The 250,838-nt window shown below is 45.6% G+C and overlaps 2 protein-coding genes across 8 annotated transcripts; one reads left to right on the top strand and one right to left on the bottom strand.

Moving 5' to 3' along the window:
- Nucleotides 1-19,989: 19,989 nt before the first annotated feature.
- On the top strand, nucleotides 19,990-91,426 carry LOC144692596 (uncharacterized). 5 transcript variants are annotated; one of them, XM_078561614.1, is made up of 19 exons: nucleotides 19,991-20,186; nucleotides 20,495-20,559; nucleotides 25,136-25,248; nucleotides 33,032-33,100; nucleotides 35,259-35,399; nucleotides 38,198-38,324; nucleotides 43,140-43,257; nucleotides 44,779-44,942; nucleotides 46,739-46,916; nucleotides 54,726-54,876; nucleotides 59,421-59,513; nucleotides 62,272-62,436; nucleotides 64,155-64,311; nucleotides 70,503-70,597; nucleotides 73,782-73,952; nucleotides 77,497-77,622; nucleotides 78,781-78,859; nucleotides 86,902-87,013; nucleotides 90,449-91,426. In XM_078561614.1, exons 1-19 carry the CDS (start codon nucleotides 20,113-20,115, stop codon nucleotides 90,576-90,578), a joined length of 2,328 nt encoding a protein of 775 aa, XP_078417740.1. In that variant the 5' UTR covers nucleotides 19,991-20,112; the 3' UTR covers nucleotides 90,579-91,426. The 5 variants fall into 5 exon arrangements, with proteins under 5 accessions (XP_078417742.1, XP_078417740.1, XP_078417741.1 ...); XM_078561615.1 differs by having other exon boundaries at nucleotides 59,424-59,513; XM_078561616.1 differs by lacking the exon at nucleotides 86,902-87,013 and having other exon boundaries at nucleotides 19,990-20,186.
- Nucleotides 91,427-95,304: 3,878 nt separating this feature from the next.
- Nucleotides 95,305-210,699, bottom strand: lrp8 (low density lipoprotein receptor-related protein 8, apolipoprotein e receptor). 3 transcript variants are annotated; one of them, XM_078561611.1, is made up of 19 exons: nucleotides 210,569-210,699; nucleotides 209,970-210,089; nucleotides 131,592-131,714; nucleotides 121,543-121,665; nucleotides 120,050-120,421; nucleotides 116,115-116,237; nucleotides 115,892-116,014; nucleotides 114,297-114,416; nucleotides 114,021-114,146; nucleotides 112,029-112,200; nucleotides 105,781-106,008; nucleotides 105,571-105,689; nucleotides 104,516-104,655; nucleotides 103,242-103,383; nucleotides 102,981-103,133; nucleotides 102,206-102,418; nucleotides 101,304-101,372; nucleotides 98,706-98,878; nucleotides 95,305-95,933 (listed from the first exon to the last, which is right to left on the bottom strand). In XM_078561611.1, exons 1-19 carry the CDS (start codon nucleotides 210,618-210,620, stop codon nucleotides 95,895-95,897), a joined length of 2,730 nt encoding a protein of 909 aa, XP_078417737.1. In that variant the 5' UTR covers nucleotides 210,621-210,699; the 3' UTR covers nucleotides 95,305-95,894. The 3 variants fall into 3 exon arrangements, with proteins under 3 accessions (XP_078417737.1, XP_078417738.1, XP_078417739.1); XM_078561612.1 differs by lacking the exon at nucleotides 121,543-121,665; XM_078561613.1 differs by lacking the exons at nucleotides 209,970-210,089; nucleotides 210,569-210,699 and adding an exon at nucleotides 209,182-209,324.
- Nucleotides 210,700-250,838: the final 40,139 nt, after the last annotated feature.

The raw sequence follows: 250,838 nt of genomic DNA on the forward strand, positions 1-250,838 counted from the left end.
AACATGATCTCCCTACTTTTGTAATCTATGCCTCGATTGATAAAGGTAAATGTCCCATATGCCTTTTTCACCACCCCACGGACATGCCCCTCCGCCTTCAGAGATTTATGGGCACACGCGCCAAGGTCTCTTTGCTCCTCAGAACTTCCTAGTGTCATGCCGTTCATTGAATACTTCCTTGTCAAATTACTCCTTCCAAAGTGTATCACCTCACACTTTTCAGGGTTAAATTCCATCTGCCACTTATCTGCCCATTTGACCATCCCGTCTATATCTTCCTGTAGCCCAAGGCACTCGACCTCACTGTTAACCAACCGGCCAATCTTTGTGTCATGCGCTGAACAGCTTTGTGCAAAAGCATTGCACCCGACTTCCCTTGTCACTCAAAACTTAATTTTTATTTTTAAATACTGTCACTGGTGCTTGATCCCTTCATCACAGTGAACAATTTGATAGTCCCCTTTTACAAGCTTGAAGACTTCAATGGGGTTACCTTGGAATCTCCTTTTCTGAACATAAGAATGAAGTTAGTATGAGGGAAAGCTAACCTGCTGAAGTAAAAGCTGAAGTGCCTCCTGTTTCAGCTCAAAAATCAGCGAACCTTAGTGTCAAGTCAGAGAAATTATTAGAGTTTTGAGGTTCTGGCCAACTAACCCTTTCATTTCTAAGTTCCAAATGACTTGTCTTCACCCTTATTGCTGACAATGGTTATACGTTTCATTCGGCATTAGTGAAACTTGATCCGTTAGTGTCTGAGCAGTAGTTAATAAGAGACAATCAGGAGTTACATTACCCATGATGATGCACTTGGTAGAAGGTTGCGATCTCTACATGCCTACTCCCACTGTGCCTCAGATGCCTTCATCAGGTTGATGTGATATGTGTGGGGTACCCCTGACAGCCATCCCTTCCTTGGCCAATTCTGCTGGATGGTTCCCCAGCCAACTGCCTCCAAAATATCTGTGCTCAGAGAACCCCTTCTTGTACTTTATTTATAGAGCAAGCCATATGGAGACCAGTTTAACCCAATTGTGGACTTACACCTGACTTAACCCATCCAATTACAAAGTTGTCATGAACATTATTACCTGACCAGGCCAGGTTAGTCTCTCGTGACCCCTTGTTCTTTTACACTCATGGACCATTATCAGCTGATGAATAAATTTATGCCAGCCAGCACTTGGCTTGAAAGAGACACAGCGTCCTTGAGTTACTTGCTGTAGCTAGTTATCTTGTCTGAAACTCAAAACATTAAGTTTTCCTTTGCCTCTTATCTTAGCCTGTGGAATGTTACTAATTCCATTTAATGCGGATCCCACAAAACAAGCAGACTGCCTTGCACAAAGCTAGAAGTCTGCTGGTCAATGAAGGCCCGATGCCCAGGAATTCCACCACTTTACCTCCCAACTGGCTTTATTCAGGGCATTTCGCAATGGTGTATAGGGATCATCATACATGGTGTAACAATTACATTGTAAAATTCTTAATCCACAATTCATAATTGTATCATTGGATTTTAGTCCTGGTTAGTTATCAAGAGACTGCGAGGTGGGTATCCCAGGATTATCACAAAATTTCTTGAAATGTAATGCTAACAGTTATCACAAAGGCAACTTCAATAGATGTTTGACAAACTTCTGTTTATTTATTGGCAAACAGGAGGAAAGCTCTCCACAGGTTGGTCTCACCTAGCACAAAGGAAGATAGTTGTAGTTGTTGGAGGTCAATCACCTCAGTCCCTGGACATCACTGCGGGAGCCCTTCAGGGTAGTGTCCTAGGCCCAACCATCTTCAGCTGCTTCATAAATAACCTTCCCTCCATCATAAAGTCAGAAGTGGAGATATTCACAAGGTTCAGCACCATTCACAACTCCTCAGACACTGATGCAGTCCGTGCCTTTATGCAGCAAGACCTGGATAATATTCAGGCCTGGGGCAATAAATGGCAAGTAACATTCATGTCACACAAGTGCAAGGCAATGACCATCTCCAAAAAGACACATTCTAACCATCTCCCCTTGACGTTCAATGGTATTACCATCACTGAATCCCCCACTATCAACATCCTCGAAACTCAAGAAGCTCAACGTAATTCAGACAAAACTGCCTACCTGATCGGCACCCCATCCATCACCTTAAACATTCATTCCTTCCATCACTGGGACACAGGAGCAGCAGTGTGTGTACCAGCTACAAGGTGCACTGCAGCAGCTCATCAAAGCTTCTCTGACAGCACCTTCCTACCACCTAGAAAGGCAAGAGCAACAGACACATGGGAACACCACCTCCTGCAAGTTTCCCTCCAAGCCACTCACCATCCTGACTAGGAACTCTATCACCATTCCTTCAATCTTGCTGGGTCAAAAACATAGAGCTCCCTCCCTTAATAACATTGTGGATGTACCTACAACACATGGGCTGCAGCAGTTCAAGAAGGCAGCTCATCAGAACCTTTTCGAAGGCAATTAGGGATCAGCAACAAATGCTGACTTAGCCAGCGATGATCGCATTCCACAAATAAATATTTAAAGAAACAGAGACTTTTGCAAGAAAGTCTTCAAATGGATGCCATATAGGCAAAGGAGAAATTGAGGGGGGGAGTGGATAAGATATTGAAAAATTTACTTTAAAAATTGCTTCCTATGGTAACACATCATCACATGCCACCTGACATATGGACAGAGGTGAGTTTCATTTCTCAGTGTCTATATTACTGAAGCAAATGTATTGGAACAAGGTAACGGCTTAAGGATACAGGTTTGCCAAGATAGCTATTGTCAACATATATCTGATGAATATTTCGATCAATCCATTCCACAAACTTACACAGTACCGCCAGGAAGCCCAGGTACATTTAAGATTCTATGTGAGTGTTGTGGCACAGCCGATGGTAAATGCTGAGTTGCTCAAATCCCAGAGGGAAACTTGAAGCGACTGCCACAACTTGTTTAGCAATTTGTATAAATTTTGAGGTGCATGCGTTGAATTCAGCAGTAATAAGGCCATCAACTCTTATCGATTTCTTACCAAACTAAATTAAACCTATGTCAATAGAAGGAGTTATTTTAAATACATACATAGAGCTACAAATTACTACTATAATGACTTCTAATTAATCTGACTCCCAGTTACACCTCCGTTAAAGCAACAGTAAGATACATAGGGCTGAATCTTACCTAGGCTGAACGGGAGCGGGCGGGGGTGGGCGCAGAGCTGATCGCCACCCTCCATCGGCTGTGCGCCGCCAGTTTACATGGATGGGCCAATTAAGACCCGCCCAATGTAACGCGCGGCCGGTAGCTCTCAGCGCTACCTGCGGGGGCAGGGGGGAAGGAGGGAGAGTCAGGTCCTGCGCTCTTTCATGCATGCACGCGAAAGAGCACAGCAATCTCCCTGAGGCACAGTGCTGCCTCAGGGAGATTAAGTTGATATGTAATAACGTAATAATGATGCACCTTTATATGCTGTGTGAGTACAGTTTTATGTGTTTTCTATTAGTGAGGAAACCTCATGAGAATATGTTATATGAATGACATTCAGAGTACATCATATAGGTTTCTAAAGGAGAAGGTGGTCGTGTTATGAATGTGACTTCATTATTCAGACTAATTAGAATTAATTATCTAAGATGACTTTAGCAGAGTTACTAAAAATTTTTTTAAAAGGAGGAAAATAATTATTTAAACATGTCCCATGACAGTGTCACATGAGCTGGGACATGTTTGTGAATTTTGCAAAATTTAGTTAATTATTTTATAAAACCTTCAGGAAACCTCATCCTGCCCATGACTGTAGCTCTGAAGAAGAATGATATGGTCTCGAAACGTTAACTCCCTTTTTCTCTCCACAGATGCTGTTAGACCTGCTGAGTTTTTCCAGCATTTTCTGTTTTTGTTTCAGATTTCCAGCATCCGCAGTATTTTGCTTTTATCTTAGCATTTGTATGAGGTTGATAGAACTCCGACCTTCTGGATACTTTCTGTAGTGTTTCAAATGTATGGAGCTGGCTTCTGGAGTATCAAAGGTTCATTTGAAGATAGTAGATTATAAACAATTGCCCTCATCAAGAAGAGGGGACAGCACCGCTGTACAATTGAAAATAACATTCATGCAGCTTCACAGGTTAAAGTAAACCTTCCTCTGCTCTGACTTAGCAAAGTATGGCAAAATTTTACATCGGTGAGATTTTACAGTCTCGCTGAAGTCAATGGATTTTAGAACCCATACTCTTACTGCAAACCTCAGAAAAGAACACGCTAATACACGAGTTTCCATCTTTCCATTTCCACACAACAGAATTCAGAGAATCATTCTCTGAACGAGATTGCCGATGAATTAAAGGTAATTTTGTACTTTGGGCCCATGCTCACTAGGAACTGGGTTAAAACTTATTTCATATTGCAGCCATACACACAGCAAGTGGAGATCTTCAGCCTTTAACCTGGGTTAGAATCAAGGCCAGCTTCCAATTCTACCAACCAGTGCCTGTTACTCAGTACCTCTGTGCCACTAATGATAGCCTTTCTGATATTTCCTACATTGCAATAAAAATACTTCATTGGCTGTAAAATTCTTTGTAACATCCTGGGATCGTGAAAAACACAGTATAAATGCAAGTCTTTTTTCTTTCTGGTGTTTATTTCCCATAAAAATACAGATGTCTTATTTTGAATTATTGTTAGTTGAATGTAATAATGATGCACCTTTATATGCTCTATGAGTACAGGGAGGGTTTTATGTGATTTCTATTAGTGAGGAAACCTCATGAGAATATGAATGACATTCAGAGTACATCATATAGGTTTCTAAAGGAGAAGGTGGTCGCGTTATGAATGTGACTTCTTTATTCAGACTAATTAGAATTAATTATCTAAGATGATTTCAGCAGAGTTACCAGTCCTCCAATCTTGTACAGCAACAGTCTGGGAGGAAGACAGCAGTAAAGGTGAACCCAGAGACTATGAAAATCTTTCTACTTCACACCTGGCAAGCAAATTGTAACTTGTTTGGTTTCACCAATCAAAAACTTTATCTGTTTCAGTCAAAAGATGCAGCGGCCTGACAGCAGAATAATGCTGACTTTATTTGTTACAGGGATGTTTGTGACATTACCTTTTTTATCCGGTTTCACGTCGATGTCAAACTCCTCTTATCTTTGATAATCTGGCTGGAAAATGCAATGCCAGGGATCATGTTGTACAGGAAGGTGCCCAGCTTTTGTTAATGAATTGTGCTGAGAGCTGATCGTAGCCTCTCTGTGTTAGGAGGGTAAAGTATAGCCAGTTTCCTGCTGCAGCCTCACTATTCAGTGGCTCCAGCTGAAAAGTACACTTCAGTGAGCACCAAATTGGGCTTGATTGTGAACACGTTGCCAACACACAACCCCGAAACTGTCATATAATGAGTGGCCTCTAGTCTCTGAAGCCATGCTCCAGGAAAGTCAGTGACTCCAGAAAATTAGGACACGAAGAAAAAGAAATCAAGGCATATTCATCCTGACACAGAAACAGTTTAACAAAATTGAATGTGAAAAAGTGATTAGAAAATACTTCACATACAACAAAACCTTCACCCCTTCGAATACCGTACACTTCTGCAGCCCACCACTAACTCTCAGTATGCCAAAGTTACAGAGTCATAGGGCAGGGTTTTCCCCATAGGCGTCTGAACTTTGCCGTCTGGTTCAAATGGGGGTCAGAAGCCTACACTGTGTGGGGAGCCATCAACTGGCTGTGATTTTGCCCAAATTGACTGATTCGTGACCAGAGACCGGGCTTGCCACCCAATGAGGGAGAGGGTGGCAGGGCCTCAATGCTGGACAGACAATAGGAGGCCTTTCAGCCCGGAAGGGGCACCAAGGGTTCCTCACGGTAGTTCCTCATGGAATTTCGCCATCCTGACTTGGAAATATATCGCCGTTCCTTCACTGTCGCTGGATCAAAATCTTGGAACTCCCTCCCTAACAGCACTGTGGGTGTACCTACACCACACGGACTGCAGCGGTTCAAGAAGGCAGCTCACCACCGCCTTCTCAAGGGCAACAAGGGATGGGCAATAAATGCTGGCCTAGCCAGCAATCCCCACATCCCGCAAATGAATTAAAAAAAGATGCCATTTCTGGTAGGTGAGAGAGATGGAACCTCCAAGATGGAGTTGCAATTGACTAACTGGTGCTCGCAGGCAGGTAACCACTCCCTCCCTGCCCTCACCACCACTCCCTCCCCCACCCTCCACCACCCCACCCCAACCCCTCCATCCCAGCATCCCAGCTCTGGGAAAATGGCCTGGAGATGGGATGCTGCTGGGAAACAAGGACGCTGGCCAGCAGTGCAATTTTACACACCCACCTGCCTCCAGGACTGTCCCCACCCTGGCCTAAAATTTCAGCTAAAAAAAATTCAGGGGTCATGGAGGCACAGAAGAAGACCATCCAGTTCATCAAGTCCACATCAGCTCTTTGTAGAGCAATCCAGTCAGTCCTATTCACCTGCTCTACTAATCACATGATCGAACCAGACTACAATATTCTTCCACTGTTCTGTACATAAATATAAGCTAGGCCCTTATCGTACTGTTTAGAATCATGCTTTTCTCATTTTAACAAAGACAACTGGTTGGTCATTGTATAAGCAAATTAGCACACAAGCCCTGTGGTGCACAGCACATGCCCGATTTTATCACAGTTATGCAATGTTGGGCCCAAGAGTTGTTCAAGTCTGTTATCAGACCAGCACTCATGCAACATCATTTACATGCATAAGGCAGATTAAATGAGCCGTCTGCAATAAATTAAGAAATTGATGGAAGTAAGAGATCCAAAACACTGTTTCCATGTCTAAGGACAAGTGCTGACTTGGAATGACAATATTATATAGAGGAGTGAGAAGAAGCTATTGGAGTTTCATTGTTCTCAGTGCAATCACCTGTCCTACATTCGGTTTGTGTTTGATTCATGTGAAATGTTGCTCAATAAACTAACATTTCCCTCCTAGATGACCAGAAAATTGTCCTCATATCCCTAACAATCCTCTATTATACTGCTGGGCCTTTACTTCCATCTCTAGATTAGGGGTGGATACAGAGTGAGGTGATAATGAAAAGTAGGAGGTCAGAGCTGAACACTGAAACATGGGATGTTTTACCTGATGATGTTTGGAGTTTCGGGACATAGGGACAGGAGTAAGCCATTCAGTCCTCCAATCTGTTCTGACATTTTCAGTTGATCTCAGCATGTCAACTTCTAGGAGGACAGAGTTCCAAATTTCCAATACCTTTGCGTAAAGAAGTGCTTTCTGACTCATGAATGACTTAGCTTTAATTGAAGGTTATGACCCTTGATCAGCACTCTCCTACCAGAGGACCTTATCACCTCCTTAAACACGTCAATTAGATCACCCATTAATCTTCTCTACTCAAAGCAATACAAACCTAATCCTACTTGTCCTAATAATTTAACTTTTCAGTCCAGGTAACATTCTGGAAGAAGTGCTCTTGTTAGCGCTGATCCCGTGATTGAGCAGCACTTGCTGAATAACCCCGAGTGTGCTAATAGCTACACTAGCAACCGGTTTAAGATAATCAGTGGGGCTGGTAATGTGACTTATTTATGCTTGCTTGAAGTGACTTAAATTCATGTGCAATGACCCATTCTTAGCAAAGAAAGGGGATATGTTCGAGCCTAATACATTCATTGAATTACCCTAGAGCTTGGGGAGCCTACAGTTCCCTGTTGCTTACTCCATGGCAACACCTTGCCAGTCAGAGTATATCTGCCAACCAATCAGGACCCTTTTCTCCTGTCATATAAATTGTTGCGATCATTTAAAATTTGGCATTCTTGTGCTTGTCCTGATGAGTGCAAGATGAAAAGCTTTGGCAACATGCCTGCCTTTTCAGTATATTCCAGCTCTGTACTACTAAGCGTCTGTTCAGTGAAACAGTGTTCACTTTGCCTAATTATATTACTATACACAAAAACAAAAAATGCTGGAAAAACTCAGCAGGTCTGACAGCATCTGTAGAGAGAAAGAGTTAACGTTTCGAGTCCATATGACTTCTTCAGAGCTAAAGAGAAATAAAAATGTGGTAAAATATATACTATTTAAGGGGAATGGAATAGGTAAAACTGGATAGAAAGCCAGTGATAGGTGGAGGCAAAGGAGAGATTACAAAAGATGTCATAAACAAAAGGTCAAAGGGGTGTTGATGGTGGTGATACTGGCTAAAGGAGGTGCTAATGGTGACATTAGGAATAGAAAGCAGACTGTGATAATAGCCAGACCAGGGTAAACACTCTGGGAAGAACAACATGAGCAAGTGACAGATGGCCCTATTGGGGGTGGGGTAGTTGGAAAAATGATCGAAAATAGGCTAAAAGGGGGGGGATAAAACAATGAATAAAAATGGGAATAAATTTTTTAAATAATGGAGGAAAGAGTTCATGATCTGAAGTTGTTGAACTCAATGTTAAGTCCGGAAGGCTATAAGGTGCCTAATCGGAAGATGAGATGCTGTTCCTCCAGTTTGCGTTGAGCTTCACTGGAACATTGCAGCCAAGGACGGACAAGTGGGCATGAGAGCAGGGTGGTGTGTTGAAATGGCAAGCGACAGGAAGGTGTGGGTCATGCTTGCGAACAGACCGAAGGTGTTCCGCAAAGTGGTCACCCAGTCTGCGTTTGTTGTCTCCAATGTAGAGGAGACCACAGTGGGAGCAGTGAATGTGTAGACCAAACTGAGAGAAATGCAAGTGAAGTGCTGCTTCACTTGAAAGGAGCGTTTGGGCCCTTGGATGGTGAAGAGGGGGGAAGTAAAGGGGCAGGCATTGTACCTTTTGCGGTTGCATGGGAAGGTGCCATGGGAGGGGGTTGAGGTGTTGGGGGTGATGGAGGAGTGGACCAGGGTGTCCCAGAGTGAACAGTCCCTACGGAATGCTGATGGGGGCGGAGGTGAAGGGAACATGTGTTTGGTGGTGGCATCATGCTGGAGTTGGCAGAAATGGCGGAGGATGATCCTTTGAATGTGGAGGCTGGTGGGGTGAAAAGTGAGGACAAGGGGGACCCTATCATGGCTCTGAGAGGGAGAGGAAGGTGTGAGGGCAGAGGCGCGGGAGATGGGTTGGGCATGGTTGAGGGCCCTGTCAACCACCGTGGGTGGGACAACTCTGTTAAGAAAGAAGGAAGAAATGTCAGAAGCACTGTTTTGGAAAGTGGCATCACCAGAACAGATGCGACGGAGGCAAAGGAACTAAGAGGATGGAATGGAGTCCTTACAGGAAACAGGGTGTGAGGATCTGTAGTCGAGGTAGCTGTGGGAGTCAGTGACCTTGCAATGAATATTGATGGACAATCTATCACCAGAAATTGAGACAGAGAGGTCAAGGGAGGGAAGGGAAGTGTCGGAGATGGACCATGTGAAAGTGATGGAGGGGTGGAAATTGGAAGCAAAATTTATAATCTTTTCCGGGTCCAGATGAGAGCATGAAGCAGCACTGAAACAATCATCGATGTACCAAGAAAAGAGCTGTGGGAGGGGGCCTGAGTAGGACTGGAACAAGGAATGTTCCACATACCCCATAAAGAGACAGGCATAGCTGGGGCCCATGCGTGTACCCATAGCCACACCTTTTATTTGGAGGAAGTGAGACAGGTTTAAGGAGAAATTGTTCAGTGAGAGAACAAGTTCAGCCAGACGGAAGAGAGTAGTGGTGATTGGGGATTGTTCAGGCCTTTATTCAAGGAAGAAGCTAAGGGCCCCAAGACCATCTTGGTGGGGAATGGAGGTATAGAGGGATTGGACGTCCATGGTGAAGAGGAGGCCGTTAGGGCCAGGGAACTGGAAATTGTTGATATGATGTAGGGCAGCAGAGGAATCGCGGATGTAGGTGGGAAGAGACTGGACAAAGGGGGAGAGAACGGAGTCAAGATAGGAAGAAATGAGTTCCGTGGGGCAGGAACAGGCTGACATGATCGGTCTGCCAGGACAGTCCTGTTTGTGGATTTTGGGTAGGAGGTAGAAGCGGCCTGTCCAAGTTTGGGAGACTGAGGTTGGAAGCTGTGGAGGGAAGATCTCCAGAGGAGATGAGGTCAGTGACAGTCCTGGAAATAATGGCTTGATGTTCAGTGGTGGCGTCATGGTCCAGAGGGAGGTAGGAGGAAGTGTCTGAGAGTTGACGCTCAGCCTCTGCGAGGTAGAGATCAGTGCGCCAGACAACAACAGCACCACCCTTGTCGGCAGGTTTGATAATTAAGTTAGGGTTGGACCTGAGAGAACAGAATGCAGCAAACTCAGAAGGAGACAGGTTAGAGTGGGTGAGAGGAGCAGAGAAAAGATCAAGGGCAGGTAAGAGGCCAGAGGGAGGGGTCCAGGCGGAGGGAGAATACTGGAGGCAGGTGAAAGGATCCATTGAACGGGGGGAGGACTCCTGCCCAAAGAAGTGAGTACGGAGCTGAAAGCGGCGGAAGAAGAGTTCAGCATCGTGCCAAGCCCGCAATTCATTGAGGTGAGGGCTAAGGGTATGAAACTGAGTCCTTTGCTGAAGAGTTCAGCATCAGAGAGGGGAAGGTCAGGGGGTTTGGTGAATACATGGCAAGGGCTGGGATTAGAAGACGGGATGGGGTCAGAGGGATGGGGAAGGGGTGGAGGGGCCTGGATGGGCTTTGGTATCAATGAGTTGTTGGAACTTGCGCACCTTAGCACCTGAAAGAAAGAGACAAAGTTTCTTGTTAAGGCATCAGATAAGACAAAGAATAAAATGAAACTGGGGGCAAGGACAGCTTTGAGATAGGGTGAACTGGTGCTACTGGAGGGAGAGGTTGAGTGTGTTTATATGGTGGTACATGGCACTGAGTGTGGATCTCAGGATGCAATGAGAACAGCAGTCCGAGGAGCATTGTATGTTCCAGAGATGCCTGTAATCCTGGGTGGGTTCGAAACATGAGGGATGGAACTTCAGTTAGAATCCACGTTGGTTAAGTTGGAAACAGAGACAATCACTGAGGAGGGGAATATGGCTGTGAAAGTGAGTTTTAATAAACACCTTGTCAAACACCAGAAGGAGAAAGGAAAGCAATAAATGTGAACAGGGCAAAAGAGACAAGCGGAAATCCTGTCAGAGAGAAGAGCAGTACTTCTTCAAGATAGGTATCCCTGGAAGAGAAGTGGCAGTGAATTAAACACTAAGATAAAGGCAATCTGTGGAGAGAAAGACAGAGTTAGTGTTTCGAGTCCATATGACTCTTCTTCAGGACTCTTCTCTGGCAATCTTCCCTCCACAGCTTCCAACCTCACAGTTTCCCAACCTTGGACAGCCCACTTCCACCTCCTCCCCAAAATCCACAAACAGGACTTTCCCGGTAGACCGATCATGTCAGCCTGTTCCTGCCCCACGGAATTCATTTCTTCCTATTTTGACTCCATCTCTCTCCCCTTGTCCAGTCTCTTTTCATCTACATCGTGATTTTGTTCACCTTTTTTGAACAGCGGGATTACATTTGCTACTTTTCAATCCGCAGGAACTGTACTAGAATCGATGAAATTCTAGAAGATCATAAACAATCCAACCACTACGTCCACAACCAGCGCTTTTAAAATCCTGGAGTTTAAGCATCAGGTTGAGGGAATTTGTCAGCTTTTAGCCTCATTAATTCTTTCATTACATTTTTTTAAAACTATCTTTAACTACTCCCTCATGCCATTAGACCCTTAAGTTCCCCACAATTTCCTCTATGTTTTTTCATGTGTTCTACTGTAAAGACAGACACATAGCAGTTGGTCTTTAAGTGAGACAAGAAGGTGGAGAGGACACAGTGTGGGGCTTTGGTCTGGTGCCTGAACAGAAATGGAAAAACTGGTGTTTTGTCAGCAGAGTAACTGAATAGTGGAACAAATACACAAATGCAATCCTACCACAAAAAGAAGAAACTTATTTTCTCCTTCTAAGAAGGAGATATTAGTAAGACTCACTGCAAGATCTCAGCATAACCATGTTTTATAGGTGGATGGCCACAGGATGGAGCTTTGCATGAACACTCACAATTGGACAGAGGTCCTTCAGGACCTATTTCATATATGCATACTTCAAACATGGGCTCCAAACTCATTCCTGAAACTGTCTTCGTAGGCTCGGCGGTGGAGAATCCATCAGGCGCTTCAGATCCAACTTTTTTTAATATTCATTCATGGGATGTGGGCTTTGCTGGCTAGGCCAGCATTTATTGCCCATCCCTAGCTGCCCTTGAGAAGGTGGTGCTGAGCTGCCTTCTTGAACCGCTGCAGTCCATGTGGTGTAGGTACACCCACAGTGCTGTTAGGAAGGGAGTTCCAGGATTTTGACCCAGCGACAGTGAAGGAACGGCAATATATTTCCAAATCTGAATGGTGAGTGACTTGGAAGGGAACTTCCATGTGGTGGTGTTCCCATGTATCTGCTGCCCTTGTCCTTCTAGGTGATAGTGGTCCTAAAGCATGGATTGTGAGGGCCTGCCAAAAAAAATCAGGCCATGACATAAAGTGAAGACCAACCACTACAGTTCTATATTCTCCATATAACCCATGGAGACATTTATTTAGGTTTGGGTTAATATGAGAAAATTTGTATTGATTTCAGTGTAACGATGCATAACCAAAGCACAAAACCAGGGAAAAAGTTAATTCCCTAGTGCTACTGGCAGTGCAGAGGGTTAGTATTAACATGAGGAAGTATCAGTTGTACTGAGTTTGCTACACTACCTGGATTATCTAAATTAATTAAGTCCAGGCCATAAGCCACCCCTTCCACCCTGCTGCTTACACAGGCCTATATTCTCAAACTGAATTTACTGCAGCCATTGTGATGGCAGTTATTAATAATTCATAGCCTTTTATAAATTATTAACTATTGGAATGTCAGAAGCAGGATTTTGTGTCTATTTGTTTATTCTCTGACTGGGGTTACACCTGTTATACAACAGTGAAACTTAGAAGGCAATAGAAAATCTGGCTGACTAATGTCCTTGGCCTTTTCTTTCCCAACAGCAATAACTCCGACTTGATTCAAGTTTAACACATTCCACTCGTATTTCATCCAAGCTGTCATTCTTTTCCAACATGAGTGAGTACTGGTAGGCCATTTGACCGCATGGCGAAACACACCTTAGCATAACCCTGATCTCACCCAACATCGGCACATTTAGAAACATAGGAACAGGAGTCGGCCATTCAGTCCATCATGCCTGCTTCACCATTCAAGTAGACCATGGCTGAACATTTTTTAAAAATTCATTCACAGGATGTGGGCTTCACTGGTTGGGCCAGCATTTATTGCCCATCCCTAGTTGCCCTTGAGAAGGTGGTAGTGAACTGCCTTCTTGAACCGCTGCAGTCCATATGGTGTAGGTACACCCACAGAGCTGGGAGTTCCAGGGTTTTGACCCAGTGACAGTGAAGGAACGGCAATATATTTCCAAGTCAGGGTGGTGAGTTACTTGGTGGGGAACCTCTAGGTGGTGGTGTTCCCATCTATCTGCTGCCCTTGTCCTTCTAGGTGGTAGTAGCCGTGAGTTTGGAAGGTGTAAAATTAACACCTCAATACCATTTTCCCACGCTATCTCCATATTTCTTGATGTCATTAGTCTCCAGAAATCTGTTTTAAACATGCTCAATGATTGAGTTTCCACAGCCATCTGGGATAGAGAATTCCAAAGATTCACCACCCTCTGAGTGAAGAAATTACTCCTCATCTCAGTCTTAAATGGCCTACCCTTTATCCTAAGATTATGTCCCCTGGTTTTAGACTCACCAACCAGGGGAAACATCTTATCTACATTTACCCTGTCACTGCCTTGTAAGAATTTTGTAAGTTTCAATAAGATCACCCCTCATTCTTTGAAACTAGGGAATACAGACCCAATCTCCCCAATCTTTCCTCATAAACCAATCCCACCATCCCAGGGATTAATCTGGTGAACCTCTGTTGCACTCCCCCTATGGCAAGTATAACCTTCCTTAGATAAGGTGACAATACTCCAGGTGAGGTCTCACCAAGGCTCCATACAACTGCAGCAAGACATCTTTACTGCTGTACTCAAATCCCCATGCGATGAAGTCCAACATGCCATTTCCCTTCCTAATTGCTTGCTGCACCTGCATGTTATCTTTCCGTGACTCATGAATAAGAACGCCCAGGTCCCATTAGACACCCACACTTCCCATCCTCTCACCATTTAAGAAATATTCTGCTTTTCTGTTTTTTCTACCAAAGTTTATAGCTTCACACCCATTCACTTTATATTCCATCTGCCATGTTCTTGCCCACTCACTTAGCCTGTCTAAATCCTCTTGAAGCCTCCTTGTATCCTCCTCACAATTTATATTCCCACCCAGTTTGGTGTCTTCAGCAAATTTGGAAATATTATATTTGGTCCCCAGATCCAAATCATATCCTTGCGGTACCCCACTAGTAATAGCCTGCCATCTGAGAATGACTCATTTATTCCTACTCTCTCCTTTCTGTCTGTTAACCAGTTCTCAATCCATACTAGTATATTTCCCCCATGTGCTCTAATTTCATTTACTAACCTCCTATGTGGGACCTTGTCAAAGCCTTCTGAAAATCCAAATATACCACATCCACTGGTTCTCCTTTATCAATGCTCAGAATACTCCAATGAGTTTGTCAAACATGATTTCCCTTTCATAAATCCATGTTGACGCTGCCCAATTTTACCATTCTTTTCTAAATGTCCAGTTATCACATCCTTTATAATAGATTCTAACATTTTCTCTGCTACTTACACCAGCCTTTCTGCAGTTTTCCATTCTCCCTCTTCCTCCCTTCTTAAATAGTGGGGTTCCATTTGCCACTTTCCAGTCCACAGGAACCTTTCCAGAGTATATAGAATTTTGAAAGATAACCACTAATGCATCCATATCTCTCTAGCCACCTCCTTCAACACTCTAGGATGAAACTCATTTGGTCCAGAGGATTTATCAACCTTCAACCCAGTTAACTTTACAAGTACTACCTCTTTACTATTACTAATTTCTTTTCATTCCTCAGTTTCACAAGTCCCTTGGTCACCTCGTATTTCTGGGAGATTTTCTGTATCTTCTTCCTTAAAGACTGACGCAAAGCAGCTGTTTAGTTTCTCCATCATTTCCCTGTTCTCCACTATAAATTCTCCTGACCCCGCCTGTAATGGGCCCACGTTTGTCCTAGCCAATCTTTTCCTTTTCATATACCTAAAGAAGCTTTTACACTCAGCCTTTATGTTCTTTGTTAGTTTGCAATCATATTCTCTTTTCCCTTTCTGAATCAGTTTCCTGGTCCTCCTTCGCTGGGTTCTAAATTGCTCCCAATCCTCAGACTTATCACCTTTTCTGGCATTCTTACAAGTCATTTCCTTTGATTGAATGCAATTTTTAACTTCTTTTGTTAACACGGTTTGCTTACTTTTCCCTTTGGCTGTTTGTGCCTTAGAGGAATGTATATCTGTTGTAGACCGTATTGTATTTCTTTAAATACTAGCCATTGCCTGTCTACTGTCAAATCTTTTACTGCATTTTCCTAATCCACCATTGCCAACTTGCCCCTCATACCTTCATAATCTTCTTTCTTCAAATTTAAGACCCTAGTTTCAGAATGAACTATATAGCATTCAAACTTAATGCAAAATTCTACCATATTATGGTCACTATTTCCCAAATGCTCCTTTATAGCAAAGGTATTAATTAGCCCTTTCTCATTACACAACACTAAATCCAAAATAGCCCGATCCCTACTTGGCTCCTCAATGTACTGCTCCATAAACCCACCTCATACACACTCCAGGAATTCCTCCTCCAGAGCATTAGTGCTGATTTGGTTAACCTAGTCTATGTGTTAATTGAAGTTGCCCATTATTACTGTATTTCCCACATTATATGCATATCTAATTTCCTGATTTATACCGTGCCCAACATTATCACTACAGTTTGGTGACCTATAAACAACTCCCACCAATGTTTGCTGCCCCTGCTGTTTCTTAGCTCCACCCAAACTGATTCTACATCTTGATCCTTCGATCTAAGATCCTCTCTAACTAATGTACTGATCTCATCCTTATTAAGAGTGCTACCCCACCTCCTTTTCCTTTTGCCTATCCCTCCTAAATGCCAAATATCCTTGGATATTCAGTTCCCAATCTTGGTCACCCTGTAGCTAGGTCTCCGCAATGGGCAATTAAATCAGGCCCATTTACCTCAATTTGTGCATTCAAATCATCAATCAACCTTTTTGTGAATGCCATTTGCATTCAGGTAGAGTGCCTTTAATTCTGCTTTTTTAACATTATTCTCTATTCTGATCCTATCTGATGCTCCCCTATGTTTCGTCTGTCTTCTAGTTTTGCTTTCTATTTTTCAACTTCCTTTTTTCTTCCCTCGAATCTGAGCTCCCTCTCAGGCCCCCATCCCCCTCCCAATCTAGTTTAAACCCTCCCCAACACCACTTTACTCTCCCTAAATGATTCACACAATCGCAATTAGAAGAGGGAACACTGTTAATTTTCCCCCTCACTGCTCCAAGGGGCCTATGACCTTTTATAGTGATCCTACCACCACTCTCTGGCTCAGATCAGACTGGCGATTAAACTAAGATCCCCTGAGTCAATGTTGCTCAGTAATGACATATGCAACAACTGATTCAGCAGGATATCATTTGCTGCATTTTGCTATTTGCCACGTTTACCACATCGGGGGAGGCAGATGCCTACAAAACCAGTATTTGAATCAGTTTGAGAATCTAGTCTGCCACTTGTCTCATTCCTTACAGTTGCTCCTTTTCCTACAGATTGTATTGAACCACTGACAAATTGGCAGCTGTAGATCTCCCAGAAATTAATTTTTTGGAGATTGTCTCTAAGGGCAGGATTCTCCCGTCGGCGAGCAGGGGGCGGGGCCAGCTCGCCGACAAGTAAAATGATACGTGATGACGTTGGGCGGAACTCCCGACATCGCCCCGCCCCATTTAAATTTTCAGGTAGGCTGGGGCTCAGCAAAATCAGCCGTGTGCCCGCTGACCTGTCAATGGCCAACTGAGGTCATTGACAGAGTCATTGAAGTGATTAATGGATTACTTCATTAATTAATCCAACCTTAACATTGGCAGGCAGGCCAGGTGCCCTGGTGGGCATTAGAAAAAGCATGAAACCTCATCCACGGGCGGGATGAGGTTTCATGTAGGTTTTTCAAAATTTAATTAAAGTTTTTTAACAAGTTATGGACATGTCCCAACTCACGTGACAGTGTCACATGAGGGGCCATGTCAGAGATTTTTTTTTCTCTACTTTTAATAATTTGTACATTACAGCCGATCTCCCTGAGGCAGCACTTAGCCTTAATTGGCCTGCCCACATAAAATGGCAGCGCATCCCCCGATTGGGGGTGCCGATCAGAGGTGCGTCTTCACCTGCCCACACCTCAACTTCCCCCCCGACGGGGGAAGATCCTGTCCTATGATTCCCAAATTATTTTCGATATTTTTCCATGCAACTGAAAACTCATCAAGTAAATGGGGAAGTTGCCTTGCTAATTACTGAAGGAATACAACAGTGTCACCTGAGATAGAAGAGAAACACTGCAGATGTTGGCAAGTCTATCAGCAGCTCAAAAGATAAAAGGTGGAAAGTAATGGGCGGAGTATTCCTGGCCGGGGGATGGGTGGGCTAGGAGGCAGAGGTGGGAAAATAGTGGGAAGTGCATTGACATGGCTCCCCAACTAATTCTTGCCAATGGAAAAGTTTCCTGGAGGTGGGCTGTCAGGTGGATTGTTTTCACGCTCAACAGAGCTCGATAGCCAACTGAAGTAGTTCAGGTCTCAATCGCAGGTGAGATTTTGTGCTTGCCAAGGGTGGGGTGGTCCTGCTGGTAACCTTGAACAATCAGAGGAGAAATCCTTCTGGCAGCAGTGTTTGGGCCACAGGTTTGGCCTTTGCTGTCGGGTGCCCCCTCCTTGTGGATCTAATGGCACCCCCCACCTCCCACCACTCCCACCGCCGATATCCCAAAGGGAGGCTGTCTCCATATCGCTGGCCCAGGGGGCCCAAGAACATTCCAACATAAATTTCATTTTGGTAGTAGGCCTGTCATCAAAACAGGGATTACGCTTGAAGCATCTCCCTCTTTTCTGGTGCAAATTAGCCTGTTCTGCATTTCTGGCATTTTTGTTTTTGAGCCAAATTTAGGTTTGCATTTCATTAACTCAGAAATTACCTTAAACATCACTCCCTCCACCACTGGTGCACCTCGGCAGCAGTATGTGCTAACTATAAAATGCACTGCCGAAATTCACCAAAGCTTTTCCAATGGCACCTTTCAAACCCTCAACAGCCATCACCTAGAAGGACAAGGGCAGCAGATACATTGGAACTCCACCACCTGCAAGTTCCCCTCCAAGCCACACACCATCCTTTCTTGGGACTATATTGCCGTTCATATGCTGTCACTGGGTCCCGCACCTGGAACTTCCTTTCTAATAGCGCTGTGGGTGTGCTTAGACCACATGGACTGCAACACTTCAAGAATGCAGCTCACCATGACCTTCTCAAGGGCAATTAGGGGTGGACAATAAATGCTGGCCTTGCGAGCAATGCCCACATCCCATGAATAAATACAAAAGTTGTAAATTATGACAACATGTGCCAGGTTTTCAAAGCAGGGCCAGGGGCCCAACACCCAGGTGAATTCTGGCTTCAGGTCCCACACCTCAACTGCGTTGCTCATGCAATGCTATTTTTAAATGTAAATGCCCTAATTGGGTAAGAGGTCAGCTTGGTGCCCAATTAGTAGCATCAAGAATCTCCAGTAGGCAAGAGCTACCTGCCTGGCACCAATAGTAAAGGTAGGTAGCAGCCATACTGGGGCCTGCTGTTGCCTTGCCAAAGAAAGCAGGCAGCTCCTCAAAGGACCAGCAATATAAAGTGATGAAATTGATGGCAACCAGGCAAAACGGAGGCACCGTGCACAATCTGGCACAGGATGCCAAAGGGCCTGATGATTTTAAACGTTTTTTTTAAAGCATTTTCCATCGCCGCACAGCAAACCCAAAAGCTGTGCACTAACATGTACCATACTGTTTGCGTTCGCTGAATGCTCTTTTGACCAATACAGTCCCAAACTGATCGGCCTGTAACAGGCAACTTCAATGAGCCATTAAATGGAGATGAGCAGGTTCCCCATTCCCTACCCCCACCTGCACATTGAAAGTGGAAGACTTTCCTGGGGGCATCGGCAACCAGAGACACCCCCTGGGACCACAAATTTTAAATTGTGCCCGCACTTGGACCTGCCCTCGCTAGCATTTGAAAATCCACCCCATATGCCACAGAGCTGTGCCATTTGGCCCGTGATGTTTGTGCCATCTCTTTGAACGAGCTATCTCTCCATTTAGCCTCACTCTCCTGCTCTTTTCACATATCCCTGCAATTTTCTTTTCAAATATATTTCCAATTCTCGTTTGAAAGTTATCATTCAATTTTTGTCACCACCCTCTGATGTAGTGCAGTTCAGATCTTAAAAGCACCGACAGTGGCTATTTGTTTGTGCGTTGTCTTATCTCAATGTGTCCTCCCTGTCCTACTACCTTTTTGGATGTAAATCAGTAAAATCTTGTTAGGGTCAACTCTTTGTAACTTTGTTCCTGTGGCCGTAACCCTTTCCCTAGATTTCTCAGTGAAGTCTATTGGATCAAAAAATTCTACCATTAGTTGAAATTCAATCTCAACGCCCACCCCCTGTCACCTCCCCTTCTCTGTGCCAGCCCTGCAACTGTGTGTTTTGAATACAGAGAAGAAAGATTAGGAGCTGCGAGGTGGAGCTTGAATCAATTCCCTCCTCCCCTCCCCCGGATGCAGCCTCACTGCTTTGATGGACATTGGGAGTTAATAGCAGTCTGCTGCAGAAGATGTAACAGAGGCACACATGAGATTGTCCAATCCTGTGCTGGATGTCCTCCAATGATTTACACATTGCTCTAGATGCAGCCCATTAGTCAGTGATAGCTGGACACCAAGTCTGCAGATCCTCCCCCACCACAGTCAATATAAAAACTCACCCAGCTCCATGTTGCACGGCAATGCTGCTGAAAGGTGATCTAAAAGAATGAAATCTGTTCTTACTGGGAAGTTGTGTTTGACCTCTCTTAAACCCTGTAATCTCACCAAGTGCACAAAGGAGTAAGTGTGTGTATATCTGTCGTGTTTTATGTATCCATTTTAGTATCTTGAGAGCTGTGTACTGTGGTAAGAGTGTAAGACTAGTACCTCGTGGTGTGGAGTTATGTGAACGGGGGCTTGGGATTCTACTGTCCTGTTTTCCTGAGTTTGTCCTTCCACAAGTTCTTTCTACAAATTAGAAGATTAAGTTAAATTTTTTTCAATTTTCAATTAGAAGCCACTAATTTTGTTTTATTGCATTGAAAGGATTCTGGTGGAAGGCACCTTTAGATTGTTGATGTTATATATTTTATTCCTACTTCTTTCAGGGAGATTTTGGAATACTTTGAGAACACTTATGATTTGGACGAAACAATTTTCAGTGCACTCAAAGGTAAGGCTGAGTCTCTCAGCAGTGAGCTTTCCTGCAGCTCAACCCTCGACTAAACACTTACTGGATTATCGCAGATTGCAAAGAAATTTAGACCCGAGACAATGTTTGCGATCATTTCTTCTCATTTTTCCTCCCATTTCTCTTGTTTGTGCCAGGGGGCTCTTACATGGGCTGCCCACTGGTACTTCACCCTAGTGACCACTTTTTATGTGTTAGCCTAGACGGTGAGTGTTAGCAAGATATTCATCTGTGGATGGGAGCTGAATATTCCGGTGATCCTGGTCTTTCTAGATATCCCCATGGGGGCACAAAGTCTCACAGATCCACGTGCACAGTGATCATTTTAACTCCGAGGCGCAGAAGTGTCCTAGAGAGTATAAGATAATTAGATGGGGCAGAATTTTTCACTTGGCATGCGGGTGCGCACCCGACATGCTCGAGTGTAAAATAGCAATGTGTCTCAACGTCACCGTGTACTCGCACGATATTTCGATCGGCGGGCACACTCTAAACTTGGAAGCACGCCCACCGACGATTAAGAAGGCTATTAAGCCCATTAACGGTGCAATTAACTGGGATTTTTCATCACCCGTCTAACATTACGGTTGGCGGGCGGGCGAATCGGCCAGGCGGCCTTGGTATTTTTCAGGAAACCTCATCCAAGGGCGGGACGAGGTTTCCGTCATGAAATTAAAAAAAATAAAAATGTTTGCACAGAATTTTCATGTTGTATATGTTCAGGTGACTGTTTCTGATGCGTGGGCATTTTTTCCATATTTTAAAATCTGTTTCTATTTGATTTGAGTTCTTCAGCTCCTTGAGACAGCTCTCTGCCTTCAGGGAGCTCACAGTGAGCGCTTTCCCCGTGCGCTGCGCTGACTTCAGCGCTCGCCTTCCTCCCGCCCCCACCTCGGCAGCGCTGAGCCTTTCAGCAGGCCGTTAATTGGCCAGCCAGTGTGAAATCGCGGTCGGGGGGCCGATTACGGGCAGCGGGCTGCTTCCCCACTGCTCTCTGGCCTGCTGACCGTGCCCGCCCGCTGACCTCAAAATTCTGGCCATTGTCACTAAAAAATCCATAACTATAAAACAATCACTCTTACATTGATAATTGTAAATCCGTAACTCTAAGATGGTCAATAATAAATCTATGAATGTAAGATAATGACTAACAAATTCAATAGGAAATTCAGGAGAATCGTCTTTACCCAGAGTGCTTAGGAGTGGCACTCACTATCAAAAGGAATGGTTGAGGAAAATAGCAGAGATACATTCAAGGGGCAGCTGAAGGACAAAGATGTAGAAGGTTATGCGGATACATCTGGATAAAGAAGTGTGGCAGGAAGCTCTGGCGGAGCATAAACAACAGCATAGATCAGTCGGGCCGAATGGCCTGTTTCTCAGCTGTAGCCTATGTAACTCAATATGAAATTCCTGGCGAATAAAGATGGGTCTGCAGAAAGTGATGAAAAGCCCAGCAGCCTCGATGCCGCCCACTGGACCCAAGAATACTTGGAAGTGCATGGTAAAATCGGGCAAAGTCAGCATGGTTTCATCAAGGGGAGGTCATGCCTGACAAATCTGTTAGAATTCTTTGAGGAGGTAACAAGCAGGTTAGACAAAGGAGAACCAATGGATGTTATCTACTTGGACTTCCAGAAGGCCTTTGACAAGGTGCCGCACAGGAGGCTGCTCAGTAAGATAAGAGCCCATGGTGTTAGAGGCAAGGTACTAGCATGGATAGAAGATTGGCTGTCTGGCAGGAAGCAGAGAGTGGGGATAAGGGGGTCCTTCTCAGGATGGCGGCCGGTGACTAGTGGAGTTCCTCAGAGGTCAGTGTTGGGACCACAACTTTTCACTTTATACATTAATGATCTAGATGAAGGAACTGAGGGCATCCTGGCTAAGTTTGCAGATGATACAAAGATAGGTGGAGGGACAGGTAGTATTGAGGAGGCGGGGAGGCTGCAGAAGGATTTGGACAGGTTAGGAGAATGGGCAAAGAAGTGGCAGATGCAATACAACGTGGGGAAGTGTGAGGTCATGCACTTTGGTAGGAAGAATAGAGGCATAGACTATTTTCTGAAGGGGAGAGAATTCAGAAATCTGGAGTGCAAAGGGACTTGGGAGTCCTAGTCCAGGATTCTCTTAAGGTTAACTTGCAGGTTGAGTCAGTAGTTAGGAAGACAAATGCAATGTTGGCATTTATTTTGAGAGGACTAGAATATAAAAGCAGGGATGTGCTGCTGAGGCTTTATAAGGCTCTGGTCAGACCACATTTAGAATATTGTGAGCAATTTTGGGCCCCGTTTCTCAGGAAGGATGTGCTGGCCCTGGAGAGGGTCCAAAGGAGGTTCACAAGAGTGATTCCAGGAATGAAAGGCTTAACATATGAGGAACGTTTGAGGACTCTGGGTCTATACTCGATGGAGTTTAGAAGGATATGGGGGGATCTGATTGAAACTTACAGAATACTGAAAGGCCTGGATAGAGTGGATGTGGGGAAGATGTTTCCATTAGTAGGAGAGACTAGGACCCAAGGCCTCAGCCTCAGAGTAAGGGGAAGACCTTTTAGAACAGAGATGAGGAGAACCTTCTTTAGCCAGAGAGTGGTGAATCTATGGAATTCATTGCCACAGAAGGCTGTGGAGGCCAGGTCATTGAGTGTATTTAAGACGGAGATAGATAGGTTCTTGATTGGTAAGGGGATCAAAGGTTACGGGGAGAAGGCAGGAGAATGGGGTTGAGAAACTTATCAGCCATGATTGAATGGCGGAGTAGACTCGATGGGCCGAATGGCCTAATTTCTGCTCCTATGTCTTATGGTCTTATGGTCTTAAGATAATTGCAGGGATAAGGGAGGATAGATTTTTTCAACAGTTTGGGAATGGGGACGGTGGTGGGAAAAATCCAAGCCCAAAGGAACACTCCTGATCTTGCTGGCCCCACATGGCCTCTTTGGTGCTCTGATTAGTATCTCCTATCGAGGCAGCTACTGTCAACAACTCACCGACTTCCAGGTTAAGTTGGTGTTGGGTCCTATTGATTTATTCTATTGATTATATCAATCCTATTGATTGCCTGTTTGCCTATGCATGATTGATTTGGGCAGTCATTTCTGGTCTTTTTAAATCAAATGGATCAGGACAGAGTGGGAAACTCACCCACTCCATTTTTACTGTCCTCTCTACCTGGTTTCGGCTGGGTACATATTGTGAGGGGGTGGGAGATGTTAAAGTTCCTCCCACAACATTTTACTGTGCCCACAATAAGGAAGCTATTACATTTTTCTATTTACCGCAATAGTACCAATCATACAACAAGGATTGGTAAAACAAAAATATGGGTTCTTTATTTAAAGATAAAACTAGATACCTACAATTTTAATTGGGGGGCTATGTAGGCACCTTTGCCTTGAAAGGCTGCTGCTGCTTTCTGAGTGCAAATTCATGAGGTAACATCACATCTTGTCTAGGGCTGGGTAATGATTGACAGCAAATTAAGATAGGCTCCCTTAAACGCACATATATGTTATATCACAATATCCCCCCTTTCTCTAAACTATAGGTTTACCTTTAAAGAGCAAAACTATTTACATGACAGCAAAAGAAAACTGTGTCTGAACAAATCATTAGACAAAGCAATAAATTTACAAGTCTCTGAAATGTATTGGTGGTTTGCTTATCCATCCATACTTTGTCATGGTGATCTTGGCTGGGGGCTGTTGTATATTTTCCAAAGGCTGGGTATGGATGCTTTGTTTGTGCTGCGCCTTAGACCGTGTTCTTTTCACAATAGGATTACTCGGTGTTTCTGATTGTGGTGTTCTGATTTGGCATCTGCTTCATCACACCGTCATGCCATTTGGCATTCATATTTGATACGATCTTGGCTCTGGGCATATGCTGATGATTTCTGCTGGATTTCATGTGCCATCGGTTGGGTGTTGTTCTCAAACATTTTGTCCGCTGTTCAAGTCGGGTCATTTGTTAGCTGCAGGCCACTCATGGGCACCTTTCACATTCCCCTGTTTTTTAATAATGCATTTGGCACTACTGGGAGTATCAATGAGTGAAGACCAGGGAAGGTTGTTTGCTCTGCTAAATAGTAATTTTGCATTGGTTCTGCAGTACGATGAATTGTGCATGTTCGGAATGGACATAAATATTGGGTTCCAATTGTGCTGCGTAGCCTGTCAGTTGATGATCGGCATTGCAAAATTCAGTGATCTTCTTCCAGTGTAAGCACAAGGTTACCAATAGTGCTCCTTGTGGTCTGTGGGCCTCGTTATTGTTGTAATATGCCTTTAAGGGGTGGCAGCATGACATCACTAGAAGGGAAGTGTGTCATGAGGTCCAGTCTTGGTTTCACTTCTGCTTCTGAGCAGAGCACACACACACACACAACTCCGCTGCTGATGTCTTCAAGCTTTCTAGCTATGGAAAAATGTTCCCATGTGACTAGTCTAAATAAGTGAGCCCACAACATGTTTACACAATCCCTTATGAGCATTTGCTTTCCAATGTAAATATATCAGTGAATCGATATTCATCTCTTTGTTTTTTTTTTCACCCATTAGATGAGTCCAGCTTCTATTTGTGCCCAGACCAACTACGGTTACCTCTTATATTCTACTACTGCCACCCTCCAGTGGTCTACATCAACAAACTGCTGCTTGCTGGCCTCATAAAGGTAAAATCGCAAGATGGTGCTTATGTTAAAGGAACAAATATATTAACTCTAAGTAAACACTTGGTTATACAATATTTACTTTGAACAAAGAAATATTGAAGCAGAAGGTCAAGGAAATAAATAGTGTCAAAATCTTTAATATTTTTATATAACCTTGCATTTTTAATGTAAATGATTAATAGATTGATGTGAATATTAGAAAGCCTGAAATATTTAATTATGATATATTGCGATGCCAGTGTAAGCGCATGGTATTATTCTTTTCTCTTTTCCTCCCCTGTTTTCCTGAAGGTGGTGACTCTTGCTGAGATATGACTGCACAGGCACTGTCTCTTCCCCCAACAATCTAGTCCAAGTGACCATGCTTCCTGTATGATCCTGGACATTGAGAGTTCATATGGTGTTCAGTCATGGAGGAGGGACATCAGAGTCAAGTCAGGTCCTGTCCTTAGCTTTGTCCATTTTCCAGTTGAAGTCATTGAACTTACAATACAGAATCTAGTTGATCTAAGTTTGCTGTATCTAACTTGGGAGTGTTTGATTGGGCAGTTTTGAGGGAGCTTTAATTTGCATTTAACATGGGCTACACCTGAATTGAGTTTATCGAAACCAGCAACAAGTCAAAATAAAAACAATTTGAAAGACTCGCATTTGTGGAGCACCTCTCACAATCTCAGGATGTTCCAAAATGCCAGTGAAGTACTTTTTGGAGTGTAGTCAAGTTGCACACAGCAAACTCCCACAAACAGAAATGTGATAATGACCGGATAACCTGTTTTAATCGATATAATGGTTGAGGACACTGGGGAGATCTCACAAGTTCTGCTTCAAAATAGTACATGAGATTTTTCATGTCCAGCTGAGAAGGCAGATAGGTTTAAGGCCTCACCTCGGACAGTAATAACCGCACTAGGTTTTAATCTAGATTATGTGTTCAAATCTCTAGAGTGGGCTTGAACCCACAATCTTCTGAGTCAGAAGCCAAGGACTACCACTGAGTTTTGCTGACAGCAAAATGTTCTATTGCTGCATCTGGTGTATCAATAATAACAAGGGATTAGATTGTAAATTAGCAGCATGAAGTTGAAATCCACTTCTACCTGATCGTCCCTCCTCTAGTATTTAAGCAAAGAAATGTAGTGATGGTTTGATAGTTCCATTGGTTATGCTCCTGATTACAATCCTGCCCTTGCAGAAGTCATCGTCTGTGCAGGAATACTGCTGAGAGCAAATGTTAATCATTGTGTTTGATCGTCATGCAAAGCGGGGGTCGGAGGTTGGGTAAGAGAGGCCATGGGGGAAGGAACCAAGGGGGGATACCATCTTGGGTAGGGCTGCCCCCAATGAGTTACTCAGGTTGTTTAAGTAGGCTATAATATTCCTTTAAATTGATCAAATCAACCAGTTCTACTGAATTGTTAATGTTTAAAATGTGCAGAAGCCAAGCAGCACCAATGATGTGGGGGTAATGGAGCCTGGGCTGCAAACTGCAGTGAAAACTGTTGATTGATGTGATCCATGAAAGTAATTCCTGATCTTATCATCTTCATTGTGTGGTGGTCAGTAGATCTTAATCTAATTTATAAACATAATACAAGATCTGTGTGCTGCTAAGTGGGAACAAATGCGGTTTCAATCTGAAATGAGAGTTCTCTGGATGGCCATGTGGGGGAAACTGTTTATATTACTCTTTCACAGGATGTGGGCGTCACTGGCTGGGCCAGCATTTATTGCCCGCCCCTCATTGCCCTTGAGAAGGCGGTGGTGAGCTGATTTCTTGAACCGCTGCAGTCCATGTGGGGTGGAATTTTCTCAGATTTGCACTAAGTACGGTAGCAGATGGGTAAGACAATGTTTTACCCATTGGCCACAATGGCGGGTATTCAAGCTGTACTGCCCCAAGCCTGCCTCATTATTTATGCATTCCCATGAAACACAACCTTTCCACAGTGAGCGGGCTCTCATTCGCTCGCTCGCCATCACCCCGCTGTTACATCACACCGGCCGCCATGTTTAAAAGGCAGCGGCCAGCACAGTGCTCATCACCACCAGCTCACCACCATTGCCCAGGAGACATGGCCAGCAAAGGAAAAAAGACTGCAGCCCCCCAGTTTAAAGACGGGTCCCTCGAGTGGCTGCCGGATGCTGTGGAGGCCACCGGGATGTCCTGTACCCTTGTTCTGGCCAATCCAGCTTGGGAGGCGGTGGCAGCGGTGGTCAGCGCCAATGCCATTCAGAAGAGGACAGCCACCGAGTGCTGCAAGGGGATGAATGATCTCCTCCATTCCACCAGGGTAAGTCACTCTTCTCATCACTCTCAACTCACACACTCACAAACCCATCACACATCCACAGGGCCCTCACTCACTGCTGGTTCAAGGGACATCACCATTCAATCTCTCACACATACTGTCATTGTCCTCACCCTGTCCATGGGACCACTCACCACCCATACATGCCAGACACATCTATTATCTGACCCGGCAGGTGTCCTGCTTACACTTTCTCCATCTCTATCCATGCAGGACAAGCTGGCACACAAGAGGGAGAGGTCGCAGACTGGTGGAGGAATGTCTGAAATCAAGGTCCTCATGGACTTTGAAAACAGAGCCATCCAGCTGGCCGGCGAGGATCTGGACCGGTCCTGTGCTGACAGTGAGGTCGGTGCTGCTCTACCAAGTGAGGATCCAGTGGCGCAACATCCATCAGGCAACCATGCCGTGAGTGATGTGTCCTGTTTTACAGGCCACTGCCGTGCACTAACTATTTCCCCTTGCTTCCGCAGGCACATCTGGGAAACAGCCGACAGAGTCCATGACCCAGGGCCTCCAATCAAACCCTGAAGCAACCTCTGAACAGGAATCTGAAGGCACCCTACTTGAAGTCCCGTCACAGCGCTCACCTACACCCTCCACCAGTGCAGAGACACACACCTCAGTGGGACCTAGTTCTAGAATAGGCACGGGATCACAATCTGGTGAGCACATCGCACTGTCTGATCCACAGCAGGAGGAAGCAGGGACTTCCCAGGTCCCCAGCATTCGAAAGGCTGCTGAAGGCCAGAAACATGTTGAGCCAGAATCAGATGATGAGCCTCTTTGACTCGCTCATGTCATAGTTGCTGGAACTGCAAAAGCAAACTCGGGAACATCAGGAAGGGATGTCCGCTGCACTCCTCAGCTTGCAAGGCATGATGGAGGAGTCTGTCCACCTTCAGGCTGAGGTGATAACACCGGCATTGCAACACACCGAGGTCAACACTGGTAGGAAGTGGGCTTAACTCCCATTGCTGATGCCATAGTTGGCCTCCAACAGTGTGTACGCGAGAGGGGTGCTAGGCAGCTCAATCTCACTCCAGCTACCCCTTCCACTCACAGAGTCAGCTAGGGGCCCTTGGGCACCCAGAGGGAGGAGGATCAGCAGGTGCACACTCCGGGCCCATCCACTCAGGTGACTCCGGCTGTGTCTGACCCATTTAACTCCCCTGTTCCTGTGACCTCCGCAGCTCCAGCTTATCAGGCCAAGGAGGGTGTCACTGCCACACAGCAGGATCTGAAAGCAGGCCGGGGCCCTCCAAGTCTCAGCCCTCCAGAGGACACCCACCAAAGTCATCCCAGGCAGGGCGTCACAGTCAGCAGGCTGCCTCCATCTCCACTATGGATGTCCGAGGAGCACCAAGATGTAGCGGCAGGGTTAGGGAAGTTAGGTAAAAGTAGTTGCACAGCCTGGGCACGGGTGTTAATCACTTGTACATACTGTTATCTATTGTCAATAAACTCCTAAGAATAAAAGCAAAAAACTGCAGATGCTGGAAATCCAAAACAAAACTAAAAATACCTGGAAAAACTCAGCAGGTCTGGCAGCATCTGCGGAGAGGAACACAGTTAACGTTTCGAGTCTGCGTGACTCTTCAACAGAACTAAGTAAAAATAGAAAAGAGGTGAAATATAAGCTGGTTTAAGGGGTGGGTGGGACAGGTAGAGCTGGATAGAGGGCCAGTGATAGTTGGAGATAACCAAAAGATGTCACAGACAAAAGGACAAAGAGGTGTTGAAGGTGGTGATATTATCTAAGGAATGTGCTAATTAAGGGTAGAAAGCAGGACAAGCAAGGTACAGATAGTCCTAGTGGGGGTGGGGTGAAGGGAAGGGATCGAAATAGGCTAAAAGGTGGAGATAAAACAATGGATGGAAATATATTTAAAAATAATGGAAATAGGTGGGAAAAAGAAAAATCTATATAAATTATTGGAAAAAAAAAGGGGGGGATCGGAAAGGGGGTGGGGATGGAGGAGAGAGTTCATGATCTAAAATTGTTGAACTCAATGTTCAGTCTGGAAGGCTGTAAAGTGCATGTAAAGTGTAAACTTCTAAGAATGTCTCCCTGCCTATGGCTCCTTGTTCTGATGAGCAGTTTTCATGTCACTCAGATGTGAAGCCTTTCTGCACAAAATAAAAGGCAGGTGTCTCAGAGGCAGGGCCTCTTCCCTGTGCTCTGTGCAGCCTTCAGACCAAAGTGATGGTCCAGCCCCACACTCCCTGAAAACATTACTGATGCCTGCACCTCGGCGGTGCTGGTCATTGCTGCCAGAATGTAGTGGGCAGGCGTCACAGGGTTCTCTCATTCTCTCTGTGTGCTCTCAGCACCTTTAAGGTGGGGCTGGCCCCCATCACACCAGCATCTGTGACCAGTGATGCTGTGCACCAGCTCCTGAAGGGCTGAGATGCTGAAGGCCGGACACACCATGAGATGCATCTAAAGTTTCATGGCTGTGTCTCTGAGATGGCCCTGATCATGGAGCACAAGCGAGCTGCCCTCAGCCAGACAGGAGTCAGACATTCTCAGACGCTATGTGAAGATCTATGGAGTGTCGTCACTGCATATCATCATCCTCCTGTGATCGAGTGACTATTAGAGCCTCCACTGCATCTCCATGACAGGAGCATTCTCACAGAGGGTATTGGTGCTGCCATAAGCCAGACTGAAGTCAAATGTTCACAACTGCGAAGAAAGGAGCTATGGGAGCACCTCACTGCATGTCGTCATCATCCTCCACAAATCTGACAACAATGGGTGCCTCCCGAGCATGCCTTCCTCATCTAGCTAGTGCGCGAGCCTCATCCCCATCATCGGCATCACCGAGGACCCCTCACCCTCATCCCCGCTGCCGTCCCCCTCATCCATGGAGACCTCCAGCTCCTCCAACTCCTCCTCAGCCAGTTCCTCTCCCTGTTGCAGCACCAGGTTGTAAAGTGCGCAGCAGACGATGATGTTGTGTGACACCCCCTGTGGACAGTATTGCAGGGCTCCAGTAGACTGGTCCAGGCACCGGAATCGCATCTTCAGCATCCCGATGGTCTGCTCCACCAAGCTGTGAGCTGCTGCATGAGCCTCATTATAGCGTCGCTCTGCTGCAGTCTGAAGCTGTCACACGGGTGTCATCAGCCACGGCCTCTGTGGGTAGCTCTTGTCCCTAAGAAGCCAACCCTGCAGCCTCTCTGGACCCTGGAAGACTGCAGGGATCTGCGAGTGACTCAGGAGGTAGGCATCATGCACAGTCCCTGGAAACCATGTGCACACCTGCAGGATATGTTTCTGGTGGTCGCACACCAACTGCACATTCAGTGAGTGGAAGTCCTTGTGGTTGATGAAACCCACCGAGTGTAGCAATGGAGACCTGAGCACCACATGAGCGCAGTCAATCGCACCCTGCACCTGTGGAAATCCCGAGATCAGGGCAAATCCAATGGCCCTTGCATCCTGCCTGTCCCGGTCCCTGGCGAAGTTGTGTTGCCATGGAGAAGATGGCATCTGTAACCTCATGGATGTATTTGTGGGTGGTGGATTGTGAAATCCCACAGAAGTCACCTGTGGAGCCCTGAAAGGAGCCCCTGGCATAGAAATTGAGTGCCGCAGTTACTTTCACAGCCACTGGCAGTGGATGCCCTCCATGTCCCCTTGGCGCCGAGTCCTGCAGTAAGTGGCAGATGTGAGCGACCAGGTCCCTAGACATGTGCAGTCGTCGGCGACACTGGTTCTCAGTCATCTGCAGGAATGGCAGGTGGTGTTTATAGACCCTGGGTGTCGCTAGGTGCAGATCAGTCACAGCTCGCTGTCGCTCCTGGGCAGCGTGTGCGGGAGCCCCTACTGCCCCTTCTTCCTGAGGTTGCTGCTTCTGCCTTTGCTTGGCCAGGCACCTCGGTTGCTCTCTCCTCAGCCTTCTACAGTCTCTGTAGGACATCAGGCAAACAGCTAGGTCACCAGGATCCATGATCCTGACGTGGTCCTCCAGCAGCATGAAAGAGAGAGAGAGACATGGTTATCATAGGTGCACCTTTCCTGGCCCTGTGTGACTGCCCCTTAATGCTTCCCGGAGAGTGTTGGTCAGTCCTCAGATGGCCAGAGATGAGTGCGCTCCGTGGCTGCCCTGTCAGCCTGTGACATGGGGGACACTGGTCCAAACCAGGATGCTGAGATTGCAATGGGCTGTGAGCACCTCCAGCAGTGACTGCTACATGGCCAGTGATGGTGAGGAAATTGTACAACGTGTGCAGTCCAACTGCTCCGCGATCCAAGAAAGTGGTCTCACACTCGCAGTCAGTGACGGGGTGGTGGGGAGTGGGGGGTAAGGTATGAAGCACTTGGTGGCCCTTTGGTGCCTCTGTGTTGCTTGCCTGGGCGGGCAGACTAGGAGTCTGACCCCAATCATATCACTGTGGCTGCGCCTGATCTGTCTCAGTTGCAGGGGCATGGTCAGTTTATACAGGTGTCCCTAATGCGTGGTCACTCCCCTCGCCTACCCTGACCCCCACCTCGATTGCCTGAGCACAAGATGCAGCGCCAGGACAGCACTTCACCCCGGCGCCCCTGAAGCCTGCAAAGCAACAGGCGACCCTGGTGAGCTGTGGAGAATGATCCTGTTCACTGACCTCAGTTCACCCAAAGTGAAGGCTGCCAAGTGCACGTTGCCTGTGCTGTTGTGAAACATGTCGATGTGCTTTCCCACCAACGCGGATGGACAGTCCGGCAGGGCTCCAGACTCTGGCGAGATGGCCTTTTAATGAGAAACTGATGTGTTACAATGAGCTCCCCGCCAACAGATGGCAGGAAACGTGTCCCGCCATCGGCAGGCTGAGCGGACGATGACATCCTGCCTTCCCACTATCATTAACCAGATCGCACCATATTGTCCATGCCTGCCACCTATCATGCCCCCTGCCAGTGGGCACGGGAAATTCCGCCCATGGTGTAGGTACACCCACGGTGCTCTTAGGGAGGGAGTGCCAGGATTTTGAAACAGAGGATTTTGATTTTGAAATGCAGCACCAAATGTAATAGGTAGACTTACAAACAAGGAATATGCCAGTTCAATCCGTTTGGTGCTGGTTTAACTGCTCATTACTGTGCAGCAGTTCGGACATCGTGACTGTCCTCAGTATCCTGGAGGGGGTGGAAAAACCCAGTCAGAGCGTCTGCACCTGACCACTAACTGAATGACTCTTACAGCAATGACTGCATGTGTGGATACAAAGTGGGGATCGGACCAAATCCAATCTGATGCCTCCCTTAGTTGACTGAACTTGATGGGCTGATGCTCTCCTTTGTGCCGTAATAACTCTATGATATTCCAGGCTTGATAAAAAGAATTTTTTTTTTAAGAGAACTACATCCCAGGAAGAGTTAGCACCTTCAGGATGGGAAGTGAAAAAACAGGGGTTGGAACTAAATCTGGCAAATTTAAAGTGATTTGTTTTACAAACTGCTGTTGCTTTGCTTCCCACAGGAACAAGTCAACCCTTGTTTTGAAGCTCTCTTTGAGACGGGTGTGGATGAGATGTCCTGGGATGACACGGTGTGTACATTTTCATGTACAGGGAGATGCAGAAGGTTAAGTTTTCCTACTGATTTGATTTAAAGTACACAGAGTGGGTAACCAATGTTGGATTTGATCCTTCAGTGAGTTACCAACTTTAAGCATCGAGCTTTGGGGCATCTTTGTTTTCTTGTGCTGCATAATTTTTTCTTCAGTGTCCTTTGTTTTAGCTTCTTGCTTTGTTCTGAAAGCACTATCTTTTCTTAAGAGTGTGGTTCCATGGTCATTGCAGCCGGACAATAACTGGTCCAAGTGCCCATTCTTCACGTCTTAGTCTGAATAGTTAGCATAGCAGGTTACCCAATGATACAGTGCATTGTGAAAAATCCACTTCCTGGTCTTCTCCTGTCTCTACACTTATGTAGAATTGGGTTTTGAATAAAATACAGAAACCAACAGTTTCTTTTGCTAAATCATTGTCTCCTACGCTTATCAGCAAGGAGCTTATCCAGTAAATAACCTGATTCAGCCTCTCTGTTGGAGACATTAGCAGTTATAAAATGTATAATTATTAATACAGACTCATATTCCTTCCTTTCAAAGCTAGATTTTCAAATATGACAAAATTTAATTGCCAAACATTCTAACTTGTCTAATAAAAATTGACATTGAGGCTATTAACAAAATTGCTGGCAGGTTCACTGAGTTTTTTTTTCACATACGTTGAAAGGCTCATACACTGTGCCAACATTGCAAGGAATGTCATAGTCAGCAAGGAACTCTGAAGGCAGAGTTGTTGCTACATCGAACATTGTAGTTTACCAGCACTGGAAAGAAAGCTGAGGAATTTGTGAAAACCTGCATCGATTGGCAGACAACACAAGCCAAAACCGAGCAAGATGCCTGAGTTTCCAGAATGAGAGTATTAGTTAGTGGGCTAAATTTAAGCTCAAATTAGTATCAGTGTTAAGAATCCAGTTCGAGTTTTGGTTAGCATCAAATAGCAATAATGCCTGATTTGCCTTGCTCCCCCTCACTCAGTGCAGAAGTGCCTGGGCTACGTTTCCTGAAGAGAGATCTCTCAGGCAGCCAGTGAGGGAAAGCAGGTTGTAGATGTGATCTCTTGTCCCAGCCTCCTGTCAAGTCTCCAATGCACTGTTGCACAGTAACACATCTTTGCCATTTATTTCAAAAATCTAATCTTTTATTTTTGCAATAATTATACAATTTTTAGGAGGTCTAGTGGTGCAGTGGGTAGCATCCCTGCCTCTGAGCCAGAAGCTGCAGGTTCAAGTCCCACCCCAGGACTTGATGGCCAAGGAAGGTCAAACACATTGAGTAGTAAATCCTTCCAACATACACCAATGGTGGGTGGTAAGAGTGTGATGGAAAGAAATTGGAGCTTCTACCATCACTATCCATAGCTCCAGGCTACAACCTGCATGTAAAAGTGTCTGTTGCCACAGCAACTCAGACTCCTTGGGGGGGCCAGTTGGCTGGACAGGAGGTGTGGATCAGATCGGTACCACTAGCGGGGGCTTGACCACTGTTCTGGCTGGGTGGATTCGGGAGCTGCCTCCTTGCCCTGCCCGTGGGTGGATTGTGGGTCGGACCTGCCTTTGGGCAGAGAAAAGAAGAAGAAATTATTTTCCCTATCACCTGGTCCCCTGAATGAAAGTACAGACTCGCAGCACATATGGTTCAAGAGATGTAGTTCATTAGTTGTGTCTCACCGAGGTGGGCCTTCACCAGCTTTGTTTCCAGGTAATCATGGCTACCGATTTCATGATACATGGGTCATCACAGCCAAGCCTGATCTTGTTCTTCCTTGGCATCCACTTTTTCAGCAAGAATTAATAGTTAACAATCAGAAGTAGCAACCATGGCAGATGTTTTGCCCTCATTTGCTTAAGGTCAGCGAAAACAGTTTAAGCAGCTCCCCCACTGCCTCTGTTGCTCCCAACTAACTCAACACAGAGTTGGGTTTGATTATGCAATCTTGATAGGCTCAGTTACAGAGCAGGGAGTGCATTTATCAAATGAGCCACGAGTGCTTGTAAGACTCTGCTCCAGAAGCATCTGGACAGTTATGTTTGCAGCTGCGGTAACCTGTAAACAGAAGCTACAAATGTAAGAATTTTCTTTCTTAACCCTCCATGAGCTCACAGCTTGTCACAGGCTGTGTCCATTTCACTAGGAGAATTATCGAATGGGAGGAAGTTTTAACTGGCCCAGGTTGGTGGACTGTGTTGGGTACCGAAGGAAGGTACGGGCCAAAGTTCGCAAAGTCATCCAGGACACTCCATTGGAACTTCCGGTAACAGCGGACAGTCCCTGGGTAAGTAACCGAATGTTCTTCTGTATCACAGGTTAAAGCTAAGATTCGAAGGGCACTTCCTTAACAAACAATAGATGCATGCTGGCCCATATGGGAAATGGAAATATCAGGAGGATCCTCAGAGATTGGAGTCACGGGAAACATATGGAAAGAAAATCCTTAAACCAATTTGGGATAAAATCTGGGAAATTCCTCTCTGGCTTCTTAAGACAGAAAAGCAAGTTCCAGCTGACCCAGTTATTGTGACACAGTAACTCCATTCTGCATGTGGTTGTGTTACACTAGAGATGAGGGTGCTTCATGGGAGAGTGTAGGGGCAGCTTTACTATTGCTTCTAACCTGTACAGTTCTTAGCCTGGGAGTGCCTGATGGGTGAGTGTAAAAGATGCCTTATACTCCATCTTATTTATGCAGCATATGCCTTGGGTTCTTGATGGCTTGGTGAAGAGGCAGCTTTGCTCTGCATTTGGCTGCACTGTTCCTGGCCTGGCAATGTTTGGTAGTGGTACCTGGTGAATGAAATAGAAACCCAGTCCATCCCCCAGCACTAGTACCCTCACATTAATGCTAACAGCAATGCCAATAGAGACTGTTAGATGCAAATTTTAGGAATAAATGATCTGTTTTTTCTGAAAAACACATTAGGCAGAATTTTGCCCTTGGTGGGCGGGCGGACAGCCGATCCCCGCCGCCATTTTGAGTGGGTGGGCCAATTAAGGCCCGCAGCAGCCTGCCCAACAGGAAGCTCTATGCACTTCCTGTTCCGGGGGGGGAGGAAATCCCCAACTGTCAAAGTGCGCATTTTCACGCATGTGCGTGAAAGAGCGCACTGTTCCCTGAGGCAAAGTCCCGTCTCAGGGAGATTAGTGACAGGTGAAAAAACTCCAAAAATAGAAAAATATTAAAATTATTAACATGTCTTCCTCATGTGACAATGTCACACGAGATGGGACATGTTAATAAGAAATATATAAACTTTATTAGACTTTTTAAAAATGGACATGAAACCTCATCCCGCCGGTGGATGAGGTTTCATGCTTTATCAGAAGCCCGCTGGGGCTCCTGGCCTGCCCGCCAGCCTTAAGGTTGGATGGGCAGGTCTTTAACAATCTTAATGAGCCTGTCAATGGCCTTAGTTGGCCATTGACAGGTCGGTGGGCCGACAGCTGATTTCGCTGTCTGCCCGCCTTCCTGAAAATTTAAAGGGACCGGGATGACGTTGGGGGTTCCTCCCGACGTCATCCCGCGTCATTTTCCCATCGGCAAGCGGGCCCCGCCCCCAAATCGCCGACGGGAAAATCCTGGTCAATGTTTAAAGTCTGGGAAATTAATTGGGGCCATAGCAGGCATTTGCTATTACCCACACACCTAGTAACAGGATCTTACTGTGCTATCTTTCATCCTGTGCCACTGGTTTTCCCTGTAGTACAGTATTCCCCCATTCAGGGCGCTTTCTAATAGCATGTTTTCATTTTAGAGCTGCTTCCATACAAGGGAACTTATTTTTTGAACAGCACAGCCAGCCACAGCCTGAGTTTTCAGTTTAGTGTGGTTGGAAAGCCTTAAGGAACTGAAAAGATTGCTGCAGTGATTAGGTATCTATGTCCCAGTCTGTCTTAGTGGGACAATGAAATATCCCAAGTTGTCCTGTTTGGAACTAGCTTCTACTGATGGGGCTGAGACGGACTCCCAGTCTCTGCTGGTGGACAGGAATAATTCCCAACCCCTTCCGATTGGACAGGAACCGATTGCCGCCCTCTCCTGGTGGGACAGGATCCTATTCCCTGCCTCTCCCAGTGGGGTGGGATCTTTCTGTTCCTGTCCCATTGCTCAGGCCGCTTCAGGTTCTCCCAACAATAACTCCAGCCAGAGCCGGCTTGTGACTTTCCCAGAACTCCGTCCACCCTCGCCGTACCACCTCCCCCACCCCCCTCCTCCATCTCCCACCCCAGCTGACATGCCGAGACTCCAGGCCCAGTGGGGGTCTCGGACCCCAACCCGGCACTCACTGCTCACCTTCCTGCATCCATGCTGCCACCAGAAAGCAGCATGTTACTGGGGCTGAGGTAGATGCTGAGACCCAGGGACTTCTCCACCATTCCCTACTCTCTGACACCAAGTGAACAGACAACAGATCCCTGTGTCCAACAGGAAGAGCAGTCGGAGTCAGCTCACAATCGGAGTCAGTCATCTCATGGCTTGGTTTATAAATTACCGGTCAGGAACCTAATGCACCCTCATTACATGGTTTCTTATGGGAGAATTATTCCCATTTGCACTTTTTCATTTGGCACGCTGTTGTTCTGGAACATATTTAGCATGCTAAACGAGGGATAGCTGTAATTTATAGCAGCGCGCTTTTTTTTAATCCTTCCTTCTTCGACCGTCCAGGCACTGAATCCTGCAGGGGGGAGAAATTCAATGTGAGGACGTTGTAACCAAATATTACCCAAACCCTTCACAGGAGTTCTTGCCAACAAAAAGGTGGAAGAACTGTCTGCCGAGATTTTCCCCCTTTCTAATTTGGCCGCTCCAAGGCTGACAACAATGCCTTAACAACCACCCCAGCTGCGATCGGCAAACTCATTCAAGATCAAAACTGGGGCTTTCCCGGTTTCTATGACTCAGTCAGACCCGAGTTATTAGGAGAATGTGGAGCTTCTTTCCTGAGGAGTCTATTAAATCTTATTGACTTGTTTCTTTCCCGAAGGCTATGGTTCATTGCAGCAGGGCCATTTACTTGTAAACGTGGCAACATTGAAATAAAAATCTATCCTAATTAATATCTTATCTTCCAGTGGGCTATTTTCATGGGATTGGAACATGAACGAATCCATTTGGAAACCTCGTCTGTGTTAATTCGTCAGATGCCAATTCACCTGGTTGAAAGGCCACCGAGTTGGAAATATGCCTCATCAAATAGTGGTCAGTGCATCTGTTGTGCTCACACTTCAACATTTCTAAGTGGTACATATATATTTCTGTGTTGGTATCATATTCTCGGAGTGATTGAAAGTGGGTCTTGGTGCCCCATAGGGTTCTATTCCGACACCATGTACATCAATGAGTTGGATCTAAGACTAGAAGGAGCGGGATGTTCAAATGTCCAGAGAATAGCAAAATAGGAGGGAGACTGAATAATTATGAGGGTTAAAGGAAGCTGGAAAGATTTACTGATAAGCTGGTGGAATTTGCGGTGGGTTTAATGGCGGACTGTGGGGGGACATTGAAGTGGGAGCTGAAAACTCGGTTTCTCACCGGTGTAAAATGACAGCGAGATCTTGTGCTCCTGCCTGTCATGGCGGGTCACCATTCCCACCAGAGGCTGGTGTGAAACTGTTCTGCATCCCGTTAGTGGGGTGCAGATGAAGACCCGACCAGAATCCCTTCCCCCGCGTCCGATCATCCACACCGCCAGTGAGAATCACGCCGGTCTAGAACACATGTACATGTCGGCACTGAACACGTGTACATTTACCTGAAGAAGGCCTGGGGCAGCTTGTGGAGATTGGAAGAGAAGATGGAGGCCTCCAGCAACCAGGCCCTGGAACACCACGTGCAGCAGTGGATCTTATCGCAGCAGCTTCTCCCAGGAGGTGGACCTTCAAGCTGCAGGTGGACGGCTGCAGGAGGTACTGTCGGGCAGCAATGGTCTGTACTGCTGGGGGCGGAGGGTGGGGCGGGGTGGGATTAGATGAGAAGGAGAGGAATGAAGAGGGGAGCAGGGGAAGTTGGGAATGGCAGGGGAGAGAGAGAGACACTGCGGAGGTCATGGAATGAGTGGGGTGGTATGGAATGGGAGGGTGGGAAGGACGGTGCTGGAGTGTGGGTAGGGGGTTGTTTGTGCAGGTGTGAACAGGCTTGGGAGGGTTGCAGGTTTGAATGGGCTTGGAGGAGTGTGTAGATGTCAATGGATATGGGGCGGGGTGGTGTGTAGGTGTGAATGGGTGTGGGGAGCTGTGTAGGTGTGAACGGGCATGGGGAGGAAGAGGGGAAAAACATTCAGAGGGAGGGGTCTGTGGTGTCAATGGATGTGTCCTGGGGGGCAGACTCAGGGAATTAGTGATCGGAAGGGATGGTGAGGGTTAAAGGGGTCAGTGGGAGCCGGTAGGGTGGGAGGGTGAGGGTCCTGTGATGTTAGGTGAAGGGGCGCTGGGGGCTCTTGGAAGGGACATGGAATGAGAAGCGGATTCTGGGTGTCAGAAGGATGAAGGGTGCATAACAACAGTGATGGGGGTGGGCTCTTCAGGAAGGTAGGGGACTTCAACATTATCCTGCGAGGAACAGAGGATGATGAGGGAGGGCTGAAGGGTAAGCGTGGGGAGTGATTCCAAAAGTGATTCCTGCTTGGTCAATGGTTATTGGGGTGGGGTGGAGGGTGTGAGTGATGGAGGGTAATGGGGAGGTAAAGGTATCAATTCAACTTGGAATGTTACACACACTGTAGCTGCTCGCAACTAAGCAGAGCCTCCTGGTGGAGATCTCGAGCTGCTGCATGGGAGTTGGGTCACCGGGGGTGGGTGGAAATGCAGGTCATCTCAACTGGGCATCTGAAGGGGAACCCCAGCATGTAGTACTTACAATGCTAGGGCATGGCCTTGAGAGTGTGAAGGGCAAAGGCTCAGTGTGCGCGGGAGACTTCTTGCTCACATGGGCACTGCCAAACAACTTTGCCACCCTGCACATGCTTGATCCCGGGGGACATGGGGTGTCCCTTGAAAGATGGTAGGCGGTTGGGGAGTAGGGAGGGGGGCGCACAGGTGTAAGGACTATTGCAAATAAAGCACTTCAGATATGATTTATGTGCAAGTGAACTATATTTACACAAGTGTGATAAGTTTAACAATCATAATGCACCCATGCAACCACATGTGAAATCAAAATGAATGTTGGCAGCATGGTCAGTAAGTTCGCAGATGACATGAAAATTGGTAAATAGTGAGGAGGAAAGCCTTATTGTACAGGGCAATACAGACGGGCTGGTCAGATAGACAGGACAATGGCAAATGGAATAATCTGTGATGTGGCACCTTATCAAATGCTTTCTGGAAATCCAAGTACAGTACATTCACCGGTTCCACTTATCCACAGCACATCTTACTTCTTCAAAAAATTCCAACAAATTGGTTAAACATGCTTTTCCTTTCACAAAACCATGCTGACTCTTCCCTGATGCCTTGGGGCATGATTTTCCCCCTGTCGGGGGTGAAGTTGAATTGCGGGCGCGCACAGGCACGCAATTTACATGGGTGGGCAAGTTAAGGCTCTTAATAAGCGGTATGCGCTCCCTGTGCAGCCGGGGGGGGGGGAATCCCTAAACCCGAGAGTGCGCTCTTTCACGCATGCACACGAAAGAGCACACTCATCTCCCTGAGGCTAAGTGCTGCCTCGGGGAGATTGGCTGTTCTGTCACAAATATTAAAAATATTAGAAAAAAAAATTTCCCTGACATGTCCCCTCATGTGACATGAATTGGGACATGTCCATAATTTTAAAAAAACTTTAATAAAATTTTTTAAAACCTACGTGAAACCTCACCCCGCTCGTGGATGAGATTTCATGCTTTTTCTAATGCCCGCCAGGGCTCCTGGCCTGCCCGCCAACCTTAAGGTTGGACGGACGGGTCCATTAATTACTTAAATGACTCTGTTAATGGCCTCAATTGGCCGTTGACAGGTTGGCGGGCGCACAGCTGATTTTGCCGCACCCCCGCCTACCGGAAAATTTAAATGGGGCGCGGTGACATTGGGAGTTCCGCCTGACGTCACTGCGCGTCATTTTACGTGTCGGCGAGCGGGCCCTGCTCCCCGCTCACCAACGGGAAAATCCTGCCCTTGAGCTTTTCTAAGTGCCCAGCTATAACCTCCTCAATGATCGATTCTAATAACTTCTCCACGACAGACGTCAAGCTAACTGGCCTATAGTTGCCTGTTCTCTGTCTCCCTCCCTTTTTTAATAGAGGGGTTATATTTGCTAATTTCCAATCTGATGGAACTTTTCCAGAATCTAGCAAATTTTGGAAAATTAACACCAGCGCATCGACTACCTCGTTAGCCACCACTTTTAAGACCCTAGGATGTAGTCCATCGGGACCCGGAGACTTGCCAGCCTGCAACTCCATAAATTTGCTCAGTACTATTTCCCTAGTGATTTCAATTTCACCAAGTTCCTTTCTCCCGTTTACCTCCTGATTTGCAGCTATTACTGGAATGTTTTTTGTATTCTCTATAGTGAACACAGAAGCAAAATATGTGTTCATTTCTTCCACCATTTCCTTATTATCTACTATTAACTCCCCACTGTCACTCTCTAGAGGACCAACACTCACTTTACTTACTCTTGTCCTTTTTAAATACCTGTAGAAACTCTTGCTATCCGTTTTTACATTTCTAGCTAGCATCCTCTCATACTCTATTTTCTTTCTCCTGATTAACCTTTCAGTCATTCTCCGTCGTTCTTTATATTCTGTCCAAACATCTGTCCTGCCACTCATCTTTGTGGAATTGTATGTTTTTTCCTTAAGTTTGATGCTTTCCTTAATGTCTTTATTTAGCCACGGATAGTGGGTCCTCCCCTTAGAATTTTTCTTTATAGTAGGAATGTACTTTTTCTGAATACTCTGAAATATCCCTTAAATGCCAGCCACTGCTTCTCTATCGATCTATCCTCTAGCCTAGTTTCCCAGCTCACTTCAGCTAGCTCAACTTTCATCCCCACATAGTTGCCCTTATTTAAGTTTAAGATACCAGTCTTAGACTAGTATCTTAAACTGTTGGTATTATTATATAGGAGGAGCACAGTGTGTGCTCCTCAAAGTAAAACTGACATAATTATCAAAATCTAGAACAAAAACAAAAATACCTGGAAAAACTCAGCAGGTCTGACAGCATCTGCGGAGAGGGATACAGTTTGACGTTTCGAGTCCGTATGACTCTTCATCAGAACTAAGACATATAGAAATGTGATGGAAATATAAGCTGGTAGAAGGGGGTGGGACAGGAGAGCTCGATAGGTAGCCAGTGATAGGTGGAGGCCAAGAAGAGACTGCCAAAGATGTCATAGACAAAAGGACAAAGAGGTGTTGACGGCGGTGATATTATCTAAAGGATGTGCTAATGGGTACATTAAGGATAGAAAGAAGGACAAGCTAGTGGCAGATGGCCCTAGTGCGGGTGGGGTGGGGGGAAGGGATCGAAATGGGCTAAAAGGTGGAGATGAAACAATAGATTGAAATAAATTTAAAAATAGGAGGGAAAAGAAAAAAATATAGTTGTAAAAAAAATTATAAATTATTGGAAAGAGGGGGATTGGAAAGGGGGTGGGGATGGAGGAGAGAGTTCATCATCTGAAGATGTTGAACTCAATATTCAGTCCTGAAGGCTGTAAAGTGCCTAGTCGGAAGATGAGGTGCTGTTCCTCCAGTTTGCGTTGAGCTTCACTGGAACAATGCAGCAGACCAAGGACGGACATGTGGGCATGAGAGCAGGATGGTGTGTTGAAATGGCAAGCGACAGGAAGGTCTGGGTCATGCTTGCGGACAGACCGAAGGTGTACCGCAAAGCAGTCACCCAGTCTGCGTTTGGTCTCTCCAATGTAGAGGAAACCGCATTGGGAGCAGTGATGCTGTCAGACCTGCTGAGTTTTTCCAGGTATTTTTGTTTTTGTTCTAGATTTCCAGCATCCGCAGTATTTTGCTTTTATAATTATCAAAATGTTTGATTTGCTCATTTTTACCTTTAGGGCTAAAAGCATTTGACAACCCTCTGATCAAAGTCCCAGCTTCTCAAGTTACTTATGGAAAACCAAGGAATTTCCCATCTTATGGCTGGGACAATGAATATGGACACATGACAACAGTGTATGTACAGAAATTCCTCTTAAAGAGGATAGAATGTCTTTATACATTTAAATTTCAGCAAATGCTCATGCTTAGCTAAGAATTGGACGTTGCAGAAGGAAGGAAATTAGGAAATAGTTTGTGAGATGTGGTAGAAAGTCAACTATTTACCTTGGAGCGTAGGACTAAAGAACACAGGTTCAAAATTAATCAGACACTGGAGATTAAAAAATCTTTTCACATGGAGAAGTAGGTACATGGAACAAACTCCAGCAACAAAAGGTGAAGAATAAAGACTTGAAAGAATAACTGCGCAATTTTATTGCTCTATTTATTCTTCAATGTGGGCATCACTGGCTGCATTTATTGCTCATCCCTAGTTGCCCTGAGAAGGCAGTGGTGATTGGCCTTCTTTCTGATTCACTCGGCAGTTTCATACGACTGAATGATTTGCTAAGCCAATTCAAAGGACAGTTAAGAGCCAAGCACAGTGAGGTGGGACTGGAATTGCATACAGGTCAGATAAAGGAATGGACAGATTTCATTCCCTAAAGGACATGAGTGAACCAATTGGGATTTTGCAACAATCCAACAGATTCACAGTCATGTTTACTGGTACCAGCTTTCTGGTTTCAGTCAAGGGCTCTGGATTACCAGTACAGTAACATAACTACTACAATGCCAGACCCGGTTATCCCCTTAAGAATAGGATTCAGGGTTGTAGGGAGAATTATGGATAAAGATGATCAAAAACTCCATGGAACATGATGATTCCTGCGTTCCTAGGAACAGCCAGGTTTGAATGTGGAGATGTAGGGATAGATTGTGTTCTGGGGGTTTGCTTAATTATTTTGGAATCAGGGAATATTTATACAAGCTTAAATGAGTGAAGCTGAGTCTATTGTAGTGTACATTTTACATGAATTATGGATGCTATGCATATAATCCAAATAATCATTTGCTTCTCTCATGGATTTTACCCTTTTCTGATTCTATGTTTTCTTAAGATATACCCTTATTTTAACTGGTGTCACCATTGCTCAGTAGTAACATTCTTGCTCCCAAGTCCCATTCCAGAGATTTAAGAACATAATCTAGTCTGACACTTCATTGCAGCGCTGAGGGAGTGCTGCATTGTCAGAGGTGCCATCTTTCAGATGAGGCATTAAACTAAGGTCCCATCTTCTCTCTCTGATTGGTGTAAGTGATTCCATGTTAGTATTAGGAAAAGAACAGAAGGTTTCTCCCGATGCTGTAGCCAATAGTTATCCCTCAATCAACTTGGCCAAAATAGGTTATTTGGTCCACTGTGTCACTGCTATTTATGAGATTTTGTTGTGCACAGTTTGATGCTGCATTTTACAATTATTGCACTTCAAAACTATTCCATTGGCTTTGAAGCTCTTTGGGAAAAAAACTAAGGTTGTTAAAGGTACTAACTAAATGCGAGCTCTTTTTTAAACCTTGGGACATTAAATTATATTAAAGGTGCTATATAAATGTAAGTTGTTGTTGGAACTGATCTATAATGCAATCCCATAGTGTGCCAGAGTTTGAAGCCAGCAAATACCTAATAACGAATGGGGAATACCTGAAGTTTGTGCAGGCTGGAGGATACAGAAGGAGAACCTACTGGACCAAGGACGGCTGGGAGTGGAGGACATTTCGCCAGGCTCAGCATCCTACATTCTGGGTCTGCACCAAAGGTATAAGCTACTTGCTTTTCTCAGCAGCCACTTCACATAAACAAGAAAATACATTCTCTCGTATTCCAAGAGATCATTTGAAGACCATCAAGAGGTAGATCACAAGACCAGAAATTGTACTGTTGCTACCATTACCCAAGACCCAAACTTTGTGGTGTAAAAGGCAGAAGCAAGCCCCTAACAAAAATAAAAATGCTAGAAATGGCAGAATGGTCAACCAACATCTGAAGAGAAAAAATTAATATTTTGGGGGAAGCCTACATCATACCAGAAATCAATGCATAACCTTGTTCAAATAAATGCATCCAAACATTGTATATATTATTTTAAAATGTTGTGTAAGGTGCAAATTTCCTCTCCATAAACCTCACTTTCTTTTGTCATAATTTTCAGCCACATTTTTATGTCAGTATTTATCATATTAAATTGTCACAATGTCCCACTGAATTTTGCTATGTCAACTGTCACGATGTCCGTGCAGGGCCTGGCCACTGAATCAGTGGTTGATTGGAACAGGTTTCTGAAATCTCTCCCAAATCTACTTTCATTTTCTTTATTTAGAAACAAATTTTATTCAGTATTAAATTAACTCATTTAAAAAACTGAAATGATCAAATCTGGCTAGTTCTATGCTTTACAGTGCATCTACCAGTGACGCCATATTTGAATAATTAGATAGAACTTACTTGTAACTAGGTCACTAGTATGTCATGAGAACAGGCTGATTTATCAGGGTTAATTCCGTGATTCCACGCTCACTATGGGGAATGCACACTTAAAGGGAGCATGGGTTGGAGATGGAAATTGCAGCCTCAAGTGATGCACAACCCCTGAACATGTCCCTTCTTATTGGGATTGTGAAGTTTCAGAATTAGGCCAATTGTTTAAATCAGGTATCGGATCAGCACTCTCATGCTTTTACCTCCTAAGAGGTAGGAGGCTTATTCAAAATGCACTTGGGGTGCTAAAAATGAGACTACTTTAAATCTGCATCATGCTATTCCCCTTCATATGTAAAGCAAATTAAACCAGGTATGTAAAAAGCTTTGGCGGGGGAATAATATCAGTGTGTAGCCTGCACCCATGTTCCAAGGGTACAGGACAGCTGAACTTCACTTCAGAAACATTTAAAAGTACTTGTCAACCAGAAGCACTGACAGTGTCACAGTTAAATATTTCTTTAAGGTCTAGAATTTCTATGGAATCAGTAAGTCATCGTCCTCATCAAGTGTATTCAACTCTGGTGTCTATTTCAAACACTCAAGGGTAAGCAATTCAAGGTTGCTCACCTTGGTTCATTAAGCTGCAATACAATCAGCTTCCCAGTGGCTGAGGCAGAGAATGCATCATGCCACTTGTTACCTGGTCACACAGATCATAGGGTTCCAACTTTAATCCTTGGGTTCTGCTGAATGAGCTGAGCTCAGAAAGGATCGCACGTGGAGAATGATGATTGGTTTCTGTCTCCTGGCACTTGAAAGAGGAGTATCAGCCAGGATTCACATTGATTACTGTCCTTCATTCACTGTTGGAATGTACCATGTGTGAATATTGGAGGAAGCCAGAATTGGCCTCAGCTCTGATGACCCTCATATCGGAATAGCCTGGCAACTCTCACTGTCTAAACCCACACAAAACCTGTCTAAGGTAACAGAGAATTGCCTGTGTCAGTCACCCAATAAATTAGCAACCTCAAGAGAGGAAGGCAGAGAAAAGAGAGGCTTGAAAAATTGTTTTGATGCCATAAATCTAAGGATCATGGAGCTAAGAGTTTTTAAATGTTCAACTTTCAATAGGATGCAAGTCTGGCTGTGGAGCTACCCTTGTGAGTTATTCCCATTGTCAACCAGATAAAGTCCCTAAAACCAGCGGAGAAGCAGTCTGTACAGAAGAACTTCCCAATGGCAATCAGAACGGATATTTGAACGGTGCTGAAGAGGTCATCCCTGTTGAGGAAGAATTTCCAGTGTACAGGTAACTGCAAGTGTACAGGTTTCTCTAAATTCTGGCTGAATCTATGTCGTGTGACCAGAGGTGAATAAAGATCAGTATCTGGGCTTTTTAGTGGAATATGTTTCATTCATTACAGTGATCTGATTATTGTTGTAGTAATGAATCCTGCCCAGTGTGATCACTGAAAAACTGATTTGCAAGTGGTTTCCAGACCACCTGTGGACATGCTCCCAGTCGGAGGCAATACCGATGCCGACAGTAATTACAACATTTGCATGAGGTCATTACTTTGGACGTTGTGCCACACTTTAGGAAGGATGTGAACGCATTGGAGACAGTGGCAGAAAAGGTTCACAAAAATGGTTCCAGGGATGAGAAAAATCAGTTATGAAAGCAGATTGGAGAAGTTGGGACTGTTCTCCTTGGAGAGGGGAAGGCTAAAAGGAGATTTGATAGAGGTGTTCAAAATCATGAGGGGGCTGGAGAGACTGGATAGGGAGAAACTGTTCCCGGTCATAAAAGGATCGAGAATGAGAGGGCACAGATTTAAAGTGATTTGTAAAATAAGCAAATACAATGTGAGGAAAAACTCATTCACACAACGAGTGGTTCGGGTCTGGAATGCACTGCCTGGACATGTGGTGGGGGGAGGCAGGTTCAATCGAGGAATTCAAGAGGACATCAGATGATTATTTGAATAGAACCAATGTGCAGGGTTATGGGGAAAAGGCAGGCAAATGGCATTAAGTCATAATGCTCATTTGGAGAGCTGGTGCAGACACAATGGGCTGAATGGCCTCCTTCTGCACTGTATGATTCTGTGAGTTTACGTCTGATTAGACAAGTTACACTAGTGAGTTAGGAGAGTAGAGGGGTAGAAAGAGCAAAAAATTGACTAAATGGTTAAGTAAGTTGCCCTGACTCTCATCTATGCCCAGTTACAGTGGTGGGAATTGATCTTATTGCAGTGCTCCCCAAACTTTCTCCCACTGTGACCCCACTTTAAAGCTTGAAAATTGCTATGACCCAAGAGTGAGAGCTGGTGGTGGGGCTGGTGGGGGCAGGTAAAGTTGTGACAGTGGGCTAGTTGGAGAACAGGCAGTGATTTTTTTTTCACCTGTCAAGGAGATAGAATAATGACCATAATGTTATTGGAAATTATTTTAAAATAGAGTTCTGATGGTGTCTGTGTGTATGTGTGTGTGTTTTAACTGGATTAAAGCCAGCTGGTCTAGAGGCTCTGATGTATAGAAGAGAGTAGGCTTGAAATGGTAATTAGGTAAACAGGGAAGTTGTAAAAGGGGCAATTTGCATTTTTAAATAAAACATTCAAAAGAATGGGTGAAATATTACACCTAGCCAGAAGAAGTTAAACAATGCGTTTATTTTTTCCAAAGCTTACTAATGAAATTGGTGCCATGAAAGGGTTTTATTATTAGAAGAGGTAAAGTTCAAAAGACCTAGTGATACAATGAGAATTTGCATTCAAAGAGGAAAATATATATAAAGCAAAAGAAGGCTGTTGGTAAAAGGAGAGGGATTCTAAGATCTAACGCCTCCAGCCTGTAAGCCTCAAGCCACTGTCTGCAAGAACCCAGAGCTGAACAAAACTCAGTTTAAATTCAACTGTCCAGACTATGTTTTGTCAGGGGTCTGTTTAAATCTATGGACAGAATTTTCCGGCTGATGTGCGGGTGGTGTAGCCCACACATCAGCGTGTAAAATGTCGTGCGCTGATGTCGAGCGAACGCGCCAACGTCAGCGCGCAGCATCGCGATATTTCGGTGGGCGGGCGCACTCAGTGGGCCCGCCATTAATTAAAGGGCTCGTTAAGGTCCTTAACTTGCCAATTGTCCGGGATTTTGAGGGGCCCGTGCGAACTTCGGGTCGGCGCACAGGCCCAACGGGCAGGCGGGTAGGAGATTATTTAGGAAAACTTTTGCAATGTCGGGATATGTGGACTCAGAGGGGTTGTTCATGTTTTACATGAAGTTATAATTGATGAAAGTGTTTAAAACTTGCCTGTGTGATTGTTAGCAGTTCTCATCGATGTCCAAGAGGTTTTTGTGTAATTTGAAACCAGTCTGCAGACAGTAATCCTTATCGGGCCTGCAGCTTTCCGGAGGCCTCCATTTAGCCTGGGGATATGGGTTCTGACATCTCCAGTGGAGGCAGCTCCTCTGAGGAGGAAGGGAGGGATAGAATAAGGAGGAGGCCAGGACTGAACAATCAGCCTCCAGGGGAGCCACCTTTGGGAGGCCAGGCGCAGGCACAAGGGGCGCAGGGCCAAGAGGTTGTCCAAGGTGCAAAGGGCCGCAGAAGATGCCACTATCCTGCTGCCAGGGTTTACAGGCGGCGAAGCAGCTACCTCAATATGACTGAGGTGCAGTGCCAAAGGAGGCTCTGACTCTCAAGGGAGACAGTCAAATATATATGTCAGATGATAGGCCCTGAGATCTCCCCTAACTGTGTGGGCGGACACCCCATGCCAGTGGCTCTGAAGCTCACAGTTGCCCTCCACTTCTATGCCTCTGGCTCCTTCCAGGGCTCGGTGGGTGATCTTTGCGGTGTCTCCCAATCAGCTGTCCACACTTGAGTCAAGCAGGTTACAGACGCTCTGTTCAGACGGGTATCCACCTTCATCCACTTCCGCTGAGACCAGGCAAGTCAGACACAGTGAGCCAGAGGCTTCGCGGCCATTGCTGGATTCCCCCGTGTCTAGACTGTACACGTGTGGCCATCAAGGCGCCAGCAGGTGAGCCCGGTGCCTTCGTCAACAGGAAGGGTTTCCACTCCATGAACGTGCAGATAGTGTGTGATCACAGGATGCTGATTCTACAAGTCTGTGTAAGGTACCCAGGCAGCTCCCATGATGCCTACATCCTCAGACACTCCCAGGTGCCGGGGCTCTTCAGTGCTCCAGCCCGGCTGGATGGATGGCTGCTGGGTGACAAGGGCTATCCCCTCAGAAGGTGGCTTATGGCGACCGTCCACTATCCAAGAACAGAAGCTGAGCATCAGTACAATAGGAGCCATGGCACCACAAGGGCTGTGGTGGAGAGCGCCATCGGTCTTCTCAAGATGCACTTCCATTGCCTTGACCGCTCAGGGGGCGCACTCCAGTACCCCCCCAGATCGCGTCTCTGTGATAGTGGTAGCATGCTGCACTCTGCACAATCTTGCGCTGGAAAGGGGGGATGCAGTTGATGATGAAGAGCTTGACGCTCTGGATGAGGCTGCACATGATGAATCCAGTGGTGCCTCAGAGGATGAGGGAGCACAGGGCGATGATGAGGGGCAGCACGCCGACCCGCTACCACACCAAGGAGGCAGGGACACCCGGGACAATTTAATCCAAAGAACCTTCAGCTAGCTCCACACAAAAAGATCAGCAGGACCAGCATTGCCTGGTGCTTCCACACGTGGCACTTAGGTGCTACATCTTCCACCTTATTAGCTGCAAATAAGGCCTTAGTACAGAAACATCAATGTCCACTCAAACACTCATGATAATTATGTGAAAAAGAAAAAAGCACCACAATGAAAAGACCCTCAGCCATGGGAACAAAGGTGGACTTTATTGTGTCCAAAATTAAAGCACACATGGTTATTTCACAATGACAGAAAAATGGGTCCCTATTCTAAGGCCAACACAAAATCACCAGTGACATACCCGTGGAGTTCCTAAGGTGCCTTATGTTTACGGGTGCTACGTCTAGGTGCCACCCCATCGCTTGGAGTGGCTTGTGAGACAGCCTGCTGACTCTGCTGTCCTGTTGGTCTCGATGACCTTGGCGGGCGTCCTCTGGCCCATGGAGCCTGTGATGGCCCCGCCTGGGAGGGAGTGGCCAGTTCCTGAACTGGTACCTCCCCAGTTGTCGCAGCCTCAACGGAAGAAACGTTGACTGGCAGAGGGGCGGAGGAGCTGCTGCCCTCATCCAGAGCGTCCTGAGAGGAGCTCACAGCGACTACAGGCAGCTGCTGCACCGATGTGAGGTCCAAATCTACCTCCCTGCTCACCGCAGATGCACGGGCACCGAGTGCCGGCGCTTGGTGTCCACAGCATTTCCCACAATGGGAAAGACCACCCGTGGCCATTACCGCTGTGAGGGCTTGCAGGTCAGAGCGTGACCCAATCGTAATTTGATCCATTTGGTGGAAGCCCCTCTCTATGAGAGTCGCCAGTCTCTCATTGAAGGAATCCTGAAGCTCTGCCCTGAGGGCAGATTGTTCACATGCACTCTGCCTGGACTCCTCCGTCGCGGAGAGCAACTGAAGCACACCCTCATGCAACCCTGCCAGATGCAAACGCACTTCCTGCCGCCTGTCCTGCAACTGCTGCATTGGGGACAACTGCAGAGGCTCATCATCAGTGCCGGACTCAGCTTGTGCCTCGTCCCCTGCAGCCCTCCGGCTGCTGGCACCATCGGCACTCTCTGTCCTTACCATCTCCTCCAGCGATCGTGATGTGCCCTCTCCACTGTGACCCGGGACACTAGCCGACGATAAACACTGAGTGTGTGTGTCTGCGTTGGTGCCTGGCTGGCTGAAATGATGTGCCACAAGTTGCAGATGCTGGCCCTCAGGTGTGGAGGGGGGGCTGCGGGGTCGATGTGCAGGTCTCTCTGGTGGTGATGCTGAAATTAACAAGGACACTGTATCAGTTAGTGTACAGTCAGTTACACCTTTCAGCCCTTTCCCCCCCAGCCTCATAAGTTGCTCACCCTTAAAGGCCCTAAGGAGAAGAGCATTGGTGAGGTGGAAATGAGTCAAGATGAGCCCCTCCCATTTAATGCACATGCAGACAGGCTGATCAGATGGCCTCATGAATGCCACATGGCTTGTTATGAACCATAGGAGTGGGAAGAGTACAGGGGTATCTGATGTGGATGCATTGTTGCCTGGATAGTTGCGGGGCTGAGGAAACATCTCAAACAGTTGTGACATTTTCCGCCGAACTCAGGAGATTGAAAGGTCACATTATTGCCCTTCATTCCGTAAGGAGGGGCATAGACCGAGTGGGCAGAAGGCAATTTTTCCCCTTGGCGCAGGAATGAGTAACGTGGTGGCATTCATCTAAGTTGAGTGCCATGATGTTCACAGCTGAGGTGCTGAGTACCTTTTGGACAAAGTAATGTGGGGCGCACTGGCTGAAAGGGTGCAGGAGGTCCCAAGCCCCCTAGAATGGAATAAGTCTTTGGCTGTGCAGCAGCGATCCAATGGCATGTTAGACCATGGTGATAGTGGTCACAAATGGGATAAGGTGACTTTGGAAGGTGGTGGAGACACTATTCCTCAAGGGGACGAGGGTCCCTTCTGTATGACCCACACGTCTGGCTGTATCAGTCTGTGAATGAGCATTGTTTCAGCATTAACGATTGCAGCAACCATCAGTGGTTTGGATGGTGGGGAGACAGAGTGGATGGGACTGTGGACCTCAAATACCTGGCCGCTGCACCCCAGCCTCGCCACCCCGGCCGCCCTGTCCTCCTGCCTCCTCCCTAGCTCCATGGCCTGCTCCTCGAAGGGTGTGAGGCGCTGGATGAGGGTGCGCCCACCTCCAGTCCTCTGGCGCTCCCGGGCATCGTGGTTACTTTTTGCCTGCAAAACAGAGAAGAGGATTTATTGGGGCTGATCGCTCATGTACTCTGCACACGCACGCCGCACCCCGACCACAGTGGCCCATCTGAGGCCTCCAGAGGCTCCTGTCCACACTACTGGTGATCAGTCCCCAGAAGATAGTACGGCTGGTCCCAACCCCCTCCCCCAACAGCCACCTTGGACACACTTGGTGTCCATCACTTTGAATATCACACGGGTCCTAGCACCCATAGCAGGGAGGAGCAAATAGGTGCGGCGCTGATGCCAGCAGATGGGACTTGGCCAAAAGACCTTGAGGCTTCCCTTGGACCATCTCATTACCATCACTATGACATGTGTTGGAGTTCTGAGTATGTGTCTACCGGCCTCCCCTGCAGGTTGCCCCCAAACTACTCAAATGCCACAGAAACCAATATATGCTGCGGAGAGAACCCTTCTTCCCCTCAACCACTAAGGCTGATGTAAGCATTGTCAGTACCCATTTGCCCACCCAGCATGCGACAGATGCCCTATGCAGTAACGACAGCAAGACATGGTGGGGAGTGGGGGGGAGCGGGGTCAAAGGCTAAGGCTGCCTTCTGGGTCAAATGGCCAAGACAAAGATGATCGATGATGGAAGGGCAGTGGGTGTTATCTACATGGATTTCAGTAAGGCCTTTGACAAGGTCCCTCATGGCAGACTGGTACAGAAGGTAAAGTCACACGGGATCAGAGGTGAGCTGGCAAGATGGATACAGAATTGGCTTGGTCATAGAAGACAGAGGGCAACAGTGGAAGGGTGCTTTTCTGAATGAAGAGCTGTGACTAGTGGAGTTCCGCAGGGATCAGTGCTGGGACCTTTGCTGTTTGTAGTATACGTAAATGATTTGGAGGAAAATGTAACTGGGCTAATTAGTAAGTTTGCAGATGTCACTAAGGTTGGAGGAGTTTCAGATAGTGGAGAGGATTGTCAAAGGATACAATGGGATATAGATCGATTGGAGATTTGGGCGGAGAAATGGCAAATGGAGTTTAATCCGGACAAATGTAAGGTAATGCATGTTGGAAGGTCTAATACAGGTAGGAATTATACAGTAAATGGCAGAACACTTAAGTGCATCGATGGGCAGAGGGATCTGGGTGTACAGGTCCACAGGTCACTGAAAGTGGCAACACAGATGGATAAGGTAGTCAGGAAGGCATATGGCATTATTGCCTTCATCAGCAGGGGTATTGAGTATAAAAGCTGGGAAGTCATGCTGCAGCTGTATAGAACCTTGGTTAGGCCACACTTGGAATATTGCGTGCAATTCTGGTCGCCACATTACCAGAAGGATATGGAGGCGTTGAGAGGGTGCAGATGAGATTTACCAGGATGCTGCCTGGTCTGGAGGTTATTAGCTATGAGGAGAGGTTGGAGAAACTCGGAGATAAAAACAAAAAACTACTGCGGATGCTGGAAATCCAAAACAAAAACAGAATTACCTGGAAAAACTCAGCAGGTCTGGCAGCATAGGCAGAGAAGAAAAGAGTTGACGTTTCGAGTCCTCATGACCCTTCAGCAGAACTGAGTAAAGTTAGGAGAGGAGTGAAATATAAGCTGGTTTAAGGTGGGGGGGGTGGGGGGGAGAGAAGTTGAGGGGGGTTGTAATGGGGACAAGCAAGCAGTGATAGGAGCAGATAATCAAAATATGTCACAGACAAAAGGAACAAAGAGGTGTTGAAGGTGGTGATATTATCTAAGAAAATGTGCTAATTCAGAATGGATGGCAAGACACTCAAGGTACAGCTCTAGTGGGGGTGGGGTGGAAAGACTGACAGGGCATTACAAGTATAGATTTAAAAATAATAGAAATAGGTGGGAAAAGAAAAATCTATATAAATTATTGGAAAAAACAAAAGGGAGGGGGAAGAAACGGAAAGGGGGTGGGGATGGGGAAGGGAGTTTAAGATCAACAAGGGCTGTCGCATTTGAGGCTCTGCTCCCTGGTAGCCATTGCTGCAAGGAGGAGAGGGAACTCGCAACCCACCTGTTTGTCCGACTCACAACTTGGGAACCCCTGCGTTAAGAGAATCAGCCAGTGCTCCCAATACTCATTGTTATCACAAAAGTAGTCACTCAAATGAGGTACCAGAGGGTGAGCAAGCCCAGAGAACTCCCTAATGAGCAAATGCTTTCGGGAGGGAAAGGGTGACACTGTGGAATGAAAGTGTTAAGCCAGGAAATTCCATCTGCATTCATTTCTGCAGGTATAGAGCGATGTTTGATATTCTCCCAATGCCCTGGGATTGGCCAGTGGAAGTCAACAATCATGAAGCAAAAGCATTTTGTGCATGGAAAGACAATGGATGCCGCCTCCTAACAGAAGCTGAACATCACCTAATACGTTCTGGCAGTCAGGTATTCAATTGAGTCCATTTCAGATATTGAGTAGAGTCTGTTTTAGAGATGCGTTTACATTCATGAACTCATATCACTGGAACTTCAAGGGGTAATGCTGTATAAAATTGGACCTAAAGAGACCTTCATTTCAAACCATCTGCATTCTGCAGCATTCAGCCCATTTGACCTTTCAAGTCTCCACAATCTTCTTTTTGTAATTAAGGAAAATGACTAAAGGGGATGAAGTTCATGCTAGTTTTTGATGTCATGTTTGAACTGGCAGAAGAGGCAAAAGAACTACACTAGTTTCATTGTAACTATGTTATATGTAGGCTATACAATGATGTGTTTCTTTCTGATTTATATCTTTGTATCATACTTTTGCAAGCAAAAAGATGTTTCTAGTCTTTAAGGTGTCCTTGCACAGTTGCCCTAATGACACAGTAGGTGCTGTTTTGGGGGCTGAGATAGATCAGGAAGATCCCAACTTCAAACTCCATTTGTGTTGAGTTAGTTGATCTAAGCCAGAGTGGCAAGGGGGCACCACAACTGGCCAGTGCCCCCTATGATGAGGGCAGGGGGTGGCGGGGAAATAATCTTCCAGGGCTCCTGCTTCTGATGGCTGCTTCCAAAGATTTAATGACTGGATCATGGCACAAGACAAGTTTCTTTTTGAGAATCCTCCATCAGAGTCTTGGGACAGACCAGGGATTGGCACCTTTACATAATGTATGATTGGCGAATCAGGGATTGACCAGGGATTGGTGCTTTGTCCAGTACATGATTCTGGTATCAGGAAAACCAGGAATTGCTTCCTTTACCCATCAACCCTGTAGAACTACTCATTAAAAATGACAACTTGTGCTGAATTTGTGAGCCTTACTTTGTGGAATGTTTTAGTGCTCAGTGAGGTTTTGCAGCTGTAAACTGACAGCTGGTTAATCGGATATGGTAACGTTACATTGTGGTATTCGGGTACCGAGTGTACTAAGCGTAACAGTTTGTGATCTATATGTTACAAAATCTTCTGTTTACAACCAGCACATGACTCTTCTAATCTCAGACATGAATGTGTAACCAGAATTCCTTCTGTATCCATTTGTGTGCACATTTTGTTTGCTGCTCCTGATCTGAGCTCATTATCTCTGTCTTGCTTTCTTCAGAGCCCCTCAGGTCTTTCCCTCTTGCCTCCCCCATTATTGCCATCCAGTCATGCCACCTTTTACCTCTCTATTGGGTACTTTATAAACCCTATTCCCCACCCCAACCATCACTACTCTTCTGCCTTCCTACTCTGCTGCCTCTATCCCAGACATGAATGCCGCTTAGTTAAACCAGCAACTACACCCTGGCCCTCTCTTGAAATTCTCTATAAGGTCCATTGAGTCACCAATCACTGCTCCCTACGGACACCAAGAGCTCCATAATTATTTCTTGCCAATCTAACCACCCAATGCACCTGTTGCGGATAACCTGACCAACTTCCATCCCAGCCAACTCACCCACCTACCACTATCTCTCCAACTCTGCCAGTGGATCAATCACTATTGTTCCCTGCATTTCTCTCCAGTGTGTCTGTTCATTCATGAACATGGCTTTTAAAATCCATGACCTATTGTGGATGATTACATTGACTTGGCTTTGATTGAAATATAGCTCCCGATGATGGTCATTCTCCTGCAATAGCCCTAGACTTTCCACCCTCAAGTTCAAAGGGGTCACAGTAGAGTATACCTGGCACACAAGTTGGGTAGCCATCCATTACCAGACCTGCATGGACCACATCAAGCTCTATAATGCTTCACTCTCCTCCCCTCTGCCAAAACTGTCCACTACTCCAGTATCAATGTGCAGAACAAAGATAACTCCTTACTCCTTTCCTCCACAACTAACTATTTCCATAAATCTTCCTATCCTGCCCCTGCCCCCTCACCTTCCCCGGGTATCAGGAGCTGATCGGTTTCTTTGTCACAATTCTTGAGATCATCAATTCAGCTACCTCTGCTGAGTCTCCCCCTTCCCCTTTCTCAATAATCCAAACCTCACCCACACTTCCCCCTATCCTCGCCTTGAAGCCCCCTCTCTCTCATTCCTCCCGATCTTGCATCATTTCTCACCAAACAGTTTTAATTTGTTCATGGGATGTGGGCATTGCTTGCTAAGCCAGCATTTATTACCCATCCCTAGTCACCCCTTGATCTCATCCATCAGACCCACCTCCTACTCTCTTGACCCTATTCCCACTAAACTACAGGCCACCTAAATTCTTCCTGGTTCCTGTTCTAGCTGACATTATGAATGGTTTCTTCTCTTCAGGTACTGACCCCATCCCTTTCAGAACTGTTATGATCATCCCCTCCCCAGAATACCTACTCTTGATTCGTCTGTCCTTGCAACCTACCATCTCATCTCTAATCTCACTTTCCTTTCAAGACCTTGAATGGGTTTTTACCTCACATACCCATTCCCATCTATCTTGCAACTTCTTGTTTGAATTTCTACAGGTTTTGTCCCCTGCCAGCACATCATATTGATCATAGTCAAAGCCACAAATGAGACATGGGGGGGAAAAAAGAACCAGCACAGGCCCAATGAGACAAATGGCCTCCTTCTGTGCTATAAGATTCTGTAATGCCCTATCTGACTGGGGCCATAGTGCATTATCCCCCTTGTTTGCCTTAGCCTCTCTGCAGCTTTTGACATGGTCAACCACCATCCTCTCCTCTGTTGTCTAGCTTAGTGGGACTGCCTTGTTTGTTTCCATTTGTACTATCTGGTCATGGCCAGAGAATCTTCACCAATGCCTTCTCTTCCCATCACGACTCCATTAACTCCAAAGATCTACCCTTGGCCTCCTCCTCTACCTCATCTACATGGAGGCACTATCGAAGACATGGGATCACCTTCCACGTGTATGCTGAGAAGCTTTATCTTTCCACCACCTCTCTCAACCCTTCTCCTTTCTCTATTGCCAGGTTGCTTGTCCGACCTCGGCTTTGAATGAGTTGCAATTTCTTTCACTAAATATCAGTAGGACCGAAGCCCCTATCACCCCACCACATATCTCCCTTACCACCAATCCCATTCCCCTCTCAAAGCATTGTCTCAGCCTATGCTCTGAAATTATTTCCCTAAGCCCCTATGCCTTTCCATATCCCTCCCCTTGGAACCCACCTTGTCCACTAAATGTTTGGTCACTCCTTCTATTATCTCCTTTTTTGCCTCAGTGTCTATTTTTCCCTTCACACATATGAAGCAGCTTTGGATGTTTTTTGCTGTGATATAGGTGTTATGGCTTTCGTTGTTGTTATTATAGGTGCTATATAAATGCACATTATTATTATTCAGTGATTTGTTTTTGCAAATACACACATGAAGACACTACATCATGACAGGACAAAGCTCAGCTATGATGCTCTCCGTAATCAAACAGGCTGCCAAAATTCATTATTTAGCTTTACACAGGAGGCAAACGCTTAGCTGAGGTTTGCAAGAGCAGCTTGTGCCTTTAGAATCACAATGCATCTTCAGGAGAAAACTCAAGGTGGGAGGAAGAAGAAGTAAGTGTTGTAAACTCTAATAGTTGATTCTACTGAGCTGTGCCATTTTCCATTTCTCGTTACAGCAATAGCTAGTCTATTACAGATATCAGTTTAAGGCAGGGTTATAGGAGCAGTCAGCCAGAATGGGAAACCTCAGCTGTATCTCCTCAATATGGATGAATACTAAGGTAGCCTGGAATTAAAAAGTCTTATCAAATTGTTTGCAGCGAACTGTGGGTTGAATGTGGCTGAACATTTTGTTTCCATTTGGCATATGAAAAGAAAACCTAGGGCAGAAAATTCTCCCCCTAGTAAAATATGTGAAGCTGATGACCAACCAACCCTGATGATTGATTTAAATCTCCTTAGGCCTAGAAATGTTATAGCAACAAGAATAACATTTAAATTTCATCTATAACTTTAGTTATGGTTCAGTCATGAACAGTAGCCATAGAACAGCCTCATAGACAAGGCCAACCATGCTGTCTCTCAATGGCCAAATAAACCTTTTCCAACAGGAGTCACTCAAATCTTCAGGAGTGGGAACTGATCTGATTTCTTTCCCCACCCTTGTGCATTTGTGCCCCTATTTGTGACCTAGCTAAGATCAGCTAACAATCCAGGGATTGAACATGGATCTTTCCCATTGTATATGCTCAGTCTCATGTTGGACAGCGTCTTAGTAATTAATTCTTTATAGTTAGTCTAATGTGGTCCATGTATTTCCTTGACTATCAGGCTTTGCCTTTGCCTATTAACTAACATCACTTTTTGGGCAGTACCTGTGATTGTCTGAATCATATTGAATTGTGCTCACTGGGGTGATTGTGATTTTGCATCATGACGATAAGTGATCTGTAACAGGAGGCTGATCTGCTGTCAGTCATTTCACATTATCACCCAAGGTTAAGATAATTCCAGTGACCCTTTCTTCTATGCATTTTATTTGCACAATAGCCTGAATAGTGACTCAATACAGGTTGTTGTCATCCTGACCCTATTCCTATATATTCTTCATAGAAGCCTTTGGGAGATAACATTACTTCTGATCCAATATTTTGTGACAGTTTAAAGAAGAAGTCTAATATCAACCTGGCTTTCGGATCTCCAACGGTAAGTGACATTTTATTCCATCCAGACTTGTGCTATATTTCTTAGGGATGCTGGGTTGTAGGTCATTTCTGTTCATAATTTTCTAGCTAAATGTTAACTGGCCACAGGATAATGTTTAAAACACTTGTCCAAAATGGCATAATGCTAGAGGTCTTAAGTTATACTGGTGGATGCACTTCACTCTCTGCCTCAGGAAAATGGAGCTCACTGACATGCTGATTGGATATTTGGTTTTCTGCAAATCCCCAGAAGATTCAAATTGTAACACCCAAAGTTGAAGTAGGAGATTAACAAATTGGTTTAAAAAATTGCCTGGCCTTGTATAGAATTGAGACAGTGCAGCTGAGGATCTGGGTAACTTTCCTTCCTCCTGCCACACACTGTGCTGCTGGTTTCAGGTATTGGTCTCCATCAATACCTCAGGCTCCTCTCCTGTGTTGTGACCTGAACCCTGGATCAGTTTAGCTTGTCATCTGTTTATTTTCCTTTCCTAGTTTCCTAGTTTCATTATGTGGCATTTTTCCATGTTAGCTGTTACTTGCCACTCATCAACTAATACTTTACTCACAACAGATACTTGACAGTAATTCCCTGGTTTATTCCTTTGTTCCTTTTTAAAGAATAATGTAATGTTAGCTCCTTTTTCTATTTATTCCAAAAGTTAGTGACATGGGTGTGACTAATTTCATTAGCCTTTTTTTGAAGTATGCATTTTATCCAGTCCTAGTGCTCTGCTTTCCTTTATCTTCTCAGTCTATCCAGGCTCCATCATGTATGCAATTTCTATTTTGTTTTAGTATGTCCTCTGTTTGCCGCTCTCCTTCCCTGTTATACTGAGGAGACAGTGGAACTGTGAACACAAATCAAAATTAATTTAATTTAATTTTTGATATCATGTCACCTTTGTGACCTTTCAATGGTCCCAACCATTTCATTTTCATAATGTTTACTGTGTACGTATTTATAAAGATTGGCATTTCTTTCAGTATGTATGCCCTTTTTGATAAGCGGGTCATTTTCTATTTCACCTCTCCTGAACAGTTTCTTACCTTCCTTTGCTTTGTTCTTTTATTCATCTCAATTTGCTATGATACCCAAATCTTTGTACTATAGGAATTTATTTTTTGCAGTTTTCCCTGAATTATATCTGTTGTCCGCATTGTCCTTTTCCCTCCATTGCCTCGTTTCCATAGTTCTGCATGTATTCTGTAGTTCTAAACACAAGCTACTTTACTGCTGTGTATTTTCCCTCTAACAGTGTTGTCCAGTCCAGTTTCCTCAGCTTACTCCTCAATATCAGCCCTTCAAAACATGATTGTTTCTATTGTGTTAATTCTCTGTTCCATTATTAGACTAACATTTTACTCTGCTACATTGTGGTCACTATTGCCGTAGTCTGGCTACTACAGTCATAACATTAGTAAGAATGTATGAATTTCTTTTGAATGCCAATAGGTACAACAGGCCTCTTTGATTGAAAAGAACCCCATCTATCTGCTCCTCAATATAGTTTCGCTATCTGTATATATTTCAACCCCTTCCCTCTTCAGAAATTCACCTTCAGTCCATTTAAACTGTTTTTTGATTTCTGTCCTTCACCATTGGGACCTTTCACCACAGTCAACAGTGTGCCTGGATCAACATTTAAAATTTCCTTCACACTCTTGGAAACTTCAACTTTGTCACCACTGCATTCACCTTTCCCAGAGAGGACAAATCTAATTTATTGATGTTTTCTACATTATTTATATTCCTGCCAGCACATTGGCTGCTCACCCCTGTACTTTCTCAAGAGTAATAGTCGTGCTTAATGATTAGGTGACTGCACTGCATACAGTACTCTGGGGTGAATAGGTGGAATTAAGATAATCAAAAAGGGAAGGGTTTGTTGGGTCAAGTAACCTTTTCTAGTTCCTTATTTTGTTTAGGTTTTTATTTCATAAAAAAGTAACAAAATAATATCTTGGAATATCTTGGAGATGAATTGATTGCAAAGTCCTTATGCCCATGTTACTTATGGTTGCTGTTTACCTTCCCTTTGAAGTGGTGTAACAAGCCCCCAATTGTATCAAACCATGATGGCTCACCACAACCTTCTCATGGCAACCAGGGGTTGGTAATAAATGGCGACATTTCCAGAAACTCCCATATCCTGAGGATGAATTCTAAAATACACTCAGGTGCCCATAAAATGGCAAAATGCTAGCAGGATTATTCAAATATTATATTTGAAGCATATGATCGTTGGAAGCATAGAAAGTACAGGACTGGAAGGACTCTGCAGTCCCGCCAAACAACCCAAACATTAATGCCCCTTAATCTGGCCAATGCTCCATTAAATTGTTCCACACCACTTGCCTCCCTTGGGCAGGTCTGTAGCACATGTTCAATACCCTCTGTGCAAAGTCATAAAATTTAATCTCTCTATGCACCTTCCCTCTTGAGCCAAAGCCACAACCCCCGGTTGTACAGTTTGTGGCAATTATGCGTACATTATCTGAGGTCAATTATCTAACCCTTTAAAAATCTTGGCTATTTGAATAATATTTTCCACTGAACCTTCTCTTCTCCAGAGTAGACAATTCTAAGCATTTCATCTCCACTCAAATGTTCAGATGCTTGAAGTAAGTGTCAGTGTGGTGGTCCTTTTCTGCACCATTTCCAAAGCCATGATACCCCTACTGTAGTAGTGATCAGGATTGTATACAGTAGTTCAGCATATGATGTACATTGTTCTCCTTCTTTATGTCCTCTGCAGCCTGTGACTATGTATCCACCCACTGAAGCAGGCTTTCATGATGTGTTTGGCAATGTCTGGGTATGGACGGAAGATCAGTTTAATGGGCTTCCAGGGTTTGAAACCACATACCTGTATGATGACTTCTCCAGCCCATGTTTTGATGGCAGGCATACAATGATCCTGGTACGTCATATGCAATACTTTTCCTGGAACTGTGGGGTTCATTTTAATTCAACTCGTTCTGCAGAAACCGTGCGGGTGGGCAGTTAAAAACAGTCAGGTTACTGAGCCGCTCAGATCCGATATTAACTTGCAGGATTATGCAGGTAGTTGGGACTCAGCCCTAAAGCAGACAAATTCACATAAATTTATACAAATTGGGTTCTCATTGTGGTCAATAGAAAGCCAATGCAGTTTAACCAGAGCCTGAGTGAGAGAAACCACTCCGGCTTTCCTGAGAAGACAGAGTTAGGTCTGCGCCTGCTTTGCCAATAGAAGAGGCTCTTCTCCTAAGTGTGGAAATCTTTTTTGTGGGGTGAGGAACAGTAGTGTGCTCCTCCACAAGGAAAGGTGCAGCCACCCTGCCCTAGCTTCTTCCCCAACAAACCCCGCCCCATTCTTCCTTCCTTCTTTCTCTCAGGATTGCCTTGAAATCCCTTCCTCTCCTTGAAGCTTCTGCCAGTGCTGTTATCGAGGAGGTGTTTAAAGGGGTGATGGGAGTTTCCAGTTCAGCTGCCATAATTTCAGGTGAAGAGCTGTGGAAACTCTGGAAAACAAATGTGTAAATGCCATTTTTCCTGGGATTTCTTTGGCTTTTCCAGGAAAGTTATGGCAAATCAGTGAACAAAGCCATCTGTGGAAATCCGCCCCCAGGGCATTATTTTGAGCAGCCCAGTTGACTTGCCTTCTCCCTTGTTGGAAGAGCACCTCGTGGGTGACAACTGATTTCAAACATTATCTCAGTTTAAGAAATGTGAAATGTTTCAGTAAGAGGAAACATTGAAATGGTTGCGGTCTTCTTTGTAAGAAAGCATCTGAAGCTGAGTTAATCCAACTCCTTCATCAGATTTAGAGATTTTAGGGATATTTGTAGACTGAAGTGATCAAATACTCCTCTCATTATGTTGGTCATATGGGGTGGGAGGAAGATTTTCTCTCCATCAGGAACCTCTCTCTCTTAACCCTCTTGACGATAACCCCACATCACTGGTTCTACAATCGGAGGTGCTCAACAAGTGGGAGGGTTAAATAGTGGCAATGTGAAGGTGGATAAATACCCTGTTGCTTGATGATTTTGGGAGACTGCGAAGGATTTACATATACTTTCTCTGAGGTGGCAGAGTGCAACTGTTGGTGACATTCAACTGCTACTTGAAAGTAAAGACTCTTCCAACCTTGGTGTGAAAGCCTAGTGAGTAAATAACAATAGTGTTACCGTTGACTCAGAAGAAGCACTCTTGCTTCTTAGTTGGAATGTTCAAGCCCCACTTCAGAGACTTGAGCACGTAATTCAGGCTGATCCTTCAGTGCAGTACTGAGGGACAGCTGCACTGCTGATGTGCCATCTTTTGGTTGAGCTGTTATGCCTTCTAGTTATGTGGATGTAAAAAAATCCCCTGGCATTAATCAAAGAACAGCAAGAGAGTTCCCCTGATGACCTGGCCAGTGTGTGTCCTTCAACCGACATCTCTAAAATAGATTATCCAGTTATTATCTCATTGCTGTTTTTGGAATCTTGCTGTGCACAATTTGGCTGGAGTATTTGCTTACATTACAATAGTGGCTACACTTCAAAAATATTTCATTGACTGTGAGGTGCTTTGGGACAGATTGAGGTAGCTTTGAGTAAAATAGCATTCATGGTGGGTTTGTTGACTGTGGTTTTATTTCTATGTTCACAGGGTGGTTCCTGGATCTCAACAGGAGATGAGGCATCTAGGTTTGCAAGATTTGCCTTCAGGAGACATTTTTTCCAACATTTGGGCTTCCGCTTGGCCAGAACATGCAACCGGTTGAAAACTCCAGTCAGAGCGCTGAATATTGAAACATTTATTGCAGGTATGGGAGTAAGCAGTACAAAATCATCACACTGTTCAATCTTGGAACAATTGGAATACTCAGGATAAAAATGTCATACAAACCAAAAAGGTCCCAAGTCCAATTATTGTCTTCTACTGGGAACTAAGAAAAGCAAGAAAATGGGCCCAGAAATCCATTTGGAGTTAAGGTTAAGGGCATTGACCTGATTTTCTTTGGAAAAGAGGAAAGATTAAGTTTAATTGAAGGTTTAAGGATTATGAAGATGATTTGTTTATTTGAAACAAAAGCAAAAATGTTCAAAACACTCAGCATGTCAATCAGCATCAATAGAGAGAGCAAATGAGTTAATGGCCGGAATTTTCTGGCCCTGTTGGCATTGGGCATCATGGCGGGCTTGGTGGGGGGGGGATCAACATAGCGAGAGGGACAAAAATCGGTTTCACGCCGTTGTGAAACGAGTGTTTGATCTTACGCTCCACCCATCAATGGCCGGCTGCGTTTCCCACCACTGCACGTTAGGAATCTAATTTCAATACTTTAGCATTTCATTATAAGCCCTGCTTAATGGAATCATCCCCCCACGTCAAATTTACTGCCCACACTGGCCTGACTTCAGAAGGGTGTACTTCACAACTGCTTTTAAAAGGCGTGCACCTGGCAACCTGAACTTCAGGGGGAACTCAGAGGTGAGCGCATATAACCTTGTGCAGCATTCACAATCTTCGCCCATAGGATCCGCAGGTTGGCATAGGCAAGTCACTTTTTCCCGGCTGGCTTTCAGTGAAGTGCCGGGCAAGGGCTCCTGTGCAGGTCAGGCCGGGGCGAGGGGGAGGGGGTGGGGTGGGGGATGGTGCGGTGGGGGCAAGGCAGCACAGACTGAACGAAGTAATCAAGCACGTGCCGGGTGGTGGGGGTGGAGGGGATGAGGGAAGCGGCCACACATTTGGAAAAGCTTGTCAAAAGTGAGCATTCTTCCTCAGCTGAGACTGTTCAGCTGCAACTCCATTGATCTGCTCGGAGTCGGGCCTCGGAAGTTTTTCTGCCCACTCAAGTAACGCATAAACATGGAAGTGCCACCAAATACTCCAGAACCTTTCAACCCTCGGGCACAGACTGCAAATTAATGTGCATTTTAGTGGGAAGCAGAGCAATTGGCCGACTGGGCAAGTTGTAGAATCCCTTTGCGAAAGGTGGCCATGGCACAGTCGCTGTTGGAGATGCTCACACCCCCTTGCAATGTCTTTATTAAGGTTTGGACCAGTATCCATTGTGGTTCAAGTTAACAATGCAGCCTTGCAGTGTGGGTTAGGTGAATGTCTGCGTCTGAGCTGAGAGCACAGCATCCAGTCCAGTGGCCAAAAAGGTCAAGTGGAGTGAGGTGGAGGTGGGTGGGGTTTCAGACAGCCAATGAGTGCACTACACAATGGACATCCAAGAGTGGCCAACACTCTCCTTCATGTGTGAAGGTGCCTTCAGACTTAACCAAGGGAGATTCTTAGGACACCTATGCTAAGCCCCATGTCTCGCTCCTTGATCCTGCAGGAGTAGAACATCAGGATCATAGAGCCTGGTGATTTAGCGGTGTGTCTCATGGCTTACAGGGAGCGGAGAGGAAGAAGAACAGAGCGGTGGAGATGCCTGGCTCGGTAAAGGGAGGAGCACCTCCCTTCAGATGAAGGGGGTGGCAGGGCCTGCTGTGTACGCAGCTTAAGATGCACAGAGAGCATCGCTCGTAGACACCTCGATGGACCCGGGGTCTATGGACGGCTCCTGCCATTCCTGCAGATGACTGAAAACCAGTGTTCGCCGATGACTGCGCATGTCTAGGGAACTGGTTAGTCACATATGCTGCGGAATTTGGCGCCACGTGAACATGGAGGGCGTCCACTGCCAGTGGCTGTGAAAGTGACCATGGGGCTCAATTTTTACGCTAGTGGCTCCTTCCAGGGCTCCACAGGTGACCTGTGCAGGATCTCGCAAGCCTCTACACACAAGTGTATCCAGGAGGTCACGGACGCCATCTTCACGAAGGCAGAGAACTTTGTGCATTCCGCCCGGGATCAAGAAAGCCAGGAAGCAAAGTGTTGGGATTTGTGTAGATCTCAGGTTTTCCATAGGTACAAGCGTGCCATTGACTGCTCTCACATGGTGCTTAGATCTCCATGGCAACAGGCAGTCAACTATGACAACCGCAATGGCTTCCACTCGCTGAATGTTCAGCTGGTGTGCGACCACCACAAACACACCCTGCAGGTCTGCGCACGATTCCCAGGGACTTCTACACCCTTAGCAGGTCTCAGATCCCTGACATTTTCCAGGGTCCAGAGAGGCTGCAGGGTTGGCTCCTCGGAGACAAGGGCTACCCACAGAGGACGTAGCTGATGATACCCGTGTGGCAGCCTCAGGCTGCAGCAGAGCGACTGCAACCTGGGCTTTGGTGGAGCAAACTATAGGCATTTTGAAAATGAGTTTCCGGAACCTCGACAGGTCCAGTGGAGCAATACAGCCCACTGAGGGTATCCTGCTTGCTGCATGCTCCACAACCTGGAGCTGCAATGGCGGGGGGGAGGATGACCTTCATGAGCAGGAGATGGAAGAGCTGCTCATCCCCGACGAGGAGGACGTTGAAGAGGATGACGGTGATGAGGCCATCGCACTAGCCAGATGAGGCAGGCACGCTCAGGAGGCCCTTCCAGCCTCAAGATTCATAGAGAATGATGAGATGCAGTGAGGACAGTCCTGACATCCTCATCTTGCACCTGTGAACGTTTGACTCCTGTTTGGCTGATGGCAGCGCACATACTCTCAGTGCTCAGGCTCATGTCATGGAGACGCAGTGGAGGCCCTAATAGTCACTAGATTCCAGGAGGATGTTGACGACATACAGTGAGGACACTCCATAGATCTTCATTCACACAGCCTCTGTGAATGTCAGACTCCTGTCTGGCTGAGGGCAGCTCGCTTGCACTCTGTGATCAGGGTCATATTGAGGAGATGCAGCTGTGAAACTTTAAATTGCCCTGATCCTTGGTCTGTCTTCAGTACCTGCCCCCTTCAGGAGCACAGCATCACCGGTCACAGGTGCTGAGGAGATGGGGGCCAGCCCCACCTCAAAGGTGCTGAGAGCACACAGAGAGAATGATGGAACTCTGTGGTGCCTGCCCACGACATTCTGGCAGCAATGACCAACACCATCGAGGTGCAGGCATCAGAAATGTTTAGTGAGTGTGAAGCTGGACCATCACTTTGATCTGGTGGTTACAAACTGCACAGGGAAGAGGCCCTGAACTCAGACACCTGTCTTTATCTTGTGCAGAAACCAAGGTTTCACATCTGAGTGACACGAACACTGCTTATCAGAACAAGGAGCGGTAGACAAGGAGGCATTCTTCGGAATTTATTTACAATAGTGAACATTATGTACAAGTGATTAACACCCGTGCCCAGGCTGTGCAACTACATCTTCTTAACCTTCCTAACCCTGCCGCTATGTCTTGGCCATCCACAGCAGAGGTGGAGGAAGCCTGCTAACCGCTACACCCGGTCTCTGATGACCTTGACGGACATCCTCTGGAGGGCCGAGACCTGGAGGATCCTGACCTACTTTCGGGGTCCTGCTGTGTGGCAATGTCACCTTCCTCAGCCTGTAGAGCTGGAGCTGCGGGGTCACACAAAGAGGGAATTTGGATTGGCCGGACATTCCTGGAGTCACCTGGGTGGATGGCCCTGGGTGTCGAGCTGCTGGTCCTCCTCCCTATGGCTGCCTGAGGACCCCTGCCTGACTCCTTGAGGAGAAGGAGAAGCTGGAGTGAGGTTGAGCTGCCCCCCCACCCCTCTCACGCTGACAACTATGGCATCAGTGATGGAGTTCAGCCCATGCAGCAGTACTGAACCGATGTCATGGACCAAGGTCTCCATGGCAACCGACATCCTACCGGTGTTGACCTCGGTGCGTTGGCATGCCGGTGCTTTCACCTCAGCCTGAAGGTGGACGGACTCCTCCCTCATGCCTTGCAATCTGAGGAGTGCAGCGGACATCCCTTCCTGATGTTCCCGAGCTTGTCTTTGCAGCTCCAGCAACTGGGGTACGACCAAGTCCAGAGGCTCCTCATCTGACTCAGACTCAGCAGATTTCTGGCCTCAAGAAGTCCTTCAAGTGCCAGAAACCTGGGAAGTCCTTGCCTCCGCTTGCTGTGGATCAGACAGTGCAATGTGATCTCCAGATTGTGACCCCAAGGCTACTCTGGAACTAAGCCACTGAGATGTGTGTCCCTGCGCTGGTGGAGGGTGTGGGTGAGCATTGTGATGGGTCTTCAATTAGGGTGTCATCAGATTCTTCTTCAGAGGTGTCTTCAGGGCTTGAGTTGAGGTGTGCCTGCGAAAGCAGGGAGAGATAATTGGTGCATGGCAGGGGACTGCAGAGCAGGGGAAGTGACTCACAGCATGGTTGTCTGAAGGATGTTGCACTGCTGGATCCTCACTTGGTTGAGCACCGCCGACCTCACTGTCAGCACAGGAATGGTCCAGCTCGTCACTGGCCAGCTGAATGACTCCATTTTCAAAATCTGTGAGGACCTTGATGTCGGACATTCCTCCACCAGTCTGTGACCTCTCTCTCTCGTGTGCCAGCTTGAAATGCATGAATACAGGTGGGCAAAGTGTAAGCAGGACGCCTGCCAGGCCAGATGGGAATGCCTGGCATGTGTGGTTCCACCAATAGAGGAAATCTCTCCCAATTCACTATCAAAACTCATCACCATTTTACAAATCTATGTTACTCTCCATATTTAGTCAGGTGTTAATTGTTGCATTATCTCAAGTCTCTCATCATAACCAAAGCTTCACATTCCTGATATTAGCCTAATGAATCATATTTGTATAGAACAATTTCAGGAAGCCCATTGTAGTGAGAACATTAAATTGTATGTCCCACTTATAAACCCAAAGGTTGTTTGCCTTTTCCTCTCACTAGCTATCTACACTTGCACATTCACGGAATTATGTATTTGAACCCCTAGGCTGCAGTACGAATAACCTTCAGTGTCATTCCATTGTGCACATACTCTGATCACTTCTTAAAAACACATTACCTGTTAACCTATGTCTTTCCGGAAATCTTTTGAGGTTCACCTCACTATATTCTGTCATCAGCAGAGTTATTTATTTTGCTCCCTACAGCTCAAAGTCAAGTCATCTTCATATATTGAGAACAGTAGTGGCTCCAGTGTTAACCCCTGGGATGCATCACTGGCAGCTTGTGATCAACTCAGCTACACCCATATATCCTGACCCTTTGTTTCTGATATTATTGATGCTTTAGATTAATCAGAATTCTGAATAATATCGACTATTATTTAGATATTAGTATAAATACTAGAAAATATTGCAGTCAGCTTCAACACTTATTTCCTAAATTTTAAAAGGGGTCCAATCTCACCTCATGCTTTTGTATAATCTCACCCTGTCTGTTACTAGGGAAAGGACACGTTCCTCTTCTTCAGGCTCTTATGTGACACAATCTCTCTGATGTAATGTTCCAATTTTGCCACTATAAACAGGTTGAAATCCTGTCATTGCATCACATCACATTCACGTCCTCATTGTAAAACTGGTGACATGCCAGTGGAAATGAATGAATACTTCTTTAACAGTATAAACAACCCTGAAGAGGGCATAGAGCCATTAGGTTTCCGATTACTTTTGTTTTAAAATTGAACTTCTTTTGTTGAAATGCACATACCACAGCAATGTAACTCACAATGTGGCACAGCTTGCCTCCAACAGTGAAGTAAATTTCATAGTTTGAGGTTTTAAAGCAGTGTCACTGTTGTCTTAAAAGTATTTTACAGGAGGTTTAAAAACTTGCATTTGACAATTGGGAATGTAAACACACCATTGCAATATGGTCATAGTCATCTGAGGTCCCGTAGCACCTAAGGTAATCGGCAATACAATGAGGTTGTTGCATCATGCCTTGCACTCTCTTGTCTGTAGAATCCAATTAAATGTGGTTAGCATGGTTGAAATGTCCCTTTAATTGCAACAGAACTGGGTGGCTTGAGTAGCATTCAATATTGGATGACGTTCACTGGTTTGTGAGACAAGTAGAGGACAAAAAAGAAAAGCATCTTTAAGCTGTGCATTTGCAATTCTTTTGGCATTTTCCACAGTACAGAGATTTCCACTAAAGAGACATGTGTTTTCACCAGATAATCCAATCACTGTCCCCAAGGAGACTGTGCAACTGATCTCAGTTTCCAGCGCCAACACTCAGCTGCACTATGAGACGGATGTTGCTGTGCAGGTAGGTAGGTGCTACATGCCTCTCAGGCCAGTACAGTGTCAGCAAGGTTCCTTAACAGTTTGCTTCCAGTGGCTGAATTCTCTGAAAGATAAATTTTTCACAAGCTTTCTGTGTGAGATGAATTAAATGCCTCAATTCAAATATATTCTGAACAGTATTGGTTGAATGGAGTAATATCAAAAATTAAAGTCTTAGAGTAGCAGGCAGTACCCCTCATGAATAATTGTAACGTTAAATCCCAAGTGTAAAACATGAGGATTTTCATATTTGATCCACATGCCTGGAATTGCTGCTTTCTTTTGCCTCCTTTAATGAGCACTCCAGGCAAAGCTCACATTAATCATGTTACAGAACCAGTAAATAATGTCATGCTAATGTTCTACTTTACCCTGTTTCAGTATTTTTCTCTGTTGTTTCTTTTTCACTCTTCACAGTTGTGAGTCAGACCAGCGTAAAATCCCATATAACCAGACTCCCCCACTCTAGTGACTGTTCTCCACAGCTGAATTCAGTGACCGTTTGCAGGCTATATAACCAGGGGGAAAGGGAGTGGAGGGACATACCAGAGACAAGCTGGACCCTCACTTACAGTAAACATGCTTTCGAGCAGGTTTAACAGGAGTAGGAATCATTGCTGATTTTTGTGCCATAGTTACAGAATAAGGGGCCACTCATTTAAAACTGAGATGCGAAGGAATTTCTTCTCTCAGAGGGTAGTGAGTGTCTGGAATTCTTTACCCCAGAGAGTTGTGGAGGCTAGATCACTGAAATTATTTAAAGAGGAGGTAAATAGATTTTTGAAATATCAGGGAGTTGAGGGTTATGAAGAGCTGGCAGGAAAGAGGAGTTGAGGCCTGGGGCAGATCAGCCATTATTGAATGGCGGGGCAGGCTCGAGGGCCTGAATAGCCTACTCCTGCTCCGATTTCTTATGTTCTTATGTTTTGTTCTCTCTAGCCCAAGAACCTGAGAGTAATATCTCTATTACTGATCCAACCAAGATCAGCTAATTAGTGCACACGAGAGAACAAAGTGCAGAAGTGCAACCTTCCTGGTCATCATGCCTCAGGACCTGTTCATTTTTCCACTGAGCCCATATGTAGAGCAAGATTTTTCTTTTTAAAGGGGCTGCTATAAGCGAAAGACACCATTTGTCGCTACAAGCTCTGGGCATCAGATAGTTAGTATTTCAATGCTTTTGGTTATGCTTCAGAGCTGCATTACATAATTAATGCCGAGCCCAAGCTACATGTCCATTTCTTTTGTCCATTTTGAACGGGTGGTGAAATAGCGTAAGAGCCAGAGTTCTACCTGTGTCACTTTGTGTAGAAAGACAGATTGATTGCTCCTTCCTGGTAGGGGAGCGTTTTCCTCCACTTGACGCTTCACCGCTGCCAACTTGGCTGAGACCAGATTTCCTTCACACAAAATCCAAGCACACATTTCAGCTACTGTCTTTTATTGATTACAAGTCAGTCGGTTGTGTGGTACCATACCAGACCCGTCAGTGGATTAACAACAGAGGTGGATAATCTGGGGCGTCCCTATGTGGCTCAAATCAATGAACATACTTTGTTTTAATGAACAAGAAGCAAAAATGTTTTGTGTGATTTTTCTGACTCCCAACTTGCTCATTTTTAACTTAGATCCCAAGTATTTGAACTCTTCCCCAAAGTCAACCATTTCCTTGGATCAATATTGTCAATTCCTATCATAATCTTGAACATGCCATGTAGATCAACTAAAAGTTCCTTAGTTTTAAAGATAAACAAACCCAACTTTTTAAACTTTTTTTTTTACAACTTCAACTTCTCATATTGGAATCATCCAGTCAATGTTTGATCTGACGGAAACTAACCTGACAATAACAAAGAATGACATGTATTCCCATCATCCCATCAGGTGAACAAATCAGTATCTCAACTACTGGGAAAAAGCAGAACATATCCACACACTCTGTAATAGTTAATCAGTGAATAATAGCAAAGACCAGCTTACTATCTGTTTCCACTATCAACAGTCAACTCTTTGTTTCTATCGAATCATGGTTTCACAGCACAAAACCACTCACTTAATTTGGCGCAATTTGCAGTTAATTTGCAGTTTCAGTAATGACAAATTAGGATTAAGAATTTAGATCAAGTAGAAAGTTTCCATTCAAAAGCAGATATAAGCAAACGTGAAATTCTCATGGAAGGCCTTTGAAGTGGAGAAAGATCATTCGGTGTGTTTCTGAGGGATAATTCAGATGTAGGAAGGAGATGGCAGCTGTGCATTATCTAAACAAAGTCATAAATGCAAACTTTATAAATCTCCTTCACTCCAGCTGACAAGCGGTAAGTAACATTCACGCCACACAAGCGCCAGGCAATGACCATCTCCAACAAGAGAGAATCCAACCCTCGCCCTTTGACATTCAATGCAATTACCATCACTGAATCCCCAACTATCAACATCTTGGAGGTCACCATTGACCAGGAACTGAACTGGACTAGCCATATAAATACTGTGGCTACAAGAGCAGGTCAGAGGCTAGGAATCCTGTGATGAGTAACTCACCTCCTGAGTCCCCAAAGCCTATCCACCATCTACAAGGCACAAGTCAGGAGTGTGATGGAATACTTTCCACTTGCCTGGATGAGTGCAGCTCCCACAACACTCAAGAAGCTTGACACTGTCCAGGACAAAGCAGCCGCTTGATTGGCACCACATCCACAAACATTCACTCCCTCCACCACCAACACACAGTAGCAGCAGTGTGTACCATCTACAAGATGCACTGCAAGAATTCACCAAGGCCCCTTAGACAGCAGCTTCCAAACCCACAAGCACTACCATATAGAAGAGCAAGGGCAGCAGATGCATGGGAACACCACCACCTGGAAGTTCCCCTCCAAGTCACTCACCACCCTGACTTGGAAATATATCGCCGTTCCTTCACTGTCACTGGGTCAAAATCCTGGAACTCCCTTCCTAACAGCACTGTAGGAGTACCTGCAACACAGGAACTGCAGTGGAGGGCAGCTCACCACCTCCTTCTCAAGGGCAATAAATGCTATAATGAATAAAACAGATTTATAAAGGAGAGCAGGCTTGTTACAATCTTCATCTGTCTCTAAAAATCCTTGTGTTTTTTTTATTATGTGTGATTGAAATATTCTTGCTATACTGCATGATTTACTCAGGAACAGCTGGAGTTGGAGTACGGAGACCTGAGCGAAACTGGTTACTGCAGCCAATTGTTTGGAGTATGTAAGCAGGCGATGGAGGAGGAGCAGCTAGCCAGGAGCACAGGCCTTGTTCTGGGCAGTGGAACTGGTCTGATATCCTTCATGTTAACCCAGTTGTTTCGCAAGGTGACATTTTAACTGATCTTACATATTAATGTTCCAAATTAATGTTTCCTTTTTTCCTTTCCTGCCCCTTCTGAAGTGACAGAATCCTGTTATATTTCTATGGGTGCCAGCTGTGAACCTGAACCTTACCCATGTGACCATTCTATGGAGATTTACAGCATCACAGCTGAGTCAGGCCCTAACCTCACCTGATGCCCAAACAGTTTACAGCTGTTTACAGCAGGAGGGGGAGCCTTTACTGGCTTTTCTCACTCTTTCTCAGCGCTGTCTCTTTACGAGCAGCCATTGTTTGTGTCCCATACCACTCTCTCACTGACCTTCTGGCCCACTGTCTACGCCAGCAGCTAATCTTGCCTATCTCCTTCCCATCCAACTCAACCCTCTCAGTCCTGACCTTGTGATGTCAGCCAATGGATCAGCTCTCACCTTCCCACTCATCATCTCCCTCCATAATGTCCATTTGCTTGTGAACATGGCCCTAGCTATCCATGATCTTATTGAGGGTGATTGTATCAACATCATAGTCTTTACGGAAACCTGGCTGAGGGGTGATGGCCCTCCCAGCTGCCTATACCTATCTCCACTTGCATGGTCAGGACTGCGCCATACTGGTAAGGCTGTTGTCATTAGGTCACATCTTGGCCTGACACCCTACTCTTCTGAAACTTTCTCCTACTTTGGGCATGTTACCCTGTCCCATCCTTCCACCTCCCATTTAAAACCCTCATTCTCTACCGCCCACAAGAAAAATTTTGGCACAAATATATCTTCACTGTTTTCCTCCATCAGCCCAAGCATCAAATTACTTCTCAGTGATTTCAACCTCCATTTCACCTCATCATGTTTTCTCTCCTCTGAGTTCACTGACCTCTTCTCCTCACTTAATCTCTCCCTCCATGTAAACTTCCCAATTCATATTCATGACCACCCCTTGACTTTGCCATCCCACTACTCCCTCACTACTCCCACGGTGTCAATCACAGGTAAGGCCATCTCTAATCACTTCCTTGTATCATTCTCCACCTATATCCCCTTTCCACTTTCCAACATCCTTTTGCATTCATCCCTGGAAAAAACTATTCCCGATTCACTTTCAACTGCACTTTCAAAATTCCAGCTGTCTACCCTTTGATCCTCAGTTTGCCATGGCATTTATGCGGCTACTGATTTTCTCAACCACACCCTTACCTCTAGGTTTGAAGCCCTAAGCCCCAGTCAAACTATTCCTCTCTCTCAGCCTGGCCAATCCCACTCGTACAGCTCTCTCTCTGCTTCCTTATGTCAAAGGGACCCAGATTTGAAAGGAAATGGCTGCCAACTAGTTTAACCATTCATCACCAGATCTGCCTGGGCCACATAAAAGTATTGTCAGGTCCTGCTCTAATCTGCTAAAATTGTTCACTATTCCGGATCATCCTGGAATGCAAAGATAACCCCCGGCACCTTTTTTCTACTGTAAACCATCTTCTTAAACCTGTTTCCTCCAACCTCACCAACAATAAGTGCCAGGAGGTCATGGACTTCTTTGTCACTAAGATTGAGACTATCCAATCAGCTGTTTCTACTAATTCCCTTCCTCCTCTAGCCCATCCGGGTCAAACTTGCTCAAAAGTTCCTCCATGTGCCAGTCCAGAGTTCGTTTCTTTCTCTAGTTTCTCTACTATAACCCCTCATGTCCTCCTCGAGCTCATCCTGTATTGAGACCCACCTCCTGCTTCCTCAACCCTAGTCCCGCTGAACTGCTAACCTAACTTCCTTTCCTAGTCCCCAACACTAACTGACATTGTTAACGTTCTTCCCTCGTCAGGTCCTGACTCTCTCCTTTAAATTTGATGTCATCACGCCACTCCTCAAAAAGCCAACCCTTGACCCCCACTATCCTTGCAAACTATCCATCTCCTGCCTCTCTTTCCTCTCAAACATCCATAGATATGTTGTCACCTCCCAAATCCATGCCCAACCTTCAAGGAATCCCATGCTTGAACCCCTCTGATCAGATTTCTGCCCCTGCCACAGTATTGAAGCAGCTCTTATCAAAGTCACAAATGATATGCTATGTGACTCCCTCATTATTCTTCTTGATCTGTCTGCAGCCTTTGGTATGGTTGACCACACCTTCCTCCTCCATTGCCTCTCCATTGTTATCTAGTTGGTTGGGAATGCACTCACCTGATTCCATTCTTATCTGTTTAATCGTAGCCAGAGTATCGCTTGTAATGGGTCCTCTTCCCACTCACACACTGTTACCTCTGATGTCCCCAAGGATCTATCCTTGGCCCCCTCCTATTTCTTATCTACATGCTGCTCCTTGGTGACATCATCTGAAAACACAGAGTTAGTTGTAACATGTTCGCTAATGACACTCCGCTCTCACCACCACCTCTCTTGATTCCTCCACTACTGCTAAACTGTCAGATTACTGGATGAGCAGAAACTTCCTCCAACGACTTCCAACCACATATCTGTGCCATCACCAAGGCCGCCTATTTTTATCTCCATTACATCACATCAGCTCATGTGCTTTCATGTGAAAGGTTCATCCAGACCTTTGTTATCTGTAAATTTGGCTAATTCAGTGATTCCTGGCCAGCCTCCCACATTCTAATTTTGAGGTCATCCAAAACTCCACTGACTGTGACCTTATTCGCACCAAATCTCATTCCCCTGTCACCTTATGCTCACTGGCCAACATTCAATCTTGATCACACAGCACCTCGACTTCAAGATTCTCCTCCTTGCTTTCAAATCCCTCCATGGTCTTGCTCCTCTCTACCTCAGTAATTGCCTTCACCCCACAACCCTCTGAGATATCTGAAATCATCTAATGCTGGCTTCTTGAGTAGCCCAGATTTTAATCATTGGTGGCCATGCCTTCAGCCACCCAGGCCCTAAGGTCTGGAATTCTCTCTCTAAACCTCTCCATCTTTCTGCCTCTCTTTCCCCCATTAAGAGGCTCCATAAAATCTACCTCTGACCAAGCTTTTGACCATCTGCCCTAATGTCACTTTATGTGCTCGGTGTCAAATTCTGCTTTATATCAATCCTGTGAAGTACATTTGGACATTTTATTCTGGAGAATGCACTATATATATATATATACAACCAAGGTCAATTATACTGACCATACACATAACCCCACTGGGAGCAGCTAACTGATCACAGGCCAGGGACTGAACCTCGTGCTCCCTGCTCAGTATGTAAGGCTGAATGCTGCATGAGGATGGGCAATTCCCTTTGAGGCTTCTCACAAGCTCTACTGTAGTGATTATTAAATCATAACAGGAAAAAATTATTCTTTTTAGTGGAATTGGAAATTGGAATTCTTTATAAAGAACATGTTTACAATTCTGTTGAACACAAAGAAAGTCTTTCACCAGCAACGCAACCCGCCCCCCACCCCCAGATATGAGTGAGACCCCTATATCTAACTATGACACTACAATGATGCAGAGCTTCCTCAACATGATATATTGTTCATAACTGAGTATCGGATAACCAGCCACGTTGTGCATTAACTGGGTTTCTTTTTATTTCCTTGCACTAGGTGATCGGGATAGACTACAGTGGAAGGTTCATTAAGACCGCACAGCAGCTAAAATGTTCAGGGCAACAAACCTCTGAGGCCAAGGTTCCAGATTATTTGGACAGAGACAGGGTTGTGTTCAAACAGGTAAATGTTTTGAATACTGCAAATACATTCCTTGTGTTTTTCTTCTTGATATAAATGTGTTCACTGAGCTTTTAAGATAAAGACTTTTCAGAATATGTAAAGACCCAGTCCTTTCTCACTGATCAACTCCCACCTACTTACTCCCCCCATCTCTCTGAATCTGCTCCCTCCTCAGAAATGCATCTAATTGTTTTGTGAAGACACTTCACACCGACCATTTCTTTGATCTTCCCTTATAGCTTATTCCACAATTCTATTATAGATTATATATTGTGTATTATACAGAATTGCATAGAGTATTATATAGAGTTATGTTGTATAGTATTATATATATTATAGAGTATTATATATAGATTATATATTTTGTAGAGTATTTCTTACTCCAAGACACTTGTATTCTTTGTCATGGACCACACTCTACCTTCCTACTGCCACCCTGACAGAGGGCAGCTAAGTCAGCACATAGCATGGAATTCAGGGATCGAGTGTTCAATCTATGGGACAGGCCCCCTAGGGAGATGTTGGAAGCAGTTTGTACTGATTCAATCAAATATAAAGTAAATAGATTTCTTTCAGAAAATAACATTTTGTGATACTGCACATGAGTAATTAGAGACATGAGGTATGGTAAATGTACCATGCTGGGGTCGCAACAGGTGACTTTCAACCTATAGTTCCCAAAGTTTTCCAACATTGGAGGTTTTCCTCACATCATGTCTACATCTGTTGTAGACTAAATGATAGAGATTGGTTGCCATGATTAGTCAACAATTCCATTATAGGTGTATCATGAAACTACTAGGAGGTGAACCAAATGGATTTTGGTCTTTTTCGTCTAGCAGTATCGGATAACCAGCTACGTTGTGCATTAACTATGTTCAAAACATTAGGCCTTCTTAGTTTGTGGGGTGCATTTACTCACTAAACCAAATGGATGCTATTGAAAGCATGTCTCATGTTAGTACTTCATGGGTAGACACACACAAAAAAAAAATGAAGACATCCTGCTCTCTTATTAAAATATCTCCAGAAAACCATGGAAAAGACAGTAGGAATGTAAATGAGCAGGGTTCTCATTTAAGCTTCTTCATGATTTTTGAGAAAGTATTTTCCAAATCATTTGAACTAATTGTTTGTGCACATGTTCAATTTCCGCAGCTAACATGGATTCCTAATGAAGTTGGACATCATAGTTTTATACTCCTCGATTTCTTGGATCGTACCCTTAATCCCTCAGGTAAAATGCTGTGTTTTAATAAATGCCTGAAAGAAAGTAAAGACTTAAGTAGAGAATTGAACCGTGCTGTGCTGTTCTACTGAAGTTTGCCTTTTAATTATTTTAAATAATATTTAAATATTCTTGTAGAAAATGGCTGCCAAACTAAAGGTCACCCAGCTGTGACCTCTGAAAAAAATGTTTTAATATACTACTCACTTCTATAAGTACTGAAAGACGTTTTGAAGATCGGAAGCCTGCCATTCCTGTAGTAAATGGGAAATGTATTATGACTTTGTCGAGATGCTGTGTGTTGAGTTCAGCTGCAGCTGAGGTATGATGGAACACGTTCCACTTACCTATGATTTGTATCTCAGAAATCATTTCTGTAAAAATGCATGTGACTTATAATCTCAGGCTTCCTAATCTTTAAAGAAAATAATTTCCAGCTTTCCCCCTCCTGCCCTTGAGAGTGCTGACTGGGATCCTGCTAAGATTTAGCTCCCACAAGAAGAGGAAAAACATACCGGACTATTAGTTCTCTTCAATAGTTCTATATTAGTAAGCCTATGAAAATCAAAAAAAAAACTATAATTTTCCATACATATGATGCTCAATAATTTGGAGCGAAATCAATGGTATGCACAGCATTGTGTTTCAGCTTGTAACACTGCATAATTTTGCACATATAATAAGGTGCACTGAATAACAAATCTATTTTGGAAGGTTATCTGATAAACACATTGTTTTCACAACCACAGAGAGGTTGCTTCATACCTCTCCCCAACTATGATAAAAACAATGTTCTGATATACAAGAATCAAACCCAGATGTTTTAAGTACCAAGATAAAAGCAAAAAACTGCGGATGCTGGAAATCCAAAACAAAAATAAAAATACCTGGAAAAACTCAGCAGGTCTGACAGCATCTGCGGAGAGGAACACAGTTAACGTTTTGAGTCCGTATGACTCAACAGAACAGTTCCAGAGACCTAGGGGAACCTGAATAGAACTGAAAATCAGTCTCCTAGTTCACAGATCTTTCATTGTTAAGAGGATACACTAACTGTGGCTTTAAACTGGCACTGTTAATGAACATATCTCTTGAAAAATCTTATCATGTGTTTCAATTAGAATCCAATTAGGGTCTTGTGAAGTGATGAAACATTAAGCACTTGCCATGTGGCCAATACTTGGCCCATCATGCTTTTTCATACTGTTGTATTTTTCAATTCCCTGATAGACTGATGATACAGGAATAAAAATGCCTCTTAATGTAACAGCCCATTGACATCTAAACTCCACACATGCAAAGTGTCCAGTAAGTTGAGCTACTAGGAAGGCTGGGTGAGGTTGTGTCTAATGGCACTGTCTTCAGGATAGGAGGGTTAAGGAAGAAAGCAGCACATTTGGAGAAAGAAACTCATATATTACACATGTCTATAGCTGTAAGACTATATTACAATAATTTAAATTTGGGCATTGAAGAAATAAACCCTGCCACAGGTACTTTGGGTCCATAATTTTATTATTCTTTTCCATTGTGAAGGAGAATAGGATTCCACAGCCAGTGTCAATCCTAATGTGACTTTAACAGTTTCCACAATGTGTCCTCGTGCAGGATTTTCCTGGTGTCAGGTTCAGTGTAACCCTATTAAGGAAGTGCGCATATGTGAATATTAGGGTGACTGTAGGACAATGCTCGACTGTATTGGTAAAACATCGTGCCGGTGTTCATAGTCTGGGATTACATGGGAAGATGGCTAAATGTGGAATGTACCAAGAATTCCACATCTTCAGGAAATTATGAAAGAAAATTGGTCAGAAATGTACATGAAAATTTATGAATAATAGGGAGAGCACCATCTTTGGACTTTACCCAACAAATATATGTGAATTATATTTATAAACATATTAATTTTGTGACGGTTTCTTGTTAGAAAGTATGAATGAGAACAGCATTGGCGTTATTTCCTGTGGCATTCCGGCATTGTTTTCATATTTTTACTTCATGTTTTCTTTACTTTTTACAGAACTAGTCAATCATCCCCTCAGCTCTCTCATAAAACAGTAATGCCATCTTGAGTTAGGCGTTTCTTCCCTGCAAATCCCAACAGAGATTTTATCTTCCTGCAAGTCCTAGCAGAGATTTATCTTCCCTGCAAATCCCAACAGAGATTTATCTTCCCTGCAAATCCCAACAGAGATTTTATCTTCCTGCAAGTCCTAGCAGAGATTTATCTTCCCTGCAAATCCCAACAGAGATTTTATCTTCCTGCAAGTCCCAACAGAGATTTTATCTTCCTGCAAATCCCAACAGAGATTTATCTTCCCTGCAAATCCCAACAGAGATTTTATCTTCCTGCAAGTCCTAGCAGAGATTTATCTTCCCTGCAAATCCCAACAGAGATTTATCTTCCCTGCAAATCCCAACAGAGATTTATCTTCCCTGCAAGTCCCAGCAGAGAATTATCTTCCCTGCAAATCCCAACAGAGATTTATCCTCCTTGCAAATCCTAGTCGAGGTTTTATCTTCCCTGCAAATCCCAACAGAGATTTATCTTCCCTGCAAGTCAATATTTTTTGAAGTTTTGCCGTACTGTTTAAATGAGTTCAGAATGTAACCTACTTTACTGGGAAAGTAAGGGTGGAATTTTACGGCAGTAGGATTTGATGGTCCCGCCAAAGTCAATGGGCTTTTGAATGGCTTGCCGCATTTTAAGTCCCCTCCCCCACAACAACAGGGCCGTAAAATTCCACCCTAAGTCTTTTAACCTGTGGTTTATTTATTTATTTATTTATTGACCCATTTATTTGTTCATTTATTCAATAGTATATTATATTTAATATCGTTATAAGTAATGTATTTATTTAAAGGGCTGATTAGAATGGGAAATATGAATTTACCACCTAAATGTCTCTGAGGTTTTTGTCCTGTTGAGTAAATATTTACACTATAAAAATTAATTACTTTTTGGTCTCTGACTCTGCGTTTAATTTGGTAGATGTCCTGGTAATTGCAGGGTAAGCAAGTGTGAAACTTCTGCCAAAAATAATGAGATTGCTCTACAGCTAACAGTTAAAATGGTTTTTTTTAAAAAAAGCAACCAACGCAGTTGGCTGCTGATGCAATTTCAGCCTGTTCGAGAGGAAAACGTCACACTTGCTTCCTCATAATGGACACCGTCACCATGATACCATGAATTGGCAATATCCAAGAATCCAAGCCAGGCTTAGAAAAATCTTAGAGGCACAACAAGTAATAATAAGGGCACATTTGCTCGGACAAGTGTTCATTTCCTACACTTACCTTCCCCTTTAAACGATTACAGTCAATGAGTATTTGCGTTCTATTGCAGTGTCTTTGTATGCAAAGTGCTTTCAATTAAAATTTTGTAAGTCTCATGGGTCACCACCTTCACGAAGACATGCTTGGCAAAGAAGGGAAAGGAAAGAACATAGGAGAAGGTCATTTGGCCCTGCGAGCCTGCTCCGACATTCAATGAGGTCATGGCTGATGGGGTTGTGATCTCAGCTCTGCTCTCCTGTCTGTTCCCAATCACCCTTACTCCCTTACCTAACAAAATTCTGCCTAATTCAGCCTTGAATTTATTCAATGACCCAGCCTCCGCTAGTTTCTGGGGAAGACAATTCGACACACCAACGAACCTTTGGGAGAAAAAGTTTCTCCTCATCTCTGTCTTAAAAGGGAGACCTCTTATTTTTTATATAAGTCCAGGACAATACAAGTGGAAGCATCCTCTGGGTATCCACCCCATCAAGTCCTCTCAGGATCTTATATGTTTCAATATGATCACCTCGCATTCTTCTAAACTCCAGTGGCTATAGTCTCAACCTATTCAACTGTTCTTGATAAGACAATTCCTTCATCCCAGGGATGAGTCCAGTGAACCTTCTCTGAACTGCTTCTAAAGCGATTATATCTTTTATAAATAAGGAGACCAAAACTGCACACTGTATTCCAGATGTGATCTCACCAAAGTCCTGTACATCTGTAGTAAAATGACCCTACTTTTATACCCCATTCCTCTTGCAATAATCGCTAACATTCCATTTGCCTTCCTAAACACTTGCTATAGCTGCACACTATATGTGATTCATGTACTGGATATCCAGACCCCTCCATACCACCAAGTTCTACAATCTTTCTCCATTTAAATAGTATACTGCTTTTCTATTCTTCCTGCTAAAGTGGACCAGTTCACATTTACCCAGGTTATCCATCTGCCAAATGTTTGCCCTCTCACTTAACCTGTCTATATCCCTTTGCAGACTCTTTACCTCCCCTTGACAACTTATTTTCCTACATATCTTGGTGCCATCGGAAAATTTGGCTACCATACTTTCACTCCCTTCATCCAAGTCATTGATATAGATTGTAAATATTTGAAGATCCAGTACTGATCCTAGTGGCACTCCGTTAGTTACAGCTTGCCAAATGTAAAAGACCCATTTATCCCTCCTCTCTGCTTCCTGTTAGCCAATCAATCCTTGATCCATGCTAATATGTTACCCCTACACCATGTGCTCTTATCTTGTGTAGTAAACCTTTGATGTGGCACCTTGTCAAATGCCTTTCGGAAATCCAAGTACACCACATCTACCGATTCTCCTTTATCCACCTTGAATGTTACTTCATCAAAAAACTCAGTTAACAGGTTAGTTAAACATGATTTCCCTTTCACATAGCCATGTTGGCTCTGCCTGATCCAATCGTAATTATCTAAGCATCCTGCTATAAACTCCTTAATAATGGAATCTAGCATTTTCCCTGTGACAGGTGTGAGGCTAACTGGCCTATAGTTTCCTGCTGTCTGCCTCCCTCCTTTCTTGAATAAAGGTGTTAAATTAGCTATTTTTGAATCTGCTGGAACCTTTCCAGAATCCAAGAAATTTTGGAAGATAATAATCAATGCATCTGCCATATCTGCAGCCACTTTTTTTAAGACTCTAGGATGCAGGCCATCTGGTCCTGGGGACTTGTCAGACTTTAGGTCTAATAGTTTTCCTAGCATCCTTTCCCCAGTGATGGTGATTGTATTAAGTTCATCCTTCCCTGTCACCTCGTGATTTCCAAGAAACTTTGGGAAGTTTTCTAAGTCTTCTACCATGAAGACAGACACAAAATACCTGCTCAACACTGCCACCATTCCTTTGTTTTCCATTATCAATTCCCCAGGTTCACTCTCTAGAGGACCAACGCTAGCTTTAGTTACTCTTTTCCTATTCAGATACTTGTAGAAACATTTATTATTTGTTTACCTTTTGCTCGTACTCTGCTTTCTTTATTATCTATTTAATAATTCTTTGCTGGTTTTTAAAATCTGTCCAACCCCCTGACCTACCACTAATCTTGCAGATTTGTACAGTTTTTCTTTCAATTGTATTATATCCTTAACAATCGAATAAACATAGGCATTATTTATACCATGACTGATTTTCAAATAATGCAATGTTACATTCTATTACATTTTATATCATCACATGCAGCTTTTAAACAAATGAAAATATTTGTCAAATGTTGTTCATGAAGGTGGTGTCCCTTTAAATCAGAAAAAAACAATGTTCTTTGTGTTGAACTTATCCACCCTTAAACCTGAATGGGGAATTGGACTCACAATCTACTATCTCCAATCATGATAATACAGAACTTCATGATGTCAAAGGGGAAATTCCATGATGTCATTGGGGAACTCCGTGATGTCAAAGGGGAATTCCATTATGTCATAGGAGAATTCCAAGATGTCACAGGAGAGCCAGTTTTGCACAAAATGGGCAGAATCTAATCTAGCTGGAGAGCCGGTGAAAGCCCCACGCCCCCTCCTTTGGGAAAGGCTGTATTAAGTGCAGGTCAAGCACTCAAGTAGCCAGCCTTCAAGTCTTCCCCAGGATCAAGAACCCCGGGAGTCGTCCTCCCTTCCCAAGTACTGCCAGCCAATCAGAGGCCGACAGCTCTTCATTGCAAGCAGCGCCACCAAGGTAGCTGCAGGTAATGCATCCACCAGAGGTCCAGGATCAACGAAGGACCCAGGCCACAGGTGAGTGAGGGCAGAATGGGGGTTGCAGGGTGGGGCTCAAGGGAGGGTCAGAGGCAAGGGCACTAGGGTGGTTCTCAGCAGGCACCTTCTTCCCAATGCTGGCCCCCTCGATCAGAGGCTGAGTGCCTGATAACAAGGGACCCCTGCTGGGAGCCTGCAAGGGGTTTGCTTTTCAGGTTTCCCGCATGGCCACTGACTGATCCACCACTGGTTGAATACCAGCAGTGGTGGGATGAGGCCCTTAAGTGGGCATCAATTACTCACTTAAGGCCTCAGTTGGCAGCAGGGCAGGAGGGCCATCCACAAGCCTTCCTGCCCTAAACTTAATTGGGGCAGAGGCGGGAAAGCAGTGGGGTCTCCCCACCCAAAACCTTACAACTGATTAAATGACCCCTAACTCCAAACAAGTCTCAGGGGAGAGCATTAAATTTCGTCCAATGCCTACTCTCAGACTGCTCCTGGCCAGCAGCTCTACAAAATTAAATAGGGCAGCCAGAGGACTGGTGTCGACTGCAGTAAGTATGTAGATCCCATCATTTTGTAGAGGGTTCTGGGACGATTCAACAACATTTTTCCCCCGTTAAGAGTCTGCACGGATTCCAGATGAATTCACTTGGATTACATTTTCAGTTTATTTCTCAAGTTTGTGTGTTTTCAAAGTTTCTTACTGAAGTTTTTCTAATGAGATTCCCAGGTGTTATGTACCTATCTATATGCATGATTGAATCCATTCCTGTTTTTATTTTCTAGGCTCTTCTAGAAAAGAACAAAATAAGGTCAGATGATAGAGTATTTGAAAGCTGAGGGTTGACTTAAGAGTGATATTTAGAATTATGAAAATAAGATAACAGAGAAGATATTTCCACTTGAAAGAATCCAAAACAAGAGGCAAAAATATAAAATAATCATTAATGAATCAAGGAGAATCTTCTTTACCAGGAGTGGTAAAAATGTGGAACTACCACATGGCGTAGTTGACACGAATGATGTATTTAAGGGTAACCTAGGTAAGTATGTGAGGGAGATAGGAATAAAAGGATATGGCTGATAGCTGAGCTTGGGTAGGATGGAGAGAGACTCGTGTGGAGCATAAATACAAGCACAGAACGGTTGGACCGAATAGCCTGTTTCTGTGCTGAAATTTCAATGTAATTCCTGAGATAAAATTCTTACCTTTATTATCCTTCGTGAAAAAGTGGCTGCCCAACTTCTTGTTTGGGAGGCATCAGAGGAAGAGTGGGTCACCTCTTATGTATGATGCTGACATAAATGTGACACATTGATGCATTCTGAAATGATGTTACCTCATTAAAAACAAATGAATAATTGTTTGCCAAACACTTTTTCACATTTCTTTTAAATTTTGAAGGTGCTGAGTTTTCTTTGTGTTTGATTTTGACAAGTCCAGATGGAGAAGTAATACCAGGTAGATTATAAAGAGCAGAAAATAAAGAGAAGTCAAGTGGCTGTCAGATAGGTCTGACTTATGTTTTATAAATCTGTCAGTTGCAAGGAGAGAACTGAGAGAAGGAAGGAGTTCAACAGTTTGAAGAATTGATAAAGAGTGAGATACAGTAGGAGATCTTGTTTTCAATATCAATTTTATCAGAGTGAGGTTTGAGGGAGGGGGGCAGGGGGCAGTGTATTTGAACTTCAGGTGAACAAAGGTGTCACAGTACTGACCGTAGCAGTGTTCATAAAATAGGCAAGGGAGGCTTTAATTGGGGATTTGGAAGATAGAAATGGGAAAAGTATTACCCATGAATTTTGAGATAATTTCATTGAGCTTCAACATTTCCTGTAACTGTAGCCTTTAAAAATATCTTTTATTCAATATTTTAAAATCAGAACTGATTTTTTGTTTTTCTTATAATCCTATTTTCTTCCCCATTGAATAATTACCTAACTGCTGTCACACAGATCAAACAGGAGCCTTTGCTGCAGTGCACAGGACTGTTGAGTGCTGCTTATATTTTATTTAAAAGTCACTTTCTTTATCTGCCAGCTTGGCTAGTGCGTCTGTCACAAGTTGTACGAGCAAAAGGTTTGGTTGTCATCGCCTCAGAAAAGTGGAGCAGGAACAATCTAGATCAAAGATTTCAAGAGCTCAGAAAGCAGTAAGTGAACAGGCCATTTCATAAAGGAGTGTGATGGCCTTGACCAAACTATGCACAAGTGAATGTTAACATTGAAAAGTGAGCAGCCTGCAAGGGGTAGGTGGGATTTTCTTTGTGGCCTTCTTCCCCCCGCCGGTGCTGACTCATGGTTATGCACTGTAACAAGATTAACTGGATAGTGAAAAGGAATGAAAGTGTTGCCATGACCTCCTCAATCTAGAGCCAGTGCAGCCAATTGTTGCAACCCAGCTATAATTAGCTGACTCTGCAAAGCAGGGATAAAATCTGGGTGTATCCTGGTCTGTCAGTACTTGTGTTTTCTGGTACACTGGAGAGTTGGTTAATTCTTCCCTCTGCAGCCAATTATATTATTCCTATCACCACCCTGGCTGAAATAAACTGAGATCACGTCTAGGAGCCTGCTGGTTTGGTTCGGTTCAGTACTACATCATTCATATATTTCAGCATTGGCCTTTATTTAAAAATCTCTTAAACCAGTTTTGTTTATGGAGCAAAAGTTCCTTTGGCTATTTCACTTAAGCTCATGACTGCAACTAGTCCATTAATGGGGAGTTCTAACGAATGATCCTGAAGAATGGAAGAAAGTTCAAAGGGGCAATTTGCTGTGAGAACAACAGGTGTAAGCCATTGAAAGGATACAGCTGAAAAAAGGTCAGGTAAACTTTTGCTTCAACCCACAGCAGGATTTGAGATTATGGTTTATTACAAAGCTGAAGTTTAGCTTATTTGAAATGTCCAGTGCAAATTTGTTACTGAATACCAGTAGAATGCTGCACATTGAGTTAACTGGCAATCTCTCTTTTGTCAGAGTCAAAAAATATTGCGTATTTAGATGAACTAACCATTTTATTAACAGCGCTACCATAACACAATTAGTACCACCATAAAATGAAACATTTGAGTACATAAAAAAATTGATCAAATATTAATTCAATTATAATTTTAAATATGACATCATAACTACTCATCATTGCATCATTTGGGTGTTATTTAGTACATTTCATTGTCTAGTATCATTTAAGTTGGCAGACCATTTTATGCCTACATTTCCTTGTATATCTGACAAGCTGACAGCTTTGAACAAATCCATTCAGGTATGTTTGAAGTCTATTTAAGTGTATGGCTGATGAGCTACTGACTGATAATATTACTCTTGGAGTAACCATGTTGGCCATAGTAGAACTGAGTAGATCTGCCTTCCCCTGTTCTTGTGATATTTCTTCCTCCTGCTGTCATCGTCTCTTCCTGGCAAATCTAACTTGCACTTTATGATACACGTGTACTCACACTGTTCAACAGTTCTTGGGAGTGTTAAATGCAAATAATGCATTTTAATTGCTTCCAGTTCTGAGTAAAACTTTTTGGATTCATTATTAACTTTGCAGAATGTTCAGCATTATTCCTGTTTCTCAGCCTGCTTCTTAAACTACTGTCAACTCTCTCCAGGTTTTCCTCCTCCTCAACTTTCTCATTTTAGTGACATAATTTCACAAAGTCAAATCCCATTTTCCAGTCTATCTAACTAACTAAAATTATTCATTTTATTGCAAAGTATCACTGCAGATATTAGTCACTCTGAACAGCCAAATGTCAAGGACTTAGAAAGAGCATTGTCTTTTATTGTTCAACAAAACCTAACACTCCTTGCTAGCTGGAAACTTCTTCTAGTTTCCCACCTCAAATAAGAAAATTGAACGAGTCCCGCCTGGTCTCACATCTGTCCAAACTCATCATTCTTGGTTCAGTGGTGGCACTCCCCTCTCTGAGTCAGAAGGTTGTTGATTCAAGGCCAACTCCAAAAATTTGACACAAACTAGGATGATTCTTTAGTGCTGTGCAGGACAGCCAGAAGTGCCATAATTTATTACCTGTTCCCTCAGGTGCAACTAATGGATCTCAGGACACTGTTTGAAGATCATCAGGGGAGTTCTCCCAGTGTTCTGGAAAATATTCATCCCTCAACCAACATCACAAACAGATTGTGTGGTCACTTATCTCACTAGTAGCTGTCGGAGCTTGCGTACATTACAGAATGTGAATAGTGCAATTTAATGTTCTTCTTGTATTTATATAAGTAATGGCAGAAGGAGGATCTGTGGATAACCATATCCTCAATAATGGCATGAGGGTGCAAAAAGACAAACCCGTAGCATTCAACCAGAAGTACCAAGTAGATGATGCATCTCAGCCTCCTCCTGAGGTCCCCACCATCACAGGAGCCAGTCTTCAGCCACTTCGATTCATTCCATGTAATATCAAGAAATGGCTGAACACACTAGATGCAGCAAAGGCTATGGTCCCTGACAACATCCCAGCAGTAGTGCTGAAGACTCGTGTTCCACAACTAGTCACCCCTCAAACCAAGCTGTTCCAGTACAGCTACAATCCTGGCAATTATCCAACAAAGTGGAAAATTGCCCTCTTATGTCCTGGACACAAAAAGCAGATCAAATCCAATCTGGCCAATTACCACCCATCAGTCTCCTTTCATTATTGACAAAGTGATGGAAGGTGTCATTGACAGTGCTTACTAACTTACTCCCTATTTATCTGCTCACCGATGCTCAGTTTAGTTTCTGCTCGTTTCACAGCTCCAACAACACTCAAGAAGCTCAACACTATCCAGGACAAAATAGCCCGCTTGTTTGACACTCCATGCACAAACATTCACTCCTTCCACCACCAACGCACAGTAGCAGCAGTGTGTACCATCTACAAGATGCACTGCAGGAACTCACCAAGGCTCCTTAGACAGCACCTTCCAATCCCACAACCACTACCATCTAGAAGGACGAGGGTTGCAGATGTATGGGAACACCACCGCCTGGAAGTTCCCCCCAAAGCCAATCCCATCCTGACTTGGAAATGTATCACCGTTCCTTCACTGTCACTGGGTCAAAATCCTGGAACTCCTAACAGCACTGTGGGTGTTCCTATACCACATGGACTGCAGTGACAGGTCACCACCACCTTTTCAAGGGAAATTAGGGATGGACAATAAATGCTAGCTTTACCAGAGACACCCATATCCCATGAACAAACATAAAAACGTTTGTTCTTTCAGGCAGAATAACCCCTACATTATCTCTAGCCTGGAAACTTTGACAACCTAGATTTGCAGATCAGTCATTAACCGGGACCAGTTAGTTTTAAGAATATTTTGTTTAAGAGTGCTGCCTGAACTTTCCAGAACGCAGTGCATAAACTCTTTCTGTTTTAATACTGTTCAGCGGGATATTTAAAACACCATTTTTAAGGGTATTTTTCCTACACCAGGGCCAACTGTCCGACTGTTGTGTCTTGGCAATATCTTTACTGCACAAATAATCAAGGATCATGTAAAAGCAAAACAAAATTAGAAAAAGGATTGAAATTGGAAGTAGATCTTGTCTAAAATGTGCATTTCTCATCTAGATTGTCTTTTGTGGAACAAAAGGAAATCGAAAGCAGAGGAAAACAAGGCAAAAGAGTTACTTTTGTGACCATTTGGAAACCATGGCATCCCATTGGCTCAGAATTCAGTGGTGACGACAACAAAGATTAATGGGGGTGTCATCCTAGCAACCAGAGGAAAAAGTTATGTTCAGTTCTAAACATTTAATATTACAAGATAAGTCAATGAGAAGTGATGATTGTAATTCCTCAATTTCTGCTAGTGTACTAGCAACTTTATTGGCTGAGGTTTGTTTACTAATCTTGCACAAAGATCTTGTGATTAAATAGACTCTCTGACCTTGCATAATGTGTTGTTATTTTACTGACATTCATCAGATCTCTCTTGGTGCGGCTATAAAATCTTCCTATTGTCTCCAATTTCCCTGAGCTACCCAACAACTTAAGCCAAGAGGGCGACTTGGCAAACTTACTCCAGCCCTTCACCAATGTTTTTTAAGGTGGCTACCAGAAGATGTCTAAATGGAGATGATTCTGTCCCCTATTTTCAGAGTGACCAACTGAAAGTAACAAATTCCAGGCAGTCAATAGTCATTGGGTGAGTTTTCTTTGAAATAAAATAAATCATTTGAGCTCCATCAATATATTTGCATCACTGACAATCTGTGCGAATTTTCCGCACCAATTATTTTCAACATTTCATTGACGAGTAGTTTAATAGACATGCACAATGATGATACGTGTTTTGATCTGTGAAATTAAACCTACTAAACCTAAGCAATACCAAAGTCATTTCTAGTCATCTATGCTCATCAGCTGCAGCATTTTAGTAATACAAGTGACATTGGTCTTTCATCATACAATAGATTTAATTGAATGCTTCATGCAATAATTAGTTATTTACAAATCCTGGTTTAAGCTGTCCTTGTGTGTTGTAAATCTGAAAGAGAATCACAGCAAATGATCAAGTAAAAAGTGTATAGAAGGACTTATTTTAACGAAGTTAAAAAGAAAAAAACTTGCATTTATGGAGTGCTTTTTATGACCACCGGACATCTCAAAGTGCTTTACAGCCAATGCAGTACTTTTGAAGTGTGTTCATTGTTGTGATGGAGGAAGTTGACCAAATGGCCAATCGCATTGGCTGAAGATAAATCAGAAAAAAATGCTGGAGACAAGCAACTGTCAAAAAGAGAAATGTTAGCACCCAGGTGGTGATCCTTCAGTGCCTCCAGAAAAGGATTTACATAGCACCTTTAGCAACCTCAGGATGTCCCAATGTGTGTTACAGCCAATCGAGTACTGAAGAGTCTTCGGCAGGGACTGTAAGTCTTCAACTGGACATTAAGGTGATTACATATATCAGGCAATAACCTTAACCAACAGGCACTTGTCTTCCTGACTCGAGGATAATTTTTGGAGGTCTGAAAGTATGAAATGGACCATAGCTCAATCTAACATTGCCAGTTCTTGTTGCTGGATTTAAAGCCAGCTTAAAAACAAGTGGATATGTGTTAGACTGGTATAAACAGCCTTGAACATGTTTCCCATTACAGATCTGAAACAATGGCAGTAAATGTGTTGAGCCACGAGACTGGTCAGGTTAAAACAATGCTACTGCTACTAATGCACATCCAAATTCAGCAAAGGGTGACTAAAATCTGTTATGAGCAGGTGAGAAGGGGGTGAACTGGCTCTCCAGTATTGGTTGGTCACAGCAAAGGTTTAAGTTTCCTTTTTCACAAGGATATGCCTTTTCCAAATCAGAATGTATTTAACTATTTGAGGTGTGAGCAATAAGAAGCCAATCAAACAAGATTTTCTTGAGTCGAGAGCAATTCATTAACCAGTAAACCCGAGAAAAACTAATAAAAACACAATGTCGGTCATTCGAACACACACAACACACGATACACACATACGTATCAGAAATGAGGAGAGTTAGAGTCTAATAAAAAAAAGTAAAAGAATATACAAGTAAGTGTTCTTTGATCTTGAGGCATAGATATTAAAACGCTGCGGCCCATTTGGGTTAGCTGGTTTCTTGCAAGCGGTCAGATGTAGAAGATGTTGCAATTATTACGAGATCTCAGTTCCTGGTGGGTTTCTGATAGAGTTGGTTTCCTGAGCCAGGTGACACATTTATTCCAAAAGAGAGACAGAGCAGCCCTCAGCATGTTTCCTCTGCTGAAGACTTTCCGGAAACTGCCTGTGTCACTTGCAATCTCTCTCAAGTAGCTGGGCAGTCTTGCCTTGAAATACTCCACCCATTGTGTATTTCCAATAGGTTTTGGGTGTATCTGTCTGTGGCAGCCATTGTTTCAATATCCAGTACTTTGTAGTCTTAATGTCTCTTCCTTAGATAGTTATGAGTTTCGATGAGTGTCTGGATTATAGGAAATGTCTCCCTCTTCACACTCCTGAGGGTAATTTGTTTCTCATCTTCACGTTGAAATGTGGTCATGCATTTTTAAGCAGTTTGCTCTGTCTCAGTTCAAATTGCAAAATTTCCAGCCAGTTGAAAGTTGAAAATCATATTTTCAAAAATAAAGGGGCATAGCCTTGTGACAAATCGCATTCAGTCTGGTTCATAGTAAAGACAAGTTGCATTGTGTAATAAGACATAATCATACTTCGTAACAAATATCATGAGTTGTATAATTGTGGAGTCAAAACATTTTGAGTTTCTATAACCATCATACTATATTAACGTGGTCCCTTCAGTCACCATTGATCTTGCCAACTACCACAGAGACAAGCTTTCCCATGGTCTTCAACTATGTTGAATATTGATATGAATATGGACACAGACATGAATGTGGGCACAGACTAGAAGTGATATGTTGGGAATAATGCAAACATTGGGCAGGATTTTATGGCTCCCAGGCGGTGAATATTATTAGAGGCTGGGGAGCAGACAGGGGGCTCACCTGCAGATCAATTGAGGCCCTTAAGTAGCAAATTAATGGCCACCTTTGGGCCTCATCCTGTCATGGCTGGTCGCAACGGGAGAGTTCCACGCCAAGAGTCCAGCCCTGCAACTTTCACTGCTCAGGCTGCGATAGGGGGAGGTGCCTCCTGGGCCCATTGGAGGACCCCACCCAAGGTCTCCCTTTCCACCCAGCCTGTCTACCCTGGCACCCAGCCCACCCCCCACTTACCTTTAATTCCAGCTCATGGTTGGGTTCTGGGTGTAGTCCCAGCAGTGGCCACCACTCCTGGGTGGGGGAAAGAAGTGCCCCCACTTAAACCAGTTAACAGCCTGATGGTTCTTAGATGCCTGCAGGCAACCCACTAGAATGAGGCGACTTTTTCACCAGGGTGGGGGTGGGGTGGGGGAAAGGCAGGAATCCCGTGCACAAGAAATCCAGCCCATTGTTGAAAACAAAATCATTACATTGTGAAGCACAAACTGCACTGAGTAGTTAAAGCAGTAGCCAATCTAAACATAGTCACCTAATCACAATTTGTTCATCTTACTGTCTCCCTAGTTTCCAATTGTAATTGTGTTGTTTACGATGGATTTTTGACCCTCGTTTCTCAGGAAAAAAGTTGCTTTGCCTGAAGTACCCATGGAAATGAACTTCCCAACCCACATCATCAATACCCTACAAAGTAGCGCCTTCAGTAGACTGATAAGGGGATAAGTAACAGACAAATTCTTGCAAGAGTCGTGTGCAGCAGATGCTGGAAATCTGAAATAAAAACAGAAAACGCTGGGAATACACAGTAGATTTGGCAGCATCTATAGAGAAAAAGAGACACATACAAAGGGTTATTGACTTGAAACGTTAACTCTGTGTCTGTCTCCAAAGATGCTGCCAGGTCTAATGAAACAAATGCTTGCACTATTTTCCAAATTAAGTATTGCTACAAAAAGTTAAGCACCCTCTTTCCAGGTTACTGCTTTAATTTTTTGAAACATTATTTACTAATCGCAAATTTTATACAAATACAAGCCATAGAAATATGGTTTACAGTGTACCCCGAGAAAAAGCAAATAAACACAACCAACTACCCCAATCATTTACAAGCAGCAAATAAATTACAAATAGGCAAATATACAGGGCAACTAGGCAACAAGTTGGAGAAATTTCAAGCTTATTTCACAGAAAAATATTTAATCAGGTTTAAAAATGAAAAAAAGAATTAAACATTTTTAAACATATCTTATTCCATTATAAAACCTTTGGCTAATTTTAAGGAAATCAGTCTTTCAGTTGCTCAAAAGGCAGTATTTTTTTTTTGATTTTATTTGTACTGCAGATCCAACGTGTACATTTTACACCACATTGAATCTCAGTAGTTTCTTTTTTAAATTTCCCCCTTCCCTGCAAGGTGTCCCCATCTCCTGTAAGTACTGAGGAATGGTACCACTGGCACCAAGAGCCTTTGCACCCACCATTCTTTGCATGTCTAAATGTGGAGGTTATTACAGCTGGGGCAGATTCAGCTCTCCCATGACGTCCTCAATTGCAGTTTCCATTAGTTGTGACTTCAATAGCAATCAGGTGGACAAATTGTGGCTGATTTGCTGCCCCTCCCACAAAGAGGTGCATGTGACCAATTTTATTGTTCCCGAATTGCTCGTGGGACCTTCCAATCTCAGTGGGTTTATTACATCCTGTCATTCTGTTCCTCAATCAGCCTTCAGTACAGCCAGCTACTTTCTTTTAAAAAAATTACATTTGTAAAATGAAAAATTTAGACCATAGCCATATCTACAAGAAGGAAAAAAGCAACGTAGAACTTTGAAAAAGAACAACTTAAGTAGAGGTCAGACACTGTACAGCGAACACAGGGAGGGAGTCAGAACCCACTTCAAAAGGAGCAGACTCTGCTTAAGTCGGACACGGTACAGAAAATGCAAGAGGGTGTGAGCATCCACTTAAATATATTCCCAAATTTTATAAATACATTCTCCTCTCATATAAACAAATATGCAATTAGGATTTCACTGTACAGAAAATGCAAAATGCATGAAAATATTTCCTACTTCCATTTCATATATACATAACCCACGTTTATCAAGGAAATAAATCCATAAATAAATACCTATCTTTTTATCCCCCTGTAGTTTGTCATTTGGAGAGTTTCAACAAATTGAGCTTTCTGTAAAATCTTAAACCATGGCACACTCAGGTAAATTTATTTACAAACTGTATAAATATAGCTAGAAGAGGCTATGCTTACAAGTGCGACATTGCAATTATATACAAATGTAAAGAATTGCAGTTTAGCTCTTTCAGTCAATGTAATTTTTTTTTCTAAGAATAAGTACCATCAGTGCAAAAAAATCCAATTATTTTTTGTATTATATAAAGTGTAAGACGTTTGGCTAATATAAAAATACACATCTTTTGGATGTTCGAAATTCTCCATCGAGTGTCTCTATATCCAGTCCTAACTGCATCATTCGCAGTGGGGAGCCTGCAGGTCAGGTGGATGTGAGCAGCACAGCACAGCCTCAGGGTAATCCATCGTCCTCCATACTGAGTGCAACACGCTGTCGATGAAAGAAAAGTGTAATTTCTTCTTAAAAGCAATTAAGGAGGAAATTTAAAATCATGCTTATAAGGGAGGGGGTGATATTTTGCCCAACCGGCTCAGAGAATGGACCAGCAACATCGGTGGACATACTTAATTTAGTTTCAGTGCAAACAAGCTCCAGAGCAAAGTTTTATTTTTATGTTTTATATAACGTAAATATTGTAAAAAAAAAGTGCTTGAAGATAATTTAAGAGCTCCTTCACGTGTGGAGCTTCTCTTGGTCCACTCTAAATGGTGCACAGGGATAAAAGAGCAAACCAGACCAAAACACAATTGTGTTAGGTGATTATTTAAATACCTTGGATCCTGAGGCTAGCATAAAGTCAGTACAGATGAGTACTTTTCTCACCATAAGAATAATGCTAACCCGCAGAGCCCGCTCACCTCATTTAGTGTTCCCTCCGTTCCAGCTGTGTACTACTCTCTACTGAGTCAGTCTTCTGGTTATGAACAATGTGGATAAACATAGTGCAACCTTACCTTATGGGCAAGTATTACAATGCAACCTTACCTTATGGGCAAGTATTACAATGAGACCAATTTAGCAAGTTGCTTTTTAGGACAAGTTTTACATGCACTTAAAAGTGTCAGCTGCATCATAATTTTAGCTTTTGACGGATTTTTTGGCAGGTATACTGATCCAATCTTGGAAGCCGGCTCTTAAAACAGCCTTAAAAATGAAGAAATAGGAGCAGGAGTGGCCATTCAGCCACTTTACATCCTTCCGAAAGGGTGGTGCCCAGAATTGGACACAATACTCCAAGCTGAGGCTGATCTAGTGTTTTGTAAGGGTTTAGCACACTTCCTGGCTATGTATTCTATACCTCTATTTATAAAGCCCAGGATCCCATACTCTTTAGTAACTGCATTGTTAACCTGTGTTGCCATCTTCAAAGATTTTTGCTCAAATATTCCCAGGTCTCTCTGCTCCTGCACGCCCTTTAAAGTTGTACCATTTGGCTTGTACGGTCTCTCAACGTTCTTGCTGTGTTGAATTTCATCTGCCATGTGTTCACCCATTCCACCATTTCGAAATCGTGCCCAGCAAACCACCCCCCACCCCACCCCCACCTCCCAATCCAAGTCATTAGAGCAAATCAAAAACAGCAGTGGTTCTAAAACTGAATGTCTCCTTTCCACAGGGAAGGCTGATGGCTTGATACATGTGTAGGCTTGGAGGATCTTTTGGAATAACGATTTAAAGCGACAGGAACTTCCATGTCTACAGAAAGACTTGTCCCTGTGGCATAAACTGTTTGCAGCTTCTCTGATAGGCCGAGGAAAGAAAATCTGGGCCAGCAAAAACAGGTTCAGTGCAAAGAAGGACATATCTCCTTGTACAATCACACCTAAACTGCAGCAAAAAATTATTGCAATGATAAAATATGCAGAACAACAAACCTAATCTCACTAAAGTGTTCTGATCTTTAGAAGCCTATTCCCATCATATACTGCTGCACCTATTTCAAGTAGGAAAGAATGAATCAAAAAAGCTGCACCAGCCATTATGGGGTGTATTTAAATAAAGTCTATACATAAAACAAAGGTTACATGGTTCCCCAGCAGAACCTTAAGGAACCCATCATTTTCATCGATTGCAAAATGTTGGTGTAAAGCATGCAGGTTTCAGATTTCATACTCGCCCTCAGCTAGGCCCTGCACCATCGACACCTCCCTCGCCCTCAGCCAGGCCCTGCACCATCAAAACCTCCCTCGCCCTCAGCCAGGCCCTGCACCATCGAAACCTCCCTCGCCCTCAGCCAGGCCCTGCACCATCGAAACCTCCCTCGCCCTCAGCCAGGCCCTGCACCATCGAAACCTCCCTCGCCCTCAGCCAGGCCCTGCACCATCGAAACCTCCCTCGCCCTCAGCCAGGCCCTGCACCATCGACACCTCCCTCGCCCTCAGCCAGGCCCTGCACCATCGAAACCTCCCTCATTCTCAGCCAGGCCCTGCACCATCGACACCTCCCTCGCCCTCAGCCAGGCCCTGCACCATTGAAACCTCCCTCATTCTCAGCCAGGCCCTGCACCATCTAAACCTCCCTCACCCTCAGCCAGGCCCTGCACCATCGAAACCTCCCTCGTTCTCAGCCAGGCCCTGCACCATCGAAACCTCCCTCATTCTCAGCCAGGCCCTGCACCATCGAAACCTCCCTCGTTCTCAGCTAGGCCCTGCACCATCGAAACCTCAACTTCGGGGCCTCTTCATACACTTAGAATGTTGTCTTTCACTCCACTCAACAAGCTACACAATACATAGTTCTATTGGAAAAGATATATTTTATATATAAGATATATATAAATATAAATATCTTTATGTAAAGGGGATATGTTTGGAAGGAAGAACAGAGAAGGCACAGCTCTACAATCTGGAAAGAAGGCAATTAAGGGGAGCCTGAGTAAAGAACATAAAATAGTGAATGACTCCAAGAAAATCCAGATCATTACTTCAAAATTAAGAAAAGCCACACACAAGCCGGTCACTGATACTTCAAGCGCACTTTGACATCAAATCAGATTCTAAAAGTTTAAAATGCCATTGAACAATTTAATGTGTTAACATATTTGTATCTTGCATTGGTAGCTCTCTCATTAGATCAAAAACATCAACAGCAAAATATTGCTGGTTTGCCCAAGGACCACTGTCTAAAGGTAGGGCTCAGTGATGTGACAAATCTGTTTAGAGCAATTCCTAACAGATGTTCAACAGGAGAGAAAACACTTACTGCAGGGTACACATGGCCAATCTGCCCATTTCTCCCAATGTGAGTCTCCTCTACTTCCTCTTCCTCTGTAGTTTTCCTATAGACGGGATTATCAAAGTTCATACTCTTTGTGTTCTTCTTTCTCCAGTTCCTCCAGATCAGGAAGCCTCCCAGGCAGACTAAACCAACGATCACTTGAAAGAGTTACAAAAAATACTAGTTCAGTAAACTAAGATAAACTAACATAACAATCATTTAGCAGCTAAACGACAGCAATGAGAGACTGGCCTTCCTTCTATACACTGCACACAGTTGCCTAGATCGTTTCAGAAGTGAGCATTTAATATGGGAGCAATCAACCAATGGTAAGAGAAAAAATGAACTTCAAATTTCGGCTGGTTCAATCTAACAACTTTGACTAACTGAAGGTTAAATCAATGGTTTTAATGTCTGCATTAGACACTATCCTTTCCCCTCCATGGCCTTGCTTTGTTTGAGGGTTGGATTCCAGCTGTAAACAGGGATTGGGGGAGGGAATCCTGCCACAATTGGATTGCAGGATGGGGGAGGGAAAGAGAGCTGGGCACAAAGGAGGCCCACCAGGAATTCTCACAGAAATAACTTGAGAAAACTTCCTGTAGTCTCTTCTGGCCAGTCCCAATAGGTGCTTCCCACCTTCCTTTAACTGTCGAATTCCAGAGGGTGTCGATTGCCCCAACCCCATGTTAAAATCACAGTGCATCACCTATAACATCAATGGTTGCAACTTTTGAATTTGAAGTAGGCCCCAACTGTTTGTGGCAGGAGCTTCAGTTGAGATCAAAGGCAGTGAAGATGAAATGATATCAGGCAGTGATGGAGCGGCGTCAGGCCAGTAAATCAATTCAGCCTAATCCGAACCTCTTTGCATCATTCTCACTGAGTGTCACAGTTGTACCATAGGTTGCACAGTTCAGTGTTTGAGGTACAGTTTTAGCTTCACTAGCTACGTATGGGCATCTGATATCACTATCCATTTGCAATTTTGGCACATGTAATTTACTAAACAACTGTACATGGTTGAAAGTACAACTGAAAACTGTACATGTTCCATGTTGCCATGACAACCCCAGAACTCTGTAGGGCCACGAATAAGCATATCCAGAAATGTATCATTATCATTGCACATCCTCCACCACAAAAGTGACAGCTCACTAGAGAAGGGCTCCCAACTTTGTCAAGTGCCATTTTGGATATCCTGCCACCAGGCATTATGGAGTTATGGGACAAGGGCCTGTGCCCATAATTCCCCACATAACCTTACTTTCCAATAACATTCCCTCACATGCTTCTTGTTCATCAGCAAAAAGTTGAAGAAAGACGTTGCATGGACTTGCAAAGAATTTATAGTACTGGAATAGGCCATTCAGCCCAACTGGTCTATGGCAGAGTTTAGCTGCTCATAAGCCTCCTCCCATCTTGCTTCATCTGACCCTATTGACAAAACTTTATATTCCTTTCTCCCCCTTGCGCTTATCCAACTTCCCCTTAAATGCAACAATGCTATTTGCCTGAACCACTCCACGTGGCTGCAAATTCCACAATCTAAGCTGTCTCTGGGCAAAGGAATTTACCCTTAATTCCTTATTGGACTTATTAGTGATTATCTTATATTTATGGCCCCCCAGTTTTGGGCTCTTCCACATGTGGCAAATCTTCGTCACATCTACCCTATTCAATCACTTCATAACTGTAAAGGCCTTGATTTGGTCACACCTCAGCCTCTCTTCTCTAGGCTTTCTTGACCAATGCCCTACATCAGTCATGTCATAAAGGTGGGCCAAAGGGATACGAGGCAGAAAATCTGCCATGGACCACAGGCAAGGGAAGACAGGCTGCTGATGATCCTTGGGCAGTATTAGGAATATTACTGAACTGGCAGATAGGACAGGTAGAATAATCTCCGTTCCACCCAACTCCCTCAAAGTACTGGGGATCAAACATGTTATATATATACTAACAGCCTTTATGTGGGCACCACGAATGAAAGGTTAAGATGCAAAAATTGCTCATTAGTTCTAGCAATCACATGCTCTTCAGAATCCATTCAAATCCCTGCACTCAGATGACATCAAATGGAGGGTATAGCCGAATCTCGGATGACGTTTAGTTGAAATTCCATGTATTATCATTCCACTGGATGTGAGCCAGAAAAAAAAAGTATTGGCAGTCTCATCCTTGCCCCACAAAGATGCTGCCCGTCAGCTGTCATGGCTTTGCACTTAGTGCTGTAGAGGGCTTACGTTCAGGAAAAAATGAGTATTCCCTCTACTGTAGCCCCAAGAAGGGTGCTGGATGATGCAGTGGGTTTGTCACTAGTGTTTACCGCTGGGGCCTTGTTTCAGAGGTAGCCCAGGCTGATGCAAGGAAAAAGTCTCTCCACTTAATTGCCCGTATGAAATCTATGTGAAATGCAATGTACAGGGCGTCACTCGAGTCCAGTTCTATTACATCTGGCCAGCAGTAGTTGATGTGAACATCAGACATTCAAAATTGAAGGTGTTTCATTTCCCTGCACTAACACAAAAATACATGCACAGGTATATGTAACATGGGAGCTAAGTATCAGTGGTCACCTACCTATTGGAATGCCAATTCCCACAATGGCATGAGTGGAACTCAACTTCTTGCTGTCCCCCTGGTTGTCTGCTGTGAAAAGGTAGAAAACCACAATTATGTTACTAACTGGTGCTTGAATGCCAGAGCGTTCCCCGCTGGAAAAACAGTGCAGCAGGAGGAGCAACAGAGACCAGGTCCGAGGTGAGGGGTGAGGGGTAGATCAGGCTTCATTTCCCCAATATCACAGGGCATTTCATCTGAGCTTTATTTTTGAAAGGCCTAGGTGAAGGCCCATTCTGCACGGATCTTTGAGCTTTCATAAGGAGTTCTAATGAAAGGTCACAGACCTGAAACGTTAACTCTGTTTCTCGCTCCTCTAATGGTGTCAGAGCTGCTGAGTATTTCCAGCATTTTCCTGATTTTATTTCAGATTTCCAGCATCCAAAGTATTTTGCTTTTGGATTCTAAAAGCTCAGGCATGTACACCTTGGGAAGATTGAGGGAGGCAAACTGCTCAAGTTTTGAGTTATTGTTAAGGAAATAGAAGAAGAACTGAGGAATCACATGGCATGCAGGGAGTGGGGCAGAGATGGGAAGGGGAGATAAATTTGAAGATACTTATTTGTGGAATGTGACAATGGAATAGAGAGGGGGAGGCTAAGGAGAATGCTACCGTCCCATGACACTGCAGCACCCTTGAGAGGTGGTGACGTGCCAACTCCTAGTGATGTTGGAATGTGATTAGTTTAAGCCAACAGAAAGGGAATGGAAGGGCACTGACACCCAGCGCCTCCTTGGCCACCTCCTATCTGCCCACTCAGAGTTGAATGACGAAGGCTGGGAACAAGTCACCTATCTCTCCTGGTCAGTGGAGCAAATACTACAAGAAATCATTAGGATAAGTGCTGTATTGCAAGACTTACATAACGGTGAGGAACTGTTACTTTGGATTGAATTGTCTGTATCGGTGCTGCCAGGGAAGAGCTGTTGTGGATCTGCTGTGGTGATGCCAATCAGATCTGTTGCACCGGCAGTGTTGGTGATATTAGCAGAAATCCCTGTACTGGAGAAAGCTGTGTCAGACGTCGACGTTGGGTTCTCGCTGGTCACCGAGGGTACAGTCGGAAGCTTTCCAGCTGTTTTAAAAAGGCACAGAGAACAGAGACTATGAAATTTCAGCCAGAACATTAAAGAGTTTGAAGTGACCTAACTCTAGAAGGCAGCAATTCCCCCGGATCCAGATACAAGGATTGGATTTGCGAAAGATGAGAATTATATAGAACGTATAGGACAGAAAAAGGCCATTGAGCACAACTGGTCCATGTCAACATTGAGCATCCTTCTACCTCTCTAACCTTATCAACATATCCTTCCCTTCCTTTTCCCCCCTCATGTAATGATTCTAGTTTCATTTTAAATATATCTATGCAATTCACCTAAAAAAGGTTTTCCTAATTTCATTTTTGGATTTATTTTGGACCCTAGTTTTGTCCACTCCCAGAAGTAGAAAAGTCTCCTCTACATCTATCCTATTCAACACTTTCAAAATCTTAAAGATCTCTATCAGGTCACCCTATAGTCTTCTCTTTTCTAGTGAAAAGTGGCCCAAGCCTGTGAAGAAATTTTGCCCTTGAGGACCTGAAAAAAAAAATCCCTGAATCCATTAAAAATTCATAACTAGAAAAAAAACACACTTACTTCGGTAACACTTTCTCATGTCCTGACCAAGTTTCATGTCATCAGGGCAGGCGCATGTATATTTTGGAGAATGGATGTTGATTTGGGGAGCCGACAGGCACAAGTACTGGCATCCTCCATTTGGTGTAACACCATGCGCACAGAAGTTTACAACTATTTAAAGAAAGAAAACTTCAGGTTCTGGACAAACATAAATAAAATGTTCAGTGATTGAATATAAACTTCAGGTTGAGACTGCAAGATGACCCTGACAGGAATTACCTTTGGGCTGTTTTAGTTCATGGAGAATGACAATATCATGTAAATTGTACAGATTATTTGCGAGCATCACCACCTCTCTTCCACTCAGTCTGTTTGCACAGTAAATAGTGTCATGCTCAATGTCAGTCCAGTAAATCTTGTCCTGTAATCACAAAATAAAATATACACTGTAACAGTTAAAGCAAATGGCTTTATGTGAGGGGTGACCAAAGGTGTTTGAATAGTGAGGTTTTTTTCAAAGTCTGCTTATATATGTTGCTATACTTACAATCTGTGATTCCGTGTTGGCTCATCCTCATTGCTCATTTATTAAACTGAAAACTCCAGGGTTATGGTGTTAAATTGCTTTGATTTTGTTACTTTCCCTTTAATATTGGAAGGTCATGGATTTGACAGGCACAGTCAAAGTTCTAATTTGAATCCTTGCAGTGTATTTGTGATGCTGTGGCTGGCAATCGCTTTCACTCGCTATGTTTCAAGTACAGCTCAAATACTGTAATAGGTCACAGTTAGCAGAGGCTTAAATTATAATCTGGTCTGTGTCTGCCATTTTTATGAAGTGCTGGTATTTCATAGTCAGGAAAAAACAATGGGGATAAAAACATTGTTATGTCAAAAACCAGCAACATGACACCAAATTTGATTTAAATTTTGTCAGTAAGTGGTGCATAGGAGGTGATCACAGAATCACGCCACTATGAGCTTGTGATTTGGATTTAATACATTCAGTTCTACTCTCTGACAGAGGTCTGTAATGCTATAGCGTACAAAGGAAAAAATAATTCACTGGGGCACTAGAAAATGCCCTTAGGTTGAGGATAAGAGGGGATGGAGAGTAAGGAAGGAAACCAGGGTTCCTGTTTATCATTGATGTTCAAGTGCATCCATGTAGATGTTACAGGGCTAGACTGTAATGTTCCCCTCAGTCTAATATCCCGCTGTCTCAGCTCACACATTAATAATGACCACTTGGACAAGGTACGGGAGAGTGGTCAAGAACTACCACAGGGAAGGAACAATGGGAAGAGAAAACAAAGTGTGGAACCAGGTGAGCTCTATGCCTTATTCCCACTGGGATAAAATCTTGTTTGCCCAGTTGCACAAGAATGCTTAAACTGTGAATGTACTTTAACTCACTGTGGCTTTGCAGACATGACAACATAGATAGAAATGTTCACCAAAACACGCAAGCTTTGGTACTGAACGAAACTATAAATTATGACTTTTGCAATTACTTTGGCACCAACGACAATACTCTCAGATTCTAGCCTTACCTCAAAAACTGTGAGTGCAGAAGGGTGACCCAGGTATTCTTCCGAGAATAGTAATGTTTTCCTGTTCCCACCATTCAGGTCGATGCTGGACAGCTCATGCAGTTTGGAGTCAACCCAGTACAGGCGCTGGTTCAGCAGATCTGTAATCAGGTACAACCTCTGGGTCACTGCAGGCTCCTCAACACCTTCCACCAGGGACAATATGCACTTAGTCCTTTCAAAACTGATCTAAATCCAAAACCAAGACACATTGGGAGGGAATTTAACTTCTGGTGTTAGTGTAAAATGGGCAAAATCCGATCGATCGCCCATTTTACACCTGCCTGACTATCAGTTCCACTGAGTATACCAATATGTCCCAAGGATAGTCAGACCAACTCCAATTTAGCCCAACTTAGTTTACTTTCTACAAGTCTAGGAACCATTGCAAAACATTCAAATATTAGGGAACCAAGTAAAAAATTAGGAAATTAGGAGTCAGAAGGGAGGCCAGATGGATTTTTTCCTAAATGATCATTTAGATGAGGAATAGTGGTCGTTGTTAGCAAGGCCGGTATTTGTTGCCCATCCCTAATTGCCCTTGAACCGAGTGGCTTACTAGGCATTTCAAGAGGGCAGGGTATGGGCATGAAGTCACATGTAGACCAGATCAGGTAAGGACGGCACATTTCCTTCGCTAAAGGACGTTAATGAACCAGCTGGGCTTTTACGACAATTGATGATGGTTTCACGGACTAGCTTTATATTCCAGACTTTATTAATTTAATTTAAATTCCCCTAGCTGCCGTGGTTGGATTGAACCAGTGTCCCCTGGGCATTAGCCTGGGCCTCTAGGTTACTAGTCCAGTGACATTACCACTACGTACCATAACAACTAATGTATTACTTGGTTGAATTACTTTTAACCTGTTGTGTTGGATGTCTTCCCTACAGCTTGTGTGTCCACATTAAGGAAAAAAAACAGGCAAGAAAATATGCCCTGTTCTGTTTTGCTTCTCCAACCCAATCTGCATCAATTTCACTAAACTTTAATACTTTGCTGTAACATCATCTACCTAAAGCGATTCCATTTGGCCATTCAATGTTGTCCGTGATGAGTGACTGGCGATCGACTCCATTCAGCCCAGCTTTCTCAATCTTTGCATGGTTACCCCAGTCAGACCAATACATGAACCTAATTAAACAGGACCAAAGGTTAGTGAAAGACTGGTAAATAAGACACTGTCTAAATCAATAATACTGTAAGGTGCTTGATGAGTACCTACCCTCGAATTGGATCAACTGAGATGGCTCTGGGCTTTTCAAGCTCAGTATTGATGAGGGTCTTTCTTTTGGATCCATCTGCAGTTGCCATGGAGATAGACCTGGTGCCAGAGTCCGTCCAGTATATGTTTTTGTGAACCCAATCTATTGCTAAGCCCTCAGGAGTGTGGAGATCATACTTGATCAGGTTCATATGCTGGCTTGGGTCACTGGCTTTATCCAAAGGGGCACTGCAACAAAGATTACGGAATAAGTGTTTAGTCCAATATAGCAATATTGTCCAAGTTAACCCAAGAGTTGTAATTGTGCCATATTTGCAAACCATTTCCAAATATATAATCAACCAAGCTGAACAATTAAAATATTCTGGATGTTTAGAATCTAAGTTATGAGAAAAAGTTAAGGAAGATGGCATCAGTTTCCTTGGGAAAGGACAGACTGAAGTTCCTGCTCCTGACTGGTATCTACTGACTGATAGGAAACCCAACTGTATGGGCATTGGGTGAGGAAAGAATTGCAATAATCCCATAGGATCCACAAGTCTGCCACTGGGTTAAGGGAGTCAGATTTAGCAATGTATAGACCAGAAGTTGGTGCATAGCTACTGAAATCACCGTACAACTTGGTTACAAATACACAATCGAAAGTCATATTGAGGTTGTTGGCATAGTTAAGAATAACTTGGGAACCATATGCTTTGGGATCAGCGCAATTTGATGATCTCCCTCATTTTTCATATTCAGGAGGAGAAGAGATGAAATGAGTCTTCTGGGTGGTCTAGTGGATTGGTCACATGTGGTAGCTTTTGAAAATCCCAACCATGTGTGTGTGGTTAAATGGAATCATTGGCCTGAATTTTACCCTTGGCGGGCGCACGCAATCAGCGGGACCGTGACCGGTCGGGAAACGGGCCGCCGCCCATGATTGGCCCCCGACCGTGATTTCACGCAGGCTGGCCAGTTAAGGCCCGCCCAGTGTGAAACGCGTATTCCCAATGGTCAGGAAGGGCCGGGCAGGGGAGGGGGGCCTGTCGGTTGCCAGGTCCAATGGTTACCCAGCGGGCAGTTTATAAACGGCACAGGCAGCTCCTTGAAGGTTGCCATAGAAGAACATATCTTCTGCGTTCTGAAGGTCGAAGCCATGGCCGCAAATGCAGTTGAAGATGACAGGCGGGAGGGCAGGTAGGGTGAGCACTTGGCCCCCCAATTTTCAGACGACTGCCTCACCGTCCTCATTGAGGAGGTGGCTGCCAGGAGGGACACCCTCATCCCCAGAGATGGAAGGAGGAGGCCATTGCACCTGACAAAAAGAGCTTGGGAGGAGGTGGCAGCCCAGGTCAGCAGCGACGACACTGTGCAGCGCTCATGGGTGCAGTGCCACAAAAGGTTTAATGACCTGCTGCGCTCAGGAAGGATGAATTCTATGTTGGCATAGATCAGTGTGGCGAAGTGTTGAGGTCTGGCCGTACCCCTGTGGAGCTCAGGGCTGTTAGAGTCTGAGTGCCAACTGTCAATGACGGCGGAGCTGGCCCAGGGGGTGAGCCCTGGCTGCTTGGACTGAGAGCCTTGTGGCTCAAGGACCACAACTTGGATGTGCTCTGCCAGGTGTTCCTCAGGTGGGGCTGGCCAGGCTGCAATGGCGCTGCAGGTAGAGAGTGGGCTAATCAATGCTCCTCTGTCCTTGCAGGAGAAGATGACCCATAACAACATTGAGAGGTCACGGACCAGCGGAGGCCCCACAAACCACCTAATCCTAACCAGATTTGAGCAGGACGCCTTGGAGCTGGAGAGGCACCATGCATCTTGGTCAGCCGGTCGTGGAGATGCTGTGGTGTCAGATGAAGGCAAGAGTGAGGTGCAAACATTCTAGTGTAGTCTCATCATCAATGGGAGCCTCAAAACTGGATTCCCCATTGATCATTGAAAGACGGTGGCACCATGATGCAGATCTCCATGGTGTTGCCAGGGTGCCTGGCATGCACAGTGATAGTGTGATGACCTAAACTAATGACACGTCGTCTTCTCCCTTAGATTCGCCACCATGCACCCAATTGCAGGACCCTGAAGAGCCACCCCTGATGCCAGAGGAGCGCCAGACTCCAGATGCACCTGGGTCACACCCGCTCTCTGAACCAGCGCAGATACCAGCACCTTGGTGGGTGTTAGGTCTTCAGCTAGAATGTCAGAGCACAGCGGTGAGGGCCCTTCACAGTTGCTTGAGGAGCAGGCGGAGGCAGAGAGTCCCCAGGGGCGGCAGTTGGAGGACTGCTGGAGACCAGGACGATGCTGAGTCGAAGGCAGATGATGAGCCTCTAGAGTCATCCATCAGCCGGCAGATGTTGGATGTCCAGCATGAGGTGAGGGAGGATCTAGCTGAGATCTATGAGGGCATGCATGTTATGGTCTCTGTTGTGGAGGAGTCCATGTGCAGCACGAGCACTGCGTTGACCCTCAAGGCCGAGTGCACTGCCTCCTCCATTGAGAGAGTGGCGACTCTCATGGAGAGGCAGCTCCAGGGACAGAATCAGGGGTTCCTGGGGTTGGGCTCGGACCTGAAAGCCCTCACACAGGGAATGACCTCAGGCGGTCAGTGCCAGTGTGGGAGGTGGATGAGGAACCCAGTATCCCAGCTAGGTACCCGTTCATCAATGGTGAGGGGGGAGGTCCAGAGTGACCTCACATTGGCGCATGAGCTGCTTGTTGTCTCTGCGGGCTCCTCTAAGGGCACGCTGAATGATGGCAGTGGCTCCTCCGTCCCTCTGCCAATGACCGTGGCATCTGATGAGGCTGCGATGACTGGGGAGATGCCAGCCGTGGCACTGGCCGCTCGCTCCCGGGTGGGGGGGTACCAAGATCCAGCGCTCGTAAACGTTAAGTTTAAGGCACCATGAGCACAAGAGGGACTGGTCACGGGTGATCTTCTGTTCTGTAATGTTTTGTTTATGTTTACTGGTCTGGGAATGAAGACCAGAGAAGGTTATGTTAATTTGTTTGGATTGTCAAAATTAGATAAATCTTGCTTTTGTTTTAATGGCCTGAGTATGCTTTACCTTTTTATCTTTTTGATGCAGGGTACGCCAATATGTAACGCTGGACGGGAGTGATTCTCAACTTTATTGCACAGGCACTGAGTGGACTTTGGGTTCAAATGAAAGGGATGGAGGCAGCAGCCCTGGCGTGAGGAGGAAGCAGATCTTTGGCAGCCTAGCTGAAGGACCGTTGGATCAAGGCGTCCCTGGTGTCCCTGCCTCCCTGGAGGATACAGAGGTCTGCCTCCACACCCTCAGCGTTCTCCTCACCGTGCTCCTCTTCTGACTCACTACTGGGTTCATCCTCTGTGGCCTGTGCAGGTGCGTCAAGATCCTCTTCCTCCTGTGGGTCCCCCTCTGCCAGTGCCTGGTTGTGGAGAGCGCAGCATGCAACCCCTATCAGCGACACACACTCTGGGGGGTATTGTAGTGCTCCCCCTGAACAGGCCAGGCATTGGGAGCACATCTTCAGAAGACCTATGGTCCTCTCTACCACTGCCCTTGCAGAAGCACGACTCCTATTATAACGCTGCTCTGCCTCTGTTCTTGGATGACGGAAAGGTGTCATAAGCCACCTTTTCAACAGTTAGCCCTCGTCACCCAGCAGCCATCCATCCAGCCGGGCTGGAGCACTGAATAGCCTCAGCACCTGGGAGTGTCTGAGGATATAAGCGACATGGGAGCTGCCAGGGTGCCATACACAGACTTCCAGAAGCTATGTTCTGTGGTCATACACTATCTGGGTGTTCATCAAGTGGAATCTCTTCCCGTTGACAAAGGCACCTGGCTGACCCTACATGGCCACATGTCGATTGCATCCTGGATGCGGGGGAACCCAGAAATCGCTGCAAAGCCTCTGGCTCGCTCAACTTGGCTGGCCTCATCCTTACGGAAATGAATGACACAACTGTGGACAGCTGATTGGGAGACTCCACAAAGATCCCCCACTGACCCCTGGAAAGAGCCGGAGGCGTAGAAGTTGAGGGTCACTGTGACCTGCAGAGCCAATGGCATGGGGTGTCCACCCATACAGTTGGAGGTGATCTCAGCTCCAATCATCTGACAAATGGAGGTCATGGTCTCCCTGGAGAAGTGAAGCCTTCTTCAGCACTGCACCTCGGACATATTGAGGTAGCTGCTTCGCCGCCTGTAAACCCTGGCAGCAGGATAGTGGCATCTTCTGCGGCCCCTTCTGCCTTGGGCTACCTGCTGACCCTGTGCCCCTTGTGCCTGCGCCTCTCCTCCCACAGGTCCCTCCCCTGGAAGCTGCATTGGGACACCTGACCTCCTCTCCCTTCTGCCCCTCTCTTCCTCCTCAGAGGAGGTGTCACCAGCGGAGACCACAATCCCTGTTACCAGGGTTACACAAGGCTGTCTGATACCTGGAAGGATCCACACGGTCAAAATCCTCCGGGAGCCTTGGAGACACCAGTGAGTCCTGAAATGAAGCCTGGAAATGCTCAGAATGAAGCTCAGAACTGAGAAGAAACTATCAAGTTCAAATAAGCAACCAGCAGCAAACTATCTCCTAAATTCCTCACTACTCACACTGGCAATGCTGCTGAACCCTTTTATTCCCGGAGGATTTTGGTAACGGGGATTGTGGTCTCCGATCCTGTGCTACTTTACACCGTGCCCTTGAGGCATAAAATTCTGCCCATTCTGAGTGGTACCTATAATCTTCACAAGAAGCGGTAACTTGTCAATAAAGTTTACCGTAGTGTTGAACTAGACACACCACCAGAACTGTTATTATTCTCTACGGGAATCCAGGTAGTTGCAAGATATTTGTAAATTCCTTAGTTCAATTTGAAATTATTGAGTTGCACATAAATTTCAGGCTCCAAGATGTGCTGTTGGGGCTTTCTTTAAAAAAAAACATACACTTTACATTTGCAACAAGGTATGAATGCCACACACATATGCAAACACACACAGTACATATTATATGGGGTAAATTTCAAGAGGTCATGTTTTGCTGTTGCAAGGTGGCACCCGCACACAATGAGCCCTATTCTAATGCCTATCACCTAGGCTTGGCTGTAGGTTTTTATACCTTCACTCACCAGGAATGTGCCTAACACCTGTGGAAATTCACCATCGCACTAAAGTCTCCCAAGCAAACTACTAAGGCGTCCAAACAGGGTTGTTTGGGTTGTACAAGATGGAGTACATTCCGAGGGACAAAATGTCCTCCTCTAGCAAATACCACCTGATTATTGCAACATGGGCTGCTGTGCCTTTCCCAGGTATACAGCAGATCAGAAAGGACAAAAGTACAGAGCTGCGATCGCAACTAATGTACCAACAGAATGAGTAGCTGGAAGTTTGAGGCTGGCTGAGCGGGGTCATCTATCCAATGACAGGTCTTCCATCTGTCGTATCCAGAAGTGAAAGATGTTAGATTTGCCTGTTAGATATGGGAATGGTATTCAAAAATTTAACAAGGAGGCCTTAGGCTATATGTTAAAATTTGGCTTTTGACTATATTACGCGTCTAAAATATTGCTGGAAAGAAAGACATGTTGCCGAAGATTTTCATCTTGCACTCATCAGGACAAACGCAAGAATTCCAAATTTCAAATGATCACAATTTATACTACAAGACAAAAGAGTACAGAGGAGGCTAGTTGACTTGATTGGCTGAGGTACCACCCCCCCCCCCCCCCACCCCCCCACTCACCCCCACCACGCTCCCACCGTGCCACCCCCCCCCACCCCCTCCACATTGGCTCTCCAAGCTCCTGGGCAACTCGAAAAAGGTCCCAAGGCATCAACACACTCTCCTTATCTGTAGAGAATGGTCCCTGCGCTTGTGGCATGGCTCATTTGTGCTAGCTGGAGGCAATGTGCACGCACAGGGATCCTTTCTTTGTAGACATGGGGCATGTTCATGCCTTGTACCTTTTTTGAATTTCCTGGGAGACTGGGGAGCCTATAGCTCCCTGTTGCTTTCTCTGTGGTGGTGTCTTGGCCAAACGGATTCAGCTTGCCAACCAATCAGCACCCTTTTCTCCTCTAGCATAAATTGTTGCGATCATTTGAAATTTGGCATTCTTGCATTTGTCCTGATGAGTGCAAAATGAAAAGCTTCAGCAACATGTCTCTCTTTTCAGCAATATTCTGTGCTACCAAGTGGCTATCCAAAAATATTTCAGAACATTGTTTTGCTATATTATATATCTCACTGCTCGAATGAACATTGTGTAGAGGGTTACTTACCTATAGATCCCTTTGTAGTACAGATCAATCCAATATATCCTATTAGCTTCAACATCTACATCTAGGGCAACCACATTCTTTAACGCAGATACAAGACGTGTGTACTCTTTCTTCATCAAATTAATCATTCTGATATCATGGCTATTGGTGAAAAGCACTGAGGGACTTTTACCTGTCAAGAAAACAAGAAAGTTGCTATAGTAAATGAAACATAGAACTGATTAAAAGAATAAATGGAACCCACCCAATGTCAATGGAGTGAGAGGATCTATTTCCTGCTGCTGTGTAGGAATACTGGTGTGGTGAATAGGGGCTTGGGGTTTGTATTTATTTTAGGCCCTTTCTTTCGATACACTGCTCTTTGCCATGTGCCACTCTAGGCAAAATCTCCAGGAGTTGTAAACATATTACTAAACAAAAAAAATCCATTGGGCCCAAAGTTCTTAGGCGTAGGAGAGAGCTGCAAAAGTTCAATCGGCCTGGAGAGCCTGGTTTTTGGATGGAACAGGATTCAGAGCCGTTTCTATCATTTGTCTTGTGCCAGTCAGAAGAGGAGACTGAACTGGCTGAAATTTCTGGCCAGCCAATGAGTGGAGACTCAGGAAAAGTTGGAAAGGGCATGGAGGCTTGTCGTTTTATCCAAATGACCCCATAGCCATGATTTTGAATGGTCAGGATGAGGACAAATTGGCAGGTACAAAACAGCCTATTAATTGCATGAAGATTTCTTCTGCTAGCTTAAATGGCTACATGAAGTGGGTGTAATAAAGTCCAACCCAGTTCCTAGTCAGTGTAGACATATGGCATTAGGCTGCTCTTTGTTGGCATAAATTAGCAATTGGGGAGGCCATAAAGATGCCTGTAGTCTCCAATTTAAACTCCAACTTAATCTAAATTCCACTACCTACATTTTATCCTGCACTAAGTCCATCATGCTTGGCCTTGCCACACTCTATTTGCTCACCATTCCCAGTGCATGAACTCACAACCCATGTCCCCATATACAAGTCCTTCCGCAATCTAGTCCCTATTGGCAACATTCTCCTGTTCTAAATTCCAGGGTTCACCCTCCAATCTTCCCTTTCTGGCCTCCTTTGCAATATTCCCTCTTCATGTTAGAGCTGTTGTCTAACTTTATTCAACACACTGGAATTCCCTGTCTACTTATCTTCTTTCTTCAAAAGCCTCAGCAAAGCTACCTCTCTGACCACACCTTTAGTCAATTTCCCCGACATAGCTTAGTGTCTTTTTGTTAATTCACGAGTGAACATTTTATCAAGTTAAAGGAGCCATTAAAAATGCAAATTGCTGTGGAAAATTGAAAAAGTCATATTGGGGCGATAGGGGAGACTCAAGGCTGCAAATGGGTTAAAAATATTTTTAATATAAGATTGCAAGGTCTCTGCTCCTGGTGCAAAACAATACATTACCTTTGATGACCATCTAATACTCTGAACCTTCATTTGCAGTGGACATATTAAATATAAAATCAGTGAAGAGGAAAAGGAAGGCTGTGATTTCACAGTGTACAATTCTGGAAATGTGAGTGGAAACAGGGATATGATACAGGACACGGCTTGATCATCAAAGCACTTCAAACTTATTGCCTATTCTCATTGCAGTATCTGATTCTTGGAAAGTAAATGCCACCATTTAGTGTTGGATTGAGCTGCATTTCCTGGTTCCATTTCTGGTCGCTGCTGATTTAGCTGATTTCATCCAGGACAATGGGTGGGACCCAACATTTGGCCTTAATAGCTTCTGGGTCAGGGGAGGTAAAAAAGATAAATCAGCAAAAAGGTTCACACTCTTGCTATTCAGGGATCCCTGTTGGAAAATGCATTTGTGTTAACATCACAGGATCAGGAACTGGACTAATGCTCAAACTGCCTATCAACAGTTGCCATATCTAGGATCATACACTTTGATAGTATAATTGTACCCAGTATCAGTCACCTTTTAAACGGCAAATAAAAAAGCATACCGTCTTACCCACTGCTTTGCAAGTTTCAGTCATTGGATCCATCTCATAACCTTGGAAGCAATTGCACTTGTAGCCTCCTTTAATGTTGGTGCAGATCTGGCTGCATCGGTCTAGGTCCTCACATTCATTTATATCTGAAAGAAGCATTTGGGCTAGTCTATAAATTCACTGAAATTTCAGTCACTTGTGCAGCAGTATTGATTACTGAAACCTGTGTTACAAGACAGTCAGTTCTTTGTTCAAAAGAATGACTGAAACAAGGAGCTGCCTTGCATTTTAATTACCTCTGCACGTCTTTGTGTCCAGCAGTTTGTAGCCAGCTGGGCATTCGCATTCGTATCCAACCTTCAAGTCTCTACATGTATGGGAGCAGCCACCATTGTTTTTCAGGCATTCATTTAAACCTGGAACGGACACCGCAACGAGAAATAAAGGAAGTACATTTCTATCAGATCGACAACACTATTGCTCTAGTCAAATAACAAAACATCAGTTAGAAAAGCTCTATTGTTCTCAAAACAATGCTGCAGTCTGAGTAAATCCACGTACACCCCAGTCACATTAGAATGAGACCAACAGGAAATGAACTTTTGAATTTTAAAAGGATGTACAGCACAAGTTTTCAAACCACAACTTCCAAACCCTAAACCAAACCCTTAGTTACAGCCAAGTTCCCTTAAATATTTTTATGCATCAGAAAAATGTCCAAAATATTTTCAGGTAGTGATTTGATTAAATGCTACATTTTCAGGTGAATGTATCGAACAAACACCCTAGTTTCTGTCCTGAAGGTTCCAACTAGAATACAGTTCCACCAACACCAGAAATCCAGTGCCTCGTCCAGGTAGCCATTCACAATATGAGAGTGCAGGCAGAAACTGTCAACCAGTTGCTTGACTGATGGAAGGAAAGATTCTTCTGGTGCTGTAAGACCCTAAGTAAAATGTGGTCAGGCAGTTTTGGTACAGTTCATTGTGGCAATGGCCCACAAGACAATTGCATCCAATTGGTTGGATGACTAAGAAGCTATTGAAGGCTGGTGTGAATTACTGCAGAGGATGTTCTTGGAAATCAAGGCTTGGCACATGTTGTTAGAATATTGTAGAAGCAGCTTTATTCTACCTAGCCTGACTTCTACTGGACCTGGTATTGTGCAATACTATTCCAGCCTTGGCCACTCTCATCTCTGACTCAGAAGGTTGTAGCTTCAAGTTTCTTTCCAAGACTTGAGTACAAAATCTAGACTGACACTCCAACGCAGTACTGAGAGAATGCTGCACTAGTAGAGGTGCTGTCTATTAGACGATATGTTAAATCAAGGTTCCATCTGCCCTCTCAGGTGGACATAAAAACCTCACTGGTACTACTTTGAAGGAGAGCAGCTGAGTTCTCCCCAGTGTCCTGGCTAATATTTATCCCTCATGCAATAGCTCTCTGATCATCATCATGTTGCTGTTTGTGGGATATTGCTGTGCGCGAATTCGCTGCCACCATTGCTACATTATAACAGTGACTAGACTTGGTTGTAAAGTGCTTTGGGATTTCATTATGTTGTGAAAGGCCCTATATAAGCGTAAGTCATCTTTTTGTAATACTGACACCGGGTTCTCAATGTATACAGCTCCGTTTCCCAGCGCTGACATCCCTTACTGTGATGGGGTAAAAATTCACAATAAAGGACAAAATGGGGGAAAAAAACTGCATTACTTATAAATATTAAAGGAAGCCTCATTTCTGTTGGCATTACAAGGACCTAATCCATCCCTCTGGAATCTTCCACAATCTCATTGCTGTTCCTTTTTTATAAAATTACATCAAGGAGAATATTTAGCGTACACAATGACTGTAAAAAGCACTCGCCATACTTGATCCACCTTACCACATTCTTTGAGTGGTTCATCCGACCAATCCTTGCAGTCCCTGTGAGAGTCACACACTTTATCCATATCGATACATTCTCCACTCCTGCACAGGAACTTGTGCATTCCTTTGCAAGGGGTCACTATTAAGCATCAAGAACAGTAATATTAGATCAACCCTTTCTCTCAATGGGCACTGACAACTTAATGTCTGACTCATGTCTCAAAATGATTAGCACAAACCATTCACGCAGTCTAGCTCATCAACGTGGTCTGGACAGTCAAAGACTTGGTTACATTGTTTAGATCCATGGATGCAGCTCCCATCGCTACACTGGAACTGATCGGGTTGGCAAGTTACCATTGCTTTAAGAGAAGAAAATAGAAATGTACATATATTTTAAAATTTTGTAAATTATTATACAGGAGAAATTTTAAAAAAATCAGATTTTTAACATTTACTTGCAGGAAAAATTAATGCATAATAACAGGGAACAGAGCCAAACTAGGAGCCCAGAAATGATAAGTATGTGGCTTCCTGAGAGAATGCTAGTCTGGACACTTGTCTATCAGACTATTAAAGGAGTGGAGGCTGGTGGCTTATGGAAATCACTGAAATTTACAACAAGCAAGGAGGCTATTCGGCCCATTGCTTCCGGACCGGTCAACAAACAGCCATCCAGCTCAATTCCACTTTCTGGCTCTTGATCCGTAGCCTTGTGTATTAAAGTGCTTCAAGTGTACATCTAAGTCCTTTTTAAATGTTATGAGGATTTCTGCCTCTACCAGACCTTCAGACAGAGAGTTCCAGATCCTCATCACCCTCTAAATGAAAAGATTTCCCTTCAAATCCCCTCTAAACCTCCTATCCTAAACCTAGTTATGAACCCCTCACTAAGGGCAATAGGTCTCCTCCAATTTCAGGGATGTACTATCCCGCCCGTCTGTCTCGTTTGCCTTCTGAAACACTAATGGAACAAGAAAACATCTTGTGCATCACAAAATGCCAGCCTGTTTGAAGATATCACATAAATTTGAGTTCTGATTTTATGTTTCTCTTCACACTGCAGGCTGAAAGATCAGCCAGCCATTACAGATGACTAGATCAAGAGAGTATCCCACAGTACTGTGCATACCTCTCACCAGAGCTTGCAAGCATCAGTTACAATTTCAGAACAGCCATGATCTCACTGAATGACACAACAGGTTTAAGGAGCTGAATGGTCTACTTCTAGTCATATGATTCTCCCCTCTCCCAAAGGACACCGTCAATGAGTTTGTGGACGTAGCACCAGCTGAGGTGGTGAGGAGTAAATGGTAGTGGCAGAGGAAGAGAAAGAAAGTGATGCATGGATGACCATGTCGTTGCTGCCAATATTGCCCTGTATTTTCAAAGGTTCAGCAATGAGATGTCTGTGTCATGCTCTTTTTCATGGACAAGGGGATTAAATGCTGACCTTGTACAATAATGTTTTGGTGGGCAGCAACTTGGCTAACAACACAGATGAACCCTACACTGGGCTGAAAAGAGATCGAGGCAGAAAATTCAAGAGAAGAAGTGATCTTGACTGCCCCTGACAGTGCTATCCTATGTTGAGGTTGGGTATAGTTCTTCTTGCAGCAGATAGAACAGCTGTGCAGCTGTCTCCATACTGACTCAGACTGAGGTGACTGACCTCCAGTAATCACAACCATCTTCCTTTGTGCTAGGTATGACTCCAACCAGTGGAGAGCTATCCCCCTGACTCCTACTGATTTGTTTTGCTAGGGCTCCTAGATGCCACACTCAGTCAAATGCTGCTTTGATGTTAAAGGCAGTCACGCACACCTCACCTTGGGAGTTCTGCTCATTTGTCCATGTTTGAAGCAAGGCTGTAATGAGGTCAGGAGCTGAGTGGCCCTGGCAGAACCCAAACTGAGCATCAGTGATCAGGTTATTGTTGAGTAAGTAATGCTTGGTAGCACTGTCGATGACACCTTCCATCACTTTGCTGATGATCAATAGTAGACTGATGAGGTGATAATTGGCCAGGTTGAATTTGTCCTGCTTTTTGTGGACAGGACATACCTGGACAGTTTTCCACATTGCTGGGTAGATGCCAGTGTTGTGGCTGTACTGGAACAACTTGGCTAGGGGTGCGGCTAGTTCTGGAGCATAAGTCTTCAGTATTACTGCCAGAATATTTTTAGGCCCATGGACTGCAGTAACCAGTGCCTTCAGCCGTTTCTTGATATCACGTGGAGTGAATTGAATCGGCTGAAGACTGGCATCTGTGATGCTGGGGACCTCCGGAGGATGCCAATATGGATCATCCACTCAGCACTTCTGGCTGAAGATAGTTGCAATTGCTTCAGCTTGTCTTTTGAACTGATGTGTTGGGCTCCCCCATCATTGAGGATGGGGGTATTTGTGGAGCCTCCTGCTCTTCCAGAGAGTTGTTTAATTGTCCAACACCATTCATGGCTGGATGCGGCAGGACTGCAGAGCTTAGATCTGATCCATTGGTTGTGGAATCACTTAGCTCTGTCTATCACTTGCTGCTTCTGTTGTTTGGCACGCAAATAGTCCTGTGTTGTAGCTTCACTAGGTTGACACCTCATTTTTAGGTATGCCTGTTGCTGCATCTGGCATGCCCTCCTGCACTCATCATTGAAATAAGGTTGATCCCCTGGCTTGGTGGTAATGTTAGAATGGGGGATATGTCGGGCCATGAGATTACAGATGGTGCTTGAATTCAATTCTGCTGCTACTGATGGCCCACTGCACCTCATGGATGCCCAGTTTTGAGTTGTTAGGTCTGTTTGAAATCTATCCCATTTAGCACATTGGTAGTGCCACACAACATGATGGAATATATCCTCAATGTGAAGACAGGACTTTGTCTCCACAGAACTGTGCAGTAGTCACCCCTACCAATACTGTCATGGGCAGATGCATCTGCGACAGGTAGATTGGCGAAGACAAGGTCAAGTAGGTTTTTCCCCTCCTGTTGGTTCCCTCAGCACCTGCTGCAGACACAGCCCTTTAGGACTTGACCAGCTTGGTCAGTAGTGTGCTATCCAGTCAATCTTGGTGATGGACTTTGGGGTTCCAATCCCAGAGTACATTCTGTGCCCTTACCACCCTCAGTGGTTCCTCCAAGTGGTGTTCAACATGGAGGAGTACAGATTCATCAACTGAGGACGGGCAGTAGGTGGTAATCTGCAGGTTTCCTTGCCCATGTTTGACCTGATGCCATGGGACTTCATGGGGTCCTGGGTCAATGTTGAGGACTCCCAGGGCAACTCCCTCCCGACTGTCTGCCACTGTACTGCCATCTCTGATGAGTCTGTCCTGTTGGTGGGACAGGACATACCCAGGGATGGTGATGGTGGTGTCTGGGACATTATCTGTAAGGTACGATTCCATGAGGATGATTATGTTAGGCTGTTGCTTGACTAGTCTGTGAGACAGCTCCCCCAATTTAGCACAAGCCCGCAAATGTTAGCAAGGAGGACTTTGCAGGGTTGACAGGGCTGAATGTGTCGCTGTTGTTTCCGGTGCTTAGGTCAATGCTGGGTGGTCGGTCATGTTTCATTCCTTATTGACTTTTCTGTAGCAGTTTAATGCAACTGAGTGGCTTACTAGGCTAATTCAGAGGGCATTTAAGAGTCAACCACATTGTTGTAGGTCTGGAGTCAGAACTAAGCCAGACCCCTTACGGACGGTAGATTTTCTTCCCTAAAGGGCATTAGTGAACCAGATGAGTTTTTAGGACAATCGACCAAGGTTTTATGGTCACCGTTAGACTAGATTTTAATTCCAGATTTATCAATTGAATTCAAATTCCATCAGCTGTATTGGTGGGATTTGAACTCATGCCCCCAAAGCGTTAGCCTGGGCCTCTGGATTACTAGTCCAGTGACATTATCACCACGTCACCACTTCCCCTCAACTTGCCATACAAGCGCAAGTTATTGGTTTTTATTTTATTTTTCTTATCAATTGTTTCCTTCCTGAAAGCCAAGAGTCCTTTCTGGGTTTGGTCCTACAGGTCACTGCTATTGGGAAACTCCCTTTCAACAGAAAATTGAAGTAACACCCACCCACCTCACTAAATGCAAGTTACATAAAAAGCTGTAGGATGCTTTGAGCTGATGCAAGCTTGTTTTCAGCTAAACTTAAAGAGAAATCTTACGGCAGCCAGTTTCATCCGATTTGTCTTTGCAGTCTACACCTCCATCACATTTCCAGTTCAGGTGGATGCACTCGCCGTTGTTGCACTGAAACTCATTTGCTGAGCAGGCACTTGCCGGCGCAGCCTTGTGGCCGCACCTCTCCTCACTCTCATCCGATCCATCGGTGCAGTCAGGGTCATTGTCACAGGCCCACAGCTCAGGGATGCAGATTGAGTTGTTGCACTGAAACTCATGGGGTCCACAGGTGGGCGTAATGCAGTGCTGTTCCTCAGTGCCATCGCCACAGTCGTCATCACCATCACACACAAACATCATGGCAATGCATTTATCGTTACCACATTGGAATTCATTGGTTGGGCAGGTCTTCTGATCTGGGGGGAGTGGGAGGGAAAGAGAGCAAGAGGAATGGAAAAGAGTAAACACATTGGTTAAGTCTAGCATGCAAGCAAAAGGAAATCTTTCCAGAATTATGTCCCTTCACACCCCTCCACCTGCCTAACTTTCAAATTTCTCCTCTCCTCCCCTGTATGCACTGACTGATGGGCCCAGCAGTCCCATGTTCTCTTGGGTATTCCTCAGGTCTGCATTTATGTAGAAGCCTGGACAGGGAGCACTGGCAGGCTATTGAACTATTGTGTCTTCGCAGCTGAGCCTAATCCCTTTCTCACTTAGGGTCCACATGTGCAGCTTTAAGCAGGGACCCCTGGATAGTGATCAGTAGGGATCACCTTCCAAGATGATTCAATCCAGTTGTCGCAGCCAATTGCTGTTCCACTGACATCAGTTGCAAATGAGCAATTACACCTCAATTCTTACAGTTCAAATGATTTCTGACTGACTCTGGACATGCCTGTGAGAGGGACAATAATGTCAGAGAGAGAAATTATGTGGGACTTGGAAAATAGCACAATACATTCGTGGGAAATACAATTAGCCAAAACTGATCAATTCTACAAATCACTTTCTTACAGTGAATCGTTCAAAATCATCTTCTCCGAAGTAAAGCAGCTCTGTAACAAACTAATCAACCACCTGTCAGACTTGAGCAAAGTCAAGTCAATAAATATTTAGCTGTTAAAAATGCAGAGACTCAAGATACTATATTTTTCCCTTAGTGTTCTTCAGAAAAGCACTGGCTCTTGCTAGGCCAATATTTACACATGTGCCAGCTGACCTCCTGTATCCTATTCGCCAAGGGCATCCCAGCCAAAACTCCTGTCAGCACCAGACATCGACACATGCTCACTCTGCTGGCATCACTGGGAGCAAGAACATCCTCCTTAGCACAAGAGCCAGCTGACCTGCAGTGCTCCTCTCCTTGGGTGGGCCAACTCAGAGCTAAAGATGGAACGTGGATTCTTCTGGTCTGTATGGCCCAGTGCTCCACATATGGTAGTTAATTCCTCTACTGAACATTGGAGGAAACCAGATGGTAAGGGTTTAGGGCTAGAGCCTCAACCAAAATTCACAAGACGGTATTTCACACACTCACCAGCTGCACAATTCAGCTCGTCGGTTCCATTTTCACAGTCCTTCTCACCATCGCACTGCCACGACATTGGGACACATCTGTTACTGGCACAGCCAAAAGTATCAGGTGGGCACGTAAATTTATCTACACCACATGGGAAAGAAAAGATCCTGAGTGCATTTGCTCCACAAGTGAGCAATTCTGCTTCTTAACATTTTCCAGTCTGGCTTCTTTTAGGCCTACAGGACTTAGGGAGCACTCTAAGGAAAGGTTTTATATTGGCCTAAATCAGTGTGTCCAGTCACTATACCGCATGTTATTCTGCAACGTATATTTCATTAAATGTACGATCTTGAATGAAGGTTTCAGGTCTATGGTACAAGAGTAGCACAGAAGACAAGGTAAATCAGGAAGCCAGGTGATTAAGGCGTGAGGTGGGGGTGGGGGAGGGGGTGCCAAGCTACAGGTTTAAGATTGCAGGGGCAAAGGAAAGAGTGAGGTGTATAAGGAAGTCCTCAGTTTTCAGATCTCAAGAAAGAGTGAGTTTGAGCAAGAGCGTTGATCCTTGATAGCAGCACTTTGAAGAGAGGACCATCTTTGGGGGAGTAGAAGGGAGAAAGGTTTCTACCCTGTTTTCCCTGCAGATGGTTAAGAAGTATAACCTCTGGTAGCTGTTGTATAGTCTTCCATAAATTCTGAGGTTGAACTGTTTATTAAAAATGTTTCTGCTTGGTCACCGACACTTAGCTGGACCACAGATAATACCACTAAAGTAACAATTTACCAGGAAAGTGCAACACAATGCTTTTCATCCAACTAAGCTTTCATTTGCTGCTGTTACACCAAAAGGCAGTTTAAACAGGTAAATGGTAATGAGCACTTCATGCTCAAGGACAAGTTCTTCCATAGATTTCCATTGTGTACTTTGGCATTTTTTTTGTCCGGCTTCAGGTAAACCCTCTTAGGCTGCCTCAAGCCAACAACAACGAAAGAGGCACAAGGGACACCAGTAGTAGCAAAATAGCTCCCTGGGGAGGGATGGGATAATTATACAGATATATTAGAGCTGATTTTAACTCAATGCAAGTAGGTTTTTGAGTGAGTTAAAATCTTGCCCATTGTGCGAGAAGGACCAAGAGAAACCAGACAATGTTCTGACAACTCCCTGTGAGAGGGATTGACAGCCATCAGTCAATGAGGGAGGAAAGTGAGACACATTGATAGCTCCTTGCAGGAGAGAGAGAGAGAGAGAGAGAGAGAAAGAGAAAGGTAGCTCCCAGTGGCAGGAAAGCAAGAGACAACAGTGTACGGTACAGTACACTTGGGAACAATTTACAGTGCACACCTTTATAGCATAATTTTATATCATTTAATTTTTACTGTTGTATAATTTCTTTAGATATGCTGCTGTCCTACATTTCTCTAAGGGTTATCCTAGTCAGTGATTTTATTTCTCAGACAGCAGATAAGAAAGGGAAAAAAATAAATCAGAAGCTGAGCAATGGATTAGTTTTACACTCATCACTGAGCCCTATCAGATTATTTTATTCATGAACCTATTCTATAGAAAAAAGCAAACAAACTGCCTGATTTCTGGCAAGCTGGCATTCTGATAACTGTGTCTAACTCATTTATTACTGCATTGCATTATAAAAGAAAATTAAATTGCTATCAAGTGTACAAACCCACTTAATAATTCTTTGCAAGCTCTTAAAACACACAGATTGAAGGAAGGTCAGCAGCAAAGCGCTGCTGGGCCTGGGGGCAGGATCACAAGTTTGAGTGGAGATCTTGATTGTTATTGAAGTTGACTGCACTCACTGGGTGGATTTGCTGGCGCACAACAGGAGCTGTAGATGAACAAGTTGGGTATAGAGAAACCCAGAAAAAGGCAACTTCCCCATGGCGCTCAAAAGGACCATCTGTTTCCAGCGCTATTTCCAAGCTGCTGGTTGGCGCACATGAAACAGTAACTTCCTTCGGAGCCAGCATCGTGCTAATGCAGTGCATTGCCAATGGGCAGGTCAGCTTGGATTGGAAGCTCAGCAACATAAAAGGAAGACAGGCCATTTGTTTAATCTGTTTGCAAACAGAAGAGGAAAAAATAATCAAATGCAGCTTAAGCTCAGAGGTAACCTCACCTTAAATGGTTCTTCTTGCTGTGTGCACCTAGGCAGTAAGAAAGCTGTTCAACTTCACAACCGAGTCCAATCTGGCAGGTTAGATTGAGTTCATAAGAACATAAGAAATAGGAGCAGGATATACAGCCCTTCAACCCTGCTCCACCATTCAATATGATCATGGTTGATCCTCATTCTCAACTCCACTTTCCAGCCTGATCACAAGAATCAAGGAATTTGGGTGGGTCCAAAATCCAACATCCGCAGCCTTGAATATACTCAATGACCGAGCATCCACAGCCAACTCTAAATGTTCAAAGCCCTCTTGCGTGAAGAAGTTATTCCTCACCCAAGTCCATAATAGCTCTTTGCCCTGAGACTAAAACCCCCAGTTTTAGACTCTCCAGCCTTGCAAAAGAGCATCCCAGCATCTCCCCTCTCAGGGTCTTGTAGGTTCCAATGAGTTCATTTCTCACTCATTTAAATTTCAGAGAGTTTAGGCCCATTTTACTCAAATTCTCCTGATATGACAACCCTCTCATCTCAGGAATTAATCTAGTGAACCTTCATTGCACTTCATCCAAGAAAAATATTTCCTTCCTTAGATAAGGAAACCAAAACTGTACACAGTACTCCAGGTGTGGGTCTCACCAAAGTCCTGTATATCTGCAGCAAGATTTTCTTATTCTGGTACTCCAGACCCTTCACCTTCCTAGTTGCTTGCTGTACCTGTATGTTTTGTGAACAAGCAGACCCATATCCCTCTAAATGGTGAGAAACTATTGAATGTTAATGTTCAAAAATTTTGAAAACATTGTCTTTCTATTCAGCTCACCAAAGTGAATAATCTCACATTTCTAGGAGCCATTTTTAAGGGATGGGAGAAAACTGAAAATGGCATTTATCTTTCCCAGACATATTGGACTGTTGGTTGGTGGACTCTACTTACGTTGCTATGATTTGGGGCTTATTTTTCTTGTCAGTGTGGCCTCAAGACCAGACCTTCATTGTTGTGACTGAGTTTACTTTAGTATCCAGCACAAATTGGACACTTCATTTAGTTGCAATTAGGTTTGTTTCAGTATCCGAGAGATAGTGAACCTTCTTATGGCCGTGGCAAGCCTATGTTGGGTATTTGTGGCTTAACAGTTTAACCAAACACTCCCTTTTAACATCGGCATTCATGATCCCCACTTAGTTACTCTGTAAGGTGAAGGTGCTCCCACAGTGCTGTTAGGGAGGGAGTTCCTGGATTTGGACCCAACAATGATCAAGTAAAGATGATATATCTCCAAGTCAGGACAGTATGTGCGACTTGGAACCTGGAGACGAGGGCATTCCCATGCTCCTGCTGTTCTTGTCTCTCTAGTTGCGGTTGGGAGGGGTGATGGGAGTTTGTGGGTTTGGGAGGTTTTGCTGAAGAACACAGGACTGGGCACAGAAGTGAAAGAAGACTTGATAACTTTCTTGTCTTGTCACACTCCTCATGTAAGCCCCAATCCCAGCAATACGTTCATTCTGTAAATCAGAAAAGCACCTTTTGAATAAATCCATCTGCTTACCCCAGTTCATTAAACATTTCCCCACAATAATCCCTTCCCTGAATTTCCTCAATGGGATTTTCCCAATTGACTGAGCTTCCTGAAGTTGACTATTGGGATGTGAAGGGTCAAAGCCAATCACTTTTTAAGTCCTGGACCGGAACTGGCTGGCCAATCTGATGCCTGGCTGCCCTGTCCTGAATGATCAGCTTGTCCTTTGGCTCCATTCCTCAGTATGAGGCTGAGTGGCAAAAAACTGTCAATCCAGTGTCAACTGAGTATTTGTAGCTGTTACATTGACCATGCAGGGTGGATCTAATTACATATCCTCAGGAAACTCAAATAGATTTGTCAAACCTGATTCCCCTTTAGTAAAACCATGTTAACTCTTTCTAATCACATTATGATTTTCCAAATGCCCTGTTACCACTTCCTTAGTAATGGATTCCAGAATTTTTCTCATGACTGATATTAGGCTAACTGGACTGTTGTTTCCTGTTTTTCCTTTTCCACCTTGCTACAACAGCAGTATCACATTTGCTATCTTCCGATGCACTAGGACTGTTCCAGAATCGAGGGAATTCTGGAAGATCACAACTAATGCATCCAATACCTCTGTAGCCATTTTATTTAGAACCCTAGGATGTAGACTGTCAGGTCTTGGGGATTTGCCCACTTTTAGTCCCATTAATTTCTCCAGTACTTTTTCATTACTAATATTATTTACTGGTTGTTAATATTAGTTCCTGACTCTATTTAGGCCCTGGATTCCTCAGTATTTATGATTTTTTATATATCTTCTACTCTGAAGGCAGGCAAAATATTTGTTTAATGCCTCTGCTATTTCTTTATTCTTCATTATAATTTCTCTCAGCCTATAAGTGTTTACGTTTGCTACTCTCTTTTTATATACTTGGAGAGGTTTCTACAATTTGATTTTATATTTCTTAATAGTTTACTTCAATATTTTATTTTCTCCCTATTTTTGGTCATCCTTTGCTGGTATCTAAAGTTTCCCCAAACCTCAGGTTTACTACTCTTCATGGTAATATTATAAACCTCTTCTTTCAACCTATGCTTAACCTCTTTAACTTGGCTGTGAATGGATCACTTTTCTTGTGGAGTTTTTATTTCTCAATGGAATGTGGATTTGTTGTGAATTGTAAAATATTTTTGTAAATGTTCATCAGTGCTCATCTGCTGTTGTACATTTTAATCTAACCTCCCAATCTACCTCAATTAACTCATACCTCAGGCCTATGCAATTGGTTTTATTTAAGTTCAATACTCTAGTTTCGGACTTCCAAATGTCACTCTCAAACTCTATGTGAAATTCTATCATATTGGGCAGAATTTTCCCCCCATCATGGGGTTGGTGGGGGGGGGAGTTGAAGAGCGGGCGCACGACTCCGATCGGCGCCCCCCAATTGGGGGCGCACCGCCATTTTATGTGGGTGGGCCATTTAAGGCCCACCCAGTGTGACATCTGCACGGGCGGGGGGGATTCCCTGAGCTGAGAGTGCACTCTTTTGCACATGCGCACGAAAGAGTGCACTCATCTCCCTGAGGCTAAGTGCTGGTTCAGGGAGATCGGCTCTACAGTAAAATATGTGGAAAAATAGAAAGAAAAATTTCCCTGACATGTCCCCTCATGTGACAATGTCACATGAGTTGGGACATGTCCATCATTTTAAAATACAGTTTAATTACATTTTTTAAAACCCTGCATGAAACCTCATCCCACCTGTGGATGAGGTTTCACGCTTTTTCTAATGCCCGCTAGGGCTCCTGGCCTGCCCACCAACCTTAAGGTTGGACGGGCAGGTCCATTAATTACTTTAATGACTCTGTCAATGGCCTCAATTGGCCATTGACAGGTTGGCGGGCACACAGCTGATTCTGCTGAGCCCCCGCCTACCTGAAAATTTAAATGGAGCGGAGTAACGGCGGGAGTTCTGCCCAACGTCATCCTGCGTCATTTTACATGTTGGCGAGCAGGCCCCGCCCCCGGCTCACCAACTGGAAAATCCTGGTCATTATGATCACTTTTTCCCAGAGAATCCCTCACTCTAAGATTACTAATTAGCCCTGTCTCATTACACAAAACAAGATCTAAAATAGCTTCCTCTCAGGTTGGTTTCACAACATATTGTTCTAGGAAATTTGTCTCAAATGCATTCCAAGAACACGTCCTCCAAACCACTTTTGCTAATCTGATTTGTCCAGTCTATATGAAGATTGTATATCCTTTGGTTATTAAATTGCCTTTGTTATTAGGTCCTCTTATTTTTTGATTAATAATCTGTCCTGCAATATAGCCACAGTTAGGGAGCTTTTAAATTACTCCCATCAGCGTTTTCTGACCTCTGTTATTTCTTATTTCCACCCATACTTGTTCTACTCCCTGCTCTCCCGAACCAAGATCCTTTCTCATTACTGTTCTTATGTCACCCTATGTTAACAGGGCCCTCCTTTTCCATTTCGTCTGTCTTTTTGAAATGTTATGTACTCTGGAATATTTAGTTCTCATGTTTTTTTCTTAACATCTTACATGAATGTTAAATATTCGAGCAATAGAGTTGGATACACTTGAGCAACATTATGTGAGGAGCCAAACTAGGTTGTTGGCTGCGGTGTATATTTGGGGGAGTGGTGGTGAGGTGGAGAGGAGGGTTTAACCCACCACCCCAAACTGTAATATAGTTTATGTGGTGAAGCACTGCTTTTTTGAAATGTTCTGAGTCCATTGCTCAGATCTTCTCTAATGGGCAGAGGGAAATGAGGGAGCCCAATGGAATTAGAATGACAAGTAATTTACATCCAAGACCACAAAGATTTTGATAAAAATAAAAAATCACTTTCTGAAACAGTTTATGGAATCATCTGGGCTGAGAGCCAGTTACTTGCAACATAACGGTGAATTTCCGTTGGGATAACCAAAATGGGCTAGCATTAGGAATGGGTAATCTGGTAACACACAAGGTTTTCCACCTCTGAATTCGACAGGTTACAGATGTCAGAACAGCCCATTTCCAGTTAATGCAGATTCAAAATGTTAAAAGTACATGCACATTGGAACAGCTTCAGCACTTTATGTCTCAGATTTGTTTAGTTAAAGTTCTGAACGCTATATTCCCCTAATAGCATGGTTGTTACATGCATTATTCAGTACAGCACGTGGCAATAGAAATCAGGAATGTGTCAGGTTTGATCTCCAGTTTGTGCCAAGTTAGCTAAACTCAAGCAGGACAGCAGTGAGCAATGCAATTAATCTCAGCACCCCTGTCCTTGGCAGAGGTGGTAGGGTGAGGTCACCCACTTCCTCTCCAATCAATATCTAATTACCACTCCTAGAAAGTGCAGACATGCGTCAGACCTGGATTAAACTTGGCTGTGACACTGAATAGTTGACTCAGTGTCTATGCACACACAAGAAGAATGGGAACTTTTGGTGAGGGTGTGGGAGATCAGCTGGTGTTCATGTGAATTTGAGTCAGCGCCTTCAGGAGAGGAGAAAACTGGAAGTTCCAATAACCCAACTGAAGTTTTAGAACAAAGGTAAAATACTGCAGATGCTGGAAATCTCAAACAAACAGAAAATGCTGGGAATACTCAGCAGGCCGGGCAGCATTTCTTTCTCTCCCCACTATGATGCCTGACCTGCTGAGTTTTTCTACCATTTTCTGTTTACATTTCAGTTAAATGTTCTGTAGCTTTTAATGTACCCAAGACAATATTAGGAAATAAATAGTTATTAATGAATTCCTTTATAAGTCTTTTACAAGGAAGTAATGTCCACACAAATCAAAACTACATTTGGTTTATTATTTAAATCACAGAGGCTCCTCATGTCATATCACAGCTAAGAGAGGCTTTACATCCACCCGAATGATCAATGTAAAAGATTAGTCATGTTTGTCCTCCTGCAAACCATAAAGAGACAGCTGGGATCAATAGCCTCTAATATGGGTCACTGGCTCTTTAAACTTCTTTAGGTTGGAAAATTGCAAACCTTACTCCACTATTTAAGAGAGAAAAATGAAAGCTGGGAAATTAAATAACAGTAGCCTAACAACTGTTGGTGGGAAATTACTAGAGTCTATAATTAAAGGATGGAGTGACTGAACACATTGAAAATTTCAGCTGATTAGAAAGAACCAGCATGGATTTATAAAGGGTAGGTCATGCTTGACAAATCAATTGAATTTTTTTTTTGAAGAGGAACTTTTTTTTTGAAGTAGTAGACAGGGGAATGTCTATGGATGTTATTTATATGGATATCCAGAAGGCCTTTGATAAAGTCCCACGTAAAAGACTATTAGATACAGTTGAAGCTCATGGAATTGGGGGTAAATTATTGACCTGGTTAGAAAAGTGCTGAGTGGCAGGAGATATAAAGTAGGGATAATGGGCAGGTTCTCCAACTGGCAGGATGTGAGTAGGGGTGTCCTACAAGGATCAGTGTTGGGGCCATAACTTTCACCATGTTTACTAATGACTTAGATGATGGCATAGGAAGCCACTTATCCAAATTTTCCAATGACGGGAGATGGAAGGTTTTGTAAGCAATGTACTTGGAAGCATAGAATTACAATATTAATATTGTATATATTAATTTATATATATATGAATGTTGGCCTTTATATCTAGAGGACCCGAATACAAGGGAGTAGAAGGTATGCTACAGCTATACAAAATGCTGGTTGGGCAACACCTGGAGTACTGTGAGCAGTTCTGGGCACCCCACCTTAAGAAGGATATATTGGCCCTGGAGGGAGTGAAGTGTAGATTTACCTGCATGATACCTGGACTCCAACAGTTAAATTACAAGGAGAGATTAAGGTGCACAAATTAGAATTGTATTTTCTCGAATTTCAAAGGTGAATGCATAATTTGAAAGAGATTTTCAATGTATTAAGAGGAAATGACAGAGAGAAATTATTTCCACTGGCTGGGGATTCTAGGGCCAGGGCATTGCCAAACAATTAGAGTCAGATTTTCAGGAGTGAAATTAGGAAACACTTCTACACACAATGAGTGGTAAAAGTTTGGAACTCTCTTCCATGAATGGCAATTGATGCTAGATCAATTGTTAATTTAAAAATCTGAGATTAATAGATTTTGTTAACCAGACATATTAAGGGATATGGAGTAAATGAGGGGGTGTTAGGCTGCAGATCAGCTGTGATCTCAATGAATGTTGGAACAGGCTCAAAAGGCTAAATTGCCTACTCCTGTACCTAAGATCAACATGGTTGGTTCCCCTCAATAGTGTTGTCAAAATCACACAGCTAGATGTAGAACTGAGTCATAATGACCAGGAAAGTCCCAGCTTTGATCCCTGGTCTGTACAGAGGTAGCGGATTCCAGAGCAGCATTGGGGCTTCACATTTAGTATATAGAGAAAGAATAAACACAGCTAGGCTTCATACTCCTGATCACTGTCCAGTAACCACTGCAGGACACTGCATGCATATGAACACTGGACAAGGGCGGGAATGATTCCAATTCTGATACATCCACAGTTGACATTCATAGTTCTATATAGCAAGTGAGGAATGCCCTTTGGGTAGGGCACATTGAACAGTGATGGTGACATCCCAGCACTATACCACCAACTTACATTTATACAGCACATCGTGTAGTGAAACATCACAAGGCACTTCATAGGGGAAATATCTGACAAAATTTGACTCCGGGCCACATTGTGACATGGATAAAAATAAAAATATAAAAACAAAAAACCGCGGATGCTGGAAATCCAAAACAAAAACAGAAATACCTGGAAAAACTCAGCAGGTCTGGCAGCATCGGCGTGACATGGATACTAACTTGTGCTTCAGCAGGTCAAAGGACGGTGTGGGTAAGTGAGAATGGGGGAAGGGGAAGAGTTTTCAAGTTGGCCAGTTGATGCTTAGCTTATTTGCTTAATCCATATAAACTCCAAAATTAATTGTCAATGTATATGGCTATCCAGCTATAGACACCATTGCTGTTAACTATCGTTATTCACTTGAATTTTATTCATTTATATGCATGACGGATTAGAACTCTGAAATAAAAACAAAAATTCAGAATAATTCATACCTCCCTTCATGCACCAAGCGGCTCACAAGCTCATGCCCCATTCATAACATCAGTGTCTGGAATTTAAGGATGTTACGAGAGGGAATCCTACACAAAATAACTCCCCACAGGCTGCCTCTAGTCAACAGTTCTAAAGTATTAAAGGAGGAGGTATACATTTAACTCAATAACATTTAGGACTATGGGGCAAATCAGAAAAGTAAATGTCCCTCTAATATAGGTTCTCTGCCTCCACTGAATAGTTCAGTGCTTTGATACAGGACCTTCCCAGTTTACCTCAAAGACCTTTCAGGATATCCTCTTTCCAACTATGGTTACTCACTGCACAGTGCAGCTGCTTCATCTGATCCATCCGTACACTCCTCTTCACCATCACAACGCCAGGTCTCCATGATGCAGTCACCACTGTCACAGGTAAATTCCGTCACTGCACAGGTTTTCTTGGCTGTTTGATAAACAGAATTCACAACACTTAGCGCAATGGAAAAAATAATAATTTGATTGCAGCTCAATTCTAAAGTTCAGACAGATTCTCCATGGTTTTGTATCCACCTCAAGTAGGCGGGTTCTATGTTTAAATATTCATTTGGGGGGAAAAGGACGTGTTTTATCCTAATACTTGGGTATTAAAAGGCATAGTTTTTAAAAGGGCTCCCACATGAAATAGATGTAACTATGGCACTAACTGATTAAAGGGCACAAGCATTTGGAATATTTTAGTCAACTGTTGACTATTTCTGCTATCTTCTCATATTAACATCAAGGTTCTGGCCTTTATAGCAGTTGTCTTGTGTTTTTTGCCCCCAGTAATACACAGAAATTACAGCACAGAAACAGGCCATTTGATTCAGCTGGTATCCATCTCCAACAAGAGAGAATCTAACCATCACTCCTTGACATTCAATGGCATTACCATCGCTGAATCCCTCACTATCAACATACTGGGGATTACCATCGGCCAGAAACTGAGCTGGGCCATATAAATACTGTGGCTAAAGAGCAGGTCAGAGGCTGGGAATCCTGCAGTGAGTAACTTACCTCCTCACTTCCCAAAGCCTGTCCACCATCTACAAAGCACAAGTCAGTAGTGTGATGGAATACCCTCTTGCCTGGATGAGTGCAGCTCCAACAACACTCAAGAAGCTTGACACCATCTAGGACAAAGCAGCCCGCACTTCCACAAACATTCACTCCCTCAACCACTGATACACAGTGGCAGCAGTGTGTACCGTCTACAAGATGCGCTGCAGAAACTCACCAAGGCTCCTTAGACAGCACCTTCCAAACCCATAACTGCTACCATCTAGAAGGACAAGGGCAGCAGATATGTGGGAACACCACAACCTGGAAGTTCCCCTCAAAGCCACTCACCTGACTTGGAAATATATCGCCGTTCCTTCACTGTTGCTGGGTCAAAATCCTGGAACTCCCTTCCTAACAGTACTGTGGGTGTACCTACACCACATGGACTGCAGCGGTTCAAGAAGGCAGCTCACCACCACCTTCACAAGGGCAGCTAGGGATGGACAATAAATGCTGGCCCAGCCAGTGATGCCCACATCGCGTAAATTAATTTTTAAAAATCATTTAAGCTCCACATGAAACTCTTCCCACTATATTGGAACTCATCACCCTATCAGCATACCCTTCTAATCCTTTCTCCCTTATGTTCTTGTGAATTCACTCACTATACCGACAGTGAGCCATCTCCTCCCACCATACACTGTAACTGCATCTCTCACTTCAGGTGGAGCGAGCATCCTTTAGACAAATTGCAACTTCCTATTTATAGCTGTAGCTTAGGAACGGAAAATGTAAAATCTGCTGCACGGAGGGACACAAGAAATAACACTCAAACAAACCCCAGAGTAACCAGGTCAACCGCCAGCCACCAGCTCCTCGTAACCAGGCCAACCGCCAGCCACCAGCTCCTCGTAACCAGGCCAACCGGCAGCCACCAGCTCCTCGTAACCAGGCCAACTGGCAGCCACCAGCTCCTCGTAACCAGGCCAACCGGCAGCCACCAGCTCCTCGTAACCAGGCCAACCGCCAGCCACCAGCTCCTCGTAACCAGGCCAACCGCCAACCACCAGCTCCTCGTAACCAGGCCAACCGCCAGCCACCAGCTCCTCGTAACCAGGCCAACCGCCAACCACCAGCTCCTCGTAACCAGGCCAACCGCCAACCACCAGCTCCTCTTAACCAGGCCAACCACCAGTAATCAGCTCCACCACAATAACTGGAGACTTCCTGCAGATATTAACACACTTTCAGGCAGTCAGGGGGGTGGAATCATCCCAGATTTGCACTAAGTGCTCTAGCAGGCGGAAAAAACGTTTCACCCGCCGGCCGCAATGGCGGCTATTCACGCCGTATCATCCCAATCCTGCCTCATTAATCATGCATTCCCAGGAAACATGCCGTTTCACTGTCAGGCAGCCTCCGATTCGCCTGCCATGCCTTCACCTTGCCACTTCCTCATGCTGGGCGCCATATTTAAAGTGCAACCACCTCTCAGCTTCCAGCCCAGGACTGCTGGACAGAAGACAGGCAAGAAGACTGCAGCACCCCCAAGTCAGTGACTCGTCCCTGAAATACCATTTGGGCGCCGTAGAGGCCCACCGTGATGTCCTCTACCCTTGCTCTGGCTGCAATAGTGGCAGCAACATCATCAATCCAGATTGTGAAGTGGTGGCAGCGGTGGTCAGTGCCAACACCCTGCAAAAGAGGACAGCCACCTAGTGCCGAAAGAGATGAATGATCTCCTCCATTCCGCCAGGGTAAGTCACTCTTCTCATCATTCACAATTCACATTCACAAACCCATCACACATCCACAGGGACCTCACTCACTGCCAGTTCAAAGGGCATCACCATTCGTTCTTCATACACACCCTCATTGTCCTCATCCCGCCTATGGCACCATTCACCGCCCACACAGGCCTGGCATACTTTTCTGGCCTGGCAGGCATCCTGCTTGCACTTTCTCCATCTCTATTCGTGCAGGGCAGAGATGTCGCAGACCGGTGGAGGAATGCCTGAAATCAGTGTCTTAATAGAATTTGAAAAGAGTCATCCAGCGAAGATCTGGGCCGTTCCTGCGCTGACGGTGAGGTCGATGGCGCTGAACCAAGTGAGGATCCGGCAGTGTAACATCCATCAGCCAACCCTGCTGGTTAGTCACTTCCCCTGTTCCGCAGTCCCCTGCCAGGCACTAATTATCTCTCCTTGCTTTCGCAGGCACATCTGCCAAACAGCCGACACAGTCCATGGCCCAGGTCCTCGATTCAAGCCCCAGAGACATCTCAGAAGAGGAATCCACTGAAACCCTCATTGAAGACCCATCACAGCGCTCACCCACACCCTCCACCAGCGCAGAGACACACACCTCAGTGGGACCTAGCTTTAGAATAGCCCAAGATCACAATCTGGTGAGCACATCGCACTTTCTGATCCACAGCAGGCAGCGGCAGGGACTTTTCCCAGTTTTCCAGCAATCAGTGGACTGCTGGAGACCAGAAATCTGCTGAGCCCGAGTCAGATGACGAGCCTCGCTCATGTCACAGTTGCTGGAGCTGGAAAGGCAAGTGCAGGAACAGCAGGAAGTGATGTCCGCCACACTCCTCAGATTGCAAGGCATGATGGAGGAGTCCGTCCACCTTCAGTCTGAGGTGGTAGTGCTGGTATGCTAATGCACAGAGGTCAACTGGCAGGATGGCGGTTGCCATGGAAACCGTGGCCCAGGACATCAGTCCTGCACTGCTGCCCGGGCTGAACTCCATTGCTGATGCCAGAGTTGGCCTCCAGTGTCAACACGAGAGGGGTGCGGGGCAGCTTGATATCACTCTAGCTTCCCCTTCTCCTCAAAGAGTCAGCCAGGGGTCCTCAGGCAGCCAAAGGGAGGAGATCAGCAGGTGTACCCTCCGGGGCCATCCATCCAGGTGATTCCAGGAGTGTCTGGCCCATCCGACTCCCCTCTTCCTGTGACCTCAGCAGCTCCAGCTCCACAGGCCGAGGGGGGTGCCATTGCCACACAGCAGGACCTCGAGAGCAGGCCGGGGCCCTCCAGGTCTTGGCCCTCCAGGGGATGCCTGTCAAGGTCATCACAGATGCAGTCAGCAGGCTACCTCCATCTCCACTGTGGATGGCCGGGGAGCACCAAGACATAGCGGCAGGATTAGGGAGGTTAAGAAGATGCAGTTGCACAGCCTGGGTACAGGTGTTAATCACATGTACATAATGTTCACTTTGTTAATAAACTCCCAAGAATGTCTCCTTGCCCATGGCTCTTTGTTCTGATGAGCAGTGTTCGTGTCACTCAGATGTGAAACCTTGGTCCCTGCATAAGATAAAGGCAGGTGTCTCAGCCCAGGGTCTCTTTCCTGTGTGCTGTGCAACCTTCCCAGTACATTTATGGTGTGCCTTCATTGTCACTGGTCCCGTCAGTCATGCCTGCACCTCGCTGGGGCTTATCAATGCTGCCAGAATGTCCTGGGCTGGCGGCACAGAGTTCCCTCATTCTCTCAGTGTGCTCCCAGCACCTTTGAAGTGCACTGCATGGCTGCCCGAAACCTCACCCACCTCCACCCCACTCCACCTAACTGATTGGTGGCAGCTTTGCCCCCTGGACTGCATGCCGTGCTCTCAGTTCAGGCACAGGCATTCTCCTAACCTGCACTGCAAGGCTGCACTATTAGCTTGAACCAAGGGGGAGACTGATCCATACCTTAATAAAGACATTGCAAGGGGCTGTGAGTGCCTCTACCAGTGGCTGCTCCATGGCAAGCTTTGGCAAGGAGATTGTACAACATACATAGTCATACAACGGTTCTGCAGTCCACTAAAACGCTTATTAGTTTGCAGCCTGTACCTGAGGGATGAAAAGCTCTGGGGCATTTGGTGGCACTTGCACGCCTCTGTGTTGCTTGAGAGTGGGCAGATAAGCTAGAGACCCGACTCAACGTGGTCTGAACTGTCTCAGCTGCGGAGAAATGGTCACTTTATACAAGGGTTCCTTAATGTGTGGCCACTTTCCTCCCTCCCACCCCTCCGCACATGCTCGTACACTACCATCAACTGCAGTGCAGCCCCTGCACCACCACCCAACCCCCCTCAACCGCAGTGCAGCCCTTGCCCCAGCACTACACTGTCAGCTAGCCAGGAAAATGGGACTTGGCTGTGCCCTTGCCTCAATGCACGGCCCCTGAACTTCGAGATCCAACAGGTGACCCTTGCGAGCGCTGCACAATGTTGCTGTGCACTCACCTCCTAGGTCCCCTCGAAATGCAGCTCACCAGGCGCACACCTTATAAATGCTATTGTCAAACATGTTGGTCGGATCCAACGTGGGAGGATGATTCCGGCGAGCTGGGCTTATAACAACATGAATTTCTCAACGTGCGGCAGCAGGAAGTGCGGTCCACCATTGATGGGCAGAGCAGACGATTGCAAACAGGTTTTCTAATGCCATGAAACCAATGTTTGGCCTTACTGCCATATTGTCCGCTCACGCCCATCTGACACCAGTGGGCACGGAAAATTCCACCCAGGGTCTTGGGTTAACATCTCATCCAAAAGACAGTACCTCAATCTCAAGACTTCCCAAAATGTTCCACAGCCAATGAAGTGCAGTTGCCATTGCAATGGAGGAGATGTAACAGCCAACGTGCAAAAGGGAAGCCCTCACAAACAGCAATGTCACAATGACCAGGCAACTTATCACGGTGATGTTAGTTGAGAGAAAAATATCAGCCTGCTCTCCTTCAAAATAGTGCCTTGGGATCTACCATAACCACCCAAGGAGACAGACAGGGCCTTTGTCTCAATGTCCTATCCTAAAGGTTGTACCAATGGCATTGTAGATGTCCCCCAACACCACACTAAAGAGTCAGTCCAGGTGCAATAAGAATGGAGCACATGGCCTTCCAAATCACAGACACGAGTGCCAAAACTGGTCCATGGCTGACACCTTTACCCTTTCTTGTCCCTTCAGAACTAAAGAGTGATATTTTAACTCATTCAAAACCCATCTACCTACAGAGTTAAAATCAAGCCAAAAGTATCTAAAATTGAAGAACATGTTTGGAGAGCGATCTGCATTCTACACGCATGGAAATACTGGCTGGAGAGACACTACTCTATCTGGGTCACCTGCTCCATAGACCCCAACTAACATTGTGTCATTGCGCATTTATCTGCAACCAACTATTTGCCATACCATGATACGCGACCAGCTGGGAGCAAGCAGTTCTGAACTTCTATACAGTTACAATGGGGACAGAATCAGGTCTGTCTGCATTGCCCATTACCCTCAAACAGCCTGCCTGGGAGCAATGTTAATTGTGCAAGGTAGTGGAGGGGGATACCTTCCTCCGCCATACTGTGTCTAAGCAAGAGTTGGAGGAGAGGAGGTGAAAATCAGGGAGGGAGAAAACAGAAGAAGAACAGGAGCCACACTGGTGAGATTAAGAGTCATTGGCCGCCTGCTATCATTGCCCAGTATCTGTGTTGCAGGGTCTGCCAGGTTCACCTTGAACTGAGGGACCACAGCTGAAAATGCAAGGATGGTTTCACTGCACCTGTCAGGCAGCAAGAATACCTTATCATTTCTTTCAGAAAAATTTCTCAACGCTTCACGTATAGCAAATGACTGAGTGCAGAAACGGTTCTCCAGTGGATAAACACAGCAGTCATTTTGGACACAGCAAGCTCCTATCAAATTACAAGATTAGTTACAAGCTGGTTAATCAGGATTTTTGTGCATTTGTTTGAGATGAATGTTTGACCTGTTCTTCAAAATTTAGAGTCATAGAGTCACAGGGTCAAAATTTGGCGATGTGACTTCCCATTGAAGAAATTGTTTCTTCCAGTGTCACTCTCCATTTCCCTCTCACTTTCTTTTGTGACTCTATCATTGCTCTCCATTGTAGATAAAAGCAAAATACTGCGGACGCTGGAAATCTGAAACAAAAACAAAAATTGCTGGAAAAACTCAGCAGGTCTGACAGCATCTGTGGAAAGGAAGACAGAGTTAACGTTTCGAGTCCGTATGACTCTTCATCAGAACTAAAGAGGGATAAGAAATGTAGTGAAATATAAGCTGTTTAAGGGGGGTGGGACAGGTGGAGCTGGATAGAGGGCGTGATAGGTGGAGACAAAGGAGAGATTGCCAACGATGTCATAAACAAAGGACAAAAGGGTGTTGGCAGTAGTGATATAGCTAAAGGATGTGCTAATGGTGGCATTAAGGGTAGAAAACAGGATGAGCAAGTGACAGATGGCCCTAGTCGGGGTGGGGTGGGGGGGAAGGGATCGAAATAGGCTAAAAGGTGGAGATAAAACAAAGGATGGAAATAAATTTTTAAAATAATAATGGAAATGGGTGGGAAAAGAAAAATATATGTATAAAAAATGTATAAAAATTATTAGAAAAAAGGGGATCAAAAAGGGGGTGAGGATGGAGGAGAGAGTTCATGATTTGAAGTTGTTGAACTCAATGTTGTGTCCGGAAGTCTGTAAAGTGCCTAATCGGAAGATGAGGTGCTGTTCCTCCAGTTTGTGTTGAGCTTCACTGGAACACTGCAGCAGGCCAAGGACAGACATGTGGGCATGAGAGCTGGGCAGTGTGTTGAAATAGCAAGCGACAGGAAGGTCTGGGTCATGCTTCTGGACAGACCCAAGGTGTTCCGCAAAGCGGTCACCCAGTCTGCGTTTGGTCTCTCCAATGTAGAGGAAACCGCATTGGGAGCAGCGAATACAGTAAGCTAAATTGAGGGAAGTGCAAGTGAAGTGCTGCTTCACTTGAAAGGAGTGTTTGGGTCCTTGGACGGTGAGGAGGGGGGAAGTATAGGGGCAGGTGTTGCACCTTCTGCAGTTGCATGAGAAGGTGCCGTGGGAGGGGGTTGAGGTGTAGGGGGTGATGGAGGAGTGGACCAGGGTGTCCCGGAGGGAACAGTCCCTACGGAATGCCGCCGGGGGGTGAAGGGAAGATGTGTTTGGTGGTGTTTTTATCCCCTTTTTTCTAATAATTATTATATATTTTTTACATATATATTTTTCTTTTCCAACCTATTTCCATTATTATTTTAAAAATTTATTTCCATCCTTTGTTTTATCTCCACCTTATAGCCTATTTCGATCCCTTTCACTCACCCCACCCCCACTAGGGCTATCTGTCACTTGCTCATCCTGCTTCCCAACCTTAATGCCACCATTAGCACATCTTTTAGCTAATATCACCACCGCCAACACCCCTTTGACCTTTTGTTTATGACATCTTGAGCAATCTCTCCTTTGCCTCCACCTATCACGCCCTCTATCCAGCTCCACCTGTCCCACCCCCCTTAAACAGCTTATATTTCACTACATTTCTTATTCCTCTTTAATTCTGATGAAGAGTCAGACGGACTCGAAACGTTAACTCTGTCTTCCTTTCCACAGGTGCTGTCAGACCTGCTGAGTTTTTCCAGCAATTTTTGTTTTTGTTTCAGATTTCCAGCGTCCGCAGTATTTTGCTTTTATCTACAATGGAGAGCAATAAGCATAAAAATGAGTCAGTGAAGGGATATCAGCTTCCAATTGGTATGGGTAAACAAGTTTATAGTTACAGTTTTACAAACCAAATAGAGAGATGGCAAAGTAAAAATCATGCAACTTCTCAGAATCACAAGAGTGCAGAAGAGGCCCTTCGGCCCATCGAGTCTGCACTGACATATGAGAAACACCTGACATACCTACTTAATCCCATTTATCAGCACTTGGCCCATAGACTTGAATGTTATGACGTGCCAAGTGCTCATCCAGGTACTTTTTAAAGGAATTGAGGCAACCCGCCTCCACCACTCTCCCATGCAGCGCATTCCAGACCGTCAACCCCTCTGGGTAAAAATGTTTTTCCTCACATCCCCACTAAACCTCCTGCCCCTCACCTTGAACTTATGTCCCCTGGTGACTGACCCTTCAACTAAGGGAAACAGTTGCTCCCTATCAACCCTGTCCATGCCCCTCATAATCTTGTACACCTCGATCAGGTCACCCCTCAGTCTTCTCTGCTCCAATGAAAACAACCCAAGTCTATTCAACCTCTCTTTATAACTTAAATGTTTCATCCCAGGCAACATCCTGGTGAATCTCCTCTGCACCCCCTCCAGTGCAATCACATCCTTCCTATAATGTAGTGACCAGAACTGCACACAGTACTCCAGCTGTGGCCTCACCAAGGTTCTATGCAACTCCAACATGATCTCCCTACTTTTGTAATCTATGTCTCGATTGATAAAGGTAAATGTACAATATGCCTTTTTCACCACCCCACGGACATGCCCCTCCGCCTTCAGAGATCTATGGGCACACGCACCAAGGTCTCTTTGCTCCTCAAAACTTCCTAGTGTCATGCCATTCATTGAATACGTCCTTGTCAAATTACTCCTTCAAAAGTGTATCACCTCACACTTTTCAGGGTTAAATTCCATCTGCCACTTATCTGCCCATTTGACCATCCCGTCTATATCTTCCTGTAGCTTAAGACACTCAACCTTACTGTTAACCACCCGGCCAATCTTTGTGTCATCCGCAAACTTACTAATCCTACACCCCACATAATCATCTATGTCGTTTATATAAATGACAAATAATGGGGGACCGAGCACAGATCCCTGTGGTACGCCACTGGACACTGGCTTCTAGTCACTAAAGCATCCTAAACAAAAACAGAATTACCTGGAAAAACTCAGCAGGTCTGGCAGCATCGGTGGAGAAGAAATCAGTTAACGTTTCGAGTCTTCATGACCCTTCGACAGAACTGAGTATAGTTAGGAGAAAGGTGAAATATAAGCTGGTCTAAGGTGGGGGGCGGGGGGAGAGAGAAGTTGAGGGTGGGGTGATTGTGGGGATAAGCAAGCAGTGATAGGAGCAGATAATCAAAAGATGTCACAGACAAAAGGATCAAAGAGGTGTTGAAGGTGGTGATATTATCTAAGAAAAGTGCTAATTAAGAATGGAAGACAGGATACTCAAGGTACAGCTCTAATGGGGGTGGGGTGGAAAGACTAACAAAGTTTTAGTTTTAGATTTAAAAATAATGGAAATAGGTGGGAAAAGAAGAATCTATATAAATTATTGAAAAAAAAGGGAGGGGGGAGAAACAGGGTGGGGATGGGGGAAGGGGGAGTTTAAGATCTAAAGTTGTTGAATTCAATATTCAGCCCGGAAGGCTGTAAAGTGCCTAGTCGGAAGATGAGGTGCTGTTCCTCCGGTTTGCGTTGGGCTTCACTGGAACAATGCAGCAAGCCAAGGACAAACATGTGGGCAAGAGAACAGGGTGGAGTGTTAAAATGGCAAGCGACAGGGAGGTTTGGGTCTTTCTTGCGGACAGACCGCAGGTGTTCTGCAAAGCGGTCGCCCAGTTTGCGTTTGGTCTCTCCAATGTAGAGGAGACCGCATTGGGAGCAACAAATGCAGTAGACTAAGTTAGGGGAAATGCAAGTGAAATGCTGCTTCACTTGAAAGGAGTGTTTGGGCCCTTGGACGATGAGGAAAGAGGAAGTGAAGGGGCAGGTGTTGCATCTTCTGCGTGGGCATGGGGAGGTGCCATAGGTGGGGGTTGAGGAGTAGGGGGTGATGGAGGAGTGGACCAGGGTGTCCCGGAGGGAACGATCCCTACGGAATGCCGCCAGGTGGGGTGAAGGGAAGATGTGTTTGGTGGTGGCATCATGCTGGAGTTGGCGGAAATGGCGGAGGATGATCCTTTGAATGCGGAGGCTGGTGGGGTGATAAGTGAGGACAAGGGGGACCCTATCATGTTTCTGGGAAGGAGGAGAAGGCGTGAGGGCGGATGCGTGGGATATGGGCCGGACACGGTTGAGGGCCCTGTCAACGACCGTGGGTGGAAAACCTCGGTTAAGGAAGAAGGAGGACATGTCAGAGGAGCTGTTTTTGAAGGTAGCGTCATCAGAACAGATGCGACGGAGGCGAAGGAACTGAGAGAATGGGATGGAGTCCTTACAGGAAGCGGGGTGTGAGGAGCTGTAGTCGAGGTAGCTGTGGGAGTCGGTAGGCTTGTAATGGATATTGGTGGACAGTCTATCATCAGAAATTGAGACAGAGAGGTCAAGGAAGGGAAGAGAAGTGTCAGAGATGGACCATGTGAAAATGATGGAGGGGTGGAGATTGGAAGCAAAATTAATAAATTTTTCCAGGTCCCGACGAGAGCATGAAGCAGCACCGAAGTAATCATCGATGTACCGGAGAAAGAGTTGTGGGAGGGGCCTGGAGTAGGACTGGAACAAGGAATGTTCCACATACCCCATAAAGAGACAGGCATAGCTGGGGCCCATGCAGGTACCCATAGCCACACCTTTTATTTGGAGGAAGTGAGAGAAGTTAAAGGAGAAATTGTTCAGTGTGAGAACAAGCTCAGCCAGACAGAGGAGAGTAGTGGTGGATGGGGATTGTTCGGGCCTCTGTTCAAGGAAGAAGTTAAGGGCCCTCAGACCATCCTGGTGGGGGATGGAGGTGTAGAGGGATTGGACATCCATAGTGAAGAGGAAGCGGTTGGGGCCAGGGAACTGGAAATTGTTGATGTGACGTAAGGTGTCAGAGGAATCACGGATGTAGGTGGGAAGGGACTGGACAAGGGGAGAGAGAAGGGAGTCAAGATAACGATAAATGAGTTCCGTGGGGCAGGAACAGGCTGACACGATCGGTCTGCCAGGACAGTTCTGTTTGTGGATTTTGGGTAGGAGGTAGAAGCGGGCCGTCCGAGGTTGGGCGACTATCAAGTTGGAAGCTGTGGGAGGAAGATCTCCAGAGGAGATGAGGTCAGTGACAGTCCTGGAAACAATGGCTTGATGTTCTGTGGTGGGGTCATGGTCCAGGGAGAGGTAGGAGGAAGTGTCTGCGAGTTGAAGCTCAGCCTCCGCGAGGTAGAGGTCAATGCGCCAGACAACAACAGTACCACTCTTGTCAGCGGGTTTGATGACAATGTTGGGGTTGGACCTGAGAGAACAGAGTGCAGTAAGTTCAGAGAGAGACAGATTAGAATGGGTGAGAGGAGCAGAGAAATTGAGACGGCTGATGTCACGCCGATAGTTCTCAATGAAAAGATCAAGAGAAGGTAAGAATCCAGAGGGAGGGGTCCAGGTGGAGGGAGAATATTGGAGGTGGGTAAAAGGATCTGTTGAACGGGGAGAGGACTCCTGCCCAAAGAAGTGAGCATGGAGACGAAGACGGCGGAAGAAGAGTTCAGCATCATGCCGAGCCCGAAATTCATTGAGATGAGGGCGTAATGGTATGAAACTAAGTCCTTTGCTGAGCACTGAACGTTCAGCATCGGAGAGGGGAAGGTCAGAGGGTATAGTGAATACGCGGCTGGGGCTGGGATTGGAAGATGGGGTGGGGACGGAGGGACAAGCAGGGGTGGAGGGTCCCAGATGGGTGTTGGTGTCGATGAGTTGTTGAAGCTTGCGTTCCTTAGCACTTGAGAGAAAGAGAAAAAGTTTCTTGTTGAGGACGGATGAGGCGAAGAATAAAATGAAACTGGGGGCACGCGCAGCTTTGAAAAAGGGTGCGGCGGTGCTGCTGGAGGGAGAGGTCGAGTGTGTTCATATGGCGGCGCATGGCACTGAGTGTGGATCTCAGAATGCGACGGGAACAGCAGTCCGAGAAACGTTTTATGTCCCGGAGAAAGCATCCTTCTGTCATCACCCTCTGTCTCCTACAACTAAGCCAATTTTGAATCCACCTTATCAAATTACCCTGTGTCCCATGTGCATTTGCCTTCTTTATAAGTCTCCCATGTGGGACCTTGTCAAAGGCTTTGCTGAAATCCATATAAACTACATCAACTGCACTACCCTCATCCACACACCTGATCACCTCGTCAAAAAATTCAATCTAATTTGTTAGGCATGACCTCCTTCTGACAAAGCCATGCTGACTATCCCTGTTCAAACCTTGCCTCTCCAAGTGGAGATAGATTCTCTCCTTCAGAATTTTCTCCAATAGTTTCCCTACCACTGACATGAGACTCACTGGCCTGTAGTTCTCTGGCTTATCTCTACAAATCCTCTTAAATAGCAGAACCACATTAGCTGTTCTCCAGTCCTCTGGCACCTCCCCAGTGGCCAGAGAGGAATTAAAAATTTGGGTAAGAGCCCCTGCGATCTCCTCCCTTGCCTTCCTCAGCAGTCTGGGACACAAATCATCCGGACCTGGGGATTTGTCCACTTTTAAGCCTACCGACACCTTCAAAACCTTGTCACTCCCGATACCAATTTGGTCAAGAACCTCACCATCTCTCTCCCCAAGTTCCATACCTTCATCCTCATTCTCTTGGGTGAAGACGGATGTGAAGTATTCGTTCAACACTCTAGCGATGTCCTCTGGCTCCACCCATAGATTGCCCCCTTGGTCCCTTATGGGCCCTACTCTTTCCCTGGTTATCCTCTTCCCATTGATATACTTATAGAATATCTTGGGATTTTCCCTACTTTTACCAGCCAGAGCTTTCTCATAACCCCTCTTTGCTCTCCTAATTGCTTTCTTAAGCTCCACCCTGCACTTTCTGTACTCCACTAATACCTCCGCTGATTTGCTTCCCTTGTACCTGCTAAAAGCCTCTCTTTTCCTACTCATCGTATCCTGAATATCTCTGGTCATCCATGGTTCTCTGGGCTTGTTACTCCTTCCTATCACCCTAGAGGGAACATGTTGAGCCTGTACCCTCCCCATTTCCTTTTTGAACACCCCCCACTCTTCCTCTGTAGATTTCCCCACAAGTAGCTGTTCCCAGTCTACCTTGGCCAGGTCCTGCCTTATTTTACTAAATTCCACTCTCCCCCAATCCAAAACATTTCTTTGCAACTTGTTTATTTTTTTGTCCATAACAAGCTATAGGCATTTTAGTGTCATAAAATAATATGGACTATTGTGATGTTCTTAGAGAGTTTTATGATATTTACTTTGTGAGGGAGCATATTCCATTAAATGCTTTATAAAGTATTCATTGTATAAAAGTAATGCACTGTTAATGTTCTCCCAAGCCTTGACTAGTTTATTTTGTGTTCCTATTCAGTAACTGATATTAATCCGTCTCTGCGGATTTGTTGATCTTAGCCAGTAAGGACAATTCACCTCAGCATGGGGGATGATAGTGGCCTAGTGGCAATGCCACTGGACTAGTAATCCAGAGGCCCAGGCTAATGCTCTGGGGACATGGGTTCAAACCCCACTGTGGCAGTTCATTTAATAATCCTGGAATTTAAAGCTGCATCTTAATGATGGTGACCATGAAAACTATCATTCTCTCCTCACCCACCCCTGACATGTGCTTGTGTACTACCATCAGACCGTGCTGCCCTGCCCCAACCGCAGTGCAGCCCTTGTCCTGGCACCACACTGTTAGCCAGCTGGGAAAAAGCGACTTGCCTGTGTCCTTGCCTGAATGCGCAACACCTTGACCTTGAAGTCAACCCTCACGAGTGCTGTGCCATGTTACTGAGCGCTCCTCTCCGAGTTCCCCTCCAAGTGCAGCTTGCCTGGTGCACGCCTTTTAAATGCTGTTGTGAAACACGTCAGCATGCAACCATGCCAACGTGCTCGGACGATCCAGCGTGGGGGATGATTCTGGCACGCAGGGCTTATAATAATATGCAGATGTATCACAATGAAGTTCCCAACATCCGGCAGCGGGGAAGGTGGCCCGCCATTGATGGGCGGAGTGGATGATCGCAAATTTGTTTCATGATGGCGTGAAACTGATTTTTGGCCTTTCCACCAGATTGTCCACTCACACCTGCCACGATGCCCACCGCCAACGGGCACAGAAAATTCTGCCCATGGTTTCTATTCCTCACTGGCATCCATCATTAGAAAATGGACTTGTGAACCTCAGGCAAGAGTAGGATTCTTCTTCTATAATCTACTCACAGTCAAGTTTGTTACTGACAAGCAATGCATTAAGAATGGCCACTTGGATTAGATACCAGAGTTTAGCCAACACTACAGGATGGTTGTCAAGTGTGAGTCAGCACTTGCCATACAATAGGTTAAAAAGCCAACAACAGTGGGAATATTACGGGCAAAGAGATCAGGAGTATTCTGTCAAAAAGGTACTTACCCAGGCAACTCAACATCAGCATCATCACAAGTGCATCATATTGTAATGGTGTATTAATAGCCTGAGTAACCTAGTGAGAAGCTGAATTGACAACTATATGGTTAAGTATAGAAAGATCATTAATTAGTATAATGGCTCACAAACTGCCTACCCATGGAATTCTCATGCAAAGGATGATGACAGGCCTAGGATATATAATGCAATGGCAACAATATGCATCCTTATAGTGCTTTTAATGTATTAAAACAGCCAAAAATGAGTCATGGAGATGGCAGCTGGACATCAAGCAATTACAACCCGTGTCTACTGAGCACCTTTAACGTAGGGAGGAAAAGTCCCTAGCCACTTCAGAGATGTAAGGACAAAAGGAAATATTAGGAAGTGATGGCCAACCACCTGATCAAAGTGCTGGGTTTTAAGAAGAGTCTTAAAATGAAAAGAGAAAGGTGAAGAGGTTTAGGGAGAGAAGCAGTGATGGAAGAAGGTCTGGAGGGGTGGTGGTGGGTGATACAAAAGCAAAATACTGCAGGTGCTGGAAATATGAAATAAAAACAAAAAATGAGGAAATACTCAGCAGGTCAGACAGCAACTTTGGAGAGCAACAAAGCTAATACTTCAGGTCAAGATGACCTTTCATCTGGTGAAAGGTCATCTCAACCTGAAACATTAACTTGTTTTCTTTCCACAGATGCTGCCTGCTCTGCTGAGTATTTCCAGCACTTTAGTTTTTATTACTGGGGAGGTAATCAAAGGCATGGTCAAGGAAGTAGATTTTGAGGAGGCTTCTGAAAGAAGGGTGAGGATAAGAAGGCAGAGGAGTTTATAGAAAAAGTTGCAGAAGATGGAGCTGAAACTGCTTATGGTTGTGCAACCAAAATTGCATTCGACCAAGTGGAGCATTAAGAAAAGGCTGGATCCCAAGGGTGGAGCAAACATAATGTACGGAGGAGCAAGGCCTAGGGGAGATTTGAACATAAAGACAAGCATTTGTGATTTTTTACATTGGGGGATTTGGATCATTGGTAAAGGAGGATGGGAAAGTAAAGCTTAACATGGGAAATGGTGTAAGTATAGAATTAGATAGTGATGCTAATGTTACTTTCAATTTACTTTAAGAAATGGAACTCTGCAGTCCTTTGACCAGGCGACTAAATGGACTGACCATAGTATCCATGGTAGAGCATCCAGTCCTATCCCTGTTGTTTTTGTCAACATTGATAATACAATAGGCAAGCTTCTATTCCAACTAATATTTGCGTAGGACTGATGTAAGTGGAATCTCCTGCTGCTAAAATCAGAGTGAGAGCGCTCTTTCACCAATTAGGACAGTAATTTATTTTTACCATGTCTTCCTGGGAATTATTCTGTTTCATTGGATTAATACATTGGGCTTAAGTAATTTCATATATTGTGATATTACTTTGAATCCCCTTCCCCACTATCAATCCAGCTGTCAAGAACTATGATTTTGTGTTGCCAATAAGGACAGAGTCAGAATCAACACATTGACCTGTCCCTTGTAAGTAGTGGTCTGCCTAAGAGATGCCCCTCTGCTCATCTCTCCACACCTCGCAGTCTTGTGCTTTCCTCTTCAGTTGCTCATAGGAACCTCCTATTTTCAATTTCAAGTTGTCTAATATCATCATTCTCTCTCGATCTACATCCCTGTAATCCTCCTTCAATCACCTCCGTCAGCGCATTCTCATGCCTTAGGATGAGGCTAATTTAACCTTGTTGCATTTTCTGGGTGATAATGGTCTTTCTTCAGTTCTCCACTATCCTGAGAACTTCTTTATTATTCTTGAGTTCTCTCCAACTGACCCACTCCATCCTTCTCCATTTTCGCAACTTTCTAGTCTTTGAAGCAGATTGCTCCCCTGCAAGATCCATGTTCAAATCCAACCCAGGCTGGGTTGGGAGGAAAATCCTCTCCGCCATTAAGGAATCTACATCAAATGAGTTTTGGTCAGTCTCAATTCAATCCCTAATGTGAACAGGGCTAAGCATTAAAGTACAGACAGTTTATTTGGCAATCTCTGTCACTGAAGTCAAAAGGCTGTTTTTTATGGAGGATATGATACTGGTGCAGTAAGAAGTCCTTCCCTAAGGTTGAGATTCAGATACAAAGTAGAAGGAGCTTTACTTTCGCCGGTTAGGTAAAGTTCATGTTAGCAACAGAGTAGAAACAGCTTTTCTCTGTAATTAATTCATGTGGCACCTATCCAAGGAGAAGATTCTTCTCAAACTAGGTATAGAAATTGAGAAATCTCCGTGCTGGTTTTCATGAGTGAAGCTGTTGTATGTTTTGTTTACTTTGCAGGAGTGTTCATTGAGTCAGATTGCAAACTCTATGAAACATAAACAATCTCTTGGCAGCTATGGGGCAGGTTTTTCCTATGGGCTCCTCGGTTCAAGTTTCATTTAATCCAGTGAGATCATGCCCAGCAGTTTGTGCCAGGACAGTTTTCAGAAGCACTCAGTCACAAAACAATTACTCATTTTTTTCCTCTCCTCTCCAGAGGTGCAGCTCAACCTGAACTGCAGTTCCATGGAGACCTCACCTATGTGACTGGCTATTTAACTGTGGAGGTGTTGCAGCTGTACTAGATTTTTACAAGTCAGCTGACTTTCACATGCAGGAAGTCTCCAGCAGGCGTCAACGGACGGGGATTGAGAGCAGAGAGCACAGCTAATTTTCAACTCCCTCCTCCTCAATTCATGGGCACTGAAGATAACTGTAGAACTGTTCCCACCTCATGTCAGCTGGGATCAACTCTCTCAGCACAGACTATGGGCAGAATTTTCTGCCTGTTGGGCGGACGGGCCCAACCCAATCTCCGGCAGGGAAGCGGGCCCCGCCGCCATTTTAAGCAGGCAGGCCAATTAAGGCCCGCCCAGCGTGACGTCCGGCGGGAAGCGCTATGCGCTTCCTGTGTGGGGGTGGGGGAGATTCCCCAAATGCGAGAGTGCGCTCTTTCGCGCATGCACACGAAAGAGCACACATCTCCCTGAGGCTAAGTGCTGCCTCAGGGAGATCACTGACAGCTGTATGAACATTAAAAATAGAAAAATAGAAAAACCCTTAACGTCCCCCTCATATGACAATGTCACACGAGAGGGGACATGTTAATAAATTGCACTGAAACTTTAATAAACTTTTTTAAACCCTACATGAAACCTCATCACGCCGGTGGATGAGGTTTCATGTTTTTTCAGAAGCCCGCCGGGGCTCCTGGCCTGCCCGCCAGCCTTAAGGTTGGACGGGCAGGTCCTTTAATTGTTTTAATTATCCTGTCAATGGCCTCAATTGGCCATTGACAGGTTGGCGGGCGGACAGTTGATCTCACTGTGCCCCCGCTTTCCTGAAAATGTAAATGGGACAGGATGACATCAGGGATTCCCCCCGACCTCATCCCATGTCGGCGAGCGGGCCCCGCCCCCTGCTCGCTGACGGGGAAATTCAGCCCTATGGATCAAGATTGTGCATTGTGCTACTCAGCAAAATATGGAACCACACCTGCCTGTACATTTATTATACAGAGCCATTAGGGAGAATGCTACCTCCTCCATTTCATTCGCAAACCCATAGTCCCAATGATACATTCATCTCTGTCTCTTAAGTGTCAGTCAGATGCTTTTGTTTTATACCTCAACGTTGGGAGTTAAAATTTACTTTGGGGGAAAAATCTATTTTCAAAATAAAAGGCCATAATGACAACAATTCTAGGCCCTAACCTGCATCAATTTGTCCTGTACTTGAGTGGCTAACTGAGCGTTGAAGTCTTCTTGATGTGTCACTCCTGGAGAGACACAATTCAATCATTTTTATCTACCCTAGAAAACAGTATCAGAATTAGTGTCTAAACACATCCTTCCAAGGCAGGAAAAATGAAATACAAATCTGGGACAGGTAGACTTTTTCTAGAATTTGCAGTAATTGTCAGCATTAAAAATCAGCAACAAAAAAAAAGCAGTTGCTCCTCTGATCAAAGCCCACTGTTTTTGTACTTCCCACAGCACACCATCCACTCGGGGTAAATTCTCCTGAGCTCATCCCAGCTCTGCCATAATCTTATCCCAATTTCCTGAATGTTCATAGTGGGCTCCCAGAGGGATTTCTGCCTGCTGACAGGGGCTTGCCAAGAGCCTCAAGACAGATTCAGATAGTGCTCAGCATGATTTCTGTTATCCACTGAAGGCCCCATCCAAGTCTGAGGCCATCTGTAGGCAAAGCATCATGGAGAACAGAGGGAAAGCAAGCTGCCACAAGGCTGTCTCCTGTAATTGTAAGCTTTTGATACTAATCCCACGACTACTTCTCATCTACTACCACGGTATTCCTGTCAGTCTTGGAGAGCAGCAAGAACAAGAGCAAATGGGAAGGAAAAAAGGTCCAGGACCTGAGCTCCATCTCCAGCATTTGAATGGAGCAAACAGGGAAGGGCAGACAATGATGGTTCTGGCAGGGGTGGGAAAGGATAGTTGACATTGGGGCTGGGAGATTGAGGCAACAGTAGACTTCACTGTCAAATTTTATCCCCATCCTCTGGGCAGGATAATGGAAGAAATTCGCACTTTAGTCTCCACTACACGAACAGATTATTCCATAGATTTATCACAGAAATAAAATTCTTCCTGAAACCAGTTTTAAGTTTACCTTTCACTAATTTCCATTCAAGGTGTTCTGTCTGTCACATGCCAGGGACATTAAGCCCTACAGATATGTCAGAATCCATTTTCAGCTAAAAGATGGATAAGATAATGACAGTTCATGATTTCCTCATTGAAGCACAATAAGTTTGCACTTCAGTTATTTTTAAGTGAAACGCTCTCAGATTGGCCAACGCATTTGAATAAATTCAACACATTTGACTATTTTTGTTAAATTTATTCGTTTGCGGGATGAGAGTGTCACTGGCTAGGCAAGCATTTATTGCCCATCCGTAATTGCCCTGGAGAAGGCGGTAGTGAGCTGCCTTCTTGAACTGCTGCAGTCCTTATGTTGTAGGTATACCCATAGTACTGTTACAGGGTTTTGATCCAGCAACAGTGAAGAAACAGCAATATATTTCCAAGACAGGATGGTGAAAGTTTGCTTGGAGGCAAACTTCCACGTATCTGCTGCACTTGTCCTTCTAGATGGTAGTGGTCATGGATTTGAAGGTGCTGCCTAAGGAACCTTGGTGAGTTTCTGCAGTGCATCTTGTAGATGGTACACACTGCTGCCACTGTGCGTCGGTGGTGGAGGGAGTAAATCATTGTGGAAGGGGTGGCAATCAATCAGGTTGCTCTGACCTGGATGGTGTCAAGCTTCTTGAGCGCTGTTGGAATTGGACTCATCCAGGCAAGTGGGGAGTATTCCACCACAATCCTGACTTGTGCCTTGTAGATGGTTGACAGGATTTGGGGAGTCAGGAGGTGAGTTACTCATCGCAGGATTCCTAGCCTCTGACTTACTCTTGTAGCCACGGTATTTATATGGCTAGCCCAGTTCAGTTTCTGGCCAATGGTAACCCCCAGGATGTTGATAGCGGGGGATTCAGTGATGTTAATGCCATTGAATGTCAAGGGGTAATGGTTAGATTCTCTCTTGTTGATGGTGGTTATTTCCTGGTACTTGTGTGGCACGAATGTTACTTGCCACTTGTCAGCAACTTGGTTATTGTCCAGGTCTTGCTGCATTTGGAGTTGGACTGCGTTAATATTGAAACCCTGATGTGTCATAAGTGTTCATAGAATTAAGAAGTGCTGCCGAATATAAGCAATATTATTTGCTACTATTTTGGGGGCTTTACACAATGATTTTGTTTACCCTTTCCAATTCTCTTTTCTTTACTGAATGTCCTGACTCATGCTTGGGTATAATATACCTGCTGTACCTCAGCAAATTGGTCACTCTTCATGTTTGAGCCAAGGGAGCGAGAGGGTTGATATGCACCATTTGGCGGAATGCTCTAACAGCTATCATCCAGACATTTGCATTTTCTAGTAGAGCAGTCACTGATCAGGAGTGATAAACTGATTATTTTTCACCCTTCCTCAGCATAGGGGCCCCATCTACTGACCCACACAGCTCAAGGTTTAAACTGTGACCTCCTTGATCCGTTTAGCTCAGAATCACTCCATTTGCCCACTGAACCATCTACCCGAGGAATTCTGTACCAGCAAAAACTGAGAGTGATGTTAATACATGGTAATAGTGGTGGGCAGCAACTAATTTTAAATGTTTAAAGCCATGCCAGTTTCCCAATCACTACAACAATTCGGAGAAATAAAAGGATCTTGAAGTTAATCCCCAAGACGTGTCGATTACCGATGCAAAATAATTTTCTCAAGAAGATGAATGGTCTTTGCAAGTTATTATGATACAAAAAGTTATAATCTCATCCAGGAAGGTCATGGATTAGATCCCTGTTTTGTGCTCAGTTTGTTGATAGTAAGCTGTTGCAGTGCAAGGACTGTTTCACTTGGCCTTGGGCTGGAGATGGGGAGGGAGGGGGAAAGAGAGAACGAATCCACTCAGATTCCTGCTATCCAACAGAACTAAATGTTTGAAAAAAAGCAATTTGGGCAAGGTATCTGAAGACCACATCATCTAGGAATTAGTGCCTTCATTAAAAAAAAACATTTTTTAGGTTCATCATGAAATCACTACATGCCAAAACAAAACAGCAACTGTGAAGCAAAACACAAATAAGTCTTTTACATGGTTTACCTCATTTTAAATTTTCAATGGCTGTTGATTAATCGTGTCAGATAGCAGTTACGTCGAAGGCTTGGATTACAGCTGCACAAATCACACTCTGAAAGCTGTGGAATGTAGCGTCAGACCGAGTTGACACTACTTGTTGCAAGGTCAGATTCAAAAGATGTTCCTTAGATACATGTTATTGTATAACTCTGTATGGAGAGCTGCTACAGAACCCAGCTACATAGAGGCTTTCCAATCACCTCTATGTTACTCGGGCAACTGGAACATCAACAGAATTCATCCCAACTAATGTCAAACCTAATAGTTAGTATGGGACAGATTAAAAGTCATCTAGATCCCAGGCTGGAAAGTAGTTAGAAGTTAACACTTATTTTTGGAAAAGTAAAGAGGCCATTTGATCCAAAAAATTTATTCCTATTTGAGTGATCACAATTCCACTTCCCACCATATCCTTCATTCCATTCTCAGAACTACATCCAATTGTCTATTGAGCCCATTTATGTTGTCTGCCTCAACAACCTTTCCTGGTAACTGATTCCACAATTCTATTATCTTTTGTGTAAACATGTTCCACTCAACATTTCCTCTTACAGCTAACCGCTTAATTTTTAAAACTTTCATCCCCTGCTATTTGTTCCTCCATAATGTGTTTGGATGAGTTTTTATTAATTCCCTACACAATCCTGAAAACTTCGTAACCTTGAAGTCTCCTCTTTCCACAAAAAAAACCCCCAAAACTTTATGTTTTCTCTATAATACAAAATTACTAATACTTGGGATCACTTTAATTGTGCTATATCCTCCCAGAAGTAAAAATATCCTTCAAATCAGTTGCTTCTTTTGGAATTTAGCAAAACATCCATTTGCAAAGTGCAAAGAAAAAAAATTCAGCCATTTATCATTCCCAAGCTGTTTTTAAGGCTCCCTCCAATAAGATTATATCCCAACAAATCAACTATACTAAAAGGGTTCTCATCTCTTATTTTATTGCAATGTTATTAAATGAATTAATTGATATATCAAGCAATTAACCCTTGGATTAATATTCTATTGATTTAAAAGATTAAATCTTTGATACCTTATAACCCGCACAGCATAGTTTCATCCATAGGGAAGGAGGATAAGGGCTGGAGGAGCTTGAGGAGATAGGATGGGTCTTCGAATGGTAGATTTAATGCACTGGGGAACAGGACCTAGCTGTGAGAGCATAGACGAGGATGGGGTTAGGGTACAGGATACATGAAGTTGCATTTTGGGCAAGCTTAAATTGATGAAGGGTGGGTGAAAGAAAGCCGGAACAGACAGCAGTGGAATAATCAAGCATGAGAATGACAAAAGCATGGCTAAGGGTTTCAGTAGCATGGGGGCTGAGGAAACAATGTAGGCAGGAAATGTCAGAACTGTAAATAGGTACCCTTGGTGACGGAGAGAAATCTAGCTCATATTCAACAGGACAAAAGTTGCAGTGACTTCTACTGAATCTGAATGAAAGCCTGTGCTGGCAGGGTGGGGAGGGGGGTGCGGGTGGCAGGAGCAGAGAGTCAACGTCATGGGAGCAGCATTTGTGACGGGTACTAAAAGACATGATTTTGTTCTTTCCAATGATAAACTAAAGGAAGTTGCAACCCTTGCAAGATTTGATGATGAACATGCAGCTTGGCACACTGGCACTATATAAATATAAATTGTTGTTGTCAATAGCACCAAAGTGAAGTGGCAGAGAGGTAGAGCTGCCCAAATGTCTGCTGATGTCATTTAGAGGTAGCATATAGATGAGGGAGAGAAAGGTGTTGAGGATAGATTCTTGGGATGTAGGACTAGTGACAGTGCAGAGAAGAGAAGAAAAGCTCGAGATGAACTGGCTGCTTTTGAATAGTTAGGAATGGAAAGCTCTGGAATTCCCTCCCTATACCTCTCCACCTCCCCACCTCCCTCCCTCGCTTTCCTCCAAAACACTTCAAACATACCTCTTTGACCAAGCTTTTGATCATCTGACCTAATATCTCCTTTTGCGGCTCGGTGTCATACTTTGTCTTATAATGTTCCTGGGAACATGATGAGAGAAATTTGTACATAGAATTTCACGAAAGATGGGTATGAAGCTGAAAGGTGCCACATGGTCTAGGACAGTGCACCCCAAACATTTTTCCAGTGTGACCCCATTTTTATACCTCAGATTCTATGTGACCCAGGAGTGGGGAGTGGGGAGTGGTTGGGGGGGGGGGGGGGGGGGGGGGGGGGGGGGGTTGTAACTTCAATTGCTGAGCGGGATGAGTGGGGGTCAGTTTAGCTCCTGAGTGGGGTGAGTAGGGGGTGGGGCGGTGGGGAGGCGGTAAGTAGTTAACCGCGATGGGAATTGTTTGAACGGCAAGGTTTTTTTTTAAAACCTATTCACAGGGATTTTTTGCAGCAGTCAGTCATCAGACTTTAAAGGTCTGTCCGTTAGGCCACACCGGATTATCCATTGCCATTCAGCCTGAGCTCCGCAGCAGCCATTGCTGCCTCAGAGTTGGCGACTCAAAAATCCCATCTCGTGACTGCACTGAGGTTCTCGACCCACAGTCTGGGAAGCCCTGGTCTCGGACCTCAGAAAGAAAAGGGAGATTAGAGATGAGCGGGACAATTAGAGAGGATGGATGATTTATGGATGGAGTGACAGCACCAATTTTGAATGGGACATGGCTGGTTCCCATAGAAAGGCACTGCTAACAATGACATAATCATGGGAACCAGGAGTGGTAGTTGAATGATCAGAAGCACGGTGGAGAAGGGATCTAGGGGGCAAGAGATGGAACTCATGGAAAAACAGACTTTGGAGAGAGCAAAGAGAATTGAAGCAAAAATGTTTGCGAGACTGTGGAGTTCTAGGATGAAGGAGAAGAGAAAGAGGTAGCATTGGTTTCAATCTTAAAATATTTGAGACAAGGCTGAAGAGAGCAAAAGCATGGGATTAGTGGAGGCAGTTAATTGTCCAATCTTGTCCTCAACTAATATTCACACTCACTCAAATTTTAAACAGGAATAGGTGCAGTAATCCTGTAAAGAGACCTTATCTCATTTACAGGCTCCCTATCCACCCACTCACATTCCTGATCTATACCAGTCACCTAATCACTGCTCCTCTCCTGACTCATTGCAATTTCAATTCCCATTCCTTCCTTTTCCTCTACTCCATTTTGTGGCCACAGCAATCTCAGCACCATGGCTGTCACCATGTCAAAAATGGCACTCATATTACCAAACTTCTGGTGTCAATTGAGGAGTGAGTAAATCCCCTTAACAAAATGACCATAACATTTACCCTCAGGTTGAGTTACACCTCACGATGTCAAAAACATTCACCCAATTTTGTTTTTCATTTTGGGATCTGTTTCACAACTGGAGACACAGCAGTCAGCCCATAGGGACAGGGTGCCAAAAGCTCTCTCACAATTTCATCTGAAAAGTTTATTCGGAGCTGAGTTTCAATTTAGCTTTTCGATTGCCACTTTTATTATGTAACACATTGCGGGTTACATTATTATGATTAATCAGCCGATCATCTAACAGCTCATATTGAGTATCTAATTTCCGCAGGAAAACTACCAAAATAAATTGACTTTGAACATAATGTTTTAAGGGGAAGTGAAGTGCCTGCTGTAAAAAAAAAATTGCCTCAGACATGAGTTTCGTAATCAATTTGTGACCTTAACAAAAAAAAAACATAAATGCTTTATCTACAGGAGATAACAATAAATTCAATGTTGCATGACGGGGACAGAGCAAATACACTAATGATGGATTGTACTCCAGTACATCCTGTCCAGTTGTTAACATGCTTTTGATTGATTCCAGGGTCAGCAAGTACCAGCAACACTCAAGCCCTACCCCAGGCCTTACATTTGAATCTACCTAAAAATGTTTAAAAGGCCTAATTTAGAAATCACATTGCTGAGAGTTTGCTAATCAGAGCTTTGAGCAAAGAACAAAGAACAAAGAACAAAGAAAAGTACAGCACAGGAACAGGCCCTCCAAGCCTGCGCCAATCATATTGCCTGTCAAAACTAAGACATCTTGCACTTCCGGGGTTGGTATCCCTCTATTCCCATCCTATTCATTGGGGAGGGTGTGGAGGAGCTACTCCCACCCAATTTAGAGGTAGAAGAAAATACAAAGGATCTTCACTTAATAAAAGCTTTAATTTTCTGATCACCCGCATGTAGCACTAAGAAAGAAACCTACAAAATTCAAACATATTTTGCAACAGGACCACACTCTGCCATGTGGGATTCCTGGTTACCATAGATGGGCGGGGCAGAATTGTCCCCAATTTGCACTAAATGCGGTAGCAGATTTGTACTAAGTGCGGCCTGGCATTTATCCACCGACCACCTCATTAATTATGCAATCACGGGAAACACGCTGGATCGCTGGCAGCCGGCTTCCCATCTGCCTGCCACACCATTACCTCGCCGCTTCCTCACTCCAGACGCTATATTTAAACTGCAGCCGCACACACGCTTCTCAATGCATGCAGCCCAGGACTGCTCTGGTGAAGACATGGCCCCAAAAGCCAAGAAGAGTGTAGCCCCCCGATTCAGTGACACGTCACTGGGACACCTTTTGGACGCCATGGAGGCTCACTGAGATGTCCTCTACCCCAGCACTGGGCACAGGAGGCCCATCAGTCTCATCACTCCGGCTTGGGAGGTGGTGGCAGAGCTGGTCAGTGCCAATGCTGCACACAAGAGTCCATCCAGTGCAGAAAAAAGATGAATGATCTCATCTGTGCCACCAGGGTAAGACAACCATCTCATCACTCTAAACTCACACACTCAAGTCCATCACGCATTCACTGGCATCTCACTCACTGGCAGCTCAGGGGACATCACCACTCACTCTCTCTCACACACCCTCACATCTTCGTCTGGCCTCATCTCCTCTGGAGATCACCTCCACATCCTGTCCATGGCTCCACTCAGCACACACTCGCCTGGCATCCTTCTCATTTGGCCTGGTATGCATCTTGCTCACACTATCTCCATCTGTCTTTCTGCTAGTCAAGATCGCACATAATCAGTGGGAAAGGTCCCAGACTGGGGGTGACGTGCCGGACATCAATGTTCCCACTCCGTCAGACAGTTGCGCATTGGAGCTGGTCAGAGAGGGTGTGGACCATTCCTGTGGTGACAGTGAGGTCAGAGGCAAGCATCCACATGTGGATCCTGCACCAGATCATCCCTCTCTCAATGTGACTCGGAGTCCACTGTTCTGTGTGTAACGCGGCTGCCAAACACTAATAATCTCCACCTTCTCTTCTAGACACAACTGCCATGTCACCCTCAGGCAACCTTGGCCCTGACCCCAGCGCCAAGAGCACCTTGGACGAGGACCCCAAGCGCAGCACCATTGAGGACCCATCACGGACTCACCCACACCCTCCACCAGTACAGCAACACATACCTCGGTGGGACCTAGATGTAGAGCAGCCTCAGGATCACAATCTGTTGAGCACAGCACATAATCTGTTCCACAGCAGGTGGGGGCAGGGACATCAGAGGTCATCGGCACTTGGAAGACTGCTGGAGCCAAGGGATCTGCTGAACCTGAGGAGTCAAATGATGAGCCTCTGGACTCGGTCTTCAGTTGTTGGAGCTGCAAAGACAATCATGGGAACATCAGGAAGGGATGTCTGATGTACTCCTCAGATTGTAAGGGACGGTGGAGGAGTGCCTTCAATCTGAGATGAAAGCGCCGGCATGCCAATGCACCGAGGTCAACACTGGCAGGATGACGGCTGCCATGGAGACCTTAGTCCAGGACATCAGTCCTGCACTGCTGCATGGGCTCAACTCCATCGCTGACGCCATAATTGGCCTTCAACAGTGTCACTGTAAGAGGGGTGAGGGGCAGCTCAATCTCACTCCACATTCCCTTTCTCCTCAAGGAGTCAGCCAGGGGCCATCAGGCACCAACAGGGAGAAGGACCAGCAGCTTGACACCTTGAGGCTATCTACCCAGGTGGACTCCAGGAATGTCCAGCCGATCCATATCCCCTCTTCCTGTGACCCCATCATCTCCAGCTCCACAGGCAGAAGTGAGTGCACCTGGCCCACAGCAGGATACCCAAAGCAGGCTGGGGCCCTCCAGGTCTCGGCCCTCCAGAGGACACTGCCAGAGTCATCACAAGCAACAGGGCATAGCAGTCAGCAGGTTGCCTCCATCGCCGCTGTGGCTGTCAGGTAAGCATGAAGATGTAGTGGCAGGGTTAGGAAGGTTAAGAAAATGTAGTTGCAGAGCCTGGGCATGGGTGTTAATCACTTCTACATACTGTTCACTGTTGTAAATAAACTCTGAAAAATGTCTCCTTATCTATGGCTCCTTGTTCTGATGAGCAGTGTTCATGTGACTCAGATGTGAAACCTTGGTTCCTGCACAAGATAGAGATAAAGGCAAGTGTCTCAATCCAGGGCCTCTTTCCTGTGCAGTGTGTAACCTTCAGACCAAAGTGATGGTCCAGCTTCACACTCACTAGACATATTAGTGATGCCTGCACCTCGATGGTCCTTGTCATTGCTGCCAGAATCTCGTGGGCAGACAACACAGAGTTCCATCATTCTCTCTCAGCACCTTAAAAAGGTGGGGCTGGCCCCCCCATCTCTTCAACATCGATGTCCAGTGATGGTGTGGTCCTGAATGCATTAGGTGCAGAAGGCTGACAAAGAATCAGGTGCATTTAAAGTTTCATGGCTGCGAATCCATGATATGACCCAGATCACAGAGCGCAAGCGAGCTGCCCTCAGCCAGACAGGAGTCTGACATTCACAGAGGCTATGTGATGATCTATGGAGTGTCCTCACTGCATGTCGTCATCATCCTCCACAAATCTTGCCGCTATTAGGGCCTCTGCTGTGTCTCCATGACATGAGTCTGAGCACTGAGAGTATGTGCACTGCCATCAGCCACACAGGAGTCAAACGTTTACAGATGCAAGGTGAGGATGTAAAGACTGTCCTCACTGCATCTTGTCATCTTCCTCCATGAATCTTGCAGCTATGAGGGCCTCCCGAGCGTGCCTGCCCTGTCTGGCCAGTGCGAAGGCCTCATCGCCGGTATCCTCACCTTCGAGGACCTCATCACCCTCATCACCTTCAAGATCCCCCTCATCGGAGGAGATGTGCAGCTCTTTCATCTCCTCCTCAGCCAGGTCCTCCCCCCTGTTGCAGCGCCAAGTTGTGTAGCACACAGAAAGCTACGATGATGCACAACACCCTAAAGGGGACTGTGGAGCACTGCAATCCCAAACCTGTCGAGAAACCGGAACCTCAAAGTCTCAAGGCCTTTTCACACATGCCAGACAGTGCTGGCATGGCCAGTGTGCAGTGCGCCTCATGGCTGTCTGACACCCCATTCGTCTCTGCCCCACTCCTCTTGACTGATTAGCAGCAGCTTTGGCCACTGGACTGGACGCTGTGCTCTCAACACAGGCACAGACATTCACCTAACCCACACAGCAAGGCTGCACTGTTAGCTTGAACCACAATGGATACTGCTCCAAACCTTAATAAAGACATTGCAAGGGAGTGTGAGCGTCTCCACCAGCGACAGTGCCATGGCCACCTTTCGCAAAGGGATTCTACAACTTGCCCAGTTGGCCAATTGCTCTGCTTCCCACTAAAAAGCCCATTAATTTGCAGTCTGTGCCCAAGGGGTGAAAAGTTCAGGAGCATGTGTTGGCACATTCATGCTTTTGCATTGCTCAAGTGGGCCAAAATGCTTCAGAGGCCCGACTCCAAACGTGTCAATGGAGCTGCTGCTGAACGGTCTCAGTTGCGGAAGAATGCTCACTTTTGACAGACTCTTCACCCCTCTCCCCACCTCCCCGAACCTCTATCCCACACCACCCCCCCCACCACCACCGCACACCCCAGCATCTGTTTGCGTATTTCCTTCAATCTATGCTGCCTTACCTCCCCCACCTGCGCCCCACCCACACTGGAGCCCGTGCCCCAGCACCGCATTGAATGCCAGCCGGGAAAAAGTGAATTGCCTGTGCACTGTGCACCCCCCCCAGCACCCACCCCCACCCCCCACCACCACCCCCCCGAGTGTACAGCACCTCTTCCTCGATGCCCTATGGGCAATCCTCGTGAGTGCACAGAATCTTGCACAGAACTCGCCTCCGAGCTCCCCTCAAAGTTCAGCTTGCCAGGTGTACGCCTTTTAAAGACAGTCATGAATGACACCATTTTGAAGTCGTGCCAACGTGGGGGTAAATTTGACAGGGGGTAAGATTCTGGTTTGTGGGTAAAATGATGAGATGCAAATGCATTAAAATGAAGTTCCCGACGTTGGACGGTGGGAAACGTGGCCCGGCATTGACCGGCAGAACGGATGATTGCAAACTGGTTTCACGATGGCATAAAACCATGTCCATGATGTCCGCCGCTAACAGGAGTGGAAAATTCCAGCCACAATCTGATGTGCATCTGACTGTCTTGCAATCTGCTGAAAACTGCATTTACAAGTACATCCATATTGCCAGCAGTGCATCATGCCAACAGTTAAACAAATTAACTGCAAAAACAATCCCTCAAGGCTAATCAAATAAAACAGAATACTACAGATGCTGGAAATCTGAAATAAAAATGAACAAGGCTGATCTAGAGTTACTTCTTTCATTGAACATGCTGCTCACTTGTTCTTCATAGTAAACCTTCACAATTCAACAGTCAGCATCATTATTTGTTCATAGGATGTGGGGGTCGCTGCCTAGGCCAGCATTTATTGCCCATACCTAATAGCCCTTGAGGAGGCGGTGGTGAGCCATCTTCTTGAACTGCTGCAGTCCATGTGATATAAGTATATCCACAGTGCTATTAGGAAGGTGTTCCAGGATTTTGATCCAGCGACAGTAAAGGAACGATGATATAGTTCCAAACCAGGATGGTGTGTCACTTGGAGGGGACCTTTTAGGTGATGCTGCTGCCCTTATCCTTCTAGGTGGTAGAGATCACTGAATTGGAAGGTGCTGTCAAAGGATCCTTGGTGAGTTGCTGCAGTGCATTTGTAGATGGTAGATTGGTGGTGGAGTGAGTGAATATTTAAGGTGGGTGGATAGTGTGCCAATCAATCAGATTGTTTTGTCCTGGATAGTGCAGAGCTTCCTGAGTATTATTTGAGCTGCACTCATCCAGGCGAGTGGAGAGTATTCTACCACACTCCTGACTTGTGACTAGTAGATGGTCGACAAACTGTGCAGAGTCAGGAGGTGAGTTACTTGCCACAGAATTCCCAGCCTCTGACCTGCTCTTGTAGCCACAATATTTATATGGCTGGTCCAGTTCAGTTTCTGTTCAACGGTAACCTCCAGGATGTTGGTAGTGGGGGATTCAGCAATGATAATGCCATTGAATGTCAAGGGGCAATGGTTAGATTCTCTCTTGTTGGAGATGGTCATTGCCTGGCACTTGTGTGGTGTGAAAATTATTTTCCACTGATCAGCCCAAGCCTGAATGTTGTCTTTGTTTTGCTGCACATGGACAATGACTGCTTCAGTGTATGAGAAGTCACAAATGATGCTGAATATTGTGCAATCATCAGCGAACATCCCCACTTCTGACCTTATGATGGAGGGATGGTAATTGATGAAACAACTAAAAATAGGTGGGCCTAGGATACTACCCTGAGGAACTCCTACAGTGATGTCCTGGAACTGAGATGATTGACCTCCGACAACTACAACCATCTTCCTTTGTGCTAGGTATGGTTCCAACCAGTGACGAGGTTTCCCCCAATTCCCACTGACTTCAGTTTTGCTAGGGCTCCTTGGAGCCACACTCGGTCAAATGCTGCCTTGATGTCAGGTGCAGTCACACACACCTCACCTCTTGAGTTCAGCTCTTTTGACCACATTTGGACCAAAGTTGTAATGAAGTCAGAGCTGAGTGGCCCAAGCAGAACCCAAACTGGGTGTCAGTGAGCAGGTTATTGCTGAGCAAGTCCTGTTTGATGGCATTGCTGATCACACCTTCCGTCACTTTGCTGATTATGGTAATTGGCTGGGTTGGATTTGTCCTGACTCACAATGTCACAGATTGAGATAAATCATACCTATCAGTTGGTTGGGACACTGGGTGGGTTTTGAGAGAGGAAAAGTGGAATATAATCTGGGATATATGACGTGCCTTCCCCTTTCCCAACAAATGTTTCCCCTTGTTTTTTGAAGAGATTGACTCCCTAGTTTCACAGGAGTTTCAATACTTCGCTGTAGTGAATATTATTCCTCAGAGCCTCGATTGGAAGTATAAGTGGACTTTTCACTGTTGGGTACATAGCCAACCTGAACCTGTCCTCACTGAACAAGCAACACACCCACACTGCAAATTTTGTTACGTAGCATCCACAAATTGCGTTTCCAATTATTTTGTTTCCATAGCCCTGGGCAATGATGCCAGTGGTAGCACGCAGTTCACTCCCCCGCCCCAACACTGCCAGCTTTAAAAAGCTGAGCTACCACATTAAAAGACATTAAAAGTCCTCATTAAAAGACGCCACTTTAGTCACTCATGTTTCACCAAGGAAGCTTTCATATTTTAGTCCTGCCTGGGTGTAGTAAACTGACTGAAGGGTACTTTACATGATATTCAAACTATTTAAAACAGACAGCTATTTAACCAACTTTCATTAATTATCCATAATTCATCCTCTCAGTCTACTGTTTTAATTTTTAGGATGCCAGTTGTCCAGGGAAATTTCCAGTTCAAACACTGAGACATGGGACGAGAAAGGTAGTAGTACAGAAATACTACAATGACTACATATCAGAAACAGTGGTTTATTCAAAATAAACTGCCAAAGGGCATCACATAACTCACAAGTGTCCAAGTGTCCATTACTAATGGTGGCATATGACGTAAAATCAAGGACTTCAATGAAAATGAGATGGAAATCCAAAAAAGGCTGCAAGGGGTTCAAAACAAACATATCCTCACAAATAGATGGTATTTAACCCAGACTACTGAGAGAGAGAATATGGGAGAAGATTATGGGAGAAGATTTACGTAGCACTGATTCATAAAGGGTTAACATGGAACTGAGTACAATATCACCCAGACAGTGATGTAAAAGAACACATGACCCACACCTGGGGAGGGGTCAGTGTAGTATTGCACAGAGCTGTGTGTAGAGGCAAGCATGGATACAGCTCCTAGCTTGGACCTTAACTTACTTATATCGTTTCTAGTAGTTAATAAATACTTACTGCTGAACTACCTAAGAATACAAATACTTCAAGACCTATCAAACTACACTCAACACCTTACAACACAGTGGCAGCAAATGGAACAACTCAAAATATCACAGAGACAGCAAAAGAAAATTAAAATCCTGGGAAACTGAAGAAGAAAAAAAAATCAAAGAAGCATTCGGACCTGAAGGAAAGCTCAAGAAGTAAGGCACAGAAGGAAATTGCCGAAGAAAGGCTTGGAAGCTGAAGGCAGAAATTAAATTCCTCACTGCAGCAAGAGATTCTAGCCAGCTTCAAAACCCAGAGTGCGCAGAGTCAGCAGATCTAGCAAGCTTGGGTGAAAAAATTTTTAAATTCCTGGACAATACAGCTCTAGAAAAAAATTAAATACAGCAGTGGTCAGAAATTGCCATTTACATCACCATCCAAGAAACCCGGATCCCGAGCCGGCACCTGAAGGTGTGGCAGCCGAGCTCACTCTGAACAAAGAGAAAATAATTAATTAAAAATTACTCACGATGGAGTAGGCAGCTTAAAAAACCCAGCAAAAGCCGGGATTCAACGCTTCTAAGACCTAAGAACATTGCACTAAAGTGGGAAAGACTCTAACCAGTCAGTCCAGGCAGCCATTTTGGAAAAAATTTAAACTCTGAGATCGTGAACACCATTACTGTGGAAGCCTGCCCAAAACCAACAAGCACAGGAAAACCTTTCAAGAAATATGCAGTGGCGCCAACTTGGATTTTCAGAAACCTCTTACAGCCAACCCTGCAATTTAAAAATTGTAACCATGGATCAGAAATCCACTCTTCCAGATCAATTTAGACTTATCCAAGGCCCAGGTCAATCACAAAATTGGGGACCCTGGAGAAAGAGATTCCTTAAATACGTGATTGCTTCAGGCCTGGATGAAAAAACAGAAGCTGAACAAGTTAATACAAGGCTCTGGTCAGTAGGCCCGAGAGCTGATGATATAACAGTTAACCAAGGAATCAATCAATCATCTGCAAAATTTGATGATGTTTTAAAATCATCGGATGTTTATTTTAACCTCGGAAGTAACAAAATCGTTCAAAGGGCTAAATTTGATAAATGTGCCCAGCAGCTAGGAGAGCCTGCCGACTCCTTCATTAACGAGCTGTACAGAATGGCTGGAGGCTGTGATTACAGTGACTTGAAATCTGAGCGAATCAGGAATAGAATAGTTGTGGGAGTGGCAGATGATGCACTCTCAGACGAGCTTCAAACGTAGGAAGATTTAATCCTTGAGAAGGCTATACAGATTATCAAGCAATTTGAAATCTGTTTGCAGCACAGATCTATATTAAGGGGTGAAAGCAAACTGTGGTACAAAGTAAATTCCACTATCCAGTTTGTGAAACAGCACAGAAACAGGGACACTCCAGGCCAAGGGAAGCAATACTTTAACTGACTAGCAGAGTGACCATGCCAGTGCTGTGGAGCAAAGCGCCCTCACAAGGAGTTATCAATGTCTGGCAATTTCAGCCCAATGTTTTCAATGGAACTGAATGGGACACTTTGGGAAGCTGTGCAAAGCCAAGACATCAAAACACACAGAAGATCCCAAGAGGATTCATGAGATAAAAATAGCACACCAAGAGGACACCCCACCATGCTTCTTGGATGAGGTCAAAGATCCTGGATTTTCGTTCTGGAACGCGAACATCTCAGTTCATGGCCACTCTCAAACTTTTAAGTTGGACACGGGAGACATTGTTACGATCCTATCGAACAAAGGACCAAGGCTGAGAGGCCTCTGGCTACAAACAACAGACACACCGCTTTACAGGTCTGGAGGAATCTGGCTTCCTGTCACAGGCATGATTATGGAACTATTAAGCTTTAGTGGCAAACAAATCTTCGAGCTGATGTATGTCATCCGGATAACAGTCTTTTACTCTCTTGTGCAGAGATGCCTGTGCAGCCCTGAATCTCCTCAAAATGGCAGAAGGTGTCAAGACAACCACTGTGGTAAATTACACAGAACTGCAAGTTCCCGAGAGCTTCACCAAGAAAGGTTCTCTCGACTGGGACTTCAGCTCTGAATTGTCTTCTCTTTTTGCAGAGCAGGTTCGTCCACTTTCGTTACAGCAGCCAGAAGCCCTTCATTTGACAGACCAACCACTCAGATGGTTACCATGACACCTCGAGAAGGTGACAGTAAAGAGAGGAACCGGCAACAACAAGACCCTCAACCTCGGGCCCCGAAACCAGTTGGAGAGATAAACCCTGGCACCACAGAGGAGACGGTCCAATCCCCAGCCAGCATGACAGTGCCACAAATTATGCTGGAACCGAGTAGCAGCCAACCATTGATGACAGCACACCACACAGTCAAATGTAAAGGTGAGCTTACTACCAAGTCACAGCCACACAACAGGAAGAGTAATCTTCCATCCTAGCATGCATCACGGCGAGCTGCATGAAGGAGGAAGAGAAGAAAAACACCGTTGAGACAAGCCCAGAGCTCGTCTGCCCTGCAAAGAGCAGGAGAAAGCAATTGCCATCTATCATTACACTGGGGAATCGACAAAGAGCAATTCAACACCAAAGAATGAAAATAAGAGGATGAAAAGATACCTAGACGCCAGAACAATCTCCGATTCAACAAAGTTTACCTACAGTGACACAACCTACCACTCTTCTGACATTAGTGAGAACAAGATATGGAAAGGTTATAAGGCATCCTGACCGCCTGAACCTATGAACTCAGACTTGAGGGGGGGGATGGGAGTGGTAGATGGAGTAGTAGTAATGATGTAATACATGGGGTAAACTGAGATAACTTGCAAATACGTTGGATAAAGACTTGGGGGAAGGTGTAGTATAAGGGTCTGGCACATAAAGGGTACAGTACCACCAAAACAGTGATGTAAGAGCACACATGAACCACACCTAGAGGTCAGTGTACTGTTTGACAGAGCCATGTATAGAAGCAAGCATGGGGACAGCTCTTAGCTTGTACCTTTACTGCGCCTATGTATATAGTTTCTAGTAGTTAATAAATACTTATTGTTGAACTACATAAGACTACTAATACTTTAGGAAGACATACCAAACCATGCCCAACATCTTCCAACAGAAGATAAAAGATAACAGAAGAAAAACGTAGTAATACTACAATGACTACATATCAGAAACAGTGGTTTATTCAAAATAAACTGCCAAAGGGCATCACATAACTCACAAGTGACCATTACCGATGATGGCATACAGATTGTCTAACAGACAAAAAAAGTAGGAATAATGGGTCATTTTCAGGATGATAGGGTATATATAACCAGTGCAGTTCCAAAAGGATCAGTGCTTCGACTTCAACTATTTGAAATCAATATCAATGACTTAGATGAGGAGACTAAATTTAAATATCTAAAATTCCCTGATGATTCAAAACTAGGTATTAGAAGAACATGAAGAAGCTGCAGAACGATATAGACCAGTTAAATGATTGGGTAGGAAGGTGGCAGATGGAATATACCACCAGGAAGTGTGAAATAATCCACTTTGGAAGAACAGAAAAACAGAATATTTTTTAGCAGATGAGAGATTAGTAAATGTTCGTATTCAGTGGGGTTTGGTGTCCTTAAATCACAGAATGTTAACAATCAAGTACAGCAAGCAATTTGGAAGGCAAATTATATCTCTGTTAGCCTTTAATGCAAGGGCGTTGGAATAGAAAAGTTTTGCTTCAATTAAACAGGGCTTTGGAGAAACCACATCTAGGGCTGAATTTTCCCCCCGTCGGGAAGGGTTTGATGGGCGGGGGCGTGCGGGCGCGGTTCTGATCGGCGCCCTAGATAGGAGGCATGGTGCCATTTTATGTGGGTGGGCCAATTAAGGCCCGCCCAGTGTGATGTCTGCAGGGAAGTGCTATGCACTCCCTGTGCGGGCTAAGTGCAGCCTCAGGGAGATCGGATCTACATGCAAAAATATTAATAGAAAAGAAACTATTCCCTTACATGTCCCCTCATGTGACAACGTCACATGAGTTGAGACATGTTCATAATTTCCAACAACACTTTATTAAAATTTTTTAAAACCCTACATAAAACCTCATCCCACCTGTGGATGTGGTTTCATGTTTTTTCAGAAGCCCGCTGGGGCTCCTGGCCTGCCCGCCAGCCTTAAGGTTGGACGGGCAGGTCCATTAATTACTTTAATTGATCCTGTCAATGGCCTCAATTGGCTGATTTTGCTGCGCTCCCGCCTTCCTGAAAATTTAAATGGGGCGCGGTGACGTCGGGAGTTCCGTCCGACATCATCCCGCGTCATTTTACGCATCGGCGATCGAGCCCCGCCCACCCGCCCGTTCACCGACAGGAAATCCTGCCCCTGGTGTTCTGTGCACTTGTTTTGGTTTACTTTTTAGAGCGGGCGCAGCAAAGGTTCACCAGATTGACCCCTGGGATGAGTAGACTTCCTGTGAAAAGAGATGGAGTAGAATAGCCCTATATTCTTTGGAATTTAGAAGAATGACAGGAATCTCATTGAGGGCTTGACAGGAAAGATGCTGAGGAACCATTTACCCTGTCTAGAACTAGGGGTTATAGTCTCAGGGTAAGGGGTCAGCCACTTAGGGCTGAGGGGAGGAGAAATTTCTTCATTCAAAGGGTTGTGAATCTATGGAATTGTCTACCCCGGAGGTAGATGGATGGCCAGTTGATGAGTATATTCACGACTGAGATTGATAGATTTTGAGGCACTAAGGGAATCAGGGATATGGGAATAAAGGGGGATTAGGTGGAAAAGTGGAGTTGAGGTTGAAGTTCTGCCGTGCTTATTGAATGGCAGAGCAGGCTTAAGGGGTCATAAGGCCAACTCGTGCTCCTATTTCTTATGTTTATATGCTCATTATACATGAGCCAATGAATACTGGAAAGGTACCAGTAAATCAAAAAGCAGGTAATATTCAAAAAGGGAGGTTAAAATAGACACAGGCAATGGTAAGCCCATTGGTCTTATTTTAATTTGGTATAAATAATGGAATCAATTATCCCAAATAAACACAGGTTTCATCTGTACTGTTACAATGCAGAAAATAGCAGTCAAAAAAGATCGAGGGGAAGATCCTGGCTGACCAACCTCCTCGGTTTCTTTTAAGAAGTGGTAACCCAAGTAGACTGTAGGAAATCCTATGAAATAGGAATTTCAACTCTCAAAGGGCTTTCAATAAAGTTCCAGATTAAAGTCTATTATTAAACTCAAAGCTGTGGGGATTCAGGGTAGAGCTATTATGGGGGGATGGTGGTGTGGGGGGCGGGGGTCGGTGAATGAATGAAGTCCCTCAGAGCTGGAGCCACTATTACTTTTAATTTATATCTGGATTAATGGTCAAACTACAGACAGCACCAAACTGGAAGTGGTATTAAAATTCAGAAATGACATAATGATCAAAATAAGCAAGAAGGCAGAGCAATGGCAGATGAAATTTAACTCAGACAAGTGTAAATATACATAGGAAGGAAAAATAGATGACATGTGCTTGATGAAATATATGTTTCAGTCATGAAAGATGAAGTTGCACTAGAACCTAGGGTTCTTAGAGTCAACACTAAGCATGTTGATTAAAAAGGGAGGAAGGGATAGCCCAAGTAATTACAGACCATTCAGCCTAACCTTGGTGACAGGCAAATTGTTCAAAAAAATCCTGAAGCATAATATAAATCGTTATTTAGAACGGCAGCGATTAATCAAGGACAGTCAGCACAGATTTGTTAAGTGAATATTATGTCTGACTAACTTGACTAAAACTTTGAGGAGATAACAAGGAGGGTCGGCAAGAGGAGTGCCTTGGATGTAGCCTACATGGATTTGAGCAAGGCTTTTGATGAAGTCCCACGTAGTAGACTAGTCATTTAATTAAAAACTCACAAGATCCAAGTGAAAGTGACAAGTTAGATCCAAAATCAGCTCAGTGGTAGGAAGCAAAGGGTTTTCATTGGGGTTCTATGGGACTCAGTACTGGGTTCCTTGCTGTTCGTTGTATATAGCAATGACTTAGACTTAAATGTTCACAGATCCCTGAAGGTAATAGACCAGGCAGATGAGGTGAACAAGGTATATGAAACACTTTCCTTTATTGGCTGAGGCCTAGAGTTTAAGAACAGGGAGGTTATGCTAGAATGATATAAAACCCTAATTAGACTGCGTACTGCTCTGATTACCAGGGAGGATGTGATTACACTAGAGGGGACACAAAGGATCTACGAGGAAGTTGGAGGAATTTTAGCCATGAGGAGAGATTGGATAGGCTGGCATTGTTTTCTTTGGAACAGAGAAGGCTGAGAGAAAGATTTAATTGAGCTGTATAAAATTAAGAGGGCCTAGATAGAATGTATAAGAAGGACCTACTTCCTTCAGCAGAGGGGTAACTAACCAGGGGGGCAATGATTTGAAGTAATTGGCAGGAGGATTAGAGGGGAGTTGAGAAGTAATGTTTTTACCCAGAGGGTAGCGCAGGTCTGAAAATCACTGCCTGAAAGGTAGTAGAGGCAGAAACCCTGATTGTATTAAAAAAAACACTTGGAAATGCACTCAAGGTGCCATAACCTACCGGGCTACGGGCCAAGAGCTGGAAGGGGGGGAATTAGGCCCAATTCTCTCTTTCAGCCGACAAAACATTATGGTCCAAATGGCCTCCTCTGTGCTGTACATATTTCTATCTCTACCAAATGCAGCAAACAACAAAACCAGAAGAAATTTGAACGATATAGTCAAAACTGCAGAATGCTAGTTGGAAGAGGCAGCAATAAAACTTATAGCACCGCAGTCAGGCTTAAATACCACATTCAGCTTTTGGTCAGCAACAAAAGAAACATTGATGTGCTGGCAGCAGTGCAGTGAAAACCATTAGGATGATTCTGAGGCCTGAAATTTCATCACCGAGGTGGGTAGCGGGAGTCGAGAAAACTCCTGGCTCGGCCCTACCACCTCTGGAGGAAGTGCCTACAAAAGGTGGGATCTTCATTGCTGGGGACCGGGTGCAGGGCTGCAGTTGAGCCAGCCGACCCGGGAAAGAGGTCCGAGGCAGCCACAGGGACTGCCGGGTGCAGAGGTGGGCTGTTTAAAAGGCCACCTTGGTGCTGTGGGACATCGTCCCTGTTAAAATAAAAACAGGAAGACCCTCCCGCCCTCACCCCTCACTCTGCCTCACACCCCCCCCCCTCCACCGATACACGCCCCATGCCCCATCTATCCCATCTCATGCCTCCCACCCACACCCCCATAGCTCCTCATGCCCCCATGTCAAACTATTGCACTCCATCTTACCACCCCCCATGGCCCCTTTGCCAAACAATGGCACTCCATCCATCCCCTATGGCCCCTCATGCCCCCATGGCAAGCAATGGAACTTCCATGCCCCTTGACCCACTATACACTGTATACCCACTATACACTGTATACCCACTATACACTGTATAGAACCAATGAACCCTATAGTGACAGTCAGATGTGTTAAAAAAAAGCTTTAAAAAAGACAAACAAGTCATTCATTCATTACTTTCCACTACGTTAACAAAAAGTCATTTCACTACAGGGCAATAAAAGTGTCAATTGTCCTACCCTTCAAATTGTCAACAACAGAAACTGCAAGCCCTTGAAACTATTTAACTTTGTGAAATTGATAACAGAGATAGCGAGCCAGAGCTGTCAATCAAGCAATGTTTTCTTTAGGGCTCAGGCTTTTCAACAAGAGTAATGGATTCCTGGGCTCTCAGCCAAGCCTACAGAGTGAGGCTTGGCATTCAAGAGCGTTTACATCTACTCCATAAAATTCTTAACTCTGGACTGGGTTAAGGCCCTTGGAACAGCAAAAATGGGGTCTCTGTAAACTCGGCGTTAATTTGAAATGGCCCTGCTGAATTCAGGTTTCCCACCTATGTAATTCATGCCCCTCCCCCTTTCCCCTTCTGGCAAATATGGGATCGGTCAGAAATGGGGATGGAACATCAGCATCCAGGTCCTGCCTGTCATTTTTTAAAAAGCTCTCTGGAGTCGGCCTGACTCCACAAAAAGCCAGCCCTTGCTGTGCAAGCTGTTGGTGCATTTTAGGAATAAGAGGCACAAGCTGCCTGTGGAGATGCATGAATGTCAACCCTGACTAGTAGCAGCCCAAAGTTAACTCCAATTACAATGACCATGGAGTAAGGGAAGCATGGCTGCTCCTCCCGGCTCCTCAGGAAGTTTTTTAATGTTCAAAACCTAGCCTTTGGGTGGCAGCCACTATGTAGACCGCAGTGGCTGCTTAAAAACGCTGAGAGGAGAAAGTAATGGAATCAGAATTATTGGGAAACCTAAACGGGATTTAGGCCCCTTAGTTACATATTTTAGGGACCCAAATCCTGTTTCAGGCAACCTCCAGGACGCCTGCAAAATTGTATCCATCCAATTTCAAGTTGGACATTTTTCAGGCATCTTTAGGTCATAGGATGTTGGTTCCCCAAAACTGGGCCTTAATGCACCTGTTTAACATCCACATAATATTGAACTTCTATCCCATGGTCTGCAAATTGGAAAGTGGGAAGGGCACAGAAAAAAAATCAATGTCCACCAGTATTACTTGGGTCCAACACCAAGATTTTTGATATAAATGATGTCTGTTTAAAATGTAGGTCTCAGTTTGTTTCTTCCCCCGATGATCTCCTGCCCTACTCTCAGGGAGAGGCAAAGATATACTCCCTTGATGGGTGCTTGTATGGTCCAATTGAGACACCCATCACCAAACTTCTCTTGACATTTCTTACAATAACAAGGGCAACATCAAGAGCTTGGAAGAGGGAAGGTGGTGTAGTGGAAGGAGCTCCTACATTCATGTACATTCATGTCGCACACACAGTTACTGTATTTACAGAGGCGGAAATTTATTCAGTGTGTGGTACTACGTATTCATAAATGGCAAGGTTTTGACCAACACCTTTCCCGGTGGCTATTTCTCCTCCCATTTAATCACTATTGAACTTCAGCAAGGTTAATTCAGAAAATATTTTCTTCCAAATTTTGTGAATTAATCACAACTGCAACCACCTCCCACAGGCAGGCAGGGGCCTGAGCAACAAGCCACAGATGTGTGGGTTGATGACTCAGCTGAACTAATGATTCTGCTCTCATCTGTTTGGATGACAATCCAACATCTGATTTTTGATGCCTGCCCATTTTTATTTTAACATTGGAGAACAATTTGCTCACATAAACAGCAAAATCAAGCAATGTTAAATATTCAACGTATCACTAACAAGCAGCCAAGTATCATTTCAACCTGTGCACGAAAATTCAGCTTGTTGCCAGGGACTAAAATATGGACACCCTGCAGCCTCAGTCCACCAGTTATGCTTATTCAGTGGCCAGAACTAAACAAAATCCAAGTGGACAGTGAGTGAATATCCCAACAGAACTACAAATCACTGACCATCAATGCTATCTCCACACTTACTTTATGTGACCAACTGTCTTCTGGCATATATTGTAATGTAAATAAAAGTTAACAAGGATGGAGAAATCAGTTGGGGTTTCAGTTCCATGCAAGTGACAACTCATATTTCCCAGTTGTTTGGTACAAAGACATGGCCTCACACAATTGAATTAGAGAATTATAGAAACCTACAACACAGGAGATCATTCAGCCCCTTGTGCCTGTGTTGTTCCAACATGCTCATGGTGCTAAAATCAAATTTACTTATTACTTCGTATTCAAACTCAATATTTTCCAGGAACTTAAAACTATGAAGCTTCTTATTGGATGCAGTTTTCTCAGTAAAATAAAATAACGAAGATGAGGATGGAAAGTTAAATCTGTACTGCAGGGTAGTATGAAATGGTTTTTGTCCATCCCCCAATCCCACACCAACTCTCTTAATTTGTTTCTAATATTTCTGAGCTCTTACTTCACTTAATTGCCTTGCTTCTTTTAGTGGTGCTAGAAAAAATGGCCATGTACCATCTGCAGAAGCAAATGTGAAGTTCACAATTGCCTTGAAGACAATTTATTGGTGTATCAAATTCCTACCATTTGCTTGTCACTGCAAGCCATATGGCCCACTCCGACAGCACTTGACAAAATATGTACTTCAATAGAATGATGTCAGCATAGTTTTTTTTTAAGATGTGGAGCACAAGTAGTCCACTGTTGAGTGAAATGTCCCATTTTCAAAATTACCTTTAGATAGCAAATGCAGGTAAATTTGGCCTTGCTAAATTGAATAAGTGATTAGCTCAGCATTTCCCAACTCCCTGCTCTCAGAAATCACATCATTCCCGGGAAATTGTTTCTTGGAAGCAACATACAAAGGGTTTTAAAGAAACAATTCTTTCCCGTCTTTTCTGTGCACCAACATCCAGTTTGTTTCACATCTCCTAATGAGGACAATATTGCACCATTGACCCTAGCAGATTTGTTATAGAACCAACAAAACCACAATCCTATAGTGTTAACACCCTATAACCCATTAGGGATCTGGTCAGCATCTCCATGCTTTATGCAATCATGTTTCTCTCCCAAGTGAATACACACAACATTCTCTTCATTATTCTGTGGATGTTTACATAATACCCTTTGGTGCACACCTGAAATCTGGAAATAAAATTAAGGTTAGTTTTAGAAAGACGAACTTCTATTCTCAGATCTATATTTTCATCATGAAATGGGAAGTCCTTTTCTTACATTAATTTTAGTCAAAACTTGTCCCAACAGTTTTTTCCTTTTTATTTGATTTCAATCACACCTACCTTCCTTCTCAGCATATCCCTTGACCCATTCTGTCTCTAGGAACGTACACAGTTATCTTAAACCTATTCAGAGAGAGTGATATTTTATGTTGCTCCTCGTGGAGGTGGGGTGGCAGGGGGGAGCGGGCCACATATCCCATCTCCGCCCTCATTAAGACCGTGGCGGGAATGACCATGGACGTCCTTCCCATCCCACCACCAATTGAAGGCCTTAAGGGGCAAATAATGAAGGGTCTCTTCCTGCCGCTGTTGGTATTAACCCAACAGCGGGCGGGCCTGTCACCACGCAGGAAGCATGACGTGCCAAGCTGTGCGGTGCCTGATCGAGGGATCCAGCACTGGGAAGTGGCGAGGGGGGTCCGTTGAGAGTCACGAACCTGTGCTTGCTGCCATCACCAACACACTCCCCTTTCCCATGAATCCCTCCTGCCATCCCTCTGGCTTGGGTCGCACCTTGATCCTGGGCTTCTGTTGGGTGTCATTTCGGCAGTATCCACTGCCTCCCTGCTGGCGCTGCTGAGCAAAACAGCTGCTGGCCTCGGATTGGCTGACAGCTCCCAGCGGGCTGGAAGGCCACCGGTGGCCTGCTAATTGCCTCGTTGGGGAAGGCCCGCCGAAATACAAGCCAAAATGAGGCAACTTGGGTCTCTTGCCAGATCTACTGCCGGTGGCCAAGATCCCCATCGACTCCATAAAATTCCTTCCATATTGTCCATTGCAATTGCATTTCCAATTCCACAACTCTATCATCCTTTGTGTAAAAACGTCCTGACTGATATTCCTTCTTACTGATAACTATCTCAATTTTAAAGCTTGCATCCCCTGCTATATTAGCCCAGTCAGTCAATAACATCCCTGGGTAATTGTTTTCAATTCTCTTCATAAAACTGAAAACTTCAGTCTCCTCTTTTCCAACTTCTTTCCATAATATAATATTCTCAGTGCTTGGAACTACTTTAATTGTTCTGTATCCTTCCAAGGGTGAAATTGCCTTCAAATCAATGGTGTCTTTTGGACCTCAACAAACTGCCCATTTGCAAACTACGAGAAAAAATATTTCCGTCACTTCTCACCCCAAGCCACACATTATAGTTTGATATTGTTAAAGACTCCCTCCAATAAGATCATGTCCCACAAGATCATCCATTTAAAAGTGTCCTTATCTCTACTTTAATGAAATGTTCTCAAACTAATTAAGAGATATACCAAGCAATTAGTCTGCAGGTTAATAGTCTATTGATTTAAAAGATTAAATCTTTGATATCTGAAAGACCAATTATACTACAGAGTTTGCAGTGATGGGGAAAGTGGGCCCAATTTTAACTTTGCACAAATGAGTGGGTTTTGAATGAGTTAAAATTGGGCCTAATGTGTGTGAAGTCACTGGAGTTTAGATAAATGATGAAAAATTATTAATTACCATCCTTTAAATTAGAAAGCTGACCACCTCTCTGGCTCTTTCTTAACATTAAGGTTCAAATTGATACCTGGATGGTGCTGAGTGAAGTACCATAATACACACACATAATCTTTCCTTTGCCAGAGAGTGAATGAAGCTGGTGAACCAGCTCTACTCTACAACAACACAGGATATCTTAAATAAAACCAGAATCAGCTGATCTGCAGCACCCATGGAGTGAGAAGCAGAATTAACATCTGGGATTTTGGGTGGTGGGGTGAGGGGGCAGCGGTGACCCCATCCACCAATTGGAAAGCCAGAGGGCAGCCCCACCTCAGCTGTTTCTGGGATCCCCAACCCGATTTTACATGCATCAGGCACTTTATTGCCTGGCATCGGGGTTCCCGTTCCTTTCAGGAATAAGGTCCCACCTCAAGAGGCACTGGCCAACTGGAGGGCCAGTATTTCTTCAGTCCCAGCAGCGCCGGCCGAGAGCAATGGCCACTGCTGGTACTGCAATCAGACAAGCCCAGTCAGGCCAGCCCCGGTGAGGGGGGTGTGTGGGTGTGTGTGTGTGTGGAGGTGGTGGATCATTTCCGAGGGCAGAGGCTGTCTCCAAGGGGCAGTCCTCGACACTGACGGGGGCCCCCGTGGGCCAAAGGATGCCCAATCAGTGGGGCCTCCTCCCACCCCTGAGCCCAGAAGGAGGAGGCCTCCAGGGTATACCTGGCAGTCTCCCTATGTGGCATAGGGTACGCCTGCTGCTTGTAAAATACGAGCAGCAGCAGCAGGAAGAGGCCCTTAAGTGGCCCTTAATTGGCAACAGGCATGCCACCCATTGCCCTCCCACCCAATTTTCCAACCCCCCCCCCCACCCACTTCGACGCCCCATAAAATCCTGACCAACTTTTCAGATGTGACCTTTCATCAGAACTGTTCCGCTCAAAGTTCATCGACCTGAAACATTAACTCCGTTTCTCTCCCCACATGCAGATGCTGCCAGACCTGCTGAGTGTTTCCAGCATTTTCTGTTTTTATTACAGCTCTAATATAGTTGCTCCAGGTTGCTCTACATCTACACAGGTCTCAAGTCTCTCCTCTCCTGAAGTCACTGATTATTGTTAGGATACTGTATTATAGGCTGGCATTTTCCAGCCCCAACACCAGCGTAACAAGTCTCCAAATTTTCCCGTCCCACCCGTGACGATGCTCGCCAGTGTTGGGGCCATAAAATCCAACCCATAGTGAAAGCAAAATACTGCAGATGTTGGAAATCTGAAATAAAAAGAAAGCATTGGAAAAACGCAACAGATCTGGCAACATCTGTGCAGAGAGAAACAGAGTTTCGTATCCAATATGACTCAGAACTCCTAAAATAAAAACAGAAAAAGTGCTGGAAAAATTCAGCAGGTTTGGCCTGAAATAAAAACAGGTGTAGAGTTCCGAAGAAGAGTCATATTGAATGCGAAACGATACCTCTCTATCTCGCTCCACAGACGCTACCAGGCCTGCTCAACGTTTCCAGCACTTTGTTTTTATTACTGTAATATGGTGATGCTCCCACACGATCGTGCTACATGAATAAATGGGTGATTGCTGGCTTGCCGATCATTCATACCATCAGGGTGACCCATTTCTTGGGCATCTCTGGCTGCTGTATAAAGCAGCTGTTAGGTCCCTTTAATAAGCAAATGAGACAACCAACTGCTGCTTTAAAAATAAAAACGTGTTTTTAAAACGCTTTTGGGAAAGCTGTGCAAACATTTAGCAATTCAGGCAGCATCTATGGAGAGAGGAAAGTAGGGTTAATGTTTCAGGTCGATGACCTTCTGTGAAAAAACCCTGTTCAGCAAATTGAACAATGCTAAATATTCAACTAATTATAAACAGCCAGCTTGGTACCAGATTGATCTCAGCATGAATATTCATCAGTGTCACATGATGCAACTTGTAGCCATCAAAATGACAACGTCACTGACCATCAATGTTACCTCCTCATCTTCTGCGCATGACCAATTGCCTTCTGGTCTAGACTATGTAAATAAAATGCTCAATTAAATGGCTGTTCATGCACTGGCACACACTGCCCAGCTGTCTGCTTGCATAGACAATGGGACCTTAAGGGGAAAACCACAAAAAAATACTCTTTATTCTTGCTACAAACTCATGTTTTGAAATCACGAATCGCTCATTAAACCACCTCCCCCTCTCAAACTCCATCTTTCTCAAGATCTCCAAACTGTGAAATTCTTAACCACTTCAGCTTTCTCAATAAAATAACAGGAAAAAAATCAAAGTTAAAAAGTAAAATCTATACTGGAAGAGAATATCAAATAGGATTTGAACCTTCCAGTCCTACTTAGTTTGTTTAAGAGTTCCTGTTCTGCCCTGATTACACACAACACTCCTTCTCTGTTCTGGAAATATTTACATTATATCATTCACAGCACATTTGTAGTGTTAAAAAAAAAACTACTGAAAAAAGGTCTTCTGCATTTTCACCATGAAACCTGTTCTTTCTGAACTCCTTTTGCAATGTTCTATTTTCAAAGAGGAGAAGGTGAATTGGTCCAATAAGTCTGTTCATTTTTAGCTGCCCTGAACTTTCTGCTATTTCAGTCCATTTATTGTCCAGAAATGCATTTAATTTTGTGTTCTTATCGAATACCAGAAATGTATTTTTGAACAAAGAGGCAACATTGGAACACTTGGCAAACTTTCAAAGTTGCAACAAACTCACATTTCTGAGATTTATTTTCTCCTTTCCAAAACACTTTATCCCTCCCTGAAGCCATGGACTCCTTCACACTGACACAATCAATGGGTGATGTGTCTTCCAATACATTTGTCAGGCTTTGGTAACCTAGACAAGGAATTTTGGCAAGGAACATGACCACTGGGCAGGCAACAAAGCTGCTCCTATTCCTGTTCTCTACTGATAGACACACTCACATTTACAATTGGGGTCACTAGAAAAAAAATTGGAAAGGGAAATTTTAGCTGGTTTCTCTCTGCTCCCTAGGTGCCTTTACCCAGGGTTGGAGCAATATAGAGCTTACTAGATATTGCCCATACATGGAAAGCAACCAAACCCATAATATGCCTTTACCAGACTGCCCATCGTAGCAGCATTAGTTAGAAACTATTGGAGGATTCACATCAAGGTAGTCAAAAACTAGTCCCGTGCCTGGACAGAATATAAGAAAAAGTTAGCCGTTAGATAGATCTCTCAATTCTTGCCTCACTCCCTTTCTCTGTTATAACTCCTGGGAGACAGTAGCATCGTAGTAATGTGACTAGACAAGTAAACCAGAGGCTCAGGCTAATGGTTGAAAGACGTGAGTTCAAATCCCACCATGGTTGTTGGGGGGTTTTAAATTCATGAATTATAGAATGGGATTAAAATGCTAATCTCATTAATAATGGTCATAAAACTACAGGATTGTCATGAAAATCCATCTGGCTCACTAACGTCTTTTAGGGAAGGAAATCTGCCATCCTTACCTGATCTGGCCTACATCCGACTCCAGACTCTCAGAAATTCATTCGACTCTTAACTGCCCTCTGAAATAGCCCAGCAAGCTATTTACTTGTACCAAATTGCGACAGAAAAGCTGAAGAAGAATAAAACTGGACGGACCATCCAATATCAACCTAGGCATCAGAAATGACACAGGTACACTCTGTCCAGTCGACCCTCCTCATTAACATCTGGGGAGTTGTGTCAAAATCAAGAGAAACTATCCCACAGACCAGTCCAGCAACAGCCTGGCATAGTCATATTCCAAATCATATCTTATAGCCAAAGTCCCAAACTCCTGCATTACCATCCCAGAGTATGTCCTGTCCCATTGGCAGGACAGACCCATCAGAGGTGGCAGCACAGTGGTACACAGTCAAGAGGAAGAAGCCCTGGAAGTCCTCAAAATTAACTCCGGACCCCATGAAGTCTCTTACCATCACATTAAATATGGATAACGAAACCTCCTGCTGATTACCACCTACCGCCCCAACACCCTCCCCCCAAACCCTCAGCTGATGAATCAATGCTCCTCCCATGTTGAACACCGCTTAAACGAAGCACTGAGGGTGGCAAGGGTGCAGGATGACCTCTGGGTGGGGACTTCAATGTCCATCATAAAGTATGGCTCCATAGCACCACTACTGACCAAACTGTCTGAGTCCTAAAGGACATATCTGCCTGACTGGACCTGTGACATGTGGGGGAGCCAACAAGACGGTTGACTTCACCCTCACCAATCTACCTTTCGCAGATGCATCTGTCCATGACAATTTTGGAAAGAATGAACACTGCATTGTCCTTTTGGAGAGGAAGGCCCATTTTCACACTGAGAACACCATCCATTGTATCATGTGGCGCCACCACTGTGCTAAATGGAACAGATTCAGAATAGATCTAGCAGGCAAGATCCTGGAAAACGTTGGCCATTTTCCATATCCTGGGAGCCTCCGCTCGATGAAGGCAGGCATAGATGATGAAATTCATCAAAGCCTCCAATGTACCAATTTAGCCTTAGGCCGACTGAGGAAGAGAGTATTTGAGGACCAGGACCTCAAGCTCGAGACTAAGCTCATGGCTACCAGTAATCCTTGCACTCTTATATGCTTGGGCAACCTACAGCAAAAACCTTAAAACACTGGAGAAATACCACCAGTGGTGCCTTCACAAGACCCTCCAAATCCGGTGGCAAGAAAGGTCCAACAGCAGCGTCCTATTTCAAGCCAACATGCCCAGCATCGAGGCGCTAATCACTCAAAACCAGCTCCACTCGGCAGGACGTGTCATTTGAATGCCTGAAATCAGACTCCTGAAACAACTACTCTACTTGGAGCTCAGTCACAGCCAGAGATTCTCAGGAGGACAATGTAAACACTCTAGTGATGTCCTTAAAGCATCCCTACAGAAGCCAAACATTCCCACCATCTTGTGGGAGTCCCTCACTTGTGACTGACCAAAATAGAGAAGGTTCATTTGGGAAGGCACCGAACATATTGTGAGACTTTGTCAGAAAGACGCAGGGACATGCGGCAGAATCTGCAAATCGTGCATTGGATTTATCAGCCATCTCAGAAACCATCAAAACAAAGAGGAAGCAAGTCATCCTTGATCCCAAACTACTGCCTAAGAAAAAAAGAAAGCAGTTCATAACTGGGCATCCACGAGGCACTATGGGTCATATTCAGCCACAATCTGTAACCTTATGGCCCAACATATCCCTCATTCTACCATTAAGTCAAGGGACCGACCCTGGTTCAAAGAGGAGTGTCGGTGATCATGCCAGGACAGCACTATGCATACATAAAATGAGGTTCCAACATGGTGAAACTACAACACAAGGCTACACAGTGTATGAAACACACTATAGACAGAGTTCAGCGATCCATCAACCAACGAATGAGATCAACGTTCTGCAGTCCTGCCACATCTGGCCATGAATATTGGTGGACAATTAAACAATTGGCCGGTGGAGGTGGTTCCAAGGTTCCAAAAACATCCCCATCCTAAATGACAGGGGGAGAGGTGGTGGGCAGTATGTCAGTGCAAAGGACAAGGTTGAAACATTTGCAACTATCCTCAGCCAGGAGTGCCAAGTGGATAATTGGTCCCAGCCTCCTCTTGAGGTCTCCACCATCACAGATGTCAGTCTTCAGCCAGTTTGATTCACTCCACATGATATCAAGAAACAGCTGAAGGCACTGGATACTGCAAAGTCTATATTACTCCTGACAACATCCTAGCAGTAGTACTAAAGGCTTGTGCTCCTGAACTAGCTGCATCCTTAGCCAAGTTGTTACAGTACAGCTACAACATTTACCATAAAGGTGTTGTCAACAGTGATATCAAGCTGCACTTATTTAGCAATAACCTGCTCACTGACGCTCAGTTTGGGTTCTACCAGGACCACTCAGCTCCTGACCTCATTACAGCCTTGGTGCAAACATGGGCAAGAGCTGAACTGCAGAGGTGAGGTGACAGTGACTGCCCATTACATCAAGACGGCATTTGACTGAGTGTGGCATCAAGGAGCCCTAGCAAAACTGGAGTTAATGGGAATCAGGGGGAAAACTTTCCACTGGCTGGAGTCATACCTAGCACAAAGGAAGATGAAATAAAAATGCTGGTAATAGTCAGCAGATCAGGGAGAGAAAAACAGTTAGCATTTCAGGTCTGTGACCTTTTTTCTCTTTCCAGCTGCTGCTGCCCTGAGTATTTTCAGCATTTTCTGTTTTTATTACAAACCTTCTAGCACTTGCAGTACTTTGCTTTTGTATTAGTGACAAAGGAAGATGATTGTGGTTGTTGGAAGCCAAACAACTCAGCCCTAGGACATCGCTGCAGGAGTTTCTGGGGGTAGAACCAACCATCTTCAGCTGCTTCCATCAATGACCTTCCCTCCAACATAAGGTCAGAAGTGAAATGTTCACTGGTGATTTAGTACCATCCCAATCTTGTGGATATTCCTATGGCCTTCAGCTGCTGTCAGATTTTCTTGCTCAGATACAAACACAATAAAGACTAAAGCCCATATTTTGTAACACTAATCTACTTTCTGATTTATCTAATTTCTGTTTTTTTGGTGTGCTGAACCATGGGCTTTACTTCTTTATCCTGGTTTCCCAAAAGCAAAAATGTTTCAATGCTTCACCTGGAAAATACTGGCACATTCATGTGATCATTTCTCTAGTAAGAAATCAAGGTGAAGGGCCAAGTTTGGATTTTAAAATCAGCTAGAAGGAACAGAGGACTGAGGGAGATGAGCAGTTCCATAGTTTTGAGGCCCTACAATATGACTAAGAGTAGGAAACAATACAAAGAGTTTTGATTTCAATACAATGAGGGGGACAGGAAGGGGCAGTGATAATGATCATTGCAGTTTGAGAAAATGCAGAAAGGCAAAGAAGGCTGCAAATGAAAATCAGGGTGAGGGAGAAAGAAAGACAGAGAAAAATGGCAAAAGAGACAGAAAACGAGAGAGCAAGAGAAGTAATTGAGATATGCCATTAAGTCAGGAGCATAGGGCCACATATTGATTCTTCGTGGTATTCATAATCACGTTTCGAAATGATTAATGGCATAAGGAGGAAAAATAAGCACACAACTAATCTTAACCTTAAATCACAATGTAATTGTAGAGAGTAAGTGATTTTACCTTCCTCTCCCAAGTCTCAATACATACAAAGTGTTGTCAAACATTGAGACAGTCACATTTTAGAAACAAGCGGAAATAATGAGTTATCCTTCGAATGTAATGGAAGGGAAGGAACAAATAACTCCTTCAATTCCCAATTGCTAGTTGACTACCCAAGTAAACCCTAGAAGAATTCTGCCTTTTGTCTCCAGCTTCCTGAGTTTGTGACAAGCAAATAACACTGGGGAAAAGAGACGATCCCTGTTCTTAGTGAACAGCCACAGCTGCAGCGCACTAACTGATAGACCGTGACATCATTTTCAACTAATCACAAGTGATCTTTATACAAAAGTCTGTTGTCAAAATGTTTGTTTAGTTTATGAAGCACTTCCATCACACAGTGACCCCATCAATCTAAATGCAATGGGGACCCTAGCACAGATATCTCACTGACCACTTTTTCTTTATAAATTCCTTCAAATTTCCTGCCTGTTCTCCTCAAAGGGTTGTCACTTACTGGGACACAGCTCTACACCACATTCCTCAATGGTGATTTATAAGTGTAAGCTTTTCCAGGGAATGCTGGCAGCCAATTAATCTGTGGAGAGGGCATCTCATATCCTCACTTTACATCCCAGAAAAATAAGTTATTTCAATTCTCTTTTTGCTTCCCAGAAAGAAAGAATGAACAAGTGTTCTTTCCAGCCAGGTTTTCCTGAACAGTGCTCAGATGCGGGCATCCTGGCTGATTTTCCCCTCTCTTAGCCCCGCAGCTCACCAGCTGCGATTACCGCAGGACAGACCAGGGTTTCAAACGGAGATTTTGGGACAAATGCCGTGTGTAGCTCACCCACCGCATCCCCACCCGCACTGGCCTGTCTCCCATTTTACGGAGACCGGCAGAAGCATCTGGTGACCCACCTGCCTGTGGGCCTATTGAAGCCCTCAAGTGGCAAATTAATGGCTACTTAAGTGTCTCATCCGAGCCCCGTCACTATTTTTAACCGGCAGCGAGGAGAGGCGGGTAGCCCAGCAGCTTTTACTGGGCGAGCTGATGTTGGGCAAGGGTGAGTGGGTGAACCTCCTTTGGCAGTCCCCTATGCCCAAAGGAGGCACCACACACATGGTCATACCCCTCCCTTTGACCCTCCCCCGCAGATCTTTCAAACCTGGCCCCCAACCCTTCCTCACCCCCTTCACTGGGGCCTACCAGTCAGGCCTTGCCAATACCCTGAACTTACCTTCAGTGCAGCCTCCATAACTTCTTCTTCTTCGGGGGCTGGCTGTCCCACCACTCTAACCTGGCACTGCTGGGACTACAGACCTACAGCTCTCTAAGGCAGACTGCCTCTGCAAATGGAAGCAGATTTAAATGTCCCACTGAGCATTAAATGGCTTTGGGGAGTAGTATATTGGAGAAAATCAGAGCCCTGGGGCGGAATGTAGGATAAGGGGAAAGAGAGGCTCAGGGTGAGAGAAGCTCAAGGTCTCCTTCTGGAACTCCTGCAACTCCTGGCCCACAAGGAAACAAAAAGAAAATTGAAATACCTTTTCTTTCTAGGCCTCTTAATTTCCAGATTCGAAGCTGTTTAACTCGGTGCTCCTACTCCCCAAAGCTTTGCTCTACAACCCAAGTTAAACAGCCTTTTTTTTACTTACATCTCCCAATGTTTTAAAGTCTTGCAATCTACTCCTGTGCCAGTGAAAGAAGCCGCACATGTTAAAAGCAGGGCACTTTTCATAGGGGTAGTGGCCCCTATTGCACTGATACCAGCCATTCCACCACCTTCTGGACTTTGCGTGAAACAGCTACTTGAGCACCAACTGTATCACACACATTAAATGTAGAACACTGCATGATTTCACATGACATATCACGTCAAAAACTTGCCACCTTCATTATAACGCAGGAATTTGGAAACTTCTCCAGCAGCCTTCTGCAAGACACAACCCAGGCTTTACTTTCTCAGTGCCTTTCAGTTTTCAGTGCTTGAGGGAAGACATGGGCATTATGGGGGCTAAATTAGGCTGTGTGGTGTCTTTTTTTAAAAAAAGGTGTTACTTGACTACATAAGGATCAAAATAAGGTCCAAGGTGCTCATGGACATTTCTGTGCACAAGTGCACAGGATGCCATCTAGATAGTACATAGCCAATTCGATTCGCTCCACATGATATGAAGAAATGGCTGAAGGCACTGGATAAACAAAGGCTATGGACCCTGACAATATTCCGGCAATAGTACTGAAGGCTTGTGCTCCAGAACTTGCCACTAGCCAAGCTGTTCCAGTACAGCTACAACACTGGCATCTACCCGGCTGTGTGTAAAATTGTCCAGCTATGCCCTGTACACAAAAAGCAGGACAAATCCAACCCAGCTAATTACTCTCAATCATCAGCAAAGTAACGGAGGGGGTCACAACAGTGCAATCAAGCAGCACTTGCTTAGCAATAACCTGCTCACTGACGCCCAGTTTGGGTTCCACCAGGGCCACTCAGCTCCTAACCTCATCACAGCCTTTGTTCAAACATGGACAAAAGAGCTGAACTCCTGAGGTGAGGAGAGAGTGATTGCCCTTGACATTAAGGCCACATTTGATCGAGTGTGGCATCAAGGAGCCCTAGCAAAACTGGAGTCAATGTTAATCAGGGTGAAAACTCTCCACTGGTTGGAGTCATACCTAGCACAAAAGAAGGTGGTTATGGTTGTTGGAGCTCAGTCATCCCAGCTCCAGGACATCACTGCAGGAGTTCCTCAGGGTAGTGTCCTAGAGCCAACCATCTTCAGCTGGTCTACCAATGACCTTCCTTCCATCATAAGGTCAGAAGTGGGGATGTTCGCTGATGATTGCACAACGTTCAGCACCATTTGCGACTCCTCAGATATTGAAGCAGTCCATGTCCAAATGCAGCAAGACCTGGACAATATCCATGTTTGGGCTGATAAGTGGCAAGTAACATTCGCGCCACACAAGTGCCAGGCAATGACCATCTCCAAAAAGACAGCATCTAACCATCGCCCCTTGACATTCAGTGGCATTACCATCACTGAATCCCCCACTATCAAAATCCTTGGGCTTAGCATTGACCAGAAACTGAACTGGACTAGCCGTATAAATACTGTGGCTACAAGAGCAGGTCAGAGGTTAGGAATCCTGCAACAAGTAACTCACCTCCTGACTCCCCAAAGCCTGTCCACCATCTACAAGGCACAAGTTAGGAGCATGATGGAATCCTCCCCACTTGCCTGGATGAGTGCAGCTCCAACAACACTCAAGAAGCTTGACACCATCCAGGACAAAGCAGCCCACTTGATTAGCACCACATCCACAAACATTCACTCCCTCCACCACCAACGCACAGTAGCAGCAGTGTGTACCATCTTCAAGATGCACTGCAGGAATTCGCCAAGTCTCCTTAGGCAGCAGCTTCCAAACCCACAACCACTACCATCTAGAAGGGCAAGGGCAGCAGATAGATGGCAACACCACCACCTGGAAGTTCCCCTCCAAGTCACTCACCGTCCTGACTTGGAAATATATCACCGTTCCTTCACTATCGCTGGGTCAAAATCCTGGAATTCCCTTCCTAACGGCACTGTGGATGTACCTACCCCACATGGACTGCAGCAGTTCAAGAAGGCAGCTCACCACCACCTTCTCAAGGGCAACAAGGGATGGACAATAAATGCTGGCCCAGCCAGCGAAGCCCACACCCAGTGAATGAATTAAAATAAAGAGGGTTCCTGTACCCACATCTGATACAGGTTTTAGCAATTTCATGGCCAAATAAGAGATCCCACAGTTGCTTCCAGTCCCTGCTGCAATTTTGCTCTGAGTGCCAGTGCTGGTTTCCTCTTGGAACATCAACACGATGCACGATGCAAAGAAATGTAAGCATTTACCACAACCACCACTGCTCACAGTCCTGAAATCTCAAACCTCACCCCCAGCCTGATCTCCAAGTGCAACTACCCTTCTTAACCTTCCCCTAGCCCCAGCACTGACCACCTAGCCTCCCAAGCACTCCCCCAAATAGCTTTCCTGAAGCCTGTGATCTCTTTACCAAATCCCCCACTCCTAGGCCCTCCAGACCGCCACATCCAACCCAATCACATACCTGAAAATTGGAGCACTAACCTATCGCGGCATCATCTACATTATGAGGAGGTCCTAGACCCAAAATCCAGGGCTCCTCAGAAATCACCATTTGAGCAGAGCTATTAACACAGTGGGTGAAGCACTGGTGTCCACAGCTTTCTCTCTCTTTTGCTGTTAAGGCCAAAATGAATTTAAAAACTTCTAAGAGAAAAGAAAAATCTACTCATAAGCAAGCTGAAACAGTTAAACAGGAACTCACTACTGAATGCCTGTGTGTAGGTGGTTGGTAACTGAATTAAAAGCCATTACACACTTATGTATTTTATGCACTGGAACATAGGATTTAGGAGCAGGAGTAGGCCATTCAGCCCTTCGAGCCATTTGATGAGGTCATGGCTAATATCGTTGTGGTCTCAAATCCATTTTCCTGTCTGCATCCCCATAACTCTTGTCTATCAAAAATCTACCTAACTCTGCCTTGAATAAATTCTATGGCCCAACCTCTCCTGCTTTCTGGGGAAAGAGGATTCCACAGACTAATGACCCTCAGAGAAAAATATTCTCCTGATCTCTGCCTTAAAGAAGAGATCTCCGTGGTGTGTAACTCGCACCAGGAATTGGATTGATTGCCCCAAATTTGTGTTTGTAGAATCCAAATGAAGAGGGGACTATCATTCCATCAGTGCAGATTCAAACGAACTAAAAAGGCCTCAATTCACCATCTAGCCTCTCCTTCACTCCCCATTCCTATGCCATCGTCAGTTATTTCAGCAACTGTCTGGATTCATTTAAAAAACAGCACAGACTGCCACTTTAGACACTTTGGCTACTAAGTGTGCTGAAATAATAAGTTCACATGAGTGATTCAGTCACATCACAGTCAGAGAGTATTTAACTCCAACACAGGGCTGTCATTCTTTTTGACACTGCACTAAACTGAATTAGAAAATTAAGAAAACACTATGGAGAAGACCACAGATTTTGAAAGCGTGCTCAAAGTTGAAGTGGAGTACTACGGTGCATGTTAAAATGAAACAATACTGGTGTGCAGTGCTGAATTTTGAAGTTTTGCTACTAATTTCTCTCGCAGCAAACTTCAAATGGTTCCTCTTCAAGATGTTATGAAAACTTCAAACTACTAAATTAAAGGAAAATTTACTGAATTAGAGGAGGTGTGTGCCATTGAAAAGAAGCTTCAAAGTAACGCAAATTGGTAGGCAAGTATACGACCTGATGTCATATACAGATACCATACAGACCAGCATTAGTCATAATCCGACAACATGCCACACAGGCATCCATTTTTACAGTGGTGGATGTTGGGGTTTTCAAGTGTCTTGTCATGGAGAGGCAGGGTGCTTGTTAATAAATTTCAATCAGGCTCCTACAGTACAATTGGAAGTGGATTTGAAACTAACTGTTGCTGCATGGGTTTTCCAGGGTCATGGAATGGAGGCAGGAGCTTTATTTTTCCCTCTGTAAAATTCCATGGGGCTCTGTCTCAACAACAGGTGGAGCCCCAATCTGAAAAAAAATACTGCCTCCTCAACACTACACTGACATTTCTATTTGCTGGTCAGCCTCTAGAAATTAGATTGGCATCACCTCAAAATCATCTTAATTTCATGTGGTGCCCTTACTAACAGCAGAGAGGAGGCTTTCAACCATCAGTCTGGGCAAATTCGAACCCAAAATCAAAAGATAAGGACAGAGTTTAATAAACATACTAAGCATACAACTTATATTTAGATACTGTCTTTAATGTAGAAAATGCCCCATGGAATTTTACAGAGGAAAAATTTTTTAAAAAACAAGGAAGAGTTAGGAAAGCTAGCTGAAATCTTGAGTATTTGGAAGGTTTTTAAAGATTAAGGGATGAAATTGGCCTACACCAGCAGGACAAAATTAATTTGTACAAATTGGCAGTTGATTTTTCGCTGCACCTGATCTTCTTTCCACTGAATTTCACAGAATGATAGTTCAACCTCCTCTTGGAGTCTTATTTCCTAGTCTCAGTTGCTGTTATTGGCTTGAAATTGAACGCCTTCACAATATTTTCCAAGTCAGTGAAATATAAACCCTGGCACCGAAAAAGAAAATGGCTGCCTATTTGGTATGCAACGCTGAAGTAGACAAATTTCACCCTGTGAAAGAAGTAAAAAGAGGCCAGATATATTTATGGAAGGAATTCGAGAGAGTGGGACCAATGTGACTGGAGGGTCTACCATCAACAGTGTAATGCACAGGGAGGGAATGCACAGAAGCCAGGGGAAAAATTCCGCCCCCCCCCCCCACCCCCGGTTGGGGGGGGGGGGGGGGGGGGGGGTGAAGTGCGGGAGCGGGCGCGCCTTTGATCAGCGCCCCCAAGTTGGAGCACGCTGCCACTTTACGTGGGCGGGCCAATTAAGGCCCGCCCAGCGTGACGCAAGCCCGGAAGCACTGAGCTCTCCCTGCGCGGGCAGGGGAGGGATTCCCTGAGAGGTTCCCTGCACTCTTTCGCACATGCGCGTAAAAGAGCGCAGAGATCTCCCCGAGGCACGGAGGTGCCTCAGGGAGATTTGCTTCAGTGCTAAAGTTTTAAATAAAGGTTTTTTAACACTTTTAAAACATGTCCCCTCATGTGACATTATCACATGAGCTGGGACATGTCAAAGAATAAATGTATAAATTTTTATTAGATTTTAGAACGCTTCGTGAAACCTCATCCCACCCATGGATGAGGTTTCATGAAAAACGCTCTTTGTCTGCCCTCCAACCTTAAGGTTGGACGGGCAGCTCATTAAATTGAATTAATTAGGTTTTAAATGGCCTTAATAGGTCTTTGACAGTCGGCTGTGCGCCCGCCGAACTGAAAACCTAAATAACGTGCGGTGATGTCAGGACGCCCGCCCAACCTCACCCCGCGTCATTTTACATGTCGGCAAGCGGGCCCCACCCCCGCTCGCCAACGGGAAAATTCTTCCCCAGGAGTCAGAGGACCAAGGAGTGCAGGAAGGGAAGGCTGGAAGAAATGGAGTAGCTGGATGAGAATGAAGGGGAGGAATTTGAAGATTAAAATGATGGGCAGTCCTGGTGAACGGGAGATGGGCCAATATGTTTTTGACAAGTTGGCTTCTATGGACGGTTTGCAAATGGAATAATGGCAAGGAGCTCATTGGAGAAATCAAGTCTAAACATGACACTTTTAAGGGCTTCAGCAGCATTGGAGGTGAGGTAGAGGCAAAGGCAGGCGATGTTGCAGAGATGGGAATATGAATGGTTTTACTGCTGAATAGGATTTGGATTGGACACATAACTCTGAATTGAACATATTGAACCAAGATTTTGCATGATCTGATTTAGCCTAAAAGTACGCCCCGTGTAAAGGCTAGGGGACAGGGGAGCTTACTGACAGAGTGTGGACATGATAGGCACAAACAAGTCGAAGCTTCTGTTGGAAAAAATTCTGTCTCATTCTTGACACAATATCAGACAAGTAGTCCCAACAGATTTTTTTTTAATTCAAAGGCTTGAAAGACTTGATACTAATGACAATTACATCCACGAGTGGGAGACTGAACTAGTTAAAACATACAGTTCTATTCTGGGTTTTGAAAATCTAAAAGCAGTCGGCAGCTATAATTGACTGGTTTCAGGGTCACTGATTTCTTGTTAACGTACAAATGCAGGAATTAAATTACTCTGCTCCAGATGAAGGCTAACATTTTTCCGTCATACTTTAGTACGATTAATTTTCCTTGCCCACATTATTTAGGATTATCTCAATAGGTTTCAGCCAATATATGAGGCAATATATAGAATAATTAATGCAGCTCATCATTTTAGACTGGATGTTCAAAACATGAGAGAAGAAAGGAAGAACTAGACTTATAGCAGCTGATATAGTAATTGATGCTAACCATTTAAGTTCTTGCACTTCTTGATCTCTGATAGAACAAGGAAGAATATCAAGTGATCTCTGGTCCAAATGATCTAGAGTACGATCACTAAAATCAGGACAGCTGTCTGTGACGCAATGCAGCATTAGAGGGCCGAATCTGATCACCACATGACATTCTAAAAGAACTGGAAATAGAGGAATCAGAGCCTCAGCCTCGGTTCCCCTGTCCAACTGGCTGGAACCTCTGCTCCTTGAGCTAAGACTTTTGAAATTGGTTTTATGCACTTTGTCCTATTAAAAGGAGAAAACATCAACTAAAATGATTACAGTCAAAATCTATCATGCAGTATGGCACTTTTTAAAAATTAATTCATGGAATGTGGGCTTCACTGGCCAGGCCAGCATTTATTACCCATCCTTAATTGCCCTTGAGAAGGTGGTGGTGAGCTGCCTTCTTGAACTGCTGCAGTCCATGTAGTGTAGGTATGCCCACAGTGCTGTTAGGAAGCGAGTTCCAGGAATTTGATCCAGCGACATTGAAGGAACGGCGATATATTTCCAAGTCATGGTGAGTGACTTGGACGGGAACTTCTAGGTGGTGGTGTTCCCATCTACCTGCTGCCCTTGTTCTTCTAGATGGTAGTGGTCATGGGTTTGGAAGATGCTGTTGAAGGAGCCTTGGTGAATTCCTGCAGTGTATCCTGTAGATGGTATACACTGCTGCTACAGTGCGTCGGTGGTGGAGGGAGTGAATGTGGATGTGGTGCCAATCAAGCAGGCTGCTTTGTCCTGGATGGTGTCAAGCTTCTTCAGTGTTGTGGGAGCTGCACTCATCCAGGCAAGTGGGGAGTATTCCATCACACTCCGGGCTTGTGCCTTGTAGATGGTGGACAGGCTTTGGGGAGTCAGGAGGTGAGTTACTCATCACAGGATTCCTAGCTTCTGACCTGTTCTTGTAGCCACATTATTTATATGGCTAGTCCAGTTCAGATTCTAGTCAATGGTAACCCCCAGGATGTTGATAGTAGGAGATTCAGTGATGGTAATGCCATTGAACATCAAGGAATGATGGTTGGATTCTTTCTTGTTGGAGATGGTCATTGCCTGACACTTGTATTGCGCAAATGTTACTTGCCACTTGTCAGCCCAAGCCTGGATATTGTCCAGGTCTTGCTGCATTTGGATATGCTCTGCACACCAGAATTGTCTTTGGCAAATTAATGATCTCAGCCAAATTACCAGTAAGAGGCACTACAACTGGTTTTCCGTACCCGCAGGTTAGGGAAATCAGAACAAGAGCCCTGAATTTCTTCAGATATTTTGCCATTATGCCAACATAACTTCAGTGCAATGACAGAAAGTCAGAGGAAATGTTTAACTAATATTAAACACCATTCTGGCTCCTGATTGATGAACCATAACACCTATTAAAATTCATTACCTGCAATGGCTTCCCTTCCCATTTCTACATTGTTACCTCTGGTGTCCCCCAAGGACCTATCCTTGATCTCCCCTCCTTCTGCACCCCCACAAACTTCCCTGACCCCTCCCAAAACTATTTCTCATCTACATGCTGCCCCTTGGCAATGTCCAAAAACACGGCATGAGTTTCCACATGTATGCCGACAACACCAGCTTTATCTCACAACCCCTCTACTGTCTTGAAACTGCCAGACTGTTTCTCCAACATCCAGTAGTGGATAAACAGAAATTTCCTCCAATTAGATATTGGGAAATCATTGGCTTTGGTCCTCGCCACAAACTCCTTTCCATAGCTACTGACTCTATCATTTTCCCTGGCAACTGTCTGAAGCTAAACTAGACTGGTTGTAAACTTGGCTTCATATTTGGCCACACAACCAGTTTCTGACCACAAATCCGCACCATCATAAATACTGCCCTTTTTCTACCTATGTAACATTGTGGAACTCTGCTCCTGCCTCAGCACATCTGCTGCTGAAATCCTCATCCATGTCTTTGTGGCCTCTATTCCAACACACTCCTGACTTCCTTCCCTCCCTCCCTAGGCTTGAGGTCCCTCAAAACTCCGCTGCCCACATTCTAACACACACCAAGTCCCATTCGCCCGTCACCCTCACTGGCTCCCAGTTAAGCAAAGCCTCATTTTAGAATTCTCATCCTTATTTTCATATTCCTTTCATGGCCTTGTCCATTCCTAAATTTTCCCTTCCCATGTCGCTGTAATTTCCTCCAGCCCTATAATTTTCCAAATATCTGCACTGCTACAATTGTAACCTGGAGCAAGCCCAATTTTTATCATTTGTCCACAAGTGGCTGTGGCTTCATCTGCCAAAATCCCAAGCTGTGGAATTCCCTTCCTAAACCTCTCTTGTCTCTTTTTCCTCCTTTATGATGCTCCTTAAAACCTACCTCTTTGACCAAGCTTTTGGTCATCTGCCTTATTACCTCCTTACGTAGCTCAGCGTCAATTTTTTTGTTTTATAACACTTCCATGAAGCTCCTTTGAATGTTTTACTTTGTTAAAAGTGCTATACAAATGCAAGTTGTTGTAGTAGTTGCTGTTGTACGATGGTGACTGTAACGAGACCTTGTTACAATGGTTCAGTTATGGCTTAGGATTTGCTCAAATGTTTCTCTCTTGCTCAGTGTCAAAAATCACTACTGTGAATGAGCCCTGGCTCCTATGGTAACGTAGCGTTTCCCAGGGATCAAACAGAAACCCCATTATTGTAATTTATCGCTCACTGAATTAACACAAGCCCTATCATGTTCTCCTACTCTTTAGACGGTGATAGGATAAATACCAGTGCTATCAGACAATGTCATTTTGGCTATAAATTACAAATCAGATTAAAAAGTAAAAATGAGATACAGCAAAAAATGAGATTTAGCTTTGTTACAAGTCATTTAACTACTACTACCTCAGACATACACAAAGAATGTTTCACTAAATCTCTTAATATTAGTAAACCAGGGCCAACATCCATATCAAAACTTACAAATGGGCTCAAAAAGAACTAAAGAACTGGCTGCTTGCTGTCTGCGATTTTCCTCTCATATCCTTTGTAGTTCAGAACCAGGATGCAGGAAATCAAAAGATGTCTTCTATTGATAAACAATGCTCTTCAAATTAAAAGGATAGTCTTCACCCAAAACTAGATTGAAGCCATACACGTTCACCTAAGTGAACTGGCAGCAGTCCATGGAAAGTGGCTTCTACTTGCTTTGCAATCCGTTTCTATTTGTACAGGATGAATGCCTTTGAAGTGACATTTTTCACACCACACAGCGATTATATAGAGTCTCCAACAAGTGAAAAACAAGTTAAGAGGCAGATACATGTAATGGAGATTCTCCCCATCATGTGTTACGAAATCTTAAATGGTCAGCAACATTTCATAAATAGAAAATAAAACTATTCGAATCTTCTAACTTGGATTGTGACTGAAGCACCATTCTTCAGTCACACAGCTTGCTAACTCACAGTGCCTTGGATCAAACGTGATTAGTGGCTACTTAGACAAGGTACAAAAGAACCTAACAACTGCCATCATCTTCAGAAGAGAAGGAACAATCGGTGCGGGTGTGGGTGGGAAAGAAAGATATTCTTAATAAGGGAAAAAATAAAGCCAGCACATGAGTAATTCACAATCTATTTAATTCAAGATCATGTGGTTAAGATGGTAAAATGTTGAATGTATTTTAGTTAGCGCTGATGTCATTAAGTTATCAGTCAACTTAAAAGCAAGGAGGACCAGCACCACAGACAATGGTAATACCAAGATAATGGCCCAGATCTTCCGATCTCCAGATCATCAGAGACTGGGCGTATGACCCAAGATGCACTTCAGGACCCTGCGGAAGCCCCCAACACACTGACAATGACCCGGGCAGTCCGAGCTTCCGACAGCTAATTCCCCTGCTCCCGGGGACGCGTCATAAAAAAAGGCTCCGACTCCGAGTTAAAGTTGGAGACTTCGGATAGTTCTGACTTATTTATCTGAATAGTTACCCAGGAAATATCAGACAGAAAAATCCTAGTCTAATCCTGGGTAACTATACAACTGACCCCGCCTCCCCACCCCACCACCCAAGATCCCCAACCCCCCCCCGACCACCCCTCATGAACCCAACTACACCTCCCGAACCCCGACTACACCCCAACCCAACCTGACTAGCACCCACCAGCCAATTCCTGCCCCAAACATACTCCCAACTCCCCTTGACCTGACTAGCCCCCACCACCTGACTCCTCCCCCTGATCAGGCCTGACTAGCTCCCGACCTGACAATTCCTCCCAAGCCAACCTAACTACCCCCACCCCACCTGCCCACACAGGTACCCATTCCCCCACACAGTCAGAAGCTTGGGGACCATTAAACGCTTACCAGAAGGGAAGGAAATCTGCTGTCCTAACATGGTCTGGCCTACATTTGACTCCAGATCCACAGCAATATGGTTGACTTTTAACTGCCCTCTGAAATGGTGTGACAAGCCACTCAGTTGTATCAAACTGCTAAAAGCAAGTCAATAAGGAATGAAACCAGTGCTAGTGCTGTAAAAAGGGGGCATGGCTTCTGCACAGATTCTCTCTGCGAGGATTCCTGTGCTGAGGGGGTTCCGCAGGATCCTCCATCGGAAGTTGGAACTTTTTCAGCACACGCAGGGAAGTGGGTAGTTTTGGTGTTATCAGAGTTGGACACGGGAGTTCCAACTCTGATCGGATGTTTTGGGCCAATCATTCATTGTGGTAGCAGGCCAGTGCATGACGAACTGCAAATACAACCACACTGCCGCTAAGAGGTTAAAATGGTTAATGTTCTAATCTCTTGCAGTGTTGCAGATAGTCTTCCTTTAAAGCATCCATCAAACACAAAGAGGAGCAGCAAATTGAGCTGAAACAGGAAATCTGATTTAGGTTGGAGACATGCCGAGCACAAAGGAAAATGGTTGTGGCTGTTGGAGGTCAGTCATCTCAGCCCCAGGACATCGCTGCAAGAGTTCCTCAGGGTAGTGTCCAAAGCTCAGCAATCACATCTTATTAAATTCAAATTCCACCATCTGCTGTGGTGGCATTCAAACCCAGGTCCCCAGAGCATTACCCTGGGGATATCTTCAGCTACTTCATCAATGACCTTCCCACCATAATAAAGTCAGAAGTGGGGATGTTCGTTGGTGATTGAGGGAGAGGCGGTGGCGTAGTGGTATTGTCACTGGACTAGTATTGTTCTGTGTAATGATCTGGGGATCTGGATGGGTTTGAATCACACCATAGCAGATGGTGGAATTTAAATTTAATAAAAATCTGGAATTAAAAGTCTAATGATGACCATGAAACCATTGTCGATTGTTGTAAAAACCCATCTGGTTCACTAATGTCCTTTAGGGAAGGAAATCTGCTGTCCTAACATGGTCTGGCCTACATTTGACTACAGATCCACAGCAATATGGTTGACTTTTAACTGCCCTCTGAAATGGTGTGACAAGCCACTCAGTTGTATCAAACTGCTAAAAACAAGTCAATAAGGAATGAAACCAGACGGACCACATAGGCACCAGAAATGACAACAGCTCACAGCACTGTATGTGTACCTACAGCACATGGACTGCAGTGGTTCAAGAAGGCAGCTCACAGCCAGCTTCTCATGGGCAATAAATGTTGGCCTAGCCAACGACGCCCACATCCCATGAATGAATAAAAAAAATTACACAATGTTCAGCACCATTCGCGACTGCTCAGGTGTTGAAGCAGTCCATGTCCATGTGTAGAAAGACCTGGACAATATTCAGTCCTAGGCTGATAAGCAGCAACTAACATTTGTGCTACACAAGTCCCAGGCAATTACCATCTCCAACAAGAGAGAATCTAACCATCTCCCTTTGACAATCATTGGCATTACCATTGCTGAATCCCCCACAAGCAACATTCCAGGGGTTACCATTGACCAGAAACGGAACTGGGCAGCCAAATAAACACTGTGGCTACAAGAGCAATTCAGAAGCTGGGAATTCTGCGACGAGGAGCTCACCTCCTGACTCCCCAAAGCCTATCTACCATCTACAAGGCACAAGCCAGGAGTGTGATGGAACACTCTCCACTTGCCTGGATGAGTGCAGCTCCAACAACACTCAAGAAACTGGACACCATCCAGGACAAAGCAGCCTGCTTGATTAGCACTCCCTCCACCACCTTAAACATTCACTCCTTCCACTATCGACACATCATGACAGCAGTGTGTAAATCTACAAGATGCACTGCAGCAACTCACCAAGGCTCCTTCAACAGCACCTATCAAACCTGTGACCTTGACCACCTAGAACGAAAAGGGCAGCAGATATATGGGAACACCACCACCTTCAAATTCCCCTCCAAGCCACACGCCATCCTGGCTTGGAACTATATCATCATTCTTCACTATCGCTGGGTCAAAATCCTGGAACTCCCTTCCTAAAAACACGGCGGGTGTACCTATGCCACATGGGCTGCAGTGGTTCAAGAAGGTGGCTCAGCACCACCTTCTCAAGGGCAATTAGAGATGGGCAATAAAGGCTGGCCCAGCCAGCAAAGCCCACATCCCATGAATGAATAAAAAAAGGTTTAACACTTGAGCAAAGTCATTTTTCCATAGCATCAAGTTCCTGTGTCCAATTCTCCTACAATAAAGGAGAAACAGCGGTGATTCCAAACATACCCTCCTGTCTAAGCTTGACAATAGCTTCCACTTATAATGCATTTTATATAACAAACGTCCCAAAGTGCTTTATAGGGAATTAGAGAACAAGAAGCAGAAAGTTGGAGGTAACTTGCAAAAGATAATCTGAATCTTAAAGAGATGTGTGTTAATGAGGCTTCTTAAAAGGTAGGGATTCAGGTAGCAAAGGACTGAAGAATAGATTTTGGGGAATTGTAACTGAAGACTTACCCATCAATGCAGAAATGGGGAGGTGCACAGACACTAGGATATTTACATAGTTGTGAATGAGGACGTAAGTCTGGAGATTGCAGAAGTAAGATGAAATAAGGCCATGGAAGAATATGAAAATGAGAAAGCATTAATATTATGGGGATGAGGAGTCGATTAAGGTTCGAGAGAACAGGGATGATAGGAAACCCTTCGTACAGGATAGCATAAAAGCAGTAGCTATCTGGGAGATTTGAAGTTTTGACAGGCTGCAACTCAGGAATTCAACAGGGAGCACATTGATGAGACTGCTTACCCAGCATCTGATACTGGGTGAACGGAAATTTCCTTGACTAAACATTAGGAAAACCAAACACGTGGTTCAGTCTGTGCTACAAACTCCATCCTTCTCTCTGGTAAACCTCAATCTGAACTAAACCTTGGTGTCATATTGAACTGCAAGATGAGCTTCCAACAACATATGCACATCAACAAAACCACCTATTTCAGTCTCCATAACATCACCCAATACCACCCTGCCTCAGCTCATCTGCTGGTGAAACCCTCATCTATGTCTTTGTGACCTCTAGACTTGACTTTTGTCTCTGAGTTGGAACGTTGTGGGTTCAAGTTCCACTCTAGGATTTGAGCACAAAAATTAAGGATGGCGCTCCAGTGCAGAATTGCAGGAATGCTGCAGTGCTGAAGGTTTTGTCTTTCAGATGAGACTTAATCCAAGACCATGTCCAGCAGTTATCCCAAGTGTCCTGGCCAATATCCATCCTTCAATCAACATCACAAAAAACAGATGACCGGGTCATTATCTTTGTGGGATCTTTCTGTGCCCAAATTTGCTGCTGCATTTCCTATATTATAACATTGCTTACACTCCAAAAGTACTTCATTGGCTGTAAAGCGCTTTGGGATGCCCAGAGGTCGTGAAGAACTATACAAAGGTTAAGTTTTTCTTTCTCTTGGCTATTCCAACATACTCTTAGCTGGCCTCCCACGTTCAACCTTCCATGAACTTGAAGTAATTCTAAACTCTGCTACTTGTGTCACTTACACCAAATCCAACTCACCTATCACCCTTTTGCTCGCTGACCTATATTGACTCCCGGTTAAGCCACATCTCCAATTTAAAATTCTCATCCTTGTTTGGTCTTGTCTTTCTCTATTTCTGTAATCTCCTTTAGTGCCACAACCTCAGAAATATCTTCACTCCTCCAATTCTGGCCTCTTGAGAATGCTCAGTTGTAATCACTCCACCCCAAACCCCACATTCTCACCAGGTGTACTAAGTTAAAATCATCATGTCTCTCAGTATTTGTGCTGGTTGTGTGTTCAGAGGTGGAAGAACCAACACCAACAAACAGTTCCGGATTAATGTCATACTAAACCTTCATCAAATGATTAATTTGATGGCATTCATTCAACAAATCTGGACAGACAGTAATTTACTAAAATCAAAAACTTTAGATACAGTACATAGGACGTTTGTGTCTTTAAGCCTAAAATGTAGCAGTAGCTCAGTGTTGTTACTAGCTTATTAAAATGCTGCAAAACAAAATTACACTTGTCAATGGACCAAATATTCCATGGAATGGCCAACACTGTTGTCTGTAAGGGGAGGTGAAGGTGCATAGTCGGGTGGTTAGGGTGGGGTGGGTGGTCATGGGGTCAGTGCCATAGTTACCCAGGAGTTTGAACTGGTTTTAATCTTTCTAACCTTTCCTGGGTAACTATGCTGCTAAGCCTCTGACTTCGCATCAGTGTTTTGGAGGGTTCCTGGCGCAGGGTAATCACCCAACAGATGAAGTTGAAACTTACCAGGCACTTCCCACACAGTCTTTGCGTGGGGACTTCTGAGGGGTCCCCAGCACATCTTCCGGCATATCTCCGGCTATGATGCTCCAGAGAGTGGAAGATCTGGGCCAATATATTTTATTCCAATGCTTTTAACTCGTTATATCAAACTGCTTCAACCATCAAAACCAGTGACAGTCCTTGTCACCTTCATGTTTCACCAAAGTGTTGAAAACAGCTCAAAATGCTCTCTCCTCCAAACATGGCCCACATGTCTAAAAGTGTGCCCAGAGTTTCACTAGAGGTAATTTGAACATTTCACACATTCACTGCAACAATTTAGGAAAATCCCAATGCTGCTATTGAGTTTCCCCATTCATTATTATTTGTAGAGTGGGAAGATCACAGCATTGATCCCCAGTCTTTATGGGTTAACTAATCTTAGACAGTTTGAATTTTTGTGAACTCCCTTTCCAATAAATATACTGCACTTACTCAAAGTATAGCACTATGTATATATTGGTACATCAGTGCTTTACTACTTTAAATTTGTAGACATAACAAGGGTTCTTCTATTAATGCCTAGTGTCCCAAGCCTGCCTTGCCAATACAGAACAATTTCCTTTTCTCATACCTACATCTATTTAGATATTACAGGGGAGGAATGGGAAGCAATAATTGCTCTGGTCACTGCATAGCAAACAGAAGTGAAGAAGAACGTGATTAGAATTTCACTATCACTACACATAGGTGACAAGAAAAAATATTCCTGCATTGCTTTAAATATCACCCCTTCATTTACAAAACCACACTGACCAGTATAAGCTATATCAATCAATATACAATAATGTTATGGCAGTAATCCATCACTGTATCAAATTTACCCAATCCTCAATTTTCTGTTATTGGCAGATTGACCTCTGAATGCACCCAGTCAGACAGTATTCTGCAATATGGGAAGGCAATTTCAAGACTTTATATTTCAGGGTAGTGGAAAACAAAACCTCTCAGTCCTGTTTCGGTTTGACAGAACATTCATTAATCTGATAATTTCATAGTTACTGTCGATATTACTCCATGAATGGCTGTGCTTGACCAGAATGAGAATTGAACTCCAGAGATCCCCACTGTCTCAGGCAATCCAGCTTTGTTTGATAAAATTTAACAAAGAATACCTGCATGCGAATGGGCAACCAAGACAATCCGTCAAATTTGGTTCTCCTGTGCTGAGATAACTACACAATCTTCAGCCAATCAAAATGTATGCAAATAGATAGTTCCACAATCATCATTGAGGTAAGCAAAGAATATTCCAGGTATCAAAATGATAAATAGTCAGAAAAGTTTTGGGCTTATACTGCTTAGAAACCTTTTTGTTTTGAGATAAGTGATGGAGAAATATCAGGAAGGCCAATGCAATATGAAGCTTGTTTTTATCAATCTGGAGAAGGCTATGACCAGGTGCCTAGAGATGTGCTAGAAGTCGTGGCGTCCCTGAGAAGAATGTACCACTATTACAGGATATGTACAAGGAATGCCAGAGATGGGTATGAAGCAGTGAGGAGGAAGAGAGGGAGTTTCAAAGTTAAAACTGGATTGCAGCAAGAACCAGGGCTGAACCTCTTCCTGATTGTCATGGATGTTCTAACTGAGCAAGTGAGACAGGAAATTCCACGGTCAGTGATGTTTGCAGATGACATTGAGCTGTGTTGGGGTTGATGAGAACATTACTGAGTATCTGAAGAACTGGAAAAAAAATGCTGGAAAGCAGGAGGGTGAGAATCAGTAGACCATAGACCCAATTTATGGACTGTTAGTTTGAGCCTAGGGAAGAGGATCAGAGTGAAGGGTGTAAAGATTATGGGTGAAAACTTGGAGAAAGTGAGTAGTTTGAAGTATCCGGGGTCAGGGGTGGTAGGAGAAGGAAGTATGGAAATGGAAATTAAGCAACAGAATAGCTCTGGCTCGAGCCATTGGAAGAAGTACAGTGGAGTGTTTTGTGATAGAAAAGTATTGCTGAATCTGAAAGGAAGAATCTACAAGACAGTTGTGAGATAGGCCTTGTTGTATAATGCAGAAACTAGGACAACAAATGGCTGGATACTAATGAAGTGACGAGAAAGGACAATATCAAGAACCAATACATCACGGGGTCAGTGAAGGTCGTGGGAGCATTGAAGAAAGTAGTCGAGAAGAGATTGAAATTATAATGACCATTTGTTTGCGGGAGAGAGGGAATTTGGTGAGGCGAGTGATGGAGATGGGACTGCCAGAAAGAAAGAGAAGGAAATCCTAAGACCAGATGGAGAGATGGGGGGGGTGGCGACAGACTTAAACACAGTGGACCTGGAAGAGGAATGGGCGAATAACAGGAGGAGGTGGAGAAGTGTGATCAACCAGCATTCTGTTGAGTGCTAAATAAAATGGAAGGAGGAAGGAGAAGGAGAAAATTAAGGATTGGAGAAGGAGGAGGAGAAGAACTGCCAAGAAAACAGAAGACTGAGGTCACCCAATTCAAATTCAAGATTACAAGTGGAATTGACAACACCTACCTAGATAAATTTTGCACTCTGAAGAGGAGTTCAAATAACAGAAGTGCACAAATAATAACTTGGGAGTCAGGGAGACCTTTCTCCACCCAGAGAGTATGTTGCAAGGGAAGATAGACAAGAGGCACATGCACACATTTTCTGAATACAAAGAATGAGGGATATGGCAAGAAGGTAGGTCAGTTGGGTTGATCAAAAAAAAAAGGACTTTTTAGGCCAAAAAGCCTATTTCTTGATCCTAGAAATGCTTATATTCCTAAGGGCTGGTTACGTATGTTTTGAACGATTAGAACATATTACTTCTTCAAAATGGAAAAAATGTTCCTCATAATTAGAATGTGATTGGGTATCATTTCCATGTGATATAAAAAGTATTTAATGAAAATATAATCTTTGTGTACTATAAATAGTAGATGTAGGCTGAGAAGCCATGGGTACGGCTTGTATCTTCATAACTCATTTATTAATTAAACTAGTTGAACAAATGTGTTGCTGATTACTCTGAATGCTGTTTATACCATGCAGGAAGTAATTATGCTAGAAGAAAGCATTTGTTTCAAAATCAGAGAGATCATATTGTAAGTGATTTAAATATTATAAATTTAGGTCATCTTCAATGCAGCCACAAGAAGCTTGACATATTCCAGGACTGAATAAACAACCCTGCCAAAAGATTTAATATCCTATCCACCTCACCACCAGCACAAGGTGCCTGCAGTATGTACAATATATAATACAGGATGCACTGCACCATCTCACCAAACTTACTTCAACAATATCTCCCAACCCCATGACATCTATCACCAAAAAGGACAAGAGCTACAATATCATGGGAAACCATAACCTCCAATTTCTCCTCTAAGTTATTCACCATCCTGATTGGATATATGTCATCATTCTTTCATCATGGCTGGTTCATAATCCTGTACTTCCTTTTCAAGCAACACTATGGAAAGCATTATTACCACAAGGAAGGCAGTCCATCACAACCTTGCCAGCAACACCCACTAAAACTAGAGCATATGCAAGGACACACTCAGTGGAGTGATGAACCAACCTTTTCACAGTAAACACTGATTAAGGCAACAACATTGAGTGCAAAAAAAGTGAATAATAGTATTTCTTTCATGTTATTCTACATTAATTTGAATTAAATTAAGAGAAAAAGAAATTTCTCCATTATTTCTGCTTTAATTTCTTTCTCTCTTCTCCTGTGATACAGATATTTACCATGCACACATCCAGGTCCAGGGAAGCCCTTGGTACCAGTAATCAGTCTTGCTGTATAGCCCAGGCTGTTAATGCTTGTAGGCTATTCAACAATGGAAGACACTGTAGCCAAGCCCAATCTTGTCTTTATAAAGCTGTGAAAACATGCTTTATATATATTAAAAAAATGATTTTTGAATTTTCGGGCTGGAAACCCCTAATTGAGATTAAAAAAGACAAAAGCCACATTCCAGCGAATTGGAGTCACAGTCAAAGATGACTGCATATTTGCATCACTGTACCTTCTGCATTTCGAAACTAGTGACAATCTGTCTGCAAAGTCACACCAGGCACAATGGCTTTGAAAGAAATGAATGGGGGCCATCTCCTATCCATCCAGATAATCGTCTGGGTACTCAACCAGGCAAAGACAAACCATTAGACATAATCACATGGACAATGGGACCCTGGCCAAGAGAGGAATCCTCAACCATGATCTGGGTAATTGGAATACACTAGCCATGACCAAGTCTGAATGGCAGGGCAGTTGGAGAAAGAAGGTCATGTGACAACCAACTGTGTGTGTGTGTGTGTGTGTGTTTAAGCACCTGCTTCCTCTGCAGGAGAGGACAAGCAACTGAGACACCCAAGGATCAAGACTGAATTTTGAACCTTGTCTGCTGATTTGGACTACCCAGGTGCTGCAGACAGATTTTTAAATCTCAACCCAGTGCTGCTGTCTCCAGAAGGACAGAAAAATTGTCCGTCTATCTCGTTAAACCGCCTTGACTCTGAAATCAACAGGACCACCAAATGAAAGCAGCAAGACCACTAACTTCAGCCTGAAGCCAGCCAAGTCAACCTCAAAAGAGCCATATACCCCTTTAAATTTACTGAACTCTAGACTATTTAATCTTTCTTCCCCGTCCTGCAATCTATCTGCATGTGTGAACTTCAAGTGCGTGTGTGTGTCTGTGTAAGTCACAGCATATTTCATTATTTTTACTTAGGCCTTGTAAAGTATAATAAAGCTACACCTTTTTCTTTGTAAAAATGCAAGAAAGCCTGTCTGACTGTCTCTTCTTCCGTGGTCACAACACAAACAATTAAACAATCACTGAATTGGAAAATATATCAGTTTTTTTTTTAAAACAGCAGTTGTGGTCAAACAAGGAGCGGAAAAGAGGAGAGTCATTCTACCCCTCCTCATCTGATTGTAACAAGAACCTTTCACATCTGTATACTTTCCATTAGGATGCCTGGATAATGATCAGGATTGGGACACATCCCAATCACTAAAGCAATTGTAACATTTCAATTAACTGAACATTGACTGTGGATTAATGCCATATCACTTACTGGGTTCACCCACTAAGTCATAGTGGAAACACCACAGTGCAGTTGGATCTGTTCAGTCTGACTGACACCAGTATTTCAGTTAACCTAGTAAACAAACCTTTCCACTTCTGCAGCTTATCTCTTTATTGCGTTTATGAACCAAATAGCATAGTGGGTGGCGGAGCAAGAATTACACTTAATCACATCACGAAAGCTAGAAATATGGTGCTTTTCACTCAGGTCCTGCAAATATTGATGAGAATGTAGGTCAAGGTTGGCAGGTTACCGAAAAGCAATTGGTACTAATCAAAATCATACAATCTTATGATTTCAAAAGCAAATTTAAAATAGTCTTAGTTGAAGAAATAGGAATTTGTGTTTGACAAATAGTAATAGTGAAAGATTAGAAAGGAATTTTACATGGCCTCTGTGAAATGACTTTATTTCCAGCAGCTTGATAGTAGGGGCAGTATATATTTTTTTAAAACACAGTTGTTATCTTTCAAGGTGTGTCTGGAGTTTCAAAGCTAAAGGTTTTGGATAAGAAATCCACATCTACTTCAAATTCCCCAGCCTCTACCCAAGTGGATTAGTTTGATTTTAATTTCTTACTTTTTTAAAGAATCTGTCTTATAGTTCTATAGTAATTCTAACTCAGTTTTCATTAACAAAATTAAATTAGTTTGAGTTCAAACAGAATTTTTAAAGCATGAAGTATAACAATGTAATACGATGTTAACGCCAGAGACAACATATTTTATGAAAGGGAAACAGGGTTTGACCAATTTTAATTTGAGGATATAATTAGTAGAGTAGATAAAGGGGAACTAGTGGATATAATATATTTGGATTTGGATTATGACGTGCCACATAAAAGGTTATTACTCAAGAAAAGGGCTCATGGGCTTTAGGGTGATATATTCGCATAAGTAGAGGATTGCTTAATGACAGAAAGCAGAGAGTAGGGATAAACAGGGCATTTTCAATGTGGCAGGCTGTAACTAGTGGGCTGACACAAGGATCAGTGCTGGGCCTCACTAAATTATATGTTAATAACTTAGACGAAGAGAATGAGAGTAACAAATTTAATTTTGCTGGCGATACAAAGCTAGATGGGACAGTAAGCTGTGACAAGGACACAGGCTGAAAAGGGATATGGACAGGTAAATAGGCAATAAGGCGATACATGGGGTATAATGTGGGGAAGTGTGAGGTCATTTACCTTGGTAGGCAGACTAGAAAATCAGTTTTTTTTTATAAGTGGAAAGAAACTTTCAAATGTTAATGTTGGGAGAGATTTGGCCATTCTTGTTCAAGAAACACAGCTAGCATGAAAGTACAGCAAGCAATTAGGAAAGCAAGTGGCATGTTGGACTTTATTGAAAGGAGTTTGGAATACAAGAGTATTGTCTTGTTACAATTGTACAGGGCTTTGGTGAGACCACACCTGGAATATTGTATGCAGTTTTGGTCTCCTTAGCTAAGGAAGGATATACTTACCTTGGTGGTGATGCAGGAAAGGTTCACTATTTTGATTTTCGGGATGAGGGGGCTGTTCTATGATGAAAAGTCGAGTAGAATAGGCCTAATTTCCTTGGTGTTTAGAAGAATGAGAAGTGATCTCATTCAAACATTTACGATTCCAAGGGGACATGCCAGGGTGGATGTGAAGAAGTTGCTTCCTCTGGCTGGAGAATCTTGAAATAGGGCTCATGGTCTCAAGATTAGGGGTTGAACATTTAAGACTAAGATGAGGAGGAACTTCTTCACTCAGTGAGTTGTAAATCTTCAGAATTCTCTACGCCAGAGGGCTGTTGATGGTCTATCGTTGAGTATATTCAAGGCTATGAAAGATAGATTTTTGGACACCAAAGGAATCAAGGAACATAAGGATTGGGCGGATAAGTGGATTTAAGGTCAAATATCATTCAAGATCTTATTGAATGGGAAGGCAGAGTCATTGGGCCATATGGCCTACTCCTGCTCATATTTCTTATGTTTTAATGTATGTGTTATGCTACTGAACTAGTAATCCAGAGGTCTGGACTAATAACTCAGAGAATGAGTGTTCAAATCGCACCATGGCAGTTTGAGAATTCAGTTTGGAAACAGCAAGAAATAAAAAGACAGTATTTGTAAAATTGGCTGAGCTGCTTTGGAATTGTAAAAACCAAACTGGTCCACTGAAAGCCTTCTGTCCTTACCTGGTCTGACCTATTTATGACACAATATGGTTGACTCTTAAACATCTATTTAAGTGAAATTACCTGGAAAAACTCAGCGGGTCTGGCAGCATCGGTGGAGAAGAAATCAGTTAACGTTTCGAGTCTTCATGACCCTTCGACAGAACTGAGTATAGTTAGGAGAAAGGTGAAATATAAGCTGGTCTAAGGTGGGGGGCGGGGGGAGAGAGAAGTTGAGGGTGGGATGATTGTGGAGATAAGCAAGCAGTGATAGGAGCAGATAATCAAAAGATGTCACAGACAAAAGGATCAAAGAGGTGTTGAAGGTGGTGATATTGTCTAAGAAAAGTGCTAATTAAGAATGGAAGACAGGATACTCAAGGTACAGCTCTAATGGGGGTGGGGTGGAAAGACTAACAAAGTTTTAGTTTTAGATTTAAAAATAATGGAAATAGGTGGGAAAAGAAGAATCTATATAAATTATTGAAAAAAAAGGGAGGGGGGAGAAACGGGGTGGGGATGGGGGGAGTTTAAGATCTAAAGTTGTTGAATTCAATATTCAGCCCGGAAGGCTGTAAAGTGCCTAGTCGGAAGATGAGCTGCTGTTCCTCCAGTTTGCGTTGGGCTTCACTGGAACAATGCAGCAAGCCAAGGACAGACATGTGGGCAAGAGAACAGGGTGGAGTGTTAAAATGGCAAGCGACAGGGAGGTTTGGGTCTTTCTTGCGGTCTCCTCTACATTGGAGAGACCAAACGCAAACTGGGCGACCGCTTTGCAGAACACCTGCGGCCTGTCCGCAAGAAAGACCCAAACCTCCCTGTCGCTTGCCATTTTAACACTCCACCCTGTTCTCTTGCCCACATGTCTGTCCTTGGCTTGCTGCATTGTTCCAGTGAAGCCCAACGCAAACTGGAGGAACAGCAGCTCATCTTCCGACTAGGCACTTTACAGCCTTCCGGGCTGAATACTGAATTCAACAACTTTAGATCTTAAACTCCCCCTCCCCCCATCCCCACCCCGTTTCTCCCCCCTCCCTTTTTTTTCAATAATTTATATAGATTCTTCTTTTCCCACCTATTTCCATTATTTTTAAATCTAAAACTAAAACTTTGTTAGTCTTTCCACCCCACCCCCACTAGAGCTGTACCTTGAGTATCCTGTCTTCCATTCTTAATTAGCACTTTTCTTAGACAATATCACCACCTTCAACACCTCTTTGATCCTTTTGTCTGTGACATCTTTTGATTATCTGCCCCTATCACTGCTTGCTTATCTCCACAATCATCCCACCCTCAACTTCTCTCTCCCCCCGCCCCCCACCTTAGACCAGCTTATATTTCACCTTTCTCCTAACTATACTCAGTTCTGCCGAAGGGTCATGAAGACTCGAAACGTTAACTGATTTCTTCTCCACCGATGCTGCCAGACCTGCTGAGTTTTTCCAGGTAATTCTGTTTTTGTTTTGGATTTCCAGCATCCGCAGTAGCTTTTAGCTTTTTGTTTTTATCTATTTAAGTGGCCCTGCCACTTTGTATCAAACTGCTATAAAGAATTGGGTGCAGTGGTTCAAGAAGACCAAACAAAATGGGAAATGTGTTCAATGTTTATTTCACTTGCATCAATACAGATCCCAGTCTGCTCCTCATCATGATTAGGGGGTCCTGACAACCTCTGAGCAGTCAGGAACTACATGGTGCCTGGAATGAACACGTTTCAGTAGTATTAATGTCTCATCATGCGGCGCTGTTAGTTAACTTAGTTCGTTTTCTCCTCAATTTCACTTTCCCTTCCCCGCTCCCCTTCATATCCAACCACACTGTTCCTAAAGACTTGTGGGCCCATTGTGAAAACGTTTCTGGGCTGACTTATATTCCAGTCTACACGAATTCGCGGTGACTCGGCAAATTTGACCTCCCTTAGTAACTGCGCTAATTGGCACGAATCCTGCCGGATAGTTCACAATGTACTTCCTCCTTCCTGACTTTTACTTTTGAGTTGAGCCTGCCCTCAATGAGTGAAATGCACCCTGTGGGCGTGGATTCAAGGTGGGGGAGGTGTGTCTAAATTGAAATCATCCATTGGCAACTCGCGGACACGTGGACAAAACTGCTGTTCTGCAGCTAACCAACGACTGCATCGCTTCACTACTAATTGGAAGACGGAAACGTTCCGTCCCATTCATTGAGAGAGGCAGAGCCAAGCCGGGACAAAGCTATGGGTGATGAAGGGGAGCCCATGCTGGGGTTGCAGGGGAAAGCGACACTTCCTGACACCGAGAGAGAGAGAGAGATAGAATGTATCCCAGACTGTAACAATCCACAAAGCGACAAACGCCCTGAGCTGCAGATCACAAGCTAATGGTACAGCACTTGCGGTCGGCATTTAATCATTGGCTGGGTACTCACGGCAGTCTCCCTCATCGCTGTTGTCGCCACAGTCGTCCTCTCCATCACAGTGCCAGAGTGAGGAAACACACCGATCGTTCCTGCATTGAAACTGACCCACGTCGCAGTGTAGCCGAGCACCTTAACGGCAGGGGAAAAGCCTCATTAGCCTCTTAGAAAGTCACACCATTGCCAAGGAGAGAAAACAAAAGAATGCAACCGCAGTAATGCAGAATTCACAACGCAGTTACCCACCGCAGAAGTGGCTCCTCGGCCACCTATTCCCATGTTAGTCATTGTAATATTGAAATTTGAAATATTTATGTCACAGGAAACAGCAAGTTCTGTTATCAGAAACTGTAACGGATGCTCCAATAGCATTCTGGTAAAAAGGAAAAGAACCCCTAGTAGTATTAAATCAAGACACGCGTTCATTGATAGCACGTTAGCAGGAGAGACTACTGATATTTCCGAAGAGAATCAATAATCTTCCGCCTGCCGTTTTATTTCAGCCCTTCCTCCAGACACAATCCCACCAACTGCAGTGAAAAAAAAATGGACCACCGTCATTCATTACAAAAGAAATATAAATATGTGGTTTTTTAAATACAAGTACTGACCTTCCGCAATGTGCAAATTCAATAATAAAAACGTGACTGAATGGACCCACATTGTCTCTCTCGCTCATCCCCTAATGCTCCAACCTCGCTCTCTAAATATCACTGTTCTCTGAAGAAGCCGAACTGCTTTGAATATTTCAAACAGCAGTTTCTGACGTAAGTGATTTAGAAGGAGGAACCCGCAATCGCACACGCCGCCTTACTTAAAGGAAGAACATGTGTGAGAATAAACCTGAAACTAGCTGTTGCGCCAAATACCCAGCCTTTAAAACTGAGCAAGGATCTTCACTGATGGCTCTATGTTGTGCTAACCCTGGGATGGCAAAGATCCTACCCCAGAGAGGGAGTAACAGTTCAGTGGCATGACCGTCGTTGAATCCCCCACTATCAACGTCCTGAGGGTTACCATTAACCAAAAACTGAACTGAACTAGCCATATAAATACCGTGGCTACAAGAGCAGGTCAGAGGCTAGAAATCCTGCAGCGAGTAACTCACTTCCTGACTCCCCAAAGCCTGTCCGCCATCTACAAAGCACGAGTCAGGAGTGTGATGGAATACTCCCCACTTGCCCGAATGAGTGTAACTCCAACAACACTCACGAAACTCAACACAATCTAATACAAAGCAGCCCGCTTGATTGGCACCCCATCCACAAACATTCACTCCCTCCACCATCGATGCACAGTGGCAACAGCGTGTACCATCTACAAGATGCACTGCAGGAACTTACTAAGGCTCCTTAGATAGCACCTTCCAAACCCAAGACCGCTTCCATCTAGAAGGACAAGGGCAGCAGACACATGGGAACACCACCACCTGGAAGTTCCTTCACTGTCGTTGGGCCAAACTCCTGCAACTCCCTCCCTAACAGCACTCTGGGTGTGCCTACACCACATGGACCACAGAGGTTCAAGAAGGCAGCTCACTACCACCTTCTCAAGGGCAATTAGGGATGGGCAATAAATGCTGGTCTAGACAGCGACGCCCACATCCCATAAATGAATAAAAAAGAAGCAGTGCTAGAATTGCCTTCAAAATTTCTGGGCCAAGGAGAAGCAAAAATAAGGCAGGGTCATCACTCCCTGAGCACGTATTCTGGGAAATGTTTGTGCCGATGATGAGTGACCACTGACCAAGCCCAAATGTGATACTTGCCATCCTCCATAATACATTTACATCTGGTCATTGCTCATTCTTCAACCTGTTGGACTCCCAGTCCATCTTTCCTTCTCCTTGAAAATGTGTTTATGTTCATCCTGTTTCTAAGAAAGAATAATAACACTTATCTTTCCATAGCCCTTATTGACTTGATATTGATGCTTTGTAAAGTTCTGGATGCTGATGTTAATAGTAAATCACAGAATCACAGTGCAGAAGAGGCCTTCGGCCCATCAAGTCTGCACTGACTTGTGAGAAACACCTGACCTACCTACCTAATCCCATTTACTAGCACTTGGCTCATAGCCTTGAATGTTATGACGTGCCAAGTGCTCACCCAGGTACTTTTTAAAGGAGGCAGTCCGCCTCCACCACCCTCCCAGACAGTGCATTCCAGACCGTCACAACCCCTCTAAACCTCCTGCCCCTCACCTTGAACTTATGCCCCCTCATGACTGACCCTTCAACTAAGGGGAACAGCTGCTCCATATCCACCCTGTCCATGTCTCTCATAATCTTGTACACCCCAATCAGGTTGCCCCTCAGTCTTCTCTGCTCCAATGAAAACAACCCAAATCTATCCAACCTCTCTTCATAACTTAAATGTTTCATCCCAGGCAACATCCTGGTGAATCTCCTCTGCACCCCCTCCAGCGCAATCACGTCCTTCCTATAATGTGGTGATCAGAACTGCACACAGTACTCCAGCTGTGGCCTCACCAAGGTTCTATACAACTCCAACATGACCTTCCTACTTTTTAATCTATGCCTCGATTGAAACAGGCAAGTGTCCCATATGCCTTTTTCACCACCCCACTAACATGCCCCTCTGCCTTCAGAGATCTATGGACACACACGCCAAGGTCCCTTTGTTCCTCAGAACTTCCTAGTGCCAAGCCGTTCATTGAATACTTCCTTGTCAAATTACTCCTTCCAAAGTGTATCACCTCACACTTTTCAGGGTTAAATTCCATCTGCCACTTATCTGCCCATTTGACTACCCCGTCCATATCTTCCTGTAGCCCACAACACTCAACCTCACTGTTAACCACCCGGCCAATCTTTGTGTCATCCGCAAACTTACTAATCCTACCCCCCACATAGTCATCTATGTCGTTTATATAAATGACAAATAATAGGGGACTGAGCATAGATCCCTGTGGAATGCCACTGGACACTGGCTTCCAGTCACTGAAGCATCCTTCTGTCCTCACCCTCTGCCTCCTAGAAGTAAGCCTTATCAAATTACCCTGTATGCCATGTGCATTTGCCTTCTTTATAAGTCTCCCATGTGGGACCTTGTCAAAGGCTTTGCTGAAGTCCATCTCAACTACATCAACTCCACTACCCTCATCCACACACCTGGTCACCTCTTCAAAAAATTCAATCAAATTTGTTAGGCATGACCTCCCTCTGACAAAGCCATGCTGACTATCCCTGATCAAACCTTCCTTCAGAATTTTCTCCAATAGTTTCCCTACCGCTGACGTGAGACTCACTGGCCTGTAGTTCCCTAGCTTATCTCTATAACCCTTCTTAAAAAGCGGAACCACATTAGCTGTTCTCCAGTCCTCTGGCACTTCCCCTGTGGCCAGAGAGGAATTAAAAATTTGGGTCAGAGCCCCTGCGATCTCCTCCCTTGCCTCCCTCAGCAGTCTGGGACACAAATCATCTGGACCTGGAGATTTGTCCACTTTTAAGCCTGCCAACACCTCCAATACCTTGATCCCTTATCTTGAAATCTCATGGCCTAATGCATAATCCCAAGCACAGCTTTGGGCATGACCATTCTACTGGTGATATTGTTGTCTCTGTTATGCACCTCTAGAACCTTGCTCTTGAACTCTATGGTGAGTCATCTCCAAGGGCTGTAAAGTTCCTAATCGAAAGATGAGATGCTGTTCTTGGAGCTTATGTTGAGCTTCATTGGAACGGTGTAGGAGACTGAGGACAGAGAGTTCAGAGTGGGAGTTGAGTGTTCACGATGTTGTTCTGCTGTATTTTGGGGATACAAAATGCAGATTGGGTGGTCATTTTGCAGAACATTTCCATTCAATCTGCAAGTGATACCCTGAGCTTCCAGTCACCTTGTCATTTCTGGACTCAACATTGAGTTCAACAATTTCATACCATAAACTTTGCAGCTTTGTTTCAGATAGCAGCTGTTGGTTATGATTCTGCTTTTCCCATTTACACCTCCTCTAGGTCCATTTTGTATCTTTATTTATCACATTACCAATTCCTTCTGACTTGCACCATCATTCCTTTTGTCATTTAATCTCTCCTGCCATTTACCCTGTCACTGACTTGTCCTTTTGTTATTTCCTCCCTCGTCCCTTTTGTTACCGCTGTATTTGTTTAAAACCTGTCAGATCTCTAACTTTTTCCAGTTCTGGCAAAAGATCATCAACCTGAAATGTTAACTTTTATTTTCCACTCCAAAGATGCTGTCTAACCTGCTGAGTATTTCCAACATTTTCTGTTTTTGTCAGGAAGATACATAGTCACTTGCCCTGTTCACTTTGGTCCTTACCACAAACTCCATTCCCTCGCCCCTGATTCAGTGCCCTTCCCTGGCAACTGTCTCAGGCTGAACCAGGCTATTCACAACCTCACCACCCTCCTTGACCCTGAGTTGAGCCTTCAGCCCCATTTCCTCTCCATCCCCAAGATCGCTTGCTTCCACCTCTAATATTATTTGTCTCCACCCCTGCTTACGCTCTTCTGCTGCTGAAACACTCATTCATGCTTCTGTTACCTCTAGATTATGACGCTGTCCTAGTCAGCTTCTTGATTTCAACTCTTAATAAACTTGAACTAATCCAAAACTCTGCTCACTGTATCCTAACATGTACCAAACATTGTTCACTATCACCCCTGTGCTTGTTGACCTACACCAGACCCCAGTCTACCAATGCCACAAATTGAAAACTCTCATCCTTGTGTTCAAATCTCTCATAATGTCGTGCCCCCTTAGCTGGGTAACCTCTTCCAGTCCTATGAATCTCCAAGGAGTTTGTGTTCCTCCAAGTCCGGCTTCCTGTGCATCCCTGACATCCTTCGTTCCACAAATGGCAGCCTTACCTTTAGTTGTCTAGGCCTTAAGATCTGGCATTCCCTTCCTAAACCCTCCAGCCTCTCCAACTCTCTCTCCTCCTTTAAGACACTCTTTAAAACTTATCTCTTTGGCCAAGTTTTTGGTCACTTGTCCCAATTACACTTCTTTGGCTCGGGGTCAATTTTTATGTGATTACTTTCCTGTAAAGCGCCTTGGGACATTTTACTACATTAAAGGCACTATATAAATGTGCATTGTTGTTCATTTCGTGATTGCAAATCCCCAAAGCCAAGTGATAGCCTCCTCATTTGTTGAGTTTAAGGTGATTGGTCTGTCACTTAGTCTGTAGAGGGGACACTTCTCAGTAATGTGCAGCATTGTTTGCATCTTTCCACAAATGCATAAGAGGTTTGTATTGAGATTTAGCAAGGACCACTCTAACTGTGGTAGTTCCATTCGACAGATGGGGTTTGTCACAAAGAACTTAGAAGCTACTTCCTGTATTTCCCATTCCTCGATCCAAAGGATGTCTCCTGGTAGACCTTGCTCAGGAAGGGTGCTCCATATGGGGTGCCAAGATGGATGGCAAACAGTGGGTTGGTTGGATAGGTCATCATGGAGTGGTAGGTAAGGTGCAGCATAGAAGGTTTCAACCAGTTTGTGGGCTATCGTCAGTTGGCGATGTGTGGGGCAGTGATGTTTGTGAGGGCAGGAAGCCAGAGGAGGGGTATTGAGTGGAGGGTTCCAGTTATGAAGCAAATTGTTGCATTCAGCTGAGTGCCCACAAGATGTGTGTGTCAGACACTTTTGTCAGACAGGTGCGGAGTATGATAGGTCAAATGCTGAGGCCTGGAGTGTTGTGGCAGCAATGCCCCACGTAGATCCAGCATGCTTAGTTAGTCTACTGCATTCGTTGCTCCCAATGCGGTCTCCTCTACATTGGAGAGACCAAACGTAAACTGGGCAACCGCTTTGCAGAACACCTGCGGTCTGTCCGCAAGAAAGACCCAAACCTCCCTGTCGCTTGCCATTTTAACACTCCACCCTGCTCTCTTGCCCACTTGTCTGTCCTTGGCTTGCTGCATTGTTCCAGTGAAGCCCAACGCAAACTGGAGGAACAGCAGCTCATCTTCCGACTAGGCACTTTACAGCCTTCCGGACTGAATATTGAATTCAACAACTTTAGATCTTAAACTCCCTCCCTTTCTGTTTCTTCCCCCTCCCTTTTGTTTTTTCCAATAATTTATATAGATTTTTCTTTTCCCACCTATTTCCATTATTTTTAAATCTATACCTTTAATGCCCTGTTAGTCTTTCCACCCCACCCCCACTAGAGCTGTACCTTGAGTGTCCTGCCATCCATTCTTAATTATCACATTCTCTTAGATAATATCACCACCTTCAACACCTCTTTGTTCCTTTGTCTGTGACATATTTTGATTATCTGCTCCTATCACTGCTTGCTTGTCCCTACAACCACCACCCCCCACCCAACTTCTCTCCCCCCACCTTAAACCAGCTTATATTTCACCCCTCTCCTAATATTATTCAGTTCTGTTGAAGGGTCATGAGGACTCAAAACGTCAACTCTTTTCTTCTCCGCCGATGCTGCCAGACCTGCTGAGCTTTTCCAGGTAATTCTGTTTTTGTTTTGGATTTCCAGCATCCGCAGTAGTTTTTTGTTTTTATGCTTAGTTAGTAGGTTGTTTCCGGTTGTTGTGATACAATGTAATAATATTGTTCAAATGTGATTCACAGCATCCTGTCTGTGTGTTCATGAACAAATTTCAAAAATTGCAAAGCATGTTTTCGTGACCGCTACAGTGCCCTTTAATACTTGAAAATGCAGCACAGTGGCACTACTGTGTTAATTTTGTTATGTGCAAAAAAAATTATGAAATTTTGCAATAGAAAGAAAGACTTACATTAACGTAGTGCCTTTCATGACCTCAGGACTTACATCAATCATTTGCAGGCAATGTAGGTAATTGTGTCAGCGCATTTTCCAAACATCTCCATACTGGTTAGTGGGTAAGTGCAACATATGGTATAGTACTAAGCCATAGGGACCAGACACTCCCAGATTCATATCACAATTATGATCTATGCTGAATAAGCTGATGTCAGAGAAAACAGCAACCAGCGCACAACAATTGGCTTCAGTTCTCCAGAATTAGTGAGTGAAAAATCAGCCAGGCATCCTGCGGCTAATTATTATCCAACATCCCCTGTTCTAAAGTGCCACGTGTGATCCAATAATCTGTTAATACCTATTGTTTAGACACAAAGATAGCCACTTGGACAGGTAGTAAATACATCGTTGTCATAATCTATGAATCCATGGCCTGAACTTCATGCTCCCCCACCAGCAGTTTTTTTGGCAGGGGAGGAGCATGAGATTGAAAGAACAGGATTCCCTCTGGGTTCCCGCCAGTCCCAGCCACACAGTGATTTTACACGGGCGTGGGCAAGGTCTCGGAGAGGAAGCCTGCTCTTGCCCCAGTTGAGGCTCTTAAGTGGCCAATTAATAGTCACTTAAGGGCCATTTCCTACCCAGCCTCAATTTTTAGGCTGGCAAGAGGATTGAACTTCCGTGGGGGAAGCCCAAAATATATCAGAGTTACATCCAAGTCGGAGGGGGGGGGTGGCCTCCATCAGAAGCCCCCTTCTGAAGTCAGTGTCCCCCTCACCTTAAGGCCCGGTAGCCTCCAGACATCACTCCTCCCCCAGCCTCTCCCCAAGACCCCACTCGCCTCCCTCACGCGCCACTAGGCCTTCTCTACCCTCACTGCCTTGGGACCCCCTGAATTTACCCGGGCCTCCGGTTCCCGGACTTAGTCTCCAATGTCTTCTTGAACTACCTTTTCTGTCCACTGCAGCGCTGAGGGGCGGAAGTCCCACCTGCAGCCAATTAACGCTTAAAGGTTCCTGCCAACTCTTGGGATGGAGAGAAACAAGAATCCACCATCCTAAAAATTCAAGCCCATGTTCAAGCAAGAAAGGCACGTAAATTACTTCCCTTAGCATCTTCAGAAGAGGAAAGCGAATTAATTAATAGAAAGACTCATTTTAAAACTTCTAATATATGCAGTACCAGGTTACTCATTTGAATATAAAGGGGCTCTAAGGGCCACTGGCAAACATACTCTTTTGACGAAGCCTCTCTTGTGCCTCAAAATTAACCTGGCTGTGTCTACGACAACTATGTTCCAAATTTTCACAACTTGCTATCAAAGTGAAGGATGGAAGCTGTAATAAAAGGAAAGGAAGTGGAAGGAAAAACAAAAAATGCTGGAAAAACTCAGCAGGTCTGACAGCATCTGTGGAAAGAAAGACAGAGTTAACGTTTCGAGCCCATATGACTCTTCATCAGAGCTGGGAAGGCGTTGAAGTTAGTTTAAATGTTCGAAAAGGACAGGATAGATAAAGCTGAGTTAGATGGAAAATGTTCCAACCAAACGTAAAAATTATAAAACAAGAGATACAGGGAAAAGGGATTAAGATTTTTTTAAAATTTAAAATTATAATTTATTTTGATGTTATGATTTGCCATAAAAAAAATCTTGTCGGGTGCGGATGAACTGGCTGATGCTACACTGGGAGGATGCTGTTAATCTTCTGGAATATCAGAATGACGGTCCTCCATCTGTAGAGGTGCTATCAGCAAATTCTGGATCTTCTGATCCTGCATGAATTTAAAATTTACCTTCCATATTTGTAGCTGTGTCCAGTCCGTATGGCTTAAATATCACCTTCCTTGATGACAGGAAAACTTGCACTGGGTAGGAGGAGGACTAAGTGCTTTGTATCTGTTGTGGGGAATTTTCAGTCAGGGAACATGGTTCCTTGGCTGTGTGGTGGTCCCCCCAACATTAACTAGACAAAAAGGTATGTAGGGACAACTCCTTGGTGCCAGTGCTCGAACCCCTGCTGCTCATGAGCCAACCTGGGTCAGTTGAGAATAAAGAAATAGGCTGAGCTAGTTAATAATGTAAACCTGTGTAAGATAGGGACAGACGTTGACGTGGGTTGCATGTGTATTTTGTGCGTTTAAAATAAAAAATGGAATCGTCTGGGCATTGTGAACAACCATAACCTTGTTACAGGAGGACAGTTAAAGAGAGATGGATGTCTGTAAGTAGACAATAGTAGACTATCAATATTCATCGGAGTTCAGCTCCAATCGTTAACAGGCTATCAATACTTATCATAGTTTACCTCTGGCTGTATTGTAATATGAACTTGACAGTGTACAATCGTTAATATGAAATGGGAAGCAATCTCCGCGTATTGTTTACTATTTATCTCCGCTGTATTGTTAGCCATAGCAATGAATGAAACTGTCTTACTATAAAAACTGGATTCATGCTTGTATTCGTTAGATGTGACTCTGGTGTAGTCCACATCTCTCGTTGCAACGAGGAAGAGACCATGATCATGGTTCTGCCAGGGCAAGGTCGTGAAGCAAATGCTATAACCAATCGAACCCCATACCATGGGGTACCTAACACCATCCGAGTCACGGTGAAGGACAGCGAAGGAGGAGCACCTATGGATCGGGCCTTCTTCGCCAGGAGGATCTTGTTAAAGGCGTGTGGATTCGAAGCTGCGGAGATTTACTGCCTGCAAGACTTCCTCAGTGCGGGATATTTCGATGTGATGTTCAAGCGAGTGGCAGACTGCGTCAAGTTCCTGAGGGTGTTCGAGGAGAAGAGAGACTTGCCGGAGATGAAGATCCTGACGGCGGAGCCGCTCTTTGCTCTGCCATTGCAACGGGACCGTGTGGTGACGGTGCATCTTTACAACACCTTCGTCCCTGTCGCCGACATGCTCACCTTCCTCACCAGGTACTTCGACAAGGTTGGGAGCTGCACCGAGGTTAGAGACGATTTGGGGATCTGGACATGCAAACACCAGGTTAAGGTCACACTCAAGACCGATGATAAGGGAGCCACCTTCCACCCTCCTTCCAGATTCGCTACCGGGGGAAGCCGTGGCTACCTTGTTTACACTGGGCAACACAAACATTGTCGCTCATGCGGCAAGGCTGGTCATGTGGCGGCCAACTGCAGCGCCGCCCTCTGCAAGAACTGCAAACAGGAAGGGCACCAGACAAAGGACTGCAAACAGGCTAAGTGCTGCAACCTGTGTGGCGAGGCAGGCCACATCTACAGGACCTGCCCCAAATGCTGCCGTACTTATGCACAAGCAGCCAAAGCCAACGAGGGGGAAGTAGATGAAATGCTTCGTGTCACTCCAACCACCAAGGCCCCCAGGGAGCTCAACGGGACAAAGGAGGACAAAGGGAGAGATGAGGTGGAGGAAAAGATTGAGGCAACAGACAGCCAATCAACAGCACTACCCCCTGAACCTCCCAATCCTCAGGAGAGCGAATCAATGGAGAAGGAGGAGGCAGCAGTGGAAAAGCAGCAGGGGGAGTGGCAGACGGTGAAGAGAACCAAAAGGAAGAAGGGGCTAAGAAGGAACCAAGCCATTTCCCAGACAAGTGGCAAGAGGCGTCTCCCATCCGACACGGATGACAAAGGCAGCAGCTCTTCGGACGAAGAAGTGCCAGGGCGGCACCAACAGAAGCGGCAAAGCTCTAGGGAGTTGGAGGACGAGACACCCGAGCTCCAGAACATTGGAGACAACCAGCGCACCCCAACCTTGCCTGCAAACCGAAGAGGGCAGCGCACCCCAGCCCCAGGAATCTGGGAGCAGTGAGGCGATCAGCGCACCCCAGCTCCGGGAAGCCGGGAACAGCAACGCCCCAGAGGGGAAGAGGATTGGAGAAGCTTCTAAAACAAAGGTCATTTCAAACCCCGCTCTCTGCGTGAACCCCCAGATGCCACCCGAGCAGAACACTGCCAATGAGGATTTCCTCAGCCCATCCAAAGTGAAGGAATTTGAGCTCACTACGGGTATGAAGGAGCAGACTAAAGGTCTGAGACTCTCAGAGACAACAGGTTTGGTAAGAGAATAAATGCTTTAAAATGGGTTTAAAGATTGTATCCATAAATGTGCGTAGCATTAAATCTACTACGCGATGTGTTGTGACCTTGGACTACCTCTCCAAGGTCAAAGCTTACCTGTTGTTTCTGCAGGAGTGTGCGATACCGCACCTCAGCTCCTACAGGCAATGGTCTCGATGGTGGTCCCATGGGCCATCGATCTGGTCGGACGGAAACGACTCTCGTTCCTCCGGCCTGGGTATTCTGCTGCGGGGAGGCAACTTCACCGTCTCTGAGGTAAAGGAGGTGGTGGGCGGGCGCCTCCTCGTAGCAGATGTAATGTACAAGAACGCTCCACTCCGGTTAATTAACGTGTTCGCCCCGGCACAAGGGGCTGGGGGGCTGGAGGTTTTTCAGCAGCTCCCACTGCTGCTGGCGACCTCCAGACCGGTCATTCTGGGCGGTGACTTCAACTGCATCATCGATGTGGCTGGACGATCCAGCAGGGCCGACAGCAGATTGGACGCTACATCCAGATCCCTGATGGAAACAGTTAAGGATGCCAAGCTGCACGATGTCTTCAGCAACCCTGCAGACGGAGCGCAGCGTAGATACACCTGGTTGCGGCCAGACAGGTCCATCCGTTCCAGGATAGACTTCCTGTTTGTGTCCCGTGCATCCGCAGTCAGATCCACCAACATCAAGCTGGTGTTTTTCTCTGACCACTGCCTCCTACTGGCTGACTGCCACTTAGAGGACCAGAGGGTGGGCAGGGGGGCATGGAAGCTAAACGTGCAACTGCTGACCCCAGAGAACATTGAGGAGCTCAAGAGGGATTACAAAGGTTGGCGAACCGTGAAACCCCTCTTTGAGTCCCTGACACACTGGTGGGATGCGATCAAGGGAAACATTAAGAGCTTTTTCATTCTCAAAGGCACCCAGAAAGCTAGAAAGGAATAGAGGGAAATGTCCCGACTCCAGAAAAACATGCAGAATCTGCTCCGGCTGCAGTCGATGGGGGTCGATGTCAAGGAGGAACTCCTAGAGGTGAAGAGCCAGCAAGCCTCGCTCTTTGCCTCGGAGGCCTCCAAGATCATCTTCCGTTCCAGAGTCCGCTCCGTGGAGCAGGATGAGATGTGCTCACGTTTCTTCTTCCAAAAGGTACACAGAGAGAGCTCTGTGATCAGCAGCCTGAAGGAAGAAGACGGCTTAGTAAAGTCATCACAGTCCGACATTTTGAGGATCAGCAAATCCTTTTATGCCGGATTGTATGACGTGAAGCCCACAGACAGCACGGCCTCCCAGTCCTTCCTGTCCTCTATCACGGAGGTCTTAGACGACAGTACACGGGAGAGTCTGGACAAACCGCTAACTCCTGATGAACTGACTAAGGCCCTTGAGTCCTTCAAGAAGAGTAAAACTCCCGGAAGCGATGGCTTGCCGGCGGAGTTGTATTCGGCTCTGTGGGACTTGATCGGCCCAGACCTGCTAGGAGTGTACGAGAGTATGCTCCTGGCCGGCAGCATGTCAGAATCCATGAGGAAAGGCATCATCACCCTCATCTACAAGCACAAGGGGGGAAGGGAGGAAATTAGAAATTGGCGACCCATTTCACTGTTGAATGTGGACTATAAGATTCTGTCCAAGGTCATCGCCAACCGGGTCAAATCCGCTCTGGAATTGGTGATCTACCCTGACCAGACCTGCACTGTGTCCGGCAGGAAGATCTCTGACAGCCTCGCACTGCTCAGGGATACGATTGCCTATGTGCAGGACAGGGGGGTGGACACCTGCCTCATCAGCCTGGATCAGGAGAAGGCCTTTGACAGAGTATCACACACCTACATGGTGGATTTGCTCTCCAAAATGGGGTTTGGGGAGGGAATTCGCAATTGGATCCAACTGCTCTACACTAACATCAGTAGCGCAGTCTCAATCAATGGGTGGGAATCAGATAGCTTTCCGATCAAATCTGGAGTCAGGCAGGGCTGCCCTCTCTCGCCTGTGCTTTTCGTGTGTTGCATAGAACCCTTTGCTGAGTCTATCAGGAAGGATCCGGGCATAAGAGGAGTGATGATCCCAGGCAGTGGAGGCACTCAGGTCAAAGCCTCCCTGTACATGGACGATGTCGCCGTCTTCTGCTCAGATCCACTGTTGGTGCGCAGACTGATCCACATCTGCGACCAGTTCGAACTGGCCTCAGGAGCCAAGGTAAATCATGGGAAGAGCGAGGCCATGTTCTTGGGGAACTGGGCTGACCGATCTTTTGTCCCCTTCACCGTCAGGGCTGACGGCCTGAAGGTGCTGGGGATATAGTTCGGAGGGACCGGGGCATGCGTTAGAAACTGGAAGGAGCGAGTGTCTATGGTGAAAAGAAAACTGGGCATGTGGGAGCGATGCTTCCTCTCCATTGCGGGTAAGAACCTGGTCATCAGGTGTGAGGCACTCTCGCTGTTGCTGTACGTGGCGCAGGTCTGGCCCATTCCAGACTCCTGTGCGATGGCGATCACCCGAGCCATCTTTCGCTTTATCTGGAGGTCGAAAATGGATCGTGTCTGCAGGGACGCGATGTACAAGCCTCTAGATAAAGGGGGAAAAAACGTGCCCAACATCGCCCTCATACTGATGGCCACCTTTGTGTGTGGCTGCATCAAGCGGTGCATAGACCCTCAGTACGCAAACACCAAGTGTCACTATGTGCTGAGGTTCTACCTGTCTCCGGTGTTGCGAAGGATGGGTCTGGCCACGCTGCCGCGGAACGCTCTGAGTAGTTGGACCGTGCCGTACCACCTGTCCCTCGTGGAAAAATTTATGCCGAGAAACACCGTTGACCACAAGTCCATCAGGCAGTGGTCAGCACATAACGTCTTAGAGGCCCTGAGGGAAAAGGAGAGGGTGGATCCTGTGGGATGGTTCCCCGAGCAGACTGTCAAAGTCATTTGGCAGAATGCCTCATCACCAGAACTTTCCAACAAGCGCCAAGACGTAGCTTGGCTGGTGGTGAGAAAGGCCCTCCCCGTCAGATCCTTCCAACACACCAGGAGTCTCACCCCCTCGGCACGTTGCCCTCGAGGTGGCTGTGGTGGGGAAGAGACCATTGTTCACCTCCTTGTGGATTGTGCCTTTGCAAAGAAGGTCTGGAGAGAGATGCAGTGGTTTCTGTCGAGGTTCATCCCGAGCAGTTCTGTGACACAGGACTCTGTGCTCTACGGGCTGTTCCCAGGGACACACACCGAGACAAACATCAACTGCAGCTGGAGGATCATCAACTTGGTGAAAGACGCTCTTTGGTCTGCCCGAAACTTGTTGGTCTTCCAGCGCAAAGAGTTGTCCCCGACCGAGTGTTGCAGACTGGTACATTCCAAAGTCCAGGACTACGTGCTGAGGGACGCACTAAAGCTTGGGGCAGCCGCTGCAAAGGCGCAATGGGGAAGGGTCGCTGCCTAAGACCTTTCTGCCATTGTGCACCGAGGGGCTGGGAACTGTTTAAATCCCCTTGGGCTGTACAGCTCAAAATGAATGTCTGAAAATGATTGTAATATTCATTGTTTGTACTGATGCACCTTGTGATACATGTTGTAAAAGTTGAACCTGATTGTACCTTTGTAATGGTTATTTTGAAATGGTTTGGAATGTGGTTGAAGATATTTTATGAATAAAGTATATTTTTGCAAAAAAAAACGAGAATAAAATCAATTGTGTCTTCGCCTCCACCCGGGGTCTCGTGGCTTTCTCTTGTTTTCTCTAGGCCACACTAATTTGACAGGGAGCCCTCAGCAGATTAGTAGACCCCAAGAAGTGTAATTGAGAAATTCCCTAACAAATTGGCGCAGTTGGCAGAATCATCCAGTTCCTGGTGAAGGCCTCGAGTGTCGTCCGGACCAAACTAACGGTGAGTACTCACTGCCATCAGTATCGTACAGAGACACAAGAGGGACAGGAGCCGGCGATTTAAAGTCCTGTGTAACAAAACAAAACTCTGGACTGGACGCGGGGGCACAGGGGATTTGGCACGCACAAGAGGAACTAATCGGGGTGTACTGGTTTTGCCGGTTGAGGCAGTTTGCTGCCTGTTTACCAGTGGGTGCTATGGGGGGTATAACCGTAGCGCAGTAACCACGGATGGGAAGTCCGCCGGGGGTAAGGGGAAACTCTACCTGAGGAACCCTGCAGCGCTGAGGTTTGGGCAGGCAAGTGTAGCAGACGGAGGGTTAGTCTGCGGGATGCAGTAGTTGCTACAGGAGCCTCTGTGGTCTATTAACACAGTAACCAAATCACTGTGGAACACGGGATGTCTGACGAGACCTCGAGAAGGGCAGTTCACTGCTCGGGAATGAATTGGGGGCCGTCAGGCTCCTTAACCAAACACATTGCAGATAAATACGCTAAATTAATAGAGAAAATGTTCCAGGGCGGCTGGGACCACGCGCGCCCCAGTTCGTCACAAAGAGTGTGGTGGGAGAAGCAAAGAAGCAAGAATAATTTAAAGGCGCTAGTCATCTTAGCGCACAAATGTGTAGAGCAGGGGAAAGAATTGGAGGTGGCCCGAGCTCACCTAGAAAGTGTGTCGGGACCCTTAGGTCCCAAACCACCTCCCACCTACAGCGAGGCATCGGCCCCCCCCCAACGTTCTCAGAACAGGGCGATAGATACTTTAGTGAGGATGCCTTCAATATGGCCCCGCTGAGAACATCTATGGCAGTGGGACCTAATGGAGCCACTACCCATAAATACCAGGCCTTTCCAACATTGGAAAAACAAACTATCTTAAAAGACCTCCCTGCCCTAAAAGAGGAACATACCAATTCAGACTTCTGGACTAAATTAAAGGAATTGTACGACATGTTAGGGCTCCATGAAAGGGATGTACACCTCCTTGTCCAGGCCAAATGTCCCAAGCGCGCATGGGACGGGTTATCAGACAATTTTAAGAACGGGACGTGGACACCAAACATTAAAGCTTCCCCAGGCGCAAGGGAGGCAGCATAAAATGACTTTAGGCAGGCAGTTGAGGCAAGATTAGAAAAACCAGCACCCAGTTGGAATGATATAATGCTGGTTAAGCAACAGAAGCGGGAGAATAGCCACGAATATGACAAGCGACTATGGGCCAGGTACTGGGAGTATTCAGGACAGGATAACCCCTCTAAGGATGATGCCCCATTTTTGAAAATCCTCAAAGTTGGGCTCTGCAAAAAAACGCCAGGATATTTTAGCAATGAGGGTCATGGTAGTGGGCACCTACGAGACCTTGCTAAACTGGTCTTGTCAGGTCGACAATGACACCCAGGTTCCCCCAAACATTCTGCACAGCCGGCAGTGTGTGCTTTGAGACACGACACAATCAGGTGTTACAATTGCCAGGGCGTGGGCCACTTCGCCTGGTCATGCCCACAGAGCCGGCTGAGGTGCACAAACTGCAGCTGACTAGGCCATAAGAAAGACGATTGTGGGACATTGGGTGGAGGGGTGAAGGGGGGAAGCAGAGGACCCGAGGAGAACTCCCAGAGGGAACTAGAAAAGCTCTCCAGGGATGAATTACTCCAGGCCATTAAGCTCCTCGCGCACGAATGGAGGTTCGCAGCCCCCTTTAAACAGGACCCCCAAATGTACGTACCCGCTGTGCTAGGGAGCCACCATTGCAACGTACTCCTGGACACCGGTGTGTCCGTGTCCCTTTCGGGCCTTCCTTTACCCGTAACCCCCACTAAAGCTACTATTCAGGGGGTCGGTGGGGAGGGGGTGGGGGGTGGGTAGGGGTGGGGGCGGGGTTTATGAAAACACACCTCAGCGAGGTAGTCTCCCTGGAAACTGCACAGGTAGAAGTGCCCGTACAGCTCTGGGTCACAAACCCGAAGGGGGGGAAAGATCCTCGGTAATGACTTACCACAACGGTTGGGAGTGCTGATAGATCCCCGGGAACATAAGCTGTTATGGTCCTACCCGATACATGCCATGGGGCTATACCTGAGCATGTTCACTGCCTCCATAGGCAGGGAAAACCGACCCGCAGGTGCTGTTAAATTACTAATGCGGGAGCGGGAAGCTATCCCCGTCTATGGACCAATATGTTCCCTAGGTACAGAGGTTTGGGCAGCCACGAAGCATGACTGTGGGAGGGTCCAGACACAAACTCTCCTGCCAGTACCCCATACATCCAGAGGCCATGGCTGTGGTGAGGGAGATTGTGAAAGATCTCCAAGCAGGCAGCATAGTGCGGGAGGCTGCAAGCGAAACCAACTCCCCAGTTTGGCCGGTCTGCAAACCGGACGGTCATACCGGTTGACCATCAATTATACTGCCATCAATAGGGTCACCCCCCGAATCCACCCCATCGTCGCCAGCCTAGTGACCATATTAAACTACCTCAAACCAGAACACAGGGTCTTTACTGTCCTGGATATCGCTAATGGTTTCTGGTCCCTCCCGCTAGCTGAGAACTCCCAAGACCAATTCCCTTTTACCGTGGGTGACCGACAGTACATCTAGACACGGATACCGCAGGATTTTCACAACAGCTCTGCCATATTTCACCAGGAAATGCACAATGCCCCAGACCTTCTGGACCTACGGCCGTTTAGGAGAACCGTCATTCAGTACGTTGACGACCTCCTCCTGGCGTCCGAGACAGACAGAGTCGCCCTCCTCGAATGCCTTGCGCTCGCTGGGTTTAAAGCAAACCCTACAAAAGCCCAGGTAGCACAAAGGGAGGCCTAGTACTTGGGGCACATAATCTCGCAGGGCACTAAGGATTTAGCAGTAAGCCAGAGGGAAGCCACTGGCAACATGCCCCGACCGACTAACATTGGAGGAGTCCACCAGGGTTGTTTAATTACTGTAGACACTTTATTCCCAACTTTTCCACCCTGGCAGCCCCTTTAAATGACCTTTTAATGGGAGGGCAAGCGTCACTAACACCCATTGTCTGGGATGGGGACCAAGAGCAGGCTTTTACCAAACTAAAAACTGTGTTAATGTCTGCGCCGGCCCTGGGGCTGGAAGATTCTTCTAAGCCCTTCCACCTCTATTGCCACCAGGATGGCAATGCCTACAACGCTGTAGTTGCCCAAACTCATGGCGACACCCTACGACTGGTCGCTTACTACTCAACCAAGCAATCTCCAGTTTCAATGGGGCTCAGTGACTGCCTGGCATCCCTAGACTGTGCAGCTTGGGCTGTTCAGGCAAGCGAGCCCACAGTAATGACAGGCGAGATCATACTACATACCCGCCACACTTTAGTGGAGATGTTGAACATGGGCAAACTCCGCTCGATATAAACATCAGACAGGCTAAGTGGGAAACTGTCCTTCTACCAAAGGACAGCTCCATTAAGATCATCCGCAACACTGGACCTAACCTGGTGGAACTACTCCTCACAGAGGGAGAGGACCACCAGTGCACCCCAGAGGTGTGGGACGAGCCCATTGGCCGTCTAAAGGAGGACCCCCCTGGAGAACCCCGGCCTCACCGTGTTTGTAGACGGGTCCCGGAAATACCGCCTCGGGACCCCAGGCACGGGATGGGCAGTGGTCAATGAAACGCTCACGAGCGTCGCCTCCGGATCCCTGGATAGGACCCAATCAGCTCAGGTAGCCAAGATCGTTCCACTAACAGTCGCCCTTCGGCTAAGCACAGGCAAGAGGGCGAACATCTACACAGACAGTAGATATGCCTTCGGGGTCACTCACGATTATATGACGGCCTGGTCCTGCTGGAGGTTCGTTACCTCAGGAGGGGACGCGATCCGGCACGAGTCCCTTACCCGGGACCTCGTTCAAGCTGCCGACTTACCCACCGAGGCAGACCAGAAGGCAGTCACCCCCGAACAGAAGGGCAATGCGGCGGCAGACCAGGCCGCTCAGGCAGCTGCTCTGCCTCTGAATAGGGGTGAGAGTGAGATAAGGGATAATGGTGATGTAGGAACAGGAATAGCAGCAATGGGGCAATGTGAATTTAAATTATAAAATCAAAATAAAGAAGTAAAGGCCGTGAAGGAGGTAACAGAGGGCGAGATAAATATCAAGACAGTGCAGGAGGCTGTAGTTGAGGAGGAAAGGAAAGATTGGCAGAGGCAAGGGGCTGCACCAGACAAACACAATATTTGGAGGAAGGAGGGCAGAGTGGTAGCTCCTAGATGTCTACAAAAGACAATTATGGACCTCCATCATGGGAGCGCCCACGTGGGACAGAATGCTACCCTGGGGTCCATTGAAAGGGACTGGTGGTGGAAAGGGCTGGGACGAGACCTAGCCAAGTATTGCCAGAGATGTGTCACTTGTGCCCAGTTCAACCCAGGGAAACCGGTGAAAATCAAAACAGGGCATCAACCCAGACCCAGGGGCCCTGGGAAAACATCCAAATTGATTTCACTGAGCCACTGCCGCAGGTCCGGGGAAAAAGGTACTGCTTGGTAGTAGTTGACCAATTTACTAGGTGGGTCGAAGCCTTTGCCACACATGACTGTTTGGCCCTGACTGTGGCCAAGATACTAGCCCAAGAAGTGGTACCTCGGTGGGAACTACCGATCCAGGTGGACTCCGATCAGGGAACCCACTTCACGGGCAGAGTCATGAAGGACACAGGCAGGTTCCTGGGGATCAGGCAAAAAATCCCACCTGCCTTATCACCCCCAGAGCTCCGGGATGGTGGGAAGAATGAACCGTACCCTCAAACTAGCTATAGCAAAGTCTATCAGTGAAACAGGTGAGTCCTGGGTGGGGCGATTCTGATGAAACTGTGAGCAGTGCCAAATCACACCTCCGGCTTGAGCCCTTTCGAGCTCATGACCGGTAGGGCGATGAGGCTACCCGAGAATATTATCACAGGAGGGGGGGCCCGTAGGACAAATTAGGGACCAGATCAGATGGTACATTGTGGAGCTAGAGAAGCAGCTGAAGGATATGAGAACAACAGGAAGGGACCTGCCTGAAGGCAGCAGATGAGCGCACAAATCCGGGAACCAAGGAACCTGAGGTTCCCGAGGTTGGGGAGTGGGTTATGGCCAGGGAACTGCCCACCAAGCTGGGGTTCACGCCACGGTGGTCGGACCTCTACCAGGTAATCACCAGCAGCGACACATGCGCTTGTGTCGATCAGAAGGGGAAAGGGGTCTGGAAACACTGGACACAAATTAAACGAACTTCCCCTCGTGTTGACCAGTAACTGGGCGATGTGATGTACACACGCCACCTTTCTGTTTGAATTTACAGGTACCGGAGAAGCATGCCAACTGTGAACACCATCTGGTCTGCACCACGAGGAAGAACAAGAGAGACCGGCGAACACCCAGCGGGTCGGGAAGATCACTTGTGAGCGGGGATTTCGTCGAGTATCTCCCGGATTGGGCATACATGGAAGACAACTGGCCGGACAAGAGAGCAAAATAAATGGCAAACTACAAGCAGACAGCAGGAGCCAAAGACTCGCGGGGCTATTGGTTACAGGTTAAGCCAGGAGGGAAACGTGTGATGGTAACATGTGGTCGCGGGTACCGGCTGGTGCAAAGCGAATATAAGATCCCTGGAAATAGGTGGGTGTGGGCAGCCCCTAATGGTGAGGAGGTCAGTCACGGTCCAGGGTGCGATCGGGCCATTATTTACGGGGCCCCCAAGCTAACGTTGATAGTACTGCGGTAACTCTTTCGAGTTATCAACAGTTCGCATGTAACTCTTTCGAGTACATTCACAGTTCTTGGTTTCCGGGAGTGGGACATGAACCCACAACCTTCTGATTCAAAGACGAGGGTGCTATGAACTGAGCCACAGCTGACACCTCATACTGCAGTAAGGGTGCGCTCGAATGTCCTGCTTGGATAAAGGGGGCCCATACCTAGTGGGGGCTGTGCCGTTCGTCTACTTCTGGGGATGGGGATGGAGACTGACCCCCACTCCCCCTACCCGTAGCACAACAACGGGAACACCATGGGTCCACCCTCACTGCCCGGGACGAGAACCAAGACCCGAGAGTGTCTTGGTGGTGCGGGCAACTGAGAAAGTCATGTACGAGAATGCACAGTATGAAAACCACGCCGACCGTAATTAATCTGGCCGATTTAGGAATGCCCCGTGATTGCCCACCAACCACCCAGGCCCTCTATTGCCACATGGCACATATAAACCATGCAGAGAGCCCGACAGACCCTCACCCCTCACATAAATCCCGACGCGCCCCGTCGGCGGCATAAACAGCTGACACTGAACGACCTGCTGACCGGGGTCAACACCAGGTTAATTTGCTAGACACAGCCACTATCCGGACAGGCAGGACAAACTTAAAACAAAAACAGAATTACCTGGAAAAACTCAGCAGGTCTGGCAGCATCGGCGGAGAAGAAAAGAGTTGACGTTTCGAGTCCAACATGACCCTTCAACAGAACTGAAGTATGGTTAGGAGACGGGTGAAATATAAGCTGGTCTCCCCCGGCCCCCCACCTTAAACCAGCTTATATTTCACCCCTCTCCTAACTATACTTCAGTTCTGTTGAAGGGTCATGTTGGACTCGAAACGTCAACTCTTTTCTTCTCCGCCGATGCTGCCAGACCTGCTGAGTTTTTCCAGGTATTTCCGTTTTTGTTTTGGATTTCCAGCATCCGCAGTAGCTTTTTGTTTTTAGGACAAACTTAAAGCAGTCCTTAAGCGGCTCCAGCAGGGGCAAGCCAGCCGGATTGCCCAGACAGCTAGACAAGAGGAGGTCTTGGGTTGGTCCGAGATGAAGGGGATCCGGACCATACAGGGTCAGGCTAAGACCCTGAATCAGCTGGTTGATCGAGAGTATCAGCTGGAGAAGGGAATGGTGAAAGGGGCAGCCTGTCATAGGTTAGGTGGATGGGCCCACAGTCAGTTGAAGACAAGGCTGGAGCAGATTAACCGGGGAGAAATCCCGGACTGGATTAGCAACACAGCCCTGAGACGGATGGGACAGCCCCCCTGGGACACTCCACCCGTGCACCTTCAGGGGGTGGTCTCACATAGTCCCGGTGGTAGAAGGATGCTTGGTGAACGAGAGCCGGGTGGGAGGGGTCATCCTAATGCTGCGGTATGGGACAAATACGAGGGGGACCCTGCCCCCTGTATGAAGTGGAAAATATCAGAGTTTGACAGGATGAGGTTACGATTTGCTACCACCCTGCCCCAGCCAAAGCAATATTCAAGCAAGGGGTCTTGGTGGGGGTGAGCACCAAGGGGTGTGGGCAGTCTGGCACCCTGCTAGCATACCCACACCCACTAACCCTCGCTGAACAAAGCCAGTGCAGATTAAACCGCACCACAGGGTGCACCACAGAAATATCTCCGGCCATGACTTCTCCTACCAGGGTTGCCCACAGGGGAGGTGGCACCTACTGCATGACAAGGGGACAGCCCGAAATGCAGTATGGAAGAGTGACCTGCCCCATTCATAATGGTTCCTTTGGCTTCAGCACACAGGTCCCCACGCGTATAGCATCAGCACATATTATAGAAATTCACCCGCGGAAGAGACAGGCTATTGAAGCCACAGAAGCCTTTGCTCTGAACATCTCGAGGTACCAGCATGACGTGCTGCCGCCCATCTCTCATGTACCCGAGGAATTCGCTGGAATCCAGAAGCATTTAAAAGACAGCTTGACCAGAATCAGGAAAATTACTTCAGAAGCAGAAACCCTTAATAAAGACATTGCCAATGCGCTCCAGGTTGGCCTTGATACAAGACTGTATGGAACTAGGGGTTTAATGTTCAAATCCACCTGTGGTTTCAGATCATATCTCATTTATTGGTAGTGATTCAGCTAATGATTATACTAGATTTGCGCATCACTACATATAAGAAGCAGCGACAGCAGCTGTGGCTGCAAGGGGCCCAGGCTCTGCACCAGGATCGAAGGGCAATGATAGGTGAGATAGGTATATGAATTGCCCAATGGGGGAACCGTGTGTTCCCCTATGGGCGACAGGAGGGATTGTTGTGGGGACTTTTCAGTCAGGGAACATGGTTCCTTGGCTGTGTGGTGGTCCCCCCAACATTAACTAGACAAAAAGGTATGTAGGGACAACTCCTTGGTGCCAGTGCTCGGACCCCTGCTGCTCATGAGCCAACCTGGGTCAGTTGAGAATAAAGGTAATAGGCTGAGCTAGTTAATAATGTAAACCTGTGTAAGATAGGGACAGACGTTGACGTGGGTTGCATGTGTATTTTGTGCATTTAAAATAAAAAATGGAATCGCCTGGGCATTGTGAACAACCATAACCTTGTTACAGGAGGACAGTTAAAGAGAGATGGATGTCTGTAAGTAGACAATAGTAGACTATCAATATTCATCGGAGTTCAGCTCTGATCGTTAACAGGCTATCAATACTTATCAGGGTTTACCTCCGGCTGTATTGTAACATGAACTTGACAGTGTACAATCGTTAATATGAAATGGGAAGCAATCTCTACATATTGTTTACTATCTCCGCTGTATTGTTAGCCATAGCAATGAATGAAACTGTCTCACTATGAAAACTGGATACATGCTTGTATTCGTTAGTTGTGACTCTGGTGTAGTCCATATCTCTCGTTGCAATGATAATAAAATCAACTTTGTCTTCGCCTCCACCCAGTGTCTCGTGGCTTTCTCTTGTTCTCTCTAGGCCACACTAATTCGACAGGGAGCGCTCAGCAAATTATTAGACCCCAAGAAGTGTAATTGAGAAATCCCCCAACAGTGTCCAACACAAGAGATATAAAGGACAATAAAATGGAGAACACAAATGGGGAAATTGCAGGAAAAGAAAACATGCTTCAGTCCAGATGGATGTAAATCTAATGAATCTTGATTTGCAGAGGGATTTGAGTGACCTTGTACATCAATCACAGATCGGTAGCATGTTAGGTCAATAAGCAATTAAGAAGGCAAATAGTTTGTTAGCCTTTATTGCAAGGAGGAGGAGGTGTCAGCTGTGGCTCAGTTCATAGCACCCTCGCCTTTGAATCAGAAGGTTGTGGGTTCATGTCCCACTCCTGGAAACCAAGAACTTTGAATGTACTCAAAGGAGGTGTCAGCTGTGGCTCAGTTCATAGCACCCTCGCCTCTGAATCAGAGGGTTGTGGGTTCATGTCCCACTCCCGGAAACCAAGAACTGTGATTGTACTCGAAAGAGTTGCAATCTGTGACTGTTGATAACTCGAAAGAATTTTTTTATTGCAAGGAAGAGGAGGTGTCAGCTGTGGCTCAGTTCATAGCACCCTCGCCTTTGAATCAGAAGGTTGTGGGTTCATGTCCCACTCCCAGAAACCAAGAACTGTGAATGTACTCGAAAGAGTTACTTAACCTTCTTGAGGTGTCAGCTGTGGCTCAGTTCATAGCACCCTTGCCTTTGAATCAGAGGGTTGTGGGTTCATGTCCCACTCCTGGAAACCTATAACTGTGATTGTACTCGAAAGAATTGCAATCTGTGACTGTTGATAACTCGAAAGAGTTTATTGCAAGGAGGTTGGAGTTTAAGAATAAGGAAGTCTTGCTGCAATTACATAGGGCTATGGTGAGACCATACTAGGAATACTATGCACTTTATATAAACAGACAGATTAAAATATGAATTTTCATTATTTTTAGAGCAGGTTTTTGCAAGAAAATAATAGTAATTCCCACTTATGAAAAAATTGACAATTACAACGGACCCACTTAATCTAAACTGATTTATCCATAGCTGGTTTCAGGTTTAATAAAATTAGCTGCACCTGACCTAGAATCTGCAGCTCCAGGTTCCCTCCCACCGTCCCCACAAGCACATCTAAAGCATTAGCTCCTATTAAAATCGAGGGATCTGATCTGGGAAGGGCAAAAGTAATCTATGCAACCTACTTGAAACTGTGTTCAACACAAGAAATATAAAGGACAATGAACACAAATGGTGAAATTGCAGGAATAGAAAACATGCCTCAGTCCAGGTGGATGTAAACCTGGAGGGATTTGAGTGACCTTGTACATCAATAACAGAAAGTAGGTACAGCAATTAGGTCAATAAGCAAATAGGAAGGCAAATAGTATGTTAGCCTTTATTGCAAGAAGGTTGGAGTTTAAAAATAAGAAAGTCTTGCTATAATCACACAGGGCTTTGGTGAGACCACACCAGGAATGCTAGGTAAGGTTTTGGTCTCCTTACTTAATGAAGGATATCTTGCCCTAGGGGATGCAAGAAATGTTCACTGGTTTTTTTCTGGGATGAGAGGGTTGTCCTATGAGGAGAAATTCAGTAGAATGGGCCTATATTCTCTGGAGAATGGGCCTATATTCTCTGGATTTTAGAATGACAAATGAGCTCATCAAAATGTATACAGAGGATTTGGCAGAGTAAATTCTGAGGGCCTGTTTCCTCTGGCTGGAAAGTCTGGAACTAGAGGTAGTAGTCTCAGAAAAAGGGGTCAGCCATTGAGAGGAAGAGAAATGTCTTCACTCGGAAGGTTGGGTATCTTTCAATTCTCCGCCCCAGAGGACTGTGGATGCTTGGTCAATGAGGAGATTCAAGACTGAAAGTGATAGATTTTTGGGCACTAAGGGAATCAAGGGATATGGGAATGGGGAGGAAAGTGATTTGAGGTAGATGCCATGATCTTATTGAATGGCAGAGCAAACTTGAGGGGCCATATGGCCTACCTCTGCTCCTATTTCTTATGTTCTAACCATAGCCATAGCAATCTAAGACTTCATTAGTTATTTTGTTATTTGTTATTTTGCTATTGCATTTTGTAACTAGGATACAAAAAGGCAGTCAAGCCCATCTAGAGTCACCCCATTTTTTGTAGTACCTCATCTCCATGTACCAGCTCTCCCACCATCCATCTCCCAGGAGAGATAAAAGAAAAAAAATCGTTATCTTCAATTAAGTAAGGATTCCTGGGTCTAAAATATCTCACCGACCTGTACAGGCAATCACACCCCAGAGATTCCGAAACTGTTAGTTTTCGCGGGGAATAAGTTCTATTACTTTCCTTCTACCACGATAACCTTATTTTCCAAAAATGTATCTAACACGTTCCTGAGGGACTGCAAAGAGTTTCTGTTCAACACTATCTCCCAGAATCTTCTTCACAGGTCGATCACCCTTTGAGGAAAATAAAACTTCTAACTATCCAATTTTAACACCTCTACTAAAACTGGCTTCAAGATTAATAAAATAGAGACAATTAAGTTAAAAAAAACACTCTGACATTGTTTGCTGAAATTGCCTTGAGGCACTGGGTTCTTTTGTTTCATTCTTTCACGTGGGTGTCACTGGCAAGGCCAGCATTTGTTACCTATCCCTAAATACCCTTGAGTGGCTTGCTAGGCCATTTTAGAGGGCAATTAAGAGTCAACCATATTGATGTGGATCTGGAGTCACATGCAGGCCAGATCAGGTAAGGATGATAGATTTCCTTGAAGGACATTGGTGAACCAGATGGGTTTTTATGACAATCAATGATAGTTTCACGGTCACCATTATTAATTGAAGTTAAATTTCACCAGCTGCTGTGATGGTGGTGGGATTTGAACCAATGTTCCCACAGTATCAACCTGGACCTCTGGATTACTAGTCCAGTGATATTACTGGTATGCAACTATCTCCCTGCTATACAATGTGCTGCGATGGGTTGCATAAGGACAGAGGGTTTCATGTTTTCTCCCTAATAATAAAACAATTGTGGTGGTATCTGGGACACAGCTGGCAGTGGGAACGAATGTGGCATTACTTATGTCGTGCACAAGTTCGCTTAATGAGCTGCAGTTAAAATACAGAGTATGTTTCTTGTTATAGAATAATTTTTCACCTTGGGATTAGGCAAATTACATAGATTTATTTCTTCAGAATGGAAGAAAACAAACATGTTCCTATCCTTTTGAGAAATAAAGAAACCTAACTGAAGGGTCAAGGACAATAAGATGTCACTAAGGTCGGTAGGAGGAGGAGAGAAGAGATAAGTCAAGAAGTAGTGGTTGGGTGGTACCAAGCTTTGGGTTTTGAATTGTCACATCCCAACGGTTTGTTTAATTTTCAAATTGTCGCTTTGAACCAACAGATAAATTCATAGAATCATAGAGCAAAAAATGAGGCTATTCAGCCCGTCATGCTTGTGCCAGTATTTTGGAAGAGCCCTCCAACTGATCCAACTCTCCTCGTCTTTCACCATGGATCACCAAATATTTGTTTTTCAAGTTTACATTCAATTCTCTTTTGAAATTTACTATTTGACCCATTTCCACTGCTTTTTCAAGCAGTGCATTGCAGATCATAACAACTCTCCGGGTAAAAATAAAATTCTCCTCAACTCCCTTCTGATTCTATTGCTAGTGTGACTTAAATCTGAGTTTGTCGGTTGCCTCCTTCCATTGGAAACAGTTTCTCCTTATTTACTCTATTAAAACACGACATCATTTTGAACATTTCTATTAAATTTGCCTTTCACTCTGCTCTAAGGAGAATATTTCCAGCTTCTCTAGTCTCTCCACATAACTGGAGACCCTCATTCCTGGTACTATTCTAGTAAATCTTCACTCTATCAAAGGTCTCGCCATCCATCCAAAGGCGTGGCGCTCAGAATCGGACACAATGGGGGGGAATTTTAACCTGCCGGGTTGGGCGGGTGCCAGTGCACGCGCCAGGTAATAGCAAAGATTTCCGGCAGATCGGGAAGCCAGCAGGAACCAAATGACTTCTTCATTTAACTTCAGCATGTTTAGTAGCATACAGGAAACAGCCATGAGACCGGTGCATCTGCAATTAACATATACTAGAAAGCAACAAGTGGGCTGCTTTGTCCTGGACGGTGTCAAGCTTCTTTAGGGTTGTTAAAGCTGCACTCATCCAGGCAAGTGAGGAGTATTCCATCACTCCTGACTTGTGCTTTGTGACTGGTGGACAGGCTTTGGGGAGTCAGGAGGTGAGTTACTCACTGCAGAATTCCCAGCCTCTGACCTGCTCTTGTAGCCACAATATTTATATGGCTGTTCCAGTTCTGGTCAATGGTAACCCCCAGGATGTTGACAGTGGGGGATTCAGCAATGATAATGCCATTGAATTTCAAGAGGAGATTTTTTTTATTCATTCACATCCACATTCACAGGATGTGGGCTTCGTTGGCTGGGCCAGCATTTATTGTCCATCCCTAGTTGCCCTTGAGAAGGTGGTGGTGAGCTGCCTTCTTGAACCGCTACAGTTCATATGGTGTAGGTACACCCACAGTACTGTTAGGAAGGGAGTTCCAGGGTTTTGACTCAGCAACAATGAAGGAACGGCAATATATTTCCAAGTCAGGATGGTGAGTGACTTGGAGAGGAACTTCCAGGTGCTGGTGTTCCCATTTATCTGCTGCCCTTGTCCTTCTAGATGGTAGTGGTCATGGGTTTGGAAGGTGCTGTCTAAGGAGCCTTGGTGAATTCCTGCAATGCATCTTGTAGATGGTACACAATGCTGTTATTGTGCATCGGTGGTGGAGGGAGTGAATGTTTGTGGATGTGGTGCCAATTAAGTGGGCTGCTTTGTCCTGGATGGTGTCAAGCTTCTTCAATGTTGTGGGAGCTTCACTCATTCAGGCAAGTGGGGAGTATTCCACCACACTCCTGGCTTGTGCCTTGTAGATGATGGACAAGCTTTGGGGAGTCAGGAAGTGAGTTACTCACCGCAGGGTTCCTAGCCTCTGACCTGCCCTTGTAGCCACAATATATACATGTGGCTAGTCCAGTTCAGTTTCTGGTCAATGGTAACCCCAGATTGTTGATAGTAGGGGATTCAGTGATGGTAATGCCATTGAACATCAAGGGGCGATGGTTAGATTCTCTCCTGTTGGAGATGGTCATTGCCTGGCACTTGTGTGGTGTGAATGTTACTTGCCACTTGTCAGCCCAAGCCTGGATATTGTCCGGGTCTTGCTGCATTTGGATATTGACTGCTTCAGTACCTGAGGAGTCGCGAATTGTGCTGAACATTGTGCAATCATCAGCGAACATCCCCACTTCTGACCTTATGATGGAAGGAAGGTCATTGATGAAGCAACTGAAGACGATTGGGCCTAGGACACTACCCTGAGGAACTCCTGCAGTGATGTCCTAGAGCTGGGATGACTGACCTCCAACAACCACAACCATCTTCCTTTGTGCTAAGTAATACTCCAACCAGTGGATAGTTTTCACCCTGATTCCCATGATTCCAGTTTTGCTAGGGCTCCTTGATGCCACACTTGGCCAAATGCGGCCTTAATGTCAAGGGCAGCCAATCTCACCTCACCTCGGGAGTTCAGCTCTTTTGTCCATGTTTGAACCAAGGCTGTGATGAGGTTAGGAGCTGAGTGGCCCTGGCAGAACCCAAACTGGGCATCAGTGAGCAGGTTATTGCTAAGCAAGTGCCGCTTGATAGCATTGTTGATGACCCCTTCCATTACTTTACTGATGACTGAAAGTAGTCGGATGGGGCAGTAATTGGTCGGGTTGGATTTGACCTGCTTTTTGTTTATAGGACATACCTGGGCAATTTTCCACACGGCCAGGTAGATGCTAGTGTTGTACCTGTACTGGAACAGCTTGGCTAGGGGTGCGGCATGTTCTGGAGCACAAGCCTTCAGTACTATTGCCAGAACATTGTCAGGGCCCATTGCTTTTGCAGTATCCAGTGCCTTCAGCCATTTTTTGATATCACGTGGAATGAATTGAATTGGCTGAAGACTGGCATCTGTGATGCTGGGGACCTCTGGAGGAGGCCGAGATGGATCATCCACTTGGCACTTCTGGCTGAAGATTGTAGCAAATGCTTCAACCTTATCTTTTGCACTGATGTGCTGGGCTCCTCCATCATAGAGGATGGGGATATTTGTGGAGCCTCCTGCTCCAGTGAGTTGTTTAATTGTCCACCACCATTCACGAGTGGATGTGGCAGGACTGCAGAGCTTGGATCTGATCCATTGGCTGTGGATCGCTTAGCTCTGTCTATCACTTGCTTCTTATGCTGTTTGGCATGCAAGTAGTCCTGTGTTGTAGCTTCACCAGGTTGACACCTCATTTTTAGGTATGCCTGGTGCTGCTCCTGGCATGCCCTCCTGCGCTCTTTATTGAACCAGGGTTAATCCTTGGCTTAATGGTAATGGTAGAGTGGGAGATATGGCGGGCCTTGAGGTTACAGATTGTGTTCAAGTACAATTCTGTTGCTGCTGATGGCCCACAGTGCCTCATGGATGCCCAGTCTTGAGTTGCTAGATCTGTTCGAAATCTATCCCATTTAGCACGGTGGTAGTGCCACACAACACGATGGAGGGTATCCTCAATGTGAAGACGGGACTTTGTCTCCGCAACGACTGTGCGGTGGTCACTCCTACTGATACTGTCATGGACAGATGTATCTGCGATCAGCAGGCAGACTGGTGGGGATGAGGTCAAGTATGTTTTTCCCTCTTGTTGGTTCCCTCACCACCTTCCGCAGAGCCAGTCTAGCAGCTTTTACGTTTAGGGCTCGGTCAGTAGTGGTGCTACCGAGCCATCTTGGTGTTGGACATTGAAGTCCCCTACCCAGAATACATTCTGTGCCCTTACCACCCACAGTTCTTACTCCAACTGGTGTTCAACATGGAGGAGCACTGATTCATCAGCTGAGGGATAGCAGTACATGGAAATCAGCAGGAGGTTTCCTTGCCCATGTTTGACCTGATGCCATGAGACTTCATGGGGCCTTGAGTCAATGTTGAGGCTCCCAGGGGAATTCCCTCCCGACTGTATACCACTGTGCCACCACCTCTGCTGGGTCTGTCTTGCTGGTGGGACAGGACATACCCAGGGATGGTGATGGTGGAGTCTGGGACATTATCTGTAAGGTATGATTCCGTGAGGATGACTATGTCAGGCTGTTGCTTGGCTAGTCTGTGAGACAGCTGTCCCAATATTGGCACTAGCATCCAGATGTTAGTGAGGAGGACTTTGCAGGGTCGACAAGGCTGAGTTTGCCATTGTCGTTTCCGGTGCCTAGTTTGATGCCGGGTGATCTGTCCGGTTTCATTCTGTCTTGTTGGAGATGGTCATTGCCTGGCATTTGTGTGGCACAAATGTTACCTGCCACTTATCAGCCCAAGCCTGGATATTGTCCAGGTCTTGCTCCTTATAGGCACAGACAGCTTCAGTATCTGAGGAGTCGCGAATGGTACTGAACATCATGCACTCATCAGCGAACACCTCTACTTCTGACCTTATGATGGAGGGAAGATCATTGATGAAGCAGCTGAAAACGGTTGGACCTAGGACACTACCCTGAGGAACTCCTGCAGTGATGTCCTGGGGTTGAGGCGTTTGGCCTCCAACAACCACAACCATCTTCCTTTGTGCTAGGTATGACTGCACCCAGTGGAGCGTTTTCCCCAGATTCTCAATGACTTGAATCTTGCAAGGGCTCCTTGATGTGGTACAAGGGTTAAAAGATGGGATATGCTAGTGTATGATGCAGATGTTGATGACTTCTGACATCAGTCAGTCATGTGTTAGGCTCTTGAACGACACATGTTGGAATCATGCGTAGGAGAAACATGACTTATCTGCACCTATTTATATGTAGTACTAATAAACAAGCAGATGTAGAGTATATCTACAGTCTGTCTAAGAACCAAGTTCCATGCCTAGAGTCCAAGGTAGAAGGACCCAATCTCAGACCGTGGTGGCAGCAGTGGAAACATCGATGTAAAAAACACGTTGATGTTATCAAAGGAACCACAGAGTGAAGAAAGCTTTGAAAGCAACACGAAAAATTTCAGCAGGAGAAGAAGGCACACTGGATAGATAATGATGATCACACTTGGTGAGCAGTTCCTGTCCTTGCTCCAATTGTTTCATTGCCTTGAAGGCCCACAGAGAGGCCAGTGTGGGAGTTATGGAAACACCAGCATCAGGTCTTCACGAAAAGGAGCCGAAGCTTTAAGTTAATTCCTTATGCAGTAGGTCCAGCAGCACAATGTTCGCCTGAGGCAAGGTGTGCAGGAGTCCACTGTGGACTTAGAGTCTTTGACACCTATGTTAGCCCGAAGCCAAATTTAGTCCTTGAATGAGCATGTTTTAACCAGTGCTCACAACAACCGGGGGTGTTGATTGAATTATTCCTAACCGACCTATATTGCTTAGCTAGTTCTTGCAGATACGGGGCGCTGAAGGATGAGCGAATCAGTGATCGCACAGTCATGTGTGCCCAGGATGGAGAACTCTCCAACTTTCTGCAGAGCAAAGATGATCTTACATTGGATCAAGCAGTTCAGTATGTGAGGCAGGCTGAGCTTAGAGCATTTAATTGGGATATAATTCGGGGTGGCTCCAAGGCTTCACATGACTCTGTTGATTGGGTAGGCCCATGGGCAAGGGCCCCACCCATAAGAAAACCTGTCAGACCAAGCGAAAGGGTGAGAAACTGCATGCTGGCAGCTATTTTGAGATGCTTGTGTTGTGGCGTGATGCCAAGACTGCCCAGGCGGGGGTATGGAATACTTCCAGTGTGGCAAAACTGGACATTTCAAATAATTCTGCAAATCCAGCAATTTTAATCAAAGTCAAAGACCAGAAAGTATTTATGAAACAAATTCCACTCAAGAAATGGAAAGTCAGGAAAAAGACAAAATTACAGAGTTCCAAGTGGAAGTTGATAGTCTTAACCCAGGCTACCAATCAGTTACAATCCAAGTTCAAGGCTTTGATACTACTTTTAAAATTGATACTGGAGCTGCTGTTAACATATTAGCAGATGACCTTGACTGGCTTCAGCCAATGACCCTTCATCCATTAGACATCAAATTACAAGGCCCAGGCAGCATAGACCTTCTAATCAAACACAAGATTGTTGGTCTTTTTAGCTACAAGGAGTGACAGATCGTTGAATCTCTCTATGTTCTTCATAATCAAAGTACATCTTCATTGAGTGGCGATGTTGGCGTACGTCTAGGAATCCTAGAAAAAGCAGATGATGCTCATCATTTCAATAACTCACTTTCATGCAACTATCTTCAACCTTTTATTTAGAAGCAATGAAAATTCAGCCTTCAGACGCTGAGGAAGTTTATACACTCAGCAATAAATTCCTTTCTTTCACAGAGGCACCATTCAGTAGACCCCGGGGAGGCATGGAAGTTATGAATCTCTCAGTTCTTCATGAAGTAAGGCCAGAGGTGGTGGATACAGAAGGCACTGCAGCAAATGACGAGCATCCCCATGACGACCTGCTGGACCTGAATTGACTCTTCCTAGAGAGTGATGAGGAAGAATCCCTTGCAATACTGAGTGATTTCTTGGAGGTTGAGGTCCTAGAGAATGATTTGTCTTTCCTGTTGATGGATGCACCTTATGAAGTCTCTGCTGTCTTCTTAGAAGAATCAGCTGTGCTTTTAGTGGACAAGCGACCTTCAGATCTTAGTTCCAGAGAATCCACTGATGTATTGCCTAGTTTATCTCCGGCTGTTCATGAAGGGACTTCCACAGAGAATGCTTTGCCTGAGTCCTGGTTAGAGCCCATTGAGGATCACACTGATAAAGAGTTGGTCCCTTTCCAGGTTGAAAGTAAATCAGCATCTATACTTCAGTCCCAGTGGAAAGTCTTCTTTTCCTTCAGAGGTGGAGATCAGCACAGACGTTGCAGCAGAATTCTAAGCACTTAGAATCTTGTACAGCAACCTTGTCCCCAAACTGATTGTCTACAGGAAATTCCTCTCATTATAGAACATGTTGCTGTCTTGTCTCCATATCCCCAGCAATTCTTCCCATTGCCCATAGTGGAGCTACATCGTACAGAGGTGTGGCTCTCTTACCACTGCCACAGAAAGTAGACAGTCCTCCCAAAACATCATTGGGAAATCATCACTTCATCTTTTCCTGACAGTCTTACAGGAAGTTGGTTGTTTTTTCCTTCATTGTCGAACTTCATTGCAGTTCAGATCTTCAATACCTTTTCAGTCTTTAATGCAGCAATTGATGATTCAGCTGTGACAATCTTCCCTGAAGTTGAAGATCAATCCTCTCCTGAAGCTTCTTCCCAGTGTCCTTTCAGAGAGCAATAAGTTCCTCATGCCCTGGGTTCTTCTCTTCTTGTCCCTGAGGGTCCAAATGTCAATTCTCTTCAGTCTTCTTTTTGGTTCAGTCTTTTGTTGAAAAGTCTTCATTGTCCTTGTAGTTTAGTCATCCTGCAATCTACACTCTGTCTCCCAGCTATGCTCACAACAATGATGCTAAAATGTTGTCCTATTCTGCAGATGATGATGTCCTACCACTTACAGAACAAAGCCCTCATGTCTCCAGAATGTCTTCCCTGAGGGCCAAGAATGCTGTGGGAAATTAAATCCCCCAGGACTGTGACTTGGGGAGGGGGAAGAGTAAGAGTTGGAGTTGGGTAGAATCTGTAGTTATAAAAAAGGGAGTTATAGAAATGTAATGTAATTAGAGACATGGTTTCATGTTGTTGTTAAAAGATAGGGTAGTATACTTGGGAAGGGAGGTGTAGTATAAAGGGTTAATGGATGAGATATGCTAATGTATGATATAGATGATGTACCATTGACAGTCAGTCAGTCATGTGTTAGACTCTCGAGACAGAGGTTGGAATCATGCCGAGGAGCAACATGCCTACTCTGTAATCTATTTAGATGTAGTACTAATAAACAAGCATTAAACAGATACCAGAGTATGATCACAGTCTGTATAAGAACCAAGTGCCAAGGTAGAAGGACACTTGATGCCACACTCAGTTAAATGCCACCTTGATGTCACCTCTCACCTTATCTCTTTAATTCAGCTCTTTTGTCCATCTCTGGACCAAGGCTGTAATGAAGTCTGGGGCTGAGTGACCTGAACCCAAAATGAGCATCAGTGAGTAGGTTACTGCTGTGGAAGTGCTGCTTGATAGCACTGTTGATGACACATTCTATCTCTTTCCTGATGATTGAGAGTAGACAGATGGCGTGGTAATTGGCTGCATTGGCTTTGTTCTGCTTTTTGTGGGTAGAATATACCCTATTAATTTTCCACATTGTTGGGTAGATGCCAGCCTTGTAGCTCTATTGGAACAGCTTGGCTAGGGGGTTCGGCTAGTTCTGGAGTACAGATCTTCAGTTCTTGACTAAAGACTTTGTGACGCTGGGGAACTCAGGAGGAGGCCGAGATGGATCGTTTACAGTTCCCAGCTGTCAGCTTCCCTAGCGGCGTGGGGGCCACTTTTACAGCTCTAACCTTGGACGAGGAACAAGAGGAGCAGCAATAGGTCATGGGTGATGAATCTGATTGAACTTTTTGATGAGGTGAGTAAAGCAGTGGACAGAGAAATCTCTATGGATGTTATTTATATGGACTTCCAGAAGACATTTGATAAAGTCTCTCATAAGTTACCTTTAGCTAAAATTGAAGTTCAAGGAATAAAAGGCAAATTATTGACCTGGTTAGAAAATTGGCTCAGTGGAAGAAAACAGAGCAGAGATAATGGCCAGGTGCTGTAATTGGCAGGACAAAACTGTTGGGAACCCAAAGAGAATGGGAGTCTTGACAACTTGGGAATGTGGACAGGATGGGAGCATGAAGAGCGTATGAGAGTTGGGAGTGTGGAGAGTGCGGGAGTGTGGAGAGCGCAGGAGTGCGGAGAGTGCGGAGGGTGCAGGAGTGCGGAGAGTGCGGAAGTGCGGAGAGTGCGGGAATGCGGAGAGTGCGGGAGTGCGGAGAGTGCGGAGGGTGTGGGAGTGCGGAGAGTGCGGAAGTGCAGAGAGTGCGGGAATGCGGAGAGTGCGGGAGTGCGGAGAGTGCGGAGGGTGCGGGAGTGCGGAAGGTGCGGGAGCGCGGAGGGTGCGGGAGCGCGGAGGGTGCGGGGGTGCGGAGGGCGCGGAGGGTGCGGGAGCGCGGAGGGTGCGGGAGCGTGGAAGGTGCGGGAGCGCGGAGGGTGCGGGAGCGCGGAGGGTGCGGGAGCGCGGAGAGTGCGGAGAGTGCGGGAGTGCGGAGAGTGCGGAGGGTGCGGGAGTGCAGAGAGTGCGGAGAGTGCGGAGAGTGCGGAAGTGCGGAGAGTGCGGGAATGCGGAGAGTGCGGAGGGTGTGGGAGTGCGGAGAGTGCGGAGAGTGCGGAAGTGCGGACAGTGCGGGAATGCGGAGAGTGTGGGAGTGCGGAGGGTGCGGGGAGTGCGGAGGGTGCGGGAGCGCGGAAGGTGCGGGAGTGCGAAGGGTGCGGGAGTGCGGAGAGTGCGGAGGGTGCGGGAATGCGGAGGGTGCGGGAGTGCGGAGAGTGCGGGGGTGCGGAGGGTGCGGGGGTGCGGAGGGTGCGGGAGTGCGGAGGGTACGGGGGTGCGAAGGGTGCGGGAGTGCGGAGAGTGCGGAGGGTGCGGAGAGTGCGGGAGTGCGGGAGTGCGGAGGGTGCGGGAGTGCGGAGGGTGCGGGAGTGCGGAGAGTGCTGGAGTGCGGAGGGTGCGGGAGTGCGGAGGGTGCGGGCTGCGGAGGGTGCGGGAGTGCGGAGGATGCGGGAGTGCGAAGGGTGCGGAGGGTGCGGGAGTGCGGAGAGTGCGGAGGGTGTGGGAGTGCGGAGGGTGCGGGAGTGCGGAGGGTGCGGGAGCGCGGAGAGTGCGGGAGCGCGGAGAGTGCGGGAGTGCGGAGAGTGCGGGAGTGCGGAGAGTGCGGGAGTGCGGAGAGTGCGGGAGTGCGGAGGGTGCGGGAGTGTGGAGGGTGCGGGAGTGCGGAGAGTGCGGGAGTGCGGAGAGTGCGGGAGCGTGGAGGGTGCGGGAGCGCGGAGAGAGCGGGAGTGCGGAGGGTGCGGGAGTGCGGAGAGTGCGGAGGGTGCGGGAGTGCGGAGAGTGCGGAGGGTGCGGGAGTGCGGAGGGTGCGGGAGTGCGGGAGTGTGGAGGGTGCGGGAGTGCGGAGAGTGCGGAGGGTGCGGGAGTGCGGAGGGTGCGGGAGTGCAGGAGTGCGGAGGGTGTGGGAGTGCGGAGGGTGCGGGAGTGCGGAGGGTGCGGGTGTGCGGAGGGTGCGGGAGTGCGGAGGGTGCGGAGAGTGCGGAGGGTGCGGAGAGTGCGGGAGTGCGGAGGGTGCGGGAGTGCGGAGAGTGCGGGAGTGCGGAGGGTGCGGGAGTGCGGAGGATGCGGCAGTGCGGAGAGTGCGGGAGCGTGGAGGGTGCGGGAGCGCGGAGAGTGTGGGAGTGCGGAGGGTGCGGGAGCGCGGAGAGTGCGGAGGGTGCGGGAGTGCGGAGAGTGCGGAGGGTGCGGGAGTGCGGAGGGTGCGGGAGTGCGGGACTGCGGAGGGTGTGGGAGTGCGGGAGTGCGGAGGGTGCGGGAGTGCGGAGGGTGCGGGGGTGCGGAGGGTGCGCAGAGTGCGGAGGGTGCGGAGAGTGCGGGAGTGCGGGAGTGCGGAGAGTGCGGAGGGTGCGGGAGTGTGGAGGGTGCGGGAGTGCGGGAGTGCGGAGAGTGCGGAAGGTGCGGGAGCGCGGAGAGTGCGGGAGTGCGGAGGGTGCGGGGGTGCAGAGAGCGCGGAGGGTGCGGGAGCGCGGAGGGTGCGGGAGCGCGGAGGGTGCGGGAGTGCGAAGGGTGCGGGAGTGCGGAGAGTGCAGGAGTGCGGAGAGTGCCGGAGTGCGGAGAGTGCGGGAGTGCGAAGGGTGCGGAGGGTGCGGGAGTGCGGAGGGTGCGGGAGTGCGAAAGGTACGGGAGTGCGGAGAGTGCGGGAGTGCGGAGGGTGCGGGAGTGCGGAGGAGCGGGAGTGCGGAGAGTGCGGGAGCGTGGAGGGTGCGGGAGCGCGGAGAGTGCGGGAGTGCGGAGGGTGCGGGAGTGCGGAGGGTGCGGGAGTGCGGAGGGTGCGGGGGTGCGGAGGGTGCGGGGTGCGGAGGGTGCGGAGAGTGCGGAGGGTGCGGAGAGTGCGGGAGTGCGGGAGTGCGGAGAGAGCGGAGGATGCGGGAGTGCGGAGTGTGCGGAGGGTGCGGGAGTGCGGAGGGTGCGGGAGTGTGGGAGTGCGGGAGTGCGGAGAGTGCGGAGGGTGCGGGAGCGCGGAGGGTGCGGGATCGCGGAGGGTGCGGGAGTGCGGAGGGTGCGGAGGGTGCGGGGGTGCGGAGGGAGCGGAGAGTGCGGGAGTGCGGGAGTGCGGAGAGTGCGGAGGGTGCGGGAGTGCGGAGGGTGCGGGAGTGCGGAGGTGCAGAGAGTGCGGAAGGTGCGGGAGTGCGGAGGGTGCGGGAGTGCGGGAGTGCGGAGGGTGCGGAGAGTGCAGGAGCGTGGAGGGTGCGGGAGTGGGGAGAGTGCGGGAGCGTGGAGGGTGCGGGAGTGCGGAGGGTGCGGGAGTGCGGAGGGTGCGGGAGCGCGGAGGGTGCGGGAGTGCGGAGGGTGCGGGAGTGCGGAGGGTGCGGAGGGTGCGGAGAGTGCGGGAGTGCGGAGGGTGCGGGAGTGCGGAGGGTGCGGAGGGTGCGGGAGTGCGGAGGGTGCGGGGAGTGCGGAGGGTGCGGGGAGTGCGGAGGGTGCGGGAGCGCGGAAGGTGCGGGAGTGCGGAGAGTGCGGAGGGTGCGGGAGTGCGGAGGGTGCGGGAGTGCGGAGATTGCAGGAGTGCGGAGGGTGCGGGAGTGCGGAGGGTGCGGGGGTGCGGAGGGTGCGGGAGTGCGGAGGGTGCGGGAGTGCGGAGGTGCGGGAGTGCGGAGGGTGCGGGAGTGCGGAGGGTGCGGAGGGTGCGGAGAGTGCGGGTGCGGGAGTGCGGAGGGTGCGGGAGTGCGGAGGTGCGGGAGTGTGGGAGTGCGGGAGTGCGGAGAGTGCGGAGGGTGCGGGAGCGCGGAGGGTGCGGGATCACGGAGGGTGCGGGAGTGCGGAGGGTGCGGGTGTGCGGAGGGTGCGGGGTGCGGGAGCGCGGAGGGTGCGAGAGCGCGGAGGGTGCGGGAGTGCGGAGAGTGCGGAGGGTGCGGGAGTGCGGAGGGTGCGGGAGTGTGGGAGTGCGGGAGTGCGGAGAGTGCGGAGGGTGCGGGAGCGCGGAGGGTGCGGGGGTGGCGGAGGGCGCGGAGGGTGCGGGAGCGCGGAGGGTGCGGGAGCGCGGAGGGTGCGGGAGCGCGGAGGGTGCGGGAGTGCGGAGAGTGCGGGGGTGCGGAGGGTGCGGGGGTGCGGAGGGTGCGGGAGTGCGGAGGGTACGGGGGTGCGAAGGGTGCGGGAGTGCGGAGAGTGCGGAGGGTGCGGAGAGTGCGGGAGTGCGGGAGTGCGGAGGGTGCGGGAGTGCGGAGGGTGCGGGAGTGCGGAGAGTGCTGGAGTGCGGAGGGTGCGGGAGTGCGGAGGGTGCGGGGCTGCGGAGGGTGCGGGAGTGCGGAGGATGCGGGAGTGCGAAGGGTGCGGAGGGTGCGGGAGTGCGGAGAGTGCGGAGGGTGTGGGAGTGCGGAGGGTGCGGGAGTGCGGAGGGTGCGGGAGCGCGAGAGTGCGGGAGCGCGGAGAGTGCGGGAGTGCGGAGAGTGCGGGAGTGCGGAGAGTGCGGGAGTGCGGAGAGTGCGGGAGTGCGGAGGGTGCGGGAGTGTGGAGGGTGCGGGAGTGCGGAGAGTGCGGGAGTGCGGAGAGTGCGGGAGCGTGGAGGGTGCGGGAGCGCGGAGAGAGCGGGAGTGCGGAGGGTGCGGGAGTGCGGAGAGTGCGGAGGGTGCGGGAGTGCGGAGAGTGCGGAGGGTGCGGGAGTGCGGAGGGTGCGGGAGTGCGGGAGTGTGGAGGGTGCGGGAGTGCGGAGAGTGCGGAGGGTGCGGGAGTGCGGAGGGTGCGGGAGTGCAGGAGTGCGGAGGGTGTGGGAGTGCGGAGGGTGCGGGAGTGCGGAGGGTGCGGGTGTGCGGAGGGTGCGGGAGTGCGGAGGGTGCGGAGAGTGCGGAGGGTGCGGAGAGTGCGGGAGTGCGGAGGGTGCGGGAGTGCGGAGAGTGCGGGAGTGCGGAGGGTGCGGGAGTGCGGAGGATGCGGCAGTGCGGAGAGTGCGGGAGCGTGGAGGGTGCGGGAGCGCGGAGAGTGTGGGAGTGCGGAGGGTGCGGGAGCGCGGAGAGTGCGGAGGGTGCGGGAGTGCGGAGAGTGCGGAGGGTGCGGGAGTGCGGAGGGTGCGGGAGTGCGGGACTGCGGAGGGTGTGGGAGTGCGGGAGTGCGGAGGGTGCGGGAGTGCGGAGGGTGCGGGGGGAGGGTGCGGAGGCGGAGGGTGCGCAGAGTGCGGAGGGTGCGGAGAGTGCGGAGTGCGGGAGTGCGGAGAGTGCGGAGGGTGCGGGAGTGTGGAGGGTGCGGGAGTGCGGGAGTGCGGAGAGTGCGGAAGGTGCGGGAGCGCGGAGAGTGCGGGAGTGCGGAGGGTGCGGGGGTGCAGAGAGCGCGGAGGGTGCGGGAGCGCGGAGGGTGCGGGAGCGCGGAGGGTGCGGGAGTGCGAAGGGTGCGGGAGTGCGGAGAGTGCAGGAGTGCGGAGAGTGCCGGAGTGCGGAGAGTGCGGGAGTGCGAAGGGTACGGAGGGTGCGGGAGTGCGGAGGGTGCGGGAGTGCGAAAGGTACGGGAGTGCGGAGAGTGCGGGAGTGCGGAGGGTGCGGGAGTGCGGAGGAGCGGGAGTGCGGAGAGTGCGGGAGCGTGGAGGGTGCGGGAGCGCGGAGAGTGCGGGAGTGCGGAGTGCGGGAGTGCGGAGGGTGCGGGAGTGCGGAGGGTGCGGGGGTGCGGAGGGTGCGGGGGTGCGGAGGGTGCGGAGAGTGCGGAGGGTGCGGAGAGTGCGGGAGTGCGGGAGTGCGGAGAGAGCGGAGGATGCGGGAGTGCGGAGTGTGCGGAGGGTGCGGGAGTGCGGAGGGTGCGGGAGTGTGGGAGTGCGGGAGTGCGGAGAGTGCGGAGGGTGCGGGAGCGCGGAGGGTGCGGGATCGCGGAGGGTGCGGGAGTGCGGAGGGTGCGGAGGGTGCGGGGGTGCGGAGGGAGCGGAGAGTGCGGGAGTGCGGGAGTGCGGAGAGTGCGGAGGGTGCGGGAGTGCGGAGGGTGTGGGAGTGCGGAGGGTGCAGAGAGTGCGGAAGGTGCGGGAGTGCGGAGGGTGCGGGAGTGCGGGAGTGCGGAGGGTGCGGAGAGTGCAGGAGCGTGGAGGGTGCGGGAGTGGGGAGAGTGCGGGAGCGTGGAGGGTGCGGGAGTGCGGAGGGTGCGGGAGTGCGGAGGGTGCGGGAGCGCGGAGGGTGCGGGAGTGCGGAGGGTGCGGGAGTGCGGA

Source organism: Cetorhinus maximus, chromosome 17, assembly GCF_964194155.1.
Source record: "Cetorhinus maximus chromosome 17, sCetMax3.hap1.1, whole genome shotgun sequence".
NCBI lineage: Eukaryota > Metazoa > Chordata > Chondrichthyes > Lamniformes > Cetorhinidae > Cetorhinus > Cetorhinus maximus.

Coding starts and splice junctions, on each gene's coding strand:
- LOC144692596 (XM_078561614.1), top strand. CDS start 20,113: ATGAAATCTGTTCTTACTGGGAAGTTGTGTTTGACCTCTCTTAAACCC. Junction 20,187..20,494: donor CTCACCAAGTGCACAAAGGA/GTAAGTGTGTGT, acceptor TACTTCTTTCAG/GGAGATTTTGGAATACTTTG. Junction 87,014..90,448: donor TTTCAAGAGCTCAGAAAGCA/GTAAGTGAACAG, acceptor TTTCTCATCTAG/ATTGTCTTTTGTGGAACAAA.
- lrp8 (XM_078561611.1), bottom strand. CDS start 210,620: ATGTGGGTCCATTCAGTCACGTTTTTATTATTGAATTTGCACATTGCG. Junction 103,134..103,241: donor TGAACTAAAACAGCCCAAAG/GTAATTCCTGTC, acceptor TTCTTTAAATAG/TTGTAAACTTCTGTGCGCAT. Junction 101,373..102,205: donor TAACAGTTCCTCACCGTTAT/GTAAGTCTTGCA, acceptor ACCTTTTCACAG/CAGACAACCAGGGGGACAGC.